This window comes from Eubalaena glacialis, chromosome 8, assembly GCF_028564815.1.
Source record: "Eubalaena glacialis isolate mEubGla1 chromosome 8, mEubGla1.1.hap2.+ XY, whole genome shotgun sequence".
Taxonomy (NCBI): Eukaryota; Metazoa; Chordata; class Mammalia; order Artiodactyla; family Balaenidae; genus Eubalaena; species Eubalaena glacialis.
Genome location: NC_083723.1, coordinates 9,116,005 through 9,401,217, shown reverse-complemented (window position 1 = coordinate 9,401,217; position 285,213 = coordinate 9,116,005). Strand labels below are relative to the sequence as shown.

General features: G+C 49.7%; 4 protein-coding genes and 1 non-coding gene across 5 annotated transcripts; 3 read left to right on the top strand and 2 right to left on the bottom strand.

The window, feature by feature from the left end:
- Positions 1–11,275: 11,275 nt before the first annotated feature.
- LOC133097075 (small nucleolar RNA SNORA11) lies at positions 11,276–11,405 on the top strand. Its single transcript, XR_009701950.1, has one exon. It is a non-coding gene; the product is annotated as a small nucleolar RNA SNORA11 (small nucleolar RNA).
- A 55,206-nt stretch (positions 11,406–66,611) lies between these two features.
- ADCY1 (adenylate cyclase 1) lies at positions 66,612–189,922 on the top strand. The gene is made up of 20 exons (XM_061197548.1): positions 66,612–67,256; positions 88,019–88,168; positions 106,935–107,053; positions 113,553–113,664; positions 128,244–128,371; positions 135,778–135,936; positions 140,997–141,138; positions 142,609–142,764; positions 156,729–156,923; positions 157,075–157,172; positions 158,153–158,237; positions 163,389–163,478; positions 164,016–164,272; positions 164,559–164,685; positions 175,457–175,573; positions 176,354–176,500; positions 177,118–177,216; positions 182,403–182,517; positions 184,659–184,783; positions 189,584–189,922. The coding sequence occupies exons 1-20, from the start codon at positions 66,612–66,614 to the stop codon at positions 189,920–189,922; spliced, it is 3,405 nt and encodes a 1,134-aa protein (XP_061053531.1).
- A 19,481-nt stretch (positions 189,923–209,403) lies between these two features.
- Positions 209,404–219,675, bottom strand: CCDC201 (coiled-coil domain containing 201). Its single transcript, XM_061198227.1, has 5 exons — positions 219,665–219,675; positions 219,177–219,215; positions 218,880–219,018; positions 212,314–212,796; positions 209,404–209,490 (listed from the first exon to the last, which is right to left on the bottom strand). Exons 1-5 carry the CDS (start codon positions 219,673–219,675, stop codon positions 209,404–209,406), a joined length of 759 nt encoding a protein of 252 aa, XP_061054210.1.
- Positions 219,676–234,254: 14,579 nt separating this feature from the next.
- On the top strand, positions 234,255–239,179 carry IGFBP1 (insulin like growth factor binding protein 1). The gene is made up of 4 exons (XM_061197547.1): positions 234,255–234,683; positions 236,080–236,264; positions 237,438–237,566; positions 238,474–239,179. The coding sequence occupies exons 1-4, from the start codon at positions 234,338–234,340 to the stop codon at positions 238,603–238,605; spliced, it is 792 nt and encodes a 263-aa protein (XP_061053530.1). The 5' UTR covers positions 234,255–234,337; the 3' UTR covers positions 238,606–239,179.
- A 6,516-nt stretch (positions 239,180–245,695) lies between these two features.
- IGFBP3 (insulin like growth factor binding protein 3) lies at positions 245,696–253,972 on the bottom strand. The gene is made up of 5 exons (XM_061198355.1): positions 253,426–253,972; positions 249,945–250,171; positions 249,359–249,478; positions 248,186–248,322; positions 245,696–247,136 (listed from the first exon to the last, which is right to left on the bottom strand). The coding sequence occupies exons 1-4, from the start codon at positions 253,832–253,834 to the stop codon at positions 248,197–248,199; spliced, it is 882 nt and encodes a 293-aa protein (XP_061054338.1). The 5' UTR covers positions 253,835–253,972; the 3' UTR covers positions 245,696–247,136; positions 248,186–248,196.
- Positions 253,973–285,213: the final 31,241 nt, after the last annotated feature.

Here is a 285,213-nt window from a genome sequence, read left to right as displayed (position 1 = left end):
CTGCGGGAAGGTTACCACACATCCACCTACGAAGTTGAACTCATTTTCAGAGAAATTTCCTTAATTAAAAGAAAAATGATCTGGGACTTCTCTGGTGGTCCAGTGGTTAAGAATCCACCTTCCAACACAGGGGATGCAGGTTCCATCCCTGGTTGGGGAACTAAGATTCCACATGCCACAGAGCAACTAAGCCCGTGTGCTCTAGAGCCTGCGTGCACAACAACTAGAGAGCCTGCATGCTGCAACCGCTGAGCCTGCCTGCTCTGGAGCCCGGGAGCCACAGCTAGAGAAAAGCCCGAGCGCCGCAACGAAAGATCCCACGTGCTGCAACTAAGACCCGATGCAGCCAAGTAAATAAATAATAAAAATAAATACATAAATAAATATTAAAAAAGAAAAATGATCCAAGTAGGTATTTCTTAATTTCAGAAGAACAAATTAATAAATGACAAAAACGTATGTGCATGTATAACCCACGAGCCAGAGGGGCTCCCATGACACATGTGATGACACTCAGCCTGACCGCGTCGGATCTCACCTGAGCCCTGTGCTCCTGGAAGCAGCGAGGGGTAAAGGAATCCCCACTGTGAAGAATCCCTTCTCCGCATGCCCTAGATGAGACCCACGGGGGCCCCTGCTCACCTGGATGAGGCCAGACACAGGCCGGGGTCCCATTCTTCATCTGGTAAATGACCACCTGCACGGCTGTCCCCACTGATCAGTCATAACTGAGCTTGGCATAAACATCTCTCCTTCTTCTGGGCCCCAGGACCTGGACCCGCCTTCCTGGACTAGGGTGGCCTCGGGAAAACATCCTCTGACTACCTTCCCATCACGCCCCCATTCTTCCAGCCTGTTTTCCTCTTTCTGGACAAGAAACCCTTTCTGCTTAACCCTGGAGATGTTGCAGACCTTGTGGTCAGAGCAGCTCTCCTACTGCGATAACCTTTGGAATAAGGTCTCCCCTTATTAAGCTAAGATTTTTTTTTTTTAATTGAACAAACCCACTAATTCCATGCCCTGTGGAAGCCCCGAGCTTCCTCTCCAGGTCAGGCCTGAGATTCCCACGTGGACCTCAGGCAAGAGTAAAAATAGAGTTTGAATCAAATGACTGGCTCTGCCTGCCTGGTCTGGAGATGGAACCTGATGGCTCCGGGCAAGCAGGTCTCTCGGACTCTTGGGAGAGCGCTGAGGATGTGAGCGGGAGCCCCCGGTGGCAGCCTGGGCAGGGCCCTAGGATTATCTCTCGGCCTCCCGCTCCTCCTGGGCCCGTGTCCTGAGCATCCTTGTGCTGGTCAGGTTGAGCTTCCAAACCAATGAGTCAACTCAAACAACCCGTCACACTAGAAACATAAAACAAGCTTTATGGGGAGCGGGCTGGGGTGCAGTGAAGCAAAGGCCCTCCTCCAACATTCTGTGATGCCTGGCGGTCAGGCCCTCCAGCTGGCCTCTCCCTCCGGCCAGCGCTCCGGCTCCTCCCTCTCCTTTCTTCCTCCTGCTGGTGCCCTCCCTGCATTCCAGGGGGAAAAGGAGGCTCCTTGCCCAGCCTCTTATGGAGGAGCTCAGACCTTTCCTCCCGGGAAAACCTGGGTTCTCAGGGGGGTGTGGGGATTGGAGGGGCGCTTCCCAGGGCAAACATCCAAACTCAGAGACGGCTTGGGGGTGGGAGTGCTGGTGAGAGGGAGAGAGAGAGAGAGAGATTTTCCTTCGTGCGCTACAAATGAGCTGCTTTTTGACCACCAAGCCATCCACACCTCAAGTGGAAGCTCATGAAATCATGGGAAACCAAATTTCACCGAGGAGACAGCAGGTGAGCCAAAACTTATAGGCCAGATGCGGCTAATTCCTTCTAAATTTAGAATTGCTCCCAGCCTGCTCCAGGACTCACCCCTTCCAAGACTCTTTCACATGTTACCAAAAGGAAACTACTGACAATAGTTTCATCCTAATGGTTGATTTATTGAATCATTCAACAAACATTTCTTGAGTACCTACTGTGTGCCAGGCACTGGCCCAATCTATGGGCATATACTGGTGAATCAAACAAAAGTCTCTGCCCTCACAGAGCTTATGTTCTAGAATCTTCTTGCCGCGTTGCGGTGGGAAAACCTGGCTGCTACAGGCCGTGAGAGCCTGAGGTGGTCCCTCATTAAATTCCTCACACACCAACTGTGGGAGGAATTCCGCGTGTCACAGCCTCCCTCTTCCAGCCACTGTGGGAACACCGGCCGGGGGTTGGTGTTCATAGAAGGAGAAACAAGACCCCGCCTTCACCAACTGAGCCTGCAGACCCAAATTCCAAACCCTGTGAAGGGCCTGAAGCTCACAAATGTGGCAGGCATGTGCTTTAAAATCCAGACATCCAGGTGTTCAGTGGCCAAATGGGTTCTCATTTCTTACACTCCACCTGCCCTGCAAAGTCAGGCCATGTTGCAATTTGCTTTGTACATTCTTTCTAGTAACATTTCAGTGCATGTTATGGGCTGCACCGTGTCCCCCAAAATCTGTATGTTGAAGTCTTCACCCCCAGGACCTCAGAATGTGATTGTATTTGGAGAGAGGGTCTTTAAAGAGGTGACTAAGTTAAAATGAGGCCATATGGCTAGGCCCTAATCCCATATAACTGGTGTCCTTATAAGAAGAGGCGATTAGGACACAGACACACACAGATGGACGACCATGTGAGGACACAGGAAGAAGATGGCTATCTGCATGCCAAGGACAGAGGCCTTGGGAGAAACCAGCCCTGTCGACATCTTGATCTCAGACTTCCAGCTTCCAGGACTGTGAGAGAATAAACTTCTGTCTAAGCTGCCCAGCCTGTTGTTCTTTGTTATAGCAGCCCTCGCAAACTAATGCAGTCTGGCTTTTTTCTCCCCCTGGAGATTTTTTTCATACTGGAAAAGGAGTAGCGTGCTTTCCCATAGCCGGTCACACACACGTCACCCTCAGCTTGCTTTCCCCGCATTACCCCTCCCCGGGAATCAGCGCCGTTCTCCCTGGGCCTCACTCCTCTTGCGGACTTGGGGACACAGCCAGGAGCAACCGAGATCCCTGGGTTTCTAGCTTTCTTCCTCTGGGCTTTTCTTCTATTGAGACAGCACACTTTCAAGCAAATTCCCAAGAAAGGGTGCAAAAGCAAATGCGTTTTTGAATGTTTGGCATGTCTGGACACCCTGCGGTGAGTCCTCACACTTGATTAATGGTGTGGCTACAGAGTTCCGGGTTGAAACTCACTGGGAATCTGGAATGACTAGTGAACATTCTGATGCCCGTTCGGCTCTGCTTCCTTTGCAGGTGATCTGCTTTTTTCTATGGAAGTTCCTAGAATCTTCTCTTTATCCTTAATATTTTCACAGTCTTAAAAAAGGAGGCTGAATATATGGTCTAGTTCAATCATGGTGAACTCTCGGTGGCCTCTGAAACTGAAGACTTTGTATTGTTTCATGGATCAACCAGACCCTCCCTTTTAGTCAAATTATGGCCATCCTGCATTGATCTTCTGTCTCTTTTTAACCTTTTCTTTCATATTTTCTGTCTTGTCTTTTTTAGCTCCATGGTTTATTGAAACAATTGATTTCATTTCTAAAAGGTCTTCTTGTTTTCCAAGTGTTCCTTTGTCGCAGTATCCTATTTTCATATGTTTGTTACATCTTCCTGAACAACTCTGAAAATACAAACTCAAATCCTTTATGAAGGAGCTCTTCTGTTGCAGAATGATCCACGCTTCCGGGTCAGTTTTCCTGTGGATTCTCCCTTCTCTTCATGCTCCCTGCTCTGACATTCCTCCCGTGTTCTCCCCAATATGGGGCCTGAAGTGGCCTCACTCCGCCCCTGTGGCAAGGCCGCCTCCCTGACCACACTGCGATGGTGTGGGTGCGGACCAGCAGGCGGGGCATGTTGTGGGTCCACATTCCAGAAGGGGTGGAGCTGATTCTGGGTGCCAGCACCACTCTGGAAACCCTGGGACTCCCCAGAAAGCTCCATGTCTTCAGGGAAGAATCCTCTGGTTTTGCCTTTGGGTGGGTGGCTTGCACAGGTATCTGCTCTCTGGACAGGGTGTGGGAGATGTCCAGGGGCTGGAGCTGCAGCTGCTCCAGACACAGAGCTCCCATCAGTGCTGGGTGTCTGCGTCACTCCCACTCCTGGCCTCCACTATTCCCGATGACCTTGAGCTCAGGGCAACAGGGCAGACTTCCGGGATGTTGCCGGCTGTGACATCCCTCGCTCTGTTCACCCATCCACAAACACCGGTCCCCATGCCTGTCTCAAGTCATCCATAGACAGAACAACTTTCCTTCCTCCTTTGCTCTCATGCGTGTATTTTCTGTGCTTCTATGAGGCCATCCAATGGGGTTTCCAGAGGGATAAAAGCAAATGCAATATCAACATTTAAATTATTGCTAGAAGTATGGGTGACAAAAAGGCATCACTTCATGGCTTTATTTTCCATTTCTTTGCTTACTAGTGAAATTTAATTTTTGTCACATATGCATCAGTCATTTGTATTTCCCCTGGGACATGACTCTTCACATCCTTTGACAACTTAAATATTTGGGTCGTCATATTTTTCTTAATTTTGCATGAGCTCTTTATACATAAGAAGTTGTTCAGGCTTGTTATAATATCTGCTGCAAATAGTTTTCAGCGTGTAATTTAAGAATAATGGATTCCTCTGAAGGAGAGTAAAGCCATGGTGAAAAATGTGTTCTTATCATTCACTGCTGTATTTGCATTTTAACTAGATCACAGGGCCGTTCATATAACCCCTTGAATTTAACCCAAACTGCTCAGCACATCATTCTGATAGCCTCCCTCCACCTCTTTCTGATTCCCCTGAGCAGTACAGAAGCCAGATTAAACGTGGGTAGTCTGATTTGCCCAGAGAGAATATCATGTGCTCTCTGCAATTACTTGTTACTTAACAACTTGATCTATTTATGTTTATAAGAATCAGGTAGTGCCAATCTAGTTCATGAAGAAGCCACTTGATGGCGTGCCATGTAATTGCACCTGGGCTAATTACATAAATCGTATATTTGTGTTCCAAAACGAGCTTTGAAGCTGTTCTCTTTCAATTGTTCCCCATAAGCAAACAGAATTAGGCCCAGAAAGCCAAACTGAGTGATCCCTGGTGATCAGTGGTTAAGAATCTGCCTTCCAGTGCAGGGGATGCAGGTTCGATCCCTGGTCGGACTAAGATCCCACATGCTGCGGGGCAATTAAGCCCTCGTACTACAATTAGAGAGACCGCGAGTGGCAACTACAGAGCCCAGGCATTCTGGAGCCTGTACGCCACAACTAGAGAGAAGCCCATGCACTGCAATGAAAGATCCCACGTGCCGCAACTAAGACCTGATGCAGCCAGAAAGAAAGAAAGAAAGAAAGAAAGAAAGAAAGAAAAAATAAAGAAAAGAGTATAAAGACAAGCTACAGATTTGGAGAAAATAACTATAAACCACATATCTGAAAATGGGCTCATATCTAGAATATATAAAGAAGTTTCAAAATGAAACAGTAAAAGAAATGGGCAAACATTTCACCAAAGATGGTATGCAGATGGCAAAAATGCACATGCAAATATATTCATTATTGGCCAATAGGGCAGTGCAAATTAAAACCATGATGAGATGGTTTACTACACACCTATTAGAACAGCTAAAAAAAATAACAAAAACAATATCAAATGCTGGTGAGGATTCAGAGAAACTGGATCTCTCACACACCACTGGTGGGAATGTAAATGGTATAGCCACTTTGGAAATTCATTTGGCAGGGTTTTTTCCTTGTTTTAAAATTAAACATACAACTACCATATAAGCCAGCAATCACACGGCTGGGTATTTACCTGTTATGGACTGAATGTTTGTGCCCGTCCCCCTGCCACCAAAATGCATATGCTGGAATCCTAATCCCCAAGGTGATGATAATTGGAGGAGGTAGGGCCTTTGGGAGGTGATTAGGTCATGAGGGTGGAGTCCTCATGAATGGGATGTGTGTCCTTATAAAAGAGACCCCAGAGGGGTCCTTGCCCCTTCCACCACAAGAGGACACAGTGAGAAGGCTCTGGCTGTGAACCAGAAGAGGACCTTCACGAGAACATGACTGTGCTGGTGCCTTGATCTTGGACTTCCAGTCTCCATAACTGTGAGAAAAACAGTTCTGTTGTTTATAAGCCACCCAGTCTGGGGTGTTTGGCTATAGAAGTAAGTATGGTTTAAGGAGATGTGGAAGGGTTCTAAATTGACAAGGGGCGGACTGTCGTGGTTAACTTATGTCAACCTGCCTGGCCTATGGTGCCCAGTTTATTGGTCAAACACTAGTCTAAACGTTGCTGTGAAGATATATTTCAGCTGTGATTAATATTTAAATCAGTTACTCAGGCTCTACTCAGATGTGGAGTAAGGTTACTAATGCTCTGTAATGTGGGGGGGCCTCATCCAGTCAGTTGAAGGCCTTAAGAGCAAAGACTGAGGTTTCCTGAAGAAGGGGCAACTCTGCCTCAAGACTGCAGCACAGGGGCTTCCCTGGTGGCGCAGTGGTTGAGAATCAGCCCGCCAATGCAGGGGACACGGGTTCGAGCCCTGGTCCGGGAAGATCCCACATGCCGCAGGACAACTAAGCCCGTGTGCCACAACTACTGAGCCTGCGTTCTAGAGCCTGCGAGCCACAACTACTGAGCCCGTGCGCCTAGAGCCTGTGCTCCGCAACAAGAGAGACCACTGCAATGAGAAGCCCGCGCACTGCAATGAAGAGTAGCCCCCACTCGCCGCAACTAGAGAAAGCCTGCACACAGCAACGAAGACCCAATGCAGCCATAAATAAATAAATTAATAAAAATTTTTAAAAAGGCTGCAGCACAGAAACCCTGCCTGAGCTTCCAGCCTGCTGATCTACTCTGCATATTTCACAGTTGCCCCACAATCACATGAGCCAATTCATTAACATCCCTCTCTCCCTCTCCATTCTATTAGCTCTCTTTCTCTGGAGAACACTGAATAACACACCAAGAGAAAAATCACTGAACTTGAAGGAAGCCCATAGAAACTTCCCAAACTGAAATGCAAAGAAAAAAAGAGCAGAACAGACCATGCAAGAACTATAGAACAATATCAAAATGTGTAGCATATGTCTAATTGGAATACCAGAAGGAGAAGAAAGAGAAAGGGAGGTAGAAGAAATGTTTGAAGTAATAATGGCTGAGACTGGTCCCAAATTAATGACAGATACCAAACCACAGATCCAGGAAGCTCAGAGAACTCCAAGCAGACTAAAGGGTGAAAAAACCACCTTAACTCTGAAGGAACAAGTGTAAGAATTAGAGAGACTTTCCTGCCAGGAACCATGCAAGAAGGAAGAGAGTGAACTGACATCTTTAAAGTGCTGGAGAAAAAAGAAACCTAGAATTCTATATCTAGAGAAATTATTCTTTAAGAATGAATGAGAAAAAAGTAATTTCTAAAACAAAACTGAAGGAACTCATTGCCACCTGACCTGCCACACAGAAATATCAGAAGTTCTTTGGGTAGAAAGGAAACTGCATAGATCAGATACTTGTATTTGTACAAAGAAGGGAATATTGCTGGAGAAGGAATAGATGGAGGTTAAAATAAAATATTTTATTTTTCTCGTTCTTAATTGATCTAAAAGTAGTTGTTTTTTTTAAGCCAGTAATAATAACAATGTATTGGGTGACTAAGTGAGATGAATGATAACAATGACGGGAGAACCAGGAGGGAAAATGTGGGAATAGCCAGTACCTGTACCACATGGAGCTGTAGAGTGTTGTTTTGAAGGTGGACTAAGATGAGTTAAAAATGTACAGTGTACTCTCTAGACCAAAAACTAAAAATTTTTCAAGAAGTATAAATGATATGCTAAGAAAATATGAAAATACAATAATGTAAAGTGCTCAGCTGAACTCACAAAATGCACCAATAGGGAAAAAAGAGCAAATAAAATGACGATAAAACAGTTACAAAGATAGTAGATACCAATCCGTCTGCATTAATAGTCATTTAAAATATGAGTTGTCTAAGTACACCAGTTAAAAGACAGAGATTTGCAGAGTGGACATAAAGCAAAAACCCAACTATGTTGTCTACAACAAACCCACCTAAATATAAATATTTAGATAGAAAATCTCCCTAAAGAAAGAAACAGAGAAAGAAATACCATGCTACTAGTCAAAAGAACACTAATCAAACAAAAGCTTGAGGAACTGTATTAATTTCGGACCACATAGATTTCAGAACAAGAAAGATTATCAGGAATGAAGAGTAACATGATAGATTCTCTAAGAAGCTATGACAGCACTAAGCATGCATGAAGCTAACAATACATTAAAAATATGTCAAAATATATAGAGCAAGACTAATAGAACTGAAGCGAGAATGTACAAATCCATTTTTGTAGTTGAAACTACAACATGCTTCTGTCGGTAATTGATCAAGGAGGCAGGAAATCAGATGATCTGTAAAACACTATCAATCAACTTGACCTAATTGGAATTTAGAGAGTTCTCCATCCAACAGCAGAATACACGCTCTTCTCAAGCTCATATGGAGCATTCACAAAGGTAGACCACATTCTCAGCCTTAAAACACACCTTAACTGATTTAAAAGAACAGAAATCACACAAAGTATGTTCTGACAACAAAAGAATTAAACTAGAAGTAAGTAACAGAAAGAGGAGTGAAAAATCCCCAGATAGCTGGAGAGTAAAGAACACACTTCTAAATAATCCATGAATCAAAGTCCAGAGAAACTTCAGAATACTTTTCACCAAATGAAAATAACAATTATCAAACTTTTCATTTTGATAGTTAGCTGTTGGAGGCTGCATTAGAAGCCTCATACCTGCATTAGAAGGGAAGTCTCAGATCAATAATCAGAGCTACCACCTCAAGAACCTAGAAAAAGAAGTGCAGAATAAACACAAAGCAAGCAGAAGGAAGGAGATAAAAGAATACGAGAGAAATCAAGGAAATAAAAACACAAAAGCAATAGGAAGACACACACGTCCGTGCGCGTGGGCATGCATGCACCTGAACATCCTGCTCTAGCCTTCTTTCCAAGAATGGACTGAGTTCCCCTCTTTTCTCTGACATCTCCCTTTCCCACCACGGAGAGGTTCTACCTGGGATGGACAAGGGTATTCTCTGTCCTCCGGGAACTGAGTGGATGGGCTGTGTCCTCCAGGCTGGGCCCTTGGTGTGCAGAAGGTTCCTATACAACCTGGGCACCTCCTCTCGGGTCATTTGCATGTCGCTAACATTATTTTGCATATCAAACCCAAACCTTCTTTCTTTTTAAACTCACTTGGTATAGATTCTTGCCTCTCTAACTTCTCCCCTCATATATGTTGTGGGTCCATAAAGGTCAGGATTTCAGAAAGGCAAAAGGATGGTCCATCACCCATTGCTCAGAGTACTCTGCCCATTGACCTGAAGGATGGTCTGGGAAGATGCTCAGCATGGTGGCCACCATCCAAGATCTATTTGTCACTTCTGTTCTAGAGCGTGGTTCCAGGTACCTTTCCCAAATGTCCCTTCCAGTTCTTCACCTGCAGGATGACCACTGTCCTACCTCTGCAAACCCTATTTCCGGGAATGTGCCCGGGGGTCGCTGCCACCTTGCTGGTGATACACCAGCTCTCATCTCTTGCCCTACACAGAGCCACCACACCTTTTGCTTAAGGAGCTACTGTTAAGCCATGTATCTTTTACCTTTTTTTTTCACTTTTTATTTTGAAATGTTTCAAACATACAGTGGATATTAAAATGAATATCCATATACACACCGCCTAGATTTCACTGTTAACATTTTGTTATATTGCTACAACTGCTGTTTTTAGCTGAAGTATTTAAAACTAAATAACATACATTGTGGCATTTAACCCTAATTACTTTAATGTTCTCCTCTAAAAATCAACTACCCTTTCCTATATAATACCAATCCTATTTTCCACACCTGAGAAAATTAACAATCATTCTTTGTCATCATTTCATACCTATTAGAAAGTTAAGGACTTCCCTGGTGGCGCAGTGGTTAAGAATCCGCCTGGTCAATGCAGGGGACACGGGTTTGAGCCCTGGCCCGGGAAGATCCCACATGCCACGGAGCAACTAAGCCCGTGCATCACAACTACCGAGCCTGCGCTCTAGAGCCCACGAACCACAACTACTGAGCCCGCATGCCACAACTACTGAAGCCCGTGTGCCTAGAGCCTGTGCTCCACAACAAGAAAAGCCACGACAATGAGAAGCCCGTGCACTGCAACAAAGACCCAACACAGCCAAAAATATAAATAAATAATAAATAAATAAATTTATTAAAAAAAAAAAAGAAAGTTAAGTGTCTCCTATTGTTTCCGAGATATCTTTAAAATATGGTTCATGCAGATCAAGGACAGAATTTTTGATTTTTGATTTCTTGTGTCACTTTTAAGCTAAATTGACTCCTCCCTCACCTCCCTTTTTCACTATATTGTTGAAGAGGCCAGGTCAGTGGCCTTGTAGAGGATCTGTCCTCTGGTGGGTCTGACTGTCCTGCAGTGGTTTAATGGCTCCCTATTTCCTGTCTCTGGAAAGGAGGTCCCTAAGCCCTGAGGTGGTTCTGTCTGAACAATTTAAGCAGGAAACCACATCAGGGTTCCACAGGCTGCCTGGTTGCCTGACTGTTCCATTTGCTCAAGTAGCTCTCCGGGTTTAGGAGCTGAAAGCTATTGGGGTGCACATCTGGAACCCTGAGTGTATCTAGCCCCGTCTACCTCAGGGCCCTGAGTTATTTCATCAGGGGCTATGAAAGAGGATTTTCTCATCTTACCACCTGTGGTTATTAGCTGGCCTAATTCCATACAGAAGATTTTTTTCTTATCAGCTGGGGCTATTTAGTAACCCCAAATATGGATTCTGCAGGAAAGGTGAATAAGGCCTTCATTCTTCCCCCTGCCTAACTGAATTTTCAGAGGAAAGCATTGGTATAACTCTTGGTTCTAAGGAAGGCAAGTTAGGGAAGGGTTTTTGTTTGTGTGTTTGCTCTCTTTGAGAATTATTATGAGCTCATGGATTTTTATAGGTTGAATGTGTTTCAGTCAACCATGGTTACTCTCCTTTCCGATGGTTTGCTTGTCTCCACTTTGGTTGGTGAGAGCCCTGTTAAGCTGCTCTGGCATCCTTTCTCCTCATTTAGGGTTTGTCACGTTGGAGAGCAAATCTCAAGACTTGCCTTTATTCCAATTAGACATGATAGCTTGTTCAAGACCGTTAAGGTTGGGGTGTGCTCAAAGCAGGGGGCCTGAAGAAACGGCTCCTCTGTTTACAGCATACCCAACAGGAATCTGGGTGCATTGTGACAAGGGGCACAAAACTTGTGACCTTCCTATGAACAAATACCCAGCCCACGTCCCCCTGTACCTTCACGTGGCTGCTGCACAGGACCAGTGGGACAGGGCTCAATATTGAAAGGAAAGCTACAGTATTTAGTGGGGGAGTTTGCCACCTAGAGCCTGTCTGGTCCGTGCATGGGTGGGCCATGAGTGGTGTTACAGACATAAAGGCTTAGAACCTCTTTTTTGAAAAAAAAAGAAAAAGAAAAATAGGATCTATATGCCATTCTGGAAAAGGGAAAACTATGGAGACAGTAACCACAAAAAAAAGATCAATGGTTGCCAGGAGACTGGGGGGAGAGGAGAGATGAATACACAGAGCACAGAAGTTTTTATAAGCAATGAAAATACTTTGAATGACATTATAATGATGGATATATGTCATCATACTTTTGTCCAAACCCATAGAATGTACAACACTATTCACTTCATTAAAGTGAACCCTAAGGTGAACTGTGGACTTTGGTGATTATGTGTCAACGCAGTTCATCACTGGCTTAAAAAAAAAAAAAAAAAGGTACCACTCTGTTGATAATGGCTATGCATGTGAGGGGAGGGGGTATATGGGGAATTTCTGTACTTTCCTGTCAATTTTGTAGTAAACCTAAAACTGCTTTAGAAAAAAAAGTCTCAAAAAAAAAAATTAGCACTCAGGGTAGAAGTTTTTGGCAAAACTTTTGTTTCACTTTTATATATGTATACATATTAGATATGTGTTTGTTGGATTGTGGTATAAAATGTATTTTTTAGATCATGAAAGTTTGCTGGCCACTGTAATTAAGTTATACTGGCAAATAAAAGCACAAATTAACCTAAAAAAAAAAAAAAAAGACCATTATCATTCTTAGGTCCAGGGCTGGTACACATCCTCCCAGGCCATCTGGACCCCACACCATACCAATCCAGCTAATTGCATCTGCAAACTTGATTAACTATTTGGAGATAATTCCATGAGGACAAGAAAATACATATAAGTTTGTCCAAATTTTGTATCACAAATTCAATGGTATGATTTGCCTTCAGCCTCATGAGAACAGTGAGATTTCCCTGAGGGCCTGGAGGATTTACCATCTGACCAGAGGACAAGCTACAGTGAGGAGACTGAGGGTGGGTCCTAACCAATGAAATTACATAGCCTGATTATCACATGAGAGTCACTCCAGTTCCCCCTGGGGAGTGGCAGGTTAGATGTGTGGCCCGTGAGCTCCCAAAAGACTGGCTGGTAGAAGGGGCACGGCCTGGATGACCCCTCACATCTAAGAACTGCCCTGTAGTGAGATATGCGGGAGTTGCTGTGATCCCGTAAGATGATGAGCAGCACAGAAGCAGAAATAACAAGGGAGACAATGAACTCTGAGGGTACAGAGCACAGCTCTCAGGCTGTTGAGAAACTGACACATGGCACATGGTGGGAGGTGCTGAGTTCTCTTCAGGGGTTACCTTGTGTAATCTGCGACTGTAAGGGAGGAAACCGAGGCATGAAGCATGTAGTAGAAGTGTGGAAGCCAGAGTCCCGCAGGCATGCTCTGTGGCTCCCACAGTCCGAGGCGGCCCCCACCCAGCTGGAGCCAGCTTGGTTATAGATGGGACTGGCAGGAAGATGGCGTGCAGGACACACTCTACAATCACTTACTTCTCAGGAACGTCACCAAAGGAAAACAGGATTTCTGCCAGTTAAACCCTAATGCATTGACGTCAAAGTCTATCAGGTCACACTGTCACCTAATAGCTCACACACCCAGCAATTTCGCAAGAAACTGCAATCAGCCAACTGCCCCCCACCCATCTGCGGGGCTTCTGAAGCACGTCCTTTGCTGATGACTCAGTGTTCATTTGCAGCGTGTTTGGGGGTTCACGAGGATTCTTTCTTCTTATTACAAAGGACCAAGAGTGATCGGTCCCCGTACTCCTGGTGCAGGCTGGGAGCAGTTCCTCTAATTACAGGTTGTAAAGTAGCATTTTCCCTGTTAACAGCCTGAATGGCTCTCACAAAGCGAATTAGGAAGTTTGTTATTTTGCTTGATGTGCCAAAACATGCCCATTAATTTCAGTGAATTGAGAGGGGAAAATACACATTGACCTATGGGCTGCATTATGAGCATCAAAATATTTGTGTTCTAAAGTGTAGCCTGGAACACATTCTCCGTATTTGCCTTTCCAGATACAGCTTTCATTTAGTTTTCATTCTTTAATTCAGTATAATGTCAGTTTAAGATTTTGAAAATTGAACACAATGTGCTTTCAAGTATATTTTAAAATATGGGGTTAGTTTCCTTTTAAGACTGAATATGCTTTTTAAAATAAAAAGGGTGTGTGTTTTCCAGGATTCCAGTACCCTGCAGAATTTAGCCTGAGTTCTTTAGGGTTTTCACTATCTGGCCACTTATGTCACACCCTTGTCTACGTCTCCTACGCAGGACGTGCCATATGCCAGGCACTACTGTTGTCTGTACCTGCAATGTCCATGACCTGTTGTTAGACTCTGGAATATTTTCAGCTGTTAGTAATAGAAGAAGAGCTCTAGTGGCTTAAATAAAACAACAACAAGTCAGAGCTTGGCTCAGCAGCTCAAAAGTGTCAGGGCAGCCATTTTAACAATAGTCCTGGCCTGTTCCTCATACCACAGTGTGGCCACTGCGGCTCTAGCCATCACATCACCTTCCAGGCAGGAACACACAGCTAACTTCTGCTCACCTCTCAGTGCTCTCCAGACTCTGTCACATGATCCTCACAGTGGGAAGGGGTTAGGAAAAGGCAGCTGAGCCATTCAACTTTTCAATTGTTCTGAAAAAAAAAAAATATATATATATATGTATATATATATACACACATACATAAAATATTTTCAAAACTCTTTTGAAATGTTCTAAAGGAAGAAAGTGGAGAAGGAAAATCCTCTGCATATAAATCTTGGGGAACATATAAATCTTGACTGTCAGATTTTTTATTAATTTTTTCTAAATTGGAGACTTTAAGAATAATTTCTGCTCAAACTTTAGGAAGTTGGTAAAAACATTTGATTACCAGTCATGCTTACGAACAGGTTTGGGCTACTATTTTTTTCAATATCAAGGCCATCCTTGTCTCTAGGAAATGTAGCATCAGGGGAGAGGTGAAAGCGGGATAGAGCAAACACGGCAGCCTGTACCCAGGGCCCTCCAGGTAAAGGGCCTCTAACAAATAATCACTAACCTGGTAGGAAAGCCCTGGAAGGTTCTGCTCTTCCTTGCACACAGCCTTAAGACTTCAGTGAAGCCGGGGTTCCTGGCTAGCACATAAATCACAGGAAAGAGATTATTTTTTGAGTCTAATCTGGGAAGTAATAGACCATGAAGATTTCACTTAATAACAGCTTTGTATACATCAAGTGGCAGCACCATCTTCAGATCAGGGTTAGGACGGCAGTGTAAGGACAGGAGTCTCAGCGTACACAGGCCAGGTAAGTGCCCAAGGCCACACCTATACGCTAGACAATGTGGTCCATCCATACCGTGGAACATTATTCAAGCCTTAAAAAGGAAGGCAATTCTAACACATGCTATGAACCTTGAGGACACTACACTACGTAAAATAAGCCAGACTCTGAAGGACAATACTGCACGATTCCACTTCAAACTCATGGAGACAGGAAGTAGATAAGAGATTGCCGGGGGCTGGGGCAGGGGGATGGGGAGTTACTCATCAGGGAGCATAAAGTCTCAGTTGAACAAAATGAATGAGCTCCCAAGATCCACTGGACACCACTGTGCCTACGGTCCGCAATACTGAATTGTACACATAAACATTCGTTCAGAGGGTAGAGCTCATTTTAAGTGTTCTTGCCACAATAAAATTAAAATTAAGAAAGAAAGAAAGAGTAAGAAACACAGCCAGCCCTGATTCTGAGGCCCATGGTGTTCTGCTCTGCCCCGTCCCCCGACAGGCATCCACGGGCCCCCATGGGCACACGTGCTGGAGGCTGTGCTCTCTCTGGCAGTTTAAAGAGAGGAGACTTCAGTTCTGCCTTCTGTCCTGGCCACTGCGCCTGCCACTGGACCTCGCCCGGCCCGGATGGTGGCCCCTCAGGCAGCTCTCTAGGAAGACCCCGGACGGGATTCTCAGGCCCATTTCACAAGAGGCAGCCTGCAGCTCTGTCCTTCCACAGACATGAGGCTGATGCCAAGGTTGCCCTGGGAATGGCACAGTCCAGGGAGCGGGTAGGGATGGGGTGGCACCAGAGCAGCACAGGGGAATACTGATGTCCATTTAAGTCATTTCTAATTACCCATGCATAGGGTCATTGAGATCAAGGAAAAATATTACATGGGACATCTCCTACTAAAATTATTCATTGTTTATCTGAAATAAATTATAAGTCTCTAAGTTATATACCGCTTTAATTAATTCTATTTCCCTCATGACTTAGCTCTCCTTATCAGTTAATTGTTTTGCAGAACTCGCTTATAAAATTCCTTGCAGTTATCGCCATTTTCCACTTCCATCGAGATGCACCTTCTACAGCGGCCACATGCCACTTATTTCATTCCTTTGTCCCTTGACTATTTATTAGTGAGAAGACGTACTCAGTGCCAGCATTGTGAGCTGGTCTACCGAGCATGTACTGGCAGAACGTTGGCAGCTCTGAAAACTGTGCAGTGAATTTGAGTTCTGGAGGCGCATCATAGCACCTTCTCTGGTAGAAGTTGCTTTTCCATTCTTCGGGATTCCATAACATCTCTTGTTCAATGACTTTTTAAAATGTTGTTCACCGCCCCCCCCCGCCCCCAACACACAAGCATAACAGTTCATTTTTGTTCCCTTCCTCTTTGGGACAACAGCGATGCCCTACTTCTGCCCATGTGGAGAAAGGTATTTAGTAACATCCACATAAAAGGGAAGAATGCTCGAAGGGGTGAAATCCATTTCAAACACGGTCATGGCAGGTGCCATAATAATGAGCTATTTTAAGTCAGAATTTCCTTTTCTGCTCATAATTAATGTCCCTTTGAAGAACAGCATTGACATTTGAAGGAATAAATAGTTCTCCAATTTGTTTTAACAGATTCAACAAGTTTCTTATTAAAGGAGTGCTTCAATAGCACTGTGGGCTGCTCTGTCAATTTTCAGAATCCTGTTGCTAAAGCGATTTTGAAAACTCTGAACAGCCAAAAAGTAGACTTCATTCAGTAAATTATTTCTAAAATCAACATGAATTTGGGGGCCTTTCTTCAGAATTGAAGTATGATGGCAACACTTCAAATAAATAGGATTCTCTCAACTGCATCTGCTAATGAGAACAAACCATTTTTGAATGTGAGACAATGGAATACAACTTAATGGCCACAAAATCACCCAAGTCCTTCAACTGCTCCGTTTGAACAGTATAAATGCTGAAGTTAGAGAACCGTTTCATGCCGATGGCTTTGATGTCCATAGAAAGGACCTCAGATGCTGTCTGAGCAGCATGATGCAGCATCTGGGAAGGACAGCCCACACCTTCCATGGAATCGTTCCTTCCGTGCTTCAACTTTGAATAAACATTGCATCTTTATGCAAATATCCCCCAAATGTGTTTGTGTATCATCTCCACTAACAGCAGTGCAGTTTTTTTCATTAACTCCTAACTCAATGATAGAAGGTCTGCACAAATTCACCACTGTTACTCAAGGCTCTACTGGAAGAGCTTTTACACACAATAGCCGTAGAAGCAAGGCTTTTTCAGGAGAAAAATATTGCACAAGCAAAGGGAAAGTTTTTTTCTTCATTGTGAGGACTTGTGTCTGTGGCTATGCTGTAAAAAGGTGAAGCACTGAGATCTTTGATCATGCATGTATGTATGTAATGTCAATGGAGTGGTTACACTTTTGTCATTGCAAGAGATTTTGTGCCGGCACTTGAGAATTTGCTTCCACGTTGGAATCAGAAAATACTTCTGGCAGCAGTACGGTGAGACAGTCATCTAAGCTGAAGGACTGATGGCTGTGAGCAGAGTGGGAGTCATTGCAGCTTCTGCTGCCATCACTGGAGCTTCTTCATATGAGTTTCTGTTAAGCAAAAAAAAAAAAAAAAGTTATATTACATTCTTTGGTACTCTTTGAGGAAACCGTATATCTCTGCCGGTTTATGTCTGACTTGTGTCCTGAACAAAGAGCTTCAAGAGAACTTTTCTCCTGCTTAGGAAATGTCCAGTGTTCAAAAAACTCATCAGGAAATTTGCACTTGCATTTTGGCATTTGGGGCTCAAATACACAAATAAAGTATAAACAATAGGAACATGGCAAGAATCAAAAAGACTGAGTTAGATGATCTCTGCAGCTGCCAGGACACACCTGTCCCTCCCAAGTCCAAACTCATAACTGACCATAAGCGGGGGGTGGAACCAATGAAATTGATTAATGAGCTTGTGAACTAGAAGTAAATTGAACCCGTTGCAAAGAAATGGAACTTCCTGTTTGCCTGCCAGGAGAGCTGGATCTCTAGGGCTCAGGCTCCCCCATCAAAGCTCAGCTGACCTGACTGAAGGTTTTGGTGGCCTGGCGCTCAGGACCAGTGGCCTTGAGAACCCCCCATGCTCAGGACTGGTCCCAGCACGGGGGCTGGTGCTGACGGGTGGGCTGTCAGGGCGGGGGTTTGTCCTCGCTGCATTTCAGAGGCTCCGACATCACTGACTGTGTGAAGAATAAATGCTTTCCATTCTCAGCACTGCCTTTCCCCAAACCCCATCCCACCTGTGGGAGAGGCCCCCAGGGATCTCCAACCCTCATCTGTGGAGGTCTGGCTTTCTATTTGTAGGGCCACATACGCGATTCTGGCCTCAATTACTGTGGTGGCAAATTAGCTCTAACTGTCAATTTTTTTGGTAATTTATTGATAAAAGCTGAATATGGACCATTTAGGGCCTCCTGACATAGGTAGTATAGGATGCAAGGAAAACCATGAAATACAGGTCATATCTTGTAGACGCAGAATGCCTGGCTACCCTAATTTAAGATTCTCTGGAGAGAAAGTGGGTCATAGCTTTTTTCCCCCTCCCTCACTATTTTAAGATAAATGTGAGGTTTGGCAGTGAAGCAGGTTCTGCTTCAGATCCTTGACCCCTCGTCACACCTGATGGGAGGGCTCCGTGTCACTGACTAGATGGTGGGGGGCTTTGTTGAACCAGCTGAAGCGGGGAAAGGAATGAAGCCAAAAAGCCTGGCCTGAGGGCTCCTTTCACCAGCCACACGCCACCAGGTCTCCGCCACACCCCCAGGCTGATGTCGATGTGGCCAAGGTCACCAGAGCACCTCTGGACTCTTGCCGGTGCCCTGGGAGTCTCACTCAGTCAGAGGATGCCTTGTGGCAGGTGGTGATGGGCAGGTGTTCTCCAGAGTCTCTACAAAAACAATCAGACTTTGTAAAAGAGTTCGGTAAAAAGAATCGCTTCATAGCAAATATGTTAAATAAAAAGCATTCGCTTCTCCAGGAAGATCAGTCAGAGTGTGATGAGAAAGGCATTCACCTGGGAATAGCAACAAAAAGCACACAATGCATAGAAGAATGAGATTAATGAGAGCCGTACCAGCTACTAGGGACCTCCCGGAAGGTGTCAGAAGGAAAGAAAGCCACGTGGAGGGGATGTGTCACATGTTCGCAGGCAAGCAGGCAGAATATCGCAAAATGTGATTGTTTTCCCCGAGTTAATCTGTGGATTTAATGCAAATCCAACCCTTTAAACATCTTAAAGGATTTGGGAATGAATGAAACATTCGAGAAAAAAATCCTAAAGATAAAGGGAAAACATACGTGCAAGATTATCAAAGCTTCTGAAAGAAAACAGAAATGATAAGGAATTCCAGCTGCTTAAGATAGTGATGCTAAGCTAAAATCCGTAAAAGAATATTTAAGCAAAAGTATAGACATACAGATCAAAGGAGAATGAGAACACACCAGTGTCTGAAACTTGCAAGATAGGGTACGTCTCTAAGGAAAGCATAGAAGGAAGGATTTGTTAATGAATGTCCTTAGACCAAGTGGGTAGCAATCTTAAGGGGCAGCATGTTGGATCCACACCTTGCATCCTGTGCTAAAATTAAATCCAGCTAAATTAAAGCATTTCACGGAAAAAATAAGATTTGCAAAACTAGCAGAAAACATAAATTATATTATCATGGAAGACAATTTTTTCAGTTTTGAAGCAGTGGGAGAAATCACAGAGGAAAATTCAGATTCTTAAAATAAAAATGTTAAATTGTGATATCATCAAAAAACCTAAAGTCAAAGGGACAGAAGCTGATTGTTGAAAATATCTGTGTCATGTAGACTTTCCCAGAGCAATGAGAGCTGGGAGCTCGGGTCAGGCAGGGTTGGTTTAGAATCTCTCCCCAGGGAGTTTTCTGAGGCTGTTTCTCTGTTCCTTTCAGAGGAATAATAATCCTGCTTTCTTAGAATTGTGGAGGAAATGAGCACTGATAATGGATGTAGAGCATCTGGCATATAGATGCTAAAAATGATAAGTCTCACTGTTACTACATAGATACAGAGTGTCTGTGATACATAAAGCCCTTACTGACATTTTTATAAGAGAAACAATAACCCCAGAGATAAGCAGGGAAAGGATTTGAAGAGACAAAATCATCCTTTCCCTATTTATCCTTCTATTTCAATTCTTTCTCCTCCATCTATTTGTAAAAGAAAAATATAATTAGTAGACAATCGTCTGATAAATTGATCGACTCCTTTAGGATTTCTTAATGTCCAAATTAAAGCATCTTTAATTATTTTCAAGCCAGTTCAAAATTCTTAAAGAAGTATAAAGCACTCAATGCTTGCACAGAAGACACCTAAACGGCCGTGTCCATTGTCCCTTCGTGTGAACCATCACAAGGAAAGGACAGAGCATCCACAGTCTGACTCAGTGCCCAGAAAGCCCCAAGAACAGGGTCATGCTTTGGGCACAAGGATGTGTTGTCCTGACCCTGCAGGGCTTGCTGTCTGGTGGGCACTGCAAAGGCAGATACTAATTTAACAAGGAGGCTTAACCGTCCTGGTAAAAATAAGGGGGAGATGCCCCCGGCCTTCCTTAGAGCATCTACTTTAGGAAACTTACAATTGTAAGTTCCTTCCCTGCTCCTTGGAAATGTATGGAAATCTGTTTATAAGCAAAATAAGCTGGCCTCCAGCTTTACCCCCAGGAGTGTCTTTCTCCAGGATCTGGAACCACCTCTTTGGAAAGACAACCTTCCAGAGAGATGGCACCCTGTCTCCCAGCGTCCACGGGGGTGTTAGTGTCCCACTAACCTCAGTGGGTTGCTAAACTACTCCTGTCATAAGGAGAGGAGATATTTGTTTTTCTTTTGTCTAAAACCAAGAAGCAAACCCAGGTGGTCACCCCCAATTACCAGGCAAATCTAGGAGGAACTACATGTGACAAATGGTGTTGTCAGGTCTCTTACCTGAGAAGTTGTTATGTTTATCTTGGAAACACGTGGGTAGTGGGTTGTATCTGCTTAGCCTCTGAAGGGAGAGGTGTCTTCCTGTCTCTGCAATCTCTCAGCAGGTTGCCTGGGATACGCATCACATTCTGTTTTATTGCTTCCTCAGTAATACACCTGTTTTCTCGGCTCCCTTTCTGAAGAGGTTTCCTGGGTTGGGAGAAGCTTTTGTTTGCAGTCACATTTCCTTAGCAGCGAGCAGTGGTGTTGGGACCATGGCCGCAGTGCGCTGGACACAGGGGGAAGACCTCACCGGTGACCAAACCCTCCGGATGCTTAGTCAGTAAAATGAGGATCATAGAGGGTTGTCGTGAGAATTAAATACTATGTGTAAAATCCAGAAGCTCAGTCTACGCTCAGGGCTCCTGTGTTCCCATCTCTTCCACCCCAGTATGGAAAAGAGGTAAGGAAAGAGGAACCAGGTAGAAAAGGTGCCTGGCTGAGCCCTGCAGTGACAGGCGAGGTTCTGACTGTGCTGACCTCAGCCTTCGAGGGGCATCTGAAGAAACAGAACATCCCCCCAGCCCCCCAGCCCGGGCCTGACCGGACGACTGGACAACATCTTACTGTCCATTTTTCCACCGGCATAAGCCTCTGTGTGCCCAGGTGTGCTGAAAAGAAGAAATGCAAAGAAACGTGAGGCGCCTCTGCTCACATTTTGGGTTCTTTTCTGAAGAAGCGGAAAGAATTGCTGATCTTACAAAGAAACTTTGCTCCCCGAAGATTTTAACGCTAATTTTGCACATTTAGAAATCTTAGTCACTTCGGCAGCATTGGAAGCGAAGTCCAAATTTCTGGGGCTCATTGACTCACAAACTTCCAGGCCTCAGGAAATGTGAGCAAGGCTGATGGTACCAGATTTCCAGAGCCCAGGTGGCAGCTGGTTATGACCCAGAACTCAGCCTTCTGTCATGTGAACTATTTCTTACCCGTCCATCAGCATCGAAAGCGTGAGGGCCTGGGCTCAGTGCCTGAAAGCACTTGCTCCTACTGTGGTGACATCCCAGGGGAGGGGGGGGACACTTCAGACCGGCTCCTGGCCGGAAGCCTTACAGATGACCCGAGGAAAACCAAAGCCAGGGAACATTTGTAGCCCCCAAACCAGAGCAAAGTGTCATGTGTCCCATGCTGCATGGAGTTTCTGCTAGATGTGCCACAAATGGGACCAGACCAAGGGCTGGGAGGCCTGTGTCCTGGGAAGTGAGTGATGGAGGGCCTGATGGTAGCCTGTCATCGGGGGTGGAGGGGGGGCGGAGGGCTGGGGGCCCAGCTGGGCCGTGGGAACAGGGCTGCGCTGCTGAACAGCATTCGGTAGAGGATGCAGCTTCCCAGGTCACTGAGAAAGTAACGTTGAGTCTGTTAAGAAAAGAGTTTCAAATAAAGGACTGCGGTCCTTTCTATAGCTCATGACAGACGAAAGTGCCGCGTCTTTGTGAGAAGGAAACAGCAGTATGTGCGCAGCGTTTTTAAGGAAATTAAGGGCAATGGGATAATAAACAAAGACTTTGAGATGACAACAGGGACAAAAGGTAAAAGAACGACCACGAGGAAACATAATTAACATTTGTTTGTCCAGGCCCCCTTGCTGCTCCAGGATCTCACCTGCCCCACAGTCACGCACACCTGTGACAGGTGGTCCTCGGGAGCACCCACTTTTCCCAGGGTGGGGCGACTAGGCCCTTCCCGATTGGTGAGCCATCTCTCAAGAATACAGTGACGACAGGGCAGGCTCAGTGAGGCCCAGAGTGCTGACCATGTGCCGGATTCTGTAGCGCCTGGGAAACGTCCAGGACCAGCACATCTGCTTGCTCATGTTTCTTTCTGCCTTGCCAGGCGCCACCCAGCTCCTTTTTCCAAGTTCAGGGAAAAGCTGAGTGGGCCAGGCCCCTGTGCCCCTCCTGAGGTTTGTAGAAGGGCTGGGAGCTCCGGCCTCCGCCGGGAGGGCGGCACTGCAACCCTCTCCTGGTCCTGCAGGGTGGTCTGTGAGCCAGCCCAGCCCTGGGGAAGGGGCCTCCGTCCCCACTCTCCTGGCTTCCTGGGTTTCCACCGACTCCTCTGGGACCCCCCTATTTTGGGAGGGACCCCTGGCAGCTCATTCTGTTCTGCCCACCCACCAATTCCCCCCCCCCCGCCCCAAGAAAGCAGGCACCTGGCAGGCAGGGGCAGGAAGCCTGGGCCAGGGGGCCGGGTCTTGCCCCGTGAAGGCACCGCCTGCTGTGGCACCCACAGTCCTGCCTTGTGCCTCTCCTCCCTTTAAATAAACCCTTCAGAAACTCCTAGCCCTGGAGGGGCCTCCAGACACTCACTCAGGCCACAGCTTTTACACATTTTCACAAATGTGTGGTCCATTGAGAGATACACAGTTTATCTGCAGACCCACAAAGACAGAGGCGTTTGCAATATGCTGTCCTGCATCATCTAATGTTCCTGACACCACGGTATATCTGAGAAATGCCTGCTGGGACAGACTCTCTCCCTGACTGAGCTCTACCGGGCTCCTCTGAGCCTCTTCTCCACCAAGCCTCAATCGTGGGCTTCGTGTTCTTCCTGGCAGAGCTGTTGATAGCAAGAACCCTGCTAAACACGTGTAGAGACAGGTCCCCACCTTGACATCTGATCAAATCCCACATCCACCACCCTCCCCGGGTGATGTCTGATCATCCTGGCTGCCCTCAGCAAGAATCCTGGGAGGTTGGTTTAGCTAGAATCATCTGCCCACCCTTACCCCTGATGTCTCCTCTTTATGATTTTCCATCCACTGACCAGCCCGCTCCTTGGCTTGTAAACCCTCACTTGCTGGTGCTGTATTTGGGGTTGAGCCCAGTTCTGTAATGAGGTCTCCTTTCCCTTCTGCAGTAGTTCCTGGGTAAAATCTGTTTTTACCTCTTTAACTACTGTCTGGCTTTGGTTCTTCCTAACAGCCGTTGGGAGAGACATTCTGTTCCTCGAGCAAATGCAGAGCTGCCTCTTTGCCCAAAAGCAAGTGAGGCTTCAGTATTCTGATGCGATTTTCTGACCTCAGCTGGGTGTCCCACGCTTCAATTCAAACCTGACGGCAACTCCCTGGAGTCAGAGCAGACCCCTCAGGTTAGGGGCAAGGTCCCCAACGAGACTACCCCACCTCAGATGCCAGCCACCAGTGGGGTCCGCATTTCTGCCCGGCCAACTACTGATTCAGGGGTCGCAAGCCCCCTCAGGTTGCATGAGTTGCCAACACGACACGCAGAACTTGGGGAGGCACTGTACTTGGAGATTACTGATTTATTCTGAAGGATACGAGGGAATGGCCACAGGAAGAGCGCTATAGAGCGATGTCCAGGAGGGTCCCGAGTGCAGGATCCTCTGTCCCATGGGCCAGAGTGCACCACCCTCCCGTCTGTGTACTCAGCCCCACAGTGGGCTTTCTTGTTCACCGCACGAGGAAACTCATCCGCTCATAGACTCCTGTGGCCTGAGTGCAACCGAGTGAACTGTGTAGAACAGGGTTTGCCCTCAGTGCATGCTGTGTATGGCCATCACTCTGCTGCTGACAGCGCTATATGCCCTTCTTCAAGAGACACAGTGACCCTAGCAGCACCCCTGAAATCCTGACTGGTTGGTAAGCCCTGCCATGCGAGGAATGGTCGTAGGAACCAGGAACACTGCCCCTGGAGATTCCTCAGACATCAGGTTCTACACCAGAAATGGGAACAGAGACATTTCAGCTGCCTCCAGTGGGATCAGAGGGTGGAAGCCACAGAGAGGCAGATTTTGGTCCAACTGCAGGAGCGCCAGTGCTTTCTAATAAATAGAGCTGCTCTATGGCAGGATGGCCCCTGGTGAGGTGGTGTTTCCCCAGGACAGAGAATTCAGGGAATTTCAGTGACCATCGGCTGGCAGGCTGTAGGGAGGGCCCTGCGTTCAGTGTGTTCATCCGCGTCTGAGCTCCGATGAGATGAAATTCGCAGACCTCCCTTTGCTCTGAGTGGATTGGGACTTGTGGTTCACAGCAGCTCACGTCACTCAGAGGTCGTGTAATGTTGAGGATCTGTTATATCCCTCTATGTTTTCAACTTATGTTTGTTATCTCCTTTTATCCTTGAGTTTCTTAAGGTTCCATTTTATACATACTTTTAACTTTAAAGTTTTCCTGACATACAACAAACCATCTGAATTCCATAAACACTAAAGGACTTACCCTCAATTCTCCCTGTTCAAGGATTTCCTTTGTTCTCTGGTCTCTTCCTCTCTTTTCACAATCCCTAAGGAAGAAGATATGAGATTACATTTTAATGTGATTAAAGCACTGGAATGCAGCCTGTGGTTTTTCTTGGAGGTAATTATCACTGGAGTCAAATCTAAATGGAGGTCTCCATGAAAAGCTGATAACGGTGAGGATTTTGTGTTTTGATTTTTGACTAGTGATTAACTGGTTTGCTCATTTTCTGTGCCTTTACATGTTATTAAACATGACCGACCTCCTCTTAACAACTTGATGGGGAAACCAGGCTCCTGTCCCTGGTTATCAATTTTACCTTGAATTTCCTCTCCTCCGAGCAAGGCCATGCTCAGTCTACCCTCAAATTCCGGCCAAGGTTTTGGGTCTGGAGGATGACTTGGTGGCTTTAGCAGACAGTGACCAGGCTAGCCGCCATCTTCCAGGGGACTGGCCCTGCCCCAGTCTCTTTCTTTGCTAGCCCAATTCTATGACCTTCCAATTATTAATCATGTGTCTCCATATCAATGAGTTTTAATCCTGAGTATATTCCAACATATTTGGCTACTTAGGTCACTTCTCTTGTTATTCGCAGACGTTCCTTGCCAAAAATATCAATAAAATCTTCCCAATACCACCAGCCCTCCCCACCCCACATGCACATGCTATCTTTCCTTCTATGTTTAGGAAGGTGGGTGGACATTTACATCCTCTCTTTTCTATTTTCTCTACCCCATTCATTGATCTACTATTACACCAGAAAATCATCAATTTATTGATTAAATGATTATATCTTTATATAATCCTGAAAATTAATCCAGTCCACATATTCTACTCTTCTTCCTCAGAAATTTCTTTGGGCATCTCAATTACCTATTTTTTACAAATAAGCTTTCAGATGACGTTGCCAACAACTTAAGAAAAATTATCTCACCATAATTTTCTTTGAAAATTCATTGGACTTTCAAATGAAACACATCTGTAGAACAGCCTGCAGGAAAGGTGGACTGCACATTGAGTTATGTTTGGACAACTGGCTAGCCACATTGTAAAGCTCGAATCTAAGTCTTCTCATGACATCAAAACACAATTTATATGGATAAAGATTCAAATGTAAAGAATTAAACCAAAAAGTGGGCGGAGTTCTGGTTCCGGGTAAGACGGAGCTAGGGTACTCTGTGTGTCTCTGCCATGGAATGAAGTTATGGATTGTGGATACAGCACCTGAAGCAGGGACATGAGACCCTGACAAGCAGATAATGGTGGACGGAGCTGGGAGGTAGACAAGATTTTGAAGTACCATTAAACCAACACTCGGTTCCTGGTCTCTTTTCTTTATTGGTGTCCCCTGGGCTGGGCTCAGGCTGCCCAACCAGGAGTGAGCACTGAGGTGGCCAGAGCCTCAGGAAGAGCCCTCCAGCATGGGCTCAGAGAGCGGCAAAGACGGAGAGGCATGAAACATTCCTCCTTTTCCCCTTTTCTTTGGTTTGTCCATGCCCCAGCCCCCAGGCAGCCCCCCACCAGCAGAGGTGGTGGTAAGGGCAGCAGCAGCAGGGTCCCCAGGTGCTCAAAGTGCTGGAGAAAGGAACCTTCCTTCCAATCGGAGGAGTTGTAGTTCTAGGAGGGAAGGGCGAGCTCCTCCTGCTTCTCTTTTCTCCTTGGCCTCCCTTCACTCGGCCCAGAATGCCGGTGCCGTCATTGGAAGTGCAGGGTGGAACAGGGTAACTATGGCACCAGGACCAACAAGGAGATCCACAGAGATCAGAAAGTACCAAAGAGATGTCGGGAACGAGGGAGGAAGCCATGTGGTTGCTTGTGAGCTTTATGAACTCCTGACTCCAAACAACACATCAAGGAATTTGAGACCTGAGCCAGGGCATACATCACCTCAAGGCCCCAGGCTGGCTGTGGGTGGCACACGGGTGGGCAGATCTGGATAGTGGTGCAGAGCCTTTGACAATAGAATGGGCACTGAGACCACAACCCACAGAAGGTAGGTTGAACTTGTGGCCTGAACCTGACCTAATCCCACACGTTCAGGATACACCGAAAAATTTCTCAGCATACAAAGAACCAGAAAAATGTCAGTTTGCATAGGAAAAAGCAATCAACAGAAGTCAATGCCAAGGTGACAGAGGTGACCAAATTATCAAAGACTTTAAACCTGAAAGTACTATGAAAGTACTTTAAGAAGTAATAGCACATAATCTTGAAACAAACAGAAGGATAGACAGTCTCAGAAAAGTAACGGAAAACATGAAGGAGAACTAAATGGAAAGTGTAAACCTCAAAAATACAATAACCAAAACTAAAAAATTTGCATAATGGAGATGAGAGAGTAGTCAGACTTTAACACTGCAGGAGAAAAAGACTGAAAAAAGAAAGCAGTGCCCGAGCCTTAGTGATTTGTGGGGTGCTGCTAGAAGGTCTAACATTCGTGTCCTGGGATTTTCAGAGAGGAGGACAAAAAGTGTGGTGCAGAAAATATATCTGAAGACATAATTGCTGAAAACTTCCCAAATTTAACAAAAACCCTGAACCTACAAATTTAAGAAGCAAAGCAAACTTCAAGAAGGATAAACTCACAGAAACACAATGAAAATATATTATAAAGACACTAAAGCCAAGAAAAAAATCTTGAAAGTAGTCACTGAAAAATGGTGCAGTGCCTACCTATAAGAGAACAATGATTCAAACGATTGTGGATTCTCATTAAAACCACAGCGACCAGAAACAAGTGGAAATACAGTTTCGAAAAAAAAGAATTGTGGATTCTCATTAAAACCATGGCGACCAGAAAGAAGTGGAAATACAGTTTTGAAAAAAAAGAACTGTCAATCCATAGTTCTAAGTTCATGCAGAGAATATCCTTTAGGAAGGAAAATGAAATAAAGACATTCTCAAATGAAGGGAAACTAAGAGTCCTGAATGCCAGCCAACTCCTCCCAAAAGAATTGCTAAAGAAAGTTACTCAGACAGTAGGGAAGTTACTAGAGGGAAATGGAACATCAGGAATGATGGGAGAGGAACAGAAATGGGAAGTATCTGGGCACATGTAGTAACCTACAATTCGTCTCCTGAATTCATTAAAATGTGTGACAAGTGAAAGCAAAAAATATAACACTGGTTGAAAGGGTTGTCAATTTATATAGATGTAATTTATAGAAAATGGTATCGAGGTGAAGGATAAAGGATTTTCTATGGTGGTTAAAATTCTATATTGCACTGGAAGTGTAAACTATGGATTCTAAGTGGACTGGGAAAAGTTAAGCGTGTGTACTGTAGCCCTGAGAGCAATCAGTACACCAAGTAGATAAAGAGATATACATAGTCAAAACCACAACAGATACATTAAAATGGATTATTAAAAGTGCTCAAATAATCAATATAAGGAGAAAAGGGGAAGCAGAGGATAAAAAGTAGAGGAAACAAACAGAAAACAAATAATAAGATGGTAGACTAAATCCAACAGTAGCAACAATTACAATACATGTAAGTGGCCTAAGCACACCAGTTAAAAGACAAAGAATGTCAGAATGGATGAAAAATGTGACCCAACTCTATGCTACCTGGAAGAAGCTTACTTCAAATATCATGAAATAGTTAGGTTAAAGCAAAGGGCTGGAAAAGGATCTAGCATGCAGGATCTGAGTAGGAAAGATGAAATAGCTACATTATTTTCAAAGTAGACTTCAGGGCAAAAAAATATTACCAGGGAGAAAGTGGTATTCCTAATGATAAAATAGGGTCAGTTTACCAAGAAGACACAGCAATCCGAAATGTGTGTGCACCTAAAATAAGGATTAAAAATACATGGAACAGGGCTTCCCTGGTAGCGCAGTGGTTAAGAATCCGCCTACCAATGCAGGGGACACGGGTTCGAGTCCTGGTCTGGGAAGATCCCACATGCTGCAGAGCAACTAAGCCCATGCACCACAACTACTGCACCACAACTAGAGAAAGCCCGTGTGCAGCAACAAAGACCCAATGCAGCCAAAAATAAAATATATGAAATAAATAAATTTATATAAAAAATACGTGGAACAAAACTCCTACCACTTGTTATAGCTAATCATTCTTAACATTAAGCTTTCTGTATTCAATATATAGAGAGCAAAATCAAAAGCCAACAGAACTGAAAAGAGAAATAGATCCATGATTATAGTTGGAGATTTCAGTACTCCTATCTCTGTAATTTATAAAACAAGTAGACAGAAAATCAGCAAGAATGTAGAAGAATTCAACAACACAATCAACCAACTGGATCTAATTGACTTGTATGAAACACTCCACCACAAACAGAATATACAATTTTTCAAGTGAGCATGGACCATCCATCACAATCAACCACCCCCTGCGTCATAATTAAAGCTTAACAAAAGTAAAAGAATTGAAATCATCTGAAGCAGATTTTCTCTATATAATGGAATTAAACTAGAAATCAAAAACAGATAGAAAAGAGGAACATCTCCAAACACTAGGAAATAAAGCAGCATATTTTAAAATCATCTATGAGTCAAAGGGAAATTCTCAAAGGAAACAGGAAAATGTTATACACTGAACAAAATTGAAATTATACCAGAATCTGTAGGATGCAGCTAAACCAGTATTTGGAAGGAAATTTATACCATTAAATGCTCATATTAAAAAAAAAGAGAGAGGAATGTCTTGAATCAGTAATCTGAGTTTTCACATTAGGAAACTAGGGGAAAAAAAGAGCAAAATAAAACCAAAGAAAACATGTTCTAAATAGATATTTATGTCATTGGCAAAAACTTTGATTTTTCCTTTACAGTGTTTGTACTTGTGTACTTTTTTCCCTCTTTTCATATTGCATTGGTTAGAATGCCCAGGAAAAACCCAAAATTTATTGGTGATAGAAAATATTCTCATCTTATTCTGGATAAGAATAGGAATGCCTCCATTGTGTCACCACAAAGTAAAATGATAGATGATCATTTGAAATACATTATTCTTTATTATGTCAAGCAATGTTTTTCTTCTATTACTAGTTCAATAAAATGTTTTAAAATTAAGAATGGGTATTGAATTTAATTTTATTTGTGTATTATTTATTTTGAATGGACACAGGTAAATGGAACACAATTCCAATAGCCTTCATCTTCAGAGATAAAGTGATTTTTTTATCTTAGGGGGAAAGGGAAGAAATGAGAAGTGAAATGTAGATAGGAATAGAGAAGGGAGGATTATATTTTCAGTAATTATTATTATTTAAAAAATGTGTTTTTGGTAATTATTTTTTAAAAGATCATTATGATAAACTTTGTAGGGAAGCTTGGTAAAGTCCATTTGTTGATAAGAGAATATATGAAATATATAAGAAATGTACAATTTCCTTTAAAGAAATTTTGAAACCAAAAGAACAATTTATATGAAAATCTGTAGAGAAGGTAATTGAAAATGCATTCATAAAAACTATTGCAATTGCATAATCTATGTATTATAATCTGCATAGTCTTTCAGAAGGTTATAAACAATACTAGCCATCATCTCAAGTTCTTTCTCTTTAACTATTTTTACAGCAGATACAAACAAGTTAGGCATATTTCAAAAATAATCACAAAAGAAAAAAATAACTTTAGGAAGCATATGGTGTAAGGAAAGGCTTACTGCTGGTACGAACCCTGCTGCAGACCAAGGGCTCCTGCATCTACTTTCCTGCCACTCTGCTGTCCATAATGTAGGGGGTTAGATAAATGTAGCAGAGTGCTGAATCACATGGACCAAGCTTACCTGTCACACCGCTCCTTGGGACAGCCTGACCAAGGAGTTGTGGCCACTTGGCCAGGACCTCAAAGGGGACGTGATGTGTCTTGGTCAGCTCTGGTGGCCATAACGAAACACCACAGAGTGGGGGGCTTAAACAACCAGCATTTATTTCTTACAGCTCTGGAGGCTGGAAATTCAAGATTGAGGTGCCAGCCAACTGGGTTCCTGGCTTGCAGATGGCAGCTTTCTCACTGTGTCCTCACATGACAGAGAGAGAGACAGACAGAGAGAGAGAGACTGTTCTGGTGTCTCTTCCTCTTCTTGTAAGGACACTAATCCTATCCAGGGGCCCCACGCTCATGCCGTCTTCTAACCCTAATCACCTCCCAAAGGCCCCGCCTCCTAAACTCTCACATGAGGCATTAGGGTTTAACATATGAATTTTGCCCACAACATGGTGCCAATCAGAGTCAAGGCCCACAAGGAACTCAGAGTGTGGCCAACACCCACTTCTGTCTACATGTCCACCTGAGCCCTGGAGGACCCTGGACGCCTGCCCTAGAGGCTCTGAGCTCATGTCACCCTGCTTGTTTGAGTGCTGGCCTCTGTACGTCTGCCGGACCTCCTTTACACTATGACGTCCAGCGTGGGGACTGGATTGTGCCTTGTGAGGCATTGTGTCAAATCCAGGCTCGGGACCAGCTGATTTTGAGTCAATGGTCATGCCATATGGACATGTGTAATTTGTTTTATGGCAATTCTTTTTTTGGGAGGGGGGGCCTCACCACGCGGCGTGAGGGATCTTAGTTCCCCAGCCAGGGCTCGAACCCGCGCCCCCTGCAGTGGAAGCACGGAGTCTTGACCGCCGGACCTCCAGGGAAGCCCCTTTATGGCAATTCCTGGTGCACAGAAATATTCATTTCCTGGGCTGCCAGAGAAAATGACCACAGACTGTGTGGCTTAAAAACAATAGAAACTTATTCTCTCACAGATCTGGAGGCTGGAAGTCAAGGTGTGGGCAGGGCTGTGCTCCCTTCAGAGGCTCTAAGGGAGGAGGCTTCCTGTCTCTTCCAGCTTCTGATGCCTCCCGGTGTTGCTGGGCTTGTGGCCACGTCACTCCAGTCTCACCTCCATCTTCACGTGGTCTCTGCTCTGTGCGTCCCTGTGTGTCCCCTCCTCTCCTTATAAGGACACCCGTCCTTGGACTTTGGGCTCACCCTAAATCCAGGATGATCCCGTCTTGAGATCCTTAATTAATTACATCTGCAAAGACCCTATTTCCAAATACAGTCCTGTTCTGAGGTTCTGGGTGCACATGAATTCTGGGGAACGCTGTCCAACCTGCTCCATGGTGAAGAATATTATACATTTGTTCTCAGACTCCTAACCCGCTGAACTACAAGTAGAACGAGTGTAGCAAAGTAATAAAAGGTAAATTCTTGCATTCATGTGTCAGTGTTAGAGTGTTTCTCTTTTCTCACTTCTGAATAACTTGTCTACTCTATTTTCCTCAGAAGTCTTCCTTTTTCCTATTTTAGCTACGCCAGGAAGAACTGCAATATTTTCCAAGGCCGGAGCTGTCACTGTCACGGGCTTCTTACCCTGGTTTTGTGCCTCTGAGAGATATTCTTGGGAAGAGGCAAGTGGAGTAGATCTTGGGCACCTGGAGGAAGGGGGCTCTGCAGGGTCCAGCATGGAGTGGGTAAGCCACGTCTAAGAAGAGTCCACGTGGCTACGTGGCCACCACCCGGGGCTCGGGGAGGTGTCGGTGAAGGGTGAGCTGGAACACCGACAGTCTTAAAGCAGGCTTGCGGGTGGGGCTGGACTCAGTCATCCAGGCGTGGGAAATGACCGGATCTTCCTGAGAAGAAGCCTAATGGAGCTGTGATCCACGGTCACTGGTGTGTTAGCAGCAGGAGGGACACGAGGGCCTGGAAGCGGTGCGAGCTGTCCAGAGGGGATCTTCTCAGTCTGGAACTAGAACCGATGAGTGTGTGGAATAAAGCAGTGACAGCAGAACAAGAAATGAGGGTGACGAACTATTTATGATAGCCAAGACACAGGAGCAACCTAAGTGCCCATCAACAGATGAATGGACGAAGAAGATGTGGTCTATTTTTTTTTCTTTTTTTTTTTATTGGAGTAAAATTGCTTTACAATGTTGTGTTGGTTTCTGCTGTACAATGAAGTGAATCAGCTATATGTATACCTATATCCCCTCCCTCTTGGACCTCCCTCTCCCTTTGCCTCCCCATCTAGGCCATCACAGAGCACTGAGCTGAGCTTCCTCTGCTATACAGCAGGTTCCCACTAGCTGATTATTTTATACATGGTGGTGTATTTATGTCAAACCTAATCTCCCAATTCGTCCTACCCTCCCCTTTCTGCCCTGTGTCCACATGTCCGTTCTCAAACTCTACATCTCTACTCCTGCCCTACAAATAGGTCCGTCTGTACCATTTTTCTAGATTCCACATATATGCGTTAATATACGATATTTGTTTTTTTCTTTCTGGCTTACTTTACTCTGTATGACAGACTCTAGGGCCATCCACCTCTCTACAAATGAGATGTGGTCTATATATATACAATGGAATATTACTCAGCCATAAAAAAAGAATGAAATTGCCATTTGCAGCAACATGGATGGACCTAGAGAATATTATGCTTAGTGAAATAAGTCAGAGAAAGACAAATACTGTATGTTTTCCCTTATACGTGGAATCTTAAGAATAACACAAATGAATTTACTTACAAAACAGGAACAGACTCACAAGTCATAGAAAACAAACTTACGGTTACCAAAGGGGAAAGGGGAGGGATAAATTAGGAGTACGGGATTAACAGATGAACACTACTAAATATAAATAGATAAACAACAAGGATTTACTGTACGGCACAGGCAAATATATTCAATATCTTGTAATCACCTATAATGGAAAAGAATCTGAAAAATGTACCTGTAAGTGAATCACTTTGCTGTACACCTGAAACTAGGTAACTCTCACTAATAACTCCTGTACCTGCGTGAGGAGCTGCCCTAGGAGCCCGCGCTGGGCGCCACTCACGCTTCTCCACGCAGATGCTCACTCAGACAGGTAACTCGCTGCACCGGCCCATCTCCCCATTGCCTGTGGGTGGCAGTGGTGGCCCCCATGCTGTGCTGACCTGGTGGTGTGAGGACCCGCTCCCCTTCCTGGAGGAAGCGCCTGCGGGGCCCTGCAGGTCGGAGCTCCCCATGGCGGCGCTGAGCTCCGCGTGCCCACTGCTCAGGCCTGCCGTCCCCTCCCGCACATGCTCAGCCCGAGGGCACACCCCGCACACCTCCTGCACACGCGTCCCCATCTCAGAGACAGCCTCTGGGGCCACCCAGCCTGCAGCAGGGCCTGGCGATGATAACACCTCCTAGGGAGGTCCCGAGGACTAAAGAGAGGCACGGGTGGGCTATGAGCCGCCCCTGGCAGGTGGGAACTAACCAGGGATGTCGCCTTCCAGACAGAGCTCCAGGGGAGGCAGGTGGATAGTTAGGGTGGGACCACGGAGTGAGGGAGATATGCCTTCCTCGTTAGCTGAGCGGGGAGTGCCGTGGGTCAGCCAGCTTCACCTCCCAGGTCGCAAAGAGAACAGCCACCGGGTTCCTTTGTTCACCAGGGATTTGTGAAATTGAGGCAGGAGAGGCTGAGTGTGCAGGAGAGGCCAGAATTAGACCGCAGGTGGTCACGGATCTGGAGGCCTTGGGAAAGCGAGCGCCAAATGCGACGTGGAGATGTTAAAAACTACACACTTAATTGCTTCAGAAAGTGCTGCGAGCATCAGAACTATATTTGGATTGGAATGGCTTATTGGCAAAATATTGCAGCAGATGCTGGAGGCTTAATTGGAGGAGTCTGCCTGCTCCGTTTCCAGAGATTCTGAGTTTGATGCAATTTAATTTTTGCAAAATAGAACATCTTTTAAAAGGTTGAGGGCTACAATATAAGCCATTTATAGTTGTTAGAGCGGCATTTTTCTTTTCAAAATAATTGAAAGTAATCTGTAATGACTGGGAAAGAATATGTGATTTCTGGGAGCGGGGTGAAGGAGAAGCTGCAGCTGACATGCTCCATGTCATTATTTAATTTACCCTTCACACTGAAACCCCCGAAAATTAAATAATTTTCTTTCTCCTTTCAAAATAAATTAGGCATCACAGAAAGCCAGTGGAGAAAATTGATTCTATCTTTTCTAATGAGGATCAAACATTGCACTTGAGAGCCATAGAGTTTTCAAGGCACGTTTACAAACATCTTTACAGGATATTGCAGTAAATGTTGGGTGATCCGCCCAGCCCTCTTCTCTAAGAATTGCCTTATCTTTCTCCAAGGTTGTCCCCTGAGACTTTGCTTCCTGACCCCAAGACTGGCCGCAGTTGATTGGACTATGGAAGGTCACCTGACAAAAGTAAAATCTGATTTTCTCTGCTGGGTGTAGAGAAGGAGGTGGGGAGAGACCACAGCAGCCAGACAGTGATCTTGGGAAAAGGAGATGTTTACTCTGGGCTGAGTGGTCCTCCCCAGCCCCCCAGGCATCCCAAGAAACAGGGATTCTAGATCAGAGGTCCCCAGGTGCATCACAGAATGACCCAGAGGGCGTGTTGCTGGGCCCCGCCTCCGAGTTTCTGATTCAGTAGGTCAGGTGGGGTCCCAGAATTTGCATTTCTAGTAAGTTCCCTGATGATACTGATGCTGCTGGTCTGGGGACCACATTTGAGATCCACTGCTCTAGACAAACATGATGAAGCTTCCCGTTTAAATACAGCTGACCCATGAACAACTCTGGGCTTAGAGGCACCAGTCGTCTTCACAATAAAAATTTGAGTATCACTTAGACTCAGCCCTCCTTATCCACAGTTCCTCCATATCTGGGTTTCCTCCATATGCGTGGTTCCATATCCCTGGATTCAACCAACTGCTGATAGGATCGTGTCGTGCTACAGTATTCACTCCAAATATAAGTTGACCCATGCAGTTCAAACCCAGGTTGTTCACGGTCTGCTATATAGTAGTAAACAAGATTGGCACAGAAATGCAGGCTGGAGCAGGGGACATTCTGGGAGAAAATAGAGAAGAAAGTCATTCCTCTGCCCTGTCCCCGGCCTAAGGCCAAGAACTTAAAGTAGGGGAAAGTGGAAATGGGGGGAGACCTCAGAGTGGGCGTCAGCATGAGCTGCCCTCAGGTAGGGCCTGCTTCTGTGCGGTAGCTAGTCAGACATGAGCAAGTCCCTCCTCCACCTGGACACTGGTGGTCAGAGCAAGCCCAGAGATCCGCCCTCCTGTGGCCAAGGACCATGGCTAGGTTTCAAGCCACATCAGGGCCGCAGGTTGGTGCAGGTGCACCAAGACGTAGAAGGTGACTCAAGGTAACCTGGGGTTCATGATGCTGTATTTGTAAGAAATCAGCATTGTGGTTTCTACCACACACCCCTCCCCCTGCCACCATGGGCTTTGCTTGGGTGCTTATGGGTAAGCGCCTGCATGCTAAGAGAAAAGTTATATAAGCTAAAGCTGTCAATCAACTTGTCAGTCAGATGACACAGGACACAGGGAGAGACTTTCCACCACTCTGAAAAACCCAGCCCCACCCTGTTGCAGGGCTGCTTCTGGTTTCTAGACAGCCCGCTCTCATCCTTTCTCAGGAGTGACTTTCACTCTGCTTAATTAAACTCTTGCTACTTAAAACTGCTCTATGCCCCTTGACTGATTTCTTTCCCTCGAGAAGGGCAAGAACAGAGGAAATCACTGTTCCACCAGTGACACCTCTGTTGCAGGAAGGGGGACCCCTTCCAGGGCCTGAGAGTGGGCTCTTGTCTAACACTCGGAAATGAATTGTCCGAGGAGACACGTGCTGACAAAGCAAGAGACTTTATTGGGAAGGGGCACCCGGGCGGAGAGCAGCAGGGTGAGGGAACCCAGGAGAACTGCTCTGCCACGTGGCTCGCAGTCTCAGGTTTTATGGGAATGGGGTTCGTTTCTGGGTTGTCTCTGGCCAATCATTCTGACTCAGGGTCCTTCCTGGTGGCACAAGCATCACTCAGCCAAGATGGATTCCAGCGAGAAGGATTCTGGGAGGTTGGTAGGACATATGGACTGGCGTCTCCTCTTGCCTTTTGACCTTTCCCGGTTGGTGGTAGCTTGTTAGTTCCGAGTTCTAACATGACTCATGCAAGTGGTTACTACCGGGCCAGGCCAGGGTGGGCAGTTTCGGTCAGTGTTTCTCCTAACAACACATCTGGCAGTTCAGAAATTCATAAAACAAGATTAGACAAGGTTTTTTTCCTCTCCTTTTTTTTTTAAAGTGAATTCACATTTATTTTTAGAAATATTGCAATATATTGTATGTACAGTTTGACAACTATTTTTTCCACTCAAAGTATGTCAGATATCTTTCCATTTTGGTATTTAAAGATAGTCCTCATTCTTTTTAATGACTACATAGTTTTCCTTATAAAACAAGTACTCTAATCTAACCATGTATCTTTTTAAAAAACATTTTCATTGGAATATAGTTCCTTTACAATGTTGTGCTGGTTTCTGCTGTACAACAAAGTGAATCAGTTATACGTATACATGTATCCCCTCTTTTTTAGATTTCCTTCCCACTTAGGTCACCACAGAGCATTGAGAAGAGTTCCCCGTGCCATACATACACACTTTTCACTTTTCTTAAGTGTACAACTTGCTGATTTATTTGAAACCTGTGTACCCCCTGACACCCCTGAATGAAGAGCTATAGAACATTCTCAGTGCCTCATATACCTCGTCCGTCATGTTCTTTCCTAGTGCATCTCTCCAAAACTGAGGTAGTTGCTGTCTGATTGAAGGCACCATCGTTAGTGTGGTCATTCTCGAACTTCACAGAAATGAAAGCGTACAGCAGGCACTCTGGGCCTGGCTTCATAGCCCTCTGAGATTCATCCATGTGTTGCAGGTAACAGTAATTTAGTCTTTTTAAAGGTGTACAGCCTTGGCCTTTAAAAACCTTTTTACTTTGAAATAAATGTAGACTGATAAGAAGTTGCAAAAATGGAGAGATGCCCTGTCCCCTGCAGCTGGTTTCCCGGGTTACAGCCTAACTGTGGAAGACTATCCACACCAGGAAGTTGACACAGGTACACCGTGCATGTAGTTATAGTTCTATGTCATTTATCACATGTGTTGATACCTGTAAATGCCACTGCAATCAAATTATAGAACTACTCCATTATGGTAAAGACCTCCCTGTGAGGCCCCTTTGTAGCCCTGTTCGCCTCTTGCTGGGTATTGAGCCGAAAGACACAACCAAGCCAAATATCGGGAGAAGGAAGGATTGATTACTTGCAGCAAGTAAGGAGAACACCCGGGATCTTTCCCAAAGCAAAATTGGGGAAGTTTTAAGCTAAGAGTAAAAGCATATTCATGAAGGGACTTCAGTGGTGGACAGAGTCCAAGCTTTAGTGGACTGAAGTCACGAGAGTCAGAAAAGGTCAACATCATCTCCCTTAGGTTCTAGCTGACCTGGTGGTTGAGCTTCGGGCTAATCTTTACCATTGAAACAGAACTGGGAGTCTTTGCAACTGGCATATTATCTTTGCTATTGTTACTTCTCCTGCCTGATAGCAGTCATTTCTTCCTGCCTGCTTTTGTTGCCTTAAGGTTATTAATTACTGAGACCTGTCCAAGGGCAAGCACTGTGGCCTGGCTTAGATCACAAAATGGTTTCTCTTCTGTCAAGAAAGCCATGCCCGGTTCCCTTTCTCTGGGGACCCCCTACCTATCTGCCTACAGTCACCCCAACCTTCGTCCTCTTACTACCATCCCTGACCCATGGGAACCACCAGTCTCTTCCCTACCTCATGCCTTCATCATTTCAAGATTTATAATTATATAAATGGAACAATGCAGTATGGGATTGCCTTTTTTCACTCAGCACAATGCCCTTGAGGTCTACTCAAGCTCTGTGTGTAGCATCAACTCTTTCCTTTTCATCACTGAGTAGTATTCCATGGTTTGGATGGTTGGGAAGGGTGAAAGTTCCCTCCTACCCTTCTTGAGTTCTTTTGGGTGGTCTAATATTAAATTGACATAGGTTAACAAGAGAAAAAAATTAATTTGTATGCACGGAGGTCTCATAGAAATGGGACCCCCAAAGTGACCACAGCAGGCTGTTTATACATCATTTTCAGACAGGGAAACAATTATTTGTGAAGATTTAACAGAACCAAGGGGCTTTGCTTGAGGTAGCAAACTAATGAAGAAGTAAGATTTGTACTACAGCTTTCTTAGCCTTGAATTCCCTAACTCAGGTGATAAAGATGCTTTCCGTCCTCCTGGTACAGGGAAGATACCTTCACATGGGGGATATATTTCCTGCTTTCAGAGGGAAAAGGTAGAAGTGAGAGTGTTTTTTATATATTTTTTCCCACCGGCTGTTTCTCAGTTTAATTCAAAGCTATCAAATATGCCGCTGTGGCATATCTTGGGGTGGCCTGTCTGAGCCTCGACAGGAGAACTGCAGTTTGTTTTACTACTCATCTGTTAAAGGACATTTTGGTTGTTTCAATTTCTGGTTTTTACAAATAAAGCTGATACTCATGTACAGGATTTTGTGTGGATGTAAATTTTCACTTCTCTGGGATAAATACCGGGGAGTGAGATTATTGCGCTGTGTATCATCAGTGTATGTTTAGTTCCTTGAGAAACTATCACACTATTTTTCAGGGTGGCTGTACATTTTACATTCCCATCAGCAACATTAGAGACCCAGCTTTTCTGCATGCTTGCCAGCATTAGTACCAAATGCTATTTTTATTTTAGCTATACTAATAGATGAGGAGAGGTGTCTCATCATGGTTTCTATTTGCCTTTCTTCTAATGGCCACAGATATTAAACATCTTCCCATGTGCTTATTTGGTCTTTGAAAATCCCCTTCCATGATTTCGTATATCTTCATCTTTTGCCCATTTTCTGATTGGAATATATATATATATATATATATATATTTTTACTATTGAGTTTTGAGAGTTCTTTATAGATTCTAGACACTAATGTTTGTCAGATATGTGGTTGTCAAAAATTTTTTTCCCCCAGTTTGTAGCTTGTTTTTTAATCCTTTTGATGGGGTCTTTTGCATAGAGAGCTAAGATTTTACATTTTGATTAATTTCAATTTATCAATTTCTTTCTGTTATGAATGTGTCTTTGATGTCAATTCTAAGAACTGCAACACACTCTAGATCCTGAGGATTTTCTACTATGTTTTCTTCTAAAGGTATTAGAGGTCTACATTTAAGTCTGTGATCTTTGTTGAATTGATTTTTATAAGGTGTGAGGAGTGAAACTGAAGTGAAGGTTCATTTTTCTGTCTATTGGATGTACAAACACTCCAGCAGCATTTGTTGAAAACACTACCCTCCCTCCATTGAATTGCTTTTACATCTTTCTCAAAAATTGCTTGGCTGTACTTGAGTGGGTCTGTTTCTGGGCTCTCTCTTCTATTCCACTCATCTCTGTGTCTTTTTGCTGATACCACGTTCTTTATTACTGTAGCTGTATAATGTCTGAAAGAGTGCTTCCTCACACTTTATTCTTCTTTATTAATATGTTTGATCTGTTCTAGTACCTTTGCCTTTCCATGTAAATTTTAGAATAATCTAGTCCACATTTATAAAAATTCCTGCTGAGATTTTGATAGAATTACATCAAATATGTATAGCAATTTGGGGAAGAATAACATCTTTACCACATTGAAGTTTTCAATACAAACACTGTATGTCTCACCAGTTACTTATATCATCTTGCATTCCTTTCACCAGCATTTTGTAGTTTTCAACATGTAAGTTCTGTACACATTTTATTATATTTATACATAAGTATCTTACTTTTTGAGCAGTTAAAATAGCATTGTATTTTTAGTTTCTGTTTCCATGTGTTCCTTGCTAGTAGAGAACAACATAATTGATTTTGCATGTTGGTCTTGTCCTATGACCTTGTTGAACTCACACACTAGTTCTAGGAATTTTTCTTTTTTTTTGGTAAATTCCTTGGGATTTTCTACTTGGACAATCAGGTCATCTACAAAGAGCATTGCTTTTATTTCTTCCTTTCCAATTTCTATGCCTTTTGCTTCCTTTTCTTACTCTATTGCACTGGGTAGAAATCCCAGCACTTTGACAAGTACAGGTGGTGAAAGCTGACATTCTGACTTGGTTTCAACCTTAGAGGAAAAGTATTCATTATTTCACCGTGAAGTATAATGTTAGCTGTAGGTTTTTTGTAAATCCTTTTTTTTCAGGTTGAGGTAGTTCCCCTCTATTCCTAGTTTTGTAGATTTTTTCTTTTTTGAGTTTTTTGAGTTATCAGGAATGTTGAATGTTGTCAGATGCTTTTTCTGCATCAATTGATATGATCTTGTGATCTTTCTTCACTAGCTTATGAATATGATGATTACATTGATTGATTTCCTGAATATTGACCCATCCTTGGAAACCTGGATTAAACCCCACTTGGTCATACATTTAAAAAAAATACAAACATCGATGAATTGGTTTGTTAATATTTTGTCAAGGGGGCTTCCCTGGCGGTGCAGTGGTTAAGAATCTGCCTGCCAATGCAGGGGACAGGGGTTCGAGCCCTGGTCCGGGAAGATCCCACATGCCATGGAGCAACTATGCCCATGCGCCACAACTACTGAGCCTGCGCTCTAGAGCCCGCAAGCCACAACTACTGAGCCCGCATGCCACATCTATTGAAGCCTGCGCGCCTAGAGCCCGTGCTCTGCAACAAGAGAAGCGACCGCAATGAGAAGCCTGCGCACCGCAAGGAAGAGTAACCCCCGCTCGCCGCAACTAGAGAAAGCCCGCGTGCAGCAACGAAGACCCAAAACAGCCAAAAGTAAAAATAAATAAAATAAATAAATTTATAAAAAAAAAAAAATAAATATTTTGTCAAGGATTGTTGCATGTATACTCATGAGGGATATGGTTTATAGTTTGTTTTTGGTACAATGTTGGTCTGATATTGACATCAGGGCCATTCTGGCCTCGTAAAATGAATTGGCAAGAGTTCACTCTACTTATTGTTCGAAACCCAGATCAAATGTCACCTCCTCCAGGAAGCCTGACTCAGCTGGTCCTTTTTTGCAGAGCTCTGTTAAGCAGCATCACATAAGGACTGGCCACCTGTCTTTATTCACCTTTAGAATTGTCCCAAGTCGTCAATGGGAGCAGATACTCACTGTTTTTGTACTGAACGGAAGAGTGAACAGAAACACACCTGATTGCAAACTGGAATGTGGCCGGGCTGGGACCAGAGCCCCCAGTGCCATACTGGGCTCTGTGCTGGGTCAAGGTAAGGTCGAAATGTCGTGCTCAGGGCTAAAGCTTGGTCATCAGGTCACTCTCTGAGAGGGTACCACCAAAAGGGACACGCCTAACAGAGGAAGCCCAGCCTGGAGAGCAGACGTGCCCAACCCTCATGCTTGAGAGAGAGAGGGTGGACTCGGGCCCCAAGGGCACGCAGTCTTCCTCTCACTGTCGGGCCACCTCCTCCAGGAAGTGGGGCTCTGTTACAGGTGAGCTCTGTCCAGGGGAGCCGCCTGACCACAATGGGCAGAGGCCGGTGGCCTCAGGGCTGGGAGCTCGGAGCTAGTGCAGCCCAGGGAAGGCAGCCTGTGGGGAGCTGCAGGGGCTCGACTCACAAGGAGGCTGGGCTGGGCTCCACGCGGCTGCTCTTCTCATATTCTTCTTGGAAACCTTGACAGCGCTTCCCAGGATATTTGGGGCCAGCTTTAGGGACAAAATCCCTCTTTATTGTCACCTTTAGAGAATATTTCGTGAGTAGACTTGCTCAGGACCACGTTTTGTGCTGTACACAGTTTGTTATGAGTAAGAACTTTCATTCTGTATTACATTTACGTGATATTTACAAAGCCCTGCCTCAGTGAGGCTGGTTTAACTATTTCCCCATTTTCCAGCTGAGGGAGAAAAGGTGAGGAGGGTCCCAGTCAGAGAAGCCCAGCATGTCAGCCTGGCTTCCCAGACCATGAGCAGAATTGGCATCTGGGTTCTAACCAAGAGGTTCAGACAACTATCCCCGATGGAGTCTGCATACTGTCTACTCAAAGCGGCAATTCCTGAACTCCAGATGATTCCATCTGATTCCCTGGTGCAGCCAACGGCCTGAGAACCCGTGGAATCAACCAATTCAAAGTCATTCAGTACAGAAGTGTGACCGGATGGTCATTTCCCAGGTGGCGTGCCCAGGAAAGGTGGATGAGGCCAAGGATATGCATAAGCGCTGCATTTCATTAGCATCTGCAATGCACTAGATGGAAGCTAGGGGGACGGCCCCTCGACCATCCTAGGGGAGTAGTGGAATAAACACAGTGGAGATCTTTTACTGTGACTTTGTCTGTCATCTGTGCATGGGGCACGGAGCTACACCTCAGCCTGGAGGGATGGTCAACAATGGCTCTCCCTCTCAGGGAGCTCACAGCTTCACGGGAATTCAGATACTGCTCCACTGTAGGGACAGTTTAATAGAAAGATGTAAAAGGGAATATTAACAAGGAATATTTATTGAGCACTGACCACTTCCCAGGTAGCAATAGTAAAACCTCATTCCTTGTAACAGCCTTGGAGGTAGGTTATTATGACTCCCATTTTACAGAAATCAAGGCCCAGAGAGGTCAACCAACTTGCTCGAGGTCATTCGGCTAGAAGTGTTGGAAGAGGGTCTTGAACCCAGGTGGCACTCTTGACCACTGAAGTTATAACTAATCTGGGAGCAGAGTTTGGGTGCTTGCAGGTTGGGGTGTTGAGGACGGGGCTCACTTCACTGGGGGAGGAGGGTCACGGGGGTAGGACTCCAAAGGTGGAAGCTTGTGAGCTGAAGCAGGAAGGCTGAGCAAGTGTTCCCAGGTGGAGAAGGTGGGCAAGGGCAGTGAGGCAAAATGGGCATGGAGGTCACGGTGAGCCGGGCGAGTTCCAGGAACTACAAGCCCCTCGAATTGGTTGGGGCTCAAGGTGTGGGGACAGGTGGATCTCAGAGCACGTGCGACCTTTATGGTCTGAACCGGAGGTTATTAGGAGGCTCTGGACAGTGTTAGGCACAAAGAGACACACTCATATCTCCATTTAGAAAATTCAACTTGATGACACTTGATGGGGTGGGGGTGAGTAAGAGAGGGGAGAGGCTACTGTGGTGGGAAAACAGCTACCTCTCAGGCAGCAGGGATGGGGAGGGAGAGAGAGAGGCAGTGGTACCCAGATGTCCGAGAGATAGGTATGCGACTGGATATAAGAAAATAGAGGCACTTAGCATAATCCCCAGGAGTTTTTCTTGGATGACTGAGTAGATGGAGGAGCGATTTACTAAACTAAGGACAAAAATAAACCAAAGACCAAACAAAACAATAATGACAAGGAAAAAAAAAAAACTAACAAGGGCAAAGCAGTATGATTTTAAGGAGAAATATGGGTGGGGATTTCAGTTTTTCACAGACTGAGCTTGAGTTGCTTTTGCAAGAAGCAAATGAAGGTCTTTAGAGGGTCGCTGGTGGGCAGAGGCTTCCACAAGAGGAGACTGAGAGTTAATCATCATTGCAGCTGCTGAATTTTGTTCTGTGTTTCTGGTGATCCGACTGTGAGGATCTATAACAAAAACACAAGAATGAACAGGCCAGGGGAAAAACAAGTGACAAAAGTGACAGTGCAAGTCCAATATGTAAGCCTTCAGGTTAAGTGGGAATAAATGCTCTTGCATCATCTGGCCACTCAGAAGCCTGTGGTGGGTGGCATGGTAAGTAGCTGCCACCGTCTGTCACTTTATAGCATGGAGCTGGTCTGGGATGTGCAGGGGAATCTAACAGGGACGTTAGCCCTGAAGGACAGGGTGAGTTAACTCGGCTCCTTTGTTAACCCGGACCCTCCCAGATGAACAGCGATGATTGAACAGTGCATCAGTGCCAGGAGTGAAACCAGACAGGATCGCCTCCGATTGGTTTGAAGCAGTTAGCAGATGTCTCCTCTGGTTTTAGCCACAGAACCGACAGGCTTGGAGTGGACCTTTTGCTTAGAAAAGGTCAGAACCCAGAGACGGGAGGGTATAAGGGCCCCCACTGAGATAATGTAGCTTCAAACAGATATTGGAAAGTAAAAACAGATCTTTGGTTTCAAAATAAAGTCTTGCTAAGATAGCCATCTGGGTCAAGGGACCCTGTTGGGGTGCTGGAAATGTTTAATATCTTGATTTGGGTGGTGCATCTATGAGTTTATATTGACTAGGTAAGAAAAACTTAATCTATATTTTTAACATCTGTACATTTTATTGTATTTAAGCTGTTGTGGGCTGAATAGTGCCCCCCCCCCCCGCAATTTATACATTGAAGTCCTAATTCTCAGAACTTCATAATGTGACCTTATTTGGAAGCAGATGTAGTTAAAGATGAGGTCATCCTGGAATAGAGTGGGCCCTTAATCTAATATGACTGGTCTCCATATGAAAAGGAAAAATTTGGACACATACACACACACACACACACACACACACACACACACACACACAGAGTGCCATGTGAAGACTGGATTATGCTGCCACAAGCGAAGGAACCACCAGCAGCTAGAGAGAGGCCTGGAACAGACCTTCCCATAGGGCCCCAGAAGGAACAGCCCTCCTGACACCTTGATCTTGGACTCCCAGCCTCCAGAACTGTGGGAGAATAAATGTCTGCTGTTTAAGCTGCCTGGCCTGTGATACTTTGTTATGGCAGCTCAAGGACACTAATAAAGAACATACAACATTAATAGAAAAAAGGAGAAAAAATTGATCATTTCAGTGGACACAGGAAAAGCATTTGACAACATCCAACAACCTTTCATGATAAAAACACTCAACAAACTAGGACTAGAAGGAAACTTCGTCAATATGAGAAAGGACATCTATGAAAAACTCACAGCTAACATCATACTTAATGGTGAAAAGCTGAATGTGTTTCCTTTAAGATCAGGGACAAAACAAGGTTGTCTGTTCTTACCATTTCTATTCAACACTGTACTTCAGGTTCTAGCCAGGACAATTAGTCAAGAAAAAGACATAAAAGGCACCCAGATTGGAAAGGAAGAAGTAAAACTATCTCTATTTGTAGATGACATGATCTTGTACATAGACAATCCTAAGGAAGGAACTCACAAAACTAAACCAATAGAGCTAAAAAGTTGGACCAGTTTGTAGGATACAATATCAGTGTACACAAATCAGTTTAAATAAATGGGGAGATATTCCATATTCATGGATTGGAAGTCATAATATTAAGATGGCAATACTCCCCAAATTATCTACAGATTCAATGTTATCCCTCATAAAAGTCCAATAGCTTTCTTTTTTTTTCAAAAATTGACAAACTTATATGAAAACCCATATGGAACTGCAGGGGCCACACATATCCAAACAATCTTGAAAAAGAAGAACAAAGTTGCAAAGTTGGAAGGCTTACATTTCGATTTCAAAAACCTACTTCAACGCTAAGGTAATCATAACAGTGTGGTACTGACACACAGATAGGCATATGGATCAATGAAATAGAATGGAAGGTCCAGAAATAGACCCAACGTCTATGGTCAGCTGATTGCAACAAGGGTGTCAAGGCAATTCAAAAGGGAAAGAATAGTCTTTTCAACAAATGGTGTTAGGATAATTAGATATCCACATGCAAAAGAATGGATTTGGAGCCTTACCTCACACCATATAAAAAAATAAATTCAAAATGGATCAAATACTTAAATGTAAGGGCTAAAACTCTAAAACTTTTAGAAGAAAGCATAGAGGTAAGTCTTTGTGACCTTGAATTAAACAATTTCTTATTTATGATACCTAAAGCATAAGCAACCAAAGAAAAAAATAGGTCATTTTGACTACATCAAAATTAAAACTTTTATATATAAAAGGACATTATAAATAAAGTAAAAAGAAAGCCCACAGAGTGGGAGAAATCATATATCTGATAAGTGTCTAGAATGTGGAATATTTAAAGAACTCTTCTTACAACTCAACAATAAAAAAAATTAAAGACCCCAACTAAGAAGATTTGAATAGGTATTTCTCCAAATAATATATATAAATGGCCAATAAGCACATGAAAAGATGCTCAACACTGTGAGTCATTAGGGAAATACAAGTTAAAACCACAGTGAGATACAAGTTCACACTCAGTAGGATGGCTGGAGTAAGAAGATAGATATTAGCAGGTGCTGATGAGGGTAATGGAAAAACTGACACCCTCATTCATTGTTGGTGGGAATGTGAAACGGTGTAGCCACTTTGGAAAACATTTTGGCAGTTCCTCCAAAAGCCAAACCGGAGGACTCTTCAATTCTACTCTTAGGTATATACCCAAGAGAATTGAAAATACAAGTGCACACAAAAGGTTGTACACAAATGTTCATCACAGCATCATTCATAATAGTGAATCCAAATGTTTATCAACTGATGGATGGATAAATAACATGTGTTATATTCACACAGTGGAATATTATTCAGGCATGGAAAGAAATGAAGTACTGATTCATGCTATAATATGAGTGAACTTTGAAAATCTTATGCTAAATGAAAGAAACCAGACACAGAAGGCCACATAATATATAATTAAATTTATATGAAATGTCCAGAGTAGGCAAATCCATAGAATGTCGATTGATTGTTGCGAGGCATTGGGGGTGGGGAGGATGGAGCGTGACTGCCTTGAAGTCCTGAAAATATTACAGAATTAGTGGTGATTGTACAACTTTGCAAATTCATTAAAAACCACTGAATTATCCAGCTTAAAATGGTGATTTTTCTCTTTCTGACTTACTTCACTCTGTATGACAGATTCTAGGTCCATCCACCTCACTACAAATAACTCAATTTCATTTCTTTTTATGGCTGAGTAATATTCCATTGTATATATGTGCCACATCTTCTTTATCCATTCATCTGTTGATGGACACTTAGGTTGCTTCCATGTCCTGGCTATTGTAAATAGTGCTGCAATGAACATTGTGGTACATGAGACTTTTTCAATTATGGTTTTCTCAGGGTATATGCCCAGTAGTGGGATTGCTGGGTCATATGGTAGTTCTATTTTTAGGTTTTTTTTGGGAAGCAGCCGCATAGCACAGGGAGATAAGCCCGGTGCTTGGTGACCACCTAGAGGGGTGGGTTAGGGAGGGTGGGAGGGAGATGCAAGAGGGAGGGGATATGGGGATATACGTATACGTATAGCTGATTCACTTTGCTATACAGCAGAAACTAAACAACATTGTAAAGCAATTATACTCCAATAAAGATATTTTAAAAAATGGTGATTTTTATGGTACATGAATTACATCTCAAAAAAGGCAAAGACAAAGTAAAATTGAAAGATAAAGAACAAACCATAAAATTATTTAGAATAATTAAAACAAGTGAAAAGTTAATATCTTTAAAATATATAAAGATCTGTTGAAATCCAATTTTAAAACACCACTAGAAAACTCAGTAAGGGACACGAAAAGACAGCAAACAGCCTCATATCAAATGAAAAAGAGATGTAAAGGCAAGAAACAGATGACAAGATGTCTGTTTCACTAGTAAATTAGTTCATATTAGAAGGAGATAAGCATTGATTGCATCCTTACTGTCCTCTGTGTTTTACATTTTCTGCAGTGTGTGTTAGTTTCCTATTTTAGTATAAGAAAAATTCATTTAAAAGCTACGTGATGGGTGGTGCAGTGGTTAGGAGTCCGCCTGCCAATGCAGAGGACACGGGTTCGAGCCCTGGTCCAGGAAGATCCCACATGCCGCGGAGCAACGAAGCCCCCTGCGCCACAACTACTGAGACTGCGCCCTAGAGCCCGTGAGCCACAACTACTGAAGCCTGCGTGCCCTGGAGCCCGTGCTCTGCAGCAGGAGAAGCCACTGCAATGAGAAGCCTGTGCACCCCAACGAAGAGTAGCCCCCACTCGCCGCAACTAGAGAAAGCCCGCGCGCAGCAACGAAGAGCCAATGCTACCAAAAATAAGTAAGTAAATAAATAAATTTATTTAAAAAAAAAAGCTACGTGATGCTTTAATTAAGCCCTTGGGGATGTTCAGGGACTGGGCCATTGACAGGAGGGAGGGGCTTCCCTATGCCTATTTCTCTGACTACACCTGGCCTGTGAGGCACGGTGCACAGGTGGTTCCTTTTAATTCTGTAATAGGATATTAAGCCTTCCTTTACAGATGGAGAAACTGAGGCTCAGAGTACAGAGATGTGACTCATCAAGGGCCGCACAGCCAACAACTGGGAAACAATGGGGAAAGCGGATTCTCCTGGGCCCAAGTCTCATGCTGTTTCCGCCCCAGGAAGCCCCGTTCATGCCCAAACATAATTTTAGAAGGAAGACTCTTATCAGCTGTCGTCCCTGGAGCACTTGGACTGAGGGGAGGGGCTGGTACCCCAGGTGCCGGAGGAAGGTCTCAGACGTAGGCTCCTTGAAGGTGCAGACCCGCACGGCCCCTCACGGGAGCGAACTCAGAGATGGAAAATGGGCTGCATCACTAGGAAGCAGCCAGCCTCGGGGGCCAGGAGAGACCAGGAGAGCCCTTGGGATGAGGGGCCCTGCCTCAGAACCCAGGAAAGCCGTGCAAAGGAGAAGTGACAGTTGGAGCACCCAACAGCAGCTGGGAGCAGCGGAAAGCAGAGACAGCAAAGATCTGAGACCCCATGGGGATTGCCACGGTGCAGTGGGTGAGCCTCTGGGAATGGGCTCTGCGGGAGAGGGAGGCCCCTCAGGAGAGGGTATGGCTCCTAGAGAATCCTGCTCCTTACGATGGCTGGGCCGTGTGTGTGCTGTGCATCTGTGTGTGTGTGTGCATACCTGTGGGCGCATGTGTGCCTGTGTGTGTATGTGTGCGCGTGTGCATGTACATATCGCAGTCAGAATGTGCAAGAGAGCAAAGTGTGGGGATATGGATGTCTTACGGCCCACGTAGGCAGGGCCATCCCTCTCCTCAGCCTCAACTTTCAGACCCCGAAGTGGAGCTAACGATCCCCCATCCTGAGATGACTGAGTGGGTATCTCAGGGCAGGAACCACCTGCAAAGCGCTGTGTCCGTGTGAAGGACCCCCGTCCTAGGCCAAGGGGCCCAGGGTTCCTGGCTCTCTGCGATCTGCCCCAGGGAAGAGCCCTCTTGGCGGGTCCAGAGCACAGGCACCGCTGAGCGCCCTGCCCTGCAGCCTCACTCCCTGCCCCCAGTGCTGGGGGGTTCTCACACTTTACTTTCTTCTTTCCAGTTCCCTAAATTTAAAAAGAGGCCAGTGCAGGAGTGACAGCGAGGACCCTGGGGCCAAGCCGCCCGACGGAGCCCCGGGTTACTGCTGAGGGACTGCGGGTAAGCCACCTGCAGCTCTGTGCCTGTGTCCCCACCTGCCCCCATGTCCAGGATCGCTGCCAGGATTGCAAGAGCTAAGATACATAAAATGCTTACGCAGGGCCTGGCATACAGCGAGGGCTCTAAATACTAGCCCCTGTTATTTATACTCACTGTAGAAAATATGAAAATGTATACAGGAAACAGTATCTTCTGTACATTGAACGTTTTAACCTGCTTGGAATCATATGGATGCATAATGTTGACTTTTTACTTTTTCCATTCAGTATGAGTTCATGAAAGCCCGTCGTGTCATTAATAATTTTAGGACTCTAAACGCACTGAAAGCTTTCTTTTTTTATTTGTATGAATACATGAACTAGAAACTGTGGGGAGACCCAGTACTTTCCCACTGAAAGTACTCACCCTGGATCTAGTTAAAATAAAACTCACTGAAATCAACATGAATCTTTAAAGTGATAGAAAACATTTAGGTAAATGTGAAAATTCTTCTTTTAGCTTTCAAATCCTGCTGTGCTGGGTTTAGTGATGTAAATTAGAGTTCCTGTGCCCTGGTGGTTTGCTGCCCATGGATGGGATGGGAATGGTGAAGTGTCCTCCATTTGCTTTGCCTGTCTGACCCACTCAGGGTGAGACAACACAGCGACCACCTTGAAAATTTAATGGGAAGAGTCACCGCTTCTATAATTATGTAGTTATATATAGAAGAGATTATGTCTGTCAAATAAAATTGTTCATTTCTATTCCTGTTCAGATAATGGGAAATGCAAATTTTAGCAATTTAAAAACATTTTCCCAAGTTTTCAATCAGATTTTAGTGCTTTTATCTTATAAACTGATTGAGGAAATAGAGTCACATAGGCTCTTTAGGCAGAAAGAAATGTTTATTGGTAGTACTTGGTAACAAATACAGCAGGGTCCCTCGACCAGCGGCATCACATCACCTGGGAAATTGTTTAAAATGCACATTCTTTGGCCCCAGCCTAGACCTACTAACCCGGAAACTAGGAGAGGGGAGGGCAGCCCTCCAGGGGATACTGATGCAGGCTCAAGTTTGAGAACCACTGATTTATAGCATGGAATTTGGGATAACATTCCCGATTATATAATTCAGCAAAATACACACACACGCACACACACACATATGCATACACGGACACACATACACTCACATACATACATAAATACACATACACACGTACAAAAACAGTTTAAGGCTCTCTCTGACTGTCACAGAAAAAAACAGTGAGCTAGCTGTGAGCAGCTTCTTCCTGAATGACAGACAGCTTGAATGTCTCTGCAGCTCAGTTTTTTTCCTGATCTGGCAAAATAGGCTTTTAAAAAAATGTGTGTGCATCCCTAAAGTTTCCATAAAGTTTCATAATTTTATCTCTATAGGACTTGCACATCTTTTGTTACATTTATTCTTAAGTACCTTAAAATTTTGGCTATCATTATAAAAGGGATCATTTGGAAAATTCTGTCTCTATTTGTTTCAGAGGTATAAATACCTCCGTTCTTAATTTTTGATGTTGATCTTACAGCCAGTCATACTGTTAAATACGTATCATGTCTGATAATTTAGGTATGGATTTTCTTGAATTTTTGATGTAGCATATCATATAATTAAATAATAATAGTTTTGTTCCTTATGATCTTCCAATGCTTAAAGCTTTTAGATTTTTAGCAACTGTTTAATACTGTTTATATTTATTTAATACTATTTATTATACTTTGCCAGGACCTCGAGTAAATTGTGAACATAATTTATGAGAATGGGATTCCTTGTCCTATTCCTGATTTTTAAAGAAAACGATTCTAAGATTTTATCATAAAGAATAATGTTTTTGAAGACTTTTATCAAGAAGTGTCCTTCCATTTGTATTTAATTAGATTGATGATGAATGTGTGATGAATTTTATCAAATGCTTTTACTGCATCAATTAAGATGATCATATGGTTTCTCCCTCATCAATCTATTAATTTGGAGAATGATATTTACAGATTTTTTTTTCTAATGCTAACAAAGCATAATAGCTCATAAAAGAAAGTGGAGTGTACCCACTTTTTCTATTCTCTGGAATTGTCTGTGATTCTGGAGAGATGGATTCCTCAAAAGGTTGGTAGAGCTGACCACTAAAATCTCCTAGGCCTGCTGTTAATTACTGACCTGATTCTTTTAGTGATTATGCCACTATTGAAATGTTTCATTTCCTCTTGAGATGTTATTCATACGTTATATTTTTCCAGGATCAGTTTATATATGCTTTTAAATATGTTGCCACAAATTTATTAATGGTATCATCTTAATTTCTTTAAACTGCAGCTTCTGTAATTAAGTCCTCTTTTACATTCCTAATATTTTCGTATACTTTCTCTCCTTTAAAACAATCAACTTCTACAAAGCATTGTCAAATTTATTAGTAATTAAAAAAAAACCCATTTGGCTTAGTTGATTCTTAAGATTGAATACTTGTTTTCTATTTAATTTTAGACTTTTCTTTTTTTTTCTTTTTTTTTTAAATGTCTTGCAAATCTTTCAGCTAATGATGTCCTTTTTGATTTTTTCCCATCTTTTTTTTTTTAAGCATTATTCATTTTTTATTTATTTATTTATTTATCTATTTATTCTTGGCTGTGTTGGGTCCTCGCCTCTGTGCGAGGGCTTTCTCTCGTTGTGGCAAGCGGGGGCCACTCTTCATCGCGGTGCGCGGGCCTCTCACTATCGCGGCCTCTCTTGTTGCGGAGCACAGGCTCCAGACGCGCAGGCTCTGTAGTTGTGGCTCATGGGCTTAGTTGCTCCGAGGCATGTGGGATCTTCCCAGACCAGGGCTCGAACCCGTGTCCCCTGCATTAGCAGGCAGATTCTCAACCACTGCGCCACTAGGGAAGCCCTAGACTTTTCTTTACTAACACTATCCTCACATGATATTCTATAGTTCTTTATCCAGCCTCTTAGGTTGGGTTCTTAGTTTTTTATTTTTAGCCTCCCTTCTTCCTTATTTAAGTATTTGAGGCTATAAATTTCCCATTAAATACTGTGTTCATTGTGTCTCAAGTTTTGCTATGCAGTATCTTTTATTGTTCAGTTTTAAGTATTTTGAATTTTTCTGATATTATTTCACTTTGAATCATGAGTTATTTAGACATATGGGAACATTTTAACAATCTTTTTATATTTACACACATTTTACTTTTATTGTGGCTGGATGACTGGTTTGTATGAATCTGAGTCTTTGACATTTTTGAGGTTTGCTTTGTGACCTAGTGTTAAATTTTTGTAAATGTTGCATATGTGCCTAGAAGAATGTATTATTGAATAAACCAAGTTTGTTAATAGTTTCATTCAAATCTTGTTTAGCTTTACTCATTTTTTGTCAGCTTGAATTATTAATAATTGAAAGAGGTGGATTGAAATCAACCACTCTGATAATATGTTCATCAATTTCTCCTTGTAGTTCTACCAATTCTTAATTTACATATTTGGAGTCGAATTTTTGCATGCAAATTTAGAAGTATTATACTGTATGGATTGAATGTGTCTCTCCCCCAAATTCACATGTTGAAATCCAATCCCCAATGCAATGGTTTTAGAAGGTGGGTCCTTTGGGAGGTGATTAGGTCATGAGGGTGGAGCTGCTGTGAATGGGATTAGTGCCCTTCTAAGAAGAGTCCCCAGGGAGTTCCCTGGTGGCCTAGCGGTTAAGATTCTGGGTTATCACTGCCATGGCTGGGGTTCAATTCCTGGTTGGGGAACTGAGATCCTGCAAGCTGTGTGGCCAAAAAAATAAATAAAAAATAAAAATAAAGAAATAAGAAGAGGCCCCAAAGAACTAGTTTGACCTATTCCTACCATGGGAAGAGAAGTCAGCTGTTTGCAACCTGGAAGTGGTTTCTCACCAGAACTTGACCATGATGGCCCCTTGACCTTGGCCTTCCAGCCTCCAGAGCTATGAGAAAAAAATATCTGTTATCGTGGTGTTTTGTTACAGCAGGCTGAGCTGACCACAACCTGTATTTTCCTGATGAAGCTGTTGATATTATGTTGTGATCTTCCCTGTCCTTAGGAACACTTTCTGTATTAAAGCTTATGCTGCCTGGTGTTAGCCTTGTCACCCAGCTGTCTTTTGCTCAGTGTTTGCATTTCTTTCCTGTTTCTTGACTTTCCATTTCTGGGTGTCGTTACCTATTAGCTCTTATAATCAAGGAATTACTTAATTTTGTTTGTATGCCCAGTATTCGTCTTTTCACTCACCGCACAGTTCAGATAATTTTTCTGGGTTCCTTTACTTTTCCTCGTGGAGCACTCCTTTAGAAATTTCATTATTGTTGGTATATTGGTGCAATTCTCTTGGTCTTCGATTTTCTGGAAATGTATTTCATCCTCATTCATGAACATTTTTTTCTGGAAATTGCACCATTCTCAGTTGAGAGTTATTTCTTCTCAGTCCGTGTAAATTGTGATTCCCCGGTTTTGAGGGCTTCTCTTTGTTGCTGTTTGAAAAGTCTGTTCTCAGGCCACCTGTTGTTCTTTTGTAAGTTGCAGATCTTTCCCTTCTGGCCACTTTTAAGACACTGTGTACTATAGTCTGTTGCTCACTCACTTCTGTAACTACACCTTTAATTCCTTAAAAAATGTATTCATCGTTAGTTGATACTCTGTATATGATCATTACAATATCCCAGGTCTTTGAGGGTCTAAATCCATGGTTGGTTTTTTTTTTTCTGTTGACTGTTACTCTCAGTAGTTTGCTTCCTTATGTCCTTGATGATCTCTGAGTATGAACTCAGGTTCAGTTTATCTTAGTCTGAGGAGAACCAGGCGACCAAACCGAGGTGCTTTCCGACAGGCAACATTTAATGATTCTGTTGGTAGCCAAGGGGCACTTCTGGGTTGAATTCCCTGCAGGTGCCCTTTTTCCTTCCCTCCCTATTCCCTTTTCTAACTTTCAGTATAAAAACTTTCAAACATAAGGGAAAGTGGAAAGAGAGTTTTCTTTAACTGAACAAATTCAATGAAAGTTATAGACATTATGAAAGTTCATCTCTAAATACCTCAGCATCCATGTCCTGAGAATCAAAACACTCTAGTTCATCACTGCAACATCATTATCACACTTAAGAAAATCAAGTCAGCTGGTCACTTAGTAATTCCCCAATATCATCTCAGACCCAGGCCATTTTCATGTTTCCCTCACTGTTCCCAACAGCTCTTTTATGGATTAAAAACTAGGATTCTAGAAATTATCATACGAAGTGAACTAAGTCAGACAAAGACAAATATTATATGATATCATTTATATGTGGAATCTAAAAAAATAATACAAATGCACTTACTTACAAAACAGAAACAGACTCACATAGAAAATAAACTTATGGTTACCAAAGAGGAAAGGGGGGTGAGAGATAAATTAGAGGTATGGGATTAATAGATACCACTATATATAAAACAGATAAACAAGGATTTACTGTATAGCAGAGGGAGCCATATTCAATATCCTGTAATAAGCTATAATGGAAAAAAATCGGAAAAAGAATAGATATACATATATATGTGTAACTGAATCACTTTGCTGTACACCTAAAACAAACACAATATTGAAAATCAACTGTAGTTCAATTAAAAAACAATCAACAACTAGGATTCAATCAAGGTTCATGTGTTGCTATCGGTTATAACGTCTCATTTATTCTAGACCAGTCTCCCTACCTCTTTTATATAAAAGAAAAGTTTTTTCCCCTAGCATGTTATTTTCCAAAGGGGAGTCCGGGACTGGCTGTACCACCCACACCAGTGAACTCCAGCCCGGGCCCAAGGTGACTGATCTGGGTTGTCCCTTTCTCCCACCATCAGGAAGGAAGGAAGAAGTGGAAGACAGCCTGCTCCCCAGCCCCTGAGCCACCCCTTTCCTCATCCCACCCACAACTCCTCAATCAGTCTCCCCGTGGGGCTGACCTCTCTTCCGTAGGTGAGGTGACTGCCTCCCACCCCACAATCTCTCAGGGCATTTTTGGGGTCTCTTCCCAGTACTTCCACAATGCGCAGAGCACCCCATTTTCACAGCAGGGAGGGAACATCAGTCACCCTCCTTTCAACAGATGAAAATATTGAGGCTGAGGGAAGGGAGGCTGGCAGAAGTCTCACCCGGACAGGTGGAGGGTTCGCTCTGGAAAAGGTCAATGGCAGCAACAAACCCACGGGGGGTGTAAGGCTGGAGCTGAGCTCCGAGTGGTTTGCAAACTGAACTGTGCCCCCCACCCCAGTAACTCCCGCCAAAGTCCAGGTGCAGTGTCCAGGAGTGCCCAGCCTGCCCACCGTGCTCACGGGTGCAGGCGTGCACACAGGTGTGCATGGGGCTGGGGGCTGCACCCTGCCGAGCGCTCGGGGACCTGGGCCACACCCCTTTGCATTGAGCAGTGGGCTCTGACATTGCGGCACCCTCACCAGCATCCTGACTTGTCCATCCCCCTCGGGGTGCAGTGACACCTCCATGAAGCTTAGATTCTCTCTTCCATGACTTCTTAGCATTCTAACTCAGTTTCTTCCTGGGAACTTTTATTTTATTTTATTTTTTTATTTTTATTTTTGACTGTGCCACGCGGCTTGCAGGATCTTAGTTCCCTGACCAGGGATCGAACCCGTGCCCCCTGCAGTGGAAGCACGGAGTCCTAACCACTGGACCGCCCGGGAATTAATACATGATAACTAAGCATTTACCCCCTGCTTGCAACTCTCTGTGGGGAGAAGGAAGGCCTGCCTGCAGGGTTCCAGCTCTCTCTTTCTAAACAACATCTGACCAAAGAAAAAGTGCATTGATCAGACTTCACCAGGGCAGCCCAAGACCTGCTTTGCTGTCATTTCTGGCCAGGCCCTGGAGGCAGGCTCTGCATCTTCCCCCAGCAGGCCAGGAACAGGGACTTAATCACTATGAACTGAAAACACGTATAAACTGGCTTGCTTTTCTCTCATTGAGTACAATTTGTCTTGACCTGCACAAGAAATACAATAATATATTATTGTATATTATAATAATATCCATTATTATTGTAATATTATTATTACAATAATAACGTCTATTTTGCCTATTTTACAACGGCCAAAGTCCTTCCTTATCTGTTCTGATTTATTCATTAGTCCTCACAGCAAACCTGTAATGTGTTAGATTTCAATCAAACCATATTAAATTACATTTTCCTGATTATAAAAATTTGTCATAAAGGAATATTACTGAGCCATAAAAAGAAATGAAACTGAGTTACTTGTAGTGAAATGGATGGACCTAGAGTCTGTCATATGGAGTGAAGTAAGTCAGAAAGAGAAAAACAAATACCAAATGCTAACACATATATATGGAATCTAAAAAAAAAAAAAAGGTTCTGAAGAACCTAGGGGCAGGACAAGAATAAAGACGCAGACGTAGAGAATGGACTTCAGGACACAGGGAGGGGTAAGGGCAAGCTGGGACAAAGTGAGAGAGTGGCATGGACATATATACACTACCAAATGTAAAATAGATAGCTAGTGGGAAGCAGCCGCATAGCACAGGGAGACCAGCTCCGTGCTTTGTGACCACCTAGAGGGGTAGGATAGGGAGGGTGGGAGGGAGGCTCAAGAGGGAGGGGATATGGGGATATATGTATACGTATAGCTGACTCATTTTGTTATACAGCAGAAGCTAACACACCATTGTAAAGCAATTATACTACAATAAAGATGCTAAAAAAATTTGTCATAAAAATTTTGTAAAAAATTATGCACAGAAACATGTATAGGAGAGGAAACAAACACCCATATTTTCACCCACGAGAGGCACGTGGACGCCTGGCTTCATGCACTTTTGCCATTCTGGGTGCCTCACCACAGGTGGGCGAGGGCGGCCTGAGATTCAGGGCCCCAGCGCTGGGCACACCAGGGACCACAAATGATTGAGTAGCTCGCCCTGACTCAGCGGCCATCACTGCTCTGAAACACGGGACCCTCGGTGCTGTGAGACTCAACGAAACTTAATGTAGGAGCATTTGCTGGTTACTCGCTGAGGGGAGCTAAGCCCTGGGGGTGGAGGAGTGGGACGCAGAAATGAGTAAGGAGTGGCTATGTACTCCAGGGGTTCACAAGAGAGGGAGATGTAGGTAGCTAAATAATTGTCCTTCAAGACTGTAAGAGTTTCCTAGGGCTGCTGTAAAAAAATAACCACAAACTAGGTGGTTGTTTTACAGTAGAAATTTATCCTCTCCCCACCTGGATGCTGGAAGTTCAAAATCAAGGTGTTGGCAGGGCTGTGCTCTCTCTGAAACCTGTAGAGGAATCCTTCCTCACCGCTTCCAGCTGAGGTGGTGCTGGCCAGCCTTGGTGTCCTTGGCTTGAGGCAGCATCACCCCAAGCTCTGCCTCCGTCCTCACATGGCCTTCATCCCTCCGTGTCTTCTCCTCTCATAAGGACACCTAAATGCAGGATGATGGCATCTTGAGACCCTTAACTAGACGCATCTGTAAGAACTTATTTCCAAAGAAAGTCACATTCTGAGGATCCAGGTGGACATGAGTTCCAGGGGGACCCTGTTCAACCTGCTACAGAGACAGATATTGATGAGTGTGGGAAGGCAGGGGAGCATGGAGGAAATCAGCATGGGGCGATGGGGGGGGCTCCTTTGGTGAAGAGGGAGCCAAGTTGACCCTTAAATGGGGATGTGCTGACAGTTTTATCTTACCAGTGTCCCAGCCTTTCCCAGTTGACATGCCTCCAATGGGGCGCCAAGCTAATATGTCTCCCTGATGCCCCCTTGCCTAGGGAGGACACAGGACCCAGACTCTGGGGCTGGCTATCGGGGACTGTGGGCTCCCGGCAGAGTGATTATCCCAGCAGTTAGCACATGGGGGCCGCTGGGCTGCCTTTGCTGGCATGTGGAGGACAGAGCTGACCTGGAATGACCCAAGGCACCGGAGGCACCTGCCCTTCCTGGTGTTGCTCCCACTGGTGTCTGGAAAACACGATTTGGGCCTCAGGACCCATCAAAGACGTGCATGAATCAACCTGCTGCTCTGGTTTCCACTCCTTTCCGTTGAGCTGGAAGGTTTCTGGCCAATGCAGTGGGTGAAACTCTGCAAGGCAGAGGAGAGGTTTGGAGAGGGCATGACCATGCAGGTGACAGCAGGGAACAGGTAAAGAATCACCAGTCTGAGCTGGGGGCAACAGCACGCAGGTGTGTAGGGGAGGGGGCGGTCTGGGTGCTGGCCTGCCCCACCTTGCCCAGAGCCCATTCATGCTACGTGGTGCCCCTAGGTGTTCTGTGGTCAAGTTAGTTGAAAGACAGCGTTCAACCAGGGTTAAGTGGGGTTCCTGCCTGCAGCCTCTCTTGAAAGCTTTCAGACACAGCGTTTCTTTTCTTAGGGTTTTCCTCAGGACATGTGTGCTGTAAAAACACGCTTGGGGGATGCTCTGAGGCAATAGGAAGCATCTTTTTTTAGAGCATGGAATGGATAAGATGCTTTCTACATTTTAGGGAAAATGTGCCAGCGACTGAGTGATGGGAGGGAGGGCGGTTCCAGTGGTCCTGGCAGGAAGTGGTGAAGACCCGGATGAAGGCAGCTGCAGCGGGCGGGAGTGGAGACGCAGAGGAGGAAGCTATTTCAGGGGCCGGATTCACAGGACTTGGAGGCAGATTGGACGTGGGGCGAGGAAGGGAGGCGTGGAGGGAGGCTCGCCGGGGTAAGGCAGCGCCTAGAGACGCAGGGAATCCGGAGCGGGCTGGGGTGGGGTCCCGCTCACATTTCCTGTGGGCTGACCTGAGTGCTGTCACCAACACTGAGTGTGACCCGGAGCTGCAGCTCTTCAGCACGGGGAAGGGCCAGCTTAGCCAGACCCCACAGTGATGAGCACGGGGCCACAGCAGTGAGCACGGGGCTGGCGGGCAGCAGCTTGCCTCTGCACCAGCCTCCACCCTCCGCAAAATGCAAAATGCATGGCTGGGAGCTCATCGCTCAGGTGCCTTGGGCTGCATTTACAGCACTTCAAGTCCCTTCCCTGTACAGGAGATGCAAAATGCATTTAAAAATCCTTCTGGAGTTTTGGTTTTCCTTTTAGTCCCAGATGGCCTTTTCACCCTCTGGCTCCTATATTTAACCTATTTAATGAGATTTCTTTTCCAGTAATTCCTGAAACTGGTAATCTCTAATTGGGTCAAATTCTCTACCCACAAGCCAGCGATTCTATTTTTAGTGCAAATCCTCAGGCTGAAGCTTCCCTGCCTTTTGGGTGCAGCTGTCAGAGCCGACTCTCCGCCATGCAAAGCTTATTTCCACCCCCCTCCCCTGCATGTTTCAGGGTGCGCCTGTAGTTCCACTCTCCTGCCTCCCCATCATCTCCAGCCCTACCCTCCCGGGGATGGTTTATACAAATCCACTTAGTACCGGTCAGCTTAGGTCCCCCGGGTCACTACAAATAACCGTCAGCGGCCGGCTTTGGTGCAGTGCCGAGCAGGCACCCTTCCTGTGGCCTTCTGTCCCCGTGGTGGACGGTGCACCAGGAGAGGGAGTACTAACGGCATTGTTTCATGAACTGCAAGGACCCCGAACATCACTGGGGAATCCGCAGAGAATCCCGTCCCTGTCCTCATCAGTTGCTTGGTTTCAGGGTGCACACTGGGCACTGCCTCTAGGGTGGGTGGCCCTTGTCTGTGCTGATCGTCCTGTCCTCTCTAGCAGCAGAGGTGACCATCTGGGCACTGAGTCTGTCCCCTCCTTTCTCCCCGCTGGACAGAGCCACGCTCCTGTGTGGGGCACTCAGCCCCTGCACGCTCACCGACTGAATGGAGAGCTCCTCTCCCTCAGAAAATACCCACGCACACCTGCCTGGAATCTAATTTCTTTTGAACTTAAAAATGCAATTTAGAGGAAACAGGAAGGGGATGCACTTGGTCTGGCTTGTTGAGGGAGGTGTGTTAGTTACATCAGGGAAGACAGCGTGGGCATTGCGGGGGCTTGAATGAGCCGCTGCCTGCGCCCGAGAGTGTCCACTGTGGCCTCCCTCCCAGGGTCACCTGGATCCTTCCATCCTACCCGTGGCTGGTGTCCCCTCTCCTGGGGTCATCTGGATCCTTCCATTCTACCCGTGGCTGACGTCCACTCCTCATGAGGCCACTTGCTGTCTCACCAGGATGACACAGGAACCTCACAGGGACCCCGGCTGCATGCAGTAGAGGAGGTCAGTCCACACCCCCTTCCCCACCCCGAGTCTGGATTAATCATCCAGGCCCCACAGCATGCTCTGGGCATCAAGAGCTCGCGGCACTAGGTCTCCCTGCTGCTGCCAGTAGCCCACTTTTCTGGGGGCTCAGGTGCTGTTCACAGAGCCCAGCGTGGCCTGACACCACTCCGCTCACCACAGGTTTCACCCCAGGACATGCCCTGCGGCTGCTTTCTTGGGAGGTACTTGCCTCAGTTGTGATCACATATTTATCTATGTGATTGCTGGGCTGGCGCCGGCCTCTCCCACCAGCCAAGAGGCCTGCTCTGCTTGATACCAAATCCTAAGTGACAAGGGCAATCGGCAAAAGTGCCAGTCACACCAACCTCCGCCCGCCAGCCTGGTCTCCCTGCAAAAGCTGCGACAGTCAGATGTTATCTGATGCCTTCGCCCCTAGGCCGGCCGGCGACCCTGGCACAGAGGGCAGGACGCTGAGTCCCCCAGGACCAGTGAGCCCACCACCCCGGGGGGAAGGCGAGTGGGAGCCGGCTCCGGTACCCCAGTTAGTCTTCTTCCTGCCAGCACTGCAGGGGACAGTGATGTGTGAAGGTACCGAAGTAGGCTGGTCGCCTGCCCATCAGTCATCCGTCCACTCGTACATCTGCAGCCCCTGCTTGGGCTCGAGGACTCCCTTGCCCTGGGTTCCAGGAGCGGAGCACCTCCCCCGGGGGCCTCCCCGGGCCTCCGAGTTGTGGTCCTGGCTCAGCCATCCAGGCTTTCAGTTGGGAGAGTGAAGTGGCCTCCTAGTTTTCCGATTAAGGTAGCTGGGGCTGGAGTTCTCTGCCCCCTTTTGACTGGAGGAGTCCTGAACAGATCCCGCAACCTTTTCTAACCGCGGTCCACAAATCATGTTCGCGGGTCCCTCATGCCTGAGACAGTAAGTCCACCAGGAGAGACCTGAGAAAGGCCTGGGAAGCGTGCTTGTGGTGGGTGTCAGAGGAACATGCATCCCAGCCGCCCTGGAGGCTGAGCCCTCCCAGGTCACCCGGCTGCAGGGTGTCTCCACTTTAATGGCCCATTGAACCTGCCATGTGGGTCATTTGATTACCTGGCAATGGCTCTGACAAAATTAACTTTGCTGAACGTAGTTCCCTATTGAACTTTCCCACTTCTTTCGTGACCAACCTGCATTTCCACAGTGGTTCAGAGTCAGTTCACTAGAGGTGGGTCTCTTCCCCACAAACCCACAGGGGGAGCTTTGTCCCAAATACAGAGTGGCCAGCGGAATAAGAAACACTCGTCTGGAAGCCAAGTCTCTGGCCAAAGTCCGAGGAACTCAACGAGCTGGCTTAGAGCGACGTCCCTGGTATCATGGTCTCTGTTCAGACATGCCTGAAACTCACACATTTACCTCAAAGAGTCTGAATGACACTTGCCCCATTCCTGTGTGCATGGAACGCTCACTCATGAGAGGCAAAAGCCATCCACTTTGTGCTGACGAAGTGCAGGCTCTGTGTGCATTTGAGCCTCTCTTCCCATGGTAACCCTGTGAGCCAGGGGCTGTTACCTACTCAATCTAAGGAGGACATGAGGCACAGAGAGGTTGAGTAACCTGCCCAAAGTCACACAGCTAGGAAGGGTGGTGCTGGGATACCAGCCCAGCTCTGTGACTCAGGGTCCACCACCCCTGTGGTGTCCACGATGCTGGACCTGGCTCCAGGCTGGGCCCACCCTGAACCACGCCCACGCACAATCTGAAATTGGATTAGTTTCTGAAAAGGCCAGGGCCCTTGGCAGTTGTGAGGCTCAAATGCAAAGATACACATGAGATTTGTAAACAACAGAAAGTCAGACAGAGGCTCAGTGGCGTTACTGCTGCAAGAAGTACTGCCTGTCTGTCTCAGGTGAGGCGTCAGCTCTCCTTGTGAAAGTGGGGAGAGGACTATGATACCCCCAGGGGAACAAGAGGGCCAAAGGTACACTCGTTTTGTTTTGCTTTTTTTTTGGAGAGGAAAGCTTTTGTTCGGTGACGAGGAGGTAACGGAATGCCCGTCTTCCCAGACCAGCAGGACGCAGCACGGCCCACGATGGTGTCCTTCACCTGCTCACCTCTGCTGGGGGGACATGCTCCCCAGAAGGGCAGAAGTTCTCCTTGTGATCTTTGCAGCCCCTTCACTGTTGGTCAATATTTACCCTCTGTAACATGGAACATTGTCCAAGATAGACCATATGCTAGATGTATCAGTCTGCTAGGGTCCCTGTCATAAAATCCTGCACACTGGGGGCTTAAACAACAGAAGTGTATTCTCTCACGGAAGTGGGAGGCCAGAAGTCCAAGATCAAGGTGTGTGGGGAGGGCCACGCTCCCTCTGAAGGTGCCGGGGGAGGATCTGTTCCCGGCCTCTCTCCTGACTTCCAGTGCTGCCTTGGCTTGTGTGTGTGTGAGTCTGTCTATCTCCAAATGCCCCCTTTGTATAAGGACACCGGTCATATTGGGTTAGGACCCACCTTACTCCAGAATGGCCTCATCTTAATTATATCTGCAATGACCTCATTTCCAAATAAGGTCATGTTCAGAGGTACTGGGGGTTAGGACTTCAGTATATGAATTTTGGGGCGGGGGGACACAATTCAAGCCATGACATCCAGAGAGAGTATGGGGTGTGTGCATTTGACTGTCTCTCAGATAACTTCCCTGCTAGCTCTGACTGCAAACTGCCCATGTGAGGCCTTCTCCTTTCCACCCAGAAGATTCGATGAGACAAGATGAACTTATGAACAGTGCATGTCCACACTGTGACAACCCCTCCCACCAGCTGGAGTTAGGAAGCTGGATCCCTCACAGCTCACACGAAGCTCTGGTGTGCTCCTGTCTCTGGCATTGCACAAGCATCTCCAGGCCTCTGCTTCTTGGTCAACAAGGCGAGGGTGATAAATCTTTTCTCCAGGATGCCAAATGGGATGATGGATGTGACAATGACCTGTGAACTGTACCCCATGGCCCTGGATGCTTTGTCAGGAGGACCATGTGTGGCAGCAAGCAAAGGGCATGGTGCCCGTGCCTGAATCTCTTTCCATCAACTCTGATATACACAAGCTCTTTAGTAAAGGAGTTGATGCCAATTTTGCCTATTAAATTTGTTGGGCAAGGGAAGAGTGTGCTGATGATTTGTGAACTTTGCACCCAGGTCGCTTTGTCATATTTCTTTCATTCTTATGTAGTTTGATCCGGTTTTGGATATTATTCAGCTTTCCTTTCATAAAATCATTAGGATAAAATATATACTACATCATTAAACAAGAGAATATATTCTTGATACTCAGAACTTAAAAAGAAAAATCCTGCAGACTTTGCTACCATTTGGGGGCAGGGAGAAAACTAGATGATGGAAGTTGGACACTTTGCCAAAGGAGGGGGAGGCAGGTGATCTTCGTGGTTCAGACACTGCCCTCCCAGGGCTGCCAGTTCCATGAGAGGGTGGGCATAAACGAACTGATGACCAGATAGAGTGGTGGGTATTAGGGGGGAGTAGGAACTGGGGTGAGGAAGCAATTAGCTGGGTCAGGGGGAATCGGGAAGGCTTCACAGAGGAGGTGCCCTGTGTGGGGAGGCCATTTCACCAGGAGGGACCCGATGGCCACCAAAAGTTTGCTGATGTGAACTGCTGGGGACATGGAGTGGAAGTGCTCCTGGCCTAGGCAGAGTCTGTGAGGTGCTGTCTTTATAACTATCAGCGCTGATAAGGGATTACTTTGGACTCTTACAAAAATGGCAAGTTCATATGGCTCAACTAATACCGATTCCAGAAAGATGTGAAACACACCTCAAATTCTAATTCTTGTGCCCACATAACAATATACGGTGCGGTGGTTCTTACCCCTAGAGCCCCTGGACCCCAGGGAGTACCTCTAAAACAGACCCATGCTTGGGCTGCATTAATTCAACCTGTTTGTCTGGAAGTGGGCCTTGGGAGGACCTCCTGCAGAGGGCTAGCCTCCTGGTCTCTGGGACTTCCTGGGACCTCCAGCTCCTGGTCCATACATATGGGGGTCCACTCATATGAGAAGCAGCACGGGACGATGGAGGGAGGGGTTCTGCTGTGAGTCCTGACATCTCTCCACACCTCCTGGAGCCAGCTGCTTACTCCGGGATACTCATGGTAAAGGGGGGACAGAGGCACGGACGCCCAGGGGCCATTGTGAGCATAACACAGGGGAAGGCCGGCACAAAGCCCCTTCCCTTAGAGTGAATGAATGTAAGCCGTGGGTCCCACGCACGTGCCATGGCAACAGTCCCTACATTTGCCCTGCTGGAAGAAAACATCTCCCCATCACTTGGGTTTCCAGTTTCCTCTTATGGAAAACTGCAGGGTCCCTTCTCCTTTCGACTCCCACCCCATCCCTGAACCAACAGCCTCCCACCTCCTTCCCTAGAGGCCTCACCGCTAGGACTCTGACCTGGTTCCTTCTGCACCCAGGTGGCACTGGCCACACGCCCCACGGCCCGAACTCCGGCTGGGGGCTCTGCTTGTCGGACTACACCACCTGGTCACTGCTCCTGCACCCCTGCACCCACTCACAGGGGGTGTAGGGACCAGGGCAGGACTTGCCCACAGCCCGCCGTATGGAGGGTCCCGCGTGCAGAGGGCCTGCGGGGAGATGCCGCGGGCGGCCACCTTCCTCCCCTCGGCCGGGTCCTTGGGCATCGCCTCACCTCGCAGGGCCCTGGCTATGGATCCGCAGTCAAGCGTGGGCCCCACTTTGCGTTCCTCTAGAATAGAGGGACCTGCTTTTATTTGGGGGGCATACAAGGTAAGCCCTCCCAAAGGGGAAAAGCGCAAAATTTCAGCATTTTTAACGCCCCAAGAGACAGCACAGTGCGTGGCACTGCCCACCAGTGGGGAAACTGAGGCCGGGAGCGGGCTAGGTGGGCGCCCGAGGTTCACGCGGCCCCTCCGGCGGCGGGAGGCCTGGGATGCGGAGTTGGGGTGCGGACCGGGGCGCGCGCGTGTGCCTCGCGCGCCCAGGCCCGCGGCTCCGAGCTCGGCTGTCGCAGCGCGGTCGCCGGAGGACCGCGGCCGGGGCGCGGGCGGCGCCAGTGCGCAGGCGCAGCGGGCGGGAGGGGACGCGCTCGGGGCGCGCGCGCGGGGCAGCAGGCGCCCCAACTCTGCCCGCCGCGCCCCGGCGCCTCGCCGCCCGCCCGCCCGCCCGCCCGGCGCCCCGGCCGGCGAGGGGCGCGCCCGCTGCATGGCGCTGGGATGGCGGGGGCGCCGCGCGGCCGAGGCGGCGGCGGAGGCGGAGGCGGCGCGGGCGAGTCTGGGGGCGCCGAGCGGGCGGCGGGGCCGGGCGGCCGGCGCGGGCTGCGGGCGTGCGACGAGGAGTTCGCGTGCCCCGAGCTGGAGGCGCTGTTCCGCGGCTACACGCTGCGGCTGGAGCAGGCGGCCACGCTGAAGGCGCTGGCCGTGCTCAGCCTGCTGGCGGGCGCGCTGGCCCTGGCCGAGCTGCTGGGCGCGCCGGGGCCCGCGCCCGGCCTGGCCAAGGGCTCGCACCCCGTGCACTGCGTGCTCTTCCTGGCGCTGCTCGTGGTCACCAACGTCCGCTCGCTGCAGGTGCCCCAGCTGCAGCAGGTTGGCCAGCTCGCGCTGCTCTTCAGCCTCACCTTCGCGCTGCTCTGCTGTCCCTTCGCGCTCGGCGGCCCCGCCGGGGCCCACGCCGGGGCGGCAGCGGTGCCGGTGGCAGCCGACCAGGGCGTCTGGCAGCTCCTTTTGGTCACCTTCGTGTCCTATGCCCTGCTGCCCGTGCGCAGCCTGCTGGCCATCGGCTTCGGGCTCGTGGTGGCCGCCTCGCATTTGCTGGTCACGGCTACCTTGGTCCCCGCCAAGCGCCCACGTCTCTGGAGGACGGTAAGTGCCGCCGCGCGCTCCCGATCCGGTCTGGGACACACATGCCCGGGGAGGGACTGGGAACGCGGGGAGAAGGGCGCGCATCGCCCGGTTGGGCAGGTGGGGAAACTGAGGCCCCGAATTGGAGAGGGGACGTTCAAGGTCACTCAGAGAATTGGGGACACAGTGGGGACTGGCACCCTGGGGCCGACTCTTTTCCCGAGTTACAGCCCACAAAGCGCTCCTGGGTGTGGAAGGTGGAGACCGGTAGACTAGTGTAGAGAGGGCAAGGATTGGCAAGGTCAGGCAGCTGGTGAGCGGCCAGGTGCGGCCAGAGCTCGGGTCCGACGCTGTCTGTCTGCACCCATCCCCGCAGGAGGGATGAAAAGTAGGCGCGGGGAGCGTGCCAGGGCAGGCAGGATTCCTGCGGGCTGTGCGCACAGCCCAGGGTGCCTCTCCCTCGCGCTTGGAGCCTGGAGCCCGGAGCCCACGCGGGGCTCGCAGGGTCCCCCTCCTAACCCTGCCGCCATGGGGGAGGTGGGAAGGGGGCAAGGACTTTGGCCCCCTCCAGCCCCCCTGGCTCCCAGTTGTGGACCCATTTGGGGTCCACAGGGACAGGGTTTGCCAAGGTCGCACAGGGCTCTGGTCTCGTTCCACCTGCTCTGCCGCAGCCGGGACCCAGGCTCGCAACGCCTGAACTTTGTCACTGTCTTTCCCGGGCGGGCAAGATCATGGCGAGGATCCCATGCCGGCTGCCTCCTGCGGGCTCCTCCCCAGCCCAAGGACCCCAGAGGTCTGAGGCAGATGTCTTGCCGCGTGGTGCTTTTGGAGCTTTTCCGTGCAGCCCAGCCCATCCCACCTGGGCTTGGAGGGCCCTGAGGGAGGGTTTTGTTTCTGCCTCTGGCTGCATTTTGGCAAGAGGGTGGGGGAATCTGATGGGGTGGGGGAGCCCATCTAGGGAGAGAAAGGGGGAGATGGGGGAGATGGGGTGAGGAGGGGAAGCTGGACAGATCTGGCTTTGGGAGGAACAACTGGGGTGGGGGGAGTGATGGGTGTCAGAGAGCTGGGGCTGGGGCCCCACTAAGGACCCACCACCTGAGGACCAAGGGAGGGGCCCCCAGACGGTGATGCCCGGGATGCACAGGGTCAGAGGGGCCATGGGACACACAGGAGTGACACAATGCTGGACCTATATTTCAGGGCCCAGAGAGGCCAGTGCGTGGTGAGGGCTGGGAGGGGAGGAGGAGGGAGTATGTGGAGAGGGGCTGGGGGGTGGGGGGAAGAGAGGAAGAGAAGTAGGGGTGAAGGCCGGAGGCAGAGAGGAGGCAGAGATAAAGGCAGAAAAAAGGGAAAAGGGCCAGAGGGCTGCATGCCCCCAGGGAGGGGAGGAAGGGATGGGAGGGGGAAGGCAGAGAGGGAGGGGAGGGTGGAGGGGAGGGGGAGGGGAGGGTGGAGGGTTTGGTTCTCCAGCAGGCCTCCTATGGGCTTTCAGTGGGGCTTGTTTGACCTTCGCAGGGGGCACCCCTGTATCTCTCCCCCAACAACCCTCCCATGTGTTGTGGTTGCCCCTCTCCCCGCCACCCAGCCAGGCCCCCCCAGCAAGGACAACTTCCCTACCAGGACCAGGAGGGAGGCTCAGAGGCCAGGTCAGCTCCAGGTGGGGAGGGGGCCTGGACAGGCCTGGGCTGGGGCCTGGGTCAGTTCTGGTTGCACCCAGGGCTTCAGTCAGCTGCTTCAGTGACAGGCAGTACTATTGTCTTCTCCTTTTTTAATAACCAATGCTCTATGTAGCCTGTAGTCATTCCTTTTAGAGAATTAAAAGATTAAAAGAGAGAGGGGGGAAGGGTGCGGGGGTGGGGTTGGGGGAGTCTGTAAAGGTGCCTCGGGCACTCAGAACTCTGCCCCTCCCCCAGGATAAGAGGAGCTCCTGTATTCTAGGGAGGAAGGGAGACCATCCTGGGGGCGCGCGCGGGAGTCGTAGGGAGCAGACATCTGGGGTTCACTGCTGCTGGCTGTGATTCCCTGGGCAATGCAGACCTTTCCTTTCCTGAGCCTCAGTTTCCCCACCTGTCTAAAGGGCATCGCAGCTCCCCTGTAGGGCTGTGGTGAAAGTGAAAAGTTCATACTGGAAAAGCACATATTTGAAATCTTGGGCCCCTTCTGAATCGTTTTGGCGTCTTTAGAATGTTCCTATTCAAGCCCACGAGTCTGTACAGGTGGTGGTGATATTGACAGATAGATGGGGATGGATGCAGAGAAATATGTGGTGATCCGACTGTATGGTGCCCCAGGGATTCTCCCTTCCAATTAGAAAATTCTGAGAGTCTGTGAAATCTGTCCTTGGTGAGCTCTGCAACTTGGTATTCGAGACCAGTGAAGAAGATGGCACCCACGTTTCCGAAGCATGTCCGTTGCTAATCACGCTTCACCGCCTCCCTGCCATCTTGCAGTACACTCACCTGCTGACAGCGCTGCTCTCGCAGGATGGAATTTGGGGCAGGTAGAAGCCCTGCAGGACACAGGGTAGAGGCCAAAAAGAGGCAGAAGAGGGACTGGATGAATGAGGCGGTCTGTGCAGGGTGCTGCCTTTGCTGCATATATGCAGCGTGTCATATGCTCGCTGGAGAAAGCGTGCTCTGGGGACTGAGACCGGGGTTCAAGTGTGGGCTCCCAGAGCCTCAGGCCCTCCGCAGGGAGGCTCTAGGGCTTTCTTGCAGCAATCCTGTGCCGCCCTGGTGTGTGGGAATCTGGGGATGCAGCCGTGTGCTTTTGGGCTCTGTAGAGCCGGGGCCAGCGCAGATGCTGGGAGGCAGAGGTGGACGTGCAGAAAGCCGGCCATGCGACTGCACTGCTGAAATTTGGGGGGCTCCACCCTTCCCCGAGAGGGTGTGCCTGCTGCTTTCCGCTAGAGCAGAAAGAGTTTAGGGGAAATGGCCTTATTCCCACCTGGCCCAGCACCAAGGATGAGCCCCATAAATGTGGACCGGACTGGGTCCCCTCCCTCTCCCAGCCCCTTGCTTTCAGGGCCCCCTGGTTGTACCTAAACACAGTCACTCACTTATTTAACTGGGCAGCGTGTCAGAGCTGAAGGCATCACGTTCAAGAACACCTGAGGCCTGCTCAGAACCAGCAGCGGTGGGCAGGCTGGAGGGCATGGGGTGGGGGGGTGAGCACAGCAGCCTGGGGTCCTGGGGCTTCGAGGGTGGCGGAGGAGGGGAGGGGGAGATGCCAGATTTGTCCCTTGCTGACTGACAGAGCCTTGAGGGGCGAGGCTTGGGGGGGAGGTGACTGTGCTCAGGGACACGTGGGCTGGGGAGTGGCGGGGAAGTAGAGTCACGGGAGTACTTGTGAAGGTCATTGCCAGGGAGTGATGGTGGGGCAGGAGGGGTGTCTCTGGAGAAGGGTTGCTGGCTCAGGGTGCCTGCCCTGCCCCTCAGGTGCCTTGCCTGTGACGGGTGCAGGGCGCAGAGCCCCGGCTTCCTCCCTGTGCTGACTCTCTCCTCAGGGCTCCCTCCTGGATGCCCGCTTTTTGGGCAGGTGGGTCAGGATTGCTGTCTTTTTTCAGAGGGGGGATAGCGAGGGTCCACTGCAGTGTGCAACTTGCAGTGCAGTTTGGTTGCCTATCAACGTAAAGGAAATGTGTTTAGTGCCTGAACCACAGAAAGGGTAACAAATCGCTGCAGTCCTGGGGAGGTGGGAGCTGGCCAGAATTCCCCCTGCCCCTCCAGTTTGGTCTGAGCCCTTGAGGAGAACGTGAGTGCTGGCAGGTAGAGCCACGTGACCGCTCTCAGAATCACCACGTGCGCTGGCTGTACTGGCTGCCACACGGGAGCCCGTGCCTCCCGCCCCTATGTGTCTCCCACCCCTCCTTCCAGACAGGCCTCCGGGGCGTCTATCAGGACCTGTGTCCCTCCCTCAGCCCAGCGCCTCCTCAGGCGGGGCCCTCCCCCCCCATGGCCCCCTGCTCCACTGGCTGGCCCTCTTCCCCTCCGGTCCTCTGCATCTCCCCTCACCCCGCCTCCCTGGACCCTCTCCTGACCAGCCCGCCTCTGCAGCCATGCCTCACAGCCGGCCCCTCACCCTGGCGGGGCCCCTTCTCCTCTGGCTGGGCTCTTTCCTAGGTGGGGCCCCTCTCCTGCTGCACATAACCCCCCAGCCTCCCGACTGCCCCCTACTGGTACCTCCTTCTCCCTCCCCTGCCCTGGCTGGATCCCATCACCCGTTTGCTCACCTGCCTTGGCTGCCCCAGTGCTGCCCTGGCTGGGGCTGAAACAGGGAGGCAGGAGGTGGCTCCTCCTGGCGCAGGTTTGTCCTTGGCTGGACGCTCTTCCCCCAGGCCTCCCGTCACTGGGCAGGGCTCAGCCCCACAGCTCCCGGTCTTACTGCCCCGGCTTCCCACCCCCTGCACATTACAGCCCGGCTGCTCCCGGAGCCTTGGGCAGTGTCCAGTGCCTCCTCCAGGCCTCCAGGTTCATGTCCACTGGGCATCCCACAGGGAATACCTGATTCCCCAACCCTCTTGTCTGATGGGCGGTCCCCTCCCTAAACCTGGTCTGTTTCCATCACAGCTGTGTCATCCCCCCCCCTCCCCAGGGCAGCCTGCTCCAACGGTAAGAAGCACCTAGAGCCGCCTACACCAGGGCAGCAGGAACTAGGGACGTGGGGCCTGGGTGAGGGGGAACCATCCTGGCATCGGGCGAGGGTTCCCACCTGTTCCCCCTCTGGGCGGTCCTGTGGGCCCCAGGCTTTCCTCTGTGGCCGCAGGACCCCCGGACTGTCCACGTGCTGGAGTCTGGCCCCCCGGTGGACCTGGTGGAAGGGCCGGGGACCAGGCGGAGCAGACATGGCTGTGAAGCCTCTGCAGCTGCCCGGGCTGGGGCACCTTCTCTGGACAGTTCTGTGATCCACGTTTGGGTGCCAGGCCCCGAGCTAGGGGACCAGACCACCTGCCCCCCAGAAAGTGAGTCTTTGGGGACCCCAATCAACAACTGGAACTGCAGTCTGTGCTGGGGGGAGTGTGTGTGACCTTCGGAGGCGTGGGAAGGGGACAAGGCAGACAGGGGGCTCAGGGTGGCCTCCTGAGGGCAGTGCGCTCCAGCCACGGTCCTGGACAGATGAGGCCAAGGGGCTGCTGGGCCCTGGGGCTGCAGGTGGCTGCCTGAGGGACTGAGATGGTCACCATGGGGCCAGGGAGGAGGGTGTGGAAGAAAGGGCAGGTGGGGGGAGGCCCTGGGGCTCGGGCCACAAGGAATATTTGGAGGTCTCCCTCAAGCGGGTCCTGTGGGGAAACGTCCCCACCCGCTGCCCTTTCCAGGGGCTCACAGTGGTTCTGGGGTGATGCCCTTCTCCCCTCACATCTGTGAGGTCCAAGGGGTCAGGGCCCAGCCTCTGGGTTGACGGGTCTCCTGCCGGCTCTCCTGCCGGCTCTGTGTTCCTGCAGGCTTGGAGCCCAGAAATGTCCTCGGATCATTTCCTGACTCAGATGGGGTGGGTCGGAATTCCCAGCACCGCGGGGGCTCTGCTCCGAGCTGTGGTGCCGTGGGCAGGGGACTTACCCTGTGCCTCAGTTTCCTCCGAGGTCACGCCCGTGGTTGTGTAGGTGCAGGTGGCTCTCTGGGACCGTGGCTTCCCTGCAGCGTGGGGCCAGCACCCAGTGAAGTGGGAGTGTCCTCTTGTCATCACAAATTGAGCGTAGCCTGTGACCTACGAGTTTTCCCTACCTCGGTGACCCTGTGTCTGGTATTGGTCAAATGCTGAAAGAGACGCGCAGGATGCCAGTGGCAGGCCGTCTGTCCAGACTGTGCCCTTTGGGTGTTTCCATCGCTTCCGGCCGGTGTGCTGTTGGGAGCCCTCCCGTAGCACAGCCCAGCTTGGGTCCCTGGCAGTGGCAGCCAGAGGGCTGTGTCTGTGCTGAGGCCTCCCCAGGGCCAGGGCTTCGCTCGTCCATGTGCCAGGCTGGGCAGAGGCTGGCGGTGGGGCAGGAAGGGCCGCATGGCAGCCAGGAGGCCTGGGCCACCACCCCGCCCCTGCACCTCTGGGTGAGACCCTGTTCCCGGACTGCAGGCACCTTAGTTTGCACCGAGGGGCTGAGCCAGGCAGGCAGAAAAGACCTTCCCGCCCCTAAGTGCTGGGTTCCACCATGTGTGAGGATGTGAGTCACATGTGGTCCGTCATCTCTCTCACACGCATGTGCATGCACACAAACACACTCGAGTGCACACTCACACCCACACAAATGCACGTACAAGCACACTCACGCTCACGCACATTCCCACTTGTACGCACGTGCTCTCACACTCACGTGTGTACATGCATGCACACATAAACACACACCCTTGCACGCTCACACAGGAACACACCCACATGCACACTCACAGGCGCGCTCACACACATTCACGCAACACACTCTGATTATTTTTACTGTTTTCTGGGTGGACGTGTCCCCCCCGAGGGAAATGGGGCCTGGGGCCCTCCAACTCCACGACCAGTGCATGAAATGAGACCAGGCCCAGGCTCTGCCCAGGTGGGGAGGTCGGGTGAGGGGGCCGTGCGTGTAGGACTGAGAGCCTTGGGGACGAGTGACAAGGGCCGGGACCCCCACCGGCTGTGTCCCTCTGCCCTCTGTCTGCTTTGCGTCAGTCCAGGCAGGGCAGGCTGGGCTTCCTCGGGCTCACGTCCACGTGCGGGGCGTGGCGTGGGGCTGACGCGGCCTCCCCACCCACTGCAGGCTGCCCCTCACTGCCGCGTCTGCGTCCCTCCTGTCTTCGTCCTCCCTGGATCCTGCTCTGTCCCCTTCCGTCCTGGACCCTGTCTTCTTGGATTGGAGAGTGGTGGGATCTGCCTTGATACCGAGCTGCCAGGGTTCTCTGGGCGGGGCTGTGCCGAGCATGCACGCAGCTCTGGGGGTGGGGCCTCTGCGCGCGCCTGCGCGTGTTGTGGATGTGTGCGCGCACACGAGTGCACACGTGTAATGTATGCATGTGTGTGCACACGTAGGTGCCCGTGGGTACACATGTGCGTGCATCCTGGTGTGCAGGGATGTGAGTGTGTTCACGTGGGTGTGCATGTGTTGGTGGCATCCAGAGCCCTGAGTCCCACCCCGGACCTGCAGAGTCTGGGTGTCTGGGTTTGAGGCCACCCAGTCTTCTTTCAGAGCCCAGCACCTGCCTTGCGTCAGGTTTGGCACAGGGTCTGTGACCTGAGGGCCCGCAGCCTGGGCACAGGGACAGCAAGCAGGGCCGTTCTGTGTCCAGGTCTGGAGTTGGGGGCACTCGCCGAGGTGGGCAGTGCAGCTTGGAAGGGGGCCTGGCCAGGCGCTCGCAGCCTGTGGGGATCCTGTGGGCAGCGGGGCTGCTGCAGGCCCAGAACCAGGGTGCTTATGAGGGATCCCAGGTGAGGGGCCCCTCGTGCAGGTAGGTGGAGGGGATGCCCAGGTGAGGGATCCGGGTGCAGGGGGACAGGATGCCCAGGAGAGGGACCCTGGGGACGGGACTCCCATCCGTGGTGCGTCAGGGTCACTGGACATGCTGGATGCTCCCTCCTGCTGTCCACGCCCTGCAGAGGGGGAAGCCCTTCCTGTGGGCACATTCCCAATCGGAAGGCAGCTTTCTAGTTTGATTCTGAAGTACAGAGTAACTATATCAGGGTCCAGCTTTTTCCTTTGCTGAAGTAGACCCTGGCTTTCCGGGATCACAGCTGACTCCGATGGACGGATGGGCCTTGTTGTTCACGCAGTGGCTCGTGTGGGGCCCAAGGCACCATGTGCCCAGGTTGGGGGATGTCAGATGCCACACTCTGGACAAGGAGAATGACCGACCACAGCAGGGCCTGCCCCCTCGAACCCGGGCCGTGCCTGGGACCCTGGCCCTCCGGCCGGCCCTCCTGTGTGGCCTCCTGTCCCGTGCACTGTCCCCCTAGCGCCCTTCTCAGCAGCTGCGTGACGAGCCCGTGTGAGACTGCATTCTTCTAAGGGTGCTTCCCACATCTGCAGTGACAGTCTCGTGCTGCACGTGAGCATCTGAGGGCGGCGTCCGCTCTGGGACACTCTGCCCACTGCTGCTGGGAGAGCTTGGTCGTGGGCATTGGTGGGAGGGGGAGCCTTGTGCTGGAGTGATGTACTGGAGTGATGGCCTTCTGTGAAATCGTTAGTGCATTTTTCTTAGTGCCTTTGCCTAGTTTCCTTATGGGAGAAACAGTCTCTTGTGAAGAGAAGGCGTTGCCTCCTGAATCAACCGTGGCCAAAGGGATCTGAAATGTGTGGTCTTTGAACTTGTTTTGCAAGATGGCTGCTTTCCCAAACACATGTGCCCTGCTGCGTGGATGAGAAGCTCAGTGAGCACATTTGGGGAATCACTGGTTTAGCCTAAGGATTTGGAAATATCTCTGATGCTTTATTTTATTGTTTTTTTAATTTTTAAAAATTTTATTTATTTTATTTATTTATTTTTGGCTGTGTTGGGTCTTCGTTGCTGTGCGCGGGCTTTCTCTAGTTGCGGCGAGCGGGGGCTACTCTTTGTTGAGGTGTGCAGGCTTCTCATTGCGGTGGCTTCTCTTGTTGCAGAGCACGGGCTCTAGGCACGCGGGCTCAGTAGTTGTGGCTCGGGGGCTCTAGAGCGCAGGCTCAGTAGTTGTGGCTCGCGGGCTCTAGAGCGCAGGCTCAGTAGTTGTGGCGCACAGGCTTAGTTGCTCCGCGGCATGTGGGATCTTCCCGGACCAGGGCTCGAACCCGTGTCCCCTACATTGGCAGGCGGATTCTTAACCACTGTGCCACCAGGGAAGCCCCTGCTGCTTTATTTTAAAGCACATCCTTACCTGCAGGAATCACAAGTGGTTCCTGGGCACTCGCTGTGTCCCTGGAGCACCCTGGGCAGTGGGGTGAGACCCTCTTTATGGATAGAGTCGGTGTCCAGGTGTGTAAAGGTGAACGGAGGCACTGAAATACTGCAGGTACTGTGGACGGGTGGGTGGGACTTGGAGGCACACGGTCCTGTGGCCCAGCTCACTTGTGCACCAGCAGGTGGGGTGAACTGGGACCCCGACACCAGGAGGTGCCCTTGATGAAGATGCCGAGGGTTACATAGCACTGCGCCTGGGTCCCCCTGCCCCTACCTAGGTGTGGCGACCACAGCCAAGCGGGCCTCAGCCTTGGGGCTTAGAAACCCAATGGCAGGAGCTCACAAGAGCCCATGAGAATCTTTTAAAAAATAACTTGTTTTTATTTTATTTTTATTATGGAAACTTCAATCATACACAAGAGTAGAGGGACCAGCGTGGTGATTTCTTGGGTAGAAGCCCTCAGCTCCAACAGTTATCAACATTCTGCCCTTCTTCTTTCGAAAGATGGTAGCCCTAAAATACTTCTATTAATTGGAAAACAGAGCTAAGAAGCAATTACATTAATTTGACAACACACCTGTGAGCGATGTTGAAAAGCCAGCTATGCTTGAAAAGATGACAAGTGCACCACCCGGCTGGCGGTGACTGAGCAGAGGTGGGAATGAATGGGTCCCCCTGTGAGCACCCTGGGAAAGGAGGTGAGAGGGACCCAGGGGTCTTGGGGCCTGGCCCACAGACCAAATGCACAGCGGCTCTGCAGGGTGGGGTGGGGGGCGTGTGGGGAGTCAGGGGGTGGTGGAGCGGGGGGTGGGTGCGCTGGGCAGCAGCTCCCTCCTTGTCTTGTGGCCGCACTGCCCTCTGTGACTGTGAGAAGGACGTCCTTGGAGCCGCACCCTTGAGTCCACACACCTGGTTTCTCTGCAGGACGGGCCCTGAGTCCCGTGCTGGGGACAGTCTGGGCGGTGGCAGATTGAAGATGCATCAAGTTCAGTGGAGGAGTTTGAATGCTAAATAGGGGTGATCTTGGGGTGCCTCAGGATTGGGGGGTCAGGAGGCCGCCGAGTGAAAGGAGGGGAACCCTTGCGGGCAGGGGCATCAGTGAGCCGGAGCAGTGCCGAGGGGAGAGCGTGGTCTCCCCAGAGCTGCGCGCTGCATGGGCCGTGGGGGCATTTGGGGGCGACGCGCTCTGTACGTGGATGCGGGAAGGGGGACAGGTGAGCGGCCGGCCTGGGAAAGTGGGCAGAGCACGGGGCTCCTCGGGTCTCAGGCCTGCCGTGGAGGTGGGACGTTGTCCTGGAGACCATGGGAGTGTGAGAGCAGCGACTGGGGGTGTGGGTGCAGTGACCAGGGGACGACCTGCTGCTGATATTTGAACTCTTTTCCAAATTGCCATGAACCTTTTAAAATTTTTGTTGTTTTCTTTGTGGTGTGTGTGTGTTATTTCCCCCTTATGAAGGGTCCCTCTGAGGACACCAGGGGCACACGTCAGGTGGCTTCTTTTCCCGTTTAACTGCCCAGCTTGTAAATCTAAAGTGTCTGTCCTTCCTTCCTGAGGCCCTTTGGGGATGGGGCGGGGCCCTCTGGGTGGTCCAGGTCTGACCCAGGCGCTTTGTGCTTTCCCTGTTTGGCTTCTTCTGTCTTTACATACTTGGGGCTGACCAAGCGCGCTGCAGAGGAGCCTTTGGGGGAAGCCCAGCCCAGCGGAATTCCACTGGGGGACAGAGGGTCGGGGGTGTGAATGTCTGAAACTCAGCCCACATGTGCTTCAGCACCAACGGGGTGCTTGGCTCTGTCTCTCAGCTCAGCCCCCCCGTTCTGAGATGGCCCCTTATGAGATGGGGAGTTTGGGGGGCAAGGGTCCCAGGGGCGAGGCTGGGCCCTGTGTCTACACTGGGCGTGGTCACTGTGCTGGGGGACTCTTGGCCAGGTGGGATTATGCCCCACCCGCCTGGGCCCTGTGAAATTGGCGCCAGCGTGGGGTCTCCCTTAGGGAAGAGGTGCAGTGCAGACCACACTCCTGGGTCCACGTGGGGACCAGGCCCTGAGCAGCCCCTTGGCTGGGGCCGTGAGAGCTGCAGCGGTCCTGGTGCCATCATCCCCGGGGAAAGCAGCCCCAGGCTGGGTGTGGTCCTGCTGGTCACCTGTGTGCCAGCCCCGGCCCAGCCTCGGAGCCCAGAAGCCAGTGGTTGGGCTCCGGAGGAGGGGGTTTCCTCTGGATTGCTGTCATGTCCACCACGCCAAAGAGATGTCCACCACGCCAAAGAGATGTCCATCCTCCAGTGCTGGAGGGTCCCCCTGGAGTGGGAGCCCCTTGGAGATCCCCGCCTGGGAGGAGGTCCACTGAGGGGCACTGAGACGTGGCACAAGTCTTTCCCGGGCCAAGTGGCCGTTTCCCACGTGGGCCTTAGAGGTGCCTGGGCACAGTTCCAGAGCTGCCGACTGCCGTCCGTGGCAAGAAGCCGTGGGCTCCCCTGGGCTGGGCAATTCTGCCTGGACTGGCTGCTAACTCCCCTGGCCCAGGGGTTGTCTTGGGGCCTTCCCGGAGAGCCCGAGGGGTGGTCTGCCGCTGTTTCCTTCCTGTGCTGAGCCGTGAGTGATGTCAGTGCCCCGTGGGCCCGCCGGGAGTGCAGCCGGGCTGGACTGGGCCCCAGATGGCATCACTGCTGCAGCCGTGGCGGGTGATGCCTCCCGATGCCTCCTCCCCCGACTCTCCATCCCTCAGCCTGTGGTCACCTGCATCTCTGAGACGCTCACGGTGACCCCCGGCCTGTCTCCCTTGTGGTTTCTGCACAGCAGGTGCTAAACTATGTGGTCGCCATCTTCCGGGCACCTCCGGCCAGGCCGCGAGTTCAGAGAGCTTCATGGGAGGACTTTTTTTTTTTTTTTTTTTGCTACGCCACGAGGCATGTGGGATCTTAGTTCCCCGACCAGGGGTTGAACCCGTGCCCCCTGCAGTGGAAGTGCGGAGTCTTAACCACTGGACCGCCAGGGAAGTCCAAGAGAGCTTCGTGGGGAAAATGAAAACTCCTGAACCCTGGGGAAACCTCGGGGGTGGCCGGTTTGGATCAGTAGATGCGTTGGGACCTCGTGGGTGGCCGGTTTGCCTCAGTAGATGCGTTGGGCGTGTGAGGAAGCTCCCGTCTGGCAAGGTGCAGGTGGGGGGACGCCTGGTCCTAATGGTTCACATCAGGGGGGCTCCAGGTGGGAGGGCCCTGGGGGTTCCCAGGATGGGGTGACAGGTGGTTGGCAGATGCCCTCCCCCAGTCTCCCTGAAGCGTCCCTTCCCCCCAGTGATCCCATTTTAAGAAATCCCTTTGATGGGTGCTGCTGGAGTGGGGGGCAGCTCCCAGCTCACTGCAGGGGTGGGGAGGGTGTGTGGTTTTCCTGTGGGATGAAGGGCCCGCAGGTGGTCTGAAGTGGAGTGGAGTGGAGTATGGGCTTTGTTTGTGAGGATGCCGCTCAGATTCCCTAGCCGCGGCCATAGTCCCTCCTCACAGGATAGATTAGCAGCTGATAGCAGTGGGGAGGTGAGCTACGCGGGGGAGAGGGAGAACAGCTGCTTCCCCCTGAGTGGGCTCCAGCGGAGCCCAGCGAGGGATGCAGAGCCCAGTGAGGGATGCAGTGGCCAGCGGTGGACAGGGGGCAGGGGGAGCGTCTTTCTGCTGGGCAGGCTAGCAGCCCTTGGCCTAGCCATTGTACTTGGGAGGGGTGCTGACCACACACATGGCAGGGGTGTGTGTGTGTGTGTGTGTGTGTGTGTGTGAGACCCAGGACCCTGGCAGATGAGGACTGACTGGCTGGTCAGTCACCTTGACACACGCACACACACTGGCTCTTTTATGCCCCCCAGGGACTCCCCATTCCTGTTTGTAATCTAACCTCAAAGATGGCAGGAAGGAAGCTAAGATGATGAGAAAATCCCAGAAGGGAGGTTTCTGTTCTTCTCAACTATAGTTTTAATTTCAGGGGCTGGGGTCCACCCTTCACTTCCTCCCGTGCAGGCCTTTCCGAGGGTCCCCTCACGTGGGCTCTCGTGGCTCCAGCGGCCCCGCCCCCTCCCCCAGGGCTGGCCCTTCCGGGTCCCTGTGTCCAGCCAGTGTCCAGGGTCTCTGCTGCCATCTCAACAGTCAGCTCACGTTCTGCCTGTGTCGCGGCCACTCCCTGACTCCCTGGCACCTGTGATGGGGTCCTTGTCCTGAAACCCCGCTGCCCTGAGAGCGTCCTGCTGCCCCTGCCCTGCCGCCCCCTTCCACACTTCCCACTGGGCACTCAGCCCCACCTGCCCTGGGCCTTGTGTGGAGGACGAGGGGTGGGTGAGGCCCCGGCCATGCCCCGACCAGCCACAAGCCCGGCAGCCCTGAAGCCCATGACTGCCACCACCCGTGCAGGGCCCCCAAGGCCCATCCACCCAAGGCCTGGATCCAGAGATGTGCCCATGGCCTGGCGGGCCCTGGAGTTACATGCCTGTGTTTGGGACGTCCTGGCCTTGGGACCTCGGGGAGATTTAATCTCTCTACGCCCGTGTCCTCCCCATAAATGGCAGGCCTCATTTCCGGGCTCGCCCACCTGCCCAGGGCCTGCTTGGGGCCTGCATGGTGCCACCTTTGCTTCAGTTTGTAGCAGTCCCTGCTCGTGTGGCCTCCCGGCTGTTTACCTTCTGCCTCCTGGTAAAGGTAGGCCTGCCCTCCTCCCATAGCCCCTAGAGTCCCGAACAATGGGTTCTCCTTGGTTAAGTTACTGATCTCACAGCCTCTCATGTAAAATTCACAATGATGCGACGTTCGGTGCGTGTAAAGGGGTGGGGGGCGGTGAGCCCTGTTGGTTGTGCAGGAAGCGAAGCTGCCGTGGCCTCGTGCTGAGCGGCAGGGGGAGAGCTGAGGGCAGCACAGCGGGGCCTGGGGGCCAGAGTGGAAGGTGAGGGTCTTGAACGAGCTCTAGGGTGGCATGCCAGGGAGGGAGCAGGGACATGGGATGGCGAAGTGCTGGCGGTGTTTAGAACTCCTGGTGCGCAGGAGATGCTCCCATGACGAGGGCTCCCGGCCCTGCCTGAGAAACTAGCCAAGACCTGGGCGTGTGATTCCATCTGCGGGGTGTGTGGGGTTTGGGGGGCAGCGGGCGAGGGCCCTCCGGCTGGAGAGCAGTTGTGTGCCTTCCTGAGTGCAGGCCAACTGCAGGGATGTAAACGCTTGATGAGGAATTCTCCCTCCAAGTCTTTGCCCTGTGTCACAAGAGTGGCAAAATATTGGGAAGTGCTGCGAGTACCATCGATACGTCACGGTTAAGAGAAAGATGCACTTCATCGTGGTTTCCTGCAGTCACTGAATCAGTGATTCTGAACACATGTCCGACCGACAGAGTGGGTGCCCTGGAAGTCCCCAGCGGGGCCACTGGGATGAGGGGACACGGACAGAAGGTCTAGCCCCTCTCCCCTCTGTGCCCTCCAGGTGGTGGCCTTAACCTCCTGGCTGGGTCTGTAGCTTTGTGGTCACTGTGGACTCAGAAAAGGCCTCCTTTCCATGTGCCAGACCAGGCCTGTTTGTTTTCAGTCCAGCCTCAGAGCTCATCTCCTCCCAGCCCCGGCAAGGCTCGCCTGGCCCTCTGGGACCTGGAGTGGCTGGGACGGGAGAGCCCTGCCCACCACAGGGGACATCTGGACAGTTCATGTTGACCGGTGACCAGGGCCCCAGGCGCCCACCCGCTGCACGGTGCCAGCTTCTCCCCGCTCTACACCGGCCTTCCCAAGGGGCCGGGGGACCCCCAGTGCCCACTGTGGGGTGGGGTTGGCTGCCTGCCCCATGGGCAGAGGCTGATGAGCTGCCGTGGCCATGCACACCTGTCGCCAGGTGATCTCATCCTTTTCCCTGCAGTGCTTCCCCTGCTGGCCGTCTGCCCAGGTCACGGGGCCTGCAGGGCAAGGGCTTGGGAGGGGGATGCTCCTGCTAGGCCTGCCCTGCGCGCTCCAGTGCAGTTCCCCGGGCTACGTGACCTGGTCCACATGTGCATGTGTCTGTGGGCTGTGTCCCAGCAGCTCCCACCAGCTCAGCCTGCCCCAGAAGCCACGTCACTTTCAGACACTAGGACACGTTGATGCCTTGCCTCTTTTTTTTTAAAAAATATTTTTCCCAGTCTAGATCTTATATTTAGATCTTTGATCCATTTTTTAAAATAAATTTATTTGTTTACTTGTTTTTATTTTTGCCTGTGTTGGGTCTTTGCTGCTGCACCCAGGCTTTCTCTAGCTGCGGCGAGCGGGGGCTACTCTTCGTTGTGGTGCGTGGGCTTCTCATTGCGGTGGCTTCTCTTGTTGCGGAGCACGGGCTCTAGGCGCGCGGGCTTCAGTAGTTGTGGCACGTGGGCTCAGCAGTTGTGGCGCGCGGGCTTAGTTGCTCCGCGGTATGTGGGATCTTCCTGGACCAGGGCTCGAACCCGTGTCCCCTGCATTGGCAGGCGGATTCTTAACCACTGCGCTACCAGGGAAGCCTGATGCCTTGCCTCTTATGTGCCTCTCTTGATCGTGGAAAAGCTGGGGTCCCTCCCCACTGCCCATCTGACGATGGATATGAGAGTTGGGGCACAGTCTTATCAGGTCTCATCCGAGACAGCCTGGAGAGAGGTTGGGCAGTGCAGGTGGCAGCGCAGGTATCTGCGTGTGAGTCCTCCCTCCGTCCCTTTCCAGCAATGTGACGGGGCCCAGCCACCTCACCACCCCTGTGTCCTCAGTTATTCATTCAAGAAATACCAGGGCACCTGCTACGATACAAGAGGCTCTATTCCAGGCTCCCGGATCAGTCGTGGACCAGACAGACTGAGACCCCTCGAGGGGCAGACAGCAGGCAGGGAAGGTGACAAGTGAGTTAATGTTATAACGTGTTGGAAGACGGTAACTGCTAAAAACAATAGAAGGAAAGGAAGAAGGAAAGAAATAGAACTGGTCAGTGGGAGAATACTCAAAGCCCAGGTGGGAGTGTGTGCATTTTTAGACACAGGGGTCAGGTAAGCTGTTTTGAGAAGGTGACATGTGAGTGGAGGCCCTGGAGGTCGGGGGTGAGCCAGGCGCTGTGTGGGAAAGGGGTTCCCACCCAGGGACGCAGGGCAGAGGCCCTAAGAAAGCAGGCCAGGCCAGGGGGACACGAGGAGGACAGGATGTAGGGGCATCTGGCCTGAGCCACGGAGGGCTTTGGGCACAGGAAGACTCCGGGCCAGGTGTTCAGAGCAGAGGACCGTGCGGGGAGCCTGCAGGGCTGGGAGGGGCACAGGGCAGGTTAGGAGGTGCCTCGGCAGCCAAGCAGCCGTCGGCAGTGGGGTGTCAGCGCCCCGTCTGTTGGAGACGGAGCCGGGAAGATTTGGTGGTGGGGAAATGGGCCCAGGCCTGAGAGGCTTCCAGGGGCCTGGGTCAGCTGAGGTGGGAGAGGCTACTGGGGTGAGTGCTGGGGGTGACCAGGGGTCCTGCCAGGGTCTGTCCCATGCAGGGCTGAGCTGGAGACGTGCATGGGCTGGGGAGGGGCACGGCTGGCTGGTCCAAGCTGAAGGTGTCGACTTGGGGTCTTTGGCACAGGGATGGGCTCCCAAGGTGAGTGTGGATGAGACACCATGAGGGGTGGAGTTTGGGGTGGAGAGGGGTCCAGGTGTGAGGCATGGACCAGAGGAGGCTGGGGAAGGGGCCAGGGGAGGGGAGTTGATGGTGGGCTGGGCACTGGGACCTGAGCCTGGGCTCAGGATGTGAAGGTGGCCCCGACCTGGTCACAGACCGCCCAGGGCAGCTGTGGAAGGGAAGGCAGGCTGGGGTGCAGCCCAGGCGGGGGTGAGGTGAGGCCTTTTCAGGAGTTTTGCTGGAAAGGGGAGAAAGATGGGCAGGCTTGGGAGAGGAAGAGGAGTCAAGAGAAGGGTCTCATTTTCAGGGGAAAGAAATAATCATACGCTTGCTGCCAAGGATGATGGTTGGAAGTGGCAGGTCCCAGCTGGAGAGGAGAGGGGGGGCCCCGCGGGCAGTGGGCAGTGGAACCGGCTGGGCTGGGCAGAGGGAGGTCCCCAGGGGAGGAGGGACAGACGAGGATTCCTTTGCGGCCGGAGGAGCACCCCAGGCACAGGGTTGTACACGGAGCTGGCTTCGATTCCAGAGTGTGAGGGGACAGGGGACTGTCCTGTTGGGCTGTGGAGTTTCAGCTGGAGAAGGAAGAGAGCTCGAAGGGCAAGCCTTCCAAGGGTGGGAAAGGTGCAGGATTGAGGTCCTGGGAGGGCCCTGGCATCCAGGGCAGCGTGGGCTGTGGGAAGGTCCTCGGGGGCCTGGATGCTGAGGCCAGGTGCGGGCAGGTACAGGTGAGGCCAGGTGTGTGGGGCTGCTGGGTGTGCCGCGGCCTCTGCAGCGGGGGGGCCCTGCCCTTGCTCAGGGCCTCTGTGTGTGTAGTGCTGGCAGGGATGCTGGTGGGGTTGGTGAGGGCTTGGCACTACCAGGAAGCCTTGTGGTCCCGCGGCCACGTGCTCTGGGGTGTGGCACTCAGCCTCCACCGCAGCACGTACCTTTCCCCGAGCTCAGAACCCTCTCAGCCTGTTTCCCCCATCACCGCTCCTTCTGCCGGTGTGAACCAACGCCCCCTCTAGGCTACAGCCGCCGCAGGTGACCTCTGGGCCAGTTTCTCTCTGCCTTGTCACCCTCGTCCCTGATCACTGATTAGGAAGCCAGTCCTGAAACCTCTCTGCGCCCCATGGGGGCAGGGGCTCCGCCTCTTGTCGCTGCTGTGTGCCCGTCACTGTGGCTGCTGATCTGGGGGTGTGTGCGAATGCAGGGGGGCAGGTGTGCCGGCAGCTTTGCCGTCTTGCGGACGGCCTCCTCTTCTGCTCTCCTGCGGGAAGATCGCTGGGGCGCGTGGAAGCACCCTGGGTGTGTGAACGTGAATGCAGAGCACCAGGCAGGGGAGACCCGCCCGCTCCCCAGATCGCTGCTTCCGCCTCGCCCTGCCCGCCAGACTCCAGCTGTGGGGTGTGCCATGGGGCTGTTTTCCATGGGAGCAGCTCAGATGGTGTGGCAGGGCAGCTAGGTACTCAGTGACCACGCAGCTGGGCCTCGGTGTCCCTGGGGGGTCACCATGGCGGGAGTGAAGGGAAGGTGTTAGGAAGGTGGGTGTAGAAGAGGTGACAAGGTGGGGCTCCCGGTGACCCAGCCCGCTCCCACTCTGCTCCTGATTTTTCCCTTGACCAAACTGCCCAGCCTCTGCTGGCCCTTCTGCCCCCAGCCCATGCCTCACCTCTCTGCCCAGACTTCAGTAGGGACCCGCACTTTCCCCTGTTTCTACCGCCAGCCACCTGAGGCCCTGCTTTCTGGAAAAGCCGCGTCTGCCAGGTGTGACCTGTGGCATCCTGCACCCTGTGCTGAGCTGACCCCGGGCACCTGGCCCCTCAGTTGGACTCCTTGTCCTCGACAGTGACAGCTGGGGGCTTCACTGCAGGGGTCACGGAAGCTGTGGGGCTGACGGGCTGGAGGGCATCTCGGGAGAGGTGTCCTGTGTGTTATATGTTCTGCATGTTCAAAACCTTAAATAGAGGCTGGGAGGGGCGTGCAGAAGCCACAGATGATTAAGGGTCTGCTGGGAGAGAAGCGCATTTTGTGCAAAGACTCACTATTGTTTGAATTTTTAGAAACATGTTCACTACTGCCTGTGGGCGTTTTAAACACGCTCAGTACGCATTTAAATATTGACTCCACCAAACGACAATTTATTGTTTCATATACGCTGGTCTTCCCGTTGCCACCAGAAAAGTGCCTTCATCCACAGATTGGCATGAGCTGATCCCGAAATACAGCAGATGGTCCCTTAGACACAGAAAACACTGCCTGGTACGGGGGCCAGTGCGGTGCACCTAGGTGCAGCCAGTGCCGGCCACTGTGCCTGTGAGAGGTGGCACAGGCGCTGAAGATGCATTTGTGTTCCAGCCCCGCACCGGGTTAAAGCATGGACGCTCCGGCTAGCGGGACGCTCAGATTTGGAGGTGTTCAGGGCACAGCGAAGATGATCAGGGTCCCATGGAGATGACGGTCGGGTCACACGGAGACGTCCAGGTCACGTGGAGATGGTCAGGTCACAATGAGGTGTTCTGGGTGACAGTGGGCACCATTTTTATAGGACTTTCGGCCACTCTCTTAGACCCCTCTCAGGATGGCCGTCCCTTTCTCTGGGCGGCAGAGGCAGGATCCGGGAGGTGATTTGCAGGAGCATGTCTTGCACGCGATCTGTGTGAGGTGTAAGCGTGTGTCCCTCCTCTTTGCCAAGTGTACGAGAGGCAAGCCGTCCCTGCTGCGCTTGCTGGGAGTTCACTCCCCTCCTGGGGGGTTTAGGGAGGTGACCACTGTGTGCTGGGGTCCTGCAGATTCCGGTCCCTCGGCCTGTCCCCTCCTGTGAGCAGCTCTCGTGTCTCTAGCTGGACGTCACCGCCGACCACGACCTCCTGGCTCTCCCCCCTCCCTGTCCCTCAGCTCACCCTGTTCGGGCTGCCTTGCCCGTCCCTGCCTGGCCTCTGGCAGGAGCCCTCTGACCGCAGACTGCTGTCCCACCTGCCACTGTGTCTGTTGTCCTGTGTAATTGTTGGTGGCAGTCAGTCCTGGGCGGGGAGTGTTTCTGGTTAATCCATGAGGAGCAGAACCTACAGGAAATGCTGGAGTTTAATCAGACACAGAATCATCCATTTTTGCAGCGACTGGGGGCAGCAGTTTGTATAAGGCCTGTAAACACCGCAGCCCCGCAGGGAGGTGGGTGGGTGTCTTCTCTCTCTCTTAGTGGCCTGGGGGCCCCAGGGGGATGTGCTGGGGTCCTGCTGGCCCGTGAGAGGCACCCCTGTCTGGCCCTGGACACTGTGGCCACGAGAGGTAGGGACAGACCCGCTGAGGAGGCTGAGCAGGGGGCGTGAGGTCTGATCCTCCCCCACGTCTGCCACTCCGTGCGGTGCGACCTTCATCCATCACGGGTTCCTGTGAAACCCCCAAGCTCAGTCCTGGTTGGTCTGGACTGGACTTGGGTTTAGGCAGGTGAAAGCAGGAAGCGGTAAAACACCGCTGTCCTCGGGCTCCCTATCTTAACCCCCGCACACTGCGTCCTTTCCTGGTCGAGCAGGTCCCAGCCTCGTGTCTGAGCCATGGCTGCCCTGGAGGGGTCCTTCTCGGCCGGGCCCCTTTCTTGCTTCTTGTCTGTTGACGTGGAGTGAGAACCCAGGGACGTTGGAGGGACACTGCGTTTTCTCCATCTTCATACATACATCACAGGTGTTCAGTTCATACCCAAATGCCATTCTTTCTTTTTTGTTTTTAATCAACTCTCCTTCACTGCTTCTCTCCAGAGCTTTCCATGTTGCCTTTGTGGGAATAACCACTCTGTCTTCATGTTCAAAACTTCTAGGTGTAATGGTTTCCTCGGGCTGTTGTAACAAAGTGCCCAGACTGGGTGGCTTAAACAACAGACCTTACTTCTCACAGTTCTGGAGGCTGGTTTCTCCCAAAGACTTTCTTCTTGGAGTGTCGACGGCCGTCTTCTCCCTGTGTCCTCACATCGTCTTCCCTCCGTGCGTGTCTGTGTCCTGATCTCCTCTTCTTATAAGGACACCAGTCATGTTGGATTAGGGCCCAGCCTAATGGCCTCATTTTAACTTGATTACCTCTTGAAAGACCCTGTCTCCAAATACAGGCCCACTCTGGGGGGTTAAGGGTCAGGACTTCCACGTGAGTTTCGGCGGACACACCTTGCATCCTTTCCTACTGTTCCATTACGTGACAAGCTTATAGCACAGGTGACCCCTGCACAGGGTGAGGGACGAGGCCTGGCTCATGGCCATGTGAAACCGGCTTGGCACTGTGGGTCTGGCTGGCGTGGTCATTTCATGGGCTGGTGGTCGGAGGACGCGTAGGAGCCTCTGCTGAGCTGGGCCCCTGTGTGTAGCCCTCTGCAATGTTCTCTCCCCTCCAGCTCTGTGCCAACGCCCTGCTCTTCCTTGGCGTGAACATGTATGGGGTCTTCGTGCGGATCCTGGCTGAGCGCTCCCAGAGGAAGGCCTTCCTGCAGGCCCGGAACTGCATCGAGGACCGGCTGAGGCTGGAGGACGAGAATGAGAAGCAGGTCAGTACCCGGGGTCTCGCCCCGAGGGACGTGGGGGGCCCGGGGCGGGGGGCATGGAGCCGCACAGCCTTCTCACCAAGGGCACTGGGAGTGAGGCCCAGCCTGGCCCGCCTGGGAGTCGGGTAGGGGCCTCAGGCCCCGCTGGCCCCTCTGTCTCTGTGGACCAGCCCCCTCGGCCGGTCGGAGGAGAGGGGACAGCTGTGGAGGAGCACCGTGGGAACAGAGGCAGAAGAACTGCCACCCTTGGTCATCCCTGGGCCTCGGTTTACCTGTTGGTGACATGAGGTACGGGGCTGTGGATGAGACGCCCAGGAGGCTTTGCAGGCCTCAGTGGAGGCAGAGGAGAGCTGGGCTTGGTGCCGCTGGAAGGGGCTGAGTTGCTAGGAAGTGATGGTCACCATGTGAGCCTCACACCCGCAGCTTGGCCTGAGGCTGCAGAGCACCCTGCCCGGCTCCTGCCAGGCCTCCTGGGGCAGCAGCACTGTCGCCTGTGACCTAAAGGCTTGGAGGGAGCCGGGTGGGTTCCCACTGCCCCAGCTACCGTCACCTGCGTGTCCCGGGCTCACCCCTCTCGGCGGCGTTTCCTCTGCTGCTGTCCTGGGGCCACGAGGATGCTCCAAGAGCCCTGGGCGAGGCATTTAGCTGGGAGCCCCCAGACTCCTGGGCTTTACCAAAGTGCTGACGGCAGAGGCTTGTTTCCCGGGGAGGGGCGGGTGGATGGGATGGGTTTATAAACGAGATGCTATTATTATTGTAAATACCAGGCATTAAGTACAGACTGTACATTTAAAAATGCACACACACATTTCCATTTATAGGTATTATAATGATGCCTAGTATTTACAGTAAAAGTCGGATATCACTTAGAAATAGATGGCATATGTATGTTTAGATCATGTGTGTGGATCAGTGGGTGGCTTTGTCTGTGGGTGGTGTATGTGTGTGGGAGATATGTGTCTGTGAGGCTGTGTGCACTCTTGTGCATTGTGTGTTGTATGTGCACATGCATGTGCGCATTTGTATGTGTCTGTACACATGTGTGTTTGTGGATATGTGGGGCATGTGTGCAAATGTATATGTGCATATATGTGTGTGTGCGTGCATGTCTGTGTGGGTATATACGTGTGTGGATTTGCATTCACGTGGACTGTGTGTGTGCATGCCTATATGTCTGTACACACCGTGTGCACGTGTGTGCGCTTGTGGATGTGTGTGTGGATGTGTGTATGCACGCGTGTGGATGTGTGTGTATAAGTGTGCTGGCACACACATGCACAAGTATAAAGAACACGTCTCCTGGGGCTGTCCACTGAACGTTTTCTCACGCCAGCATCATCGGCGCTGATGGGGAGTCTTCGGTGCTAAGAGGCCCTTGAGCTTGGTGTCCTTACCTTCGTCACCTCCACGGGATCCCAGAAGTGACTCTTCAGAGTCCTCTCCCCTTAAATACATCGCCTGAAGTACTGGAAAAATCGACGTGGGGGCCATTCTTGTGTGTTTCTGAATCTTCCTTTTCTTTCTATTTTTCTCTCCTCTCCATCTCCTTTCAAATATCTTCCTTTCCCACTTTCTTCAAAAAATCACTTTCTTAAAAAAGAGTACTTATTTTTACTGAAGTATAGTTGATTTACAATGTTGTGCTAGTTTCAGGTGTACAGCAAAGTGATTCACTTATACATACATATATATCTACTTTTTTCAGATTCTTTTTCCACATAGGTTATTATAAAATATTGAGTAGAGTTCTGTGTGCTATACATTAGGTCCTTGTTGATTATCTATTTTATATACAGTAGTGTGTATATGTTAATCCCAAACTCCCAATTTATCCCTCCCCCCCCTTCCCCTTTGGTAACCATAAGTTTGTTTTCTATGTCTGTGGGTCTATTGCTGTTTTGTAAATAAGTTCATTTGTATTGTTTTTAAAGATTCCACATATAAGTGATATCATGTGATATTTTTCTTTCTCTGTCTGACTGACTTAGTATGATAATCTCTAGGTCCAGCCATGTTGCTGCAAATGACATTATTTCATTCTTTTTTATGGCTGAGTAATAGGCCATTGTATATATGTACCACATCCTATTTTTTTTGAATTTTATTTTATTTTTTTATACAGCAGGTTCTTGTTAGTTATCGATTTTATACATATTACTGTATATATGTCAATCCCAATCTCCCAATTCATCCCACCTCCACCACCCGCTCCCCCGCCCTGCCACTTTCCCCCTTGGTGTTCATACGTTTGTTCTCTACTTCTGTGTCTCTATTTCTGCCTTGCAAACCGGTTCATCTGTACCATTTTTCTAGATTCCACATATATGTGTTAGTATCTGATATTTGTTTTTCTCTTTCTGACTTACTTCACTCTGTATGACAGTCCTTGGGTCCATCCACGTCTCTACAAATGACCCAATTTCGTTCCTTTTTATGGCTGAGTAGTATTCCATTGTATATATGTACCACATCTTCTTTATCCATTCGTCTGTCGATGGGCATTTAGGTTGCTTCCATGACCTGGCTATTGTAAATAGTACTGCAGTGAACATTGGGGTGCATGTGTCTTTTTGAATTATGGTTTTCTCTGGGTATATGCCCAGTAGTGGGATTGCTGGGTCATATGCTAACTCTATTTTTAGTTTTTTAAGGAACCTCCATACTGTTCTCCATAGTGGCTGTATCAATTTACATTCCCACCAACAGTGCAAGAGGGTTCCCTTTCTCCACACCCTCTTCAGCATTTGTTGTTTGTAGATTTTCTGATATGATGCCCATTCTAACTGGTGTGAGGTGAGACCTCATAGTAGTTTTGATTTGCATTTCTCTAATAATTAGTGATGTTGAGCAGCTTTTCATGTGCCTCTTGGCCATCTGTATGTCTTCTTTGGAGAAATGTCTATTTAGGGCTTCTGCCCATTTTTTGATTGGGTTGTTTGTTTTTTTAATATTGAGCTGCATGAGCTGTTCATATATTTTGGAGATCAATCCTTTGTCCTTTGATTCGTTTGCAAATATTTTCTCCCATTCTGAGGGTTGTCTTTTTGTCTTGTTTATAGTTTCCTTTGCTGTGCAAAAGCTTTTAAGTTTCATTAGGTCCCATTTGTTTATTTTTGTTTTTATATCCATTACTCTAGGAGGTGGGTCAAAAAAGATCTTGCTGTGATTTATGTCAAAGAGTGTTCTTCCTATGTTTTCCTCTAAGAGTTTTATAGTGTCCGGTCTTACATTTAGGTCTTTAATCCATTTTGAGTTTATTTTTGTGTCTGGTGTTAGGGAGTGTTCTAATTTCATTCTTTTACATGTAGCTGTCCAGTTTTCCCAGCACCACTTATTGAAGAGACTGTCTTTTCTCCATTGTATATCCTTGCCTCCTTTGTCATAATTAGTTGACCATAGGTGCGTTGGTTTATCTCTGAGCTTTCTGTCCTGTTCCATTGATCTATATTTCTGTTTTTGTGCCAGTACCATGTTGTCTTGTTGACTGTAGCTTTGTAGTATAGTCTGAAGTCAGGGAGTCTGATTTCTCCAGCTCTGTTATTTTCCCTCAAGATTGCTTTGGCTATTCAGGGTCTTTTGTGTCTCCATACAAATTTTAAGATTTTTTGTTCTAGTTCTGTAAAAACTGCCATTGGTAATTTGATAGGGATTGCATTGAATCTGTAGATTGCTTTGGGTAGTATAGTTATTTTCACAATATTGATTCTTCCAATCCAAGAACATGGTATATCTCTCCATCTGTTTGTGTCATCTTTGATTTCTTTCATCAGTGTCTTATAGTTTTTTGAGTACAGGTCTTTTACCTCCTTAGGTAGGTTTATTCCTAGGTATTTTATTCTTTTTGTTGCAGTGGTGAATGGGATTGTTTCCTTAATTTCTCTTTCTGATCTTTCGTTGTTAGTGTATAGGAGTGCAAGAGATTTCTGTGCATTAATTTTGTATCCTGCAACTTTACCAAATTCATTGATTAGCTCTAGTAGTTTTCTGGTGGCATCTTTAGGATTCTCTATGTATAGTATCATATCATCTGCAAACAGTGACAGTTATACTTCTTCTTTTCCAATTTGTATTTTGTTTATTTCTTTTTCTTCTCTGATTGCTGTGGCTAGCTAGGACTTCCAAAACTATGTTGAATAATAGTAGCGAGAGTGGACATCCTTGTCTTGTTCCTGATCTTAGAGGAAATGCTTTCAGTTTTTCACCAATTGAGAATGATGTTTGCTGTGGGTTTGTCATATATGGCCTTTATTATGTTGAGGTCGGTTCACTTTATGCCCACTTTCTGGAGAGTTTTTATCATAAATGGGTGTTGAATTTTGTCAAAACCTTTTTCTGCATCTATTGAGATGATCATATGGTTTTTATTCTTCAATTTGTTAATATGGCATATCACATTGGTTGATTTGCGTATATTGAAGAATCCTTGCATCCCTGGGATAAATCCCAATTGATAATGGTGTATAATCCTTTTAAGGTGTTGTTGGACTCTGTTTGCTAGTATTCTGTTGTGGATTTTTGCATCTATATTCATCAGTGATATTGGTGGGTAATTTTCTTTTTTTGTAGTATCTTTGTCTGGTTTTGGTATCAGGGTGATGGTGGCCTCGTAGAATGAATTTCGGAATGTTCCTTCCTCTGCAATTTTTTTCAAGAGTTTGAGAAGGGTGGGCGTTAGCTCTTCTCTAAATGTTTGATAGAATTCACCTGTGATGCCATCTGGTCCTGGACTTCTGTTTGTTGGAAGATTTTTAACCACAGTTTCAATGTCATTACTTGTGATTGGTCTGTTCATATTTTCTATTACTTCCTGGTTCAGTCTTGGAAGGTTATACCTTTCTAAGAATTTGTCCATTTCTTCCAGGTTGTCCATTTTATTGGCATAGAGTTGCTTGTAGTCTCTTATGATGCTTTGTATTTCTGCGGTGTTCGTTGTAACTTCTTTTTCATTTCTAATTTTATTGATTTGAGTCCTCTCCCTCTTTTTCTTGATGAGTTTGGCTAAAGGTTTATCAATTTTGTTTATCTTTTCAAAGAACCAGCTTTTAGTTTTATTGATTCCTGCTATTGTTTTCTTTGTTTCTATTTCATTTATTTCTGCTCTGATCTTTATGATTTCTTTCCTCTACTAACTTTGGGTTTTGTTTGTTCTTCTTTCTCTGGTTCCTTTAGGTGTAAGGTTAGATTGTTTATGTGAGATTTTTCTTGTTTCTTGAGGTAGGATTGTATTGCTATAAACTTCCCTCTTAGAACTGCTTTTGCTGCATCCCATAGGTTTTGGATCATCGTGTCTTCGTTGTCATTCATCTCTAGGTATTTTTTGACTTCCTCTTTGATTTCTTCAGTGACCTCTTGGTTATTTAGTAACATATTGTTTAGTCTCCATGTGTTTGTGTTTTTAACCTCTTTTTCCCCTGTAATTGATTTCTAATATCATAGTGTTGTGGTCGGAAAAGATGCTTGATATGATTTCATTTTTCTTAAATTTACCGAGGCTTGATTTGTGACCCAAAATGTGATCTATCCTGGAGAATGTTCCATGTGCACTTGAGAAGAAAGTGTAATCTGCTATTTTCAGATCAATGTCCTATAAATATCAATTAAATCTGTTTGGTCTATTGTGTCATTTAAAGCTTGTGTTTCCTTATTAATTTTCTGTCTGGATGATCTGTCCATTGGTGTAAGTGAGGTGTTAAAGTCCCCCACTATTATTGTGTTACTGCCGATTTCCTCTTTTATAGCTGTTAGCATTTGCCTAAAGTATTGAGGTGCTCCCATGTTAGGTGCATATATATTTATAATTGTTATATCTTCTTCTTGGATTGATCCCTTGATCATTATGTAGTGTCCTTCCTTGTCTCTTGTAACATTCTTTATTTTAAAGTCTATTTTATCTGATATGACTATTGCTACTCCAGCTTTCTTCTGATTTCCATTTGCATGGAATATCTTTTTCCATCCCCTCACTTTCAGTCTGTATGTGTCCCTAGGTCTGAAGTGGGTCTCTTATAGACAGCATACAGATGGGTCTTGTTTTTGTATCCATTCAGCGGGACTGTGTCTTTTGTTTGGAGCATTTAATCCATTCACATTTAAGGTAATTATCGATATGTATGTTCCTATTACCATTTTCTTAATTGTTTTGGGTTTGTGTTTGTAGGTCCTTTCCTTCTCTTGTGTGTCCCACTTAGTGAAGTTCCTTTAGCCTTTGTTGTAGAGCTGGTTTGGTGATGCTGAATTCGTTTAGCTTTTGCTTGTCTGTAAAGCTTTTGATTTTTCTGTTGAATCTGAATGAGATCCTTGCCAGGTAGAGTAATCTTGGTTGTAGGTTCTTCCCTTTCATCACTTTAAATATATCGTGCCACTCCCTTCTGGTTTGTAAAGTTTCTGCTGAGAAATCAGCTGTTAACCTTATGGGAGTTCCTTTGTATATTATTTGTCGTTTTTCCCTTGTGCTTTTAATAATTTTTCTTTGTGTTTAATTTTTGTCAATTTGATTACTATATGTCTCAGCATGTTTCTCCTTGGGTTTATCCTGCCTGGGACTCTCTGTGCTTCCTGGACTTGGGTGGCTATTTCCTTTCCCATGTTAGGGAAGTTTTCGACTATAATCTCTTCAAATATTTTCTTGGGTCCTTTCTCTCTTTAGTCTCCTTCTGGGACATCTATAATGAGAACGTTGGTGCGTTTAATGTTGTCCCAGAGGTCTCTTAGGCTGTCTTCATTTCTTTTTATTCTTTTTTCTTTACTCTGTTCCGCAGCAGTGAATTCCACCATTCTGTCTTACAGGTCACTTATCTATTCTTCTGCCTCAGTTATTCTGCTATTGATTCCTTCGAGTGTATTTTTCATCTCAGTTATTGTACTGTTCATCTCTGTTTGTTCTTTAATTCTTCTAGATGTTTGTTCTTTAATTCTTCTAGGTCTTTGTTAAACATTTCTTGCATCTTCTCAATCTTTGCCTCCATTCTTTTTCTTAGGTCCTGGGTCATCTTCACTATCATTATTCTGAATTCTTTTTCTAGAAAGTTGCCTATCTCCACTTCATTTAGTTGTTTTTCTGGGGTTTTATCTTGTTCCTTCATCTGGTACATAGTCCTCTGCCTTTTCATTTTGTCTGTATTTCTGTGAGTGTGGTTCTCGTTCCACAGGCTGCAGAATTGTAGTTCTTCTTGCTTCTGCTGTCTGCCCTCTGGTGGATGAGGCTATCTAAGTGGCTTGTGCAAGCTTCCTGATGGGAGGGACTGGTGGTGGGTAGAGCTGGCTGTTGCTCTGGTTGGCAGAGCTCAGTAAAACTTTAATCTGCTTGTGTGCTGATGGGTGGGGCTGAGTTCCCTCCGTGTTGGTGTTTGGCCTGAGGCGACCTAGCACTGGAGCCTACAGGCTCTTTGGTGGGGCTAATGGCAGACTCTGGGAAGGCTCATGCCAAGGAGTACTTCCCAGAACTTCTGCTGCCAGTGTCCTTGTCCCCGTGGTGAGCCACAGCCGCCCCCCGCCTCTGCAGGAGACCCTCCAACACTAGCATGTAGGTCTGGTTCAGTCTCCTATGGGGTCACTGCTCCTTCCCCTGGGTCCCAGTGCACACACTACTTTGTGTGTGGCCTCCAAGAGTGGAGTCTCTGTTTCCCCTGGTCGTGTCAAAGTCCTGCAATCAAATCCTACTAGCCTTCAAAGTCTGATTCTCCGGGAATTCCTCCTCCCCTTGCTGGACCCCCAGGTTGGGAAGCCTGACGTGGGGCTCAGGACCTTCACGCCAGTGGGTGGACTTCTGTGGCATAAGTGTTCTCCAGTTTGTGAGTCACCCACCCAGCGGTTGTGGGATTTGATTTTATTGTGATTGCGCCCCCCCTGCCATCTCATTGCAGCTTCTCCTTTGTCCTTGGACGTGGGGTATCTTTTTTGGTGAGTTCCAGTGTCTTCCTGCCGATGACTGTTCAGCAGGTAGTTGTGATTCCAGTGCTCTCGCAAGAGGGAGTGAGCAGACGTCCTTCTACTCCACCATCTTGAAACTGTACCACACCTTCTTTATCCATTCATCTGTCAAGGGGCACTTTGGTTGGCTATTGTAAATAGCGCTGCTGTGAACATTGGGGTGCATGTATCTTTTTAAATTATGGTTTTCTCTGGATCCACTTGCTCTGATTTTGTCTTTCATTTCTTTTCTTACTCTTGCTGCCTTTCCTAGAGACTACCTAGCATCTACCCTTAAAACCTTTTTGAATGCTTGCTGTGCCCTCTGTCCCTCCAGTGGGTCCCATCTGTTGATGACGAGGATGCTGGCCATGGTGTGGCCACTCTTGCTGCCTGCATGTGCGGGTTCTGCAAGTGCACATCTCTCCCCCTGCACCCACACTCCCGTCCAGGGAACACAGTGGCCGAGCAAGCACTCCTGCTTGCTGCGAACCTAGCCTTTGCTGCTGTACGTGTGTCACTTCTCTTCAGCTCCGAGAGCACAGAGCTTCTCAGTCCCACAGCTGAGGAAGCCCAGACTCACGGAGGCTCAGAGACGGGTCTGAGTTCTAACCGCCGACCTGATGTTCTTAAGCAGGAAATCTGCAAAATGGTAAATGTCACCCAATCCCATCAACCCAGCTGAGTGCTCTGTATTTTCAAGTTTCCGTCCTTATGCACATTCTCTCCCCTCATCGTTGTTATTTTGGTGTATACATAATTTTATTTTCTGCATTTTGGCTTAACATTTCCCACAGGTGTATCCACTGGTGCCCTAAAGGTAACCTAAGACAGCTGCTGCTTCCTCGCCTTCATGCAGGTCTCTGAATCTGACTTTTAGACACCATGTTTTTAAAAATGTTTCTTTCTCATAAGCATCTTTATTCATATAGACTTGAAGTATCCTTGGTTACATTCTCAGGAGTGCAAATATTACAGTGTCGTTTCTCTCCGTGTCCTGGGTATTTTCCAAAACATGTTGTGCTTCATTTTATCTTATGAGTAATACTTAGTTACACCCAGCTCTGGGTAGCAGTGGTTGAGTGGGGTCCTGGGGCCGACAGGGTCGGCGTCAGAGGGAGTCTGCCATAAATGCAGATTCTCAGGCCTGCCCAGTCCCATGGCTGGGAAGGCTGGGGTGGGCCCAGCATTCAGGGTTCTGGTGTGTATCCCCAGTGTTGCACGTGACCCACTTTCTCCCTGCCTCCGTCCCTCCTTCCCTCCTCTCTTCCTGTTAGAACTTGGTACCTCCCGTTTATTCAGATGCTGGTTCCTTGTGCGGTGGCCGCTTTTCCACGCGTGTTTACTGGTTGTATTTCTCTGTGGAGCGTGTGTTCTGATCCTCTGCCCATTCATGCTCTGACTTTGCTGTGGGTTTGAACGAGAAAGGCTGGTGTTCCCCAAGTCTGTTCCTCTAGCTCTGCTTTTCTTTGTGTAAAACCTCAATCTTTCGCATATTCCAACGTATCAATCATTTTCCTCTGTGGTTTCATCTGTTGCTGGGAAAGCTGAGCACACGAAATACAGAAGTGCGGATGGGTCACCCCCGTGAGTTCCCTTGGCTGGCCCTGAAAGGGGGCGAGGCAGTATCCTGACTTGCTCTACTTTTTTGATTGGAACCCACGGGTCGTATCACAGGACAATTCTCTCCCTGGGAGGCCTTGTCCCTGGCACTCAGGTTACTCCCTGCCTCTGGCTGGGATGACTGTTTTTAGCTCAGGGAGCCCTGTCTCTTTGGGGGGCAGAAGGCAAGCCCTCGGGCTCAAATGGGGCTCAGCCACCTCTTCAGGGCTCTCAAGCACCAGTCGGCACTCGGTACATCAAAGCCTGCCAGGGGACAGCCTAGCGAGGCCAGGGGAGCCTGCAGGTGGCCAGGCAGCTCTGCCCAACTCACACCTCTGTGTCAGTGTGAAAACCGCAGCCCCCTGAGTTGCAGGTGAGGGACACCCTGACCATATGGGCTTGTCTGTGTTTTCATGCTTCAACTCAAGTAACAGAGCAATCCAGTTCCATAGTCGCTTCCAGAGTCTTCTCCAGGCCCTGACCCAGTAAGGCGGCACCCTAGGTGATGTGAGGGGATATTGGTGGATGCACCCTGGTTCTGGAAGGGGGTTCTGGGTGATGCATCCTTGTTCTGGGAGAGGATGCTGGGGACGTGACCCAGTTCTGGGAGGGGGTGGGGGGGCGTCCAGCTCCAGAAGGACCACTGTGTGGCGGCAGGTGTGCCCCACTGGCTTCTCGGGGGAGGCAGGGAGATGCCGGGTTTGGGCTGCAGGGGCTGGGAATGGGGTCCTCGAGCAAGGCCAAGTCAGGGAGGCGCATGAGCAGTGAGACGGGGCGGGGAGTGTGCTTGGTGGTCGAGGGGCGGCGTGTAGTTTGTTGTGGCCTCAGCTGGAAGGAAATGGGAGAAGGTGAGAGGGAGGCAGGGCTTTGCCCTCAGCGGAAGGTGGCGCACCGGGCCGCGCGGCGGGGCCCCTGATGTGTCTGAGCAGGACAGAGAGCTGGTCAGACGCAGGTTGGGGGGGGTCAATGCGGAGGTAGGACTTGCCCTAGAAGTCGGGCAGGTTGTTCTTTCCTCTCTCCCCGGATGAGTGTCCACCCAGGTATGCCGAGGAGGCTTCGGCAGGCAGGAGAAGATCGTGCTTCATGGCCCGAAGCAGGCGTTTCTCCGGAGCCCAGGAGACGTCCTCTCTCTGGGATGCACCTGCAGGACAGGCCTGCGTTTGTGTGGCCACCACTGGCCGGCCAGGGTTTGCGGGAGGGGAGAGTGAGGGACCTGCTCTGAAATGCAGACACGCAACCTCAGAACCCTCGCCTGTCCCAGCTGCTGGACCCTTTTGTTCCGGGACAGGATTCAGCTGATGGAAACTGTTGAGAAGCGTGGCTCCCACTGCAGAATCCTGGGCAGTAACTTAGACGGGATTCGCAGGCCCTTCCCCACTCTGTGCAGATCTGATGCCAACGTTGTTCTCGCCCAGGTTGATCGGTTGCTTCTTTTTTTATTGAAGTATAGTTGGTTTACAATACTGTGTTAGTTTCAGGTGTACAGCAGAGTGATTCAGTTACGTAGATTTTAGGGTGTGCTTCACCTCAAACCTTGGGGAGAGTCTCTGACCGTCTTAGGTAAGGATGCCACTGTGAGCTCTTACCTCTCGCCTGCCTGCAGCCAGGAAGGACCCGTGGGCATTCCGTGCCTGTAATCACTGACTTTTGCAGCAACACTGAGAAGACAGTGATAATCGCGCCAGAAATCGGGAACATCTCCTCCCCCCCATATGGTTCAGAACTAATAGCCCTGCAGTTGCTATTTTAAAAGAAAGTCCAACTGCTTTGGCTACAAAATCTGAGTGTTTCTTTGTCTCCTGCCCTGCTCCCTGCAGACGCGGACAGGCATGGTCTCCCCAGACCAGTCTCCAAGTTCAAGGCCTCCTCCAACGTTTTCACAAGTGGGAATATTAGAAGCATTCTGTCCTCCTCAGGGCAGCCCGCAGAACCAGAGGGGCTGGAGAGGATGGGCAGGGGGCCTGTCTGCTTCATTGGACACACTCTCCTTCTAGAAGGTTCTCTGCTGTATTTTGAAAAAGCTACCTGAGTTGTCAGTGATGCCTCCTCCCACCAAATCAAAACAGACAGTGGCCCCTACGCAGGGCTGCCCGACTCTGTCCTGTCCCGCGGGGTTGTGGCAGAAGAGAGGAACGTGCTTGATCGGAAGGTGTTCTCTCCTCTGGGTTCTTAGATCTTTAAAACTAATTTCAGGCCTCTGTGTTGCACTTAAGCATGTAAAAACTTGGTTCCGTTTTGTAAATCTGAGAACTGGGGCTGGCTCGGAGAATTTAAATGATGTGGGAAGGCCAATAAAGCAAGTGACAAAGCCGTTGGTGGCAGAGTGAAGAGAGCAGAGGCCAAAGCCCAGAATCCCCCCCAAACCAGCTGTGGCCTGCTTTCTCCCTTTACATCCTCGTGTCTCTTCAGCCACAAAAAAAGGCTCACACAGATGTTTTGGGTTGATTGATATCTGGATTAAAATATTCCAAAGGGCTGTGAGGGGTCTTTTAACAGGACTCTTTCAGTTTCAGACAAAAGCATCAAAAATTGGTTCTTTGACATAGAAAAACTTTAGAGAGACTGACCAAGAAGAAAGAGCAGACACAAGATGAGTCGGGATGGGAAAGCACACGCCCTAGGGATAAAGCCAGGTTAAAAATAGATGAGAGAGAAATACTAAGAGGTTTTTTTTTTTTTTTTTTGCCAGAATATTTGAAAACTTAGACAAAATGGACAAATTCCCAGAATGGTGTTAGTTACTAAAACTGATTCTAGAAGAAAAAGAAAGCCTGAAACATCCTATGATCATTAAAAACGATGGACTCAGTAATGAAAAGTTTGCCAAAAAATCATCAGCAGGCCCCAGTGGTTTGACAGCTGAGTCCTACAAACTTCGAAGGAAAACACCTTTCCAAGCTGATCATCCATAGGACAGAAACTCCTCTTGAGTGCAGGATAACCTTGCTCATGATTCTGGAGGATGGAGCTAGGATTCCAGAATCTCAGTTATGCAGGTCAGACTGACATGCAAGGGAGCAGCCCGTGTCCCCAGTCTTGCGTTCATGAGTGGTGTCAGCCCCGAGGCCCTTTGCCTCTTGGTGCCTGAGTGGGTTGGGAGAGGCCCAGCTGGAATTCCTTTGGGGGTGGTCATTCATGACTCTCCACATCTGAATGCTTGGCCCACGGCTCTGGAGACCCTGGGATGGAGGGAACCTGGTCTCAGCAAGATGTGGTGTAACTGGATGGGAGACAGAGAGCAGCAGTTGGCCCCTGTGGGGAGGCCCATCTGGAGGATGGGCGTGTCCAAGGGGCATGCTATGTGCAGGGGGGGTGGGACGTGCATTGGAAGAGTATTTGGTTGGGGCTTTGAAGGATGTGTAGGAGTTTGCCAGGTAGGGGCTGGGAGATGGGGAGCAGTAGGTGGCATTCATATAGCGAATGGGGGTGGGGTGCACAGGTATTATTTTCCAGTCAGGGGTAAGCTGCAGCTCTGTCTTCCTTCAGCTTGGTGAGAGTTGGGATAGAGCTGGAAGGGCTGCTCCACTGGGGGACAGGGACCACCTGGGAGCCTTAGGTGATCACAGCTCCCCACCAGGGTCTAACCCTTAGGTCTGAGCCTGTCAGAGCTGGTGATCATAGGGAGGGGGGTGAGAGGCCTCTGAAGGTCACCCCTTAGCTCCTTGGGGGCCTCCTTTCCTGCCGTTCCCCATAGCCCAGCCAGGGAGCCTGGGCTTGCAAGGTCCTACCCCTGAGATCAGCCTCCTTGCCCTGACTGCAGAGGCCACTGCTCCAAAGGCCCTGATATTCCTCAAGTACCATTATTAAGTCGTAATTCTAAAATTACATACAGCTGTTTACAAAGCACATATCCAGTTGTCATCCTAACATGGTAAATGGGACAATTTTGATTTCCCATTGTGAGGAAATTTATCAAGAGGAAGCAAATTTCCTTTTCAGTGATATAGGATGGATTTTTAAAGAGGTCTGACTCATTCACAGCATCTTTTGAAACCACCATAGTTGTTATTTATTTTTAATTTAAAAAAGCCTATTGATCTATAGTTTATATATCAGTACTATTAAGTTCAATTTAAAGTTCAGAACAACTAAATGGTTTTTTTGATATTTTGAGTGTGTAACCATCACAATAATCTAATTTTTGAATATTTTCATCGCCCCAAAAAGAAACATGTACCCATTCGTTGTCACTCCCCATCCACTCTTCCCAGACCTAGACACCACTAATCTATGTTCTGTCTCTGTGGGTTTGCCTGCTCAGGACATTTCATGTATCAATAAATGGAATCACATGGTATGTGGCCTTTTGTGTCTGGCTTCTTTCACTTTGCATACTGTTCTCAGGGTGCATCCATGTTGTAGCATGGGTCAGTGCTTCATTCCTGTTATAGCTGAATAGTATTCCACTGTGTGGATGGACCACACTGTTTATCCATTCATCCGCTGATGGACGTCTGGGTTGTTTCTTCTCTTCTATTATTTTTCCAGTCTGTTTTCTCTGTTTTTCAGTTTGGTTAATTTCTGCTGTTTTGTCTTCAAGTTCACTAAGCTTTCCCCTGTTCTCCCCATTCTGATGTTGTTCCCATCTGTTGAGCTTTTTATTTCAGATTTTTTTCCAGTTCTAAAATTTCCATTAGATTCTTTTTTTGTATCTTCTATTTCTTTGCTGAGAGTTTCTGGTTTATCACTTTTTCAAACATGTTTGTACTTGTTCATTGAATCATTCTTAGGATGACTGCTTTAAAATCTTGTTAGTTATTCTAATTATTCTGTCGTTTGGTGTCTGTTGATTATCTTCATTCGTTGAGATTGTTCTGGTTCTTTGTATGATGAGTGATTTCTAATTGGAACCTGGACAGTTGGGGCATTACGTATGAGACTCTGTGTCTTCTTTGAACTTTTTTTTTTTTGGCTGGTTTTCTGTGACTTCACTTGGCAGGGGAAAGTGGGGACCACCACCCCAGTACTTCCTAGTGGGGATGTAAGTCCAGGCTCCACACTGGGCCTCTGTTGGGGTTCATGGGGGTGGGGATACCTCCTTACTGCTGTGCAGGAGAGAGTTCTGGCTTCTGACTTGGAAGGAGGAGCAGGAAAGCCCTTGGTCTTCACTGATTATGTGGAGCAGGGTGGGAGGTGTGCCGTGTGTTACCAGCTGGGGGAGACCAAAGGCAGGGGTCCCTGCATGGCCTCTGTGACACCCCAGCCTGGGGTTGGTGTTTCCTCACAGCCTGGGGAGGGTGGAGGTTTGCATATTTTTTTGGAGGTGTGCCTGGAGTGGGACCGTTATTGTATAGCAGTTTTCTCACGAGGCTGCCCCTATCCTGATCCTTTGATTAGAGAGAGCCGACTTTTGTTGGAGCTTAGTGCCATGCCTGTCGGCATCTCTGGGCCACCCACATCTCCAGCACTCAGTCTGGGTTATGTGAGGCAAAAAGAAAGTCCAAGGACTTATCTCCATGCCATCCGTGGTCCTGAGGTTTCTGCCACCTCCTCTCTGCCTTTCAGAGCCTTGGATGACGGTTTTATGTGTAACGTCCCGGACTTTTGGTGTACTTAGTGGGGGGAACAGGGAAAAGTACGTCTCCATCTTCCCGGAAGCAGAGTCCTCACAATTGCTGTTTAAATATCTAATGTTTATTAAGGATAATACGTTTAAGTCCCATTTTGATCACCAAGAAAAACACTTGAGGTTTTTATATAGCCTTCATAGGACGCTGGGATATTTTATATGATCCATATTCATAAATTTGTCCCTTTGATTTCTGGCTTTGTATCTTATTTCACTGGTTAGAACTCATTAAGGTAGCTGTCTGCTCCTAATGTAATGTTTCATTGCTGTCTGAGGCTTTAGGGCTGTGTTTGGAATTGGATGTGGATTTCAGGTCTTATCTTTATGATGTCAGTGAGCTACTTTGTCTTAGGTTGTTTGCTGGGGTTTTTTTTGTTTTTAATCAGGGATGGGTGCTTGATCTTTTCACGTGGCTGCTTTGCTCCCTGTGGGAGAGGTTGTGTACTTCTCTCTAGTCTTGATTATTAACGTGTGTTGGCTTTAGGCACTATCACTAATCTTGTGGATGGAGTTAATGCTGAGCTCTTGGTCAGAAATATAACCTGCAGTTAGGAACTTCATATGACAGTGGCTTATCCAAGTGAGATAACTCTTTTCTCTTACATACGTATTCCAGGGCAGGCACTTTATGGCTGATGTGGCAGATCTGATCCATGCAACCCTCACAACCCAGTCTCCATCTAGTTAAATGGTCTGCCATCGCTAGTGTGTGGCCTTCATCCTCCTGAACAACGATGGTCGGTATAGATCCAGCCATCATGACTGTATCCCCAGCAGCAGCAGAGAAGAGGGAAGAAGAACAAGCTGTCTTTAGGGAATATTCCAGAAGCTTCCACATGACCCTTCAACTCCTATCTCCTTGGCCACATCTAGCTGCACAGGAGGCTGGGCAATGTAGTCTTCATTCCAGGTCTCCAAGTCCCCCAGTGAGAATAAGGGGCTAGACTGTGGTGCTGGTGGTGGAGAAGGGATCTGGGGGCAGCACTGACTCTGCCACAGCCATCTGTCCGGCACCCCTCGCTGCGCTGGGTGTGCACACCTGGGCCACCAGCAGCCTTCTCCCCTGTCCTCTGGGATTGGCACCTGCCCCCTCATCACCTCTTGAGTCTGGAGCCGGTCAGTGTCCCTCTGCCTTTTCAGTCCTTCCTTCCCTCCTGGTGGCTGCCTCGGTTTCCCTGTTCTAACTCCAGACGGTGCCGGGCAGCCGAGGTGATGGAGAGACCAAGAGTGGGGCGGGCTCCCCTCAGCAGGGGCCCCCGGGGGGAGGCTGTGGCTCGCTCAGGGAGAGCGGTCGGTTCCGAGGCTGTGAGACGGGGCATTTGCAGATCACCGATGGTGCAGGAAGGAGTGAGACGGGCGCCGGGGAAGCACAGTCTCGCTTGTTTGATTTGGCTTGGGCAGCACCTGACTGGTTTTCCAGGTGCAGGTGACATATTCCAAAGATGCAGGAGACAAGAGAGCGAAGCCGTGAAGAGCTGTCACCGGAGGTGCTGGGAGGCGTGGTACCGAGTAGGGACCCCTGAGGGTCAGCCAGGGCCTGAGATGTCCGTCCCCTTCTCAGAACACCCTACTGAGGAAGTTGGTGTGATTTTCGCCCTGACAGACGGGATGGGATTGTGACGGAGCTTGACTCACCGCTCCGAGAGGCAGAGCCAGGATGTGAGGCCAGGCAGCTGTCTTGCAGGCCCTGGGACTCGCCTTTCCCCCGACACCTCTGTGCAGGGCTCTGGGGCGCAGGAGCCCAGGGTTGTAGACGCCCACGACACTGGGACTGCGGGAGAGGGCACAGCTGCCCTGTGTGTCCCCAGGGCCCTTCCTGGGCGGCCTGCCCTGTCGTCCAGCTGCTTTTATTTTCCCACCTTGCATCTCAGGGCGGTGACAGTCTCTGGAAGCTTCCAGGGGGTCCTTTGATGGTGGCCCGAGTGAGCCCCCTGCCGAGTTCCCTCCACCTCAGGACAGCCGGCCACCTGCAGAGGCTCCTCTCCATGGGCCGTGCTCGCGCTTGTCCCCAGAGGCCCCTCTGCTAAGGAATGGCCAATGTCCTCCCATGCAGGCTCAGGTCACACACCAGCTCCCGTGCCCTGGCCAGTGGGGCTTGCTGTCCCTGAGGCTGTCCCTGAACACACGCTCGGACTGGCACTTCTGTCTCAGAGGGTCCTCTCCCCGTGTGGCTGTGGACAGCTGTGGTCTTGCGATGTCCCTCCTGAGTGTGGAGGTCTGTCCAGCCTGGAGCCACGTGGGGACCCCAGTGGGTGGGCCCCCAGCATAGACATGGGCCTTGCTCAGGACCCAGGGCCCCGGCCACAGCCTGGCTCGCCTGGGCAAACACGCTCGGCTCCACCTGGCATCTGGCGGGCCTGGGCCTGGCCTCCCTCCTCAGAAGCGTATGTGGGGATGCGTCGCCTGGGGAGACTCTTCCAGTGCATCAGATACATTCTCCCATCTTAAAGTAAATTTGTCACCTGGAGCCAAGGCGGTGGAGCCCTGACACCCACACCCCAGGCCGGGAGGGGGGCTGGGCTTTTAGGGTCTGTGACTGTCGTCCCTACTGCTGCTCTGATTGTCCTTCAGAGGATGTCACGCAGAGGAGCGTCTGCTCCCGGGCAGGGATGTGGTCTCACACTGCAGGGTGGACCTGCGGTCCAGGAGGGTCTCAGGGCCTGGTGGCAGCACCCAGACCCTGCGCCGGCTGGGAGATGCCAGGCATCCACGTGGCCCCATCTGAGGCTCCTCCACTGACCGGACAGGCCGAGGCCGAGGGGCTGTGGGCCCAGCCTGGGGGCTGCTGGAGGGAGGGAGGGGCTTCTTGTGCCCCCTCCCTGCCCCATGTTCACCCTTGTAAGTAGGATGTCCACCTGATTCCAAGCAGGATCTAAATTCCGTTCTTTTGTTTTCTTTCTGAAGCAGAGTGGGAGGGAGGGCTGTGAAAGGGATTGAGGGAGGAGTGGGGCCTCACTCCAAGTGTCTAGAACACGGTTTCTCAGATACAGTGTGGCCAGTGGGGCTGAGGCCAGGGGCGGATCCACCAAGAGGAGGAGGGGTGGAGGCCAGTGGAGGAAACCGAGGTCCAGAAAGGGCGACAGCGTCCCCAGGGCGGCACGGCTCCTGTGGATAAGCCCAGACGTTTGCTCCATCCTCTGGTGGGGACGGGGGGAGGAAAATGTTTGTCTCCCGCAGATCAGGGGGAAATCAGAAGACAAGACCGGGAGGAAACGCCACACTGTGTCCAAAGCCACTCATCTCTGTGTGACCGTGGGCCCCTGTCTGTTGGGGCACAGGTGCTTTCGTAGCCCACCTCGAGGTCCCTGTTGGGGCCGCGCTGGACCGTGGTGTGAGGAGCGAGGCAGGACAGGTCTGCTCGGAGGCAGCGACACCCCCTCCCTGGGACCCGCTGCTCACCGAAGCTGGGGCGCACGGGCGGGCTGCGTGTTCCGGAGGCGATGCTGCTGCCTGCCCAGCACTCTGCGAGCGAGTTACCTGTGCAGTGACAGTCCGGGCCTGCGCGCGACCCACCGAGACTCTGGGGCTGGGAGGGTCCACGGGACTGGACCACGTGCCGGTCGTGTGTGCGGAGGGTCCGAGGCCCCTCGTGGAGGGCAGCCTCTCGGCACCAAGGTCACTGGGGTGGGCGTGTCAAGGAATCACGGGGGGGGAGCTGCCGTGTCACGTGGGCCTGTCTCTCCTGTCCAGGAGCGGCTGCTCATGAGCCTCCTGCCCCGGAACGTCGCCATGGAGATGAAGGAGGACTTCCTGAAGCCCCCCGAGAGGATTTTCCACAAGATCTACATCCAGCGGCATGACAACGTGAGGTAGGGCTGGCACTGGCCTGGCCCTGCGATGGGCCTAGGGAGCAGAGGTGGGAGGGGATGGAGGTGGGAGGGGATGGAGGAGGTGGAGGTGATGGAGGTGGGAGGGGATGGAGGAGGTGGAGGTGATGGAGGTGGGAGGGGATGGAGGAAGTGGAGGTGATGGAGGTGGGAGGGGATGGAGGAAGTGGAGGTGATGGAGGTGGGAGGGGATGGAGGAGGTGGCGGTGATGACAGAGGTGGGCAGAGGGCCCTAGTTTAAGGGAAGGAGGGAGCAGGTGTGGGTTAGGAGCCCAGGTGAACACTTGCTCAGCAGGGAAGCAGCCCCACAGGGGGGGTGTGTTGGCTTCTCAGGTGATGCATTTCACAGCTGCCCTTTCCCATTTTCTCATTTCTTCACCTTCTATTTCTGTGTTGGCTAGAAAGGGTGGGAACTCTGTTCCTAAGCCAGGTTTGGGCAGTGGCCATTGGACTGGGAATTTGCCTGCATCAGGTTAATAGCTGAGCATTGTTCTAGTTGGTGCCAGGCTCTGGGGTAGGCGTTCTTCTCACTCTGTTCATCTCATGGCAGCCCCAGGAGGTAGGGATTGTTATTCCCATTTTATAGGTGAGGAAACTGAGCCCTTGGAGTGAATCAACTTTCCCTGGACACTCTGAGGTTTGCTTGTTTGTTTTTAAAGATTCTGTTAAAAAAGCAATTAATTGTATTAAATCATGCATTCCCTTTTAAAGTACCTAGAATAGATAACAGTGTTGCTTGTCTGGGAATCATATCGATACTTTACGTAAGTGTCACTCAGGCAGGAGATGGTGGTTTGAAGGACCCAAGTGCTCTTCCTTCTTGGGTGTTGGTGTCAGGTCTCCCTGCCCCCCGGACCCCTGCGGACACAAAAGGTTAAGAAAATCCTGTCCTGTCTGTGTCGAGTGCTGCAGACTGGGTCCCCATGAGCTGGTGCTTGTTAATCTGAAATGAGCCAAGGCCCACTGCTGCCAGACCCTCCCCATCAGGGTCCAAGCTGCCCCTGTGTGTGGGTCAGCGTGGCTATCAGCTGTCTGGTGATTGCCCTCACTTCTGCTGTTGTGCTTCTTGGTAAGGACCAGTTTTGTCCTCCTACAGAGGATCCTGAAGCTGAATGGGGTTAAGGCCTGATGTGTGGGGTCAACATTGAAGCCCAGTCAGGAGAGGTCACTTGGTTCTGTTTAATGTCCTCACACCCTTGATATCTATAAGCACTGTCACCTCCACTTTATAGATGAGGAAATTGAGGTTCAGCAAAGTCAGGTGAGCGTGCAGGACTCCCTGGCCAGTGAGTGATGGGACTCCGAGCTGGACCTAGGATTGGCTGATGCTGACGTTTGCCTCTTGTTACTGGGTAAGGACCTGATTGAATGACCAAGCTCCCTGCTGAGAAGACCAGACTACCAAAACAATCCAGGGAGCACCTTGCCAGGGCAGAGCATCTGCACACAGCAGCGAAGGCATCAGACATCAAGGGTCTTCTGGGGCTGCAGGTGGAGGTGGGCATAGTGCATGGGCACCCAAGTGCCTTTCCCTTCCTCTCCTTTACCTATAACAGTAAATACAGATGTGGTGAGTTACAGCTTCCCTTTGCTGCTGAAAAATCTCCATCCATGTCCCCTGGTGGGCCAATGTGCTGGGTGCAGGCAGGACAGCCCTGAGATAGGAGAGGAAGCTGAGGCTCCCTGTCACAGATGGTGCCAGCTGCACCCTAGCCCTTCTGGCCACCCTCCATCAGGGTTCAGAGACATCTTTCTACAGCCCAAATATGAACATCTCATTGCCCTCTCTACAGTCCTTATTATGTCCAAGCCCAGTATGCCATTCACAGCTCATAGCAGGCTGATGCCATTGGGAATAGTGGAGTGCTGTGAAAATCCTCTCCTCCATAGAAACAATGACAACACTGAAGAAAATGGTCAGAATCAACACTGTCAGAACACTGGAAATTAACCAAAGTTTTGCAAAAATCCAGGAATGTTTTTTTATAAGAAAACAGGTAAATCTTGGTAGGAACAGTGAGCTTTGTGCAGTTTTAACTTGCTCTCTTCCATCCTCCCATCTCCCAGGTCCACAATAGCTTTGAAAACCAACAGCTGCAATCATGATGAAAACTTGCAGCCTGGCAGCTGCTGGAGGGGACAGAACTGGGTTGGCACTCTTTCAAAGCCCCATTCTCAGGGAATTACCATTATTTGACTGCCTGGAAATTCCCTGGAAAACCCCACTCATGGGCTTATCTCTATTTGACCTGACTTCATTCATTGTGAATAGCCTTTGCCTGGGACATTTGTTGAAAACAATCAGTGGCAATTGTTTAACATCATAGCTGCCTTAGGCAGTGATAACAGATGAGGCAAACAGCAAGGTAATCAAAAAACTTAAATGAAAAACTGAGGAATGAGATGTCCATCAGGGACTTTGAAAGGAAATATTTCTGGGAATCAGAAGACCATGTACAAGTGTAGGGCTGTGTGCATGCTCAGGAAAGACCTGAGAAGGCCCTATACTGTCAGCTCTGGCTGATCTTGAGGCTCTGTGCAAGCAGGAAGTGAAGGCTAAGGCAGAGTTGTAATCCGCCTGGCTGAGTGTTGGAAGCATGTCCCAACATGCATAACCCCATCGTCAAAGACTGAGAGACTTACTGGCTCCAGCCACCTAAGGAAATTTCTGTCTGGTCATTACCTGACCACTAAAAGAACGAAGCAGAGACTTTAGTGGCTTCACATACCAAAGAATACAGACTTTACAGAATTAGTTCAGAAAAGTCACTAAGTAAACAGCAACATAAACAAACAACAACAACAAACCCTGAGAAGGGGGGGGCGGGTATATTTTTCAGAGTTGCTACATTATGTTTTCCAGTTTTCAATAAAAATATATGAGACATGCAAAAAACAAGATTGCATGGCTTAACAGGAATAAAAAAAGCAGTCAATAGAAACTATCCCAGAGGAAGCTCAGACATTGGACTTATTTGACAGTACCTTTAAAATCGGCTATTTTAGGTATGTTCAAAGAACAAACCATGTCTAGGTAACTAAAGGAAAGTATGAGAGTGATTTCTCATCAAATAAAGAATACCAATAAACAGATAGAAATTATAAAAAACAACCAAATAGAAATTCCAAATTTGAAAAATAACTAAAATTAAAGATTCATGTGGGGCTTAACAGCAGATTTGAGCAGACTGAAGAAGGAATCAGTGAATTTCAAGATAGGTCAATTGAGTTTATCCAGTCTGAAGAACAGAATGAAAAAAGGATGAAGAAAAGTGAACAGAGCCTCAGAGACCTGAGGGCCACCATCAAACATAACAACACACTCATAATGAGAGTCCCAGAAAAGAAGAAAGAGAAAAAGGGGCAGAAAAAATATTTGAAAAAAACAATGGCCCAAAATGTCCCAAATTTGATGAAAACACTAACCTACACGTCGGAGAAACTCAATTAGGATAAACTCAAAGAGAGCCACACCTAGACACATAATAATCAAACTGTCAAAAGCCAAAGACAAGGAGAGAATCTTGAAAGCAGGAAGAGGGAAGCACCTTGATAAAGTTTTTAGCAGATTTCTCATCAGAAACCATGGAGGCCACAAGGCAGTGGGATGGCATATTCAAAAGCTGAACTTAAAAAGACAAGAATTCTGTATCCAACAAAGATCACGACAGTAGCACCTGCTGTTCCCTCTGCCTGGAATCTTCTCTCAGTGTCTTCATGGCTCCCCCTCTCTTCCCTTCAGGACTCAGTTGTCAATCTGACCTGCTCAGAGCTCCCTACCCATCTTCCCTCCTTCATTTTTCTCCATAGTTACACTTGTCACCTTTGACATACTGTGAGCATCCACCTCCCCTGACTAGAATGGATGCTTCTGGAGGGCAGTGACATTTGAATCTTTTGTTCACTGCTAAGTCCCAAGCACCTAGAACATTGCCTAGCGCATAGATCCTTCAATAAATATTTTTGTTGCATTATAACCCTTACAAATTACTGTAAGTAAGCAATTGTTGAGCTATTATTAGGTGCAAGGTATTACTCTAAGTGCTTTGTTAATCCTTTTAACCCTCACGACCTATGATTTGGACTCTAGTCTTATTCCCATTTTAGAGATGGAAGGACTGACATATGAAAGTGTTGGATAAGTTGCCTGGAGTCCCGTTGCTGTAAATGGTGGAGCTGAACGACCCTCCTGGAGTCCAGGCTCTAACCACTGCTCCCCCTCCTGCCTTTCCTGAGTCGACACTCAGGAACCTCTCATCCTGGAGACTTGTGCTCCACTGCTTACTGCTTGTACTCAAGTTCCAACCAGTCTGCCTCTCGCAGCTTTTGATAAGTCATTATAGGGTTTCTCACTCATCTTAGTTTCCACATACTATTTGCGCTTCTGAATCAGTCCCCTCTTCCTTTCTTCCTTCCTTCTCACCTCCCTCCCTCCTTCCTTCCTTCCTTGTTTGTCTGGATAGTCGCTGGGGAGGACTGCTCCAGCCTGGCTGCATCCGCGAAGTGGGTGTTGTGCCTTCCTGCAGAATTCCAAGCTTCCCATATCATTGCTTCCCTGTGCTCTGTCCCTCCCTCCTGTGAGCTTTCTTCCCCGGATGTTGAGCTCCTGAGGACAGGGACCTGGGGTGTAAGAGATCGTCCACGCGTGTTTGCCTGTGTGCATGGGGGATGTTGGGTGCTTCGGGGGTGAGGTTTCCCGCAGGTAGTGGAGGACGACAGGCAGGGCAAGCCCTGGGGGCTTTCCTAGCATGGGGGTGGGCAATGCTTAGTCGGTTTTTGAGGAACGAAGTGAATGGGCAGAGGCTGAGAAGCCAGTGGATAGAGGAAGGCCTGTGAATGCATGGCTAGTTATAGAGAAGGAAGAAAACACAGTGGTTTCTCAGAGATGTAAATAAGCCTGAATTTTATACCAAAACAGAGGGGAAGAAATCGGTGTTGTCTATCTCCACCCACTCTTGCAATCCCTTTTCTTAGCTTCTCAGTATCAGTGACACTTCTATATCCTAGACACCCAGTTTTTGCTCACTCATTCATTCATAACACACATGCGTATCGCCCTTGCTCTGTGTTCGGTGCTGTGGGATGTGTAAGCCGGGTCTGCGTCCTCCAGTTCCTCACAGTCTCAGTGGGGAAAGCTGCCCTGCAGGTAGAGGATTATAATTGGACATTAGACTTGTCACGGGGTGAACACAGCATCTTTCCAAGCTGGGGCAGGGCATGGTTGACGTGGTGGGGCAAGGGCCTCAGCAGGGAGAAGCCTCTCTGAGATGTGGGTTCCTGGTTCCTGCCTGTGATGTGGGTCCCTACTCTCTGGCATGAGGTATTATTGAAAATGCAGAACTGAGTTAAGATCTGGCATCTGGAATTTTAAGATATGAACACAATTGTGTAAAAAGAACAAACTACTTTAATTCCACATCACTTTCTTCATTTAAACTGGAGATGGATGTTTAAGTCTCGCAGACCCCTCCAGTGTACCATGTGTGTGATTTCCCAAGTCTCACAGCTGAGGGTGCTTTTGGCTGCAGGTGACAAAAGTTGGCCATGCAGTATCTTCAAGAGCGAGGGGCTCTCTTTCCCCTGGGGCGAGAGGTCCAGAAGTGGCACCTGGCTCTGGTCCAGCAGCTCCGTGATCAGGCCCCATGGCCTCTCCCAAGTGGGTTCCGTGGGGCATCTCGTCCTGAGATAGGCCCCTGTTCCCATCTCCCTCATCCCTCACATGTGGGAGGGTCAGGGTGCTTGGAGGACTCGTCAGGAACCCCAGCCTCTCCCAAACGTACGGCTCGGGGATGTTCTCTGTTGCCCTGCCTTGGTCCTCATTACTTAAGCCTTTTAAAGTCTTTCTAGCATCCAGGATGCTGGCTGTGTGCTATGGGTAGACAGTGAATTGTTTAGACTAACCCAGGTACTGTAGTAAACGGACGCCCAGCATATAAGAGAGGTTGCCCCCGCCCTCATAGCCGACTGAGGGGTGACCCTGCGCACAGCACAGGACTCCCGTGAGGCTCTGACGGGGCCTGGGCCTCAGTCGCCTGCATCACCTGTAGGGGGTGTGGAGGAGGGCTGCTCATTCCTTAAGAGCACGTCACTTCTGCTCACCTGCCACCAGCCACGGCCCCGTCACAGGGCCACCCTGGGAAAAGGGACAGGCCCAGTGGGCGTTGAGCTGCTCCCCTGTGTCTGGGGGACACCGAGTATATAGACAGCATGCGGTGGTCACTGCTGCTGCCCTGTGTCCTGGGAGGAGCTCTGAGTGGCCCCAGCATTTCCTCCCTCTATGACCAAAGCGTCCCCCCGCTTCTCCCAGCCTCAGTCTTCTCACCTGTGAAATGAGAACAGCAGAGCCTTCCTTTTCCGCTGCTTGAGGAATCAGCAGGGGGCTCTAGTTTCAGGTGACACGCGAAGGTAAGGTCTGTCTGAGTGGCAGGAGCCTGTCCGTCCGTCGGCGGAGGAGGGCAGCGGGCACCCCTTTGTCTTGCAGCATCCTCTTCGCAGACATCGTGGGCTTCACGGGCTTGGCCTCGCAGTGCACGGCCCAGGAGCTGGTGAAACTCCTCAACGAGCTCTTCGGCAAGTTTGACGAACTGGCCACGGTAAGCGCAGCCGCTCCCTTTGTCCGGAGGTAACTTGAGTTGCTCCTGGGGGGACGATGTGCCAGGTGGATCCCCGTGTTGGAGATGTGACCTAGGCTGGTTGGGACGCGGGGTTCACCTGTTGTTTCAGCCTCACTGTTCGCTGGTTCCTTCCCTGGGACCTGAGTGCCGCCTTTGCAGACAGAACGACGCTGCCCCAGCACAGGCAGCGCCTCCAGTGAGGGGCCCCGGCAGCACGAGGCACCGGCTGAGTTGTGTGGTCTCCCGTACAGGCCGCCCTCCACCTTCTGTCCTGTGGCAGATGTCGCTTGGGCTGGCCTTGGTGGAGGGCTCCTTGGAGCAGGCCTGGGCTGCCCTTTTCCGGGCCCGCTGCCTGGACTTGAAACTTGCCTGCTGGGGGTCAGTGGGTGACGTCTCAGGATGCCCGGCCCCCTTGCTCGCTGCGGGCTGAGCGCCAGGGTTTTGAAGTCTTCCTGGAACAGGTCACATCTAAGGCCTGCAGAGGTCAAGCCAAGGCCAGGCTAACAGCCTCGCTTGCAGCATGCAGGCCTGGGACCCCGACACCCACCTTCCCTGCCCTGCCAGGACATGCGGGGGACCCAAGGACACGGACAAGTTCACCTTCTCCTTCAGCCTCGCTCGAGGTGGACACAGAGGCCCCTGAGTGGGTGGTTATGAGACGGAGGGAGGGAGGGAGGGAGGGATGGAGGGAGGGGTCGGCAGATTCTGTCGAGGTCAGACTCCTTCTCAGAGGAGGTGACAGTTAAAGCTCTTGGAAGGAAGAGTGAACGTCCCCTCAATGAACAGGGTGCAGAGAGGACCCCTGGCTGGGCCTGGCTTATGCAGTGGCCAGGAGTCATGAGGGACGTTGGGTGTGTGTAGGGGGCTGGGTGGTGGGTACCGCGTGGGCCGCAGACTCGGGCCGGCCTCTGGGCAGGACACAGAACACCAGGCCCCGGCCTCTGCTCTTGACTTGCAGGAAGAGCAAGCAGCGGTCACAGTGGCTGTAATGTCGTTTTGCTGGGCATGGAGCTGCCTGTCCTCGAGGCCCTGGCAGCCTTTGTCCGCGCGGCCACTGGACTTGCTCCCGGGAGCGAGGCCGTGGTCTGGGCAAACACGTGCCACCTCGCCTTCCTGGGAGAAGGCCTCCCGGTCGTCCTCCCGCGGACAGGGCTGCCTGGGGTTTCAGGGGAGCATAGAAGAGGCGGGGAGGGCATGAGTGTGGCCTGTGCCCGTGCGTGGGGCTGGCTGTAGGGCCTCCAGCACCTTTTGCCTTTGGGTCAGGATGCGTGTTTTGTCCGGTGCAGGGGGTGACTGGCGGCCGGGGGCTCTCACAGTGCTGCTTGGGAGCTTTCTCAGGCCTGCTGCTTCCTCCCCCCTCACCAGGAAGCTTCTGGACCAGGGTCCCACTCGGCCCCCCAGGGCCTCTTTTCTGAGCATCTGCTGCTGACGGGAGGGCCTGAGCTCTTTGCCTCCTCGTCCGATTCTGTCTTCCCAGCAGCTTGAGGTCAGCATCATGGTCCCCGAAGGATCAGGGCCAGGTTTGGTCAGTGATTCATGGTGAGCAGTGCCGCCTGCCCCTCTGCTGTCCCTGGGAGACCCCCCTGCTCCAGGTCTCTCCGGACATAACCTGCTCCCCAGCCGCCCAGGAAGGCCCAGGAGTCTTTACGGATTTTCCACTGGTCTTTTGTCAGATACCTGATTTGCAAATATTTTCTTCCCCGCTTTGGCGTCTTTGTTCAGTTGCTGACAGTGTCGTATGAAGGGCAGAGATTTCAGCTTTTATGCAGCTCAGTGGTCACTTCCTTCTTCTGTGGGTGTAGCGTTCCCAGAGGTGGGCAGTCCGCTGGCCGGCCCCAGCTGTGCTGTGTTCTGTTGGAGCAGACGCAGGGCCCACCCCGTCCAGGGGCTGGAGAGATGGGCCTCCCTGGGTGGGAGAGCACGGGCGGAGACGGTGCCCCGGGGACACCCAGGTCTTCGTTCTCAGGATGAAATGTGTGATCTGGGGGCTCCCTGTCCTGTCCTCTTCCTTCCTAGAATACAAACTCCATCTGTCGCTTGGCCAGTTTCTTCCATTTTAAATCAGCTGCAGGTGTGAGTGTCACCTTGAGTTCCAGGCCTGTGCCCTCACCCTGGCCCTGGGGGTGCCTCTCGGGCCCATGTCCCAGCTGTGACATCCACTGCCCCTTTCTATCGGCACCACACCCGGGGTGCACATGGCAGGGTGTCCACTGGGCCTTCTGGGGCATCACAGGTTCCCTCAGAATGTCTCAGTGTTCCATGTGTTTCCTCAAATTGTTACAATTTGCCTTTTTTGTTGTTAAATTTATCCCTAGGTATGTCATTCTTTTTGATGCAGTTGTAAATGGGATTATTTTCTTAATTTTACTTTCTACTAGTTCGTTATTAGTATATAGAAATGTGACAGATTTCTGTCTATTGATTTTGTATCCTGCAACTTCACCGAAATCATTTATTAGTTCTAACAGTTTTTTGATACAGTCTTTAGAGTTTTCTGTATATACTATTATGACATTTGCAAATAGAGACAGTTTTACTTCTTTTCCAATTTGGATGCCTTTTATTTCTTTTTCTTGCCTGACTGTTCCGGCTAGGACTTCAACACTATGTTGAATAAAAGTGGTGAGAGTGGGCATCCTTGTCTTGTTCCTGATCTTAGAGGAAAAGCTTTCAGCTTTTCACCAGTGAGTATGATGTTAGCTGTGGGCTTGTCATGCATGGCCTTTATTATGTTGAGGTATGTTCCCTCTATACCCACTTTGTTAGACTTTTTATCATGAGAGGATGTTGAATTTTATCATACCTTTTTTGCATCTATTGAGATTACTATATGATTTTTATTCTTTATTTTGTTAATGTGTTTGTATCACATTGATTGATTTGTGTATGTTGAACCATCCTTGCATCCCTGGAATAAATCCCACTTGATCGTGCTGTGTGATCCTTTTAATGTATTGTTAAATTCGATTTGCTGATATTTTGTTGAGGTTTTTTGCATCTTTGTTCATCAGGGATATTGGATAATTTTCTTCTTTTGTGCCATCCTTGTCAGGATAATGCTGGCCTCGTAAAATGAATTTGGAGGTGCTCCTTCCTCTTCTGTATTTTTGAGAGTTTGAGAAGGATTGGTATTAATTCTTCTTTGAACGTTTGGTAGAATTCACCAGTGAAATCATCTGGTCCAGGGCTTTCCTATATTGGGAGTTTTTGATTACTGATGCAGTCTGTTCAGATTTTATATTTTTTCATGATTGAATCTTGGTAGATTGTATATTTCTAGGAATTTATCCATTTCTTCTAGGTTGTCCAGTTCGTTGGTGCATAAGAGATTTTCTCTTTTATTCACTACTAGGCTCTTTCACCAGGACACTTACTAGTGTCTGAGATGTTGGATTAGATACTGTTATCAAGGGAAGTGCACACCCGCCAGAGAACAGGTGCTGCACACACTGGAGCCCCATGGTGGGTTGACTGGAGTAAGAGATATGTTAGGTGTGTGTATGTGTACGCATGTGAGTGAGCATGTGTATATAAATGTATGTGAGTGTGTGTGTACATGTGAGTGCATTGTATATACATGAGTGTGCGTGAACATGCATGCAACTGTGTACACATACATGTATGCATGCGTATACATGAGTTAATATGTATGTGAATATGTAGGTGTACGTGTGTGTACGTGTGTGTTAAGTTTTTGTTTAGATTTTTTTTTTCCATCTATGCTCCTGAAGGATATTAGTCTGTGGCTTTCTCTTCTTATGTTGTTTTTATATGGTATCAAGGTAATGCTGATTTCATAGAAGAGTTGGGGAGTATTTCCTCCAGTTCAATTTTCAGGAGGAAAATCTGTGTACAGTCGGTATTATTTCTCTCTTAAATGTGTGGTAGAATTTACTGGTGCATGGAGTTTTCTTTGTGGAAATTTTAAACTATAAATTCAATTACTTTCAGTAGGGCTAGTCGGGTTATTTATTTTTTTCTTGAATGAGCTTGGTGTTTTTTAATCTTTCAGGGAGTCTGCCCATTTAACCTAAGTTGTCAAAATTATTAGAATAAAGTTGTTCACACTATTTCCTTGTTATCCTTTTAATATTTGTAGAATGTGTGGTAATGGCACCTGTCCCATTCGTGATTTTGGTGATTTGTGTCTTCTTTTTGTCTCATCATTCTGGCTACAGATTTATCAATCTTATTAATTTTTTAAAAAGAATTTGCTTTTGGTTTCATATATCTCTATTTCTATTTTATTAATTTCCTTTATGATTTTTTTATTATTTTGTTTCTTCTGCTTATTTTGGTTTTCATTTGCTCTTCTTTTTGTAGTTTCTTAAGGTAGAAGCAGAGACCATTGTGTTTTAGATCTTTTTTCCTCTTCTGATATAAGTGTTTAATGCTGTGAACTTCCTCTGAAGTACTGCTTTAGCAAATTTCTGATATGTTGTGTTTCTATTTGTATTCAGTTCAAAATACTTTATAATTTTCCTTTAAATTTTTCTTAGACCCATGGATTATTAAGACATTTGTTTTTTGAGGGAGTTTGCAAAGATCTTTCTGTTTTTGACTTCAAATTTAATTTTACTGTGGTTGGAGAACATACTTTTAAAATTTGAATCCTCTTAAATTTATGGCCCAGAATATGGGCTTCATTCATTTGTGTGGTCTACGTGTGGCATATTTCCACGTTTTATCTTTTTTTCTGTTTAATTTCCTCTAATGTTTCTTTTTCTCTTTTTTTTAATACATTTATTTTTTTTAATTTATTTATTTTTGGCTGCATTGGGTCTTCGTTGCTGCGCATGGGCTTTCTCTAATTGTGGCGAGCGGGGGCTACTCTTTGTTGCGGCGTGTGGGCTTCTCATTGCGGTGGCTTCTCTTGTTGCGGAGCACGGGCTCCAGGCGCGTGGGCTCAGTAGTTGCAGCACACGGACTCAGTAGTTGTGGCTCGCGGACTCTAGAGCACAGGCTCAGTAGTAGTGGCGCACGGGCTTAGTTGCTCTGCAGCATGTGGGATCTTCCCGGACCAGGGCTCAAACCCATGTCCCCTGCATTGGCAGGTGGATTCTTAACCACTGTGCCCCCAGGGAAGCCCTCCTCTAGTGTTTCTTGCAGTGTGGGCCTGCTGGTGACAAATTCTTTCAGCTTTTGTATTTCTGAAAGAACTCTTTATTTTTTTGAATTTCTTTTTGCTGGGTATAGAATTCTAGGTGCAAAGGTCTTTCCCCCAGAACTTTAAAGATGCTGCTCTTATTGTCATCTTTCGTATTGTTTTCAACAAGAAGTCGTCTGTCAACTCTTTGCTCCTCTGTATGAAATGTCTTTTTTCTCTGCCTGCTTTTAAGATTTTCTCTTCATTGCTGGTTTTCAGCAGTTTGATTTTGACGCGCCTAGCTGTGGTTTTCTTCAGGTCTCTTGTGCTTGTAGTTTATTGAGCTTCTCGCATCTGTAGTTTTCATAATATTTGGGGAAAAACCCTCAGTCACCGTTTTACAAATACTTTTCTATGCCCCTCCTCCTCTTCCTTCAGGAACACCAGTTTCACCCACGTCAGGATGATGGTCTTGTTTTATTTTGGGGGTACTTTTTCTTTCTGTTTCATTTTGGACAGTTTCTACTGCTGTGCCTTCAGGTTCACTAATCTTTGCATCTTCAGCATCTAACCTGCCACGTACCATCCAGTGAACCTTCCAGCTCAGACATTATAGTTTCATCTCGGATCTTTTTTCTTTCTCGTTGAGGTGACTCTGAGGAAGCTCAAAATTAAAATGGCCTCATTCCCTCCTAATTTATTGCTTTTTTTCTCTGTTCTTTTGTGCGTTGATGTTGTGTGTTTTAAACATATTTTCACTCTAATCTGCTGGTGTCCTGTTTTGATGAGCACCTGGACGTGCTTTTCTCACATGTGCTTGTTTTGTGTCCAAGTGCCGGGTGAGGAGGGTGTGGTGACCCCAGGGATCCAAACCCATCCTCCTTTACAAAGGTATCTGCCGGGCAGTTAAACAAACACAGAGTGTGTTTGTCTTAGTCTCCACAGGAGCTGACGTTTTATTTACCCCGATCCACGGCTGATGACCACAGATGTGCACTATGTTTTTGACCTTTCCCCCATTTATTGGATCCATTTTAGATTTGTGTTTGCTCTGATGTCCGTGTGTATTTGGCAACTGGCCGCACCCTTTGGGTTTATGGAGAAGCACCTGTCCCGGGCTCAGCCCTGCTCCACCACCACCTGTTGGGGACGGGGCCCTTCTCTGGATCAGTTTTCTCTGCGGGAAAGTGAACTGGCCGGATGAAGCAGACGTCCCTCTGGCTGGTTCAGGAGGTGTGGGGCAGCGTGGAGGGTTCTTGGTGTGCCCGCTACAGAGACAAGCCTGAGTCCCAGTTGTCCTCTTATCAGCAAGGCCACCTGGGCTGGTTGTGGCCCCCTCCTCAGGGGTGACAGGCAGATGAGAACACAGTCCTTAGCTCTGGTCATGACCCCAGGAATCCTTCAGGGACTGTTTCCAGAGAGAGCTTGTCGCACTGTTGTCCATTCTCAGTCCCGAGGTGACGGTTGCCTGGCACAGGATGGGGATGCATTGGATTTAGGACGGTGCCGGTGGTGCCCGGGGCCAGGAGGCTGACCCACACGCATCATGGGTGGTTAGCGAGCGCGGACAAGTGCGGGAGGCATCCCCTCTCTGGTCCAAGCATCCCTGGGGACGCTCAGAGTCTGCTGAGGGGCTCTCCCTGGGGATGCCCGCCCTTGGGCTTGGCCAGTCTGTGCTGTCCCTGAACTCGGACGCTTCGTGAGCCTTTCTGGCCCATGAGGACCCGACACCGAGGGGCTCCTGGACAAGAGTGTAGGGGGTGCAATTCCTGAAAGATGACTCTGATGACCTGTGTCAGTGAGGACATTATTTTTCAGTTATTTGTGTTATTCTGGATGTTTCTGAAAGGGACCCATGGAAGCTGGTCCAAGGGCAGAGCTCCCTACCCAATTCCGAGCTACTCGGGTGTGTGTTCAGGTCCATCCTTCCTGTCTCCCCTCATCCCTCCTCCTCCTCGGGAGACTGTCCTTGGGCTCGTTTCAGAGGGTCAAGCCTTCCTGCTCTGACACCCTGGTCCCGTAGCTGCGCAGAGTTGGCCGCATTCAGGCCTGACACATGCTCGTGGGTCAGTTGTGACTCTGCTGGACGGTGTTCCTTTAGCAAAGCCACCTGTGCACCTGCTGTCGGGCAGGGGGTGCTGGAGCCCAAAGACGGAGTCAGGGAACTTACAGCCAGGGTACTTACAGCTCGGGTGGGGAGACCTTGAGCCAATTTTGCAAAACCAGGATTTGCTGAACGAGATGTTTGCTAGAGTGTGGTCAGGATGTAAACAGACATCGTGAGCACAGCCTGGAGGGGGTGGCGGTGGGGCTGTCACCAGAGCTCAGCTTCGAAAACTGACCCAAAGGAACGATTTTAAGTGATCAAATAACATATAGAGTAGAATCCCAATTTTCACACTGTGTGTGTACACACTTACGTGAGTGCCAGAGAGAAAAGGCTGGAATGAAATATTCCAGAATAACTGTGGTTATTGCTGAGTTGTGAGTTATGATTTTTAATTTTCTGAACTTTCTGCATCCTTGATGATGAACCTGGATTTCTTTAATTATCCCTTGATTAGCAGAGAATAGATATTGTTTCTTGAAAAGCCAGTAGATGTTTGGAATTTGAATGAGTCTGTCATTTGTATCAGGCCACAGGTAGAAACTCACCACCCTGTCTGCTGGGAGGAAACCTTTATTCAGCAGCTGCGGTGGCCCAGATCCCTTGGTGGGGAGATGTGCTCCAGGCAGAGGGAGGAGTGGGGTGTGGAGAGCAAGGCTCACTTGAGGCCTGAGTGGGGAACAGCGGTAGAGGGAGAGGCAGGGTAGCCTGAATGGGACCCCTGAGTGCCGTGCAGAGGAAGATGTGGTTCCTCCATGTATCACCAGGGAGGCATGTGTTCGTAATTGGGTTCAGAAAGCAGCTGCCAGGTCCCTACTGTGTGCCAGCATTGTCCTAGGTGATAGGGATGCAGCATGAATAAGTCAGATGTAAACCCTGCCCTCGAAGGTTTTAGAAAATTCACACAAGCACAAAGGTAGAGACAATAACGTAACACCCTCTCCCCAGGCTCCCACAACCCATCCTCGACAGTAACTAACGTCCGGCCAGTCTTGTTTGGTCTGCACTCTCCCCCCCCAGATCCTGCCCATCACCGCACGGCACGCTTGCATCCTTGGTGAGTAGCTCTTCCATTGAGCCCGTTACGGCCAGCACCACCTCAACGCCCCTGTCGCACCCAACGGCACTGACTGCAGTTAGAGATTCCTGAGTCTGGCTCTGGGCTTGGTCACCCTGCTCGTCTCAGACATGTCTCTTCTTCAGAGCTGGTTTGTTCCAGTCGGGATTCACACGAGGTGGACGCGTGTCTGGATTGTACCTTTGGGTTGGGTTATGGAGGTGACAGTGATGACACAGAGGCTGATGCCATAGAAGGATGCTCTATCACTCATGGTCCCCGAGAGGAGGGGACACACCAGGCCATCCAAGGTCACAGGGGACCACCGGGCGCCCAGGTTGGCAGACGGGGCTGGGAGAGCAGGGCGGGGCTTTATTGGCGTTTCCACGGGAAGAGGCGACAAGCAGACGAAGGGCTGGACAGCGTGGATAGTGAGGGCTCTGGGCTGGCAGTGTTCCCTGCGGTCTGGTCCCCGCCCTAGTGATTAAGGTGGGGCCAGTGGCCGGAGTGTGACAGCCCGCAGAGGAGATGTGGCCTCTGATCCGCCGGTGTGATAGGAACAAGCCGTTGTTTGTCTCCAGGAATTAGCCAGCCCTGCGCGGTGCAGGGGGGTGGTCATCGTACCCTGCCAGCGAGGCCCCCGAGACATCAGACCTTCATAGGATACAGAAAACAAAAACCGGGATGAATACACACGTTGTATTCCATGGCTATGCCAAGCGTTTCTTGGTTTTGGTTTTTCCTTGTTAATGCTCCTGCCCTTTGTGGCGGCTCAGCCCCAAGGCTGGGTGTGTCCCGTGCTTCTCCTGAACCAGCAGACCTTCTCTACCTGCCTTAGATCCTGGGCTCGCTCATTTGTGTTGACAGCCCTTCCCTGGAGCGCAGTGCGGTCCCCAGCTTCCCCCACTCTGCTGGCCTCCTCCCTCCAGGGCGTGTGGATCTGAGGTTCCCGTGTTGTTACCCGTCTCCCATGACACTGCACCCGAGGGTCACAGCAGCTGCCTCGAAAACTTGGCCCATCAGTGTTCACTCTGGTTGACAACAGTGGTCGTTTTCTGATCCTGTTGTTTCCTCTGCATTTATTAGCTTGTGGTTCTTTAAAAATGAAGAACATTTACTCGTCAGCTCTTTGGTTATCCTCAGTGGATGCTTGATTCTTTTCATTTCTTTATCAAGTTTCAAGACTAGAACCCTCCAAAAGGGTGAGACATGCGGTTGCCTCCTGCTTCCCCGTGACTCAGCCCATCCCCTCTGAGCATGGTCCTGCTCACACACAGATGCGCCGTTTTCCAGAAGCCCTAGTTTCTTTCATTGGGAAACGGTTTTTCCAGCCTGTAATCTGGGTGGTCTCTGGTCCTGGGACTTTACAGGAGACAGACATGGGAGATATGTTTTAGAAAAAGAAAAATTCATGAATGAATTCTGAGTTCATATTGATAGTTCCAATTCACTTAACTTCACTCCTGTGATTCTTATGTTTGTGTCCCTTTTCCTTTGATGCTGGAAACCCTAATGACAGTAATAGAATTTTTTTGTTTCATCCTTTTATATACAGTTGATTCAAAATAGCATTACCAATATTATTATTCCCCACAATAAGACCGTTGAATACCATCTAAGATTTCTTTAGTGGTTTCTCTCGTTATCTTGCCCTTGAATTACATCCCACTAGATATACAGTCAAATACGTGTTTCCGTGTCACTTGTGAAACCACTTGTGAAACCACTTGTGAATTGTGCTACCAACGTGGTCACAGTTATTTCATTTTGGTTTTATTTTTAGGCATTGCTGTTCTAAATTTAATTTTTCTTTTTTAAGTACATCAAATATTTGCACGGCTCTGTCCCACAGTGCAGACCCTGAGGCAAGATACGCAGAGAGAGGGCTGACCCACCCCACCATCGCCCCCCGCCCTGGGCAGTTAGGCATCTGTGCTCTGTTTGGGGTTGCTCCTCCACTGTTCCTTTTGGATACCAGGAGCAGATGTGTACGTGTGACTATTTATTATTGGAGAGTGTGCCTCAGTGGGGCCCGTTGATGTCTCTTGGGCGTGGCTGAGGCTGGAGAGACTTCTGGTCCTGAGTTAAGGCGACTGGTCTCTGCTGTAGGACAGATGTCTGTGCGTTCTTGGGTACCAGCTCTGTTGCTCCGGTGTGGTCCCTTCCCGTGGGCAGGAAGCCCTCGGAGCACAGGGTCCTCATCTCTTCCCTTCGCTTATATCCGTGGTCCTTGTTGCGGTGGGTGGAGCATGTGGGACTCAGTAAAAGGAACTGCAGGAATGATCTGTGAAAATTGAAGTTGAAATGATTACGTGTCCTACCTTCCAGCGATAGCCGTGGTTTATATTTTGGTGCATTTCTTTTCATCTTTGTGTGGACGCAGCAGGTTAAACACTGAGACAGCCACCTAGAAGCAACATTTTCTAAAATCTCTTATTTTGTTTTCCCACTGATGGCCCAGCGCCGTGCAAAGTTAATATCACTTGGCCAGTTGGTTTTGGATGCTGTCATCTGGGGATCAGGTGCAGTCACTGGGTCATTTCAAGCTCTCTCTCTGCACCTCCCCTCCCCCGGGGGTGCCACCCGGTCTTGGGAGCTCCCCAGCCTTCCCAGAAGCCAGCTGCAGTGCGGGGTCCACATGATGGCCTCTGACCTCTCTGGACCCCGCTGTTTCAGAGCCGGCCTCAGAGGGGTTTGGGCATCTTCCGGTTCTGAAATTGCAGTGGCTCTTCCTGATTCCACTGAATTCTCTGCTTCTTCCCGGGTCCAGGGCTGGGCGGGCAGGGTCACAGAGCCCTTGAGTGTGGGAGTCTCTGCCGTCCTCTCGGGAGGGCCAGCCGGGTCCAGAGTTGACCAGCGGGCCTGCAGACCATACCTGGGAAGCAAAGGAGACCCTCCTGCCTGGATCCCCTGGCAGCCCCTGTGCTGCTCTGAGGGGGCTCTGTCCATCATGTCCTGTCACTTCTGTCCCTTCCAAGCAAGCCCCGCCAGCCCTCCTCCTCTGTTTTCTTTCTTTGCTTTGGCTGGGAAACAGCTGTTCAGGTGTCACAAACGCTCCCTGCGGGGGAACTCCAGGCGCTGGCTTTCAGTATTTACAGGGAAGATGTTGTTATCTAAAACACCAAAAGCAATGGAAAACATCGGTTTTTTGGTCTCTTAAGCTTGTTAACAAAAGTCAGGAGAGTTGAGATTAAAAAACAAGGGGACAGGTGAACACTTCACTTCCCCAGCCTGTTCTGAGCCCGGGAGGGACTGTCTCAGGATGGTCGCCAACGACACAGTTGTCGCTGACGGGCTGTAATTATGCTCTTGTGTGTGTTGGCGGGTCCAGCGGGTTCAGAGCTCCTCTCTAGGAAGCTCTCCCCAGAACGCGGTGGACCTCATCTACCTGTGAGCCCGCGGCTGGATGTCACTTGCTAGATGCCCCCATCCTGACCTGGAGAGCAGCCGTGCCGGGCAGTAGGGGTCACTCCTGAGGCTCGCCAGGGGCACCACTTGCCTTCGTCACAGTTTACACCTTGTTCTTCAGCACCTCCTGCTCTGAGGGGTCGGCCATCGGAGATCCCACCCAGCCCTACAGAGACTCCCTTTTCTGTGGCGGCCACTCTGAGTCTCTGTGTCAAATATGACAGTCGGGCTCATAGGGTGGCTGTTTGGGGGGCAGCCCCACCCACGGCCTCTGATTTCCCTTGAAATCTGATGGCACAACTGCCACTTACGACCTGCCCGTAGGATTTATGGCCCATTCACACACACACACACACACACACACACACACACACACACGCACACCTGCCCGCTCAGTGGCCTTGTACCGAGCACTTTCCAGTCCCAGGGTCAGGTGTGTCGGGGACACGCAGAGATGAACAGAAGGCTGGGGTTATGGGTTCTGGAGATGGCTGGGAACTCTGCGGAGCCAAGCTGGGGGATGCAGGGATGTCCGCAGTCACCCACACTCAACGTCCCACGGAGATGCCGATGGGTGGGGACACCTGTCATCCTCGAGGTCCCCAGAATCAGGGCTTGGTGACTTAGAAATCTTCTGCAAGAATGCTGCCTACGTGGGGTAGGTGCTGTCACTTGTGTGGGCTCCTCAGAGGGAGGGGTCTGGGTCACCAGATGGACAGCTTGGGGGGGCTGGACGAGTCGGGGATCGTGAGCTTTCCACCGAGGGTCTCTGCGCCTGGGGAGGGTCGTGCCGCCGGCAGTGGACCCTCATCTCATCCTGGGCGCTCGGGTCTAGTGAAGGCAGCCCGAGTGTGAAGACGGGGAGCGGATGTATGGGGGGAACTGCCCCTCGCTGGCCTGCACGGTGTGTCCTGGCAGTGACGGTGGGGACAGGTGAGGACGGACACTCTAGAGGTGCCAGAAGACAGCCCGGGCTGCCTGCTAGCCTGGAGAAGCCTGGCCGGCTGCCTCCCAGGGGCTCTGCGGTGTGGACGTCTGCACCAGGCCCTGGGCTCCCAGACTCTGTCACGGGACAAGTCAGCCCCGGCACTGCCTGCCCGTGGGACGCTGGGAAACAAACCCCTTCTGCAGACCAGGAGGCTGGTGTCCTAATGGTTAAGTGGCCGCCCCTGGTCTCTTGAAGGATGAGTGGCCGGACCCTGGACCTCCCTGAGGCCAGCTCCCCGTCCACAGGGGGAGCTTGTGGGGCTTAGGATGGGGAAGACCCAGTCACTGGGTTTTCCCAGAGACCACCCGACAGGTGGAAGTGACTGCTCTTCTCCTCCCCTTTGACCGACTGCCCCTACATTGAGGGAGGCCCAGGGCTGGGAGGAGCTGGGCACCCAGCCATTCAGTGGCCTGGGCCATCTCTCAGGAGAGCAGCAGGGTCGCTGGGCCTTGTTCCTCCCCGACCCCCTGCCCCGGTGGATGGTGTCCTGCAGAAGAAGTGCGGGCCGTGTGTGAACCCGTGGGTGGTGAGGGCTGAGAATTCTCATCCCAGGGCACTGTGTGAATTCACAGCATTTGAGAAAACCTGCAGGAGGTGGCTCATTTGTAAGAAACCAAAGAGCAGAATTAAATACAAGCTGTACAATGTGTTCTCAGAGTAGGGTCAGCAGAGCTCTGGGCTTTACAGGACCATCTGGGGGGCTGTCCATCCCGGGGACTGGGAGGTCCGTCTCATCCACGGACAGGCTGCGTGAGGCTGCTCTCCTTCAGAGACGTGCACAAGCTCAGGAAACACGATGTCATGAATGGTAGAACAAAGCATCCAGCTGTCTCCTGTCAAGACAGATACTGGAGACTTGGCAAAAGTCAGAACGATGCCTTGCTTCTCATTTGTTTTTGTTTGGGGAAATGTCATAATTTTTCAAACAGCGTGTTACTTATGTTAATATGTAATGGATTTGCTATTGTTACTTTAAATGCATTAACACATTTAAAAAAAATCTCTCAGTTGTAGCTTCTTACATGGTAATAGCCATAGCTGTAACCTACTTACATGAAAACTTTTTGTGAGGTCCTCAGTTATTTAGGGGGGGTTTGAAGGGGTGTTGAAAACAAAATGTTCTAAAACTGCCGTTTTAATGCTGTTCTTGAAATAAAACTGACAGTCACCGTCATAATCATAGCTGACCCCAATGGACTGGTGCAGGAGTGGTGGTAGTAAGCGTCTGACATGTCTCTCTGTCCTCAACACGAGGGCGAGGTGGGCGCTGGCATTCTCACCTTTGTGTAAGTGTGAGAGTAGACCTTCTGCAGTGTCGGATGACTCCCCGAGGTGTTCCCTGTGGGTGGTGAGGTCTGGGCTCAGGCCCCAGCTGGTGGGTCTCTGGGGAGAGCTGCTCACATGGCCTGTGGACCTTGATTCTGGGTTAAGCCACGGGCACTCAAATGCGTGCGGCCTGCCCTTCCCGGGCTGGCGAAGGAGTCTAGCATGTTCCAGAAGGGCCAATCACATGGTGATCCAAGGACGGGGACTGTACTAGCCCCTCTTGGGAGAGGGGGCCCCTCCTTGGGGAGAGGACCTGGCTCCCAGGCATGGGGTGACCTCCCCTCCTTGAAGGGCCTGTGGGGTTGACCCGGTGATCTGAAGGGGGCAGGGGAGGCGGACCCCCGCGTGGGAAGAGGCTGAATGCGGCTAGCGGGGACGGCGTGGGGTGCCCCAAGGCGACCCTAATCACAGCCATATAGGGGCCACCTGCCCTCCCGAGGTACCCTGACCGTGGGAGAGCCGCCTGGGCCCTGGTCTAGGTCGGGCCTTGAGCTCAGTGGTCAGCGCACCTGGTGGTGGCAGAGGCGCAGGTGCTCAGGTGGCCCCAGGTGCGTCACTAACATGCCCTTTGCCCTCTCGCCCGAAGGAGAACCACTGCCGCCGCATCAAGATCCTGGGAGACTGCTACTACTGCGTGTCTGGCCTCACTCAGCCCAAGACTGACCACGCCCACTGCTGCGTGGAGATGGGCCTGGACATGATCGACACCATCACGTGAGTGCCCTGCCGTGCAGGCCTGCCTAGTCCTGGCCAGCGTGTCCGAAGTGGGTCACCTGTGCCGGGGCTGCAGAGAACCAGAGCCACGCGGCGAGGTGCTGGGTGGAGGAGTCCGCCTGCTCTGTGCAGCTCTGCCTCTGTGATTCCCTTCTTTGCATTCTGTGGGGACTGCATTTCTTTGTCCACGGTGATCCGGGGTATTGCCAGTTATGCATTAGGCCAAAAGAAATGACCCTTCGAGCTTAGCCGGATAAGATGTTCAAGGAGTCGATTGCGGGAAAGGGTTGGCTCAAATCTGGCCGCGTTCCAGTTGACAAGGAATCACATGTGCTTGTCCATGCGGGCAGGTGACCAGGTGTCAGGTGCTGTCTGTGGAGAGAGGGCTGGATGGAGCAGGTGAGTATTTCTGGAACACTGGGGGCCTGGCCTGCTCCATTCTTAGCCACCGTCATCTCCTCATGGTCCTCGTCAGGAGATGAGGAGGTAGGGAGCCTTCCGTCTAGTTAAGGAGGGTGTGGAGCTGGGAGGTTGAGCTGGCGGACGGAGCTTAGAGCCACATTCCAGCTTCTCGACAGCCTGAAGAGATGGCTTCGGCTCAGTGAGATGGGGTTACCAGGGCCTGGTGCGGTTCCACACTTGGGAGCAGAGAAGTAATAGCACAAGAATGGAACGAGATGGATGCACAGCGGGCTCGACTGCACAGTCCTTGCGAGGCCGACTGCGGGGTCCACACACCTGCACGCTGTGTGCAGAAGCAGGGCGCTCAGCACCTCGCCGGCGTGCTCGGCCTGGTACCCCGCTTCTCAGGAGCCAGGAGCTGTGTGTCAGCATTGCCTGGGCAAGTCGAATCCCTGAGGCCTGCTCTGCCCGGAGAGCCAGTGGCAGCTGGTCTGGGCTGTGGTCTAGGATTGAGGGTGGAAAAGCCCCCACCCCAGGTGATTTCAGTATGCAGCCCCTGCTCTGGAGGAAAGAAGCTGAACTGGAGAAGAGGCCGGTTGTTGACCAGCCTGCTCTTTGGGGAGGCCAGAGGTGGCCCTGGGTCGCGGGCACAGCGCCGTGGGTGACCAGGAAGCAGAAGAGGATGTCCCTTGCCGGGGCCACAGAGAGGTCTGCTGCAGGCCTGGGGACCTCTGAGTGGACAGAGGAAAGCCAAAGGCAGGAGGGATGGTTGGCAAGGTAATGAGATTCCTGAAGCATCTCGTGCAGGTGCCGTGCATGGTGAGGCAGATGCTCAGGTTTGGGGGATGCGCGAGTCCCACCGTAGGGGTGTCGGACCACTGTTGTCAGCTCCCTCTTCAGGCGGACGCTTTGCGGGCAGCACATTCACCAGGGTCGCTCGCTTCAGAAAACAGGGCAATCCATTCCGACCCTTGTGAGTGCAGGACCGACTTGTGTGGGTCAAGCGCTTGCTGCCGCTGGATAGAGAGGAGCTGAATAAGGAATCTGTAAAAACAGAGGGAGAAATCTCTGCAAGGGCAGGAGCAGGCAGGCGTGCAGCCAGACCGGCTCTGACCTTGTGTGAGACTGGAGGGGTCGAGAGTCTTCTCCTTGGCCGAGAAGTGAGGAATGATCTTCTTTCCACTTGGTAGGAAGTTCATTTCTATGGGGAAAACAGATGGAAAGATTTTCCATGCTCCGTGTAAAAGACCGAGTGAAGAATGCAGCCTTGAATGTGGAGTCCCAGGGCTCTTAACCCCCTCCCAGTGGAGTGGCAGTGCCCGAGGCCCCCTGGGCTCCTGCTCTGGGGAATCTGGCCCCCATCTGCCCTCAACACCCAAATCAGATCCTCCTCTCAAACTTGTGGACCTCATTAAGGTGTGCAATATGCTCTTAAAAAAACACACCACATGTTAATTGTTGTTGGTGTGATTTTTAATAATAATTTGAAGTCATATATATATTCCTGGTTTTGGCCAGATGGCACCTGCTTGTGGGAGGAATGGAGATAGAGTAGGAAGAGCCTTACGTGCCCAGCAAGTGTGGTGACTGGCTTGGTCTTGCCCCTGCAGAGCTGTGACCCTGGCTCTCAGTTTTCCCATCTGTAAAATGGGAGTGATGGCTTCATGACATCCGGGGCTCTGAGCGAGGTTGGATTGGCAGAGACCAGGGCAGTGGGACCAACCTCATGGCCACGTCCAGGGCCTGCGTCCTGGTGGTCAGGGGCTAGTCCTTGACCTTGAAGGTTCTGGGGAGGTTTCTCCAGGACTCCTGGTGGTGTCATGCTGCTTGACCTATGTCTTTGACTCTAAGTTCTGCAGCCCCTCCCCAGGGTACCCAGGCCTGATCCTGCTCCCTCCCCTCCCAGTGGGTGTGCTGCCCACGTGAGATCTGTGCCTCTACCCTTTCCTGCACCCCAGTGCCAGCTTCCCTCTGTCAGGCCTTGAATATTAGGTCAGACCCAAGGAAACTGCTCCTCTGCAGCCAAGTCTGGTACAAGAACACTTCCTAGAGTTCAGGCCATCAGTCCCCAGATGCGGCTGTTCCTGAGTGGGCTGGGGGCTTCCTGCCCGAGGAAGCAGACAGGCCCCCTGGGTTCCTGGCTCCCCATTCTTGAGGTGATGCTTTGGTTTCCTTGCATCCCTGATTTTCTCTGCTGTGACATGCAGAAACCGTGTTTGCATCTCTGAGCTGTTGTGGGAATTAAATGGGATCCCAGGTTAAATGGGCTGGCACGGAAGATGCTGGGTCCCCAGCCACTGCGGTCATCAATTCATTAACCCCCAGAAAAGGGAGCCAGCTCAGAGGTGAGCCAGCTGGGCTGCTGCTGTCCCTCCCTTGGGTTCCAAAGCATCAGGATTCTGTGCACTTACAGGAATGGGGTTTGTCCACTCCACGGGGAGCACCTTGCCCATCACAGGCATTAGCAAATCACGAATCAGACCTCCAAACATGCAGGGTACCATTTGGCTAAATACTTCATCCAGACGTGGCTTTGCTTGCGGTCTGGGTATTTTTGGTTCACTATATTGAGTTAAGTAGAAGTAAATGACATGTGCTCTTCCTTCCCTGACCCGTCTTTGAGCTGGTAAGGCCAGCTTGCCTGTGCTCAGGTCATGGGTAGACCCCATGTGCCCAGGCTGGAGCAACCCAAGGCTGGAGGTCGAATGAGAAGAGATGGCCGAGTGACAAAAGTCATTTCTGATTGTTCTGGAGGCCTGGTCCTCCCCCTCCTTCAGTTTTCTCAGTTCTTGGCAAACGCTCTTCAGTGAGACAGGTTTTTTGGGGTTTTTCTGTTTTTCTTTTCTTTTTATTTTTCATACAATTTTTTTAAACTCATTGCGGTGGCTTCTCTGGTTGTGGAGCACGGGCTCTAGGCGCACGGGCTTCAGTAGTTGTGGCTCACGGGCTCAGTAGTTGTGGCGCACGGGCTTAGTTGCTCCGCAGCATGTGGGATCTTCCCGGACCAGGGCTCGAACCCGTGTCCCGTGTATTGGCAGGCAGATTCTTAACCACCGCCACCAGGGAAGCCCGACAATTTTTAAATTGTAGTATAGTTGATTTACAATGTTATGTTAGTTTCAGGTGTACAGCAAAGCGATCCAGTTACACATACATATGTATATCTATTCTTTTTCAGACTTTTTCCCCTTACAGGTTATTACAAGATATTGAGTATGGTTCCCCATGCTGTACAGTAGGTCCTTGTTGGTTATCTAGAGTGAGACAGTTCTTGAGGCAGGATTTATCTACAAGTGACTGTCCACCTCACTGCACATCTGCTGTTCCCGCAATTGAGAGCCTGCTGGAAGGGATGACAGACGGGGCGAATTGGTGGAGTGTCCTGGGCTGCACAGGTTGGGTGGAGGCTGGCAAAGGCCCTGCACACTGGGGGCAGGAAGGCCTCCTTGAGGAAGGTTGGACGTGGGTCCCAGAAGTCCCCCTGCCCTTTGCCCTTCCACGACTGCAGAAGTAGAAATGCTTAAAATGCACAAAAGCATCTTTTGCAGGTTTACTTATTTACATTTCCCAAACTCATTTCTTTTTGTGAATTAAAAAAAATTTTTTTTTAAACCTTAGTTTTCTTGTTTCAGTACCTTTAACGAATGAAAAAAGAGTTAAAATTGAAAAAAACACATTCAAAGTGTATACAACTAAAGAGGTAGTAAAGATATGTGAACAGTCAGACTTCCACAAAACCTTTATTGTAAATTTGTGGCATGCAGACTTCTGAGGTTATCAAAGCTGAACACCAGGATGCCCAGGACCCTGTGTAGACGTATCTGGTTCTACGGTCTGGCCTGGCCCCCTGAATACGGAGGACAGTGAGGCCGGGCTCGAGGGCCAGCTGGGAAGGCAGCGTCTCGGCACACCTCTGGGGCCCGCGTGTGCCATGGTTCTGGGGGACAGGCCCTCGGTGGGTGAAGTGAGCAGTTACAGGCAGAACTGCTCCTGGTTAGAAGACAGGCTGGGATGGGGGGGAGGTTTGAGTGGAGGCTGCTCGGGGCGGGGGGCCGTGGCAGGGGCTCCTGTGGCCTGGCTGGCCGGAAGCCCTGCCGGGCAGTGGGCAAACGGTCTGCAGGTGTAAGTCAGGGCAGGGCAGGTGGGCTGCGTCCAGTGAGCCTCACGCATCCTGTGCCATTACTGACAAATGGGGTTACCCCGCCCCCCCCCGCCCCCCGTGCTCCTCCTCACACTCTGTCCTTGACCCTGCCCCCCAGGTCCTGTCCCTTCCTGGTCGCAGCCTCCAGGTTTTGATCTGAGGACAGGACGTTGGCATTGAGCCAGGCTGGGGAGGTGGAGCTCTGGGGACCCAGCCCGAGGTGCACCCCGGGTGTAAGTGTTCGCTTCTTTAACGCTGCTACTCCTGTTACGATGATGAATAAATCGTGGATCATTAGTAAGGGCATCATGCATCAATAACCTGCTAGGAAGAGATCATGGGATAGTTTCACAGTCTTTGGGGATGCTAGGCTGTTTCGGCCCAGCCTTCCCGCGGGGTGGCCCAGCTCTGTCCTCTCTTCTGCTGCACGGAACAGGCTCCTTTGCTGTCAGAGGCACGTGAGCCAAGGCTTCGGGACTTTCCTTCTCTGTCGCCCTCCTTGCGATGTTGTGGACTTAAGTTGTGTCCTGGTGACATTCATTTTGTTCCAGATGAAGATTCCCAGTCTCTTTATTTCATCATCATTTGAAGCCCCTTGTCTTTCTTTAGACTTTTAAATTAAGGGGTTTTTGTTGGAGGGTAGCAAGCTGGCGGTGGTCAGGAGCTGTGTGGGCGAGGGGAACTGAACTCTCATTCCACACCATTTACTCACGAGGGTCCAGGACCGGGTGTTACACCAGGCCCTGGGAGGCTAGTGGCCAGGACCCCTTGTGGATGGGCCTCGAGTCAGCAGGCGGCAGGCCCGTCCAGGCACAGACGACTTCCAGGTACCGAGCGTGGAGGCAGGCTCACACGTAGTGACCACCAGGTGGGATGGGGCTAGTCAGGACACTGTGGACGCAGGTGGGCTGTGGACGCTAAGCCAGGGCTGGAGGTGTCAGCTACCACCTTCCTTCTCCCTTGGACTGACACCAAACCCAAGGGGCCAGTGGCGGGCGCTGTGGCCAGAATGCATCTGCCCAGCGGCTAAGCCCTGTTACAGCTTGCAGCCGTTGGGGGTGGGGTAGGTGGGAAGTCCCAGCCGCCTGGGACAAGGCACAGGTGAGGAATGGCCTGGGGCAGCCCCTCCCAGGATGCTTGCAACCCACTCTCCGGGAGGGCCCTAGGACGTCCACCAAGCCTCTGATCAGTGGAGGCAGCCCGGTCATGTGGCCATGTGGATGCAGTAGTCTCCTCTGATGGCGCCTGACCCAGCTATCATAGCAGAAGCAGAGTGACAAGGGTCTGGGCAGGGACGGGAGTGGGTTTGCTGTGGTGAAGGATCTGGGAGGGCTTCCTGGAGGCAGCATCTGGGCTGGGCCTATGTTATGTTTGAACAGGGTGGGATGCACATGAATCAGCCCTGAGTCTTGGAGCAGGAGTGAGATTTTGCTCACAGGCTCGGGGCACCTGCTGTATTGGGGGGGCAGGTCTAGATGTGGTTGGACTACAGGGCACCTGCTGTTGGGAGGGGACGGAGGGTGGGTAGTCCATGTTGGGCTGCCCGAGGGTGGTGGCAGTGTGGCCCTGTGTGCCTTTGGTCTCCCAGCCTCCCTTCCCTCTCACAGCCGATGTCCTAATCATGGGGCTGTCGTGTCCCTGAGCCTCAGCTCCATCTTCCTGCCCTTCTTGCTACGGAACATCTCCACCGGCCGGAGAGCCCCATCCAACACACCTGCCGGTCGGGGCCACCTCTGGACCCGCCCAGGGTGGGGAGGGCCGGGGGCGCCATGGCTGACCCCCTCCCCGCCCTCACGGCTTCCTTGCAGTTCTGTCCCTTGGAGCACACCAGCCAGGCCCGATAATGCTTCCTCAACAGCATGCTTCAGACTTTTTAAAGATTAAATAATCTCTTGCTCTTGGGGAGAAGTGGAAAATCCAGAAAAGTGGCATCAGAGGGCCTCCCCGCGGCTGCGGTGCGTCCCCTGCGCTCTGGCTGTGCGATCACAGGCCCTCTGTGTACTTCCTGCATCTCACTTCACCGTGGGCCTCGTGGGGCTGGAGAAACCATACAGGGCGTCCTCGTGTCCCCCGAGGGGATTTCTGAGCACAGCCCGCCTACGTGACTGCCGTGAATCTCTCTCCAAGGAACTTACAAAACCACCTCCTGTTTCTTCTCACAAGTGCTTCCGGTGACGCTGCCACCCCACTCCGAGCGTGGTCTCTCCTGGGGCCCTCAGGGCTTCATGCCAACCCTTCCCTCAGCCGGGGCTGAGCCCAGAGACACGAGCACCTGGGGAGGTGGAGCACGCGTGCACTGGCCCTGCAGTCTGATTTCAGCGTCCGCATGTCTTGTTTTCTCCCTTGAGTTGACGGACGCACAGTTTACAACCCACAAGGTCCCCCTGTTGTTTGGGGCAGGTTTGTGGAGCCTCGGGCCTCCCCACAGGCTGGGTCTGCAGCCCACCCTCTCAGTCAGGGAACTCGGGGTCAAACCTTGACCGTTCCCAGGGCTCCTGGGACCCTGTCAGATGTCCCCTGGGGCTCTCACGCTGGCCCCTGGCTAGCAAGCAGGCGCGAGCACCCCTGATCAGGTCAGTGGCACCCAGAGCAGGGTCGAGGTCCTGGATCGGGGTCCTGGGCTCATTTCTTTCCTGCCGCTGCTCTGGGTGGGGAGGGGGAGAGGGGAGGTGGGATGCCTTGTGAGATGGCCAGTGGCCAGGGAGCAGGGGGGAGCCAGCTTGGAGTGACCCCTGCCCACCAGCGGCCACAGCTCGGGGGTCAGGCTGCCTGGGTCAGGAGATTCCCCCATGCCCCTGCTCCCTGGCCCTGAGGTGGCAGACCACGGGGCCCCAGCCCCACGCCCTGCCTGTGTTTGCTGCAGGTCCGTGGCCGAGGCCACTGAGGTGGACCTGAACATGCGCGTGGGGCTGCACACCGGCAGGGTCCTCTGCGGGGTCCTGGGCCTGCGCAAGTGGCAGTACGACGTGTGGTCCAACGACGTGACCCTGGCGAACGTCATGGAAGCCGCCGGCCTGCCTGGGTAAATCGGGGACCCTGAGGGCAGGGGCGGGGGATTCTAATACAACCTTCTGCCTGGGGATCTGGGAACGCCCGGCTGTCCCAGCCCCATCCCCAAGGCCCCCATAGAGAGTGGGCAAGCCGACTCTGGAGGAGGAGACTGAACGCCCCGGTGGTCTGCCTGGCTAGGAGCTGTCCTGAGTGCTGACTGTTGCTTCTCATTTTGCTTTCTTTCTCAGACTTGCAGTGGAAAGTGTTCTGCCTTTAGAGCCCCACTAGGGAAGTTACAGATTTTCCTCTAGAGTGAGGAGGATGTATTTCTCATTGGTCCGTGCACTCCTAATGCTTTCTAATTACAGTCGCCTCCTTTGGTCTCATTTTCTTCAAACCATTCCACAGAGCCAAGGCATCATGTACGGTGAAAACATTAACCCGAGAACTGAACGGGAACTCCCCTCCCTCCACGAACGGTGGGCAGCAGGGGGATGATGTGATTGCAGAAAAGGGGGCTCTGAGGCGCACTCGCATGGTCCCACCCTCCCGATTTCCGCCTCTTAGAGTGGTTGGCAGGCCGTGCTCGCGGCTGCTGCAGGGCCCAGCTGCGGTTCCCAGGGGCTAGAGCTGAGCGTTAGACTCCTGCACACGCATGTCTGCTTCTGTCTTATGAACCTCAAGGCAAAGCTCTGTGCCCTCCGCCCTGAGGGGCCTCAGGGCCCCTCTGACCCTGGCTGCCTGTCCCCAGCTGTCCTGTTCTCACCCTAGAGACCTGGCGTCCTCTGGGCCGCATCTTCCCCCCTCCCTCCTGGCCTGACTTTTTGGGGGAGGTGGCGGAAACAGGTGACACCTTTCCTTGTGCCAAGGCCCTGAGCTCGGCCGAGGGACCAGAGGCATCCAAGGCCACTCGCTCTGGAGAGCGGCTTTGAAATCACAGGAAAGGAGGGCTTACGGGGCTCGAGGAAGCAGCAAGCCTGGAGATTAGAATCCAATGAGCCTGAATCCACGCTGAGCCTGCCATGGGAGTGGCCACGGCATTTCTAAGCGAGCTCAAAAATCGCGGCATTGTCGTCTGTGACCCGGGCTGCCTCTGAGCATCCCCCTGGGGGGACCCTCGTGGCCACCGATCCCTTCTTCCTTCAGGGCCCCGTCCTTCCAGCACCCCTCCACTCCTCCTCCTGTTCTCCACCCTTCAGAGCAGGGTCTCGGGGTGGGGGGGACACCTTCTCACTGTGCCTGCCCCTCGCCCTTTGGGCGCCAGAGTGAATCCCAGCAGCAGCCCGCCTGCAGCCCCGCTGTCCTGCACAAAGTCCAGCCCCTTGGCCGGCCAGGTGGTGCCAGGAGCCGCCCACCTCCCTCCTCCCCTGCCCACTGAGGTCTTTAAGTGTTCCGCCTGCCATGCGGACAAGCACACAGACTTCCCACCGCCAGGGACCCCGCTCCGCAGGCCCCTTCACCTGGCCAGGGCCTCTTTCAAGTTCCGGCTGACCGGTAGCTTCCCTCCTTTCACCCTCCCTACCAGTCCCACGGGGGGGCCGCATCCTGCCTGCCCTGCTCTCTGCTTTGCTTCTTTCTTCCCTCCTCCCCTCCACTCCCCCTTTCGGAGACACCCCCCTCAGGAGCATAGTGTTTACAGAGCACCTGGCTTTTCCAGGAGGGGGGAGGGTGGTGTCGGCGGCAAAGACAGAGCCCTCGGCCCCGGTGGGGTTCACGTTCTTGGGGGGCCACAGGGAGCACTCGGGGGGATGCAGAGAGGGGAGCACGACACGGGGCCGGGGGGAGGTGCCTTTATCACCTGTCAGCCTGGGTCTCCTGGGCACTGAGGTCAGTTCGGAGCTGGGCAGGGGTCTGGGGAGCTCACAGGCCCTTGGGGGCACTGAGACCCTGGCACTGCACACGGAGCGCCAGGAGGATGTGCAAGAAGGAGGGAAGATGAGGAAGGCCCGAGCCTGAGAGTTCCTGAGAGAAGGGGAGCGGGAGACAGGAAGAGGAGCAGAGGAGGGCGGCGTGGTGAGAGGGAGTGCGGGCAGCCAGGAGGAGGGCCAGGGAGGAAGGAGAGCCGTCAGCTGTGTTCAGTGTTGCAAAATGAGGACTGGACACCAGATCAGGTGCGTGCAGCCAGCGGTGGCCTCAGCAGAGGGTTCAGGGCACACGAGGGCCAAAGCGTGACTGCCTGGCTCCCAGGGAGACAGAGCATTGCGACTCTCCCCGCAGGGAAGGGGGAGTTGCGGAAGGAAGCTGGCCTGGGAGGGGTTGCTGGAAAGCTGCTCCGTGAGTGGGGAGCAGGGGCTGCTGACGCCACCCTCCCCGGTGCCTCTAGGGGCCTGGCCCACGTGGTGTGTGCACCCCTCGGGGTCCTGCCTTGCCCTTGCAGCGGGGGTGGGGGGCGCGTGCGATGGGGCTTTTCCAGTAACCTTCCGAGACTCCCAGGCCCCTGGAGGTGGTGTCCGCCCTGGAGCTTCTCGGGGTTTCCTCACTCTGCCTCTCTTTAGGTTTGCTCTTTCTCGCACTATTCTTAACGTGATTCCTTCATTCTTTTAAAAAATTTTATTTTATTGAAGTCTAGTTGATTCACAGTGTTGTGATAATTTCTACTGCACAGCGAAGTGATTCAGTTACACATATGTATATATCAATACGTTCTTTTTCATATTCTTTTCCATTATGGTTTATCACAGGATACTGAATATAGTTCCCTGTTCTGTGCAGTAAGATCTTGTTGTTGATCCATTCTCTACATAATAGTTTGCATCTGCTAATCCCAAATTCCCAGTCCATCCCTCCCCCTTCCCCCTTGGTCCTTCTTTTGCTTTCATCACCACCCACCTATCCATTCTCCATACTTCCTTCCATCCACCCATCCATCTTCCATCCATCCATCTTCCATACTTCCTTCCATCCACCCATCCATCTTCCATCCACCCATCCTCCATACTTCCTTCCATCCACCCATCCACCTTCCATCCACCCATCCTCCATACTTCCTTCCATCCACCCATCCATCTTCCATCCACCCATCCTCCATACTTCCTTCCATCCACCCATCCATCTTCCATCCACCCATCCTCCATACTTCCTTCCATCCACCCATCCATCTTCCATCCACCCATCCTCCATACTTCCTTCCATCCACCCATCCATCTTCCATACATCCATCCTCCATACTTCCTTCCATCCACCCATCCATCCTCCATTCTTCCTCCATCCACCCATCCATCTTCCATACATCCATTCTGCAAGCACTTATCTTCTATTCATTAGGTATTCGGGGAGTGTGGCTGGTCAGACAGACAGATGGACGGGTGGACAGATGGGAGGAATGAATCACTGCTGTGTCTTTACCCCAGCATCTCATGCTGGGACCCCTGGGACTTGGTTCATGGACTCCTTCCCAAGGCCGTACACCCTGAGTGTTTGCCTTGGAGAGGCCAAGGCCAGGGAGGGATGGGGCACCTGTCTGCTTCTTGCATGGAGATGGCCTTCAGCTTCTTGGTGGCAGGAGACCACACAGCCCTCTCTGCTGCCCCGAAGCACACACGGCTCCTGGTCAGCCCCAAACTGATGTGCTGGATGCATGTTCCAGGCTGCCTGGAAGCAAGTGAAATTGGGTCCTGAGCAAATGGCCTACCCGCCCCCCGCCCCAGGGGCCCTCAGGTAGGAACCATGATTGGGGTCACCTGCGTACCCCCCAGCTCCAGGGTATGGTGGGCCCCCTCCGCCCCTGGTCCCACATCTCCCCACCCCTATTGTCCTGGGCAAGACAGCCTCATCAATAACCGGGCTCTGGTGCTGCGGGCCTTAGGGATGGCAGACACTGGGCATCCCCACCCTCCGTCTCCAGGGCAGGCGAGCTAGTGTGGCTGGCTGTCTTCACTCCCACCGCCTGTGTTGGGTGAGGGATCGCCCCGCGAGTGGTGGGCAGCACTTGCAAGTGAGGTGGCCCTGCCCCCTTTAGTGGCCTTGCTGCTCGGAACCAGCCAGGCCTCCAGTTTCTCCCCAGTCCAGGCTGGGAGCCTGGGCGCTGTCCATTCCCACCGTGTGCTTTTAGGGCAGCGTGTGCCCGAGACCCCTCCTCTTTTCCAGAGCCTGAGATGCTCTGCGCTGAGAGCAGTTGCTGATGTTTCTGCCTCCCTATTGGCCCCTCAGCTCAGCGACAGGACTGTGTTGTCCCTCTCTGTGGTGGAAGGAAGGGAGGAAGGAAGGGAGGGAGGGGGACCAGTGAATGAATGAGTGGACACGCATGCATTTCTAGAGACCGTTGATGCCGTCTGCAGTCCAGGGCCAGGCTGATGGGGTGACAGTGCCCCAGGTGCCCTCAGGGCCAGCAGTGGGGGGATGCTCACTCCTGCCTCAGTGCCCTGCATGTGTCTCCCCCTCCCCGACCAAGGAATTCAGGAGACTGTTTGGGGACGTGAGGGCTCAGGTCTTTGCAGGGAGTGTTTTGCATGCTGGGGAGTTTGTGTTTCTCCCTAAGCCCGGGCGCTCGGGCCTTGCTAAGGGCCGGAAGCTCGGGCCATGTGTCTAGGTTACGTGGGTGCTGGCGTTTGCTCAGGTTATGCTGACTGAGGATTTCTCCTTCTCTCACCAGAAAACTCACTGGGGTGGGCGTGAATGCCGCGCACACGGCTCTGTTCCCGCCCGCCCACTTTGTGTGGGGACAGTGCGGGCCTGATGTCGGGCTGGGGTCCTCCCGCCCTGCGGGTTTGGGGACCGCAGCCGGGGGAGGGGCCTCGCTTCTCTCCTCACCTCGCCACCCTCTCCTTCCCTCGCCGTCCTTTCTGTGTCCTCTGACACTTGCTTCCTTCCTCCCCTTCAGTTCCTCTTGTGTCCCTCTGGCCCCTCATCCCCTCTGCCTGCAGCCCTCCTTTGCACGCTTCCCCTCTCTCCTGGGGTCCCTCCCCTGCCCCACCCCACCTGTCAGTTCTCCTGTGCGTATGCCCCAGGGAATCTGAGTGTTCCTTCCAGAGCTTGCCTGTGAGGGGGGACACCTCTGCCAGGACCCCGCAGAGCATCGCCCGGATGCTGCCCAGAACCAGCTGCGGCCCCGCAGGGGAGGCTCCGTCCAAATCTCCGCCTCCTTTTCCGTAGGAAGGTTCACATCACAGAGACCACCCTGGCGTGCCTGAATGGTGACTATGAGGTGGAGCCGGGCCATGGACACGAGAGGAACAGTTTTCTGAAAACTCACAACATCGAGACCTTTTTTATCGTGCCCTCCCATCGGCGAAAGGTAGGCTCCAGAAGGGGTCCTGTGCGGAGCCTTCTTAAGGACTAACGGCTCCTTCGTTCTCCTCAGATCACTGCTTCTCAGGCCTTGAGCTCTGTGCACATGGGAGGGTGTCCCCGCTGACCTTGTGTCCTGGGCCTGGCCTGTTGCCCGTGAGGGGAGGGCCGTGGGGGAGGGGAGGGGAGGGAACTTGGAGTCAGGGCCCTGGGGTCCTCAAGGGCTGGGTCATCCTGAGTCCTCCCGCACCTCCCTGGGCCTTCACTGCCTCTTCTGCAAATGAGGTTTGAGAACCCTCTGCAGGAGGTCAGGGATGGGGTGCGCTATGGATCGAGGGGTGCTGTGCACACAGGAAGGCTTGTGACCATCCTGTGTGAGCGCTGAAGGTCACTCTGCCCTGGGAAAGTGATGTGGACACGACTGAGGGTGACTGAGCCACTTCCGGGGCTCAGATGAGGGGTGCAGGGCTCAGGTGAGGGACGCAGGGCTCAGGTGAGGGGCACGGGACACAGGTGAGAGGTGTAGGGCTCAGGTGAGGGGGGCAGGGCTCAGGTGAGGGGTGCAGGGCTCAGGTGAGGGGCGCAGGGCTCAGGTGAGGGGCACGGGACACAGGTGAGGTGCACGGGACACAGGTGGCCACAGTACTTCTTCAGGATACAAGCAGGTCAGGGAGAGCTTTGGGTTTCGCTGTCCTGGTGCATCCATGGGCCAGTGCTCTCCAGGCCAGGATGCAGTGGCACCCATGTAACACGGGAGCTGTGGATGGGTGTGGCACTGGCCAGGGGAGAGAAATGGGGCTCAGGGCAGGACAGGCAGGGCAGGGTGAGCTGACTTCTGGAGAAGGGGAGTGAGTGTGTGAGAGAAGGGCAGGTGTGAGAGGTTTGGGTGACCAGCTGGGGCCAACCTGGGGACATAGGAGCGGAGGGCAGGGCGCCAAGGAGGAAAGCTTGCAAGCCGCTGCCAGGATGCAGGAGGTTGTGAGTCAGAGGAGGGAGCCTTGGTGCCATGAGTGGATGCCGCCCCACCCGTCATGCAGAATTAAACAACAGCGTCAGCTGTGGCTGCGGTTTGAGAGTGAGAAGGATGACGAGGTCTGTACAGTGAGCAGCCCCTTTGGAGAAGTTTGGGTTGAGGAGGAGAGAGAAAAAGGTGAAAGGCAGAAGGGGAGGTCTGCAGGAGGGACCCCGGGGGCCAGTGGGTGACCCTCATCAGCGTGGTACTGCCCCAGCTGGGTGATGTCCATGCATCTGCCCCAGGATTCAGGCATCGCTCTCATTTCAGAGGCATTGGGCGTAGTTGAGACCTGCGTGTTTTGGGACTGGGTTGCCGGTTCTGTTCCCTGCTGTGTCTGGTGAGCAGTAGGTCCTCAACAAGTGGCCTGTGATCTCCCTGCCCCGTTAAGTTCGTGCTCCCCGCCCAAGAGGTAGGATGTGTGTGTCTACTCACAGCGTTTCTCTTTGCTGCACGTCCGCACAGATATTTCCAGGGCTGATTCTCTCAGATATAAAACCGGCCAAGAGGATGAAGTTCAAGACCGTGTGCTACCTGCTGGTGCAGCTCATGCACTGCCGGAAGATGTTCAAGGCTGAGATCCCTTTCTCCAATGTCATGACCTGCGAGGACGACGACAAGGTACGCGGGCCCGACGCCCGTGTGCCGGCCCCGCTCTGAGTCCCTGTTTGTCTGTCGTCCCAGTGCAGTCCTGCTGCGGTCTGCTCCATTAGCCCTCGCCCTTCACCTTTCACAGTCTTGCAAATGCTGTGCAGAGCTGGGCTGCTTTTGCTTTCCTGCAAAACACTTTTCATTATGTGGTATGTTTTGTTTTTTGCAACTTGGCATTCCATGGATTTATCAGTAAATTCAAGCTACAGTCCCCCAGCCGTTGTTTAAATCTGTCCTCAGGATATTTGTACGTGTCGGATATTGTATTGCTGGTTCCGGAGCCCCCGACCTCCTCTGTCTGCACCTCGAGAGCCTCAACGTGGTGTCACCCCAGCCTTGCCCTTCACCTCTGTGGAGAGCATCTCTGGCCATCCCCTCCCTCCCTCTCTGGCTCTCAGAGGCCCCTCCTTCCTGGTTAAGTCCCTCCTTCCTGGGTTAAGTCCCTCTAGTTCATGGTGCATGGCCTCCAGCACTTGACGGAGGTTCCTTTTGTGGGTGTTCCTGCAGGTGACCTGGGTGCAGGACTTTCCGTCCTTCTTCTTGGGTTGGTCAGAGTCACCTTCGTCTTTAGTCTGCTGGGTTGGGGCGAGGCCTGGGGTGAAAGCCTGGAGCTGAGCGGGGGGCAGCACTGTGGCTGGGGGGGGGGGGGCGGTCCTTAGTGTCTGCTTCAACCACACAGGCATACTGTCTGTAACCCGGGGCCAGAGACCCTGATCCCTTCCTCCCCAGGGAAGACCCCGGTCCTCTGGGGCAGGAGGGCCATGTCCCGGCAGCCTGGGGTGAAGCCTGTGCTCCACCACTTCGTCAGCAGCTTTGATCATCCTCCCCACGTCCTCTTGTCATTGGCCCTCCAGCCCCTGCACCGACGGCTGTGCCTGCTGACTATTCTCACTTTCGCTGTCACCTGTGTTCTTGGGTCTGCACATCAGTGACTGTTTCCCGAGATTGCATTGCTGCTTCCGCAGTCTCATTTTCTCTTCCGTGTGGGTTTTATGCCTTTAAAAGGAATTCCCTTACCACAGTTTTAGTGGCTTTTCAGGAAGAAGCAAAATCCTGCTGTCTCTCACTCGTGGTGCCTTATTCTAGAGGGATTTTTTGTGATTTTGATTATGAGCTCCTATTTGGGAAAACCTTATCTGGAGATGCCTAAGAGCTCTGTTGCTGGTGAATTCCCTCAAGAAGATTGGCCTTTCCTCTACCGGCCTTGCAGGAGGCTAAATGCCTGGCTTGTGGTTTTTAGATGTCCCAGGTGGTACACAGCTAGGTCTAAGACAGGCCAGCTGTCTTAGACCGACCCCACTGCATGGTCTCTCCTGGTTGGTATTTGCTGACGGAGCCTCTCAGGGTCTGGGGTTCAGCCAGAGGGCTTTGACCTCACTGCCCATCTTGCTCGGGCCCCTGGTTTTCTGTGAGCTCCATGAAAGCTTGATGGCACCATTCCCTGGCCTGCATTCCTACTGTCCTGACGTTTCTGGCCTCTGGTCATTCGCCTTACTTTCTTGCCAGCTCAGTTGTACATTTCAAAGTATGTATGAGTTAATATATTTACCCAGAATTTGTAACAGGAGAACTCTCAGGCTTTCTTGTTAGCCAGATTGCCAGGGTAGAAACCCTGATTTAATCGCTGTCTTCTTCCCGCAGTACCCCCGGCCCCAGCCCCCTTGATTCAACTTGACCCCTGCCAGGGATGGGACTAGGGGAGGGTTATGAGGTGCACAATTTAAATATGTGTCCAAAACTCAGTGTCAGGATGTGCTTCCCTGGTGGCGCAGTGGTTAAGAATCCGCCTGCCAATGCAGGGTTCAAGCCCTGGTCCGGGAAGATCCCACATGCTGTGGAGCACCTAAGCCCGTGCACCACAACTACTGAGCCTGCGCTCTAGAGCCCACGAGCCACAACTACTGAGCCCATGTGCCGCAACTACTGAGCCCATGTGCCACAACTTCTGAAGCCCGCGCGCCTAGAGCCCGTGCTCCACAACAAGAGAAGCCACCTCAATGAGACGCCCGCGCACCGCAGCGAAGACCCAACACAGCCAAAAATAAATAAATAAAATAAATGAATTTATAAAACAAAAAACCCTCAGTATCAGGATAAGTAATAGTGCAATATTTCAAAAAATGAAATGTAATCCAAAAGAGTCCACATTGAATGAAAAATCAAATTTTAGTTGAAGCCTGGGCAGTGCAGAGCCATCATCCTGGATTCCTCGTCCCCCGAGCCTCTCACCTCCCCAGCTTTGCAGCCGTCCCGCCTCCCTTGGGAGCATGAATGGTGGTGTCCTGGGTTTCGTCCTTGGCCCCCTGTCCCCACAGTCTCCCACGGGTCTCCTCTGTGTGCTCAGGGTCCCCAGGCCCCCTCTCCAACACACCCAACATCTCTGGTGCTTGGGACACCTCCGCCGCCGCCTGGCTGGCTCCGTCGGAGGAGACCGCAGCCCAGGCCTGCGCTCTGCTCTCAGGCGCCCTCCTGCACCCAGCCCGCTTCTCTCTCCGTCACGCCGCCTCCTCCAGACTCTGACCCCTCGTCCGCAGGGCGCCCGATTCCGGCCTCGTTGCCCCCTGGGCAGCCTCTGTGGGCCCAGGCAGCTCCCCTGCTGGGGAGACAGAGAGCACAGCCCCCATGGGCAGGTGCCGCAGGCTGGGAGCCGAGCTGGGAGCCCGGGCCTCTGCTGCTCTGCTCTGTGCCCTTTCATTGCCACCTGCCCCCCGCGATTAGTGAAAACGAGGATGGGGAGGGTAGAGGGCTGGCACCGTGGGAGGGCATCAGAGGGTGAAGACAGGGCAGGTGACCTGAGGCGGAGTCCATGGTGGTGGTCCTGGAACGATGGGGTGGAGAGGCTGTGCACGGGCGGGGCCAGCCACCAGTGGGGACATTTGGGGAGGATGACATAAGTGCCCCATCCGGTGACCCCCCCCCGAGCAGCGCAGCCCCTGCCCTGCAGCCGTTCTCCCCGGCGGGTCTCAGATCCTGCATCTGCTTTAGGATAAGGTCTGCCTCATCGTTCCTGTTCCTGTCTTCCGTTTATTTTGTCCGCACCTTGAGCCTGATCGAGGTGGCCTTGGAGATGGAGCTGGGGAAGCCGGCGGGATCAGGGCAGTGGGTTCCACTGTCGCCTGTGCCTTTGTGCCGAGTTTGTGAGACATTGTGTCCCAGGTTCTGGGGGGGTGACTCAGTTGTACGTGGTCAGCCTCAGACCACAGCGCACCTGGGGTTCCCGTGTTCCTGGCCTCTCCTGGGTCAGCGGTGTGGGAGCCCAGGGTGAATCGGCCGCTAGGTGGCGATACCGTGCACGCACCTCCGGGCAGGGACCTGGCCTTTGGGGTTTGGTGTCAGGGCTCCAGCACAGCTTAGGGTACTTCACGTCCACGGTACTGCTCTCCAGTAAATCCAACCCCCGCATGCTTACGCGTGTTCGGTTTCTTCCTTCAATATTCCTTTCTGATTATAAAAGTAATTTATTGTGGAAAATACAGAAAAATACAAAAATGCACGAAGAAGAAAATGAAAAGCATTCCTCTATAATCCAATCACCCACAACCAACCTATCATTAACATTTTCGTCCTTCTAGCTTCTTAGATGTGTGTATATTTATAAATTTCTACATAAAACTGATGGGATGATATACAATCAGTTTGCTGCTTGTTACTTTTTTTCACTTGCCAGTGTATCATAAGGGTTTCTTTATATTATTGACTATTCCTCAAAAATAGGATTCTCTAATCATTGTGTAGATTTCCAGCCTAGGGAGAGACCGTTTACTTACTCAACTTCCACTCAACTTCCATTGATATTTAGGTCATTTCTGCTTTTATTGTTTTTTGGGGTTTTTTTTTAAGCAAAGTAAATGATTCACAGCATTTTTTGCTCACAAAAGTGCACTTACATCTCTGATCATTTTGTAAAATGGATTTCTCTGAGTTGAGTATCTGCGAGAGTGGGTGTGTAGCTGGTTAGAGATTGTAGCACCAGTGTTACCTGTAGCAGCAGGTAGGAGATGAGCCTCCCCCTCCCCGGCCAGCGTGGGGAGATGCTCTCTATGGAGTCCCCTAATACTGCCAGTAGATTTGCCTCTTCTAGAATGTACACCAGGAGCCTCCCAATTCTCTCTCCCCTTTTAAAAAATGCTGCTTCCGTCCTTCTCTTCAGATTTAAAATTACCTAAGCATATTTATTTTAAAATATAAAAGTAACATGTACCCATGATACAGAAAGTCCAATCCCCCGAACTGTTTACCATTTTGTGTTTTTTTTTCCCCCCCAGAAAAACCTGGCTGTGTGCTAGAAGGTTAATGCCAATAAGACTTGACCTATTTAACTGTCCCAACGCCCTGTCTTTTCACTCAGTGACAGACCTTGGAGATCCTGGAGGCTCGTACCAGGGGGCCTCCACCTGCAGACAGACTTGTTTCCCCGTGCCTTGCTGATGCGTGGGAACATGACTTCCAGATTTCTTCTCTTGGCCATTGGTGCTGAGAACATCCTTAAATAAAAAAAAATTTTTTTATACATCTTAGTGAACTTTACAAGGATAGCCTGGGGTAACTTCTTTGTAGTGAAATCGCTGTGTTAAATGGTGCATGTATTTTAATTTGTGATCGCTGTTGCCAAATTGTTCTCTCCATGTTTTCCGCACTCACTCTTGGGACAGCTTCCCCAGCACGGCCTCAGCACAGTTTAAGCATTGTTCATTGCTTCACGCTGCGTCTCCCTTCCTGATCTGTTTCAGGTCTGCAGAGGGCCTTTCCTACCCCATTTCCCAGGTTTTTGTTTTAAAGATGCCTAGAAATATTTTAAAAATATAGTTTCCACCATTTCTGCTTGAATTTGATGAAGATAAAATTCTAACTTATGTTTGGTCCATGCTTAGTGAAACTGATTGTAATAACTTTTTTACTTCCCTTGGGTTTTCTTGATATACAGTGGTATCACTTTTAAATAGTGATAATTTTTGTTTCTTTTTTTACATCCTTTATTAAATGATAGTGATGAATGGCATTCTTTTTTCATTCTAGCTTTAATTAGTTAAAACAAATAGAGTTTTCTTATTAATTGTGATGCTTTTGGTAAGAACTAGTAATAGGTGCCTAATGATCTCAAGAAAGTAGCCCCGTGAGTGAGTGTTCGCACTTTTTAAAATGAGAAGTAGATATTGAATTTTAGCAAATAGTGTTCAGTATCTATTGAGATGATCAATCTGGTGGCTTTTCTTCTCTGACTCTTCTTTTTTTTTTTTTTTAAGTATTTGTTTATTTATTTATTTATGGCTGTGTTGGGTCTTCGTTTCTGTGCGAGGACTTTCTCTAGTTGTGGCAAGCGGGGACCACTCTTCATCGCGGTGCGTGGGCCTCTCACTATCGCGGCCTCTCTTGTTGCGGAGCACAGGCTCCAGACGCGCAGGCTCAGTAATTGTGGCTCACGGGCCCAGCTGCTCCGCGGCACGTGGAATCTTCCCAGACCAGGGCTCGAACCCGTGTCCCCGGCATTGGCAGGCAGACTCTCAACCACTGCGCCACCAGGGAAGCCCTCTTCTCTGACTCTTACAGGGTAAATGGTATTACAGGCTCCTCCAAGGTTTCTTTGACGTCTAGTAGCTTTTTAGTTGCTTTCTGTCCCCACTGAATCAGGATGCCCCAGGTATAACCACTGCAAGGGGCAGCGGTTGGCTCCCCTCTCTGTCACCACAATGATGTGTGTGCCACTCTTTTGTCACTGGCTTTTTTTTTTTTTTAATTATTTATTTATTTTTGGCTGCAGTGGGTCTTTGTTGCGGTGCATGGGCTTCTCATTGTGGTGGCTTCTCATGTTGTGGAGCACGGGCTCTAGGCGCGCAGGCTTCAGTAGTTGTGGCTTGCAGGCTTAGTTGCTCCGCGGCATGTGGGATCTTCCCGGACCAGGGCTCGAACCCGTGTCCCCTGCATTGGCAGGCGAGTTCTTAACCACTGCGCCACCAGGGAAGCCCCCTTGTCACTGGCTTTTAGTTGTCGCAAGACAAGACTCTGACCCCTGAGGTGACAGGCTGACCTGAGGTGGATTTATGTCCATCAGCCCCAGACAAACCAGACCAGAGCACAGTCGCCATTGGCCACTTACCTTCTGAGCTGAAGGTCACTTACCGTGGTCGAGACCCAGGCCAGGTCTACCCACCTGGGAACAGCCTGCACTGGCATCTGGAAAGCTGCTGGACAGAGCAGAGACACTTGCTGGGCTGGATCTGGGCATGGTGTTCTCGTTGCTTAGGCTTCAGGAAAGACTTCATGCCTCAGGACGGTTTCCAGGGCCTCATAGGATTTCTCATCTGAGATCATGTGACTGAGCCATCCCTCGTGGCCCTGCTCGAGACCTCTGTGCCTTCAGCTGCCCCCTCCCCTCCTGGCCAGTTTTGGCTCAGCCATTATGCTGACCCTTGTCTGGCAAAACTCCAGTGGGTTCCAGTAAGAGGTTCTGCTCCTCCCGCTCCCCGACAGCCCATGTCCTTGAAGTGGATTAGACCCCGAGCTGTCAGCCATGACAATCCAGCCAACACACCATTACCATTGTCCCCGGGGGAGCAAGGGGGCATCGTGTAGATCCTAACACGTTCATGGTTGAAGGTAAGGTGGTAACTTTACAGCCCACTTCACAGTTTAGATGAAATGGACAAATTCCTGGTAAAACTCAAAAGAGCAAAAAGACCCAGGCAAAAGTGGAAATGTGAATACTCCTTTGTCTGTTAGGAACTCAAGTCTTACTGAATTGCTTCCCAGGAGGAAACTCCCAGCCCGTACGGCTCTGACGGTGGGTTCTCCTGGTCATTGAAGGAGCTATAGTGCCCCCTCATATACGGACTCTTGCAGAGAAGAGGAAGGAGAGAACTTCACAGCTGCTTCAAGGAGGCGGTGGATACCCCCTGATGAGGACGCCCCTTGGGAGGCGTGAACCTGGCCCCTGCCCCTGCTCCCAGAGAGGTTCAAACAAGGAATTCTTTGTGGAAAAGGGTGGAGAAAAGCCGCCAGTTCTTAGGCTGATGAGTCATTTCTAGAAAGTCGTCTGTGAAGTGATAGCATCAAGCCTCTGGGGTGTCCCTGTCCCTTCAGTGGGTGAGGGTGGATGGCAGGGCCGCTCATTGGGCCCTGTGGGGAGTGGGATATGTGAGGGGACTGGGTAAGACCTGGGGCAGAGCAGCCGCCTGCTGCCTGCTCCCCAGAGGGGCTGATGCTGGGCAGAGACCATTTTTCAGACCATGGCCTTCCTGGGGTGTCAGGTGTGAAAGGAGACCTGAGACACAGCTCTGTGCTTTGCAGGCTTGGGGACACTTTTACTGATCCCAGCTGCTCATCTGCTTCAGGAAGTTGGGTGCCCACGCTCAGCCCCAGGAAGTGCATGCCTGCCCCGTCTACCCCAGGCTAGGGTTTCAGCTCCATGCTGTGGGAATGCCCCATCTTCCCTGTCCCCCAGTTCACCACCCCGTCGTCTTGTAACTACCACACCCCATGGCAGGTAGAGGGCAGATTGGGATTGGAGGAGCAGACTGGTCATAGCATCCAGGAATGCTGCTTCAGAGATGTGTGTTCTCGGGGATAGTGCTAATCAGGAGTGGGTTTCATGGCATATGAAGAAAACCCCAATCGTGGTGGCTTGAACAAAATAGAGGTTAGTTTTCTCATGGATAAAGTAAATCCAGAGAGCAGGCAGTTCAAGGCTAATGTGGTGACTTCACAAGCATCTTGACCAGACCCTTTCTCTTTCATTATTCTGGCTTGCCTGCTCTGCCACCTCATGGCACAAGATAAATGCTGGGGCTCCAGTCATTGCATCTGCATTCCAGCCAGCAGAAAGAAGGCAGAGCTGGCAAAAGGCATATCTCTCTCCTCTTGAGGATGCTCCCTAGCAACACTTCTGCATATAGCTCATTGGCCAGAACTCAGCCACACAGCTGCACCAAGCTGACAGGGGAAGGGGAGAAAGGCAGTGCATTGGCTGAGACCAATGCTTTTATAGAACTCGGGTTCTGTGACCAAGGGGGTATGAATGTCGGGGAGACTGCCAGCAGTCTCTGCCACGCACTTGCATCTGAGACCCTGGCATCGGTGGGTCCATGGAAATGTCCTGGTGTGGATTGAGACCCAGTGGCTTTCTTAGTGGCAGGTATAATTCAACTCTTAAGTCGGCTTTCGTAGATGAGACCTACCTGGTTTATTAAAAACAGGAAAGTAGTAAAGCAGCGCATCTCAATCTCAGATCTGTATCAGGGACCTTGGAGAGCCTGCGGCAGCAGAGTGCACACACAACTAGTTCCCGGTGTCCGGAGACCACCCTGGAGACCCGTGGCTGTGAAGGACTCCAGCTCAGAGGAATGGTGCCCAGAGAGGAGAGGGGTCTGGAACACCCCGACCTCAGGGGTGCGAGATGCGCCTGAGACAGAAGAGTGTCAGGGGAAGAGAGGCAAAAAGCGCAGCTTCCGCGCCCACTGCCTGACCTGCCGGGCTCCAAGCCCCGCTTCTCCACGTCCCCACGCTCAGCCCTACCAGCAATGAGAGCGGCGTTCACCTCTCCGGCCGGGTGGAGGTGACGGCTGCTGAGATTCTCCCAGGAGGCCCCTCGGCAGCCCAGCCCCATTTCCCATGAGGCGCCTGCAGTTCCTGGAGTGTCTGCTTCGCCGGGGCCTCCGTGCTGCACTGGGGCTCTGGAGGCTCGAGAGTCTGCTCCCTGCAGCCTTTCCCGCTGACTCTGACTCCGTGGCAGTAGTGGGGGAGCCCCCTGTGGCCACCACTAAGGACAGTGAGGGCCAGCTTGAGGACTTGCTCTGGGCCAGGAGTCCTTCCTTGGAGTATGAACATTCTGGCTCTTCGTGAGAGCTAATGAGGTGGCCACTGTTGCTCCCATTTTACAGACCAGGAAACTGGAGCACGGAGAGGTTAAGCGGTTCACTCAAGGTCGCACAGCCCCTGGTTCCTGAGTCCCTGCGCTTAAACCACTATGCTTCCCTTTGGTGGGTCAAGAAGGAGGCTCAGAGACCCAATTTCCACGTCAAAACAAGCAACGTTTTCCCTTAACTTGATTTGTTTTTTAAGGAAATTTACGATTGTTGTGGGAAAGAAGAGGAAAGCATGACAAGAGGGAAAAATGTGTAATTCCACTGCCCAGAGGTGGCCATTCTGTCCCATTGATGGAGCTGCAGTTTAATAATCAGAAAAGTCTTCCAGGGAGGGAACTGAGCGCAGGTGGTCTCTGCATGCAGGTGCCCTGTAGGACCTGGTGAGGGAGCACATCTCTGGGTCCCAATGTCCGGCTGCCTTGAGGGCTGAGGACAACCTCGACCCCCAGAAGCCAGTCCTGCCCACACAGAATAAGCACAAAACCCTGAAACCCGGTGACTGTGACATTACCTGCCTGCGTGCGCCTCCAGCTAACAGCCTCCTGGCCCCTCACAACAGGAGAGCTGGCTCTCAGGCTTGCAGACACAACATCAACTGGGTTTTTTTCCTAACGTTCACAAACGTGTCAGGTCTGAGAGGGAGAAAGAATTCACAGGAGCACAGGAGACTGGCACATTAACTCAAGGTGGACCTCACCGTTCCTTCTCACTCCTGCTTTGCAGCCCTTCCTGCTCTTGGTTTCAGGCCCCGGGGAGACAGGAGTACCTGCTGGATTGGAAATGTGACCCTCTGATTGGAAAATACACGTTCACAGGCTGGTATCTGCTTAGGGAAAAGTTTGGAGGGATGTACTGCAAAAGGTCAATGATTTATTTCCAAGCGGAGACTGTGAGTGACTTGGGTTTTATTTATTTACTTAATATTTTTACGGCTTTCTGGAGGTAGAATTGACATACTACCCATCGCAAACGTATAAGCTGTGGAATCAAGCAGCTTGTACAGGGAGATTCTGGTCCTCCTCGCCCAGTTGCATTGTATGTAACTACATTATGATACCCAAGCTAGGAAATGGGCTTCGGAGCACCGTGTGTGTGTGTGTGTGTGTGTGTGTGTGTAGTTCTGTGCCATTTCATCGCGTGGTGGATTCGTGTAACCATCTTCACACTGTGATACAGAACATTTCCATCACCACCAAGGTCTCGCCCCGCTCGTGGTCACACCGTCTCCCTCCTCACAGCCATCCTTAACCCTGGATCCCACTAATCTGTTCTCCATCCCTATAACTGTCACTTGAGAATGTTGTATAAACGGAATCACACAGTGTGTGCCCCTTTGAACTTGGCCTTTTTTATGCTCAGCTCTATGCTTGGGTCCTTCCAGGTTGTTGCTGGGATCAATAGCTCCTTCCTTTCCGTGGCTGGCTGGTATGCCGGGTTGGAATGGACCACCTTTGTTTAACCACTCACCTGTTGAAGGACATTTTGGTTGTGTCCAATTTTGACTATTACAAATAAAACTACTATAAACATTCAGGTACAGATTTTTAACGTGGACATAAATTTTCATTTTTTTTTGATCAATGCCGAGGTGTGCCATTGATGGGTCATACTTGGTTTTGCTTTTTGTTTTGTTTTTTTAAAGAAACTGGCAAACTGTTTTCCAGAGTGACTGTACCATTTCACATTCCCATCAGCAACATATGCGTGATCCAGTTTCTCTGCATCCTTGCCAGCACTTGGTTCTGTCACCAATTTAAAAAAATATATATTATTGTTCTAATAAGTGTGCGGTGATATCTCCTTGTGATTTTATTTTGTATTTCCCTGATGGCTAATGATGTCAAACATCTTTTCAAGTGCTTATTTTCTTTTTCTTTTTTTGTGTGTGCTATTTTGTTCTTAACAACTTTTATTACCAAAAGATGCATGTTCCCTATTAAAATTTCTAGCTGCATACTGATCTAGGAGCATTCTCTCAATGGAAAGAGTCTTTATTCTGACTTTTATCTTTCTGACATTGTAAAAAGATTTTAATATCACTGATTTATTATTCCCCTCTGCTGGCCAGTGAGGTTTTATGTTTTCAGCCAAACTATCTGTACAGCATTTCATCTACATATCTTTACACGTGTGCAAAGATACAACAAACAAAGCACAGGGGAGAATTGTGACAGTGAATTTCCAAATGGTCCTCACAAAGCTACTTTCATGTCCCCCCAAATTTGAGGGGAGTAAGAAAAACTAAAATACAAAGTATTAGTTATGAAATTAAAGAGGTACTTCATACTGTAAAATAGATACAGGCTAGCTCTGCAAGGGAATGACCTTTAATCCACTTTTAAAAAGAAATAAAAATATAAGTGTTTATGTAGTTCAAGATTTAATCCCTCATATAAAATGCTATGCTTTAATATTGATCGAAAAGCGAGTGCTTATATTCTATCTGTGCGTTTTTTTGGCCACGCTGCCCAGCTTGTGGGATCTCAGTTCCCTGATGAAAGCCCAGAATCCTAACCACTAGGCCTCCAGGGAACTCTTTGTATGTTCTCTTCTTTGGTGAAATGCCCCTTGTGTCTATTGTCTGCTTTCTAACTGGATTTTATATTTTCATGTTTTGTAGTATGATCCATTCTGAGTTAATTCTTTTTATAAAGTGTGAGGTTTGAGTCAAGTTCATTTTTTTTGCTAATGGATCTCCAATGGCTCCAGCACTATTTGTTGAAAAGCTTTGCTTCTACCATTGAATTGCTTTTGCACTTTTGTCAAAAATCAGTTGACCATACTTGTGTGAAGCTATTTCTGGCTCTCTGTTCTGTTCCATTGATCTATGTGTCTGTCCTTCTGCCAAAACCACATTGTCTTGATTGATATAGTTATATAGTGAGTCTTAAAATCAGTAGAGCAATTCCTCTCACTTTATTCTTTTTAAGAAAAATGAGCTATTCTAATCCCTTTGCTCTTCCATTTAATATTAGAATAAGCTTGTCTATCTACAAAAAAAAAAGAAAATCCTGCTAGGATTTGACAGGAATTATGTTAAATCCATGTACTTCAGTGCGGGGAGGATTGACATTTTCACTATGTTGAGTCTTCTAATCCATGAGCATGGTATGTCTGTCCATTTATTGAGATCTTCTTTGATTTCTTTCATTGGCATTGTGTAGTTTTCAGCATACAAGTTCTGTATGTTTTGTTAGATTTACACCTAGTATTTCATTTTCTCAGTGATTGTAAATGGTACAGTATTTTAGTTTTGGTCTTCACACACTCATAGCTAGTATAAAGAAATATGATTGATTTTTTATGTTTATCTTTTATCCTGTGACCTTGTGGAACTCACTTATTTGTTCTAGGATTTTTTTTTCCTCCCACTGGGGTTTTCTATGTAGACTATCATGTCTGTTTCTATCATGTCTGCAAATAGGGACAGTTTCATTTCTTTCTTTCCAATCTATTTTCCTTTTATTTGCTTTTCTTGCCTTATGGCACTGGTTGGGGGCACTGTATTGTATTCAAGGTGAGGGTGAGCCAGAAATCTCTGCCTTACTGCAGATTGTAGAGGGAACACCTTTTACCTTTGAGTGTGATGTTAGCTGTAGGTATTCTGTAGATGTTCTTCATCCAGTTGGGGAAGTTCCCCTCCATTCCTAGTTTTCTGATCATTTTTATCATGAGTGGATATTGAATTTTGTCAAAGGATTTTTTCTGTATCAGTTGATATGACCATGAGGTTTTCCATGTGGTGGTTAAGATGGTGTTAATATGATGGATTGCATGGATGTTCAAATATTTAAACAGCCTTGCATATCTAGTAAAGGTCATGGTGTAGGCCTCTACTTATATATTGCTGAATCCTATTTGCTAATGTTTTGCTAAGGATTTTTGCGTCAATATTCATGAGGGATGTGACCTCAAAAGTGGTTTTCCTTTTTTAAATAGTGTCTTAGTCCGGTTTTGGTATCAGTATAATACTGACTTTATTATTTATTTATTTATATAAATTTATTTTATTTGTATTTATTTTTGGCTGCGTTGGGTCTTCATTGCTGCACGTGGGCTTTCTCTAGTTGCAGCGAGCTGGGACTACTCTTTGTTGCGGTGCACGGGCTTCTCATTGCGGCAGCTTCTCTTGTTGCGGAGCACGGGCTCTAAGCGCATGGGCTTCAGTAGTTGTGGCACGTGGGCTCAGTAGTTGTGGCTCGCGGGCTCTAGAGCGCAGGCTCTGTAGTTGTGGCGCACGGGCATGTGGGATCTTCCTGGACCAGGGCTTGAACCCGTGTGCCCGGCATTGGCAGGCAGATTCTTAACCACTGTGCCACCAGGGAAGCCCCTAATACTGACTTTATAAAGTGACATGGGAAGTGCTGACTTCTATTTTCTGGAAGAGATTGTATAGAATTGATGTTAATTCTTATTTAAATGTTTGGTAGAATTCACGATGAAACCATCTCAGCCTGGAGATCACTTGTGCGTGAATTTTAAAATTATGAATTAAATTTCTTTAGCCATTAGAGGGCTTTTCTAGTTATCTTTCCTTTTGGGTGAGTTGTGGTAGTTTGTATGTTTCAAGGAGTAGGTAATTGATCTAAGTTGTCAAATTTATATGTGAACTATTGTTCATAGTATTTCCTTATATCCTCTTGATGTCTGCAGGGTCTGTAGTAAAATTATATTTCTTTCCTGAATTTGTTGGTGTCTTTCTGTCTTTTTCTTTGTCATGCTTGCTAGGTATCTGTTGATTTTATTGACATTTTCAAAGAACCAGTTTCATTGCTGTGTGCTAGGCAGTGTCCACTGCACGTGAGCGGGGTCCCTTAACCCGCCACATGGTGCCACTGCACAGGTGCCACGTAACCCCACTTACAGACACGGGAACCCCAACACCAAGGATGAGATGACTCACCTGGGATCTCGCTGCCAGCAGGTGGCTGAGGCAGGATTGCATCTCAGATCCCCAACCCCGGCCCCCCAGACTCTGCAGTGGTCGAGGACCCAGGAGGAGGGAGCATAAGAGCTCTTTTCTTTAATAAGTGGAGAATTTGACACTATCCCTTCGTTTCTTTCCGTGACGGGCAGCGGAGGGCATTGAGAACAGCCTCGGAAAAACTCAGAAACCGCTCGTCTTTCTCTACAAATGCTGTCTACACCACCCCTGGGACACGCGTCAACAGGTACATCGGCCGCCTCCTGGAAGCCCGCCAGATGGAGCTGGAGATGGCGGACCTGAACTTCTTCACTCTGAAGTACAAGCAGGCTGAACGAGAGCGAAAGGTGAGTGCAAGGGGGGCTCTGGGGGGGGGTGGCTGGGAGTGAACGTGGGTGGCCCTTCTCGCTGTAGTTCTAGGCATCCCTGGCGCCCTTGGGAAGACCTTGGCGTCTCCAGGAAGCTGGGCGGCTGACGGTCCTTTTCTGTGTCTTCTAGTATCACCAGCTTCAGGACGAGTATTTCACCAGCGCCGTCATTCTGGCCCTCATCCTGGCCGCCTTATTCGGCCTTGTCTACCTTCTAATAATCCCGCAGTAAGTGCTGTTCCGGGTCCATCAGTCAGAGGAGAAGGTCACCAGGAGTCCTTTTCTTTTCAAGTTCAGGTTCGACTCCCGCGGTCACACTCCTGAGGTGCCCTGGCCTTTGGGGACAGCCTGAGCCACACACCAGCTCTCCATTTACCGGAGGAACTAGCTGAGCACGCCTGATGGCGAACGTGTGGAACGCTCTCTCGCAGTGTTTAATTTTAAATGTGCTCAATTCTCAGACACCGTGTATTTTCAGTGACTCTGTCCACACCACATGCGCCATTGACTTCATGACGGCGTCTGTGGCAGGAAACAAACAGGGCACCAAATGGGCACCCTGGTGTCTAGGTGCTTGTCATTTTCAGAAACATTAAAATGAGGAAAAGTAAGCTTTGGAAAGGAACAAAAACATAATGATTTTAATAACATTTAGTCATCATAAGTCAAAGTGAGTGGCAGTTTTTGTTTTTCAGCAAGAAAGACCCCAGAAAATCTCCACTTTTCTTCCAGACGTACCACTTTCTTAATAAACCTCCCGAGTGGAGCAATTCTCCTGTGAGTTTCCAGAAAATACACGGAAGCCGCCCCCCACCCCACCCCAGGACACTGTGGGCACACAGTGGCCATCTGCATGGCCCTATGTGGGGATACAGCTTTTTCTAGAAAAACCCTTCCCAGTTGAAGCCCAGTGAGAGGGTAGTGCCCAGCAGCCCAGTCTGTGCAACCCTAGCCCTTCCTGCATAGGGAAAGCATCTCTCAGGCACTCCCAGGGCTAGAGAGACCCTGGGGGGCTTAGAAGTTGGGGGGGACACAGGAAGGGCTCCTCCCCTAGAAGAGAGCCAGCATGGGCAAGTTCCCAGAGACGGCTGCTCCTTCCGGGGGGCCAGCGACTGGGTGAGGCAGGGGAGGAAGGGTGGGTTCCCAGGCATTTCTCGGGCACACCTCGCCTGGCCCAACCTGCAGTGAGCACGTGTCTTCTGTCCTAGGAGCGTGGCCGTCCTGCTTCTGCTGGTGTTCTGCATCTGCTTCCTGGTGGCCTGTGTCCTGTATCTACACATCACCCGGGTCCAGGTATATGTGTGCTTGTGTCCTCTGCCTGCTCGTTACCTAGTCCAGGTACCAGTGTGTGTGTGTCTTGCACCTGCACATCACCTGGGCAGGTAGGTGCACGGCTTCTGCCTGCCCTGTTGGCAGGACAGGTGGGGCAGTGGAGGCAGTTCGTCTGCTTGCCTTCTTGGCAGGCGGAAAGAGCTGTCCGCATATTGGGAGTTCATGAAGCCCGTCATGTGCCAGGTGCAGTTTGGAGTTCTGGGAAGGTGCCCCATGGACACAAGGGTGGGTGATTGATAGTGACTGGATAAATGAACACAAGGCGTGACGCTGTTCTCTGCGGATGGAGCGTCCTGTGGCTTGTTGTGTGTTCCTGTCCTAGCCTGGGGCGACCACACTCTCGAGGATGCTTCATTGGCTTTGGAGCCAGGGCTGAGTGCATGGCCCTGTGTCGCCCATGGCCCCTGGAAGAGGGCTCTGTCCTGGTCCCGCACGCCTTTCTCACATCCTGAACCTTCATTTTCAAATGTCCCCTGTCCCCACTAGACCCCCACTTGTCACGTCTGACAGACCCAGGGTTATTTTTGCACAGTTGTTGAAAACAGCTACTTCTTGAGAAGATGGACTCTAGTTTTATTTATTTAAATTTTTTATTATTCATCGGTAACTTGTTGAGTTAAGAAAAAGTGCTCTTTATTCAAACCACATTCCCAGCTCTTTGATTTCATAGATGGAGTGGCGTCTGGTTTGGTAAACTGGAATTTCCCACTTCAGATAAGATTGCTTTATTCACCTGATTTCAAGTGAAAGCATGGCAAGTGGATGCTAATTTCTTAGCCCGTCCCATTCATCCCCAGTGTTCAGAATCTGTGTACCTGGTGGACAGTTTTCCTGGAGGATGTGGCCCTGGCTCCCCCAGCCCCTTTCTTTCCATCCACACCCCCCTCCTCGCCCTCCCCCATGGGCCTGAGCATTTTTTCTAGGTGTGTGATTTTGACCCGTTGCTTCAGTGGGTCCGCTCAGGGCGATGGTCAGGAAGCAGCGGTGTGCAGCGTGCATGATCCTGGCAGCAGGCAGCTGCAGGTCGCCCGGCCAGCGTGCGCCAGTTCAGGGGCCAGCTTCCACGCTCGCACACTCCCCTTCGCAGGCCCTGCGCCGGGCTCTGAGCTCACCATGGGGCTTGTGCAGAAGACTGGGCGCCAGGCGACAGGAGGGGCCAGACGGCAGGCAGGCTCTGGCTGGGGAGGGTGGGGACAGGCAGCGGGGGCAGGGTCGTCCCGCAGAGGCCAGCACGTGCTGAGATGGGGAGACGTGAGCGGTCACGGCTGTGCACGCAGGCGGGAGGGTCCATTGCAGCTGAGCATCCCCGAGAAGGCCTGGAGTCAACTGGGCAGAGTGTCCTCCTCTGTGACGTAGAAGCGGCCACAGCCAGGGCATCCAGCCGGTGTGGCAGCTCCATCGCTAGGGGCTGCCAGCGCGAGGGCCTCAGTGTCTCCGTCCGTGAAAGGGATGGGGATTGGAGCTGATATTCATGATGTGCTGGGAGCAGGGCCTGGCACACATTCTTCCCGTATTTCAGCCTCACTTTTCTATCCGCCGTCCCAGTCACCCCTTTGTGGTCCCCTGAGCAAAGGCAGAGGGTACCGCTCAGGAGGTGGGGTTCCTGCCTTGGGCTTCCTGCCTTCCCTACGGCCCTGGCAGGGCTGGCCTCCGGGGAGGAACAGTGCCCTGCCTACCCCGCCCCTCGGCCCGGCCCACCCTAGACCCCGCGAGCCGCCTGCAGGGGGTGGGGAAGGCAGGGAGGAGGTCTGCAGTGGTGGTGAGATTCCTGCTTACACTGGACGTCGTCGATGAATGGGCAGTGACTGGGGAGTTAGAAAACCTGTAGGTTTTCCCTCCTTTGGGAGGGAGACGGAGCCTCAGCAGAGGGCAGTGACCCTCCGGGGACAAACTCGAGGCTCTGCTAGCCCCTGAGTGCCCCGCCGTCGCCACCTGCTTCCCGCCCAGTCCTGGTCCCCGTGACCCAGCCTTTTCTGCCTCAGCCCCAGTGGCTCCTGCAGTGCATCTGTGTGGGATTGAGTTCATGTATTTAGCATAGGGTAAGTCATATTTTTTAAACTTCAAATTGCAACTCTCTGGGGGTTTGTGAAATTGGGTTCTTTTGGTTTGTTTTTATATGTGGTTTTTTTTTGTTTTTTTTGTTTTTGTGAGGTGTGAACAAAAGGAATGGAATAGGAATGAATGAAAATGTCATCCTACATCAACTGTAGTCAGAGTTTCCCGGAAGTTTGTTTCAGTTGTGTGTACCTGTGCGCCGTAGTGTAAAACGCAGTTCTTACTACACTTGATCTTAGCCAAAGGCTGATGCCAGGTTTGATGCCTGGTCAGAAGCCTCTGAAGCCCCCGCCCCCCATGGGAGCACGTGGTCTCCGGAGCCAGGCCGCGCCCTGTGCTTCTCTGGGCCCTCAACACGCATGGGCGGAGAATAAGCCCAGAGCGCAGAGGCAGGGCCGAGTGGAGAAGGCTGCGGTTGTGTAGTTGTCGCCTTTGCCTAGGTCGTTTAGACTCTGCGGCCACGCGGCTCCGGCAGAGTGTCGCCCGCGTTAGGACTGACTTCCACGGTGCCGGGCGGTCACCCCTCCTCTCGCCGGCCATCTGGGGCGGCTGCGGTTTCTTCCGTGTGTCGCGCCCTGGTCACAGCACGCTGCACGGCTCCTCTTCTCTGCAGAGCACGGGGCAGGGTCTTGCTCTGCATCCCCTTGCCTCGCGGCCTTGTCACACTGTTGGGGTCCTTTGTGAAATTCAGCTCAGGCTGTGAATCCCCCTCTGGCCGTGGGGTCCCGGGCGCTCAGCCTGGCCATTGCTGCAGAGTCCCTTCGTGAGCCCGTGACAGCGTGCTCTGAGGATGTGGCAACAACAGACAACCCCCTGGGTCACCTTTGACTAATTGTGGGTCACGTTCTGGGGGAGTTTTCCATTGTTTATGTCAGATCAGCTACCTTTTTTCTGTATTGTGACCAACTATTTTACATGCTGTTTTTTGGTCTGTGGAGATACATATATGTGTGTGTGTGTGTGTGTGTGCGCCTGTATATTTGTTTTTTTGCTCAAGAACTGATAAGTTGACCCAAATTAACTGTAAAAAAGGCGGCCATCAGTCTTAAAATGAACAGACAGCCCTTCTTATCATGCCTGTGTTCCTACCCCTCTAGTTGCTCCCAGCAAACAAGCCCCAACTCCACGTGGGTCCTTGTGATTGTCATTATTAATTTCCAGAGAGGTATTTTAACTCTTGTGTATTCAATCAAACACGTTTGTAGGATCAGGCATTTAGCATGGAGTGAAGAGGGTCTCAGTACCCCGAGGCTGGCAGTCACAACTCTTCACCATTGTGTGATCCAGGGGCGGCCTTAAACACTGTTATTTTGCAGGTAACGGAAGAGCCAGCTCAAGTGGTCTTAAATGATAAAGGGAATTTATTGTCCTATATATTCAGAAAATCCAGAGGGAGGGAGAGAGGGAGGGGAGGAGGGTGGGCCCAGGGCTGGTTTTATCCAGTGACTCCATTCAACTACCCGAGACCAGTTTCTCTCTGGGTCTTCTAACTGCCCCTGGGTGCCGGCTCAGCCCAAGGCTGCCCTTCCTTGGGTGACCCAAAGGCATCAGCAGCCCAGCTGTACATCCATGTCCACCCTCCAGGCCCGGAGGGGGACACACCGTGGGCAGGGCTTGCCCAGCCTTGGCCAGTGGTCCTCCACTTATCGCCTCCCGAGAGATTTTTGTCCTGTTTCCACCTCTCCTGCAGCACCAGGGGCCAGGCCCCGCTCCCGGTGGTGCCCTGGGGGCTCCTGAAGCCCACCCGGCCAGAAGGAGCGTCTCCAGGGTTTGCTGAGTAAAAGTGAGCAGCCCGTGCTTCTTGGGGCTGGGGGCGGGAGTCCCCCGGCGCATCCACGGCCTTGCCCAGGGCTCAGTGGGAGAGAAGACTGGGAGGGGAGTGACGCAGGTACTAAGACAGCGGGGCTAACACCACCGCAGAACAGGTCTTCTGTGTGAGGACCTCAGAGGAGATCCGTGTTTCAAGGAAAATACAACAGTATTGGAGCCTAGAACTGGGACCCAGGTCTGTATCCACCACTGTGTGAGCTGCAGCAGCCCACTCTTGTGTCCTGGGCTGTAGAATGAGTGGTGTCTGGGCCGCATTTCCTCACCGGTAGAGCAGGGTCGGTAATGATCCCGACTCCGTACGGGGGAGGATAGGGGGATAACCATGTAGATGGTCCCGGGCTCCCTGGCTGGCCGGTGTTTTCTGTAATCTCCCTGTGGTCTCTGTTTTTGTTTTCGTTTCTAATTTCAGAAGTGTGAGTCTAAGAAGAACTTCTTTTTTTTTTTTTTTTTAATTTATTGATTTATTTATTTATTTTTGGCTGTGTTGGGTCTTAGTTTCTGTGCGAGGGCTTTCTCTAGTTGCGGCGAGCGGGGGCCACTCTTCATCGCGGTGCGCGGGCCTCTCACTATCGCGGCCTCTCTTGTTGCGGAGCACAGGCTCCAGACGCGCAGGCTCAGTAGTTGTGGCTCACGGGCCCAGTTGCTCCGCGGCATGTGGGATCTTCCCAGACCAGGGCTCGAACCCATGTCCCCTGCATTGGCAGGCGGATTCCCAACCACTGCGCCACCAGGGAAGCCCCTAAGAAGAACTTCTTTTATCCATGAAATCATTTTTTGAATATTGCAAAATGTGTTTAAATAGACTTAAAATAAAACTTCTAATAACTTGACAAAAATTTTATAAAGCCTGTGTGAAGAAAATGATGAAACTTAGTTAGAGCATATAAGACACAAATAAATGGAAAGTCTTACCATTTCTGAGATAGAAGGATGCAATATTCTGAAAATGTCAAGGTAATCTGTTCAGTGATTTTCAGTGCCACTCAGCGTCACAGCATCTTTTTAATTTAAAGACTTCAGTTTTCGTTTTTTAGTTTTGGCAGCTTTTTCACCTGGGAGATTAATTATATGAAAACAGCCAAGAAATGTGTGTGGAGGATGAATAGTCGGTGAGACTCTAGCTGCGTACAGGTGGCTCTGGACCTTCTGTACTGTGATTTATTTACTGTGAACACGATCGACTTTGTAATAAGAGGCCGTTTTTTTAAATAGCATTTTGTTGTTCAGTGTTTTCCAGGGTGCCTGACGATCCAGATCCGCACTGTCCTGTGTATCTTCATCGTGGTCTTAATCTACTCCGTGGCCCAAGGCTGTGTGGTGAGTGTCTCTGCTGAGCACAGGGCTGGGCGTGGTGAGAGCCGCCAGGTGCAGGTATGTGGGGAGCCCTGCGGGGGCCACCCTGGAGGGCCTGGCCCTGGGCTGGTGAGGGAAACAAGGGGATCAGAGATGGGCCTGGGGGTGCCCAAGGAAGCGGGAGGGGGGGGAAGGGGACATCACCCAGCGCAGGACATGTGATCCTCCTGGAAATGGAGACCTGGCCTTCACAGTGTGCAGAGGATGAAGCTTGGGCAGAGAAACAGGAAGGAGGTGGTGGGGGGAGGGACAGGATGCAGCTGAGTGGTTTGGGGGGATGGTAGGGGTCTCATGCCCCCAGGCCCAGGCCCTGGGGAGCCTGCTTCCTCTTGGGTAGCGAGGAGCCTAGAAGGGCCGGGAGCAGGCAGAAGTTTCTGAGGCCTGGCTGATGGCACTCGGGGGGCGGGTCGGAGCGGGAGGCCGTAGGGGGCTGGGAGCAGGGCACGGGAGTGTCCTGAGTGGGGCCCCTCCCACGCTCCTGGGTCCTCTGTCCCCCTCCAGGTGGGCTGCCTGCCTTGGGCCTGGAGCTCCAGTCTCAATGGGTCCCTGGTGGTCCTGTCGTCTGGGCACCGGGAGCGCGTGCTGCCCGCCCCGCCCTGCGAGTCTGCGCCCCACGCCCTGCTGTGTGGCCTCGTGGGCACCCTCCCGCTGGCTGTGTTCCTGCGGGTCTCCTCCTTGCCGAAAATGGTCCTGCTCGCCGTGCTCACCACCTCCTACATCCTCGTCCTGGAGCTTGGCGGGTACACGAAGGCCGTGGGGTAGGTACGCTGTTCCCGCTAGAGCCGGTGGCCAGGCTTCGCCTGTGTCCACGCGAGGGGCCCTGTGTTCCGATTTGCTGGACAGAAGCTCGCCGGTGCCAGGGCTTCTCCCTTCCTTCACGTGGACCCACGTTCCTTCCAGCCAGTCCTCGGGTTTCCCCAGGGATGTGGCTCTCCGCCCGGGTCAGTCCCGGGCACCGCTGGGGGTGTCGCGTCTGAGGGGCCTGTGGGGACCGGCCTTGTGCTCTGGACACTGACGTGGGTTTCCTTCCTTTTCTTCCCCAAGGGGTGACGCCGTCTCGGGCCGCAGCTTTGAGCCGATCGTGGCCATCCTCCTGTTCTCGTGCACGCTGGCCCTGCACGCCCGGCAGGTGGATGTCAAGCTGCGGCTGGACTACCTGTGGGCCGCACAGGCAAGAGGAGCCCCTCTGCTTCCTTGGGGCGGGGTGGAGGGTCGGGGGGCCCCTTGGGAGAGGTGGCAGGCGGGGGCTCCCGGCTGGACGCCGGCGGCTCTGTGGATGGCGCCATTGGGGCCAAGGAGCAGGAAGGCAGGCAGGCAGGCAGGCGGGGGGCAGTCTGACGAGCCCTGTGTGACCGTCCGAGTTTGGCTGCTTTGCCAGCAGTGAGCAAAGGCGTGCTGGCAGACGGGTGACGGTGCAGAGGGGCTCAGCCTCCGCTGGCTGGACGTGACAGCAGGTCTCATCAGGGTCGTGGAAAATTCCTGAAGACGCCGAATCTCGAGTGGCCCGCTCCAGATTTAGGTCTGTGGTTGGGGGCCAGGAGCTGATGTTTTTACAGTGCGTGCTGGGGAATTCTGAAACGAGAGGGAGAGAGACGGAGGAGTAGCAGACCTGTGCGCTGTGCTGGGCCCTGAGCCCCGGTGTCAGGCGGTGACCCCCGGAGTTCAGCCTGCTCACCTGCCTGGGGGCCAGAGCACAGGCGCACCGGGCATGCCCAGGGCCACTTCTGGGCCCAGCCCAGGTCACGCGTGGTGTGGTGTGTCTCCGAGCCCCCTCATCACCTGTTCCTTGTCCCCTTGTCACCCACTCCCTGTCCCCTTGTCACCTGCTCCTTTCCCCCCGGCTCTGGGGACCAAGGCCTTCCAGCTTTCTGGTCCAGAGGTCACACTCCATCTGTGTAACTTGCACACTTCTTGGCTCTGGACAAATTGCTTCCCCTTGGTTTCCTCGTCTAAAAATGGGGAGGCGGGTGTGCAGTACCACAGAGGCTGCAGGGGAGTCTTCTCATTCTGACACGTGAAGAAGCAGCCCTTGGCTGTCTGAGGGAGTTCACTCTGTTCAGTCCTCACAGCAGCCCTGCCCGGGAGGTGGGATTACAGATGGGGCTCAGACCTGGATGTGACGTGCCCAGGGCCAGGGCTGGAATGACTGGGGGGTCCCAGCAGGTCTGCGGTGGGTGGGAGCGTCCGCATACCAGGGACCCTGTGTGCAGCCAGGGTCCCAGCCCAGAGCCACGTGGCTCTGAGCCACGTGTCTGGGTGCACCCCGCCGTCACCCCACACTCTCCCCGCAGCAGGACAGGCTCAGGCACGCCTGCTGGGGGGGCCCAGGCTCCTCTTTTTCTGCCTGCCCACATCCTTGCTTCAGGAAGACGGATGACGCCTGTCCGTGTCCTGCTGTGGAATAGGCAGGAGGTCAGTGGCTGAGGCCCTCCCTGGTCAGCTGTGTCGGGTGGGCAGGAGGTGGGCCTAGAGTTAGGTGGTCCTCCTCGGGAATCCCACAACTCCACTTGGGGTCCCTGGTCCGCAGTAGAATGGGGTGAGGACCCTAATCCCGTGTGGGAGTGTATTGGTTGGGTTCTGCAGAGGGGAGGTTTATTCCAGGGATTGGCCTGCGAGGTTACGGAGGCTGAGAAGTCCCACCATCTGCCACCTGCCGTGAGAGAACAGGAGTGCCGGGGTGGATGTAGTCCAGTCCGAGTCCCAAGGTCAGAAACCAGGAGTGCCGATGTCCGAGGGAGGGGAAGATGGACGCCCCAGCTGAGGCTGACAGTGGAGTGCCCCTCCTCTGCCATTTTCTTCTCTTCAGGCCCCAGGGGACTGGATGATGCCCACCCACATTGGAGCGGGCGACCTCTTCCTGCAGTCCAGCTATTCAGAGCTAGTCTCTCCTTCAGACACACTCGGAAGTGATGCTCACCAGCCATCCGGGCGCCCTGTGGCCCAGTCAAGTTGACACATACAATTAGCCATTGCAGTGAGGAATGATTACAGTTCCCTTCCCAGTGGGCTTGGCGCACAGTAGGTGCAGACACCGTGTTACGTCTGACAGGCTCTAGGCCCTACTGGGCTCTCTCCGGAGGCCACTGCTGGGTGTTCTCACTGTGGGAAGGAGGGGCAGGGAGGGGGGATGGGTGGGCTGGCTGTGATGGGGGCGGAAGGCAGTGGCCACTCCAGTGGAAACTACTGTTCACCCTCTAGTTTAATTAACCTGGGAAAGACAGATGCTACTTAAGCAGGTTGCTGTCTGCACATCGGGGCAGGTTGTATTCGAGATCATGAGGAATTATTCCATTACTCTGGGTAAACGAAAGAAAATGTGCCTGTGTGTGTGTGTGTGTGTGTATCTGTATGTGCACACACGGATATGCTAGGTGAAAAGCATGGCTTATTTATTCCTTTTTATACAGCAGCTTTACTGAGGTGTAATTCACATCCCACTTGGTTCACGCACCCATATAAAGTATACAATTCCGTGGTTTTCAGTATATTCACAGCATTGTGCAACCAACACCACAGTCAGTTTTAGTACATTTTTATGCCGCCCAAGGAACCCCCATAACCATTAGCGGTCGCTCTCCATTTCTAGCCACCCCCCAGCCCTGAGCCACCACTCATCTACTTTCTGTCCCTGTGGATTTGCCTGTTTCTTTATTCTTCAGCCTGTACTCTTAAGTCAGTGCCTGTTCTGGACACACTGACTCCCTGTGTGTGGCCAGTGGGAGCCCTGAGCCAGCCCTTGCTGGGACAGACCCTTGATTCGCAGGGGCCTGTGGCCCAGCCCTGTCTTCACTCCATACCTGGATTCTGGATTCCAGGTGGGCAGGAGGCCGCTGAGATCTAAGCCCCTCGGCTCCCCCTCCACAGGCAGGGACCCCCCAGGTGGGCCGTCTGGAGAGCACTGGCCCCAGTTCCTGTACAGCTTGGGCAGGGCCCCTGGTGAGGGCATAAGGGTGGGAATCCACCTGATTCTGGCCCACCCCAGTCCTCAGGGGGCTCAGGCTGCCGCCTTCACCGGTGCCAGATCCAGGCCACAGCCCTAACGACATGTGCACACGATGCCCAGCCAGGCTTCTGGGAAGAGCCTGGGCTTCTCTGGGCCTCTTGGACGCTGGAGACTCAACCATGGGAGGGTGAGGGGCTGGTGTTGAGGAAAGGGGACAAGGTGTGTGGCAGGAGGGGGACCTTCACAGAGATCCCAGGGGGAAAGGGTGGCGGGGAGACCATTGAGGGGTCAGAGCCCCCCCTTCTCTGTGGGCAGGGCTGACCTCTGGCCCCAAAGCCAGGGTGGCAGGATCCCATCCCTGTCTCTGGAAGGTGGCCTGGCGATGGAGTGTGATGGAGCAGGGGCAGGGGGAGGCACCCCGGGGGGGGGACCCCACAGTCACAGGGGCCACCAGGGGGCAACTTGGTAGTGGCCCTGTAGAGCCCGGGCATGGTTGGCCATCAGGCGAGGGGGTTGCGGTAGAGGTGGGTGTGGTCTCAGGCACGTATCACTCAGTCTGGGCAGAGGGCAGAGGGCACGCTCCAGACCAATGAGGTCAAGAGAGCTAATGGCACTTGGACCATCTGAAAGGTGGGGCAGGGATAGGACAACCCCAGGCTGGTGCAGTGCCCAGGGCACCACAGTGGAGGGTCCCCATCCCAGACCACAGTGGAAGGGGTCCTCAGAACCTGGGACAGTTTGGGCCACCAGACAGGATTCACGACCTTCAGCCAAGGGACACAGCCAGCCCACAGTGACCATGCTGGGAGGGATCCAGCCATGCTCTCCCCCCTCCCTCCCAGCCCCTGCTGATGTTCCCACCGGCTGAGCCCAACCAGAAGCCAGCGGCAAGGGGGCCTGTAGGTAGAGCCCTTTGGGTGGGTCCCGGGTCAGCACAGATGCCAGGGGAAGAGGCCAGCGCACACCATTCCTGGAAAGGGGATCTGGCTGCTGCAGTTTGCCAAAGCCGTGCCAGGTAAGGGAGGACAGCCTCTTTGTGGTGGGCTGTGCCGCTGAACTTGGTCTTGTCCGGCTCTGGCTGGGTATCCAGGGTGACCAGGCTGGCTGGTCCCCAAGATGTGTCTACTCGCCATCAGCTGGGCCCTCTGGTTTAAGATCTTTCAGTTATGAGTAGCTACTCAGAGCTAGAGAAGAACAGGCTTAGGATGAGCCAGGAAGAGCTGGACTGGCTTGGGGGTGTGGGAGATGGGGTTTCCCACTCATTGATTGGGTGCCCGTTCTGGACCTCACACTCAGAGAGTGGGATTGAGGCCCTGGCTATTGGCTCCCCCAGCCGGGGACCCCTTCCCCCAGGCAGGCAGGCAGTTTCTCTCATCTGGATTGGCAAGACCTGTTCTTGGCATTGGTGTCCCTTTAAATGTTATTAAGTCCAGTGGTTGACTCTGTCCTGGGGTCCTCTGCCAGCGATACCCCTTGCACACCCGGCCCCACCCTGAAGAGCACCTTCCAGGGAGTTTGGTGCAGGAGAGAACCTCTGTGTCATGGAGGAAGGGTTGCCTACATGGGACACACTGACATATTTTTCTAAGGATGTGTAACAAATACCTCGCTTTCCTGTAAACGCAGCAAAACAAGGAAATTTCTAGACTTTGCCCATTTGCCCTCTGGATATTTAAGCATGTCATGCAGAGGCACATCAGAGTGCCTCAAACTGTTGCAAAATTGCCAGACCAAAGACTCAGTGGGTTAATTATTTATTGAGACCCAGCTGGTTCTGTAAACCTAAATAAACAGATGGGCTTTTCCTTCCTGATGATTTCCTCAACCTCTTAATCTGTAACTATTGGAATGCCTTTGCTCCCGTGATTTTTTTCTTTGAACTCAGTAGATAATCATGATGACAGTTATAATTTTAATTTATTTATTTTTTATTTATTTTTATGGCTGTGTTGGGTCTTCATTTCTGTGTGAGGGCTTTCTCTAGTTGTGGCAAGCGGGGGCCACTCTTCATCGCAGTGCGCGGGCCTCTCACTATCGCGGCCTCTCTTGTTGCAGAGCACAGGCTCCAGACGCGCAGGCTCAGTAATTGTGGCTCACGGGCCCAGTTGCTCTACGGCATGTGGGATCTTCCCAGACCAGGGCTCGAACCCATGTCCCCTGCATTGGCAGGCAGATTCTCAACCACTGCGCCACCAGGGAAGCCCTTAATTATGATAAAAATTTCTCTCTCTACAATGAACGCCGATTCCGAGGGTAATTCCCACTTGTGCAGCTGCCATTCTCAGCACTCGGTGGCGGAGGGGAGCTCAGACATGGAGTTTCCAGTGGTTGGGCTGAGCTGAGGCCTGCTGCACCTCCTTCTTCAGTCACTTCCCAGGCCTCCTTTCTCCACACGTGTGACAGGCCCACGGCCTGACCTAGCCCCCAAGTTGGTGACATTAGCCTATAAAGATAATACCTGATAGAGTCTTGGAGATTTTGGAGGAGTTAGCCAGGGAGAGGTTCTGTCGCTGTTGGATGGTGTTTTATATATGTCAGTTAAGTCAGGTTCTGATTTTCTCTGTAGTCATTCTATCAAGTTTTGAGAGAATGGTGTTGGAATTTCTAACTACAACTGTGGATAGAACTTCTTGCAGTTCTATCAGTTTTTGTTTTATGTATTTTGATGATCTGTTATTAGGTGCATAAATGTTTAGGATTATGTCCTCTTGATAAATTGAAACCTTTTTCCTCTGATCAAAAAAAGACGTTCTTGTATACCCGTGGGCTAAAACCAAAAACTCCAAATAAATATCGATCCCTAAACAAAAGACCTTCTTTTTCCAGGTAATATGCTTGGCTCTGCAGTCTGCTTTGTCTGATATTAATATAGGTGATCCAGCTCTCTTGTTATATGTTTTTCCATCATTTTACTTTTAACCTATTTGTATCTTTTTATTTAAAGTGGATTTCATATAAGCAACATACAATTGGATCTTGCCTTTTAATCTAATTCCTAAATCTCTGCCTTTTAATTGAGCTGTTCAGACCATTTACAATTAATGTGATTATTGATATGGTTGGATTTTAATCTTTAATCTTCCATGTTGCTGTTTCCTATTTGTCCCATCTATTTTTTGTTTTCATTTTCCTCTTTTTCTATTTTAGGTTAATTAAATATGTTTATTATTCCACTTGATCTCTCTCTTTTCTTATTAGCTCCAACTCTTTGTTGTATTATTTTAATGGATACTTATCATAGCTTGTCTTCAAGTGGTATTATACTACCTCACATATAGTATAAGAACCATAACAGCAGTATGTACATCAGTTTCTTCCATCCTAGGGATTTTGCCATTGACATCATCATAGATTTTATTTGTACATATATTATAAACCCCCAAATATATTATTTGCATCATAAACATTAAAGTCTATTTTAAAGATATGCTATAATGAGAAAGTATTTTTTGTTTACCCACATAGTTATGATTTCTGGTGCTTTTCATTTCTCTGTGCAGATCCAGGCTTCTGTCTGTTGTCATCTTCCTTCTGCCTGAAGGACCCACTTTAATGTTTCTTGCAAGTCTGTTGGTGATGAATTCTTTCAGCTCTTGCGTGTCTGAAAAACTCTTCATTTTGCCTTTGTGGTTGAAAGATACTTTTGCTGGGTATAGGATTCTGAGTTGATGATCTTTTTTTCTTTTCAGTGCATTAAAGATGTTCCGCCACCTTTTGTCTGGCATTGCTTTTAACGATAAGTCTGCTATCATCTTTATCTCTGTTCCTCTGACCCCACCTCCCTTCGTGTTTCACCCTCTTGACAGTGGGTTGGGGGCTCCTCTGGATGCCTGTGCCCTGTGTGGCCTGACCAGCCTGCTCCACCCTAAATCTCCACACTTGTCCCCTCTGGAGGGCAGCCGCTCTCTATGGAGACAAGCACTGTCATTGATCACCTGTCCAGCTGATGCAGTTGTTGAAGCACATGTCTCACAGAGTGCCTTTTCCTCAAGTGAGACTAAATTTTCAAAGGGAGGCAACTAGGAATGATTCAGTTCAAGAGTTAGAGATGAAGTCCTTCTCACCTGGGGACTGATGACCCTCTGTCTCAGCTGCTCTGTGGGCTTTGGAAAGGTCCTTTCCCTCTCTGTGCTTCCCCAGGAGGAGGTGGTTCTCAGAGCCTGGGCGTCCCAAAGAGGGGTGTGTGTACCCCAGAAGGCAAGTGAGATAACACAGTGGGGTTTTGGAAGAAGACGTCATGATGGTTAGTTTATGTGTGAACTTGGCTGGATCATGAGGTGCCTAGTTACTTGGCCAAAGGTTTTTCTGCGTGTGTCTGGGAGGGTATCTCTAGATGAGATTAGCGTTTGAATCTGGATTCAGTAGAGCAGATTCCCCCTCCTAATGTGGTGGGCCTCATCCAATCCATTGAGGGAGGCCTGAATAGAACAGGAAGGTGGAGGAGGGGAGAATTGGGGCCCCTCTCGCCTGACTGCACGATCTGGGACATCGTCTCTGCCCTCAGCACCCCTGGTTCTCAGACCTTCAGGAGTTACACCACCAGGTCTTCTGGGTCTCCAGTTTGCAGACAGCAGGTGGTGGGACTTCTCAGCCTCCGTAATCATGAAAGCCAACTCCTCATCGTAAATCTCTTCCTATATATCTATATCTGCCCTATTGTTTCTGTTTCTCTGGGGAACACTGTGTAACGACATCAGAAGTTCTATTGATAGTGAGCGAATCTGAAAATTAAGAAACATGCTTTCCTCGTTGAAGAATGAGCTGGCTGGGGTGATCTCACTCTGGCCAGATGTCACTTCTAGGACACAGGCAGGGACATCACTGCCCAGGCATAGCGAGGCCGGTGCCACCCTCACTCAATTGCTCATTTTTAGCGAGCTGTCCTTAACTCCAGCCACTGGGTCAGCGTCTGCTGGTTTGGCTGGTTAGACTGAAAACTTTGCAGCGCCTCATAGGGGTCACACCGAGGGTCACAGGGCACAGCGGCTCACCGGTCATCTGCGGGGAGTTGTCAGGTTGTGCTATTTTTTTGTTTTGCTCTGTTCTGTTTACCAAAAGATAGTGCTCCCAGGCTGGGTGCCCTTCTGAGATGCCGTGTAGCTGTCTGTAAGATGTCCCCTGGTAATTATTTCTGAAAGGTAAGCTCCCATAATCTGTCCTATAGAGTCAGGGGTCAGATTTTTGACACGTGAGAAGGAACATGCTTTTTTAATTTTTAATTTTTTTGTTCAAGTATAGTTGATTTACCATGTTATATTAGTTTCAGGTTGGTTATCTATTTTATATATAGTACTGTGTATATGTTAATCCCAAACTCCTAATTTATCCCCCCTCCTCTTCCCCTTTGATAACTAAGGAAACTATGCTGTAGAGAAAACATTTTGAAAATGGATGTTGGATGTGTCTCTGTTGTGTGATTCTGTTGACAGGAATAATGTATATCACCCACAGCTCTTTCTTACCCATACTTCCTGGCTAGTTGGAAAGTCTTACAAAAAGAGAACTTCAGTGGATTTTCATCTTATTTGTGAAAAATATAACAATCCAACTTCTTCTGCTTAGTTTGTAAGAAGATAGACATTTATCAGTCAAATTTCAATAAAAACCTTCACATCCCTGGATGGATTAAAAAATAGTTGATTATTTAGAAAGAGAGCTAATCTGATAGCCCATAAATCTAAGTTAACTGTAAATAAATGGAAATAAACCGAAATTAGAACGAAAGCTTTTCAACACACAAAGTGATCAATCAAAATTTTTTTAAAAGTTGAAACATATTCAGTTACACTGCATTCATTAAAATACAGTTAACATTAATATTTTGGAGAGAGCAAAATTTTTTGTGCCATTAATAAATTTCTAAAAACCTGTTATTTAAAAAATATTATTTACTTTCTCTTTATCTCATCTTTCAAAAAACTTTCTTTTGTGTGTCAGTGCAAACGTGTTAACAGGAAATTAGTTATACGTGTCTTAGGAGAGGTTCCCGTTTCCCTTGTGAGGCTTCTCTTCCCCACACGGCTGTGTCTGCTGATTCCCATCTCAGCCCCCGTCCACAGCCACACCCCTGTCTGCAGGGTCCATGCTTGTCTGAGCCGGATCCTGGGGCTCCTGGGCTCCTTCTCCTGTCCTCACCTGCAGCATGTCTACCCGCTTTAAGGAGCAGGATGAAACCTATCGTGCATCAGCCTCGTTGATAACTAACGGCTCCTGTGGACCACACATCTTGTTTTCCCAGAAAACGCCCTAGAGGAGGCCTGGGACTGCTGGTTGGGCCCCCTTCCTCCTGGCAGCTGTGGCCTGAGGCCTCCTCACATCCACCTTTGGGGGTCTCACATGCTTGCTTTTAACTGGTGGAATCACTGCATGAAATCCAGCAGCGTGTAGCCGACCACTTCAACTGTTATTATAATAACAACGCCAAAAATAGGTGACACTCTTCAAGGCTTACGAGCTAGCACGCGCCCTCCTAACCCCTTGATAAGTAGGAATGGTGCCTCTATGAATGGGTGTTTCATTTTATGACGAGGCAATTGGAGCTCGGTACCCGGCCACTTGCACCAGGGTGTGCTGCCCTCCATGGTGTGGGTTTTGGTGGCGGCCGCAGGCCATCAACACGGCATGACTGTGACATTGTCACTGCATTCAAGAGCTTGTTGCCCCTGTAATGCTGATGTAACGTCCCCCCAGTTGAGCTCCTTCCCTGGCTACGGCCAGGTGCCAGATGTGGAAGCGGGGGACAGTGACCGACAGTGATCCTGGTGGCCTCCACTTCTGAGGGCTGGCACCTGACCTTAGGCTGCCCTCGGCACTTTGCCAGCATCGCCTCTTGAGCCCTCATGGTGGCCAATGAGTGGGACCATCACCACTGGTTGCATTAGTCTCTCCGGGCCCTGGAGCTAAGAGGCCAGCCAGCTGGGACCCGTACCGCACCTGCCATCTGCTCTGCCGCGTCCCCCAGTCGGACCCGCCGGCTTCTACCCTCTGCTCCACTGGGTCTGCCCCCCTGGCCCCTGCAGCTTTCTGCTTGTCTCAGTGCCCAGAGACATGTGAGTCCTGCTGAAAGCCAAGAGATTCTAGAGGACATAGGAGCTTAGGGAGGGTCCACTGCTGGCGTCGGGCATTCCCAGCGAGCCCGGCAGTGCTCTGGAGGCACAGCGGAGGCTGCTGGAGGCCTGGTGTGTCCTGGGAGTGGGCACGTGCCCCACAGAGGGCTGCTTCAGGCCTCTGGTCCCCAGAAGATGGCTGGGGGTAGACCCTGGAAATTGGGGCTAGGCCCCTCATTGTCTGTCCCTTGAAAGTTCCAGCTGATCTGGGTGGTGACTAGTCCAGAATTGCGTGGATCCTCTGGGCCCCTAACGTTGACCTAGTCACTACCTGGAGGGGGCGTGGAGATGAGCCTGGTGTAGACCATTGGCATACTTGGCATTTAGCTTGGATATTAGAAAGAAGCATGTGTTAAAGGTGTAATAATTCAGAACTCTCATTAAAGAGGGTAAGGCAGGCGTTATTCAGGAGCGTTGCGTCGGGTGTAGGGACCACTGCAGTGGGAGAGAGAGAGAAGGCTCAACCCAAAATAGAGGGTGGGCAAGTGGGGCTTATATAGCCAAGGGGCAGGGTGGGGGGCGGTGGATGGAAAACTACCAAAGGAGACATCCGGGGTGAGGGGGCTTCCGGCTAAACTGACCTAACAGGATTCCCGCTGAGAGCAGGCCAAGGTGATCCGACGTCACCTGGCGGGGCTCAGAGATGAAGAACGCGATCAGATATCTGGGGTGATCAGATGTCAAGGATGGGGTGTCCGGTTAAACTGACTAAGCAGGGCTCTTGCTCAAACTGGACGATGCAGAGATGAACTTGGATGCCCTGACGTCAGGGCCCATTTGGGAAGAGCGTCCAGAGTCTGGTCCAGGAGAGAATCTTGTCGCATGGCGGGTAGTCGAACGAGCAGGGAAGCACGAATGGGCGGGCCAGTGGCTAACGGAGGACTGCTCCCCAGGCGGAGGAGGAGCGGGACGACATGGAGAGGGTGAAGCTGGACAACAAGAGGATTCTCTTCAACCTCCTGCCGGCCCACGTCGCCCAGCACTTCCTCATGTCCAACCCCCGCAACATGGTGAGCACCGAGGCGGAGAGGCCCCTCTGGCCACCCCAAGGGCAGGGTGGGGACTAGGCCCTCTGAGGCCCCTGGGCCATGGGGGTGGCAGGTGCCCAGAGCTAGCGTGCCCTCCCCTTTGATCCTGGGAGATAGCATCCACTGTCCCCACAAGGAAGGCGAGTGGGCTTCAGTAAACCACACACGAGGTGGGGAAGCACCGGTTCAAGGCCTGCACGTCCTGGGTGGCCCCCTAGAAACTGCCTCACCCACCCGTAGGGCTGGCGGTTCACTCCTTTCTCTGTGCTCAGAGCTGTCTCTGTCTGGGTTGCTCAGAACGTCCTAGTGGCCACGACCTACTGCAGTAAAGCTCTGGAACCACCCAGACAGCATAGAGCAGGGCTTACAAAAGCCGACTCAAAAATAAAGAGGCTCAGGCTGGGTTTTTAGGTCCTAAAGGCACAAACCCCCAGGCTTAGCTTGACTAGCGTTGGCCTGAAGTAGCTCCAGGGCTCACGTTTTCATCCCGCTGGGCTGGGGGCGTCCAGAGCCGGTGGTTTTCTCAGAACAGTGCATCCTTCCCTGCTGCCTCCCTGCTGGCTGGGGGCTCTGCACCCGCCTGTGAGGTGAGCTACCTTGTGTCGGCCTAGATCCTCCGAGCCCCCTTCTCACGTGGCACGGGGTGCCAGCGCGTCCTGGCAGCCACGCCTCAGGACTGGTCCGCGGGGCCTGCTCCCAGCGCCAGCCCTGAATGCTGCTCTGGCTGCCTCTTCAGCGCCTGACCCAACCTTTGACCCCCAGGACCTGTACTACCAGTCGTACTCGCAGGTGGGGGTCATGTTCGCCTCCATCCCCAACTTCAACGACTTCTACATCGAGCTGGATGGCAACAACATGGGGGTGGAGTGTCTGCGCCTCCTGAACGAGATCATCGCCGACTTTGACGAGGTAAGGGCCGCCCCACAGTCCTGACCCCCTTGGGCCTGGGCCATCCTGGCGCCCCTCCCCCAACCGAGTCCTGAATTGTGTCCACCGATGTAGCACGTGCTCTGGGGATGGCGTGGGGCCAGGGGGAGCACGTGCCTTTTGTCTCCTTGGGAATCCCAACCAACTGTGACAGTTGAGGAAGGAAATTTGCCTTAGGATGGGGAGGGCGGGTGCTGGCGTCTGTGCCCTGCCTTGTGAATGTCGAGCTCAGGTGGGTGGCCTCACCTGCAGGTTGGGGGGCAGGCACCTCTGCACCCTCCAAAGCCAGGTTTCCAGTCTGGGCCAGTCCTGCTTCCCTCACTGGGGCCGTCTGCCCCCTGGGTGGTTGTGAGCTCAGCTGCTGGAGAACGGGGATGTATTCTGTATGTTACTCCTTGGCGCCTCTTTTAAGCACCTTTGCTGGAGCCCCTGAGGCCTGCGTCTCTCAGTTCAGCCCCAGAACCTGTCTCATGCCTACATGAAGAAGACATGTTGCTTTCCAGAATGTGCCTGTCTGCGGTTGCTCCTGGCGGCTGTACGCCGCCGTGACTTTTATAAGATGTTATGTAACGTTTAACAGTTTTGTGTTTCAAACAAAGCTCATGGACAAAGATTTTTACAAGGACCTGGAGAAGATCAAGACCATCGGGAGCACCTACATGGCTGCTGTGGGGCTGGCGCCCACGGCCGGGGCCAAGGTGAGTGCAGGCCGACAGGTGTGCCCTGCTCAGGGACTGGGTCCCGGCTCTGCCCGCAGCTGCCCAGGGACCACGGGCAGGCTCCCCACTGCGGGCCTCAGTTTGCCCTCTGCATTGGATTAGGGCAGCAGCCTGCAGGCTGTCTTGTCAGTGGCCCACTCTCTGCAGTCACAACCTTCTGTGGAAGGTCAACACAGAAGGCCGGGCACAAGAACGTCCTCCAGCCCTGCCCCCTCCCTCCCACCCTGGCCCCATCCTGGCAGCCTGGCACCACTGAGTGTTCCCCTTTCCCAATTCAGGATTGTGAATAAAGTCCTCAGGTTGCCCCTATAAAATAGGCAGAAAAAGAGAGGAAGATGTAAAAAAAAAAAAAAAAAAGTGTCATGAATAGAAAGCAGTTATACATATAGTAGATGCTAATCTAACCATATCAATAATCACCTTAAATGTGAATGGTCTAAATACACCAATTAAAAAACAGAAACTAACAGAGTGGCTAAAAAACAAGACCCAACTAGGTTTTCTGCAAGAAGCACACTTTAAATATAAAGTCACAGATACATTAAAAATAAAAGGATGTAGAAAGAGATACCATGCTAGCACTGTTAAAAGCTCAAGTAGCTATCTTAATTTCAGACAAAGCAAATTACAGATCAAGGAAAATTATTAGGGATGAAGAGGTACATTACAAAGTGATAAAGGAGTTAATTCTCCAAGAATCCATAACAATCTTTGATATTTATGCACTTAACAACAGGGGGCGAAAACTGATAGAACTGCAAGGAGAAATAGATGAATCCACTATTTTTTTTTTTTTAATTCACGTTCTTATTTATTGATTGATTTATTGATTGATTGATTGCTGTGTTGGGTCTTCGTTTCTGTGCGAGGGCTTTCTCTAGTTGTGGCAAGCGGGGACCACTCCTCATCACGTTGCGCGGGCCTCTCACTATCGCGGCCTCTCCTGCTGCGGAGCACAGGCTCCAGACGCGCAGGCTCAGTAATTGTGGCTCACGGGCCCAGCTGCTCCGTGGCATGTGGGATCTTCCGAGACCAGGGCTCGAACCCGTGTCCCCTGCATTGGCAGGCAGACTCTCAACCACTGCGCCACCAGGGAAGCCCTGAATCCACTATTTTTGTTGGAGACTTCAGTACCCTGCTATCAGTAATTGGTAGATCCAGTTGGCTGGAAATCTGTAAAGAGAGCTGAACTGAACAGCATCATCAATCACCTGGAGGTAATTAACATCTATAGACTACTTCATCCAAGGACAGCAGAATATACTTCTTTTGAAGCTCACATGGGACATTTACCAAGATAGACCACATTCTGGGCCATAAAACACAGCTTAATAAATTTAAAATAATTGAAATAATATAAACTATATTCTTAGACTAGAGTAGAATTAAAGTAGAAATCTATTGCTAGGAGATAATTGGAAAATTCCAAAATATTTGGAGATGAAGCAGTACACTTCTAAGTGATACAAAGGACAAATAATAAAAAAAAAGAAATCTCAAGAGAAGTTGAAAAATATTTTGAACTAAATGAAAATAAAAATATAACTTATCAAAATTTGTGGGGTGCAGGAAAAGCAGTGCTTAGAGAGAAATTTATGTCATTGAATTCATACATTAGAAAAGAAGACCAATCCAAAATCAATAAGCTTCCACCTTAGAAAAGTAGAGAAAGTAGAGCAGTATAAACCTAAAGCAACAGAATAAAAGAAATAGTAAAAATCAGAGCACAAATCAATGAAATCAAAGACAAGAAATCAAAGAAAATCAATGAAACCAAAAGTTGGCTCTTTGAAAAGATCAATAAAATTGATCATCTCTAGCCATGCTAACCAAGAAAAAGGGAGAAGACACAAATTACTAATATTAGAAACAAAAGAGGGGCCATTTCCACTGAACCAATGGACATTTAAAAGATGTTAAAGTATATTGTGGACAACTCTATGGTGCTACACTGGAGGTCCTGGCCAGTCCAATAAGGGAAGAAAAGTAAATAGAAGAGTTATGAATTGCAAAAGTAGAATAAAACCATCATTCTCAAATTGCTTGCATGTTTAGAATATACAGTGCTAAAATGTTTACATATAAACTGATAGAATTTTTAAGTGACTTTACCAAACTTGCTGGATATAAAATCAACATAGAAATTTCTATTTTATCTCTGTATCTTAACTACAGACAATTATAAAATCAAATATTTTAAAAGTTACTATTTCCAACTAGTATAAAAGTATAACTATATGCCCACAAATTTGGTAACTTAGGTGAAATGGACCAATTCTTTGAAAGACACAATCTGCTAAAACTCACATAAGAAAAATAGATAATCTGGATAGGTCTATATCTATTTTAAAAATTGAATCAGTAATTAATAACCTTCCAAAACAGAAAGCACTGGGCCCAGTGCTTATTTAGATCAAAGATCTAAATAAGTCAAGAGATGCTCCATATTTCTGCATAGGAAAACTCAGTATCATTAAGATGTCAGATTCCCACTTGATCTGTAGATTTAATGCAGTCCTGATCAAAAGTGCAGCAGGTTATTATGTGATATTGACCAACTGATCCTAAGTTTACATGGAAAGACAAAAGACTGAGGGTAGTCAACACAACATAGCAGAAGCAGGACAAAGTTAGAGGGCTGACACCACCAGACATCAAGACTTGCTATAGAGCTGCAGTAATCAATACAGTATGGTTTTGGCAAAAGGGGGTAGTCAAATAAACCAGTGGAACAGAATAGAGAGCCCAGAAATAGATCCACATAAATATAATCAACTGATCTTTGACAAATGGAGCAAAGATAGTCTTCAACAAATGGTGCTAGAAAAATTGAATATCTGTCTATCTAAATTATATTTTTTAAATGAATCTAGACACAGACCTTACACTGTTCACAAAAATTAACTCAAAATGTATCATAGGCCTAAATGTGACATGCAACACTATAAAACATCTGGAAGATAACATAGGAGAAAATCTAGGTAACCTTGGGTTTGGTGATGAGTTTTTACATACAGTACCAAAAGCATGATCCGTGAAAGAAAACACTGTTAGATTGGACTTAATTAAAATTTTAAAATTCTACTTGTGGAAAATACTATAATGAAAAGACAATCCATACACTTGGAGAAAATCTTTGCAAACCACCTATCTGATAAAGGCTTCGTACCCAAAATATACAAAGAACTCTTAAAATTAAGAAGACAAATAGGGCTTCCCTGGTGGCGCAGTGGTTGAGAGTCTGCCTGCCAGTGCAGGGGAGACGGGTTCGAGCCCTGGTCTGGGAGGATCCCACATGCCGCGGGGCGGGTAGGCCCGTGAGCCACAACTACTGAGCCTGCGCGTCTGGAGCCTGTGCTCCGCAGCAAGAGGGGCCGCGACAGTGAGAGGCCCGCGCACCGCGATGAAGAGTGACCCCCGCTCGCCGCAACTAGAGAAAGCCCTCGCGCAGAGACGAAGACCCAACACAGCCAAAAATAAATTTAAAAAAAAAAGAAGACAAATAGCCCAATCAAAAAGTGTTCCATCAAAAGATGGGAACAGACACTTTACCAAAGAAGATATACAGATGGCAAATAAGCATATGACAAGATGCTCCATATCCTATGTCATCAGGGAAGTGCAAATTAAAACAACGGGATACAATTTCACACTTATTAGAGTGGCCAAAATCCAGAACACGGACACTACCACATGCTGGTGAGGATGTGGAGCCATAGGAACTCTCACTCGTTGCTGGAGGGAATGCAAAATGGTGCAGCCACTTTGGAAGACAGTGTGAGTTCTTACAGAACTAAATATGCTCTTACCATATGATCCAGCAGTCACCCTCCTTGTTATTTATCCAGAAGAGTTGAAAAATTATGTCCACGCAAAAACCTGCCCAAGGATGTTCATAGCAGATTTATTCATAATCGTAGACCTTGAAAGCAACCAGGGTGTCCTGCAACAGGTGAATGAATAAATAAACTGTAATACATCCATACAATGGAATATTATTTAGCACTAAAAAGAAATGAGCTATCAAACCATGAAAAGACATGGAGGAACCTTAAATGCGTATCATTAAGTGAAAGAAGCCAATCTAGAAAAGCTACATACTGTGTGATTCCAACTATATGATATTCTGGAAAAGGCAAAACTATGGAGACAGTAAATAATAGTTTCCAGGGTTTGAGGGAATAGGTGGGGGATTTAGAGGACGGTGAAACTATTCTGTATTCTACTACAATTACGGATACATGAAATTCTGCATTTTTTAAAACCCATAAAACACACAGCACATAGAGTGAACCCTAATGTAAACTGTGGAATTTAGTTAATAATAATGAATCAATGTAAGTTCATTCAATGGTAACAAATATACCATACCCTAAAGCAAGATGTTAATAAATAGGGGAAACTCTGTATGTGTGTGGGGTGGTACGGGGGTAGTATATGGGAACTCTCTACACTTACCTGCTCAATTTACCTGTAAACCTAAAACTGTTCTAAAAAAAATGTAAGTTAATTTTTTTTTAAAAAAGCATTAGTTCCCCAGCTTTGAGGACTATGAAAATATTCCTAAAAAAAGAAAAGCAAGTAACCTTGATATCATTAGAAAAAGAAAAAAATTAACAGTTGTTTTTTCACAAAAGAGAGGATCTTTCAACACATCAAAATGAAAGAGACCGTCTCAGTGTGAGGAAGGAGGGCTGGAACTGCTCTCGGCTGTGTGAGCGCTGACTCAGACCCACTCTGCTCACCTGGCTTTGCTTGTTTCCGATGGGCCGGTGGCAGCATTGTCTGAGCAGTGGACATCTGGTCTCCCACCACAGGGCTCCCCCCGCCCCCATTCCTGAGGAAGGGCTCTGCCTGGGCTCAGATGGCCTCAGTCTCTGCCCTCAGGAGCTGGGAGCCTTGGGCAATAATATTCCTCCTCTGTTTCAGTCTCTAACCTGTAGAATGGGATGATAAACACACACTAGGGCAGCTGTAGGGTGCCACCCAGTCAGCCCCAGGCCCAGCCAGCGGGGCTGCTGCATTGTTGACGTGGGGATCAAGTCCCTGATCCTGTGAGGGGTACAGGCTGGTCCGCCCACCCCCGCAGGTCACTGGCTGAGTGTCCCTGGCCCCTCTGCCCTTGCACCCGTCAAACGTAATAACCCGTGTCTGCTCACGTCCAGGCTAAGAAGTCCATCTCCTCCCACCTCAGCACATTGGCAGATTTTGCCATCGAGATGTTCGACGTCCTGGATGAGATCAACTACCAGTCTTACAACGACTTCGTGCTCCGTGTTGGTACGTGGCTGTGAGCTGTCCCATCGTTCGGGCCAGCTCACCCTTCCTGCACTGGCCCCGGGGGCTGGTGGCCTGGGCTCTCCCCTAGGAGCGGGGGTCATTGGTCCAGGCTCCCTTGTCTCACAGGAAGGAGGATGGCACCACCCAGAGGAGTGCATGGGACGCAGGGACAGCTGGGTCCACCTCAGAGCTGGTTATCAGTGACTCAGGACCTGGAAGAGTCATTGTGCAGCTTAGGAAACGCAGGAGAAATCTTGATTGTCTCAGAGACTCTCAGATACACCTCTGAGTCCACACTTAGCTGGAGGAAGGTGCCCCTGTCAGCAGGCCCGAAACATTGGGGCCGAGGCTGCGCAGAAGCCCAGGGTGCAGGCTCAGGCTGGGTCTTTTGTCCTCCTGGGTTCCCTTGCCTTGCCTGTGAGTGAGGAGGGGAACCACCTGGGGTCTAAGCTCCTCTCTAGCTCTTTGCAAACTTGTAGGGTTTCTTTTCTTCAGTCTTAAATTCACTTTTTTTCTGGGAATATAGGTTTACCAGAAAAATTTGTATTAGTCGAGGATATAGTTAAACGAGAGATGTCTTTCTTTCTCTCTCTCTCTGCCTGTCTTCCTTTCTGTCCTTCCTTCCTTCTTTCTTTCCTTCTTCCTTCCTTTCTTTCTTTCTCTTTCTTTCTTTCTTTCTTTCCTTCCATCCATCCCTCCCTCCCTCCTTCCTTCCTTCCTTTCTTTCTTTCTCTCCTTCCTTCCATCCATCCCTCCCTCCCTCCTTTCTTCCTTCCTTCCTTCTTTCCCTCTCTCTCTCTTTCTTTCTTTCCCTCCCCCCTCCCTCCCTCCCTTTCTCTCTCTTTCTTTCCTTTCCTTTTTATCCCTCTCTCTCTCTCTTTCTTTCTTTCCCCTTCCTTCCTTCCTTCCTTCCTTCCTTCCTCCTTCCCTCCCTCCCGCCCCCCTTTCTTCCCCCCCATTACCTATTAGTCCACGATATAGTTAAACTGGACATTTATGGTTGTTTTACAATTCAAATGTCTAGTGGCCTTAAAGAACAGAACTTAGAGCTGGGCTTGAGCACGAGGGGTGGTAGCCACCAGAGTGGGTGGAGTTCTGATGTGCTTAAACACAGTGCTGCCTTAGCCCTGGTGCCCGGCCCGAGGGACGTGCTGGAGATGGGGGCAGAGCACCCTCTGCGCCTCGCCCCCAGGGTCCAGTTCTCCTCTGGGGCCGCGGGCTTGGATTAATAGACATAAGGGGCCATCAGGGAAATTCTGTTTCTTACTCTCCTACTGAGGACCCCTAGGCCAGTCGCACCTCTGTGCCCGGATGGCCGGTCACACAGGAGGCTGCATCCTGGCTCAGTCTCATCCACATGGACTGGGGCATCCGGGGTGGTAGAGGGGGTTCCCCACGTCCCACCAGCCATCTGGAAGTGGCCCCTTTGGGGCTCCTCTGGGTTCCCACATCCACCTAGCCTGAGGCTCCCAGCTCAGCCCATCCAGTTCCACCCCTGCCTCCTCCCAGAGACGCCAGCACCCACTGCCCCAGCTTTGGGGGGTTGACTAGGCCAGCGTCTGAAACGTGATTAGCGCGCTTGGCTACGCTCAGGAAAATCGACGCGGAATGCTGAGTCGAAGGTATGCTGTGGTGTCAGCCCAGACCTGGCTGCAGGGGCGACTGGGGGCACTTGGGCCTGTGTCACTGCCCAGGCCAGCTGGACCCTGTGCCACATAAAGACAAGGGCGCCTCCAGTCTCCTTCAGAGCGCCCTGAAAATACTTAGTTCTGGGCCCGACACCCAGAAGAGCCAAGGGATCCCATCCAGGGAACCAGTCGAGCCGCTGTCCTTTCTGGAAAAGGAAGCTGGGGGCGGAGGGACACACTGTGGCCCCCAGACTGAACGGTCAGCCTTCTGAGCAGCAGGACTCGGCATGGGGTCGCCGTTCCAGGAAATGGGACGTTTTCCCGGGATCAGGACTGCTTCCTGACGGTGCGGCGTGCAAGCAGAGCCTGGGAGCTGCCTCTCGGCGATGCTCTGGGGTCCCTGCTTTGGGGAGGGGCGTTGCACTGGGTGACCCCAGGAATCCATGACCTCACAAGGGGCTGCTCCTCCCCTCGGAGGCCTCCCCACTGACGCCCCGCACGGCTGTTTTCCAGGCATCAACGCTGGCCCCGTGGTGGCTGGAGTGATCGGGGCTCGCAGGCCGCAGTACGACATCTGGGGAAATACGGTCAACGTGGCCAGTCGGATGGACAGCACCGGCGTCCAGGGGAGAATCCAGGTCAGTTCACTCGGACGTCCCCAAGGCACAGGTGCCTATCCTGCCGGCGGGAGGCTGAGGTGGAAGGGACAAGGGTCGGGCGGGGGCGGCCGCCCAGCCCCGCAGCCTGCGTCCTCCCGTCCCAGTCTGCCTCTTCTGGGTAGGGGCACTGAGCCGCGTGGCTCAGTGTGTCTGCAGCCTTGGAGGCTGGCCGCTATGTGGCCAGGCGCAGAGATGGGGATGGTGAGTGATGGCTCCCTAGAAGGGAAGGGGCTGCCTCACCGTTTGAAGGGCAGGTGCTGTGGGGCCCCCTGACCTGAGAACCTGAGGGCGCTCACTTGGGACGCGAAGCAGGTGCTCTGACACTGGCTGGCACTGAAGGTGTAGGAGACAGTGGCCCCTGCGCATCGTGTTATGTGGCCGTGTGGTTCCGCTCTCGGGATTTCCCTTGGAACAAACATGCAAACGTGGGTCACACGGAGGGAAGGAGCCTGTCCCCCGTGTGTGGCTTCGGTTGGCCTCTGGGGGCCCAGATGGATGGGGCAGAGAACGCAGCGCTGGGTGAGTAGGGCCACTGCCCTCCTGCTGTGGCCTGGCCTTGAGGCAGCCACCACCTGGCAGCCAGTGAGCACTGGTCCTTTACTTGATCACAAAGTCTCACTCGGTCCTCCGTAGATCCTGTGAGACACGTTCACCCCAGGTTTTGAGAGAGCCACTGGGGTGCGGCCCCTGCAGGATGCGGTTCCAGTGAGAAGGTTGCCCGCCTGGGGCTCTCTCGCGTCATACCTGTTCAGTTCCCGGGGCCCCTGCCTGCATTCATCGGGCGCTAACCCTCGGACAGGTACCTTGGTGGGTCCCTTGGATCCGTCAGCTTAAAAGACAGGCACCAACATCTTCCTGGAGCTCTCCTCCTGCTCAGAACACAGGCGGGATCTGCATGCAGCATCTCTGCACCTCTGCATTCTTTCTCTTAAACTTCTCTTACGGTGGTGAAATACCCATAACGTAAAGCGGGCCATCTTAGCTGTTCTTAAGTGCACAGCTCAGGGGCGTTAAGTGTCCACGTTGTCGTACTGCCGTGCATCCCAGGACACCGTGTTCCTTTTCTAAGAGGATCTTTCACCTATGCTTCTCGCAGCCTTCCCCAGGCACTGGTCATGCCCCAGGGGACACCTGGCGGGAGCCCCCTCCACTCTGCAGCCTGGCTCCTGTCCAGTGCCGACATCACATCTCTAAGTTTGTCACATCCGATCTGGGTCGGCCACCCCTCTGCTCAGAACTGTCCCTGCTCCCTCCGGCCTCCTGTGAGGGCTGTTTGCCATGGCAGGGACTCCAGCACGCCATCCAGCCTCTGCCGGCTGCTGGGCTGCCCGGCAATATCTGTGTCTGGACTCCCGCAGGGCGAAGTCCCTCGGCCCGGACCTCCTGGAGGACCTACATCACAGGAGGTCTTAGCAGACCAGGCCCCTCCCCTCCCACCCTTCGGCTCGGGTGGCAGCACCCCGTGCACTTGGGACAGGGCAGGACAAAAGCAGGGCTCTGGTGACGTTGGCCAACCTGGGTAAGACCTGCAGTCCCTCCATCTGGCGGCCAACGTGACCTGGCCTGGCCACTTGGCCACCCCCTTGGCCGAAGGCTCTTCCCCTCCAGCCCATCGTGCTCGTCTTCCCAGTTTAAAGGGAGAAACACTTAGGCTCCACTGTTGTATGGTTCTTGTAGGGGTTCTTGGTCACAGCCCAGGAGAGATCCCTTCCCTTTGCCAGCCCAGGTTAAAACTTTGGTTCTTTTGAAGAAGTGAACAAGAGACTCACATATTAATGATGAAGGTTTGCAAAAAGGTGTCTTAACTTTTTCCTGAGGATAATATCTAATCAGATATCACCTGCCCAAATTCTCATTCCTTAGTCCTCAGCTGGGAGCCTTCTTTCTTCTGTGTCAAAATTCCTAAAAAGGAGACCCCTCCTCACGCCTGCTGTCCCAGGAGAGGCAGACAAGAGGGTTCTGAGCAGACCCCTGGCATCCCAGGGCCCCGTTTTCCAAGGAGTACGGCGGCCAAGAGAAGGTTGACCGTGACGATACCCAGGTTCCACCTTGGCCATCAACTTGAGGACCAAGCAGGTGCTTCCCGGGAAGTGTCTCCGTGGGAGCCCAGCACTCTCTCTCAGGCAGAGTGAGGTCGGTGTGGCTGCAGGGTGGGTCCCCCCCACTGCTGGCCAGGCCTCACAGGGAACTCTATAGAGCGTTCCCAGTCCGCCTCTTCAGAGACACAGGGATTCTCATGCAGGTGGCTGAGAATCAGACTTCATAGGGGACTCCCTCTCGGCCTCTTGGGGACCTCGTGTCTCTGAGCCCCTGACCTGGACCCTTTCTGGGCCCCCCATGGTGACATCATACACAACCCTGATTCACAGCCTGGGACCTCCTGGCTCGAATGTCAAGGCTGAGAGATGCACAGGGGCGGTGCAGCCCGAGCTCCCGAGCGGCCCGGAAGGACACCCAGGCCCGAGCCCACCTGCCTTCAGACCTCGGCTTTACTGCATGTGCTGGTGGGTCATCTTTACCTCCAGCATTTCTTTGTGCAATGATCTGGATATTTTGTTACCTCTCATTCTTCATAAGACAAGAGAATACAGTGAAAGGAAAGAGCTCACGTAAGGATAAGACTCAGAGATTTTTGTCAATGTGTATCTTGGGGCTTAAGCTGGACGTCAGGGTTCTAGGAAGGCCAGATCTCTTTGAACAGATGAATTGTGGGTTGGTTCAATCATGAAAGGAAAGAGCAAAATGGAGCCTTTTATCACAGTAGCAAGCCTCTGAGATCACCTTGTGTCTCAGAGGCCACATCTGAGTGGTGACCTTTGTGACAGTGGCATCTCCCCTGTGTAACCGGCCAGTCTGTGGCTCAATTCCATGAAGGACTTTGGGGTGCGCTGAGCCCTGCTGGGGAACTGAGTGAGGCCGTGTGGCCCTGGCCTTTTTGTGGCCTTGGATCGGGGTCTTTGGCAGCTTCGGGGCCACCAACCAGCCAGCACCCTGGGGAGTTTCAGCACTCCCCACTTTTTCTTGACCGTCCAAGTCTTTGTGAATGTAATGGTCACCATCAAGCTGACCAAGGTACTCTTCTTGTAAGTGGACGGCATTCTTCTCATTTACAAGGTCTGGGAGGGACCACCTGACCTGCTCCCAAGGCCGAGAGATGGAGCTGACCTGGTGAGGGTCTAGGCCTCAGGCACCCACCTGCCATTCTCCATCCCGGTGGGTGGGTGGCGGCAGCCCTGGTGAGGGGCCGCGGAACTTCCTCCAGAGCGCCAATCAGCCCCCTGCCCCCTGCGCGAGCACCAGCTAGTGCCTTGCTGATGAACAGCCACAGAAATTGGCGGAGTTAATTAATTAAGGGGAACGATACATCCTTGACCTCTTTTTGTGGGTTGAGCATACTCTGTTCCATGCCCTCTGTCTACACTGGATCAGCCAGTTTTGCTTGTTTTTCCCATGAGGGGAGCTGAGGGACCTCCTCCCAGCGCTTCTAGATCCATCGGCAGATTTCACTGTCCCGGGAGCTGTGCAGGTTCTGATGTTCTGTGGTCATTTTTGTTTCCTGAACTGCCCTGGGCACCAGGTTTCTGGCAGGCCTTGGTTACCTCCCTCCCTCCCTCCCTTCCTTCCATTGGTTCCTTTATTCTTTCATTCAATGAACACTTATGAATACCAGGAGCCTTGGTAAGTTGTGGCGAGACAGACCAGGTCCTTTGTGAGGCACTTACCGTCGCACGAAAGAAGCAGGCCGACGGTTAGTGAGGGTGAGAGCCACGTTGGGGGGCGGGGGTGGGTTCAGCGTTCCAGCGAAGCCGGTGGGGAAGAGAGCAGCCCCTCTGCCCAGGTCTGCTGGGCACTGACACCCTGGGGATGCGAGACCCTGGGCTCAGGGTGGGCTGAGTCGTTTTAAATAAAGATGCCAGAGGTGGGTGACTACATGAGGGAGGGGGAGGGGGGATTTTCAGAGCAGCAGCTGGGAGTCGGGGAGACGGGGAGAGAAGTGGTCTCCCCCTTCAGTGTAAAGTGAGGAGAATCCAAATGATCGTGTGCTCTTCTGTTTACAGAACCTTATTAGAAAGTGCTTTCTTATCCTTTACCTTTTTCATAACCCTGTGAGGCAGGAATTCTTTTGGCTAAACCCTTGGCCGGGAACCCGAGCATCAGGAAAGCTAAGTCACACCCCTGTTGTCCCTGGGAGAACGTGCCCTCTGCCCTCTCGTGCTGTTGGCCCACAGAGGCCCCAGGGGTCCCTGGCAGGTTGGTGTGAGCCCACCGGGGCCCTGAGGGTTCCATGCCAGCCCCGGGGATGGGAGCTGGTGCTGTCCGCTTCCAGCTGAGCTGCTACCTGCCGATCCCAGACCCTCGAAGACGTGTGGGGTTAACGCGGGTCCTGAGGGCCCTGGCTCCACAGCCGGAGCTCGGTGTCCAGGCATCCGGCTAGGGCTTGGGGTGATCACGGAGCTCACACCCCAGCCCCTAGGACCGGGTCCGTGTGGGCCCCGTCCAGCCCGCCTACCCACTCTGGGCCCCCCCATGGCGAACGCTGTCCTCTCCTGCTTGTCCAGGGCCCCGTTGAGGCCGCTCTGAGTCCCCTGCTTGCTTTGCAGGATCACGTCCTTCTCACCGAGTGACCGGAGTGACCATAGGAGGGGCACAGGACCCGGCTCGCAGGCCGACCTGGGGAGGCCAGAGACCGGGCGATCGGGTGATCAGTGCAGGTGGGGGAGGGACCCTCCCGTGGGCTCCCCATTGACCAAGAGTGACGCCCGCCTTTCTCCGCTGTAGGTCACGGAGGAAGTTCACCGGCTCCTGCGGCGGGGCTGCTACCGCTTCGTGTGCCGAGGCAAAGTCAGCGTCAAGGGCAAGGGCGAGATGCTGACATACTTCCTGGAAGGCAGGACCGACGGAAGCGGCTCCCAAAACAGGTCCATGAACTCAGAGCGGAAAATGTGTCCTTACGGGAGAGCCGGCCTCCAGAGCAGACTGGCCACGGGCCACCCCCCGGTGCCCCCTGCAGCCGGCCTCCCAGTCAGAGCCGGGCCGGGGGCTCTGCAGGGCTCGGGGCTTGCCCCCTGCCCCCCAGGCCACCACCTGCCCCCCGGAGCAGCTGGGAAGGAGGCTTAGCGGAGCCCACGCGGGCCGCTGGGGGCACAGGGCACAAATGCTCGGGGCGTTGGCGGCCTCGGGGCTCCCGCAGGGACCAGCCCGGCCAGCAGAGCAGGGCCGGGAACCAGTGGCCGGGCTGGGGAAGGGGGACTGTCCAGGCATGACCCGAAGCAGCTGGGCAGTGACTCGGGTGAGGGGAGAACCCAGACTGCACAGACGCCGAGGCTTTAGCAGTGTCTTTGTTTGCTCCATCCTCTTCTCGGTGGCCGAGGGAGGTTGGCCAGGTCAGCTTTGGACGTCAGGACCGTCAGGACGTCCACCAGGGCCGCAGGCTACAGTGAGAGCCTTGGAGGTCTGTCTGGCAGAGTGACTCGGGTGCCCAGCTCGTGTGTGCCCTGAGACGGATCGGCATCAGCCCAGCTGTGTGGGTCCCGTGAGGGCAGCTCCAGCCCTGGGCGGTGGCCTGCAGAGCCCAGAGTAAGAGTCAGGACTCTCTTGGCCAGAGCCAGAGCTGGGCAGGCCTTAGGTGGACGGTTTGGGAAGAACTAAGAAGCCCCTGTCCCACTGCATGGATGGTGGCGGCCGCTGGCTTTCTTCAAGATTGGGTTTTTGCTAAGAGCCAGAGGCAGGTCTTCTGGAATTCTTGGGGGACCCTGCAGCCACATCTCTGTGACCAGCATAGTTCCTGTTCCACCTGTACGTTCTCCACCTGCCCTGCTGAGCATATTGGCTCCTGTAAAACCTGGACGTTCCCTTTTCTGCCCACGTCACTGTGTTTGTGCAAAGGAGAGAAGGTGGTCGGTGTCATTTCTTACCTCTCTGCCATGGCATCTTGGGTTCCCGTACGCTGAACAACAGTGCAAGGCTTTGTTGATTTTGAAAACAAGTGAACCTCACAACCATGAGAAAGCTTCCTGGATGGAAGGCGTTTCTCTGGCAGAACCAGTCCCCTGGACGTGGAGATTTGGAGTTAGTTTATGGCTGTCAGTACAGATGTCCCTGCTCGGGTTTGCAGGGAAAGTGACTGCAAGTCATTCTGTGCAAGTCTGGGAATCTCCTACCTAGGCATCTCTGCGGTTGCCATGGAGATGAAGAATGCGGCCATGCTGGGATGGGCTGCTGGGGGTGGGCAGGGATCCGGGAGGGCCAGTGGGAAGAGACTGGCCAGAAATAGCTGGACGTGGAGACCTCAGCTCTCGACTGCAGGGAGGAGGGCAGCTTGAAACTGGAGGGAACGTTCTGGGCAGGCAAGTCAGTAGGGGGATGGCCGTGCAGAGACCCAGGCTCCGACAGCAGCCCGGAGGGTTCTGTGGGTTGCAGGGGAGCCCTGCTCGGTAGAGTCAACAGGCCTGGGGGTCCCATTCCACACCGCTCTCCCTGGGGGTCCCGACTTTTCAGAATTGGGACAGGGGCTCACTCTGGACTGAGCCTCATGGGGGTGGCTAGTGGTGTCCCCCGGGCTGCCTCCGTTGTGGGTGTATGACTCGTGGCCGTGTGGGTGTAGCTGACAGGGCCGGCCACTTAGCCCATGTGGACGGGCCAGTGACGGAGGCGGGCAGGTGGACAGTCTTTCCTCAGATGTGCCCTGGGTGAGGAGCTGAATTTCCTCCCCCCTCCCCCCCTCACAGAGCACAAACTGTGTCACCTCCAGAGCCCAGTGAGCACACGGCCTGCGCAGGTGTGCACACCTGCGTCCAGCTGCGGGGCTGAGACCCTGGCCAGGGCCCTGCTGCCCACCTGCTCCTCATGGCCGAGCTTCCACCCCAGGGCAGGGCAGGGTGGGGGGTGGACAGCACAGGAGATCATGACCCTGCGAATATGCTCTGTCACGTGGCAAAGGGGGCTCTGCAGAGGGAATTCAGGGCTTGGGGCAGAAGCTGAGGAGAGGATCCTGGGCCATCTGAGTTAACTCAGTGTGACCAATGTGACCACGTGGCCCCTCAGAAGTGGACAAGGCAGCCAGGGCAGTCGGGAAGGTTGGAAGCACGAGGTTGCTGTTTAAAGATGAGGGGCCACAGCCGGTCGAAGGTGAGGACGCCCCGGCCATCAGCCACTGAGGAAGCGGGTTGTCGATCCCACAGCTACAGGCGCTGAATTCACCTCACCCTGAGCGAGGTGGACCCTGAGCCCCGGGATGAGAGCCCAGACTCGCTGTGCTGGGACCTCAGGTCCACAGAGCCGCGGGACGCCCCCCGCACCAGGTGTGTTGGCAAAGCCACGGAACGCGTGGCCAGCTGTCACCGCAGCCGCGGGAAGCCATCGGGGCCTCGGCTGTTCTGAAACGGCGAGGTCTCCCCTTCGACGAGCAGAACCTCCTTCATCATCAGCAGTTCCAAACCCTACCTGCTTCCTGTGGGCATAGGGGCCGTGTTCAGCCATAATGTTCCTTGGGGTTTGGTCAATGACTTCCTTTTTATTTGTGATAAGACTGTATGATATTGCCTTATTTATTTTTAACCTTGTACAATATTCATGTACAAATGTTAGAGCCTTCCAAGTAGGATTCTCTCTAAATTATTTCTTTTAAGATGCTCTGTAAATAGCGCACCGGTCTGCCTATTCCATTCTGACCAAAATGAAGGTAAGACCGACACCCCGTGTGAACAGCACGCTTTAGCCGATGCGTGAGGTTCCTGATGCATCGCCCCTGCTTGGCCAGAATGCTGCTGCCCTTTGGAATGACCCCATCCATGTGTCCCTTCGAGACCCTCGCATGCCTCTTGTGCCTGACCTCAGTAGATTAGAACGCAGCCCCGAACTGCCAAACGCTTCCACGGCCCCTGACCCTGGGCCGGTCCACTCCAAGGTCTGTGTCCTGCAGGGTGGACCCCACGCCCCCCAGACCCAGCCACCCCGAGCCTGCCGTGTTTATCGGACTCCAAAGCCACCAGGGCTTCCGATACCTTCTGTCACTAGAAGCAATAACTCTAAACTGTAGAGACAGATCTGGTCCAAAGCAGATTGGTGATTCAGAGACAAGCCATGTGTACAAGTTTCCCCAAATTGAAGGGCACACTGTTGGGGGGCTGACACCCCCAAACCCGGGCTGATGTGCAGGCTTGGACAGGATCTGGCCAGCCTTCAGGGACCCCTCGCTTTGTCTCCACGCGATAGGAACACTGCACCATCGTCCCAGTAGCGACCTAGATATAATATTTGAATCCCTGCTTTAACCTGCCATTCGGGAAGGAAGGGCTGGGTTGGCCTGTCAGCCGTGTCTAGGTTTCCTCCCCGGCAAGTGGACCCGTCTCATTTCCAGGGTGTGCCCGCCCTCCTGCACAGCGTGTTCTGGGATCCCCTGAGTCTCGGGATCCTGCTGGTCTCTCCCCACGTGGCAGGCCCTGCACGGGACACCCATGCATGACTCGTAAGGCAAGCGCTGCCCAAGTGTGTGTGCACCGCGCGGGAAATGCAGGTTCACACGCGTGTGTCCTGCATCGAGCAGTTCTCTTACCGGGGTATCACAGACCCGCTGTCACACTTGTCATTCTGGAGTGTGCAGACCTATTGGTTGTGTATAACTAGCCCCCCGGAAACTGACTTGCCCTTGGTTTTGTAATGGCTTCAATTAAAAACAACGACAAAAATAACCCCCAAATCCAAACTCCATAGAGGCAATTGGTTTCAAAATATTTGCTTTGGTGAAGTAAATGAGGGGTGAGCTGCGGCCGACTTGCAGGTGGAGGACACGACTGTATCCCTGGGCCCGGACGTCCCCCCTCCACAGCTGCAGTTTGCTTTGAAAGGTGGAAGTCTGTGCTAACCGTTTCCCATTTTCAATCAATACTCCCGGTTCTGTAGTGGATGATGAAAGACGTGCCGTTTCTTCATACAGCGTCCTGGGTTTGCGGCTGCCTTCACAGGACCTTAGGCTGGGGGTGGGTCTCCATCAGATTCAAGGTCTGCTGGGGGCTGCGCTGCCAGGCCCAGAGGTCAGCAGGCGGGACTGGGGGCCCACGCCTGGGTGTTGGGAGGCCAGTCCTGGTGGCTCGGGCCTCCACACTGAGTTTGGGAGACAACAAGGAGATGGGCTTTACCTGAGGGACTCTGCTGACACAGGGCCCATTGTCCCATGACATGTGTCATGAGCAAAGGCCAGGCCAGGTGCCTAAGGGTTGGCCAAGTGGGCCGTGCGGGGGGTGGAGTTGTGCGTTTCCCCAGGATGGATTCAGGAGCTTGGGGCTGGTGTCCGAGGCCTGCGTGGGTGGCCACCCCGGGAGTGCTGCCAAGCAGTTGTCCCCTGACCCCCGGTCCCCCAAGGCGGGAGGACATCCTTGATTCTGTGTGGACTGACAGCCAGGAGCCACAGGCAGGCCCCGTGCCTGGGAGACAGTGTGGGTGGGAGAGTAGGATGCAGTGGGCACCCCGGTGGCCAGGGCTGGGGTAGGCATGGCCGGCAGGGTGGCCAGTCAAGCCAGCTATGGACCCAGCTGCTGGAATCTGACCTAGATTTCAGTCTCGGGTCGGGGGCCGTGCGGGTGCACCCCAGACAGCCGGCACACAGGGGAGCTCCTGGGGACCCCTCACCTCCAAGAAGCCACAGGAGGCTTTGGAAAGGATTCGGGGAGTTTTCCTTTGTCTCCCGTCTGTCCACAAACGTACTGGAGACAGGTCCTGTGGTGGGATGAGGCAATCTGTCTTCTCCATTGTCCATTCCGTAAAATTAACAAAGCCAATTTCGGGTGCCCCATTTGGGGCTAGACCTCCCTAAACGACTTTATGGCGGTGGAACAGACATTCGTATTCCTTAATTTCCCTGAAAATATAACACATCTGTTCACTAAGATAAAAAATAACTTTTCTGCCAGAGGCCACGCTTAATCCAAGTTTGTGTGTGTGTGTGTGTGTGTTGTGTTTGCATGGCATGGCATAAGCAAAATTAAAATCAATTATTTGTTCCTAGGATTAGGATGGATTCATATAAGAAACAAATTAACTAGGGATACAGACAGATGGCTGCCCCCCAGGGCATCGGGGGAAACTGCCCCTGAGTGCCCTGACCCAGCTCTACTTCCGCTAGAAATCCTGACCTTAAAAGGAGGAGTAAGGGCAGGGGCAGGGGCAGCAGCTTCTCGGCCAGACACAGAGGCGGCCTTGACCCCCGCCGGCGTCCACGTGGTACCTGGGCCTCCATCTACAAATACTAGAGAACCACTAGAGAATAAGAAAGTCTTCCTTCCTCCCTCCCCTCCTTCCCGGAATCTCTCCACAGTATCAGTACAAAGTCCAGGGATGTCAAGGCACTGACCTGATCCCATTTTCTGTTGTTTGTGTGGTCGTTTTATTTCTGTTGTGTTTGGGGTTCTGGTGTACACTGAGGCCTGCGGGGAGTGCCGCAGGTGGGTGTTTGGTGCAGGAATTCTGGAGGGAGGAGCCAACAGGCCCCCCCCCTCCCTCCCAGTTATCCGGGGAGCCACTTGCAGGCCCGGCTTCAGTCTCTGGACTGTGCCGTGGGAAGAGAAAACAATAGACAGGTGGTCTTCAGGGGTGTGGGTCACAACTGGCTGGAAAAACACCTTGGGAATCAGAAAACCGACGCCAGTGGCAGCCCCCTGGTCTCCCGTGATTACAGCAAGCTCAGTTTCTTCAGCCCTTGATGGTGACTATCCATGTAGATACAATTCTTCATTCCTTTGTGAAATTCCTGCACTTCCCTGGATTCAGTGTGTTCTACACTAATAAGCACCGGGAAAGGCCAGGTCGCTCTCCTGTATAGTTAAACTACGTCTCTGGTGGACTTTTCGTGTGACCGCAAACTAAGGAAATGATCATGACTAAGACCCATATCTAGCTCGGCAGCTGACAGTACACCTGTCCCGTGCTTCTCCCGCCCCCTTGCCTCCAAACATTCTGCAGAGGGAGGCGTGTTTATGCTCCCCACGTTGTCGATGAGGCACCTGAGGCTCAGAGAGGTTACAGACTTGGACAAAGTCACACAGCATTGAGTCCTGGTTTTCCATTCTATTCGGCACCTCTTAACTAACTGAAATCGGCAAAGTTGTGTTGGTTTTGATGGAGCCCTTAGCTCATGCATACACAAGTAGTGGTGGTGCCTGGCTGGCTGGGTCTGAGCAGCCAAGCGGGTCCCCAGGCAGTGGGTTTGCCCCACAGCGCATCCCTTGGATGTGCCCAGGCACAGAGGTGTCCTCAGCTGGGCCTCACGTTGGGACAGTAAAACAGTGCCTGTCCTCTCCGCTAAGCCCTGCCTGTGCTTTAACAGCTGATCCCCAGCAAAGACTTAACAATGTTGGGCCTGAAGAACCCCTGCCTTGTCTTGTCATCCTTTCTATCCTAAAACTATGTCCTGTAGCACCACCTGCCATCGTGTCTAAGAAAACACAGACTCTCCCTCAGTGAGGAGGACAGTTGTCCCGTCTCTTTCTGTAAGGCCTCTCTGACATCAGCCGGGGGGAGAACCGGGGCCCCCGGATGCCCCCAAACTGCACACGCTTCTCCACTTACAAGGAGCCAACCCAGTCCCCAGCCCCCGGTCAGGGTCCTCCGATGTCCTTGTCACGCTGTGGCGTGGTGTAGGCGGTCAGTGTTCCTTCCTGGGGATCAGAGGACGTCCAACAGCAGGTTTCACTGCGAATGCACAGAAGGTGAGACAGGGCCCACGACGGATGGTGAAGGATTGGCCGCCACCCGAGCACAGGTGTCCCCGCCTCTCCCAGGCGCTGGCTCCCGTGGTTCCTGGCAGCTCATCTTCAGATGGGTTGGATTCCAAAACAGCTGGCAGTCACATCTTGAGAACTGACGTTTAAGCAGAGAGGAATTCCTAGACTCACCCTGAGAGATCTGTCCACCTCTTGGGCTTGGTGAATGCGTGCAGGGCAGCCATCCAGAGAGCTGTGTCTGGGGCTCTCGCTCCCTGTGGTGCGAGCAGTGGGCAGTGGGCCCACCAGCATCCAGAACTTGTTTCTCGACTCCCACCAGCAACCCGCACGCGACCCCAGGCCCGGACACGAAGCACATGTCTCAGGGGACTGTTCCCACATTCTGGGAATCCCGAGGAAGCCACCAGGGCCTCTTGCACAGGCCGGGGGTGCCGGCACTCCCCAGGCATCAGCCCCAGAGAGGCACGCGGTTTTGCCTTCATCCCTGTGGAAACTGTGGCCACGCGAGCCATTTGCACTCAGCATCGCGTGCCGTGAAATTCCTGATCGTGTGAAACTTAGTTTGGATTCCAAAACACGCAGCGTGTGCGAGGGGGCAGGCCCAGGCCGCCACGGGTTGTCTGCTGGCTGGCTGCAGAGCGCCCCGTCACAGCAGATCCTGGACCCTAAGCTCGTGCAGCTCCTGCACTCTTCCTACAGTGTCTCCCCTCGGCCCGAACTCCCCCCGCAACCTCTCGTTCACACTGATTGCACCCCACCTTGCACAAGCGGAGATAACGTACCCATTACCACCCTCTCTTAGCGGCAGATTCCACTCTCGTTTAAGGTAAACCCAAAGCCCGCTCTTGGATTTTCTTTACTCACTGAGAAGGGTTGTGTGAACGCCTCGGCCCTCCTCTGTCCCTCCAGGGAGCACAGAGTGGGCCAGGGTGACACGTTCTCCTGCCAGTAGAGCTCACAGAGGATGCTTCTTTAGACGTGGAAACGAGATGTCTGTACCAGAAGGTCAACAACTCAATATCACTGGGTAACTTCTCATGATAGATTTGTATAATCAATACGGGTCTATTTTTACGTCCACTGAACACTGTAGACTACCTACCAGTCTTTTCCAAGATTGTTAAATTGAGACAAGTAATTGAATAATTTGTCCTATTTTTATTTTGAAAAAAAAAAAAACAGTGAATGGACTGAAATGTTAAATGTGAATGTACATTTCTTAATTGCAACTTTTCTACTGAGTGTTTGCACTATACTTTCTGGAATCTTATTTAACAAAAATAAAGGGGAAAAAATTGCTTGACTAAACTCCGTGACCATTTTAATTGAAAAACAGACGGTTGTGTGGATGTTTTAAAGACCCCGGGACACGTTCTGTAATTTTCTAAAATGCTGTCACCACGTCCTTCCTCGGGGCCCTGGCGTGGGCCCTTTTCCTCTGATGAGCAGCCCCATTACGTGACAGGTGGGCGCAGTGGATGGACACACTTAGGCTCTTATTTATTTATTTTTGGCTGTGTTGGGTCTTCGTTTCTGTGCGAGGGCTTTCTCTAGTTGCGGCGAGCGGGGGCCACTCTTCATCGCGGTGCGCGGGCCTCTCACTATCGTGGCCTCTCTTGTTGCGGAGCACAGGCTCCAGACGCGCAGGCTCAGTAGTTGTGGCTCACGGGCCCAGTTGCTCCGCGGCATGTGGGATCTTCCCGGACCAGGGCGCGAACCCGTGTCCCCTGCATTGGCAGGCGGATTCTCAACCACTGCGCCACCAGGGAAGCCCTCGGCTCTTTGTGATTTCCGCACCTAAACATGAGAATCCAGGGGAGATAAGTTTGTGTTGTTTGCAATTCCCCGTGACTAGTCTCTCTCTGACTAACGAGTGTCCTCCTGTTCTTTTAATCTTTTATAAAAGAACGGGGAAAAATCTTGCCTGCCTGAAATGAAATACGATAGTTGGGGTTCAGTCTCACTATTGACCAGCTGTGCACCCCTGCAGACCTAGTGAGTGGAGGGGCTCTGGGGTCCTGGGCCACTTGAGCAGGTGGGAATGGCCACCTCCAGGCAGAGGCCACAGTGAAACAGCACAGCCCAGGGCTGCTGGGCACAGAATTTCATGGAGTGAGTGACGTCTGTCGTTGTGATTTAGGAAAAAAAATCCATCCCAGCCCTGAGTGGAGTGTGGTCCCTAATTGTGGCAGATTCAGAATCTCGGGCATCCTCAGAGAATGTCAGTGGATGCCCCTGACCACACCCTGGCCCTCCTTGAGAGCAGGTTAAGTTGTATCCCTGCCCTGGACGAGCAAAGCTTCCTGCTGGATGAGCCGGTGGGTGGTGTGAAGAGTGGCCGGGAGAGGAGCACGGTCACCATGGAGAGCTGAGATCTGCGGGTGGGAGCCTGGACCACCGGGAAGCCGTGGGCAGAGGCGGGCGCAGGAGAAGGGGCAGGAGGAGAGGTGGGGTGTGCAGGCTTGGGGCTCTGGAAGTGCCCAGACGTCTGACGGGTTCTGTGCTCTGTGGGAACGCGGGGGGCACCTGGTAACGGAGGCTATGAGCCTGGATGTGCTTGAGCTGTAATGGCCACTCTGCGAGCTCCAAGTTGCTGCTGGTGAAGAGAAATTATTCACTGGACACTTGTTAAAATGGCAGTTAAGAGTTTATTCAAGGCTAGTACAAAAGTGGGGAGAGATTGGACTCCACTCTGGATACAGTAAAGACAGCTGAGGATTCTCGGCCACCGGGCAGAGTGAGGGGCTCAGTGGATAGAGAGTTACTGAGAGGAGCTTGGTCAGATATCCAGGATGGGGATACTTGCTGTAGGGTAAGCCAAGCACTTGGACATCAGGGGTGGGGGGCTTCTCCATAAGCCACTTAGCAGGATTCCTTGCTAAAACTGGGCTCTTGGCAGGCCAAAGTTAGGTCAAGGTCAGGGCCTAACACAGAAGAGGAGCTTGACCAGAGTGGTTAGGATGAAAACTGGAGACTCCCCAGGTTTTGGAATCCTGTCCATTAGGGATTCTGTCGGCTCTATGTTCCCGATTGATCGTCCGCATCTCACGTCACCTCCTTGCTGGCCCCATCCTGTCCAGGCTGTCCCCCCCTTTCCTGAGTTACAGCAGAGCTCACTAAGCATTCTGGTCACTGAATCTGCTCCCGATGTCTATTCAAAGGCCAGCCACAGTGGTTCTCTTAAATTGCCAATCAGATCATGACTCCTTGACTCAAACTGTGCGGGACCCCCAGCTCACATAAGTGAATGGGGGTCCGCCCAGGAGCTGAGATGCTCTCCTTGGACTGCCCTTTCTCTTTGCTGTTGAGGTCCCTCTGTCTGCAGGGCTCCTGGCTGCCCACTGATGCTCCAGACATGCTCCCCCACTGGGATCAAGGGCTCCCTCTGTGGGACACGCCTCCCTGGCTCCCACCGGACTCCCCGTGCCTCCAAGTCTTTGCTCAAATGTCAGATTCCCCAAGGGGCCCCTTCTCTTCTGTGGTTAAAACTAGCCTCCCCACCGCTCGCTGCACTTCGCTTTCCGCTGGTTGTCATCACCTCCAAATATGCCTACAATGTACAGGTTTTGTCTGTACTGCTTCCTTACCCCTCACTGGAAGGTAAACTCCTGAGAGCAGGGATTCTGTCCTTTTTACTCATCTACTCAATAGAAATTTATCAAATGAATCAATGAATAAACAGGGTGACCTCTTAGGTGGCCATATTAGTCTCCTGTAACAAATTAACAAAAACTGGGGGACACTTATAACAATAGAAATTTTTTCTCTTACGGTTCTGGAGGCTAGAAGTTTGAGATCAAGGTGTCACAGGGTTGGTTCCTTTTGGGGCTTGAGGGAGACTCTGTCCCATGCCTCTTCCAGCTTCTGGTGGCCCCAGGTGTCCTGGGCTTGTGGCCGCATCACTCCAATCTCTGGTCTTCACATGGTCTTCTCCCTCTGTATCTGTGTCTTCTTTACTGTCTGTCACTGGATTGAGGGCCCATCTTAGTGCAGATAATCTCATCTCCAGATCCTTACCTTAATTATATCTGCGAAGACCCTTATTCCAAATAAGGTCTGCTATGGACTGAATTGTGTCTCCCCAAAATTCATATGTTGAAGCCTAAACCCCAGTGTGGCTGTGCTTGGAAATGAGGTCTTTAGGGAAGTCATTAGGGTTAAATGAGGATCAGAGCAGAGAAAACTTGAGTGGCCCATGGATGATGATGATGATGATGATGATGATGGTGATGATGATGATGATGATGATGATGATGATGGTGATGATGGTGATGATGATGATGATGATGATGATGATGGTGATGATGATGATGATGGTGATGATGATGATGATGGTGATGATGGTGATGATGATGATGATCATGATGATGATGATGATGATGGTGATGATGATGGTGATGGTGATGATGATGATGATGATGGTGATGATGATGATGGTGATGATGGTGATGATCATGATGATGATGATGATCATGATGATGATCATGATGATGATGATGATGGTGATGATGATGATGGTGATGATGATGATGATGATGATGGTGATGATGATGATGATGATGATGATGGTGATGATGATGGTGATGATGATGATGATGGGGATGATGATGATGATGATGGTGATGATGATGATGATGGTGATGATGATGATGATGGTGATGATGATGGTGATGATGATGGTGATGATGATGGTGATGGTGATGATGATGGTGATGATGGTGATGATGATGATGATGGTGATGATCATGATGATCATGATCATCATGATGATGATCATGATGATCATGATCATGATGATGATGATGGTGATGGAGGAGGAGGAGGAGAAGGTGGTGGAGAAGGAGCACCAGCAGCAGCAGAAGAAGAAGAAGGAGGAGAAAGAGAGCTCTGAGCACCCACGTACATTAACCATTCACCCCCCTCACACCCACACTCTGGTGTGGGCACACTGTAACCTACATTTATGCCTTCGAAGAGGCAGTGCTCTTTAGGGACACACAAGTGAGTTGTTTTTTTTCCTGAGCAACTCCTGTTTTCCTGGGCTGACATATCCCTGCCCAGCATCCCCAGGGCCCGGGGTGGAAGAATGGCCCAGGCAGGTGTTCACAGATTCCAGCAGTGAACCTCTCCCAGCCGGTGCTAGTTCCTGCTGCTGTAACTGTCAGATGAGCAGTGCTGAGGCGGGGAGGGTCTGGGAGAAATGGGAAGGAATTTGGGGGCAAGTGGGAAGCAGAGGAAGAGATATCACTGAGGGTTACCAGGGGGCAGGAACGAGGGGACCTGAGGGTTGGACAAAGGATCCAAGGAGACTCTGGAAAAACACCACGGATGAAACCAAAGTATTTATACCCCTAACAGACACAGGGTCATATCCTAACTCTGTATGGGAGAGTTCCTCAGTTTTATCTTCCAATGCTGCTATGGAATTATTTCTGTTAGATTTTAAATTTCTGAGGCATCTTTTATTTGCTGGGTATGTCTCTCTATGGCATCCTATTATTTCACCACTATTCCCTTAAGACATACTTCAGGTTCTCTGATGTTTTCTTCTGCCTTCATAACCTGTTTCCTATATTTTTGTGTGTTTCAGTCTCTCTTTCTCATTTTTTATTTACAAATTTATTTTATTTATGTATTCTTTTTTTTTAAAATTTTTGGCGCGTTGAGTCTTCGTTGCTGTGCGCGGGCTTTCTCTAGTTGCGGCGAGCGAGGGCTACTCTTCGTTGCGGTGCGCGGGCTTCTCATTGCGGTGGCTTCTCTTGTTGCGGAGCACGGGCTCTAGGCGCACAGGCTTCAGTAGTTGTGGCTCGCGGGCTCTAGAGCAAAGGCTCAGTAGTTGTGGCGCACGGGTTTTGTTGCTCCGCAGCATGTGGGATCTTCCCGGACCAGGGCTTGAACCCATGTCCCCTGCATTGGCAGGTGGATTCTTAACCACTGTGCCACCAGGGAAGTCCCCTCTCTTTCTTATTTGAATTGAACATTTACCATCATCTAAAGACTCTGCATCTGTGGATGGGGCTCGTCTCCTGTGGGACAGGCTGAGCTGTTAATGGGGTGCCTCGACACCTCTTTTTGGGGAGGTGCCCCATCTCCTCCTGGGGCCGTGGGCCTGGCTGCATCCGTAAACTATAGGGAGACACCTAGACTCTCAGTGTCCAATACATAAATCACCCTGTACTCACCATGCCTGTCATCAGTTAGAACATCCTAGCCCTTCAACGCTCCTCATACGCCCCCCATGAGCATTCCCACCCCCCTCAAGGGTCATAACAATCTTAAAAATATTACAGATAGAGAAGATGTGGCACATATATACAATGGAATATGACTCAGCCATAAAAAGAAACGAAATTGAGTTATTTGTAGTGAGGTGGATGGACCTAGAGACTGTCATACAGAGTGAAGTAAGTCAGAAAGAGAAAAACAAATACTGTATGCTAACATATATATATGGAATCTAAAAAAAAAAAAAAAAAGGTTCTGAAGAACCTAGGGGCAGGACAGGAATAAAGACGCAGACGTAGAGAATGGACTTGAGGACACTGGGGAGGGGGAAGGGTAAGCTGGGACGAAGTGAGAGAGTGGCATGGACATATATACACTACCAAATGTAAAGGAGATAGCTAGTGGGAAGCAGTCGCATAGCACAAGGAGATCGGCTCGGTGCTTTGTGACCACCTAGAGGGGTGGGATAGGGAGGGTGGGAGGGAGAAGCAAGAGGGAGGAGATATGGGGATATATGTATATGTATAGCTGATTCACTTTGTTATATAGCAGAAACTAACACAACATCGTAAAGCAATTATACTCCAATAAAGATGTTAAAAAAAATATCACATAACTGGGTTAAAAAGTACAATGTGAGAATCTCTCTTCTAACCAGGGAATTTAACCCATTTACTTTGGTTATGCTAAATTTGAACTTGAACCGCCTTGCTCTTTAATTTTTTGTCTTGTTTTTCTGTTTTTTTCTTTCTATTAATTCACTTTCTTGCACTTTTATTGATTCACTTTATTGTGAATATTAAGACAGTCAGAGGGAAAAGAAAATTTCATTATTCACAGTATTAATCACTATATTATACCCCACTCATAATAAACAACACTTGAACTGCTATCATTGCCCTACCCTGATTACATGCTATTCTTACCCATTATTTTAGTCCTGTGCTTTTTAAAATCTCACAAAAAGATACTAGTATAGGCATACATTGGAGATATTCAGGTTTGGTTCGAGACCACCACAGTTGAGCGAATACTGCAGTAAAGTCACATGAATTTTTTGATTTCCCAGAGCATGTAAGAGTTATGTTTACACTACAGTCTATTAAGTGTACAAAGGCATGTCTAAAAAACAATGTATATACCTTAATTAAAAAGTACTTTATTGCTAAAAAATGCTAACCATCAGCTGAGTCTTCAGTGAGTTGTAGTAGTAACAAAGGTCACTGATCTCAGATCACCAGAACAAATGTGATGATGAAAAGGTTTGATATATTGTGAGAATTACCAAAATAAATGAGCAAATGTTGGAAAAATGCCACCGATAGACTTTCGATGCAGGGTTGCCACAAATCTTCAACTTGGGAAAAACACATTATCTTTGAAACACAATAAAGTGAAGAGTAATAAAATGAGGTATGCCTGTATTTTATTTTGATAGTTTAAAATTTTAATTTATACTCCCCATTTTATTTTTCACCAGTCTTTCTTGCATCTCAGACTATCCTGCTGGGATAATATTTCTTGTTCCATCTTTTAGGAGCTCCTTTAGCTCAAGCCTCAGCAATTAACTTTAAATTAACTTTATGTTCATATGTAAATCTCTTCATAAGGAGATTAACTTTATGTTCATATGTAAATCTCTTTATCTCCCTTCTTAAAAGATAAAAAACAAAACAAAACTGTGTACACAACTATCGGTTAACAGTTTGTTTTTCCCTGAAAAATTTGAAATATTATCCCATCTGAGTTTAGTTGATGGTGTGAGGGATGGCTGCCATCACTGCTTTGAGAAATCTTCTGTCAATCAAATTGTTTTTCCTTTGTGTTTTGTCTTAGGGTTCCCAGAGAAATGGAACTAATAGATGTGTGTGTGTGTGTGTGAGAGAGAGAGAGAGAGTGTGGGGGAGAAAGAGAGGGAAAGAGAGAGAGGGAGGGGGAGAGAGGGAGAAAGGGAGAGATGGAGAGAGAGAGATTTATTTTAAGGAATTGGTTCACACGAATGTAGGGTAGGGGCTGGCAAGTCCAAATTCTGCAGGGCAGGTCAGCAGGCTGGAAACCCAGGGAAGAGCTGCGACTGCATCTTGAGTCTGAAGGACGTCTGGAGGCAGAATTCCCTCTTCCTCATGGGACCCCCGTCTTTTCTCTTAAGGCCTTCAGCTGATTGGATGAGGCCCACCCATGTCATGGAGGGTCATCTGCTTTACTCAAAGTCTGCTGATTTAAATGTTAATTTCATCTAAAAAAAAACCTTCACAGGGACATCTAGATTGAGGTTTGACCAAATAACTGGGCACCATAGCCCAGCAAAGTTGACACATAAAATTAACCTTCACCTGTGATGTATAGTTTTTCTCTGATAGTGTCTTTAATTTCAAATAAAATCAACTCCTAGGAAAAAGATTTTTAAAATCATTATGAATAGCACAATATCCCAAAAGGAAAAAAAAAAAAATGGCATTTACAGGATTCTCAGAGAAAAAATACAACTAACTAGAAAACATATGGACATATGTTCAACAGAACTATCAGTGAAAGAAATGTAAATTAAAAAAAATTTTCATATCCCCTTTCAGTTTGGTAAATGTTTTAAAAGATTTTTTTAACCCTAGGAAAGCCACAGTGAGCTCCCATTTGGGCACTGCTCTTGGCAATTTGTACCTCACTTGGTAACACATAACAGGGACCACAAAAAGTACATTCTTTTTCCTGGTGTAGTTTCTTTTCAACTTAAAATGAGACGTTGTCTCACTTACATCCTTAAATCCAGTAAAATAACTTCTAGGATTCTACCTCACAAAATTGGTAGACATGGGCACAAAGCATTTTGTACTAAAGTTATTATCACTGTGTTATTTATAATGATGAAAAATTGGGAACACACTGGTGGACAGAATGCTAAAACTGGCCCCCAAAGAGTCCATGCCCCATATCTCCAAACCTGTGAAGGGATGAGATATCACCTCCCAACCACATTTGTGGGATTGGTTATGTTACCTGGCACACCGGACCTCATAAAAGCCCTTAGAAGCAAGGAAATTTTTCTGGCTGGTGGCAGAAAAGAAAGGCAGAGGGATTTGAAGCGTGAACAGGTTCCGTTGTATGGTTGACAGCTGAAGACAGAGTAGGCCACGTAAATGTGGGCGGCGTTTGGGATCTGAGAGTAGCACCCAGCCCACAACCAGCAAGGAAAAGGGGCCCTGAGTCCCACGACCCCAGGGAACTGGGTTCTTCCATTCTCTCCCAGGTGCTCCAGGTGAGAGCCTACCTTGATCTCACCTGGAGAGATCCCAGGCAGAGGCCCAGCTGAGCCACCAGAGCTGAGCAAAAAAGGTGGATTGCTTTGAGCCGCTACGTTTGTGGTCACTTGTCATGCAGCAGTAGAAAACTAAAACACAACAGAAGCTAAGATACACTAATACACAAACCAAACATCCGGCAATGGGGAAATTGGAACACGTAAGGCTGGCATGTCCATACAACAAACGCAGTCTCCACACAGCGGTTTTCTAAACCACACTTAGTGACAAGGGGGAATGCGCACGCTGTGTGGACGTAAAATACACACATTGTGTATAGATACGATCTTTTAGGGAAAAATGTGTTATTTAAATAAAGATTAGAAATATCTTCTCATTTTAAGTTAAATAGAAACTGCACCAGGAAAAAGAAGGCATTTCCTTTCCTCGTATGTTTTAAAACTGCATTTTCTGCAAAACATACAGGTTTGTATACATAACAAGAGTTAAGGAAATCATTTTCATTCCAAATAGTGGTATAAGTCACACCCAGGCTGGTCTCTAAATGAACGTCACTAGTGTAATTCCCAAGGGCTACCATTAGAGATTTGTCATTTTGCCAAAAAGACAACCATTCATTTGGAAATCTTGCAGATTCTCATTGGCCATCCCACCTGAGCTTGTCGTGAGTGCCTCGACCTGAGAATCTCCCCTCCTGTTTATTCCCAGCTTCTCCCAGGCCAGGCCTCCTCCGAGGACACAGTGGGGTGCTGGGGGTCAGACGGACTCCGCTCCGCTGGCGCGATCTGGCCCTCGGGCAGCAGACTGGCCAGCACAGGCTTGTTCCTTCTGCTTCCCGCCAGCGTCCTCCAGTGGATGCAACATGTGCACAAACATCTGTGTTTAACTTGGGAGATATTCACGAGAATTGCACTTTAAACACTAACTAGAGGGCCTACAATACTTACACGTACTCCAATTGTATGAATGTAAGAATCTGGTTTTTCGGTTTGTTTTTTGGGGTTGTTTGTTTTGGTTTGGTTTTTGGCCACGCCATGTGGCACGCGAGATCTTAGTTCCCCAACCGGGGATCGAACCCACGCCCCCTGCATTGGGAGGGCGGAGTCTGAAGCACTGGACCACCCGGGAAGTCAAGAATCTGTTTTGTTAATACATTGGAGAGTGTGGACAAAGAATGTCACCTGCCATTTCAGTGAACTAAGGATGTTGCAGCCCTCAGCCACTGCAGCTGCGCCAACGGTGCACCCTGAGGGGATTCAGGATGGAGAAAAACTGGATGCTGGCCCTGGATAGCTAAGGTGCACATCAAAGGAATGATTTCGAGGAGTCCAGACTCTTGCATCTTCCAATATAGAAAAGCACTAAAAGCTTTAACTTGAGATGTCTGCTTCTTTAATTAGCAATAATCTTTTGATGTTCAACGACCTTTTTTTTTTTTCTCAAAAACTGTGATATATCCTGGCTCCTCCTTTACCTCTTCAGAACCGTCCCTCAGAGCGATCCGAGAGGCTGTATCCAGGCTTAAGTCTTCGGTAAGTCCGCTGAGCAAAAAAATTCTCAGCTTTTAGGCTGTGCGTTTTTTTCAGTCGACAAGACTCAACATAAATATCTAGGAAATTATCTCATGGGTAAACCTTTTTCCTGAGTCCCTATAATTCCCAGTCTTTCAAAACAAGCTTCCCCAAAGTCCCTACATTATTTTTCTTCCTCCCTGAACTCATTCTCAATCAGAATTTTTTTAAAGGATGAAAACAGAGATAGAATTCATTTGGTTACACATCTGAATTACTTTGCATCAGACACAGACTTTGGGAACAGATCTCGTGAAAATGGTTTATTTTTAATAACAAAGACGGGAAGGAATTACACTGAAGTATTTAATCTCCATGTTATTGCAATTATAGGTAGTTTTTCTGCTTCTTAATTTTTCAAATATAACACAAAAGTATGAACTTTTTTATGATCTGGTAATTGTTATAAAAAAGGAAAAAGTGAACAAGTTGAATAGTCAGCTTGTAAAGGAGAGAGCAGCTCATAAAACTTAAATGTTTAAACACACTACACAGTAAGTAAGTTCTTACCAACATATATAAGAACATCAACAGAGGAAATCTGAAGCAACTATCCCAATAATTGCAGCCCCCGGCCTGCATCTAATCCCCCGTGAGGAATCCCAATCATTCCTTCTTTATTGAAAACCTCCACACAAATGCAGGCTCTTCCAGGGAACATCTTTCTGATCTGGAATGCCCTCCACCCACCCAGCAGCTCCAGAGTAAGACTCTTCCCTCTCTCTTAGACCATCCTCAACCTTGCCTGCCCTTGGAATCTGCCACCTCCTGTCGTTTCAGGCCAGCCTGAGGCTCTGTTTAGGGCGCCCGCTTGGACTCTGCCCTAGCAATAGGCTTTATCTGTGTCCCTGAGAAGACCCAGGTCATGGATGGCTGGCCTGGAGGATGGGCTACGGAGGCAGCACACGATGGCACTGGAAACGTAAGCACTTTTGGTTTTTAGAAGGAAAAAAAAAACCCACTTTTAAAGTGGAGGGGTGGTGTGAAAGCATTTACAAGGATAAAATCTAGCTCTGTATTCATAACCACAACGGGTCCACTAACAGACGTGTCTCAGAGATGCCTGGACCTGGGAGGTTGACGCTGGGCTATGCTGACTGAAGTGCCCTGGGCACCCGTTTCTTTTTCCTTACAGTATGAGGGTCACAGATACCTCCAGCCCTTTGGTGGGATCCTTATCCTAAGCAGTGAGGTGGAGAGCTCAGTTCTAGAGAAGGACGGGACAGGAGACAGCCCCGCCCTACTGCAGGGGGTTAAATTCCTCACCCCGCCCCCCAATACCCTAAACAAACCAGCACCCACAAATTCTCAGAATGCCCTCCAGTTGAGAGCCACTGCTTTGGTCTTTCCTGGAGTGGCAGTCTAGGACCCCGTCCTCTCCAGCTGGGTGGGCTGCCTAGCTCCTTGGTATTTAGCTGTGAAACTTGGTCCTATTCCCTACATTGTGTCATCCCAGCATCTCAGGCTCACCTGGCCGTGTTGGGGAAGAAGGCAGGGTAGGTGGGTTACATCTCATCTCCGGGTACCTCCAGGGTGGCCCTGGGGCATCCACCTCACCTGTCTGTACCTGCTTCCTCCATCCCCTCATCTCAGCTGGCGCCTCTGAAAGCCACGTTTGGAATCTGAGTAACAAGATCATCAGCCAGTTCCTCCCAACCCACCCAGAGGTACAATATAGGTCAAGGTTGGACCCAGAGCACGTCCTGAGGAAGGTGTGGGGTTTACAGACAGACAGACAGACAGACAGACGGTCGGATGGACAGATGTGTAAGTCAGGCCGCAGCAGGAGCTCCTGAGCACAGCTGCGTGCTGGTCCCGGGGCTGAGCGCTCAGTCGTCTTCGATGGTGAGTTCGTGCTGGGTGGCCTCCTCGATGCTCTGAAGCAGGTTGATCTCCCACTGCCTCAGTCGCTCTGTCTGTTAAAAGAAAGGCATCTCTGAGGTCTACCTTGCAGGAGCACTGACCTTTGCTAGAGACAATCTGTGTAGGAAAAGCAGATGCCCACCCAGGGCTGCAGACCCTCACACGGGTTGACTTTCAGGCACCATCCAGGACTCACAAGTGAGAGCTGGCCTCGCCGGCCTCCGCGGCTCTGCCCCCGCACGCCGGGCACCATGACCCCAAGCCGGAGCTAGCCACCTCCCAGAGGACCGAATCCCAGTGTGGGGACAGGCAGGTATGTGAGCGGGTGCGGTTAGGACCCCAGGATCTGGGTCTGACAAGGGCACAGAGAGGTCACTGGGGAGGGGACGTCAACAAGGAGGGACCAGCGAGGCATGGGCTGGGAACGTGAGGGGTGGTTGGCACCTGCAGATGAGTGTCTGTGTGAGGCTGTCTAGACAGGCCATTTTCCTGCTGTGTTTTCAAGGGGCTCTTCCAGAGCTGCTCAGGGCAGGGGAGGGAGGGAGAGGGTCCCCAGGACAGCGCGGGGAAGATGGGAGCAGGATGACTTAGGTTGCTGAACGAGGCAGAGGCACATAGAAAGTGGAGGGGGGCAGGGCTCAGGTGGCTTAGCCAGATCCCGTGGTGTTTGGTGTGGGGACTGGCTCTCAGAGGACAATCGTGGAGGCGAAAGGAAAGAAGGCTGGGGTCTGCCGGCCACCGATGGCAGGCCCACTGTGGGTCAGGGTCCTCCAAATACCCTGAAAGTATAAAAATAGAGGCAAGCCCCAGGGGCAAAATGAGGAATGGGAGAGCCTGGTGCTGTGGAGGACTCAGTGTCTGTCCCAGTGATTGAGGAAGAGGGTCTCTGCCTGCATGGAGGGGCTGCACTGCTTCTGGGGACCCAGGCTCAGCTGGGGGCAGGTAGGGTTTGTGGCAATCTCCCCCCCACCAAAAACAGTGAGACCTGCAGGCCCCTTCTCTTCTTCAGCTCCAGAATATTCCAGCCAGGCTCATGCTTCTCCTGGCAGAAGGACATTAGCTTGTGGGGATACTGACCAGCGAGAGGAAGCATCTATCCTGCAATGGAGAGGCAGCCAAGGCCCCCGGGCAGCCCCCGGTCGACAGGACCCACCCAGAAATGCACACGGAGCTTCTGATCTGCTGGTAATTACCTGCTCCTGACTACAACCAGGCACGGTCCTGAGACTCAGCAGGGTGTGGAGGGTGGCATCAGAAAAACCCACTCCATGAGCAGCGGCCCCAGAAAGGCAAGTGAAGCCAAGCAGAGGGGGCAAAAGGCCAATGAGAGGAACTTACGGGAATGAGGGCACTCCTGGAAAGTCAAGTCGTCCTGCAGTAGGTAACCTTGGAAGGTAGAACCGAATGACACTCTGAAGAAGTAGGGTGAAAAAGTAAGACAGGAAAGAGAAAAGAGACCCCTAGGCAATGAAGATGACACAAGTAAATGAAAAGACATTCTGTGCTCATGGAGTGGAAGAATTGATATTGTTAAAGTGTCCATGTCACCCAAAGCCATCTACAGATGCAGTGCACTCCCTATCAAAATTCTAGTGGCATTTTTTACGAACAATCTTAAAATTCATGTGGAACCACAAAAGACCCCACAGAGCCAAAACAATCTTGAGAAAGAACAAAGCTGGGGGCATCATGCTTCCTGATTTCAAACTATATTACAAAGCCATAGTAATAACAACAGTATGGTATTGGCATAAAAACAGACACATAGATCAAAGGAACAGCATAGAGAGCCTAGAAATAAACCCATGTATATACGGTCAATTTAGGACAAAAGAGCCAAGAATGTACAATGAGGAAAGGACAGTCTCTTCAATAAATTGTGTTGGGAAAACTGGACAGCCACATGCAAAAACAATGAAACTGGAACACTATCGTACACCATATACAAAAATCAACTCAAAATGGATTAAAAACTTGAATGTAAGACCTAAAACCATAAAAATCCTAGAAGAAAACATGGGGGTAAGCTCCTTGACAATGGTCTTTGTGATGATTTTTTTATTTGACACCAAAGCAAAGGCAACAAAAGTAAAAACAAACAAAAGTGGGACTATATCAAACTAAAAAGCTTCTGCTCAGCAAAGGAAACCATCAACAAAATGAAAAGCAACCTATGAAATGGGAGAAAATATTTGCAAATCGTATCATATCTGATAAGGGGTTAATATCCAAAATAGATAAAGAATTTATACAACTCAATAGCCCAAAAGCAAACCCAACTTAAAAATGGGCAGAGGATCTGGCGTGAAAGGCAAGGCGGCAGCGCCCACAGCAGTGCCCCTTCCCGAGAAGCTCCTAGAACATCAGGTCACCAGAAGGACTAGCTGAGGGGCTGGGAAGCAGAGCTCACAGCAGGAAGGGACCAGGAGACCCTCTACCCACCAGGACCCCGAGGTCGGCCAGAACAGGGGAGCAGGGGAGGCTGCAGGGGCTCGCGGCTGAGAGGAGGACAGAGCACGGGGCTTTCCGGGGACTCTCACCCTGTGCTGCCTCATCCCTACAGCACGGGAAGGCAGACGATGCTAAGGAGTTTGGGGAGCACATGGGAACTGTGGGAGGCACATATTTCATGGCACAAGCAAAGGTCCTCCTCGTGGGGTCACGGGGACCCCTCAGAGTGGGGGAAGGATGGGGTACAGGCAGGGCCCCGAGCTGGACGATCTCCTCCAGTCCTGGTGACCTCATGATGCCCAGGCCAGGGGCCCATCAGTGAGGAACGGGCAGCGTTTGCTCTCTCAGTTGTCACCAGGCTGCTTCCCAGGGGGCCTTGGGCAGGGACCCAGAGCTCCAGGGGATGGGTCGGGGTCAGGTCCTACCGCAGCAGCCAGCCTCTTCAGGTCCCGTGGCCTCCTCCTGGCTGCGTTCGGGATCCCGGGCAATCCCAAGTTTGGTGGCGATCTCCTTGCTCGGGGGGACCTGCCCTGCTGCTGCTGCTGCAGCCGCCGGGTGACCGAGGCTGGCACGGGCGGATCTTCCTCAAAAGCAAAGGGGTCTGAGTTGGATCCTAGCTGCCCACTGGGCACCTCAGAGGCCCGGATGGTGGAAAGCCGCCTCTTTCTGAGGGGGGCCTTGGGGCTGAGCCCTCCCGGGGACGAAGGGAGGTCCCAGGGGGAGCGCACAGGCAGTGGGGACCCGCCTGCAGAGCCCCCTTCCTGGTGTGAGGAGACATCGCCCAGTAGCTCTGAGTGCCAGCTGGGGGCAGCTCCCTCTGGGGTGCTGTGCTTTAGGACCCTTGTCAGGGACGTCCGTCTGGTCACGGAAGAAAGGCTCTCATCCTCAGAGGAGCTCAACCCAGGAACCTGCCAAAACAAAGCACAGAGGTCACCATCCTAGAAGGTCACAGCAAGTGGAGGCTTGGGCCGGGCACCAAGCCCCCCCGGGCACGTTCCTGAGGTACAACCACCGTGAGGCAGACGCTCCAGTTCTGCCCCAGCGAGGGAAGCTTCCAGCACCAAGATGAAACCCAGCACAGGACAAGACCACACTCATGCTGTGCCTGCCTTTTCACTAGCTTTGTCTTTTTTTGGTGAAAATTTTAAGCATCCGTCAGGAAGATGGTTTTTAAGGATAGGATTGAAAAACAGATGATGTTCAGGTAATATTTTTTCAGAAAAAAAAAAGTTTGAAATGTCAATGAAATCATCTCAACACTGAAACTCAACATGAAAAAACAAAACTGCAGTTTTTGGTACGCAAGTGGAATTGTGTTGTACAGGTGCAGGTGCTGAGAGTGGGGTGAGGTGTGATGCTTTTGAAGAGCTTGATAATATCCCAGTGCCAAACCCCATGACAGACAGCAGCGAGTCCATCATGGCCACCTTTTTTCTTCTTCCAAAATAAACCCTTGATTAAACCATTAGAGGTGCTGAAAATACAGTCTAGGGAGGGTTTCCCATGGAAACATTTATTCCATGGGGTGTGCTGCAACGTTCAAAATCTGTTCTCCGGGATTTCTCACAGTATTCTTATGAGGTGGGTGTGATCTTCATCAAGGAACTGAGGGGAACGTCAAGGCAGGGTGGGGTGAGTGACCAGAAGCAGGTAAGCAGAAGAGACGAGCTGTGGATCAGAGCTGGTGACGCCCACGTCTGTGGAGGTCTGGCTTCATGCACCAAGATGCTTTGAGCTCCGCCAGAAAGCAGGGAGGAAGCGCCCCCTCCTCCTGGGAGTCTGAACTGATCATGATCGTTTACATGGCGTCTTCTGTGTAGCCCTTGGGGTCCTTTTGAACATTGTTTCCTTTAGCAAAAATGCTTAGAATGGATTAACGTAACTCTAAATAAACTTGAAAGATAAGATTTACTCCAGAGAATGAGTTGGTATCAGAAACTGCCAAACTGTCTTCCAAAGTGTCTATGCCATTCTTCCATCCCTTCCATCCCACCAGCAGCGAGGGAGAGTTCTGGTTCCTCCACATCCTCACCAGCATTTGGTACTGTCAGTTAAAAAAAATTTTTTTTAATACATTTATTTATTTTATTTATTTATTTTTGGCTGTGTTGGGTCTTCGTTGCTGCGCTGGGCTTTCTCTAGTTGCGGTGAGCGGGGGCTACTCTTCGTTGCGGTGCGTGAGCTTCTCATTGCAGTGGCTTCTCTTGTTGTGGAGCACAGGCCCTAGGTGCACGGGCTTCAGTAGTTGTGGCACGTGGACTCAGTAGTTGTGGCTCGTGGGCTCTAGAGTGCAGGCTCAGTAGTTGTGGCACACGGGCTTAGTTGCTCCACGGCATGTGGTATCTTCCCAGACCAGGGATCGAACCCGTGTCCCCTGCATTGGCAGGCGGATTCTCAACCACTGTGCCACCACGGAAGCCCCTAAAATTTTTTTTAAATTTCAGTTTTCTAATAGGTGAGTAGTAGTGTCTCATTTGCATAGTAGTTTTCATTTGAATTTCTGTAATGTCTAATGACATTGAACATCTTTTCATTTACTTACCATCTATTTATCTTGTTTGGTGAAGTAAAGTTCAAACAGCTGCCACATCAAATGCAAAGAGAAAAAACTCACCTATTAAAAGACTCTCAGATTGGATTAGAAAGAAAATCCAACTCCACACCGTACACAGCAGGATGCACTGAAGATGAGGTGCTCAGAAAGTTTCTTAGTAGAATGATGGCAAAGACAATCAGAGAAGAACAAGTGAAAAAATTCAGGGGCTTCACTACTTATATTGGAAAAGGCTGAATTCATGGCAAAATACATTAAGACCACAAAAGTACAGTGTAATAAAAAATAAAAGCCAAAATGCTTTTGTTATAATTATCTTTGCACCAGACAATATAGCATCAACACTCACAGAGCAAAATCCAAAGAGAAATAAGGAGAAACAGAAATAAAGTAGTAAGGATAATTCACTTTTTTTTTTTTAAGCCCCTGCTAGATCAAGGAGAAAAAGAAATGATCCAAACCCCTTGGAAGATAATCAGCACTTGTCAAAAGAGACTAAGTCTTCCTACTTCAAACAGGGACTGAGATCTCAGAATAAAGACGTGGGGTGAGGGGGAAGGCTGGGCTTTTACAAAAAAGAAACTTCAAGCGAAGATATTCTTATTAACAGGAGCTACTTTTAACTAACCCATTTATGAAAGTGAATAAAGAGCCAATAATTCAATTTTGGAAGTTTGATGTTTTTTAATAAAATGATATTGTAACATATTGACAGCTTACAGAAAAAATGATTTAGTATTGTCTTACAAATATATATACAAAGCTTACAGATAAAAAACTAGTATTGTTTTAAAAAGATGGTCTCGACATACATATGGGAATATCATGTGGGAAAAGATAGGCTTTCAAAGGAGTAGGGAAGAGAGGTTTTTTTTCTCTTTCTCTTTGCATGTTGTTCTGACTGGTCAGTCATTTGGAAAAAAACCAAAACAACAGTAAAACCATGTTCCTACCTCATAACTTATATAAAATAAATGACAAGGGACTGAATATTATATTCTTTAAAAATTCATAGATTACTAGGAAAAAGCAGAATAATTTTTAAAAATCTAAAACAAAGTTGGATTCTTATTCACATCATTCATCATGATAAATTCCAAATGGATATTTAAATGTAAAAAAGCAAAGCTATATAAGAATTGGAAGGAAACAGTGGTGAATTCCTCTGTAAATCTGTCAGAAATAAGGCTTTTTAATGATAACTCATAATACAGAAGCCATAAAAGAAAAGAATAAGTTAAACTAAATGTAATTTTTTTAAAAAGATGATATACTAAATGAAAAAAAGATAAAACACAAGTTCTAGAAAAGATAAATAAGGGGTTAATTTTCTAATATCTAGGAAAAAACTGACAACCTAATGGATAAACGTGCAAGAACCCTTAACAGTTTTATACACAATTTTCTTTTTAATATACGGATAAGGAAAGATCTCTTTGTTTTAGGTAGAGTCCTTTTGTACAAACGGAGGGAAAAAAAGAATCTAAAGAAAGTTCCAGAAGAGGCTAAAAACATGATGTTTACTTATGCTGCGGGCTGGACAGAGGGTGGCGGGAGTCACTGTGTACCTGTTTATGCTTTTTTATTTTGAAACCATGGGCACGTATTACGTCTTTACAAATGAAAAAGAGAAAAGAAAGCCCTACTTGGCTGGTGAAGAGACAGGCACACCGAGACTCAGAAATCCCCCCAGGAATCCCCTGGTTGGGAGGGAAGTGGTTGAGGGGTCCCGAGTCAGCTGGTGCCTCTGGAGCCAAAATACAGGGTTATGAAGGTCAGGTTTTGAACTTCCCCTGGGGCCTGCGACCTAATTGTGCAGCCCCACTTTCCACTTCGCTGCTGGAGCAAGGCGTTGCATGGGTTCCCCTCGGCCGGCCGTCCACTGCTTCCCTGGGCCTCCAGGCTTTCCCCAGAGAGGCCGAGACCCAGGACGGAGGGTTTGGGGGAAGAGGGGCGCAGGGGGCAGCAGAACAAGGGAATCCCCTCTGATGTCTCTGGGATGGCGCACTGGGTGCCGTGCCTGGGCAGGCGGGGCCTCTGAGCACAGGTCGCCCGTCGGGAAGAAAAGTGGGCCTGGGGCTCAGGACGAGGGGAGTCGTGCAGCGACTCGGGCCGAGGACCCGGAGGCCCCCTGATGCCAGCGCGGGACCTGCCCGACCCACCCGGGAGCTCAGGCGGATCCTGACACTGCCTCCGGCGGCAGGAGCGGGTGCCCCCCTACTTCGGCCGCCTGCAGCGCCCCTCCCCTCCTGCCTGGTCCCCGGCACCCCGCCAAGCCCCCACCCCCCAGCCCCATCGTGCCCCGGCTTACCTGCGCCCCGGGCACACCCAGAAGCCTCCCTCTCCACCGCCCCACCTCGACCCTGCCTGCGCGTCCGCATCCCGCCGCCTCTCCCGCATCCCTCCGCCTCGCCCCCATCCCCCCCCCCCCCGCCTCGCCCGCATCCCTCCGCCTCCCCCCCATCCCTCCTCCTCGCCCCCATCCTGCCCTGGCCTACCTGCGCCCCGGGGTCCATCCTGCTTCCCAGCGGGGACCAGATGCCTTGGCGAGCTGCAGTGCACGGCGAGCCCCTGCGCCCTGAAGTACCCGCGGTGCCCACACGGCAGGCCCACGCAGGCGTGCAGAAGCCCACCTGTGTGTAGTCTCCCCTTGATGACCCCGCAGGCGCAAGAGCCACGCAGGGGTGGAGCCCAGAGCCTTAAGCGGCTCCACCTGGCAGGTTCCTCTGTGTGCAACTGGGCTGTGTGTCCGGGCCTTCACGAAGTCAGGGCCCACGGGTGCCCCCAACAATGAGCCAAGGGGGTGCCCTCACGGCGTGCCAAGTGGTTTACCAACATTGCCACCACATCCTAAAGGAGTGGAGATCATCGCCCCACCTTAGTCCCCAAGGCATCGAGACCAGAGATATGCCCTGTCGTGACTGGAGTGCAGAGTCAGAAGGTAGGACAGCTGAGGGTGACCCAGCAATCGGACTCCGAAGTCCCAAACGAGCTGATTGGAACCACTCCAGGGCCTGTTGGAGCCCCCAGCTGGGCCCAGCTGCAAGTAGGTCTGCACGGGGACCCATAATTGGCATTTCTAACGACTCCCAGGTGACGCTGAGTGAATGAATGGTAACACCACTTCAGAATACTGGTCACTTAACACACCAAGCTCCCACCTCGCCTTAAGCATCTTGGGGCGTGGGGAGGGGCTGAAGGGAGGACGCAGCGGGGAAGAGCAACAGCTGCCAACCTGAACCCGCAGCCTGTGAACGTTGGTTCTGAGACATGATCTCAGCCTCAGAGGAACCCAGAGCAGCGTGTTTATTATCCCCATTTCAATGAGGAGAAGACTAAGCCGCGAGGTGGGGGGGGCGTAGCTGCTCAGGATCATTTATGGGCGCCTAGCAGAACCACTAAATCCTCACCCTCTGAAAAGCCTGTTCTCAGGAAAGATCTGATAAACTCATTCACTCTCAGGTGTGACTAATAATACTTTAAAATGAACAACAACAAAAAAGACGAGAACCCCAGACTGTCTGACTCCAAAATCAGCACTCTTTGCCCTTGCTACTCTTCTGGTATTTTTAAAAAGTATTATCCATCTGAACTTTGCCACTAAGTTGCTGTGTGATTTTGGGTGGTTGGATTTTGTCCCCGTTCTCTCCTTTGTCTTTAAATTGAGGCAGTATCTGAGGTCACATCCTAATGCTTTGAGACCCCTGAATCCTGGAGGCGCCCAAGAGTGTTGAAAGCGATTGTCAGAGACAGGGGTTCTACTGGGGACGCATCCCCTTCTGTTAGCACAGACCATCACACTGGGGAAGCTCTCCAGGTTCAGGTGCTGTGGGTGGCGGCAGGGAGCCCTCGCCACCCTGCTGCTTGGGCTCTTGGTGGCCACAGCCCTTCCGGAGGGCAGGTCAGCTTTCAGCGTTGGGTGCAAGGCTTGAGAGCACGCACGACCTTTGAAGGGGCAGTTCCACTTATAGAAGCATCAGGAGACAATCAGACCAAGTAGTCACTCATTCCCTGTTACGTCTGTGGAGTGTTAACTTTAAGAGCCCTGATAGAAGTGCACACACATCTAAGGGCAGGAATGCTCTGCAGCCAGTAATCTGTGTGTCAACATGTGTGTGTACATGCGCATGTATGTACACACATGTATGCTTGTGTATGTAAATACACACTGTAGGCACACTGTGTTCATCATATATCAAATGAAAAAATGCTGTAGAACAGACGGTATAGTGTGATCCCGTTTTAAAAATCACACATATACACATCATACACACACACACACACACACACACATCCAAAAAGAGATTCATGGAAATGGGAACATTGGTAATATCTAGGAGGTAACATGATGGGAAATTTTAACATCACTTAAATCCATTTTACGTTTTTCTAAAAAGAACATGTAATTAGTAAATAATAATTAAAAAATAAAGTCACCTGGTACAGTCCATCATTTTCCAGATGGGGAAACTGAAGATTGCAGAGGGGAAGAGTTTGCCCAAAGTCCTGAAGTGAATAAGGTGGGAGCTGCCAGGACACTGTCCAGCATCCTGAGATCTGGCCCAATGTTTTCTTGCTGCATCAGTCCACCCCCAGGGTCCCCCTGACGTCATGGCACCTGGGCACACTGCTTTGAGCATAACATAAGGCTCTTCTGTTTGTGTTTGTGAATAAAAACATTGTGAAATCTTCAGTGTGTGTCCAGAGTTGCATTAGTCTAGCACACAGTGTTACCTGTCAGCAGTGCCCTTCACTACAACATCAGGCAGCCCTCTGGGGAGAGTGAGGGGGCCTGGGCATGCACAGGGGCCCTGAAGGGACTCCAGGCCTGGCCCATGGCAGGAACTGACCCACACCCTCCAAGCTCCTGATCTTTGCCCAGAGCCCGCTACATTCCTTGTGTTGACTCCCAGAAGCCCGAATTCCCCTCGCTGTGCAGGTGAGGACCTGGAGAGGCTGAACTCAAGTGTGATTCAAGTCCAAGTTGCAGGCACGTACATGCCTGCTAGTCTGTCACACTGAAAGCTGCATTACGGACACAAATAATGCTCTTGGTGTAAGAAGGGCTGCTTCAGAGCCTGGCTCTGGTCATTTAGAAGGTGTGGGCCCAGGACAATGAGAGTCACCCCACTGTGTGTTCCGATCACGTGTAGGAATTCCTCAGTACGGTGCTTGGCACGTGGTAGATACTCAGCAACGGGCAGCATCTTTGGTCAGCACACCTGCTGCCCATGCTGTTAGAGTTGTCATGCTCTACTAGTGGTTTCCATTTCCACTCACACTGGTGCCTCTTCTGAACTCCAGCACAATGAATTACTTATTGTTTCTGTATTGTATATATTTTTCTTTTCTGTATAGTATGATGTTTTGGCACCTTACAAACCTTTCTGGCTGGGAGAGACTGGCCCTCCCTGGCTAGCCAATTCTTGGAGATAGAAAAGGGCTCATCCAGGAGCATGTTTTTGATATGTGGGGACAAACCAATCCAGAGTCAGGCCTATTCTATCTGGGCTGTGCTCCCCAGGAGGCAAAATTCTTCTGCCTTAATCACCCCAGGGCCAGGTACCAGGCAACCAGAGGCCAACTCTATAGCTTAGAGCCACCAACACTATTCAAACTAGCCAGTCCTAAGCTCTTCACCTTGCCCTGCCCTGCCTTTCCCAAGGAGACCCCAATAAAGGCCATGGCCTTGGCTCTCCCCTTGCTCCCATTCTCTACCTCCTGACCACTCTGGTGCTTCCCCTGTGGCTCTGCATGGTGTGCTGTGGCTCCTGCATCCAGGGCCTCGGAGTAAAATACATGTCTTATTTCTAAGCCTTATTCACATCTACTCCTGTGGCCCATCAACTTTACAATTCCATATGTAACACATAAATTCTTAGCACAGTTTCTACATAACCGATATGCTCAAGGTTGCCTTTGACCCCAGGTTATAAATAAGAGGCTAATAGTTGGTACTCTTTGTAAAGCACCACTGAGGAGAAGAAACATGTAAACTTCATTAACAAATAAGTACAAAATATCATAGTACAAGTACTGCTTTAAAATTGTTCAAATTTGCAAAGAGAAAATGCCAAAATACTCTCCAAAACAGAAAGCACCAGGTCCACATAGACTTCTACTGAACATTTAAGGAAGAAATTATACTAATTCTCTGTAACCTTCCAGAATATAGAAGCAGAGGAAAGAATTCCTAGCCCATTCTATGAGACCAGCATTACCATAACACCAAAACCAGATGAAGACAATACAAGCAAAGAAAACTACAGACCAATATCTCTCACTAACATAGAAGCAAAAATCCTCAACAAAATATTAGCAAATCGAATCCAACAGTGTATAAAAAGAATCATATGCCTTGACCAAATGGGATTTACCCCAGGTATACAGGCTGGATCAACACTAAAAAATAAATTAATGTAATCTAACACATCATAGGCTGAGGAAATACCATACAATAATAACAACATATATAGAAAAAACATTTGACAAAATCCAACACCCATTCATGATAAAAACTTTCAGTAAACTAAAAAGAGAAGGGAACTTCCTCAACTGTAAAGAATATCTACAAGAAACCTACAACCAAGTCATACTTAATGGTGCGAAGCTCAAAGCTTTCCCCATAGGATCAGGAACATGGCAAGGATGACCTCTTTCACCATTACATTTCAACATTGTACTGGAAGTCCTAGGTAATGCAATAAGAGAAGAAAAGGGAATAAAAGTACATAGATTGGGAAGGAGGAATTCAAACTGTGTTTATTTGCAGATGACATGGCAGTCTATGTTAAAAAAAAATCTGGAAGAATCAACAAAAAGAATCCTAGAACTAATTAGTTATTATAGCAAATTTGAAGATACAGGTTAATATACAAAAGGCAATCCCTTTTTTTCTTTTTTTGAATTTTATTTTATTTATTTTTTATACACCATGTTCTTATTAGTTATCTATTTTATACATATTACTGTATATTAGTCAATCCCAATCTCCCAATTCATCCCCCCCACACTTTCCCCCTTTGGTGTACCTACCTTTGTTCTCTACATCTGTGTCTCTATTTCTGCCTTGAGAATTGGTTCATCTGTACCACTTTTCTAGATTCCACATATATGAGTTAATATACGATATTTGTTTTTCTCTTTCTGACTTACTTCACTCTGTATGACAGTCTCTAGGTCCATCCACATCTCTACAAATGACCCAATTTCATTCTTTTTATGGCTGAGTAATGTTCCATTGTATATATTGACCACATCTTCTTTAACCATTTGTCTGTCGATGGGCATTTAGGATGCTTCCATGACCTGGCTATTGTAAATAGTGCTGCAATGAACATTGGGGTGCATGTGTCTTTTTGAATTATGGTTTTCTCTGGGTATATGGCCAGTAGTGGGATTGCTGGGTCATTTGGTAATTCTATTTTTAGCTTTTTAAGGAACCTCCATACTGTTCTACTAAGTGGCTGTATCAATTTACATCCCCACCAACAGTGCAAGAGGGTTCCCTTTTCTCCACACCCTCTCCAGCATTTGTTGTTTGTAGATTTTCTGATGATGCCCATTCTAACCGGTGTCAGGTGGTACCTCATTGTAGTTTCGATTTGCATTTCTCTAATAATTAGTGATGTTGAGCAGCTTTTCATGTGCCTCTTGACCATCTGTATGTCTTCTTTGGAGAGATGTCTATTTAGGGCTTCTGCGCATTTTTTAATTGGGTTGTTTGTTTTTTTAAAATATTGATCTGCATGAGCTGTTTATATATTTTGGAGATTAATCCTTTGTTGATTCATTTGCAAATATTTTCTCCCATTCTGAGTGTTGTCTTTTCATCTTGTTTATAGTTTCCTTTGTGGTGCAAAAGCTTTTAAGTTTTATTTGGTCTCATTTGTTTATTTTTGTTTTTATTTCCATTACTCTAGGAGGAGGGTCAAAAAAGATCTTGCTGTGATTTATGTCAAAGAGTGTTCTTCCTATGTCTTCCTCTAAGAGTTTTATAGTGTCCTGTCTTACATTTAGGTCTTTAATCCATTTTGAGTTTATTTTTGTGTCTGGTGTTAGGGAGTGTTCTAATTTCATTCTTTTACATGTAGCTGTCCAGTTTTCCCAGCACCACTTATTGAAGAGACTGTCTTTTCTCCATTGTATATCCTTGTCTCCTTTGTCATAGATTATTTGACCATAGGTGCATGGGTTTATCTCTGGGCTTTCTATCCTGTTCCATTGATCTATATTTGTGTTTTTGTGCCAGTACCATATTTTCTTGATGACTGTAGCTGTGTAGTATAGTCTGAAGTCAGGGAGTCTGATTCCTCCAGCTCTGTTATTTTCCCTCAAGATTGCTTTGGCTATTCAGGGTCTTTTGTGTCTCCGTACAAATTTTAAGAATTTTTGTTATTGTTCTGTAAAAACTGCCATTGGTAATTTGATAGGGATTGCATTGAATCTGTAGATTGCTTTGGGTAGTAGTCATTTTCACAGTACTGATTCTTCTAATCCAAGACCATGGTATATCTCTCCATTTGTTTGTGTCATCTTTGATTTCTTTCATCAGTGTCTTATAGTTTTCTGAGTACAGGTCTTTTACCTCCTTAGGTAGGTTTATCCCTAGGTATTTCATTCTTTTTGTTGCAATGGTGAATGGGATTATTTCCTTAATTTCTCTTTCTGATTTTTCATTGTTAGTGTATAGGAATGCAAGAGATTTCTGTGCATTAATTTTGTATCCTGCAACTTTACCAAATTCATTGATTAGCTCTAGTAATTTTCTGGTGGCATCTTTAGGATTCTCTATGTATAGTATCATATCATCTGCAAACAGGGACAGTTTTACTACTTCTTTTCCAATTTGGATTCCTTTTATTTCTTTTTCTTCTCTGATTGCTATGGCTAGGACTTCCAAAACTATGTTGAATAATAGTGGCGAGAGTGGACATCCTTGTCTTGCTCCTGATCTTAGAGGAAATGGTTTCAGTTTTTCACCATTGAGAATGATGTTTGCTGTGAGTTTGTCATATATGGCCTTTATTACGTTGAGGTAGGTTCCCTCTATGCCCACTTTCTGGAGAGTTTTTTTTTTTTTTTTTTGTAAAATAGGTGTTGAATTTTGTCAAAAGATTTTTCTGCATCTATTGAGATGATCATATGGTTTTTATTCTTCAATTTGTTAATTTGGTGTATTACATTGATTGATTTGCGTATATTGAAGAATCCTTGTATCCCTGCGATAAATCCCACTTGATCATGGTGTATCATCCTTTTAATGTGTTGTTGGATTCTGTTTGCTAGTATTTTGTTGAGGATTTTTGCACCTATATTCATCAGTGATATTGGTCTGTAATTTTCTTTTTTTGTAGTATCTTTGTCCGGTTTTGGTATCAGGGTGATGGTGGCCTCGTAGAATGAGTTTGGGAATATTCCTTCCTCTGAAATTTTTTGGAAGAGCTTGAGAAGGATGGGTGTTAGCTCTTCTCTAAATGTTTGATAGAATTCACCTGTGAAAACATCTGGTCCTGGACTTCTGTTTGTTGGAAGATTTTAAATCACAGTTTCAATTTCATTACTTGTGATTGGTCTGTTCATATTTTCTATTTCTTCCTGGTTCAGTCTTGGAAGGTTATACCTTTCTAAGAATTTTTCCATTTCTTCCAGGTTGTCCATTTTATTGGCATAGAGTTGCTTGTAGTAGTCCCTTATGATGCTTTGTATTTCTGTGGTGTCTGTTGTAACTTCTCCTTTTTTCATTTCTAATTTTATTGATTTGACTCCTCTCCCTCTTTTTTTTGATGAGTGTGGCTAAAGGTTTATAAATTTGTTTATCTTTTCAAAGAACCAGCTTTTAGTTTTATTGATTCCTGCTATTGTTTTCTTTGTTTCTATTTCATTTATTTCTGCTCTGATCTTTATGAGTTCTTTCCTCTACTAACTTTGGGTTTTTTTGTTCTTCTTTCTCTAGTTCCTTTAGGTGTAAGGTTAGATTGTTTATCTGAGATTTTTCTTGTTTCTTGAGGTAGGATTATATTGCTATAAACTTCCCTCTTAGAACTGCTTTTGCTGCATTCCATAGGTTTTGGATCATCGTGTTTTCATTGTCGTTTGTCTCTAGGTATTTTTTGACTTCCTCTTTGATTTCTTCAGTAATCTCTTGGTTATTTAGTAACATATTGTTTAGTCTCCATGTGTTTGTGTTTTTTATGTTTTTTTCCTTGTAATTGATTTCTAATCTCATAGCGTTGTGGTCAGAAAAGATGCTTGATATGATTTCATTTTTCTTAAATTTACCGAGGCTTGATTTGTGACCCAAGATGTGATCTATCCTGGAGAATGTTCTGTGTGCACTTAAAAAGAAAGTGTAATCTGCTGTTTCTGGATGGAATGTTCTATAAATATCAATTAAATCTATCTGGTCTATTGTGTCATTTAAAGCCTGTGTTTCCTTATTAATTTTCTGTCTGGATGATCTGTCCATTGGTGTAAGTGAGGTGTTAAAGTCCTCCACTATTATTGTGTTACTGTCAATTTCCTCTTTTATAGCTGTTAGTTTTGCCTTATGTATTGAGGTGTTCCTATGTTGGGTGCATATATATTTATAATTGCTATATCTTCTTCTTGGATTGATCCCTTGATCATTATGTAGTGTCCTTCCTTTTCTCTTGTAATATTCTTTATTTTAAAGTCTATTTTATCTGGTATGAGTATTGCTACTCCAGCTTTCTTTTGACTTCCTTTTGCATGGAACATCTTTTTCCATTCCCTCACTTTCAGTCTGTATGTGTCCCTAGGTCTGAAGTGGGTCTCTTGTAGACAGCATATATATGGGTCTTGTTTTTGTATCCATTCAATGAGCCTGTGTCTTTTGGTTGGAGAATTTAATCCATTCACATTTAAGGTAATTATTGATATTTATATTTCTAATACCATTTTCTTAATTGTTCTGGGTTTGTTTTTGTAAGTCCTTTTCTTCTCTTGTGTTTCCTGCTTAGAGAAGTTCCTTTAGCATTTGTTATAGAGCTGGTTTGGTGGTGCTGAATTTTCTTAGCTTTTGCTTGTCTGTAAAGCTTTTGATTTCTCCATCAAATCTGAATGAGATCCTTGCCAGGTAGAGTCATCTTGGCTGTAGATTCTTCCCTTTCATCACTTTAAATATATCGTGACACTCCCTTCTGGCTTGTAGAGTTTCGGCTGAGAAATCACCTGTTAACCTTATGGGAGCTCCCTTCTATGTTATTTGTTGTTTTTCCCTTGCGGTTTTAATAATTTTTCTTTGCCTTTAATTTTTGTTAATTTGATTACTCTGTGTCTCAGCATGTTTCTCCTTGGGTTTATCCTGCCTGGGACTCTCTGCACTTCCTGAACTTGGGTGGCTATTTCCTTTCCTATGTTAGGGAAATTTTTGACTACAATCTCTTCAAATATTTTATCGGGTCCTTTCTCCCTCTTTTCTCCTTCTGGGACCCCTATAATGTGAACGTTGTTGTTTTTAATATTGTCCCAGAGATGCCTTTGGCTGTCTTCATTTCTTTTCATTCTTTTTTCTTTATTTTGTTCTGCAGCAGTGAATTCCATCATTCTGTCTTACAGGTCACTTATCCATTCTTCTGCCTCAGTTATTCTGCTATTGATTCCTTCTAGTGTATTTTTCATTTCAGTTATTGTATTGTTCATCTCTGTTTGTTATTTAATTCTTCTAGGTGTTTGTTTTTTAATTCTTCTAGGTCTTTGTTAAACATTTCTTGTATCTTCTCGGTCTTTGCCTCCAGTCTTTTTCTTAGGTCCTGAGTCATCTTCACTATCATTATTCTGAATTCTCTTTCTGGAAGGTTGCCTATCTCCACTTCATTTAGTTGTTTTTCTGGGGTTTTATCTTGTTCCTTCATCTGGTACATAGTCCTCTGCCTTTTCATTTTGTCTATCTTTCTGTGAATGTGGTTTTCATTCCACAGGCTACAGAATTGTAGTTCTTCTTGCTTCTGCTGTCTACTCTCTGTTGGATGAGGCTATCTAAGAGGCTTGTGCAAGCTTCCTGATGTAAGGGACTGGTGGTGGGTAAAACTGGGTGTTGCTCCGGTGGGCAGAGCTCAGTAAAACTTTAATCTGCTTGTCTGCTGATGGGTGAGTCTGGGTTCCTTCCCTGTTGGTTGTTTGGCCTGAGGTGACCCAGCACTGGAGCCTACCTAACTCTTTGGTGGGGCTAATGGCGGACTCTGGGAGGGCTCACGCCAAGGAGCACTTCCCAGAACTTCTGCTGCCAGTGTCCTTGTCCCCACAGTGAGCCACAGCCACCCACTGCCTCTGCAGGAGACCCTCCAACACTAGCGTGTAGGTCTGGTTCAGTCTCCTATGGGGTCACTGCTCCCTCCCCTGGGTCCTGAAGTGCACACGGCTTTCTGTGTGCCCTCCAAGAGTGGAGTCTCTGTTTCCCCTAGTCCTGTCAAAGTCCTGCAATCAAATCCCCCTAGACTTCAAAGTCTTATTCTCTAGGAATTCCTCCTCCCATTGCCGGACCCCCAGGTTGGGAAGCCTGACGTGGGGCTCAGAATCTTCACTCCAGTGGGTGGACTTCTGTGGTATAAGCATTCTCCAATTTGTGAGTCACCCACCCAGCAGTTGTGGGGTTTGTTTTTATTGTGATTGAGCCCCTCCTACCGTCTCATTGCAGCTTCTCCTTTGTCTTTGGATGTGGGGTATCTTTTTTGGTGAGTTCCAGTGTCTTCCTGTTGATGACTGTTCAGCAGTTAGTTGTGATTCCAGTGCTCTCGCAAGAGGAAGTGAGCGCACCTTCTTTTACTCCACCATCTTGAACCAATCTCCAAAGTCAATCCCTTTTGAATACAGCAGTAAATAAGTGGAATTTGAAATTAAAAGCACAACACCATTTACATTAGCACCCCCCAAAATGAAATACTTGTGTATAAATGTAAGAAAATATGTACACAATCTATATGGGGAAAACAATACTCTGATGAATGAGATCAAAGAAGAAATTAATAAATAATTTAATAAATTAAATGGAATTTAATCATGGTTAGGAAGACTCAATATCGTCAAGAGTTCAGTTCTTCCCAACTTAAATATGGATTCAAGACAATCCCAATCAAAATCACTAAGTTAGTTTGTAGATATTGACAAACTGATTCTAAATTTTATATGGAGAGGCAAAAGACCCAGAATAGCCAACATGATATTGATGAAGAACAAAGTTGGAAGACTGATATTACATGACTTCAAGATTTATTATAAATCTATAGTAAATAGATAATATATAAATGTATAATTCTATAGCATAGAGTGTGATATTGATGAATTAATAGACAAATAGAGCAGTGGAGCAGTTTAGGGAGTCCCAAAATAGAATCCCATTAATATCATCAACTGGTCTTGTACAAAGGAACAAGGGTAATACAGTCCAGTAAGATAGCCTTTTCAACAAATGGTGCTGGAACAACTACACATCTACAAGCAAAAAAAAAAAAAGAAAAACAAAAAAAATCTAGACACAGACCTTACACTCTTCACAAAAATTAACTCAAAATGGATCACAGAACTACATGTAAAATGCAAAACTATAAATTCTTAGAAGATTACCTAGGAGAAAACCTAGATGATCTTGGGTATGGTGATGACTTTTATAGATACAACACCAAACACATGACACAATAAAACAAAAATTTATAAGCTGGATTTCAATAAAATGAAAAACTTCCGATCTGTGAGAGAACATGTTAAGAGAATGAAACGAAAACCCACAGACCAGGAGAAAATATTTGCAAAAGACAAATCTAATAAAGAGCTGTTGGCTAAAATGCTAAAAGAACAGTTAAAACCCCAAAATAAGAAAACAAACAACTTGATTAATAAATGGTCAAAGGCCTTCCGAGACACATCCCTAAAGAAGACAAACAGATGGCAGCTAAGCACATGAAAAAATTCTCCACTTCATATTTCATCTGGGAAATGCAAATTACAACACAGATACAAGCACACAACTATTAGAATGACCCAAATCCAGATACTGACAATACCAACCAATGAAAAGTTTGTGGAGCAAAAGAACACTTATTCACTCTGCCTGGTGATGGCACCCACAGATGTTCACGCTGTAATGTGGGTGAGATGCCCCCATGATGTGCACACGTGATGTAGGTGACAGCGCCCTATGTGATGGACTAGAAATTATAATGCAGGAGGCAATCCCCCACTTGTCGGCCCAGAGTCCCTGCCCTTTGCCCAGGTCAGAGAATTAGCAGAGTTGTGTAACCTCATGCCTGGAAGGCATGAACAGAGTACTACACTGTTGCTGAGTTCTGTGGGTGGGAGACACCCTGCTGCCCCTGTGTGGGTTCGGTGGGGCTTGGTGAGGGGGATCCCGGACGTCTGAGGTTGACTGATGTGTCCATAGACATATTAAGGTCTTTGTGCAGAGAGCTGGAGAGGGTGGACTTCCTGGGGGACATCACGGGGCCAGTCTGGTGCAGCAATCTCTTCTCCTCATTGAAGTCATGGACACTTTTAACCATCTATGAAACCACAGAACTCATCACCAAAAAATGATCATCAACGCTTAACCATACAGCATTATGCCTAACGTAGCAGAGAGGCTAGGGATTTCCCGTAGCCCATGGGCAGACTCTTGGCTGCTACACGGGGCAGTGAATTCTGGCTGGAAATGACTCACACAGTTCATCTGGGGTAAGCAGCAGAATCGAGACGGGAGGGCTCAGGTCTCTTGTGTCTTTCCAAGATATTTCCATCGCCTCATGCTGCCCACCCCACCCAAGTACGGCAACGACTGTTCTATCCGTTACCCTGCCCTGAACTCTCCGCTGCCAGCTTCTTATGGTGTGGTTTTGAGTGGGAGTGGGATGGCGTGGGTCTTCTAAATGCCCTCAAACTTGAGCAAGCATCAGGGTCCTCTGGAGAGCTTGTGAAAACAGAGGGCCAGCCCCCATCGCCGAGCATCTGGGTGGGACCTGGGAATATGCATTTCTATCCAGGCCCAGGTGATGTGAGGCCGGTCTAGACCACGACTGAGGCCCCTGGTGCAGGAGGAGAGCAAGGGAGTGATTACCCTTGAGCACCATCCACGTGTCTGGCACTTGTATCCCAACCCCAGTGGCACCCCAAATGGGAATGCAGGGTGGGTGACCTGCCAAAGTACAGATTAAACCCTGGTCTTTCCACGGGGCCCTCGGGCGCTGGCCCCGCCCCGGGCACACTGAGCTCCTGTGTTTAGGATCTGGGCTGTGTTGACGTGACAAAAGAGAGGTTTGCTTTTCCACTTTGATTAGCAGGGGGAGTAGACTTGCCCTCAGTTTGCGGAGCGGTGTCCTTTATCGCTCAGGAGCCGGGCAGCAGGCCAGGCCTTTGCAAGATTTGCATCATTCGCTGTGTCCATCGATCGGGGAACACGGCAGAACATCTTTTTGTTTTTTTTCCCCCGGGTTAAAAACAACTTCCCTTGGAGGGTCCTCTGGATTGCAGCGTTCTCTCCCTTTGAAAATCTGATTTTGCCCTTGACCTTTGCATTGTTTTTCGGAGCACCGATTGCCCAATTTTCCAGCTGGTGGTGAGTAAGCAGCTCGTAACACGGAGGCAGAATTGGAAACAGCAGGTGACGGAAGGCCCCACGCAGTTTCATCATCCTCTGCTCTGCAAGCGCACCCTGTGGCTGAGGATGCTGGTGACAGCTCACATTTATGCAGGGCTGACTGTGCCAGCCTCTGCATTATCCCCATTTTATAGACACAGAAACTGAGGCGCAGGTAGGTTACGTAATATGCAGGACGTGGAATCCAAGGTGCCAGCACAGGCCGTCTTGCTGGGGAGCTCCCACGCCTGTCCTTTAGGGGTTGATGTAACTCTTGGAGCTGAGTTCTTGGAGCTGCAACCAGAGGTGGTGTGCTGTGAAGCATCATGAAATTAGCAGCAAAGACGCTGTGTGCAGCCCCATTCAGGTCGTGTCTCCTGGGGCCACACAGAGGGACTGCCCAGATTCCATGCAGCTCCTCTGCTTTTCTGTGACGGCAACAGTGGTCTCCTTTCCTCTGCAGGCAGATTTACAATGGGGGCTGAGGAAGCAGAGTGCCAGGCATCTTCTGTGTCACTGGAGCTCCACGAGTGTAATGCTTTGTTTTGCCTAGTTGGTAAGATACAGATTCTGTAGCTGGCACTGAAAACTTCCCATATGTACCCCCAAAGCTACTTTTCACCCCTGTCCCCCCAAATATACTCCCAATTGCCCTTGCATACACAGATAATATTGGCCCTTCCTTACCTCAAGTGTCTATGTGGCTCAGCATGAAGGGTACCAGCTTCGGTTTGGGCAAAGGGGGGCTTCACCCCCAGCTGGTGTGATAAGACCTACCTCTTGAGCTCTTGGGGAGGACCCCTGGCAAGTCTGGCGAGCACAGCCAGGTGCCAGGTACCTACAGTTCACGTATAGGAGACCACGGCTCCCCGTCCCCCCGCCACCCCCGCTTCCCATGCTCTGCATCCAGGCGTGCCTGGCTCTTGGACTCTATAGTCCTTAGGAGGATGGGCTGGGGCACCATTAGTGCCCTGGGCATGAATGGGGCAGGGGCCTCTGTGAGCCTGTCCCCTGCCCACCCAGCCTAGCAGGAGACACACAGGTAAATGCAGGTTTATGTAGCTCTTCAGCGTGCCCCTAACCCATTGTCCCACTCTTCGGAAATGCAGAGGGGGCACCTCATTCTACCTGGGAGCTGCCGGGAAGGCTTCTCAGGGGAGAGGAACTTCAGGTGGATCCTGAGGGATGGAAAAGGGGCAGAACATCTTCACCAACACCATGAAGATGTGGATGACAGAGAGATGTGGATGATAGGGGGACGTGGATGGTAGGGAGACAAGAATGGTAGGGAGACGTGGATGATAGGGGGATGTGGACGGTAGGGAGACGTGGATGGTAGGGGGATGTGGACGGTAGGGAGACGTGGACTGTAGGGAGATGCGGACGGTAGGGAGATGTAGACGGTAGGGAGACGTGGACGGTAGGGAGATGCGGACGGTAGGGAGATGTAGACGGTAGGGAGACGTGGATGATAGGGAGATGTGGATGGTAGGGAGATGTGGATGGTAGGGAGATGTGGATGGTAGGGAGACATGAATGATAGGGAGATGTGGACGGTTGGGAGATGCAGACGGTAGGGAGACATGGACGGGAGGGAGACGTGGACGGTAGGGAGACGTGGACGGTAGGGGGACGTGGATGATAGGGGGATGTGGACGGTAGGGAGATGTGGACGGTAGGGAGACATGAATGATAGGGAGACGTGGATGGGAGGGAGATGTGGATGGTAGGGAGATGCGGACGGTAGGGAGACGTGGATGATAGGGAGATGTGGATGGTAGGGAGATGTAGACGGTAGGGTGAGGAAAATTCACTCATGGAGAACAGCAAGAAGAAAGTCATGGAGGTATGACAGTGGTTTTTTTTCTTCTTGAGTTGGGGTGGAGGGACACTGAGCCTGGAAAATGAGCAGGAGTCTGCAGGGCTGGGATTAGGGGAGGCGGGGGAGGCTCCGAGTCTATGACACCTAGGGAGGGGCTCCCTCTCTGCTCCACCCTGTAGCTCAGTGCCCCCAGCAGGAGTGCCCCCTCATGCTAATAGGGGCCAGACCTTGGGGTCAGACCACGGGGGGCATGGAAGGCCAGGCCAGGCTCTGGGTGCCAGCCAGTGGGCGGTGGGGCCTGGGATTCAAGATGCACCCAGAAATGAGCACAGGAGAAGCCACCACTTGACCTTCCAGGGGAGGGCAGCTCACCCTCACAGGAGAGAGGGGACAGACGGCCCACACAGGCCTCGAGGAAGAGCTCTGTCCATTTGTGTTGACGGGGTTGGAAGCAGGGAGAGCTCTCTCTGCGTTGGTGGCCATTTGGTTTGCTGCTGCTATGACTCAAGCCTAGGAAACATTTGGGAAATCGATTCACCAGGAGAGGAATTTCCACTACGTGCAGGATGAAGGAGACCTCAGAGAGGGAGGGAGGGACCTCACCAGGCGAGCGCACAACTGGGTGAACTGTACAGGGCTGGCAAATTGCCAGGCACGCAGTAGGTGGGCCCCAGATATTTACCAGATGATTCTCTCTTTCATGTGTGTCATTAAGAAAACGTTTCAAGTGGGCACGCTGATTCTAAATTGAGGAAGTCCAGAGAGAAAATTCAGAGCACAAGTTCTTTTGGGGAAATGAAATCCTTTAGGAACTCACCTCAAAAATAAAGTTAAAAAAGTCAAAACCATTGGTCTGCTCCTGAACCAGACACTGACCTTTGCTTTGTAAAAATAATGACCAACATGATAGTGAACATCCAACTGCAAGTGTTTTCACCAACCTTATTTTGGTTGTTCCTGAGGACATGCTGGGGGGCAGGGGTGACAATTTATTGATATAATAGTGGCAGAACACAAGGCAAGTAACTTTCCCAAGGCCACAGAGCCAGTGAAGTAACTAGAAAAAAAAGCTAGTAAATTAATTTCAATTTGTTTCTTTTTGAGATAGATAATATAACTGATAATGTAAGTACCTGATAATACCAAAAAACCATAGTATTTACTAGATAATGTGAATCCAGAAGGATAAAAAAGAGTGGGAAGGGAAAACCAGTCTCTTCCCCAGTCACCTAATTTCACACCTCCCCTCCAAGGCAGGCAGTGGTATCAGTTTCTTCATATTCTTCTCAGAATATTCAATACATTTAGAATCACAGTGACATATACATTCATATTACTTTTTTGTACACAAACAATGGCATATTCTGTGCCTCCTTAGTTTTACTTCACTTGGAAATTTTACTTAACTTGCATAATATTACAAACCTTGGAGATTTTTCTCCATCAGTAAATATAAAGCTGCCTTGTTCTTGTCAATAGCTGCCTGATTTCCAGGGACCGGGTGCCAGTGAGAGTACCTGCGGCATCTGGACGAGGGCAGGGCCACATCTCACTGTCTCTGAAGGTACAGCGACATTTTTCTTTCCACTCAAGAGGATATTCAGAAACAGGAATTCTAACTAAAGAGAAAGCCTTGGTCATCAACTGCTGATAAAAATCTGGTCGGAGGCTGAAAGTCAGAGGAAGCTGGGGTCTGGGCTTGGTTCTGCACCCTCGCCCTGTCTCTGAGTCCCTCTCCTCTCTGGAAGCTCAGTTAACAAGGTGGGTCTCTGGGGGCTGTGGTGACATTAGCGAGCGCGGCATCAGCCCTGGGAGGAACTGTCCCTTTCCTTCCTTCTTTCCTCCTGCGAAAGGCTCTCAAGACAGCAGTTAAGGGGCCTGTTGGTCTTCTTTCTGCAGAGGGAGAAACCGTTCTGGGCTTTGCCACTGAGAACCCGCCAGGGCTTTCAAACACCTGGCTTCTATCTAAGCCCATCCTTCCTTCCTCTGCCTGGGCCTTGATTTCCCCACTTGAAAACTGGCCAATGCGCTGGCCTTGCCCAGCTCATCTCTCTTGCTTTCCCTGGGTCTTCCGGGGACCGCCGGCAGACTCAGCCTGAAGATGCCCCTTGAACGAAACAAGCAAGCGCCACCCTCCACGTGGCTGTGCGCTCCTGGCTGGAATTGCACTTTGGCTCCAGGACAAACACAGTCTGAAACCCTAACAACAGGACAAACACAGTCTGAAACCTGCACCGTTTGCCCTCCTTCTACCCACGGTTTGCGTAGGGCAGTGCGCCTACAACCAAAACAAACTTATTTTGAACACCGGCCGCGAGCACGCGGCGCCGCCAATCATTAACCGCTGGTTCAGGTGGCCCGGCCGGCGCCCTTCATAAGGCGCACCGGCGCCCAGCGAGCATCAGCCTCCGCTCAGCCAGCATCGGCCAGCGCGCCGCCGCCACCGCCTAGCGAGCACCGGCTCCTGACCGCCACCGCTGCCCGGCGATGCCCGAAGTCCCCGCTGTCCGCGCCTGGCCGCTTCTGCTCTCGCTGGCCGTTCAGCTCGGCTCAGCCGCTGGCGCTCCCCAGCCCTGGCGCTGCGCGCCTTGCTCCGCCGAGAGGCTGGCGCTCTGCCCTCCCGTGCCCGCCTCGTGCCCGGAGCTCACCCGGCCCGCCGGCTGCGGCTGCTGCCCCACGTGCGCCCTGCCGCTGGACGCCGCATGCGGCGTGGCCACTGCGCGCTGCGCCCATGGGCTCAGCTGCCGCGCCCTGCCCGGGGAGGCTCGGCCCCTGTACGCCCTCACCCGCGGCCGGGGCGCCTGCATGCCCGCGCCCAGCGCCGAGGCCACAGGTACCAACCGTCTCCCCGCCCGGGGCCCTCCCCTGGGACAGATGGGGTGGGGGACTGGGGCGGGCAGGGGCGGGGGCTCCACCAAAGCCCAGAGCCAGTGGGGAGCAAACCCGGCCAGGCTCAGAGCTTGCAGCCAAAACCTGTAAGGGGAAAGGATTTGTCACCCAGATGAACCCCATCGTTGTGTGGTCCTGCAGGGGGCGCTTAGGGTAAGGCAGGACACACACAACTTGGTGGGAGAGCTGGGGAGGGAGCCCAGACCACCTCGGCAGCCGACTGATCTATAGAAACCCAGAAGAGGGAGGCGATGGGGTGCCCAGGCAGCGGGGTGCCACACCAGACGCTGCTGGCTCTCCTCCCTGCCAATGCATTAGTTTCCGGGAAGGCCTGCAGTGGGAGCCTGTACTGCTGGCCTCCTGGGAGGTGTTTGGAATGTCCTTTGAAATATATGTCCTGTGCAGACAGTATGTGCTTCCCAGATGTTTACAGAACATAATGTGAAAGTTCAGGCTAAAAACTTCACTTGCGTTCATTGCCATAGAAAAACACTGGTTGATGTGTGTGCTGCCTCCTCAGAACCTGACAATCAGAACTTTCCTGAATTTAGCAGTGATTTATTTGTAGTGGGAAGCAGAGGAAATACACCCTCCTCTACCCCCTCTCCCTACCTCCCTGTCGGGGCAGCTGTATGTCCAGTGATTCCGTGATTCTTGGAGGGATCTTGTGGCTCTATGCCCTGATAGGGATCTGCTGGAGCGCGTCACCCTTCCACGGTGGGGACGGTTTTCCTCCTGGTTCTCTGCCTTCAGAGTCATCTCTGTGGTCCTCAAAGGAGAGGGTGTCCCCCCAGGTTCCCTCAGGAGAGCCAGTTCTCTATCATTCTGTCCATGCACCAAATCCAAACCCCAGGACTCTGCAAGAAATCTGGTGACCCTCCCTGTTCCCAGGGTTGCAAAGAAGTCACTCTGTGGGAAGGCAGAGCCCCTGGAAAAGAAGAGAGTAGAGCTGCAATCTAGACCCCACCTCTAAACAAACCCTACCACCTGTTCACAGGGAATTACTAAAAATGCCCATTTTATGGATGGGAAAGCTGAGGATGGCGTCAGGAATTGAATTGTAATCCATGGCTTTCTCAGAGCTCTTCCCGGGCTTTGACAAATGTGCATTTGGCTACTTTAGAAGCAGAAACACAGGGCACTCTTGCCATTGGTATTGCTGTTGGGTCATCCCTCTACCTGGAAACCATCAGAAGTTCCTTTAAAGAGGGAGTAGGCAAAACTCTGGGTCAGCATGACCCAGTCCGGTTTTGTGGGAAGGGAAGCAGCTTCAGGGGAGGGGGGCACAGGTGCAGATGCTTCAGTGGGAGGCTCATGGGTTTTCGTTTTTCCATTTTCAGAGGCAGAGGACCCTGCCATCCCAGAGAACGTGTCCCCTGAGAGCTCAGAGATGACCCAGGAGCAGCTTCTGGACAATTTCCACCTGATGGTTGAGTCCAGTGAGGACCTGCCCATCCTCTGGAACGCCATCAGTAATTATGAGAGCATGAAGGCTCTGGAGACCACCGACATCAAAAACCGGAAGGTGAGAGCCTCGGGGTAGGTGGAGCCTCTAGCTTGAATCTGCTGGGCCCTGCAGGTCCGGTCCTGAGCCCTAGATATAAACAAGTTCCTTCCCCAAGCCTCACAGACATTTCTCAGCTTAGCTTTGGGAGCTTTTAACCCAAGGGCTTTCAGCAGAGGAGCCCTCTGGATGGAAAGAAAATGCAGTTCGTGCTGTGCAACCTTAGATACATTACTTCACATCTCTGAGCTCATCTCTAAAATAAGGGTATCAGACTGGCAGTGTCTAAGGAGCACTGAGCTATTCTTAACATCCTCCTCCCCCATCCCATCTTCCCCCCCCTTTTTAAGAAATTGTGGTAAAATATTCATAACATAAAATTTAGGATTTTAATCATTTTAAAGTTTAGTTACGTTAAGTACAGTCACATTATTCTGCCACTATCTATCACGACCGTCCATCTTGAGAACTTTTTCATCTTCCCAAACTGAAGCTCTATCCCCATGAAGCACTAACTCCCTTGTAGCATCTTAAATGATGTATGTTTTTAGTCCTACCACTTGAGGGCGACAAAGAATCAAAGTTGGAGTGACTTGGGTTCATTTGTGAAAAAAAGAAAGAAACTCACTTCTACAAACATGCATACCCAGAAAAGTGGAGATTGAACCATTTTCTAGACACTTCAGAGTTTCATCCTGAAATGATGACAAATAGAGAAAAGTTCATGCTTATCTCAGATTGTCCAGATGAATGCCTTAATCCTCAACGAATTTGCTTTATGGGAGCTGACCTTGTAGATTACAGAGGAACGTTGTTCAAAATTTAGAAATCTCTGCTACTAAGTTCTCCATTCACAGAGTGGTGCCCATTCTCCTTTCAACCAGATCACTGGTGCCAGAATTACTCACGGGGGGCAGGAGAGTCAGAGAGATCATGGCATTGGTGATGCTCTGGTCTCCTGCAAGTGTTTAGTGAATGTTCAGTGAGGGAGGGCATGGGGTTCCCATCCTTTATCTTAACAGCTCAGAACAGAGACTAACCACCCTCCTTTTATAGGTGAGAGAGTGAGGCCCAGGGAAAGTGGGTCCAGGCCTGTTCTCAGAGCCCACACAGAACCTCTTACATCCGCTCCCCTTTTAGGCTAATAATACACTGTTTCTTGTCATTTACCCCAATGTCAAACTTTTCTTTCAGGAGCCCTGCCAGCGAGAACTCTACCAAGTGCTGGACAGATTAGCCAGGGAGCAGCAGAAGTCAGGAGACAAACTTTACAAATTTTATCTGCCAAACTGCAACAAGAATGGATTCTATCATAGCAAACAGGTATGTGCATCCTCACGCGACAGCCCCTGACGCCCACACCCCTGCCAAGCGCCAGCCTTTCAGCAAACAGGGTGTCCAGCTCCAGTAAGAAACGTAAAACCACATAACCGATCATATTATGCAAGACCTACCCCTCTGGGAGTAGGAGCCACTAGCCCCCTGGTAGCCTGAAGACCAGCTCAATGCTCAAAGCCAGTGTGCACTCAGGGACCCTGAACCGAGCGTTGCCCCATCACCTAGCAAATCTGAGCAGGTGGGGACCTTCACAGGCCCCTCGCGTTCTGGATCTCAGTGTCTCACCTGTAATAGAGAGGAACGGGACAATTCTACTTAGGAAAGTGAGTATCTGTTTGGACATCTCTTACTTTTTTTCTCCCTACAAAGGGAAATGAACTTTATAATTAAATATAATAGCATTTTTTTGGCTTGCCAGATAATAAGTGAGATTAAGTAAACCAAGACCTAATTCTGAGGAGCCCTTTAGGACTCAGTGAAGCCTAGGTTCCGTGGATATTTCTGGGGGAAACTGAGGACCGGGAAGTGCTTTATAACAAACAAGGGATTTGGCAGGGGTTACGACAGCAAGGTTGGCCACACACGGGCAGGCTCCCTCCGGGCTCAGCAGCTCTGCTGTAGGGGCCGTGAAGCAGACAGTTGTACACACGCTGTACCGTTCAACACACGTGTGACTTCCTTATTGCATTGGGCACTTGCCCTTAGTCTCCATTTTACGAGGAGAACCAGGATGGTGTAGGATTTGCCCTCAGTCATGGCCACGGCCGGTTGGAGGTGCCCACGGCCTGGCTCTCAGCTGCCGCGCCCTCCACGTGGCACTGGGCAGCACGGAGCCCCACCTCCCTCTCAGCTTCATAGTGGCTGCTCTTGACCTTGCTTCTTTTCTTCGCAGTGCGAGACATCCCTGGAAGGAGAGCCTGGGCTCTGCTGGTGTGTCTACCCTTGGAGCGGGAAGAAGATCCTGGGGTCCGTGGTAATCAGAGGGGACCCCAAATGCCATCAGTATTTTAACTTACAGAACTGAAAACAGATGCAATATGATCTATTCCTTCACATGAAATATTTAAGTACATATGATATTTATACTCTGGAATACACACACACTTTTATATATATATATAGATGTGTATGTATATATATAGAAATTACTTTTTATACTCCACATATTACTTGATATATAAAGCTGTAGTTTATTTATTCACCATAAATTTATTTTTTTCTACACAGTAACTTGTGTTATATTAATTTATATATCATGAAACACTTCCCATCATGTTGTATGTAAATACTTGTATTTTAGTTCTTCAGAGGTTCATGCTTCTGTCTTAAAGAGCACAGGAAAATACTGCCTAGAAAATGCAAAATCAAATGTGTAGCAGTGATTTTTTTTAAGTGGTTAGATGGAGGATGGTTAAGCTGTGCTTAAGAATGATTTACTCTGTTTATTCCATGGATCCATGTTTAGCGTAAATTTGCAGGGAAACTTAAATGTTGATTATGTAGTCAAAGCTACATGTGATGATATTGCTACGTGTTAAAATATGTATTGGAGATATTGTCAAACACATGAACACAGTGTAAACACATTAGAATAAATATCCCACACTGGAACATTGCTATTGTCATGGACATTTGTTGAACATAACGTCTTCTTCCTTCCTGAATTCCCTCCATCCGTCACCTCCCCTTCCTCATGCAGCGTTGGGGAGTCCAGTCTGCAGGCTCCTGGTCCCCACTGCTGGCAGGTCTGCCCTGCCCACTGAGGGCTCCCACGCCCAGGGCACCCCTCCCTCCCTCTGCGGGCCCTAACCTCTCCACTAGCTCCACCCCTTCCTCTTGTAAATAGGCCAGGGTTTCTCCTATCTTAAATGCAAGACAGAATCACTTCCTTAACTTCTCCCTCACCCGTCTCCTCTCTGACTCTGCCCAGCCTATGTCCCCTGCAGGGCTTCAGTGGCACCCTCCAGGGCAGCACCCTGCTTGCCCCTCTGTTTGCACGACTAAGACCTGAGTCCAAGACATGGGTCCTCTGCAACGTGGATTCCTTCTTTCTTAACCTGCTCCCTGCTCACTTTTCCTGACCCCCATTCCTTCCTGCCCTGCTGACTGCTCCTTCCTCTTCTCCCCCTGGGTGGGCATCTCATCCATCCCAGCGGATCCCAACCGGCCCCTCCCTGGTCTGGGCTCCAGCTCCCTATCTTGGGTCTCCCCCGTCACCCCCTGACCCCCACAGCTGCCATCCTTCCTGTGCCGAGCCCGCAGGACTCACTGCCAACTCAGCCCTCAGCTGCATCATTTAAAATATATCAGCCCGATGTGGGTCAGCCACGGCCCCATCCCACCCTGCTAAAAATAACCGCATGGTCATCGTCGTGGTCACCGTTATCCTGTGATGGCAATGGGAGCTTTTCTCACACTTCAGTCCCCACGAGGGCCCTGTAGGACCCAGCCTGAGGGTCTGGACTGCACCTACCCCTCAGGTGTGGGCTCAGGAGCGGAGCTGGGGAAGGTGGACTTCCCTCCCCACGATGCGCAGGAGGTGACTTCTGGGCAAAATTAAAGCGACACCAACTCTAAACTTGAAGGCACTGGCACAGCAGCGCCTACAGAGGGTTCTCAGTCTCAACTGAAGTTGGGGGTATTCATCCACCTTGACCATGGCATGTTTGGGTGGTTAGTCAAAAGTATCGGTTAAACTATATAAGTATCAATATGGTCTTAGACCGGGGTGGGGGGGGGCAGCTCTGTCTAGTCCCAGGGCTTCTGGACATGCTCTCATGCAGCAGTCGTGACTGGCAACAGTGTCTCATATTTCTAGTTCCGGTTCCTTTCAAAGGAATCAGGAGTTGATGGGCATTTGGGAGGCAATCTGAGTTAAGAGTCCTTCACGATTCTAGCGCCCCCATCTTTTATTGTTGTTGCGTCCACCTGATTCTCCAGCAACTTCTCAGCAGCTCCCTTGGGTCAGTCCTATTCATAGCGAGGACAGCTCTTTCTGCTTACACGTAGAAGTCATGCACCCACATGTTGAGTATGTAGTCACAACAGCAAGTCCCATGGGTTCACACAGGTCTGGGGGTAAATGGGCTCTGGGGACAGCTCCTGGTGGGACAGAAGGATCTCTCCTCCAGCCATGTTTGGAATCTATTCCACGTCTGATCCAGGCCATAAGCATTATTAATAGGATGGTTTCTGTGGCCGGGTCAGGCCCAGAGCATTGCTGCACTTAGTCTTGACAGCAAGCAGGGGCAGAAGGTCCAAACGGAACCCCTCCCATGAAAATCATCCTGCTTTTCATGCTTTTGCCTCTGTGGGTCTCAATTGGGACAGCACTTCCCTACATCCGCGCTTGGGAAACTCTCAAATCTGAGGCAGGTAGAGCAGTGCTTAGAAGGAAATTTACAGCTATTAAATGCCCCTATTATTTATTAATAGGGGCATTAAAAATCTCAAAAAAACTTTATGACACTGGAAAAGGAAGGCCAAACCAAACCTAAGTCAAGCAGAAGGAAGGAAATAATAAAAATTAGAGTGGAAATAAATGAAATAGAGAACAGAAAATCAACAGAGAAAAATCAAGGAAACCAAAATCTTGTTCTTTGAAAAGATCAACATAATTGACAAACCTTTAGCTATATTGACCAAGAAAAGAGAAAAGACTCAAATAACTAGAATCAGAAATGAAAGAGGGGACATTACCACTGATTTTACAGAAATAAAAAGTATTATAAAGGAATATTATGAACAATTGTACACTAACAAATTGGATTACTGAGATGAAATGGAAACATTTCGAGAAACACATGAGCTACCAAAACTGACACAAGAGGAATTAGACAATCTGATTAGACAAGTGAAATGATTGAATTAGTAGAGAAAAAACTACCCACTAATAAAAGCCCAGATGGCTTCACTGATGAATTCTACCAAACATTTAAAGAATACTAATTCTTTAAAACTCTTCTAAAATTTAGAAGATGAGAAAACACTTCTCAATTCATTTTATGAGCCTACATTCATAAAAGTTTTACCCTGATTCCACACCAAAGACATCACAAGAAAAGACAACTACAGAGCAAAATCTCCTATGAATATGGACACAAAAATCCTCAACAAAATACTAGCAAACTAAGTCCAGCAACATATTAAAATAATCATTCACCATGACCAAGTGGGACTTATCTCAGGAATGCAAGGTTGTTTTAACACCCTAAAATCAATTAATGCAATAAACCATACTAATAAAATAAAAAAACCAAAAATCACATGATCATCTCAATAGACTCAGAAAAAGCATTTGATAATATCCAACACCCTTTCATGATAAAAACACTCAAGAGACTAGGAATAGAAGGAAACCTCCTCAAGCTGACAGAAGGCATCTAGGAAAACACCACAGCTAATGACATAGTTAATGGTGAAAGTCTATATGCTTTCCCCCTAAGATCAGAAACAAGACAAGCATGTCTGCTCTCATGACTTCTCTTCAACACCGTAGCCAGGGAAATTAGGCAAGAAAAAGAAATAAAAGGAGTTCAGATATAGGAAGAAGTAGAACTATATCTGTTTGAAGATGACATGATCTTATACATAAAAAATTCTAAGTAATCCACTAAAAGACTATTAGAACTAATAAATGAGTACAACAACATTGCAGTATACAAGCTCAATATATAAAAATTAATTGTATTTCTGTATGCTTGCAATAAACAATCAAAAAATGAAATTAAGAAAATTTCACTCACAATAGTGTCAACAAGAATAAAATACTTAGTAGTATATTTAACAAAAGAAATACAAAATTTATATTCTGAAAACTACAAAATCTTTTTGAAAGAAATTAAAGAAGATCTAAATAAATGGAAGACACACCATGTTCATGGATCAGAAGACTTGACGTTGTCAACATGGCCATACACCCTAAACTGACCTACAGATTAAGCACAACCCTTTTCCGAATCTCAGTGACTTCTTCGTAGAAACTGACAAGCTGATTTTAAAATTCATATGGAATTGCAAGGGTCACAGAATAGCCAGTGTTTTTATTGAAGTGATACAATACCTTTCCTCTTCTCTTCAAACCTACTTGTTACATTTTTGTTTCCAAAGGAAACTAATCTACTTTTTTGTTTACTTTTTGTTACAACTGTGAATTCATAATGTCCCAGGGTACTGGCCACTCTCTCAGATGATGGGTGACGGTCTGTGTCTACATCTGAAGTTCAAGAACACAGGTGCAGGTGAAGGATGAGCCAGATGGACAGCGTCCAGCACCAGAAGCCTGCGTCTGGTCATTCTCACCCTCCCCGGACCAGGGAGGAGCTCTGGGGGAGGACATTGCTGGTGGTCACTGCCCAGTGTAGAGAGGGAGACCTGGAAGGGATAATCTGAACTTGGTACGTTATCACTGGCGTCTGTCAGTGTCTGCCCTGCCTGGATTTCACTCCTCAGGACACCTGAACCAGGTGTCTGTGTAGGTGTAGGGCAGGTACTGAGGACACTAGTGGGGACAGGGCCACAGCAGCCTGTCCCTTTGGTTTATGCTGCAGTACTGCCGGCTGCCTCCTGCCCCACCCCCTTAAAATCATCTTTGGCTGCCATCTGTCTCCCCAGGGGCTTCACTGTTTCCAATGAACTTGAAATTCTCCTTCAGGAATCCACAGCCACCTTACTGGAGGTGCCTGCGGTGTTTCCGGGGCTCGTCTGATGTGCCTCTCAACCTGAACTTGTACAGAGGTCCCGAGTCCCCCCCAGACTGTCTTCTCCTGTTTGCGTCTTCAGTGGCAATGCTGCTTTAGTTGCTCAGACCCGCTGTCACTCCTGACATTCTACCTCCACCTTCTCACCCTCACATCCAGTCCATGCCTTCTCTGCAAAATACGCGCTGACTGGGCCACACCTCAGCCCCCCAGGGCAGCGCTGGTCTCACCCACACCGTCTCCAGGTGGAGGCCTCCCAGGCCTTGGCTTCTGTGGACCCGCTGGACGAGCCTGTCACAGCTCAACCAGGTCACCCCCCCTCTGCAGCCTCCCAGCCCCCCATTCACTCAGCACAAATGCCAGGGCTCTGGGGTCCCGACCTGCCCCCTCTCCGGCTGCAGCTCCATCCCCCCCCATCCACCCCCTCCTCCTCCTGCCTCTGACAGGGACACCGGGTGGCTCCCCGCTCGGGCTCCGAGGGCCTGCTCCCTCACTGCACCCCTGTCCCCTCTCAGCTAGGCCTTCCTTCACTAGCTTTTCCAAATTAAACAAAAACCCAAAAGTGTGCCTCCCCCCCCACCCGCCAACAACAATAACAACAAAAGAACATTCACTGCAGGCTTTTTAATATTAAAAAGGGGACATACAGGTTCTCAGGTCCGATGCTGAGAATGGTAAAGAGGTTATGATAAGTTTTACCCTGAGACAGACATTGTGAGTCCATTAAAAAAACGCGGAGGTACACTAAAAAAGAAGAAAGTGAGACAGGCTGGGACCTGGGACCGGGGACACTTTGCTGCAGGGCTTGCACCTGCTCAAATGTCTCCTCCAGCAAAAGAATACAAAGAAACTCTAAGGGACTAAAAATAACTGCACGCATGCGCAGTTGGGGGGCAAGTATGAACAATAAGATACAAAAAGGCCACAAACCAGCCTCCCTTTCTCTGGTGCCAGGAGCAAAAGCAGGGTGCTGCACATGATCCCCGCACACAGCACCACCAAGGGGGTGCGCAGATCACCGAAGCCACCCCTCCAGCCCGACCCACCCATCGGCCCCCACTCTCAGCCCAGTTAAGGGACCAGCTCACCCGTGCCTTGGGGAGCGGGCAAGGGCACCGGTTACTTGTCCTCACTCGCTGTCCTGCCGCAGGGGCCCCAGCCTGAATTTCTCATCTGGCCTCTTATCAATTTCTATTACTTGAAAAAGAGTCCAAGGACCCACGTCAATAACAAAGGGTAGGGAAAACAGCAGCAAGGACGCCGCTGGACGTTCCGCGTCCCCCTCTGTTCTCCCGCACACTCATCTCCCAGGGGCCGCGAGTCCCACTGGCTCGCCTCGTTTACTGTGTTTCTCTGCAAGAGCAGTGATCCTGCGTGTTCTGTCCCCTGCGTGCAGACCATGCCAGGACAAAAGCCGGAGACCGTATTGCTGGTGGAACGCGGGGCCGGGAGAGGCGGCCAGGCCACCCCCGAGGTTTGGGGGTACGGCTGGGCCGTGGAGACGAGCTGTGGGAGTGGGAGCCTGAGATGCTCACGGGAGCAGACCCCACCCTCCAACTTTGGAAGCAGATGCTTCCCCCCGGGGCAGTGGGCCACACGGAAGCAGCACACTTTTCTAAATAAAAAGGAATCCATTCATGTTCACTACGGAAGTTGTTGAAACTGTAACGAAATAGACATAAAATAAGGACATTATCTACATTCACAGTGTAACCAGGTTACCGTTTTGGTGCCTTTCTGTTCAGTTTTATGTGTGTGCACATGTATGTGTGTGTACGCAATATAATTGCATTTTGCTCTGCCTTTACCCCACCATGAGCATCTTTCTGTATTATTACCAGCAAACACATTTTAGTGGTGGCATCATATTCCTTTCTATGGATGTATTTCAGTTTAATATCCTCCTGCTCTCTGGGCACATCCCCTATTGTGCCTTTAGGATACGTTTCTGGAGAGGAATGGTTGGTTCAAGGACTTTTGACCATATGAGAAAATGGCCTTTGACAGGTTGCCTCATCACTGAAGCCCCGTTTCGTGACACCCTCGTCAGTACCCGTGATTGGTAATTTCCCAGTGCATTTATTTGCTAGCTGGACCCTGGTAAGCGGTTGCCATAGCAACAGCATGGCGTTGGCCCTGGTGAGTGGGGAGCCCAGATCACTCATTTCTTTGTGCCGTTGGGGGATGGTGGCTACGGACTCACGGTACTTGGGGCTGGTGAACCTGGGAGGACCGCCCAGAACTGGAGGCTCACTGCAGACGTGACGGGTGCCAGCAAGGCCGCAGGCTGGCTCCTTGGGTTCTCTTGCCAGAGATGGAAGCAGGGAAAGTTCCAACTATAGTCGGAACATCACTGCCCTCTGGATTATTTCGTAACACAAAACCCGGAACCGGTCACTAACAAGGGGAAGGGGATTTCTTTATGGTAAAAACTTTATTTACTATTTATAAATACATTGCAAGACGAACTTTTCAAAAATACCTTTTTTTTTTCTCAAAAACTTAATTAAAAAAATAAAGGAAAGCTAATAGGTAGGCAGAACATCTTGAGATCCCTTTGTGTTCTCCAGGAGGGCTGTGTGCAGCGTGCATCCAACCAGAGGCTGCAGTGAGGCGGCTGAGGGCCCCTCCCCACTCTCCTGCCAGACCTGGAGGGTGGCCTCAGGGAGAGTGGCTGCACCCTGGGCACGAGCCCCCTCCCTCCGTCGTGGCCATGTTTATATTCTCTAGCATTGCTTACAGTTCGTCTAGGACTATCTAGTATAGGTGCTATCATATTTGGACGATGACGTATACACTGTGAGCAGTCATGAAGAGGGTATTCTCTCTGCGTGTACGTGTGACTTAGAAAGAAAAGGAGGAAGTCCAAGTGTAGCAAGCAAGGGGGATTCTCTGTGTTCTCCCAGTGTCCTCGACCGGCTCCCCAACAAGCTATTCATCTTCCAGGTTAGATAGAAACATTATTTTTTACATTGTGCCAAGGAGGACAAAAGGGGAGAGATGAAAATAAACCTCTTTTGTCTTTAAGGAGCTTATCCTCAAGAATACACTTGCTCTTGAATTGTTGAGTGGGAAAACACTATTTTCTGCAGTCATTGGAGAACCAGGCTATTATTTGTGATGCCTCTGGCTGTCACCCTGCCTCCCTGCCCCATGGGGCCTCAGCAAAGGCTGTGTCTTCAGGAAGCTGCCTGACAAAGAAGGGTCAGAAATCCCCACCTCTGTAGGTTCCCAGAGTTCCCTAGAACATTCTTGGTCATTATTATTATTATTTTTTTTGTGCAAGATTCCACCTTATTCTCTCCACTAGTTTCCAAGCAGTGCAGGTCCCTTGAAGATACAAAATATCTTCTTGGTCCAGGGACCCTGGCCCTTGCTTCAAAGATGTAGCTCCAGGTGGGTGCGTCGTGATGTGCAGGCATCAGAGGGCAGGGCGTTCCTCTTCTCGATGAGGCCTTGTCTCATCTTACATGTGGGGACGAAGCGCGCGTCTACATAAGCAACACCGTCGCTAAGGCATGAAGTGGAGGGTTGGCTGCATCGGCAAACACGTGGGGAGGGTTCCAGGGCGGTGTGAGCTACGGCCGTGCCGTGCTTGAGCTTACAGGTATTTTTATAGGAAGCAACAAGAAGAATCAAACTGCGTTTCACTGACTACTGGAAAGTGGAAAGATGCCAAGTTCACCATTTGGAAGAAAACTAGGCATTTCAAACATCTCTTTCTAAACTTTGGTTTAAAAAAAAAAAAAAATCAATTCACCACAAAAAGAAATCGAAATCGAGGCTGTGGCCAGCTGCTGATCATGTCCTTGGCAGTCTTTTGTGCAAAATAAGGCATATTTGAGCTCCACATGAACTAAAACAGAAAGAAAAAGGAATGTATTGAAATAACTCCCCCCAAATCAAAAGGGCTCAGTGCCCACGCTGGGACCATCAGGCATGATACCCAGGCAATTGGCAGGGTGGAGGCTCATTCCACACTTTTTAACAAAGCAGAGAACACCATGAGACGCCCACGGTGTTCACTAACATAATCATCCTAAAATTACAATTATTTTTTCCAACTTGCAAGGAAACAGAACTTATCACTAAAAATGACAGTTTCTTCTGTTTACTTAAATTTGTCTTGAGACGATGAAATACATTTATCTTTTTTCCCCCAATAGCTCTCTCATTTATGAAAAAAGATTTTTAAATATGATTTCGTTCTTCCACGTGATGGTCTGAAATTTCATTTTCATGTTAGATTTAAATAAACTTTATTAACATGCTATTTATCATAGACTCTCAGAATAGCCAGAATGTATTTCACTGGAAAGAAAAAGCCACGTCTTTTAGAAACACACTCCTTTAACAAGTTCTTTTGGATGAAAACAGTTTACATGTGAAGATAAATGAACCATCAGGCTCATGGGGGGAAAAGCTTAACTTTGGAAATCTTACGTTGTGTATGAATGTTTAAGTGTTCTAAGTTCTTTAAAACGAGGCAATGCCATATTTAAAATGGATAACCAACAAGGACCTACTGTAAAAGCACAGGGAACTCTGCTCAATATTCTGTAACAACCTAACTGGGAAAAGAATTTGTGAAAGAATAGATACATGTATGTGTATAACTGAATCACTCTGTTGTACACCTGAAACTAACACAACATTGTTAATCAACTACACTCTAATGTAAAATAAAAAGTTAAAAAAAAATGAGGCTAAGTATCTCTAAGACAACCTGGCCACAGACCCTCTTTCCTGCTCTGGTTTGGGCGGGTTGAGGGCTCCTGTCTCGTGTGGGTCTGTCCTCCAGGCCAGTGCCGCTTCTGGGTCGCCAGCCCCTGGGATCTATAGATGCCCCTCCCACCAGGCTGGGTCCCGCGCCCCCCCCCGATCCCACCGGTGCCCGGGGCTTACGTGGCCGCAGTCTACTTGCTCTCCATGCTGTAGCAGTGCACGTCCCCTTTCCCCTTCACGTCGAAGCCCGGGAGGGGCTGCCCGTACTTATCCACGCACCAGCAGAAGCCCCGCTTCCTTCCTTTGGAAGGGCGGCACTGTGGGCAGAACACAAATGATCCAGTGAGCCCCGGGGAGGCCCCGCCGAGGGGGGTCCTGACGAGGGGGGCAGGGGGTCAGCACCCAGGACGGTTTCCCAGCACGGCCTCTGCTGTGCTGAGGAAGCACAACTGATCAAGGCCTTGTGTGCACAGCGCGTGTCTGGGAGCACGTTGGACACGTATGAGTGCCCCAAGAAAGCAGGGGTCCTGGTGGTTTTGTGTCCCTCAGGGTCTCGCTGGGGTGGACATTGGACCTAGTTGGTCCTACAGGTCTATCTGCTGAATGGGGGGAATGATAATGTCCCATCTGCCCTGTGCTTGTCACATTTGGGTCTTTCAGAGCACACCCCGAACTGTGTATATGGTACCTTCTAAGGGTGAGTTTGCTGAATAAGTGACTGACAGAAATATACGAAAAGGCAAAGAGACCAGTGGCCACTGAACAGGATGGGGCCCTCTAATCGAGGCCACTCCCACCAACACTTTGAACATGGCCCTGTGTTCTGTGACTAATCCCGTAGATACTGAGGTAGGAGTCATCCAATTAGAAGGTCCATTGAGATGCTCCCAGAGCGTGATCTGAAATCTACAGAGGTACACTCACTATGCCTTAAAATAACAATGTATCTGATCCTTTACAGCGGGTCACCATCAAGAAGGCATGGGTGTGGAAGGGACCAACATGGGACCTCAGGGTAAACTTCCTGCCATAGGACCTCACGTCAGGCTTCTTGGAAATTCTCTACAATAGTTAATAAAAATATCCCTCCACGGTGCAGTGCTAACGTGTCTGGGTCCCTCTATGGCTAGTAAAGGGCTCCAGGGAGGCCTGGCATTGCTCTGTGGGTCGGGAGGGAGGAGCGGACAGTGGGAAGATACCAGGATTTAGGGATTTAGAGGAAGCCCCTCAGAGGTCGTGGATGTGGCAGGAACTGGAAGCAACGGCTGCAGCCAGAGGACTTGGTGGAGGGCTGGTCTCTCCTCCGCATAAGCGGGTGGTGGGAGAGAAAGGAGCTGCGCGGGCAGCGCTCACCTGCTTTTTCTTGTAGAAGCCCTTCTTGTCGCAGTTGGGAATGTGGATGCCCCTGGGGCTGAGCATATTCAGGAACTTGAGATGGTTCAGCGTGTCCTCCATTTCCCGGCGGCAGGGCCCCTGGGGAGAAAACACGGGTTACCTGGGAACTCCCTGCCTGACAAAACCCTGCAACGCCCAGGGAACCGGCCATGTGCTCCTGAGCGTCTTTTGCCCGACTTAGCTGTCACCGTTCCCACGCAGCTGCCAACCAGGGCTCCCTGTCTCTCTTGTGATTCCCCAGAGCAAGGCACAGAACTGGGACGGGGACCCACAGGCCAGGACACTCAGAGGCCAAGTGAACACCTCTTGCGAGAACACCTCTCTGCCCTGCAGGGGCCTGGAGAGCAGCACAGCGGTTCTCAGGAGACCTCTACCATAGGGGAGGGTCAATATCCCTTCTGTAAGGAGGGGCTCTTGGCTGCCCGCTGAATCAGCAGGACCAGCGGCATAACTGCCGGGGCTCTTGAGTAAAGGGCAACCCTGTGATCTCCAGATGCCCAGGCCGGGCAGCCCCACCCCCATCAGCAAGAGGAAAAGCGCTCACGTATTCCGTCTCCCGCTTGGACTCGGAGGAGAAGTTCTGGGTGTCTGTGCTCTGAGACTCATAGTCGACCTTGTAGCGCTGGCTGTCCTTGGCGTGTCCTTTCTTGATGACGTCCATCTTGGTGTGGACGGGGTGGAATTTGGAGTCGGGCACCCTGTGCGTGCCGGTCAGGGCCTGGTTCTCTGTGCTCCCCATGCTGTGGTCTTCCTCTGACTCGCTGCCATTTCCTTGAAAGACACAAGGGAGACACAGACTTGAGGGTCATTGACATTTAACGACGAAATCTTACCGTTTTGACCAAGTCCGAACCAAATGGAAATGTGATTCAACAATTCCGAGTAAGTTTGGAAAAACACCTTGGTAAAGTATTATTCCATAATACTAATGGTGAATGGTAGGTACTCCCTCGGTCTCAAGAAGGCATCTTTTAAAAATGAAAACTGCAGGGCTTTCCTGATGGCGCAGTGGTTGAGAATCTGCCTGCCAATGCAGGGGATACGGGTTTGAGCCCTGGTCTGGGAAGATCCCACATGCCGCGGAGCGACTAGGCCCGTGAGCCACAGCTACTGAGCCTGCGCGTCTGGAGCCTGTGCTCCGCAACGAGAGGCCGCGATAGTGAGAGGCCCGCGCACCGCAATGAAGAGTAGCCCCCACTCGCCGCAACCAGAGAAAGCCCTCGCACAGAAACGAAGACCCAACACAACCCCCAAAAATAAAATAAATAATAATAAAAAATGAAAACTGACATGTGCTATTACAAAGTAGGTGCACTGAAGAAAAATGCTTTTCATGCTCTCAGCTTTCAAGTACCTCTCATCCTCCACCAGGAGGGGGCAGACCCGAGCCAGGGAAGGCTCCGAGGCCCACTCAGAAATCCCTCAGGGATGCCCCAGTGCGGGCCTCCCACGTGTGCACTTGTGGACAAGCACATCCCCTGCCCCGCCCGGCCCTGCTGAATCAGAAGCGCTGGGGCGATGACAGAAACCTGGGAGGCAGCAAGCCCCAGGGATTCTGATTCCAGCCCCTCCTAAGTGCCACCAGGCAAAGGGCTCAGATGGGGAAACTGAATTCTCCACAAAGCGCCTTTGCCTCAGGCCCCTGGACTCATGAGGCATGTTTGGTAGTGTTTCATAGGTCTCGCTGTCACATCTCTCACTGTCCGTGCAGGGTCTGGAACACCCAGAAGAGCTGCACGGACCCTGCGGATCCTGGGGCACTGTCCTGGGTGAGTCCTTCCTTCCTTGTTTGCACAGGAGCAAATGGGATGAGGACATCACCAAACAAGGCTTACAATCCTTTGTGCCAAAGAGCTTCACTCTGAAAAGGAAGCCACTTCCTGCAGATCTCTGATTGTAATCAAACTAATGAAGACACACTTGCTATTGATATTGGAATGTCCACAGCGTCACTGGGATTTGAAGTATACTGACTAAATGTGCAGCTGATATGGAAGCAGAATGCTCTCTGTTCCTTTTCCAGGATGAACTTGGGCCGGCTAAGGGAGAAGGGCCAGTGGGGAGCCCCTTCCTCTTGCCTGGTTCTATGCAGCCAGGTAACTGTCATAGAATGGCTTCACTCTGATGAGCAGAGTCCTGATGTCTCCCCCTCCCAGGTGGGGCTCAGTTCGCTATCTGATCCCGCATCTACTACACCTGGGGTGCCAAGCGCACTGCTCCAGCTGACCTGTTCTCTACCCTCCCGAGATCTGGCCCATCAAGGCGGCAGCCTGCTCACCTGCCTGGAAGCCTGCCAAGGCCTCTGGCTCTAGGCTCCGAGGAACAAATGTCTAGCTCTGGCTTGGAGAATGCTTCTGGAGGGTTGAGAAGGGCTGAAAGATACTCTGCTTCGGTTGCAGAAGCCCTGCTCTCTCCTGGAGGCATCTCGGGCAGGTGCGCTCACAGGGGTGTTTGGGGAAGTCCCCGTTCTCTCTGGGTTTCGATTTCCTCACCCGGGAAAAGCAACAGTTCCATGAGGAGGAGAAGTTGCAAAGTTCCCAAGGGGTCTGGTGTTTGGAGAAGCACAAATTCATCCAGCCCAGCAACCGACAGAGTAAGTTTTTAATTGGTAGAATTTAGTTTCAATTTCCTTTAATCTTAGTTTTATTTTTTGTTTTCTTTTTCAGGGAAGTACTGGGGCAAAGGGGATGCTAAGAATATGTAAATGAATATATTTGCATTTCTTTTCCAAGAACTCTGAGTAATTTCTTAAACTTCCTTGGTTTCTTTCTAATGCCTGCTGAGAGAGGGAGAGAAAACCGTTCCATTTAAGCCACAGATAATTTTCTTAAACTTTTGACTGTTATTTAAATTTACCCCCCCCAAGTGGATTTTAGAAGTCACTTAGATCTTTTCATAATTTTATAATAAACCACATCAACCTATACTATGGAGCTACTACGACAGTAATCATAATTCCCATTAAAGTCCAGCCAAAAGTTACAATATCTATAAAAACTTCTAAGATCACTTTCTGAAGATCCAAAAATGAACGGTAACAATGAAGTGCATACACAGCAAATGCCCCAACTGCCCTGAGAGACAAATGCATCCAGCAATTCTGTCTACTAAAGCCAGTATATGTTTTAGGCAGTTGTAATTTTACCTTTCCACGAGTCTTGAAAGGAAATAGCCTCACCTAGGAGTGGAAATCTGCAGATAGGGAAATTATAAGGGGATTTCCATCCTTCTAGCCCCAGATGGGGGCTAGCTCACGATGGTCTGTCCAGCTGGTGGCTGGAGATGAGGGCTTTATCTCCTAGCCTTCAGCGACGCGGGAACTTCATTCTCATACCTGAGTGAGGCTGGCTAAGCATGCTTGAAATTTAGAGGAACACCTGCCAACTCCAGAGCCACTTCTTTCTGAACGTCAGGTTGTCCGACCCGGTTCCCACCTCGCTGCTTTTGGGACACCCCCGGGCCTGAAACTGCTTTGCAAACCGTAAGTCTGTGTAAATCAGTATTTTTAAAGCCAGGTACCATTTCCTACAACGTCCCTGCCCACCTTCCCCGTCCAAATCCGCCCTGGCCCATTCCCTGCGCCCCCGGCCGCGCAAGCATCCTCGGCATGGACACGCTCGCTCTTCGTTCGTGGGAAAGAGAAGTCGCGGTCCGGAATGGGGCCGCACAGTACACGCCCACGTTTCGGCGCGGCGCCTGCATGAATGGCTTGAGAACCTCCTCCGTCCAGGATCTCTCCATTTACCGTTAACCTCTGCATCCGCTCCCTCCCTGCCCAGGAAATCTATAACCCATTTTCACCGAAAGCGCTTTACAATTTACAAGAACTCTGCACTCAAAGAACGGAGCGAGTAGAGGGCCGGTTGCGGAGGGTCCCTCAGGCGAGCGCCCTCGCCTCGCGGGGCTTCAGCTTCCCCACGTACAACCCTTGGGGTGGGAAGAGCAGCGAAGTCTCCACAGAGGTACCACCTGTGGCCTTGGCCGAGGGGCGCGCTTCGGCGGCGCACCTGGCGTGGGTAGCTCACCTGGCGCGGGCGTTGCGGGCAGCAGGTAGGCGCGCAGGCGGCCGGCGGCGCTGGCGTTGGCGCACAGCCCGCGGCCGTCCAGCAGCGCTTGTAGCGGGCGCGGCTCGCCGGGCGGCGGCTGGCAGCGGAGGCCGGAGCCGCAGCGCTCGGTGTAGACGCCGCAAAGCTGACCCTCGCGCAGCGCGCACGTCAGGCAGCAGCCGCAGCCCGGCTCGCGCACAAGCTCGGCGCACGGGGGCGCAGGAGGAGGCGGCGCGCACTGGGCCAGGGCACGCGCGTCGCACGGCTCGCAGCGCACCACGGGGCCGGTGCCCGCAGCGCCCGCGCCGGCCCGTGCCGCTGGCGGCCCGTGGAGCAACGCCAGCGCGGTCAGAGCCGCAGTCCAGAGCGCGGGGCGCGCCCGTAGCATGGCACCCGTCGCGGGGGCCCGATGCTGGGCCGGCCGGGGGACGCGGGGACGGGTCGACAGCGAGCGGCGCGAGGATGTGGGAGCGTAGCACGAGAAGCCCAATCCTCAGCGCGGAGCAGCCGCGCTCGCATCTGGGCGGCCTGGGTGCGCCAGCCGCTATATAGAAGCCGGGTGGCCGAGGACACGCCCCGGAACGGCGCGCCGTCTGCGGGGAGGGGGGCGGGGGCGGGCCGGCGCGGACCCGGCTCCCCGGGCCCGCGCCTCGCCCTGTGCGGCCTGGCGGAGTGCGGGGGCGCGTAGCGCGCGGCCGCCCGCGCACCTGCTTCGCTCGCTCATGCCCGGCGCCCCCCCCACACCCCCCCACCCCTCGGTCCCCGGGAACTCGGCAGCACCACCACCCCGCCGTCCCAGGTGCCTCCGGCCACCCAGGCACCTCGGCCACCCCGGCATCTCCGGCGCCCCAGGCCACCCCAGCGCCCCCGACCTTGCCCACCCCGTTGCAGCCGCCCTTCTCCCTTTGCGCCCCAGGTTGAGGTCGATCCGTGGCGAGATGGTGTCAGGGAAACTGGTGAGCGCAGCTCTTCACCGTGTGTACTTGGCAAAGTTTTGCAAAATTTAATTCCTTGGGTCGGGGGATGAATTTCTGAATGAGGATACCCTATTCGCATCGGGGTCTCGGGGAGCCGAGGACTCGGGGTTTTATCATTAGCACCTACCTTCCCTCCACAAATGCGCATCTGCAGGTGCGCACGTGGTTTTCGTCCTTTCCACGTAACTTCTCAAAGCGGTGAGGGCTCACACTTGCTGTCTGTACGCAAGCACCTGGTTAGCAAAGTGGGCCGGCGGCGAGTGGGGCCTTAGCAGGGCTTGTCAGAGATTTGACATCACGCCTGTTTTTGTTTTAGGCATTGTTTTCAAATAGAGCTTACATTCACCACAAAAGAATATAAAAAACAATAAAGCCAGCACTGCTGAAGCGTGATTAATAACCTAAGTCCTTAAAATTGGTGACTTTCACTATCATTTTTTCAGGTCACTTTGTATTCCTGTACTAAGTTTCCTGCGGTGCGTTGAAGCGGAGACTTTGGGATTCTCGCTCATCTGTGAAATGTAAACACTTTGCACTAGTGGGGGGAAGTCCGAGAGCACAATTGCGCCGGGAGGTCTCGGTGAATCTGGTGGGCCGGCTCCGTGCGGGTCTTTTCAACTGTGTCTGCGCGCCCCTTCCCTAGGTGACCAACAGAGGACGCCAGTGGTCCAGGATTGAATTTGGAATTACACTTTCAAGGCTCTTACAAAGAGCGTGTGGATCAGCGGTGGGAAGCGGCGAGACCACGTAGAAAACGGATACTTGCCCCAGGAGGAGGATAGGTGTCTAGGAGGAGCCTTTTGCAGTTTGCAGTAGAAACAGCAAATCAGGACCTCCTTGCATTCCCTCCTCCACCCCGGGCAGAGCTCTGCGCAGCCGTGGGTGAAGTTAACATGGTCTCTACTCTGTGTGTGTCCGTGTATGTGTGTATATATATATGTATATATCACCATACATCGCCTCCTTTTAGTAAATTGGGAAGGCCAATTTACTCCTAGCAAATAAACAAATAAATAATAAAATAATAGTAATAATTGAGGCTTTACAAAGGAGAACAGATGAAAGGCAAACAGAGAGGGTCTTGTCTCCCCCGGCCCGCAAAGGCACAGCCCCTCATGTCCCTGTCGCGCCCCACCTCCTTCCCCAGCACTCAGGCTAGATTGCCCTGTTTACTGTGAACTGTGCCATAACCATCGCTGTCTATTCCCTTTCTCTTGTACCACTCCTTGTACCTGTATGTTATCTGCTTTGACAGCCAAGAACAGGGTCTCCAATTTCATTGGAAAATTGAAACAAAACATGTGTTCCTTAATAGCTAACCGTGGGGAACTTGACTCTGATATTCCGGTCGGTTTCTGTATCAGAAGATTCTTGGGGTGGCAGGTCCGCCTCTGTTTAGCACAGTGTTATACCCGGGGCTGAGCTGGTCTTTGGTCAGTGTGACACTTCTTATCAGCATTATCTATTTTATTTTATTTTTGGCTGCCTTGGGTCTTTGTTGCTGCACACGGGCTTTTCTCTGGTTGCGGCGAGTAGCGGGGTCTACTCTTCGTTGCGGTGCACAGGCTTCTCATTGCGGTGGCTTCTCTTTTTGGGAGCACGGGCTCTAGGTGGGCGGGCTTCAGTAGTTGTGGCACACGGACTCAGCAGTTGTGGCTCGCGGGCTCTAGAGCGCAGGCTCAGTAGTTGTGGCGCACGGGCTTAGTTGCTCCGCGGCATGTGGGATCTTCCCGGACCAGGGCTCGAACCCGTGTCTCCGCCATTGGCAGGCGGAGATTCTTAACCACTGCGCCACCGGGGAAGCCCCTACCAGCATCACCATCTAAGTAGCGGACAAGGGAAGCCCAGGGAGAATGTCTAAAGTCACAGACGGCGCCGTGCAGTTGGAGAAAAGGTGAGTGTTCTGCGCGGAGTCCCTAGGGGGCGCCTAAGCGTCAGGATGTCTCTGAACAAGCCAGAGACCAAAAAAACTAAAGGTTACACTGTAACTTGCAATAACATTCCACAACAGCGTTTTATAGACTCTCATGACCTTTCTCGTGAAATCTTGCAAAGTAAATCTGGGGCAGTGATGTGGGGAGAATTGTGTTTCAATTTTTAGTCATTTTCATTTCACAAAACTGCAGGGAACCACAATCCCCTCCTCCCCCCACCATGGAATGTAGTTGTTGCAGGGAAGACTTGGGGACTTGGATGGGATAAAACTTAATTTTGTGGCATTCTAGTTAATTTTGTCAAACTACCAATTTATCTGGCGTTTGTGGTTATTAACATAAAGTGGTCAGTAGGAAAGATGGCTTTTCCCCTGGTGAAGGTACTTGGCATAAATTGCTGAATAATTGTAAAGTAGCAGGCAACCATTGGCATAACAGGCAGGCGACAGGATGGGATATATCCCTTTTCACTAACAAAATTCAGTTGGCCTGATTATGAGGGGTGATTGCTGGGGTCAGCCTGGTTATCTTCACCTCATGACAGAAGCCACTCATTTCTTGGAGCAGCTCACAGGCACCTTGTCTCCATATGACGTCCACTTCCCTTGCTTCTCTTCTGCCCTAGCTGGACACACCACCCTATGGTCTCTCTCCCTGCCCCTAGCAGCAAGCCTTCTCTTCTGCGTCCCAGAGGTGTGGCTGTCAGGTTTACCTACCACAGTAGACTCTGAACAGAAATGTCCTAACTCCTAGAGGGGAGTGATGTTATGGACCTAGTTTCAGGGATCGGTGCCACTCTGCCTAAAGCTTTGCCATTTCCCGCTAGAGGAGGTGTGGGTGGGGAAAGGGAACCTAATTTCCCCTCCATCAGATGGCCTGCTAGGTAAGTCTCCTGCGTTTGGGGATGCATTAGGACATTACTGCTGAGAAGAACACTAGAAATGACCCTAACCTACAAATGACACCATTAAGAGTTTATCTGTCCACAAACCGAGCACTTCCATGTGCTGGCCACAGGGTCTCACAGGCTGTCTGGAGAGACTGATGGGGACCAGGCAGTGGTGTGCAGTGTGCCCATGAGAAACACAGAAGAGTTGACCAAGTGTGTCTGTGACCCAGGGGAGGGGGCACAGACTCTCCTATGTGGTCGAAAGGAGCTTCAGAGAGGTGAGTTGAGTCTTAAGGAGGGGTATGAGCGTGCAAGGACCGCAGCTCTGTGTGCCTGGAGGGATGAGGGAGGCCTTGGAATGGACAGCATGAGTGTTGGCATGTGTCTTTCAGAGGAGGTGGAATTCTGAGAGGGAAGCTTGATAAAGTGGATTGGGAAAGTGGCACCCGTGGCATTAGAGCCGGGGACTTCAGAGTTAGTGCCATCCTGCTTGGTCTGACAATTTGGAGATGGATGAAGGGCTTCCAGAGAAAGGGCTTGGGCACGTTGTAAGCAGAAGACAAGCCTTCTGGGATCCCACCCGGTGGAAGGCAGGTTTCTGTTCAGCACAGTGATTCCCTGTCCACAGCCTTTTCTCTCACAATAGCATTGCTGTTCCCATGGGCACTGGCACCCATGCCTGTGTAGTCATTTACAGGGCAAGGGCTGTTTCTCTGTTCTGGTCATTCACAGGGGGCCAATTCCTGAGTCTGTCTCAGATCCAGCTTTTGTTCAAGGCTGGAACTTTGGGAACTAAGAGGGAGATTGGGACCTTGATCACAGGAGACCTGAGTGTTTGCCCACCTGCTGGCTCACTCCTCCCCTTGCTAGCTTCTGACCCGGAGCAGGTTCTGAACCTTGATTCCAAGACCAGGAAAGATCACTGCTGTGTATCTCATGGCATCCATGGAAGGATTAGGTCTTGGACACAGTAATGCCAGTACGTGGGAGGTCAAATTTTATTCCTGTATTCACAGAGCCACCTGAACAAACCTCAGAGGATTTATTCTCAAATGGATTCCAAACCAGAGCCCCCTGCTCCAGACTCCTGACTCGTTAGTTCAAATGTTAACATGTTTCCAGTTGCTGCTCTCTTTGGGGATGGTATGCAGCGGTCAAACTGGCCATGGGCATAATAGGGTCTTTCCCTGGCCAATAGGGAGCAAGGAAGATTTGGGGGGGCATTTTCCATTCAGCTGGTTTGCCTCTGGCACTGACACCAATCCTGTCACCTCCCAACCAGTGATCTCCTTTCTGTTACTCTAGTTTGCATTTTCTAGAATCTTATATGAATGGAATCATACAGTATGGACTCTTTTCGTCTGGCTTCTGTTACTCAGCTAATTATTTTGAGATTTATCCCTGTTGAGGCAGGGAAGAATAAATAGTTCACTTCTTTTGTTGTTGAGTTGAATCCCATTGTATACATACAACCCTGGTTTTTTAAATCTATTAACTTGTTGATGTATATTTGAGTTGTTTTCATTTTTTGGCTATTAAACATAAAACTTCTGTGAACATTCATGTACAGATATTTGTATGGATGCAAGTTTTCAGTTCTCCTGGATAAATACTAGTAGTGGAATATCTGGATTATATGATATATAATCATATATATATAATATATATAAAATATCATATATGCCCAGACATTTATATATATTCATATATAGAATATGTATACACATATATGTGTGTGTGTGTGTATATATATATATATATACTTGATGTTTTATGAAATTGACAAATTGTCAAACTGTTTTCCAGAACGTTTGTATCATTTTACATTCCCACCAGCAGTATATGAGAGTTACAGTTGCCAACACTTGGGATGGGCAGTCTTTTTAATTTTAGCCATTCTATTAGTTAAGTAGTGGTATCTCATTTTGATTTTAATTTGCATTGCCTTAATGACTACAGAAGTTGAGCATTTGTCTTGTGCTAATCTGTCATCTGTGTATCTTCTCTCTTCTGAAGTGTCTGTTCAAATTTTTGCCCATTTAAAAAATTGGGCTGTTTGTTTTCTTACTGAGTTTTGAGATTTCTTTATACATTTTGGATACAAGTCCTTCTTTACTGGATATATTATTTGCTGGATATATTATCTCCCAATCTATGGCTGGTCATTTAAATTTTTAACAAGATATTATGAAGAGTGAAAATTTAAATTTTGATGAAGTACAGTTTGTCCTTTTTTCTTTTATAAATTATGCTTTTAGTGTTATGTTTAAGAAATCTTTGCCCAACCCAAGGTCACACACCAAGGGTTTATCTTGTTTTCTTTTAAAAGTTTTGTAATTTTACCTCTTACATTTAAGCCTATGGTCCATCTTGAGTTAATTTTCAGATTTGGTGTGAGGTATGGATTGAAGTTATATGGATATCCTATTTCCAGCATCATTTTCTGAAGACTATCCTCCACCGAACTGCTTTTATGCCTTTGTTGAAAATCAGTTGCCTATATATGTGTGGGTATATTTTTTGGTTCTCTATTCTCTTCCATTGATCTATTTATTATGCCAGTATCACACTGTTTTCATTACTGTAGTTCTATAATAATCTTAAAATCAGAGAGTGCTAGTCCTCCAAATTTATTCTTTTTTAAAAAAAAATTGTTTTGACTCTTTTAAGTCAGAATTTTCACATGAATTTTAGAACCAAATTTTCAATATAGATAGATCTATCTATATATATCTAGATATCTATATCTATATCTGTATATATCTACCAGCATTTTGGCTAGGATTTCTCTGATTCTAGAGATCAATTTGGGAAGAATTGACCTCAATAATACTGGGTCTTCAGACTCATGAAGACAGTGTATATATCCATTTATTTTTCAGCGTATAAGTCTTGCATGTGTTTTGTCATACGTATTTCTAAGTATTTCATATTTTTGGATACAATTGTAAATGGTATATTTTTAAGATTTAAATTTCTAAGTTTTTATCGCTAGTATACAGTTGATTTTGGTATATTGATTTTGTATCCTGCAAATGTGCAAAACTCATTTATTAGTTCTAGTGGTTCTTTTTTTTTTTTTAGTTCTAGTAGTTCTATTATGTATTATGTCATCTGTGAATAAAGAAGTTTTACTTTTTTTTCCAATCTGGATGCCTTTTATTTCTTTCTCTTGCCTTGTAACACTGGCTGGAACTTCTAGTATGATGCTTGATTGGAATGGTAAAAGAGGACATCCTGTTGTGTTTCTGATCTTGGGGGAAAAGCGTTCAGACTTTTATAATCAAGTATGATATAAGCTGTCGGTTTTGCATGGATGACAATTATCAGGATGACAAAGTTCCTCTCCCTATTTTGCATAGAGAGCATTTTATTAGGAATGGATGTTGACTTTTGTTCAATGCCTTTACTGCATCTATGGAAATGATCATATAGCTTTTCTTTCTTAGGTTATTAATGTGGTGAATTACATAGAATTATTTTCAACTGTTAAACCAGCCTTGCATTCTTGGGATAGCACACACCACCCCAATCTCTTCCCTTAGCCCCTTGGTCTTATTCTTTTATATATTGCTGAACTTGGTTTGCTAAAATATTTTTTCAGAATTTTTGCATCTGTGTTCACGAGAGATACTAATCTGTAGTTCTTTTTCCTTGTAATATCTCATTTCTGGGGGAGTTTGTATAGAGTCTTTGATATTACTTCTTCTTTATATATTTGGTAGAATTGATCAGTGAAACCATCTGGCCCTGAAGTTCTCTTTATAGGAAGTTTTTGATTTGTTTTGTTTTGATTTTCTCTCTGCAGGCCCCGAGGGTGGAGCATCAAACAACGGAGGATTATTCTCAGGTCCTGAAACCTAGTGGAATTTGCCCTGCTGGATTTTGGACTTGCTTGGGACCCATGACCCTTTTATTCCTTCCAATTTCTCCCTTTTGAAATGGGAATGCCTATCCTATGCCTGCCCCACCATTGCATTTTGGAAGCAGATAACATGTTTTCTAGTTTAAAAGGTCTACACATGGAGAGGAATTTTGCCCCAGGATGGGTCATACCCTCAGTATCACCCATCTGGGCCATTTAGGCAAGTAGATTATGGGATTTGGAACTTTTTAAGTTGATCATATTTAGATGAGATTTTGGGATAATTCTGGAATGGAAGATTTTAAGATGAGGTGAATGTATTTTGTATGCAGATGTCAATTTTTGGAGGGCAGAGGGCAAAATATACTGAATTAAATAGTGTTACCTTGAAATTCATGTACACATGGAACGTGAACGTATTTTTAAATGTCTTTGCAGATGTAATTAGTTAAGATGAGCTCGTACAGGATGCGAGTAGGTCCTAAATCCAGTGTTAGGTGTCCATGTAAGAGGAGAGACACAGACACAGACAGAGGGGAGAACGCCTTGTGAAGAGAGGCAGAAATTGGAGAGATCTAGCTATAAGCCAAGGAACGCCAAAGATTGCCTGCACCACCATACGCCAGGGGAGGTGAGGAATGATTCTACCTAATGTCTTAGAGGAAGCCTGGCCCTGCTGGCACCTTCCTTTCAGACTTCTGGCCTCCAGAACACGGAGGTAATAAATTTCTGTCATTTTAAGCCACCCCATTTGTGGTAATTTGTTAGGCAGCCTAAAGAAAGGAATATATTTTGTACTTGAAACAATGAGATTGGATGAAATTACCAAAGCAGTGAGTGAGGTCATGAGAAACTAAAAAGGAAAAAAAAAGCCTGAGTTATCAGCGAGGAAAGGAGAAAAACCAGCACAGGTGGGAGGAGAAAGGGGGAAATAGAGATCACAAGCATGGGAAGGGGAACGGCTTGGGAAAATGGTAGCATTAAGGACCCACTGGAATGTCATGAATTTAAAATAAGACTAATTAGCATGACCGTGTCCTGTTCTCCAGCTCTATTCAGCAACAGGTGCAAAGAGCTGTCAGACAGTTGGACTTAACAGGGAGTGGTTTCCCCAAGAGGGTGAGCTGAGGGGAGACGGACCAGGAATTGAGACAGGCGGGCTATGAGTGGCCACAGACTTTAAGTTCAAAAATCAGTTCTCCTTTCAGTTTGATCAGCTTTTGCTTCGTGTATTTTGAGGCTCTGAGTTCGGCACATATATTTTGGAATTCTGTGAATTGATGCTTAATCATCACGCAATGTTCCTCCTTATCTTGTTAACATTCTTTCCTCTGAAGTCTGCTTATTTGATGCTAATCTAGACACTCCAGTTTCTTTTGATTATTGTCTGCATGCTATACCTTTTCCTATTCTTTTATTTTTTTAATTGGCCCACTTAAGAATTAGACAGTTCTTCTTTTAGAAGAAGTTGAGAATTACACAATGAAGTCGTTCTTTTTTAAAAAGTGTGGGTACATCTGTTTTTTAAGGACTGATCCCAGATACTTAATTCATTCAAGCAGTTTTCTATCATCAGCAATCAAACTTTTAAAATAATTACAAAGTGTTCCCTGAAAGAGTTGTCCATGCTGTATGAAGGGTAAACTGTCACTAGTATTTGTGTCCATTTTATAAGATGCAATTGTGAAGAGTTTTTATAAAAGTTAACCTATGTACATACAGATAATTTGCCTCAAAGAATGTCTTAGAAACACAGTATAAACATTTATACTATAGACAGAGTTCACTGTCTCCACTAGGGCTGTCCAGAGAATCAACAGGTTTTCTTGAAAGCAGGTACAAAGTGACATCAGCACAAGATCTGCTGGGATGACTGCCCCATAAAAAAGAACAGGCGTGGTTATCTGTGGCTTTTAACCTTGAGGTGCAGTTAGGCTGCGGATCCCCACCCTGGCAATCTAGAGTCAGCAGGTGGAGATGGCAACTTCTCCAAACATTGTATAGACACTGGTTTCCTGGCTCTGATGGAGACTTCGGTGGCCATCAGAAGTCCATGGGCTCAGATCCAGGGCAGGATGAACCTTGACATTCCACTTTCCCCCATTAGTGACCGGCCACAGGTCTCAAAGTCTGCATGCAAACATCTGGACGACCACCTGGCTACTTGACAAACCTCCCGTGGTTGTCTTCCTAAGCTGTTTATGGCTTCCTACTTCTGAAGGAAAATCCTTAGAGAACATTTCTGTTCTCTTTTATGCAATGTGTTACATTCTCTGGCTTTAAAATTTTTTTCTTTATCTTTTGTTTTCCACAGTTTGATTATGAAGTGTTTGGGCATGATTTCACTGGAGTTTATCCTCTTTAAGTTTTCTCACTTCTTGAATCTGTAAATTTGCATTATTCATCAATTTGGGGAAGTTTTCAGCTCTTATTTTTCAAATTCTGTTTTCTGTGCCAATCTTTTCTTATCATCTTCCATGTTACATTGAGATTGTTGTGTATGTCTCTGGTGCTCTGGTCATAGCACATTTGTTTTGGATCTTTTTTTCTCTCTGTTGTTTAGATTGGATAATTTCTATTAATCTATTTTCAAGTTCATTAACTCTTTTCTTCATGATCTCCATTTTGTTATTGAGCTGATCCAGTGAATTTTTATTTCAAATATTACATTCTTCTCTTCTAAAATTTTCATTGGGTTATTTTTTACATTTCCTTTTTCTGTTAAGCACTTTTCTTTCACTTGGAGGTTGTTTTCTTTGGCCTCATGGAGCATGGTTCTAGTAGCTACTTTACGTTTTTGATCATTTCTACGTCTGGGTTGTCTGGAGGTTGGCCTTTGTCGACTGTCTTTTCTCTGGAGAGTTATTCGTACTCTCCCAGCTTTTCTGCTATGTCTTCCATACAAGGAATGTATGTTCTTTAGACTCTAGGTGCAGTGTCCTCTTATAATCTTATGGGGAATGTTGATGCTGTTGTTTGTTTATTTATTTATTTTTTAGCAGGATATCACCTTGGTTACGTCCAACCACAGGTTCTGTTTCACTGTCTGTGGCCAGTGGTTCTAATCTCAGTTCTGCTTTAAAGATTTGTGATGCTGCTTTGGGTCTGCCTCAGGCCTGAATAATACAGGGGTTATTCTGTGATGTGCGCTCTGGTCTAAATCTCAGTTCAGTTCTCAGAGCATTTGGGATGCTGCTTTGGGTCCTTCCCACTCACGTGCCACTTGGGGATGGAGGACCCACTTCCAGGATGGCTTAGTGACATGGCTGTTGGCAAGAGGGTTCAGTTCCTTGCCACGTGGGTCATCAAGCTGCTCATGCATGACATGCAGTTGGCTTCCCCAGATCATGTCATCTGAGACAGAAAGCAACTGGGACAGGAGCCACAATCCCTTTTAATGACCTACTCCTCAAGTCACAAACTGTCACTTCTTTATTCATTAGAAGCAAGTCACTAAGACCAGCCCATACTCAGGGGAGGGGAATCAGGCTCCATCTCCTAAAGAAAGAATACCAATCAATTAATTATTGAGGGAAGAATATAAACTTTCCAATTACATCTGTGGATTTATCTGTTTCATCTTTTATTTCTGTAAGTTTTTGCATCATGTATTTTCATGTTTTCTTACTAAGTGACTATACATTTAACATTGTTTGTCTTCTTGATGAATTGATTCTTAAGAAATGAGTTCTTTATCTTTGAAGGTACTGTTTCTTGAAGTCTGCTTTATCTGATATTGATTTAGCCACTGCAACTTTCTTATAATTAGTGTCTGCTTGGTATATATATTCCATTCTTCTACTCTAAACCTAATGGTTTGTTTATATTTAAAGTGCATCATTTAAAAATAGCCAGTAGTTGGGTCTTTCTTTGATTTTTAAATGTAGTCTGATCATCTTTGTCTTTTAATTGGAGTGTTTTTGTTAATTAATGTTTAATCTAATTATTCCTTTGATTGGGTCAAGTTCACCATTTTCCTATTTACTTTATTTGTAAATGGTACTGATTTTCCTCTTTTCTTTTTACTTATTTGTTCCATTGAATCTTTGTCCCACTTCTCTTTTTCTGCCTTCCTTTGGATTCATTAAATATCTTTTGGTATTCCACTTTCTTTCCTCTGTTGGCTTTTTGTATTGTTTTCCTTGTTAACTTTAAGATTTTTCTGTGTGTGTGTGTTGTTTTTATCCTTAACTTTAAGATTACAGTGACCCCACTAACCTTTTCTCAGGAAACCAGGAGTTCCTATCAGACCACTTTTCAATGTGAGAACTTCAGAACAACGTAATTCTGTTACCAGGATCTGCACTGTTGTGCTATTGTGGTATGTGTTTTACTTACACACATGCTATGAAACACACAACACATGCTATTATTTTTGCTTTAAAGAAGAGTCTTAAATATATTAAAAATCATTTTGTCTTTGGCCACGTGTCAACTCACGTGGGTGACTCCATCTCTCTCTGCCGACGCGTGTTTCATCTCAGATCATCCCCTTCGGCCTGAAGATCTTCCTTTAGTATTTCTTTCAGTGTCGACAGGGTGTTGATGCCTTCTCTCAGCTTTCTTTTTTTTTCTGGGAATGATTTATTTCATCTTCATTTTTAAAGTCTATATTTGCTAACTCTAGAATTTAGGGTTGGAAATCTTTTTCTTTCAGCATGTAAAAAAAAAAAATTAATTAATTATTTTTTGGCTGAGTTGGGTCCTTGTTGCTGAGCGCAGTCTTTCTCTGGTTGTGGCAAGCAGGGGCTACTCTTCGTTGTGGTGCGCGGGCTTCTCATTGCGGTGGCCTCTCTTATTGTGGAGCACGGGCTCTAGGCGTGTGGGCTTCAGTAGTTGTGGCTTGCGGGCTCTAGAGCGCAGGCTCAGTAGTTGTGGCGCACAGGCTTAGTTGCTCTGTGGCAGGTGGGATCTTCCCGGACCAGGGCTCAAACCCGTGTCCCCTGCATTGGCAGGTGGATTCTTAAGCACTGCGCCACCAGGGAAGCCCTCTTTTAGCATTTAAACAGAAGATTTCATTTTCATCACTCTGGCTTCCTTTGTGCTTTAGGAAAAGTCACCTGCCTTTCTTTTTGTTGTTACCCTGAACATAAGTTGTTTCTTTTCTCTGCATGCTTTTACCCAGCTTCTCTTTTTCTTTGGTTTTCAGAAGTTTGACTAGGGCATGCCCTGGTATAGATGTTTGTGTTTCTCCTTCATTGGATTTATTGAGCTTTTGAATTGTTGGACTGATGACTCTGACAAGGTTGGGAAATTCTCATTTATCATCTGTTCAAATGTTTCTTTTGCTCCTTTATCTCCTTCCTATGAACTCAGTTACATCCTTATTAGACTGTTTGATATTGTCTACATATCTATGATGTGATGCAGTATCTATTTTTTTTCTTTCTATGCTTCAGTGTGAATCCTTTCTATTAACTTATCTTGAGTTCACTGATTCTTTTTGTTTTGTTCAGCCCCGTTAAACCAACTGAATATGTTCTTAATTTCAGTTATAAGGTTTTTTAATTCTAGCATTTCCATTTGGATCTTTTGCATAGTTTTTCATTTCTTTGCTGAAATTATCCATCTTGTAATTCATTTTCATATTCTTCTTTGATTACTTTAGTATACTTATAAGTTATTTTAAATCCTTTTCTGCTAATTCCAAAATCCATGTCATCTCTCAGTGTGCCTCTATTACCTGTTATTCCCTTTATTGTGGCTTTCATTTCCTTGTTTCTGTGAACATCTGATAATTTTGGTTTTATACTTGACTTTGACTATAAAGAACAGTGGAGAGGGTGGCCAGAGTCAGGAGCTCATCACTTTGATCCAATCAGGAGTTAAGCTGGGCCATGGCTGGTTTGTGCTGTTAGTAGTTGCAATTCATTTCTGTTTTCAGACATCTTGAGGGTGACACCAGATTCCTCTCTGGAGTAAAAGCTTTGGATCTAAATACCTCAAACCTATGGAGATATCCCTTCCTCTCTTTGTAGACTAACCTCCATCTTCTCAAGTGGGAGAATTGGCACATGTGTGAGCTAGCTCTTTTTTTGGGGATCCTCCAGATTCCAACCCATTAAATCTATTCATCTTGGCCAAGTGGTTCATCTGCTGTTCTGCAGTGATCTCAAGGAGGAAAGTGGCCATTGGTCTTTTCTTACCTGGGGAGGGATTAGAACTCTTCTGGAATTCAGTAAATTTGGACTTCTTTACATCTGCATATTTCTGATAGGTTTAAGTAACATTTTATTTTGTTTTAAGTTTATCTTCTTTTCTCATTGTTTTGGTGGGAGGGATGGTCTTTTACCATTTTCTATATTCTGCCTTGAAGCAGACATCTCAGTCATCTTTACAGATGCATGGCATTTCATCAGGTGATGTGTGATCACTTGCCCAACTAAATCCTATTGATTTGGATTGTTTGCAGCTTTCGCTTTTCTGTTTCTTTTTCTTTTCTTTTATCTTTTTGTATTTTTGTAAAATACTGCTGCAATGAGTAACCCTGTGCATATATCTTTTTAAAATTCTTGCCAGTAAATTCCTAGAAGTGACATTGCTGGGTTGAAGGGTAAATGCCTGCATGATTTAGCTAAATTGCCCTCCACAGGGACTGTGACATTTTGCATTCCCCCTGGGTTTATGGGAGACAGTGTTTTCTTTAGTCTTGCCTCATTATATGTGGTCAACCTTTTGAATTTTTGCCCATCTGATAGGTGAGAAATGGTAACTCAGTATACTTGGAATTTGCTTTCCTCTTGTTCTGAGTGAGTCAAGCATCTTTTCATATGTTTAAAGGTCATTTTCAATTTTTTTTTTTTTTGTGAACTGCTCTGTAAATTTCTTGTTCTTTTTCTTCTCTCTTCTCTATAGTAAGAAACTTTGTATTTTAAGGCTATTCATCATGTGTGATGTAGGTTGCAAATATTTTACATTTTAATTTTTTTCTGTCCTTTTAATGTTTTGCATAGACTTTTGAAGATCCATCTAGAAGTCTAATTCTTGAAGGCCTCAGTAGTCACTTCAGACACAATTATACTTGTCAGATATTTTTCACTTATAACGTAGATTTGCTGCAGGATCCCAGAAAGTTTTCTTTGACACATCTCAGTTTTCTAATAATCCCCTTTAGGGGTTTGGCCACACTGAGTTATGTCTTAAAGACACCATACTATTTCATGCCTTTTGTTTAGACGCTCAGTGCCTTTCCCTTCTGGCAACTTCAAAACAAGGCTGAGTGGTTACCATCTGTGCCAGGCCTTCACTGATACCTCCAGATTTTTTTACTACTGTCCTCTGTGGTTTTCCCGTGCCCCCATCAGAGAGCTTATTCTGCTTTTAAGAAAATTGATTACATGCCTGTTTCTCCTCTTCAGGGCAGGGACCAGATCTTACTCAAATCCCGAATCAAATCCCAGGTCCTGAACCCGGGTACTCAATGAATATTTTAAAGATGGAGAAAGACTTAGGATTTGGCTGCATCTCCTGGGCAATCAGGATGTCAGGGGTTTTAACCCATGATGGTGGGCCCAGGTATCTCAGTGACCAGAAGCAGGGGTAGGGGTATTTAAAAGTCAGAGGTAACTACAGGAAAGGCAGGGGCCTTGATTTGGGGTCAGGATCAGGATGGACTGCTGCTGTGGTCATCTAGCAGCTGAATCGCAGGGGGAGGGGGCAGATGTGGGAAATAAAAGCACTATCAGTCATTCCTTGGACACTGATCCTGTGGCATTCTCTGTGCTAGGCACCTCAGTTTATAATATTCAGTCCCTGCAGCAATTATTTGGTAAGACTTCTTCAGACCAGGAATCAGACTCAGGGAGCCCCTCTGAAGAGGCCATTAAAGTGGGTGGTGGTGACCCTAAGGGTGCATTCTCTGTTTTCCTAGCTTGAAGTGAGTGCCATTCTCAACCATAGGATCATGCCTTCATTTAAGATTGTCTTCCAATGCAATTTCTAGTAAGACTTCTCAACGCAGAGGCCATTGCTATTCACCAAATAGATGAACCGTGCTCTTACTTTTTGAGTTTGCGGACATAGGGTAAAAGAATCCAGCTATTTACAGGGTGAAACCGGGCAATGTGTTGGGAGGCAAGTGATCAAGGCAGTGGGATGCCGCCAGTACAGCTGCACGGGTGGGATCTTACCCACTGTGGGTTATTTAGGAAGATACATGTTCTGCTTTTTGCACCTTCTTTTTAAAAAGTGATGTATTTCTTAATTGCACAGCCTGTCCCTGACAGGGCAGACAGAGGGGCTCCCGTGCGGCCAGACTGACACAGAGTGGGAGATGGAGTTCTGCCCTGAGTCCACGGTGTGCCACCCTGCACGGCCTCTCCCTGCCTGCGCTTCCTGTGTGGGAATTGCCTACGGTCCCTGCTTGCGGCCTGGGCACAGGGGGAGCTGAGATGCAGCAGTTCCAGACCGTGCAGCCACTGGCCTAGATTCCGTGGGTACCCGGGGCCAGCAGTACCATGAGAACAAAAGTACAGGTACCCGACAGGTGGCAAGTCATCCATTTGTTTTACTTTGAATATTATTTCAACAATTTGTATTAATCTGGAACGTCTTTTAGCTAAGCACACATGTAGAACCATGAGAGGGGTTCTCCAGAGCAGCACACGCCCCATGGCAAATGCATTGGGGGTTGCAGCCATATGTGGTTGGGAGAGTCTAGTCATCCTGGGTTCTGGGGAGACCATCTCCTGCGTGTGAAGTCTGGGCTGAACCCAGAACCTGGAGTTTAGAGAAAACCTGGGAGATAGAAGGAGGCTGTCCTGGTCAAATATTCCAGAGACTTAAAAAAAACAAAAAAAAAGTCCTCTGTTGCGTGGGCACATCAGCTGCTTTTAAAGAGTTGGTGGAATATTTATCGTTGGACAAGATTCCATTTCTCAGTGAGGCAATGGGAAAGATTTCTGACCTCCGATACTTTCCTCATTCCATGTAAAACAGCCTTCCCGAGGACTGTACATGTGTGTGTGAGCTTGTGCGTATGTATGTGCGTACACACGTGTGAGTGTGCAAGTGTGTGTGATCGGGAGTTTGCACGTGTGTTTTTGTGTGAGTATGTGCCTGTGTGATGCGGACAGAAATCCACATTTGCCGATTTTATCACTTGTTTTTAGTTTAACGAAGTATTAGCTGAAGCCATAATGAAGCAATAATTATCAAGATTGGCAAAAGTGCAAGCATCAAGTTAAAAACAATTTTAATGGCCAAAATAGGTTGTATTTTGTTGAAATGCAGTAAATAATTTTCATTAATTTTAGGTTGAGGGAGTTAAAAAAAATAAAACCTGTGTAAAGACTTCTGATTAGCCCTACCCCCTGCCCCAAACTTTTGCTGAAGTCCTGGCATAATGTGAAATTTATTTAAAACATGGTCATTGTAAGCTTCACAAATTCATCAGCTTCTAAGCACTCAAAGAAACGCATTGAAATATATAAAATAAATTACGAATGAGAGTGAGTAACTTCTCTAAAAAACTGCAAACAAATAAACAAATTCCCAGCCCCACAGAGGCAGGCCATATAAAAGTGAACCCCAAATAGTGCAGCCTATTTCCTGTGTGAAGTTTACAGCATGTCGCTTGACCTGAGTAAAGTGACAGGGCTTTGGAGAAGCTGCCAAACCTTGCCTAAATCCCAAACTTGAGAGCCTTTTGGATTCTACTTTGTGTGACCAGGGCAAGGTAGTCAGGCAAATCTAAATCCCCACTGCTCTGAAGACCAAAGTTGTACTTTAAAATGAATGGCTGGGGCTTCCCTGGTAGCTCAGTGGTTAAGCATCTGCCTGCCAATGCAGGGGACACGGGTTCAAGCCCTGGCCCGGGAAGATCCCACACGCCGTGGAGCAACTAAGCCCATGTGCCACAACTACTGAGCCTGAGTTCTAGAGCTCGTGTGCTACAACTACTGAGCCCGCGTGCTGCAACTACTGAAGCCTGTGCGCCTAGAGCCTGTGCTCCGCAACAAGAGAAGCCACCACAATGAGAAGCCCGCGCACCGCAACGAAGAGTAGCCCCCGCTTGCCACAACTAGAGAAAGCCTGCGCGCAGCAACAAAGACCCAACGCAGCAAAAAATAAAAATTAAAAATATATAAATTAAAAAAACAAAAAAACCCGAATGGCTGTGCTAGACCCTGAATATGGCCTCTCCTGGGAGGGAGGGGTGGGTTCCCAGACAGGGGGTCGGGGGGTGGATGTCCCCTTACAGAACTTCCCTGCTGGGGGTCCAGGGCTCTGGCTGGTGTGATGCAGTCTCCCAGCCCAGACACATTAATGGGTTTAGGGTCCTAATCATTCTACCTAGCCAAAGGGTATTCAAAATAAGAATAACCCTCAGATAAGTGTGGCAAAGTGTGAATATGGTGTGACCATTTGAATGGGGGCTTCTTGTGCCAAGAGAGCTCTATAGGAGTCTTTGGGGGCTTCTTGGTGGGAGCAGCTTGCCTTGCTCCTGCAGGGTGAGGCTGGGTGGGCACAGGGTCACAGGTTGGGGTCTGGCCCAGGTAGGAGAAGTGAAGGTAGGGTCTTGGAGCAGGCCATCCATGTGGTGTGTGTATGGGATGGGATGGGGTTGGGGGCCTGATCTCTCCTCTCCTCCCCCACTCTGCCCTGCGCCACTGGGACTTCCGGGTGCTTCTGCCCTCCCCCTTCCCTCCCTCAATTCAGGAGCCTGTCTTATCAGGACTTTGCGCCTGGCCTGTGTGTGCTGGACCTGGGTTCTGGCCCCCATGGGAGGCCCTGTGTGGTTGGCCTGCACACAGGGCCTCCTATGGGGGCCAGTGGGATCCCATCTCTGGGGTGAGATCCCATCTCTGGGGTGGCTGAGCTCACACAGCCTCTGTGTAAGCCTCAAGTATGACGGCCTTCTCCACTTGGCTGAGTTATGGACATACAGAGCTCACCCAAGTGAGGTCATACCACCCACATGTTTGTTTTGGTGAACAAAAAATGTTTCCTGCCATTTCAGTAAACAGCAAATGTTGGCAGCCATCAGCCACTGCAGCCATGGCCCACCCTCCCCCTCCCCCCCAAGGTGCACCCTGAGGGGATTCAGGATGGAGAAAAACAGGATACTGGCCCTAGAGAGTTGAGATATATATCGCAGGAATAATTTCTATGATCCCAGACTCTTGCATCACCCCATACATAGAAAGGCACTAAAATTATTAACTTGAGATGTCTGTTTTTTTGTGATTAGCAGTAATCTTTTTTTTTAATTAATTAATTAATTTTATTTTTGGCTGCATTGAGTCTTTGTTGCTGCACACGGGCTTTCTCTAGTTGCGGCGAGCGGGGGCTACTCTTCGTTGCGGTGCGCAGGCTTCTCATTGTGGTGGCCTCTCTCGTTGTGGAGCACGGGCTCTAGGCGTGCGCGCTTCAGTAGTTGTGGCACACGGGCTCAGTAGTTGTGGCTCATGGGCTCTAGAGTGCAGGCTCAGTAGTTGTGGTGCACGGGCTTAGTTGCTCTGCGGCATGTGGGATCTTCCCGGACCAGGGCTCGAACCCGTGTCCCCTGCATTGGCAGGCGGATTCTCAACCACTGTGCCACCAGGGAAGCCCCAGCAGTAATCTTTTGATGTTTTGGCTACTTTTTTTTTTTTCCCAGCAAAAACTCCTATATATCCTGGCTCTTCCCTTACCTCTTAGGAACAGTTTCTCAGAGCTAGCTGAGAGGCTGTCTCCTGGGCTACAGTCCTCAGTAAGGTCCTAGAATAAAACGTAGTTCTCAATTTCCAGGTTGTGCATTTTTTTCAGTTGACATGTTCATGCTGAAAGACCTGGTGTGGCTTCTTTCCTGAGAAAGACTTTTCCCTGGAGCTATGAACGGGCACCAGCCTCTAGGACATTAGTCCTGGAGAGATTGTTTCCCTACAAGTCCTGGGACTGACTCCCTTTCTTATCAGGGTCCGTACAGCCTGTAAAGGAGGGTTTAGTTTTACAGGCCGATCCTTAGAACAGACCTCATCTCCTGATCTGTCCTGATGGTGGGAGCCCTTGTCAGCCAGGGTGTTCACAACCTTGGGATTTCCACCTGTTCAGGCTTCTGTCATCACGTTGTAAAAGATGCTCTGGTGACCCTACTGGTTACTTATCCAGCTAACCAGTTTGAAGAAAATAATACTCTAAGGAGAAGTAATCCTATCATTAGTAACTTACGTTGTCGCAATTTTTTTAGTCAAAAAAGTCATTAGTATGTTAATTAATATATGAATGCAAATTAATGTTAATGTACTCTTCTGACACCAGCTACACTTCTGATCACCAGTTCCCATGCTGGGAGTTTTTCCCACACCAAGGCAACTCTCTGACACCAACTGGGTGCTCTGCAATTCAGCTCAATTCTGACTGTCTACGCTCAGGTAACGTCAGATCCCACGAGACTGTACCCCTTCCCCCCAACTTCAGAGGGCAGTCACAAGTTCCAGGTTGTCACCTGTGCTTCTGATTAACTGGCTATAGGTGGGAAGTTCCAACGACCCCCTCTGTGGGTTCAATTAATTTGCTAGAGTGCCTCTCAGAACTCAGAGAAACATTTTACTCACTAGGTCACCAGATTATAAAGGCATAAAAAACTCAGGAATAGCCAAATGAAAGAGATTCCTACGACAAGGTATGGGGAAAGGGCATTGTGGATGAAAAATTAATCAGTTGATCTAAGAAAGAAATGGAAAAGTTTATTCAAGCCAAATTGAGGATTATAGCCCTGGGAGAGCATCTCAGAAAGCTCCGAGAACTGTTCAGCCCGTTAGAAGTCAAAGCACAGTTATATAAGGTTTTTGAGACAGAGGGCTGTACATTAAATGACATATTATGGACAGTTTACACAATCCAGATCTGCAACTACAAAGTGGTGGGTCATCGTTGTAACCGAGCAGGACCCTATGGGGCCTTCCCGGGACAGACCCCTGCCCCATATCCTCTGCTGTAGCTCCTCTCTGAGGTACCTAGATAATAGTATGTGATGGATATTTCCTGAGTTACTTTACAGATGCTAACCCCCCCCCTCCCCCCCCCCCCCCCCCCCCCCCCGCCCCAAATGGAAGTTAACTACTTGATGACCTTGAGCATATAGCCCCCAGGCTTACTGGAGACTAAGGATTGATAATGCTAACCCCTGTGACACCAGCCTGTTACCTCACCATCAACTGATCAGAGAATTGTGCATGAGCTGATCACGTACCGTGCGACCCCCCAACCCCCCAAAACCTGGCCTTTAAAAATTCTTTGCTGAAACCGTTCAGGGAGTTTGGGGTTTTTGAACCACCGGTTCTCCTCCTACCGCGCCTTACAATAAACACCGCACTTTCCTTCACCACGATCTGGTGTCAGTAGATTGGCTTTACTGTGTGTGGGCAAGCAGACCCAAGTCTGGTTCGATAACATCGTGACCCCTCACAAGATCAAGAAGGAAGGTTCTATTTTAAGGAGTTGTCTTGTTGAGGCTAGGAGAAAGTTGAGCAGGTATTCCTGCTGATGGGAAGGTTAGGTCCATACATACTGCACATATACAGTGGTGGGAGAGAGGAGGCCAAGAGCAGAGAAAAATTTTATGTTACAATTTTTCTTGGGTTGCCATAAAATATGAATTTTATTTCATAGCCAGATGGAAGAGACGCATAAGGCAAGGTATGTGGGCAGGGTGTGGAGCTTCCACACCCTCTCCAGGAGCACCGCTCTCCCAAATCTCCATGTGTTCACCAACCAGGAAGACTCTGAACGCTGGCCTTTGGGTTCTTATGTAGGCTTCATTACATAGGAACATTTGATTAAATCGTTGGCCATTGGTGATTGATTCCACCTCCAGCCCCTCTCCCTCCCTGGAGGTCAGGAACTGAAACTTCCAACCCTCTAATCACGTGGTTTGTTCTCCTGGCAACCAGCCCCCATCCCTAGGGGCTTTTCAAAATCACCTCATTAACATAATAAGAGATATTGTACCATTATAGCTCACATTGTAATAGGGAAGAGCCAAATCTGACTACATGTTGGATCTGTTCCTTTTACTTTAACCTTCACTTTCCGCTGCTTTTGTTCACTAAAAGGATCCTGTCTCTACATAATGGCCTGCTTCAGGGAACCCTGCCCCTCTGCCTGAATGTTAAACCAAAGTGCCTTTGTTCAGGCAAACATCCGGACCCTGTCCGCCTGTGGATGGCTACAAGAAAAAGAAATTAACACATCCCCTCCCGGAGGCTGGTCATTCCAGGTGATATTTGCAAAACTTAATGGCCTTTTTACTTTACTTCCTCATCTCCTCCCCCTCTCTGTGCTATAAGAGAAACTGACATCCAAACCCCGATAAGATGGTTATTTTGAGACTTTAGCCTGCCAACTTCTCGGAAAGTCTTGTTCCCTGACTCAACACCTCATCTCTGATTTATTGGCCTGTCATGCGGCGAGCACAGGGAGCTTGGACTCGGTTAACAACATCACAGGAAATTACAAGGGTTTTAGTTGATCTGTGCCAGAAAGGGGATAAAGACCAAATATATATATTTTATAATAAAATCCAATAGCACAATACATTAATTATTAATCAAATACACCAAAAAGCTGGTTATAAAACCAGTTTTAGAACATGTTGTGAACCTGACATATTCTCTCTGCCCCCAGGGAGTGGTTGGAGACACTTTTTGGCCCCTGACTCCTTTGTAAGATCCCTACAGGGGTCTTGAATGTGTCTCTTGGAAAATAGGCAATTCTGCTCACAGACCAAACACCGCTAAATTCCCGGTGAGTGGCTACAACTTCGTTTTCTGCAGCAACTATTTCCAAGGAGTGCTATTAGCATTGGGTGGAAACCCACCAGAAAATCCACTGTGAGGGATTTTCAGCTTCACTAGAAGCAGGAAGCCACAGCAATATCCAAAGCAGAGTCTGCGTGGTGCAGCCTGGCCAACTAAGCTGGTTAAGTGTTTGGTTGTGATTTGAGGATCGAGAAACTTTGAATGAATGAATGGAGTTCTTTGTCCATCTTCATTGATGGCTGCCAGTTTGAAATGAAGAATGAAGATTGTGAAGGACTGTACAGATGAGGTGACAGGCTTAAACACTGAGCAAAAATAACAGAACAAGGCTTTTTCTACTCTTTTTAAAAAATGAGTCCCTTCCTGTGATCCTACAGGATGTGGAAACGCAGTTATTTGGAAATACCAAGTACTATGTAATCACGTAGGTTCACCTCAAAGAAATGAAAATGCTGATTTACCTTTAAGAAAATTTAGGAAAAGGTAATAAGTGCAATTATATATAATCGTTTTATATCAAAGTAGTACCTTTCCAGAAGGTAACTTGCTCCTGTGATCAGAGATTTCCCCAGGTATTAACAGATTTGGACTCACTGGAATATCTGCTAAATATCTCACCTTGGTGGAATGGAAGCCCATCCCCGCATAAGTCAGTCTTGTTAATCCTATCTTCTAAGTCCAAAAGGGCAAGTCTTATTGCTTTTATAGCTTCTCTTCTTATTACAGAAGCTTTTAGAAGGATGAATGTGCTTTAGTTAGATTGAAGGCTGAGGAAGAGACTCAGTACAGTGGCTGAGTCACCGGGCAAATACAGCTGGTGGTGCAGGGTGAGACAAGGCAGGTCCTCTGGTTTGTGGTTTAGGCATCATTTAGGGTTGTTCTTTTCAGTGACGTTGGAATTGCTCCCAGGCCACAGTCCCACTTCTGCATGAATTACTTCTGTGCACACCTGTTGGCAAGAATGGAGGCTGCGGTTATGCCAGGCAGCCCAAGGGCCTAGGGAATGTCCAAGCTCAGGGTTCCCATGACCCCAGAGAGGGTGCACTGTGGTTTTCCACAAAGAGGACACACCTTTGGGCTTCCTTTTAGCCTTCTGCCTGCATCTTTTTTTTTTTTTTTTTTAAACTGGGATATAGTTCCTTACTACACAAGGATCCACTGAGCCCGTTGAGAGAAGGAATTTGCCAAGTTCATTCCTCCACTTGAGGAAGAGGATCATCATAAAAACACGAGTTCACATTTCAAATTCGGTCTTTCTTACACGTCATGTCCCCTCCAACAGGTAGTCTCTTTCCAGCGCTCCCTGCAGCCTCCCCGAAAGCCAAGGGTGGAGGGACTGGCCTGGCACATCTCCCAAAGTGTCTTGTCTGGATTCCTCAGTGAGAGAGGACTTGGACCAAGAGAACAGAACCTCATTCTCTGACATGGGGGATGCCAAATTCATACTTTTTGGGAAAAGGAGCCCTTAGCCTGCAGGACTATGGTTTTACTGTTCCTAATAGAACACTGAACTCTCCAGCTTCCCGAAGGCCAGAGCAAAGGCATCCCTCCCCTCAGAATAGCTGGCTGAGCTGCAGCCGTCCCCTCAGGACGAGTGAAGCTTTGCTCCAGGAAAACCCAGCTGCCCTGGCAACGCACCGACAGCTTGCCACCTCCAAAGTGGACTCATGGGCCCTCCTCTCTGACTTGAACTTGACCAGGTGGTCTTGCACCCAAGTCTAATTCTCGGTACAGGTGAGAGGTTTCACGTGACCCAGGTGGCCCGCATGACTCACCTGTGACCTTACGTTCGGCTGCCGTAGGGCGGAAATGTGCAGGGCAGCTCTTGATTCTCTGGCCGGGACCAGCTTCTCCCCACGTCCCCTTGTTCGCTATTGAAAACTTAACATTAGGAGAGAGGAATGGGCACCTCCAAACGCCTGCCCCTTCCCAGAGGTTGGGGGCTCAGGCTGATTTCGTCCCTGGTGAGGCTCCACCTCTCTCCCAGGCACCTGGCTGTCTGACCTGTCAGGTTCACACAAGGGAGATCCTACCAGGACCCCCTGCCCCCCTCGACCCATAGAGGGTGTCAGGCAGCTTCCTGCCCCTTCTCCCAAGGGCGCTGCGCCCAGCCTGCCTCTCACTCCCCCGCGCCTGATGCTCCTCCAGATTGGTCGTCGTCCTTCTCTTCCAGGGTGCACATCGGGGCTTCGGGCAAGGCCTGCTCTTTGGATCGAGGGGCCCTGATTACGGGGAGCTCACAGTTTCTCTCTCTTCCCTTTCCATTTTTCAGAGAAAGACTCCAACAACATGGAAGTGTAGAGTGGGATGTGCCAGTTCGCCTGACTCGCCCTGCCCTGCCCTGCCCTGCCCTGCCCCCTCCGGTCCCCACCTGTCCTCACCTGCTCTCACCAGCCCCCACCTGCCCTTACCTGCCTTCACCTGTTCTCACCTGTCCCTACCCGCCCTCACCTGTTCTCACATGTCCTCACCAGCCCTCACCGGCTCCCTCTTTCTCCTCCCAGAGGTGGACGTGGCTATTGATTGGTGAGTGTCGCGCAGGACCTCCCCATGCACTTCTGTGATGTGTAGAATTTAACCAGGATTTAACCAGGGTCATGATGCACCTGGGGGTGTGCAGCGACTTGTTCCCTACAGCAGGTCCTCAGCTCTTTCTATGCCAGCACACATGACCTCTATTTCATCCTTTTAATGGCTGCGAGGATGACTTGATAATATTGAACTTCTCCCCTTTATTCAGGAAGGTAAGTGTTCCATGACAACAGTATGCAGTGGATTGAGGGTGTGAAGCTTTTAATCAGCTAACCATCAACGTGACTGGTGTTGGAAATCAGCAGAAGTATCTGTTGTGTGCTGAGCTTCCCAAGTGAACTTTTCCTTCCCTTCTGACTAAACTTTTTCTTTTTTTTTTTAAATTTAATTTTTATTTTATATTGGTGTATAGTTGATTTCTAACATTGTGTTAATTTCAGGTGTGCAGCAAAGTGATTCGGTTATACATATACATATGTTCATTCTTTTTCAGATTCTTTTCCCATATAGGTTATTACAGAAATGACTCACCTTTTTCTGATAAAAGTCCAATTGTGAGGAAAACTCAATGCTCTTTAGATGAAGAATCTCACTAACTGAGCAGTGTCCAGGTGACCATTTTGGAAATTTAGTTGCAGGGAGATGAGGCTATATGGTGTTCTGTGTTTTGCTTTTCTCCTCCCTTTGTGTACCTTTCCCCCATGCGTGGAGCTCTGCTCACTTTCCCAAAGGCTTTGCAGGAAGGGACCCCAAGCATCTTGGAGGAGCTTCTCAAGTCAGTACACAGTCTTTCAACTCTGAGCCTGTGTGCTGTGTGACACAGCAGATCAGGCTGTTAAATCTGAGGGGACCGTAAATAGTGCAAAGCTGTATCAGTGGTTAGCATTCTGGCTTTATGTGCCTGTCCTCATCCTATGCATGACACAAAATATTTTATTTCATTGAGGACCTGGAGCTTCCATGGTTCAGATGGAGAAGGTTTCTGAAAGCTTCACCCACATTTACCAGAAGGATCGCTGTGACTGAGTGGTTATAACTCCAGTCACTGCAGGTGACTTGTCTGTGCAGGTGTTTGCCACCTCCTGGGACCTAGCGGTCTTGTGCTGCCTTCCTGGGCCATCAAAGGAGAGGCATCAGATGCCCCACTGAGGGGCAAGGAGGCGCCTTATTAAATAAGCCAGATGGGTGGAAGTTTTCTCATGTGACAGTTTTCTTGGGCATCTTCCTGCAAATGTCTGAAGTGTTCCAATCCATGGAGGAAACTTCCTCTCCTAAAACCCTGCTGTTTTTGTGGCAGCAGTGTATTGTCCATTGCTTACTGCTTTGTTTCTGAAGTTGACGTGGCCTCGTACTGTTCCAGGGATTGACAGTGAGGCCACCAGCACCACCCCCTCCCTGGGAAGGCATTCTCAGAGCTCAGCACTGCTGTTTAGAAACTATACAGCGTGAGTCGATTTCCAGGTGCTGTGTTCATTTTCAGATCGGTTTTCACAGCAGGAGAAGGTGTGGGTTGGAGCCCCTGGCCTTTCGGAGTTGTTTTTGGAATGGAAAATGACCTGAGGGCAGTTTCCTTTAAGCCAGAGGCCTTGTATCAATCACCAAACAGGTACCTGACATTTATTGAGTGTGAAGAGTGCCAGGTACCAAGACAGAGGCTGAGCACAGAGTGGTGGAGAGGGGCCCACCTCCTGAAGAGTCATGGGCTTTGGGGACCTGATTTCAGGGCTGGGAGGTGAGAAGTACAGGGGAGGCCTCTGTGGCTGCTGCTGCCTGGGGCTTGGGGCAGGCTGCCCAGAGCAGGCGCTGTTTGGGCGTGGCTTCGACGGTAACTAGGAGTTTGCAAGGAGGAGAGGTGGAGAGAGCAGAGGTGCAGGAAGCCCCGAGAGGCCACATGTTTGGGACGGGGGAGAATTCTGTGAGGTCGAGGAGGGAAGTCTGGGGGGCACTTTGGGACCAGACGGTGGGTGGTCCCCTGTGTGGCCTGCACTGCATGTGATCCTCATTTTCATACCCTGCTGCCATGAATCTTTATATTATTGTCTTTTGTTTCATTTTGGCAGGACATGTTGATGGACTTCTACAAATGGACAGGACTGTTATTCTAGCCCCTTGTGGTAAAAGCCTGAGGGCCTGACTGCTGCTGCCCTCGCAGGCTTCTTCCTCGGGGCCAGTTCTGTTCCTGTTTCCAGAGCTGTTGACCCTCTGCAGAAGCTTCATAAGCCAGGATGGCACTCCTGCCCGGATTCAAGTCTGCCACCTCGGAATGTACCAGAAGGGCTAACGGGTTTGGGCGGCTGTGTGCATTTCTCATCCCGCTCAGAAGGGGAAACGTTGGGCGTGGACCGCAAGACCTCTGTGGGTGTGAAACACTCTGGTCTCGGGCAGGGAACTAGCTGAGACCCGCTGATGATTTGAGAGCTGACATTAGATAGAAGTAGCCCCGAGTGCCCAATGACAATAGCGGTGACCCTGGGGTCTGCCACGTCCCTCTCCTTTGCCTTCTAGGCTCGAAGCTCGCCTCCCTTCCTCTATTCTGTTTGCTTTGCTTTTTATTTCACTTCCCTCATCCTGTCTGTTTCTCTTATTTCTGAGAAAATATCCTGGGTCACCTCTCATTTAAATTCACTGACAGCTGTGTACCCACAGAGCCTGCACTACTGTTAAAGTCATCTTCCCGGGTACCCGGGCTCCTGTCCCCTGCTCTCAGGTTCCTTAGGACTTCTGGGGGTTCCACAGTGTCCTCTCACAGAAAAGCAGCCCTTTTATTTTGAGGGGCTGCCTCTCCCCATGTCTAGAAGCATGGTTTTTGGTGGAGGCTGCACTTAAATCCCTCAGTCAGATGCCACAAGGCAAATGGGTCCTTCCAGGAATGGATGTGTGACCCACCCCGGCCAGCAGGAGCGCTTCCCGGGGGATTTTTCTATGTGGAGCTGGCAGGGAAGACAGGTGTCCTCTGTGGTCTTAAAGCCGCAGGTTGTAGACCTGGAGAGGCTTCCAGCCTTGTGGAAGAGGGTGAAAGACTCCCTCTGTAATGGAGCAGGACCCTATGGGGCCGTCTCAGGACAGACCCCCTCCCCCCATGCCTTCTACCTGATTCTTGTCTGTAGAAAAACTTTATCAGGGAATAAATTTAATCAGAGAAGTGAAGAAGTGCAGACACAAAGGAAAATAGTCAAACAAGACAAAATAATAATAGTTTAGCCATTAAACAAAGTCAAGGACTTTTAGTTCCTCCTGAAGGGCTATGGATAATATTCTGAGCTATATCCTTTGAGATATTTGGCAGATACTGAAGCCCCCATCAGGTGGAAAAAGTTAACTACATGATCACCAGACTGTAGCCATGACATAAGCTGTTCCACCTTGCACAATACCAAGAACTGGCCTCAAGGAAATGGGAACAAATGGACCCTGGAATTGAAGGTTAAATGTACTTAAAACCATCAATATGACATCGATCAGACCATTGCATGACTAATATCAAGGTGATTTTTGGAGTTGTTCTGTACATGGCCACTCCCCAGCCTCTGCACCCCTGAAACTCCCCTTTAAAAGTTCTTGCCCCTGATCAACAGTGAGGAGTTGGTTCTTTGGGACATGAGTCCACCTTATACCCAGGGTTGCCGGCTTCCTCAGTAAAGCTCTCTTTCTTTTTACCCAACACTTGTCTCTCAGTATTGGCTTTTGAGCAGCGAGCAGCCAAACCCGAGTTCGGTAACACTTCCCTGAGAGAATGATTCGTCACAAACAAGGAGAGAAAGAAACAGAAATAGAGGCCCGACCACATTTACGCCTGAGGCCCATTCCCTTCCTCCTGGTCCCTTCACTGTGTCCTCTGTCCTCACCTGCCCCTCCCCTGCTCCCTCTGACTTGTGGATCCTCTGCGCTGCTGCGCCCTTCAGGGGATTTCTGTGGAAAGTGATGTGGCATCTGGACACTCATGGTCAGTGGGGCACAGCATCCTGGGACCACAGCACCGCCCTCACTTCCGGACACCCCAGGCCCTCTCCCAGAATCTGAGGCAGCATCTCGGCCCTTCCCAGCTCTCTTCAGAGAGGCCGGCTGCCCTAGGGAGGCCCCCTCCTCACTCTGAATCATGAAGTCCCAGCGATTCCTTTAAAGCACTCACCCTGTTCCATACTTGCCTTTTGATTTGCTCTCTGCCCCACGAGGAGGTCAGTGCTGTGAGAGCCCACCTGTCTGGGACCCACTGGCTGCTGGTCCCCCAGGCTGGGCACAGAAGCTGCCAAATGCGCACAAGTGAGTGTGGGATGGGTGGGTCCCCCTGGATCCTGCTGTCCCTGAAGTGACTTGGCTCTGACCCTCCCAGCGCCTTCTCGTGTGTCCCCCTAGAGCTCCAGAAGCTGTCTCTTTTTCATCATGCCCACATTTCACTGCCCCAAAGGGCAGGTTAAATGTAGTAAAATTGGGGGCACTGACCTGGAACTGGGAACAGAGGGACACATAGCATCTGGGCCCAGGAGGTGTTGAGAGCTGGGTTGGGCCTGAGACCTCGAAGCTGAGTCTTCCACAGGTCCCAGGCCAAAGGCCCAGTTTTAGGAAAAGCCCTCTGGACGCTTGATTTGTGTCCCTCCTGCCCCCGACACACCTGCTATCTGATTTATCAACTTCAGCCTCATCTGTAACCTTCCCAATGGAGGATATCACCTTTGCCTCTTCCTGTGCAGTTGGACCAGTAGGCTGGACACTGAGAGCAGGAGGAAGTCCATCCCCTTGGACCAGTCCTGGATGTGGAGGACCTCAGTGGAAGGACGGTGACAGCACGCAGCTGGGGACACCCGGCGAGCAGAGTAGAGGGCTTTGCAGCTGGGCTGTGGGGCGGGGGGTCACAGCACCCGCCTAGGACAGTACAAGTCCTTGATGCAGGGAGTGGGCTTCAGCAGACCAACGTGGGTGGTAGTCATTGGATTGTGGGGCCCCAAGGAGCCGTGGGGGCAGGTGAGGGTGTCAACACTTTGCGTTTGGTCACAAGGTCCCCGGGTGTGGGGTGAGACTCGTGGAGGAGGAGACTGGGGTGCTGCTGGGGCCTCCGTCAACGTCTGCAAGAGAACTGGGGGGGGGGGACACCCAGGCCAAGGTCATTCCCCGAGGAGGGGACCCAGAGCTGATTCAGAGGAGAGACCCAGGATGAGGACATGAGGAGGGGTGAGCAAGAGGAAGGAGCTCAGTTACTTTCTGAAACTTCCCCTCTGGCTCTGCCCAACTCCTGCAGTCACACCTTCTCCATTCAGGAAAGAGCACAGGTCTGAAGGCAGAGCTCCAGGCAGGAGGGCCCCACGGGCCTTGAGACACAGCTGCAGCACCTGTGGTTCTGGGCTCCCCGACCCCAGCAGCTCACTAACCTCACAGAGGCCTGAGATGTGCACAGAATGTTCTCGAATGCCCCCTCCCCCCCCGTATACCCTGGGGAAGTGGGCACAGAGCTCAAATGCTCACAGTCTACCTTAAAAGTGTGTGCATACTTTTTATTCTACCCAGTAATATGTCTTTTTATGTAAGGTAAATGTCATGCTTTAGACTATTTACTATGAAGAAAATGTAATGCTGCAGTGTCTTGTTTAACCTGGACTGCAGTGTCTCGAGGTGGGTTCTGTTATTATTATCAGGGAGACCCGGAGGAGTTAGGAGCCTATTGTCACACTGTACGTCCCAGAACCAAACCTCGGGTCTCAACCAGATGGGAATAAAAACAGCCAGCAGTTCCTGAGGGCCAGGGCCTGCGGTACCCGTGGCATGGTGCCCTGTGTCCTGAAAGGGGAATTGCAAAACACATGGGGACCGCACCCCATGCCTAGTATCAACAGGCACCCCTGTCCTAAACAGGTTCCCTTAACAGATGGTGTCCTAAAACCCTGTGCTGTGGGCTGAATATTCCTATCCCCCAAATCCATGTGTTGAAGCCCTAACCCCAATGGGATGGTATTTGGATGTGGGGCCTTTGGGAGGTGATGAGGGTCAGATGAGGTCGTGAGGTTGGGGCCCCCATGATCAGATTAGTGTCCTTCTAAGAAGAGACACCAGAAAGCTTGCTCCTCTCTCTCCCACTTTCCCGCTCTCCCCTCTGCCATGTGAGGGGCAGAGTGTGAAGACAGCTGTCTGCAAACCAAGAAGGGGGTTCTAACCAGAACCCAACCATGCTAGCACCCTGATCTCAGACTTCCCACCTTCAAAACCCTGAGCAATCAATGCTGAGGCCGCCCACCCTGCGGGACTTAGTTCTGGGGCCCAAGCTCCCTAAGACACCCTGGTTCTCTGCCTGCGCGTGTGCAGAGCCCTCTTGTCACCACCTGGCCTGCACTGTCGGTTGTGATCAATGTGGGGGGCCCAAAGGTGCTGGGGGCAACCTGGAGGTGACCTTTGGACAAGTCCCTTCTCCCCGAGTTCTGATGGGGCATCAGTTCTGCCTGGGGAGCCAGGAGCCAGAAATTAAATCTGGAACCCAGTGTGCCTGGGCAGAGCCTGCCATCTTCCTTCAGGAAAGGACGGCGAATTTCTGCAGATTTCCAGGACCTCCTCTGTGCTGAAGGAGGGAACCTCAGCTGTCCCTCTGGAGCCCTGAAGACATGTGCGTGGGGAGGGCGCGGTGTGAGCTGTGGGTCACATGGGGCCTCAGGCTGGCCACTAGATGGCACTGCCCGGGGGGAAAGTGCTGGCTCTGTGGGCGCCTCGTGCGGAGGCCGGAGATCCCAGAGATTCCCGGCTACTCTGGAGACAGGGATCCGGGTCACACGGCTACGGCTGTCAGAGCCGAGGGTATTGATCTCTCCCAGAAACAATGTGGTGCGTGGGATCCAGAGTCACCACCTTC

What these genes read in the sequence shown, in the direction of transcription:
- IGFBP3 (XM_061198355.1), bottom strand. Translation starts at nt 253,834, where the DNA reads ATGCTACGGGCGCGCCCCGCGCTCTGGACTGCGGCTCTGACCGCGCTG. An exon ending in GCCCGCAACGCCCGCGCCAG is followed by an intron (nt 250,172 to 253,425) that starts GTGAGCTACCCA and finishes GTGTCTTTCAAG; the next exon opens with GAAATGGCAGCGAGTCAGAG. An exon ending in GCTTCTACAAGAAAAAGCAG is followed by an intron (nt 248,323 to 249,358) that starts GTGAGCGCTGCC and finishes TTCTGCCCACAG; the next exon opens with TGCCGCCCTTCCAAAGGAAG.
- IGFBP1 (XM_061197547.1), top strand. Translation starts at nt 234,338, where the DNA reads ATGCCCGAAGTCCCCGCTGTCCGCGCCTGGCCGCTTCTGCTCTCGCTG. An exon ending in GCCCAGCGCCGAGGCCACAG is followed by an intron (nt 234,684 to 236,079) that starts GTACCAACCGTC and finishes TTCCATTTTCAG; the next exon opens with AGGCAGAGGACCCTGCCATC. An exon ending in GATTCTATCATAGCAAACAG is followed by an intron (nt 237,567 to 238,473) that starts GTATGTGCATCC and finishes TTTTCTTCGCAG; the next exon opens with TGCGAGACATCCCTGGAAGG.
- CCDC201 (XM_061198227.1), bottom strand. An exon ending in GTGAAGGGCACTGCTGACAG is followed by an intron (nt 219,019 to 219,176) that starts GTAACACTGTGT and finishes GGACTGATGCAG; the next exon opens with CAAGAAAACATTGGGCCAGA. An exon ending in TGAAGAGGCTGGCTGCTGCG is followed by an intron (nt 209,491 to 212,313) that starts GTAGGACCTGAC and finishes TTCTTTTAACAG; the next exon opens with ACAGAGCGACTGAGGCAGTG.
- ADCY1 (XM_061197548.1), top strand. Translation starts at nt 66,612, where the DNA reads ATGGCGGGGGCGCCGCGCGGCCGAGGCGGCGGCGGAGGCGGAGGCGGC. An exon ending in AGTTTGACGAACTGGCCACG is followed by an intron (nt 113,665 to 128,243) that starts GTAAGCGCAGCC and finishes TCTCGCCCGAAG; the next exon opens with GAGAACCACTGCCGCCGCAT. An exon ending in GACATGATCGACACCATCAC is followed by an intron (nt 128,372 to 135,777) that starts GTGAGTGCCCTG and finishes TGTTTGCTGCAG; the next exon opens with GTCCGTGGCCGAGGCCACTG.